Raw genomic sequence first — 238,273 nt, forward strand, 5'->3', positions numbered from 1 at the left:
AGATGCAGAATCCAACCCCTCCCCCGACGCCACTCCTTAACCCTCCAGGGACACAGGCAACCCACAGTAAGGGAGCCAGCACTCCTCTGGAACCTGAAGAGGGCTCTGAGGGCAGCCAAGGACAGAGCACAGGCCTGGAAGCAGATTTTCAGTAACCAGCTTCCCTCAGGCTGAACCTTAACTCCCTCCCCTCCCCCACACATGCACACTTTCACAGATCCAGTTTAGGAGTGTTCAAATTAGCACAACCTGCCCTGAAATACTACACAAAACACACAGTAAGCATTTTGCTTGTTTTTATGTCATCGATGGTTTCAATGGGTGACTCACCCTTCCGCTTTAGCACTCTGTGCTCATGGGGTTTACTATAAATAATGCAAGGGAGGGCACACAGGCTGAGCACCGGCTCTGCCCAGCCGGACTGCTGGGTCAGTCACTGAAGTTAGACAGAGCAACCAGGCTGAGGTGTGTTCAGAGGGGTTGCTTGTCACCGCGGCTCCAGGGCAGACAGGAAGCGAACGGCCCTCCATCCTGACCTCATAACACTGTTAGGAAAGGAAACTGAGACCCTACATAGAGTTTGTGCTGGGGACCAGCCTAGAATTCAAACATGTGCACTCCTTACTCTTCTGGAGCCATCACCAAAGGTGCAATCAGGATTCAAAACCAGGCTTCGTACCTGCCTTAGGGTATCTTAAGTTAAATCTTAGTCCACTCTTCCCAACTATGACCAAATTTGGTGATGCCTAAGTTGCAGGTGTGTGTGTGTGTGTGTGTGTGTGTGTGTGTGTGTGTGTGTGTGTGTGTGTGTGTGTGTCTGTCTGTCTGTCTGTCTGTCTGTCTGCTGTCTGTCCTGTCGGGGTGGTGGTGATTCAATGTGACTTCCCGGGAACCCAAACTGACCAGAGGCTGAACCACAAATGCAGAAACACTGTAGTAATCAGAGGGGTCTTGGCCAGGGCTCCTCCACTCCCTAAGCTGGGAGGTGAAGTCAATACTTAAAGAGGTTGAGCCTCCTCCAGATCCAGTGTTCATCACTCACAAAATTCCCAAGGGTCATCAACACACAAAGTCTAAGTTAACCCTCCCAAAGGCAAGGCAAAAAGAGTACAGTGTAGACCTCAAGTCCTATGGCTGTCGGGGGTGGTGGGGGCAGCCTTGCTGGGTTCGAGAGACTTCTAGGGTAAACATTGTCTCTTTACAATACCAGCTTTCTGCAAAGACACCTTCATTTGGTTGACTGCTTGCTTTGCTGTTGTTTTGGAGGGGTTAGTTTGTTTTAGTTTGGGGTTTTTTGGTTTTGTTTTTGGTTTGGGGGTGTTGTTTGTTTCTTATTTGGGGGGGAGGGATTTTGTTTTCGTTTTCAAGGCAAGATCTAAAGTAGCCCAAGCTAGCCTCAGACTCACGATGTAACCTGAGGTAGGGCGTGAGCTTCTTCCCTTCTTTCCTCCACCTCCCACCTTCTAGGACTTCAGCCATGCACCACTGAACTAGGGCTTCTGAGAGAGCTGAGACAATCCTCTATCCACAGAGCCCTAGCCCCAGGCCAAGTGAAGACCCTACATTCCTGCTGCTCTTCCATGATCCCCCTATGATCTAACAGGGCTGACACCATTCAGTCACAACTTCACTGCTTCCTGTCACGGCCCCTTCCTTGGGCCAAAAGATCAACGTTCAAAGCTCTATAATTCTGAGTTCCAGTTCAGCCAGCACCTTCCCCTCGATGAGCATTTGCAACATAACACGTCATCAAGGCCATAGACAAGAGAGGCTAGGCATCTTGTCCAGGTACACCGCTAGCAAGTTGTAGTGCCTGGCTTCTCGGCCCTCACACCTCACTCTGCAGACTAACTATATTCCTGTCACCAGCTCAACAGTGACTGAAAATCAATGCTTGCCACCACCTTCCAGAAAACCTCTCTTCTGGTCAGGGAACCCAGCCCCACCCTCACCCCACCCCCCACAAATGCCTGATGCCTGGCTGCCCTGTTCTATCTCTCCATCGCTTGGACTTTGTGCTTCCCAGTCAGTCTGCCCCCACAGATACCCCCTGCTCTAAATAGCCCACTCCGTGATCTGCAAACACCACAAGGATATCAAAACAAAGCTATCAGCTGGGTACCCTGCCTTCAGCAGCCAGTCCAAACTCTTTTGTTTGACATCAGGCAGCTTATTGACCAGGTGAGAGGGTCAGAAGTTTGTCCTTTGCCTGGATGCTTCCAGCAAGAACAGCATATTGGCAAGAGGTACAAGAGTTCAGGCGGACACCATTTTAATAACTTTTAAGACTGGGAAAAGGAAAAACCAGAAGAGGGAAAGATGGTCAAATACCGCCCCTCCCCACTCTGATTGAGCACGAACTTGAGTCTCTAGATGTTTCCATGAAGCAGGGGGAAAAGAGGTGAGGGCAGGAAACTGGGACATCACGAGATCAACGCAGCTACCCAAGGCAACCACAGTCTCTTCCTTCAAGTTCTTCCCCGCAACTGCACCCCATCTGACAGCCTCCACAGGTCCCTGTGCCTAACTAACGCACCACCCCTCACCTGACCCCTACGCAGTTTTATCTTCCCACACTGAGAAAGGTGGCCCTTATCAAGTCATCTGTTCCTAGTAGATTGTTCCAGGGACCACAAGGGTTATCAGTAGAGCCAGTGCAGGACGATAAACAGTCACCTCTTGTGCAAACAGCACCAAGAATGCTGGCCACCGAGCAGAAGCAGAGTCTAGGAGAACTTAAGTCGAATGTCCTTCTCCTCCATTCTAATCCTGGGGACCCAGATAACTTGGCAGAAACAGCTCAGGTAGGTCTTCTCCTTTTCTGACAGGATCTGTGCATATGTGGGTCCCCCCTCTTCAGTCAAGATTAGTGGCTTTACATGGGACACATAAGCCCTCTCCTCTGTCAGGGACTCCTGACCACTGTGACAGGCCCTGTTTGCTGAGGTAGGAAAAGTAAAAGGATTAAGGTTCTGCTGGGCATAGTGGCACACACCTTTAACCCTGGCACTCGGGAGGCAGAGGCAGGCATGAGTTTGAAGTTATCCTGGTTTACACAGTGAGTCCTAGGGCAGCCGAAAATACATGGTGAGACCCTGTCAGACATATAGACCAGGATGGGACGGGGCGGAGGGGATCTCCAAAAGGAGATGGTTGTGGGCGACCCAAAAAAATCCACTAAAAATAAAGGGGTATGAGATGATTCAGATACAAGAGTGCTTGCTATGCAACCGTGGGGATTTGAGTTCTAGCAGAAGCACCCAAGGGGGCGGGTGGTGATTGGACCCTTATAATCCCAGCACCGGGGAGGCAGAATCAGACAAACTCCTAGGGCTTGCTGGACAACCAATCTGACCACCTAATCAAGCAAGGTCCATGCCGCTGAGAGACTCTATCTCCAAAAAATGAAAGTGGAGGGTGCCTGAGGAAACCAAGGCTAACATCTGACCGGCACACATGCATGCATATATACACATATGCACACTCATATATACATGTGCACACATGTGTGTATGTGCATGCACATGCTCTCTCAAGAGCACACACAAGATGTGATCGCTAAGAAGCAATTCACATGACTAGGGTATACTCTCAGGACTTATCTGTGGGAACAGAGGCAGCCAGGATACCATCAAGGGCCTTCTCACCCCAAGTGTAAACTTAGCAAGGCAAGTGTCTGTAAGTGACAAAAGAATTTCACTCGGAAGGAAGGACAGAGCAAGCAGTCTCACCCCCAGGGCTGCAGACTGGGAGGGGGGAGCAGGAGAATGACACAGTCCAGGGCTGGCCAGAATGAAAGACAGAATGGAAGAGGCTAATTTACACAGGAAGTGAGCACTTACCAGGCCCTTCATCTCAACACACAAAACCCTCGGCCATATCTGGAAGTAATTACACCCAGTTAACATGATCTGCTTGCCACTAAAATTAACTACAAACAGAGATATTTTTCACTTTTGCAACAAGGAATGCCAAGATGTGTTCTGGTCTGCACCCCACACACACACCACCGAAATCTGGCTTGGGGGAGGTGGTATTTATCTGCAACTTGGCAAAAAGGGAGGAGGGGAAAAAAAAAAACCAAACACATTCTTATAGCTGTCAGGACACAAAGTAAAATAAGAGAATTATGAAAAAGTGAGTGGTGGCCCCAAAACTCACTGTGCTGGAAGCCCTACGGAGTCTGCAGCCATCGCAGGCCCAAGTCAGTTTTCCCCCACGGGACTTCAAGAAAAGAAGTGTTTTTAGATTCATTCAGTTTAGCTTCCCACTGCATTTTAAATACCATCTTCAGCCCTTCTGCCAAGGGGCATGGGGATGGATGTGGAGAGGCAGACTCATGAATGTTAGTGAAGCCTTGGTTTAGCAGATCGTTTTAAAGGACAGCACTGAGCACTTCCCATCCCTGATGTGGCCTGTGCCTTTCACCCGCCCTGAGCTGCGCAGGAACTACTCACGAGATGTGTGCAGATTTGCTACATAAAGGAAGAAGAAAAGTCTAAGAGGAAGTTAACAGTTTGCTTCCAGTGTGTGGGCTTATGCCTCAGCCTCAAAACGCTGGGCTTAGTGGGCTCAACTTGGCTGACCGATGTGTCACTTCTCTTTGTCCCCAACCCCACAATTTGAAAAGCACTTATTTGTATTTTTCTGGGAGCCTCTGTCAACCATGCTACAAACACAGAGACAGATCTGTAAAGTTCCCAAAGAGGTTTTCCCCCTGCGCTGACCCCTCTTTCCTAGGCCACACTCCACGGGCTCCCCTCAAGGTGCAGTATTCCTTTGTCACCAGAGGACTTTAAACCAGCAGCGACCAAGTAGAGCATCCATTGGCCAGAAGACTCACAAACATCTTTTTCTCAAAACGAAGCAGGCAGAAAGTTTCCCTTAAGAATGAGGTCAGACGCCACTGTTCTTGGCAAAAAAAAAAAAAAAAAAAAATCACATTTAGAAACATTCCCTCAGGCATGGGGGGCCATGTGACAACCAGAGAGGCCTTGCTTTTAAGGACTTAGAGCTATGAGGGGGTGGAAGAGAGAACATTTGATGTACTGAAAGAAACACACACACACACTATTCTTTAACTCTATTAATCTGACTTCATGAAGGAGACATTAAAGAGAGGTGCGTGTCCTTTCAAACCAACAATCCTGGGCCAGTGAGCACCTGCACTGGGCTATGTGTCTGTTGTTTGCTCCATGATCCCACTGACCAGATACCACCATGCCAAGAGGCACGCTCCTAATTTCCTCCTGCTGACCCAGATGCATCTGGCTGGGAACCCTGCCCTGTCCACACAGCTTCTACAAGAGCCCATCTTTGTTTCCAGACACCATGTTCTCTCCACTCACCACTCACTATGCAGCCAACCATTGTAGGAAATCTAGGGGGAAAAGGACGGAACAGGGAGAGACAGAGACAGACAGACAAAGACCCTAAAACACTCCTCTCATTGATAAAAACACTCCTCCCATCCACAGCCCACCGATATGCCATATGTCTTCTTTCCCAACTACACACAGGTGCACACACACAGAAGTGCACACTCACAGCCATGCACTCACACATGCACACAGGTGCACAAACATACACGTGCGCACACACACACAGAACATGCATGCACCCACATACAAGGGCTCACACATGCCTGGGTATGCATCCTGGGTCTTATTATTGCATAGCCCTCCAGGCTCAGAAAGAGTTAAGTTACCCTCAGTGCATAAATCAAAAGTTCAAGGCTGCACCACACCACAATGATCTCCTCTTTACATATGACGAGAACCAGAGAGAGGCTACAGTCCCAAGCATCCTGAGTGGGTCTCCCAGGCCCGCACAGGTTACACCGCCGGGGTCAGGGTGGAGGACCTTTAGCAGCAACATTCATTTCCTGAACAGGACAAGCCCTCCTGACCATAAAGCTAATAAGAACTTCCTCGCACGGCCGAGCTCCGGCTGACAGGGCGACTTGTCACCGGTCACGCAGGAGGAAAACGCTGGTTCCCATTAGAGGCTTATGATGCCAGGTGCTCCTAATAAGGCACCTCAGCGAGAAACAAGAGCCTGCTAAGTCCTGGCTCCAACTCTGGAAGTAATCAGGCCCGGGCTTCGGGGATTAAGGAGGGGCCTTCCTTGAAGAAATGGGGGAGGGGGTGGCCTCCGTAGACCCCTGGCAGCCGCTAACCTGCTGAATGACTTAAATAAATAAATTCCCAACCATCCTTCCATTTCTTTCCCAGTCACCATAAAAGACTCCCCCAAATTAACACTAGTAATGCTTCCCCTCCGTACTCTGGGCTTGATGGATTGCCCAGAGGGCCATTACGTTAGGGCCAGATCTGCTTCCCATGGTGGCAAGGAGGGTCGTGCCAACAGTCCTAATGGCACTGAGATCACAACCCTCAGCTAATCCACTTAGCCCAGAAGAGGATGACAAGGGGCTCAGTGGCTCTCCTATCAGGCTGGGGTCACAAGGGAAGTGGAAGGTACATAGGCTACTCCCGACTCCATGCCTGCTGCTACCAGTTAACTCACTCTTTGCTTCTGCATATTACCGCCCCGTCCTGTGTAAAGACCACAGTTTGATGGAGGGTGGGTCTTATTTTTAGCAGGTCCGATGGATGTGCTGCATATCTTTACCGAGACTGGGGACTCCTATGGGCTGAAAAGAACTTAAGACAGGACTAGAGTTTTTACCTCTTCACCAAAATATCGGAAACCAGGTCTTTTAGAAATCCCCCCAGCAGTGCCCTGCTGTTTCAGGAAGTCCTTCCTCTTACCTAACTTGGATGCTTCCTCTGGTAATGCTCAACTCAATCTGTGCACATTGTAGACACTCGGGCCTCAGGGTCAGAGTGGAACGTGAGTTCAGAACTGAGATTCAAACAGGATTTGGGGGAGTTTTAGCCGAAGTTTCCATGCTGACAAGAAAGGGCCAGAGCCCCTCCCCACAGCTGCAGAGTTAAGCTTCGCATAGGCAAAACCCAAGCATAGCTGTTTTCAGACTGAGCCAGCATCATAAGAACACAGGGGCTTTTAAGGGGAAACAGTAAAAGGGGGGGATTTCTGATTCTACTGGCGTGGAATTAACAATGCGGAATTTTTATTTTCGAAAATGGGTTTCTTTTCCCCTCCCTGTTCTGGTTTTTCTGTTTTTCTAGTCAGCATAAATAAAAAGCTAGAGGCCAGTCGCTCTGTCCATAAGCCGTGACTCGGGGCTTCCTGGATCTGTGTGGTCTGGCCCCCTGAACACCTGTTGACTACTGCATTTGCAGGTGACTGGCCTCTGAAGTGACCAGGAGACATGAGAAGCCGGAGCAGCTCCCTCAGCTTTAGGGAAAATGAGTCCTGGTATCCTTCCCTGCTTACCACAGACAAGTCCACTAACCTCTTGGGCTTTCCTTGGCCCTCAGGAATGTAAAACTAACAACCCCCTAACAGGCCAGCTAGGAGCTAACCAGAGCACTTAGCCCAGAAGCTGACATGTGACATTGAAAGCTGTCCCTGAACCACTATGGGAAGGATGCCTAGGGAGAGAGCTCCCAGCCCTTAGCGTTCAATGTGAGACCAGCCCATGATTGCCCGCAGTAAGGTAGTCCCTGTGCCAACTGCCCCTGCACCACAGAGCCCCACACACAGCCCTGAGCATGCAGAGTAGACACCGCCTCTGTGCTCTGCATGTAGGGCTGACAGCAGCAGCACTGCCCAGCTACGTTTAAAGAACTGGCATGAGTCACGAGGCCCTGGGTCAATGGGACAAAGTGTACCCGGACGCCAGGGTGCATCCATCGACTTCCCAGGAAAGCCAAGAGGTGCATGCAGTCAGTCACCACCCCAACACACACACTCACCACAGCAGTTTTACAATGCTGAAGGCATAGACAGGCCATACCGGAGAGCAATGTCTCTGGGAAGCAGGGGTTGAATGACATAGCACGCCGTGAACCTGTACTGCAGGCTTGTCCTTCTGCACAATAGCAATGGCTACCAAATGGCTGACACCTACGGAGCGCATGCATTGTGCGTTTCCATGCGTGGCAAATATTTACACGTCACCCCTTATAATGACCCCCTGAGTGGGTCCTGTTATTCCCATTTTACAAATGAACAGACAGGCCTGGGGAGGTTAACCACCGCAGCCCCAATCACACAGCCAGTATGTGATAAAATCAGCCTTGTGACAGAGTCAATACAAGCACATTCACTATGTGTAAGACAGGGGGTCGGAGGCAGACGCTCTACCGAAATAACGATGGCAGAGCCACGTGCTTCGCCTAAGATGCCAAACAGAACTCTTAGTTACTGTGGAACATTCGAGAACCTCTCCTCACCTCTCACCCTCATTTGGCAAGACTCTCAAATCTTATGCTTTAATTCTCAGAAGTATGTTTTAAAATCATCTCGTGCACACGCACACACACACACACACACACACACGCACGCACGCACACACACACACACACACACACACACACACACACACAGGCTCACCCGCACACACAAACACAGGCCCAGGCACGCAGCAACTAGAAATGATTTTCTTCCAAATTAGCAAGAAATCCAAAGTGGAGTCTGAGTTTAGCCATTCGGGATAATTCCGCTTTAAAGAGTCATTAGGATTTTCCTACAACGTGCAGGTCTGTGGAAGTCAAGAGTTCATTCCAGATCTCATCTAACTCAGTAACCCTGAGCAGGTTTAAAAAGTGAAAAAAAAAAAAATTACACAAGCCAACAAGCTGGGCATGGTGGTGTGCACTTTTAATCCCCTAATTTAGGAGGCAGAGGCAGGCACATCTCTGTGAGTTCAAGGCCAGCCTGGTCTACATAGTGAGTTCCAGGACAGCCAAGGTTGTATAGTGAGACTCTGTCTCAAATAAATAAATAAATAAATAAATAAATAAATAAATAAATAAATAAATAAATAAATAAATCCATCCATCCATCCATCCATCCATCCATCCATCTATCCATCCCATCCCATCCCATCCCATCCCATCCCATCCCAAAAACACAAGTCAATGCAGACAGACGGAAATCAAACTGATCCTATCTTGGCTGTCTGATCCCATAACGAGGATTCCAAAACCATGGAATAAAATACAACTAACCAACAAAGTGCTCTTAGAAAGCAAGCCCAGGATGGACAGGGGGCCACAACACAAGTAACTCAGAGCCCTGGCCTCCAAAGCAGCTGGACATACCCTGGCAAACCACCTTACTTCCTCACACAGTCTCACACCTCTCCAAAAGACCAGGAGCCCAGGAAGTTAGGAACAGAATCATTCATCACCCCCACAAAGGATGCTTCCTGGAAACGGAACTCATCTGAATAGGATTGAGGCAAATCTGTGAATGACATAGTGGCTGTAAATAGCTACTAGGCAAAGCCTGGAGACACCTGACCTTTAGAACTGACGTCAAGGAAGATGGCTGAAGCCTCCAACCCTGGCAGTTTAGGAATGGTGCTGGTACCTGAAGACTAGGTCAGATGGAGCTGAACCAGAACAGCACTGTCCATGTGCTTATAAGGACTGCCGCAGTGTGCCCAAGGCTCACGAACTAGATGGCAAGCAGGGGCCTGGCCTTCACCATTTATAGCTGTGTGACCATCAGCGAGTCACTCCCTTGCTTCAAATCTTTCCTGATCTTTAAGGTGGGGGGAGGGGGCTTGATATTGGCCCGGGAGCCCGTACCCAAACCCCCTGGGTGCTTCAGAAATCAGAACTGTGCAGATGTTAGGCTTATTGGGACCTGTGTTTACCAGCTCCAGTGGCATCTAGGGCAGCACTCTGTAATCAAACACATTAATATTTTTGCAGCAAAACATATGAATATTCAAAATAAAGCAGGATAAATATAGCCGCACATCAGCTTTTGCCACTAAATGAGTTAGCTGCAAAGTTACACAAAACCTTTTAGCTTTCAGAGCTTCTCCCACTTTGTAATCACAGAGCCGGGATTGTCAGCCCCACCCCCCTCCTTCAGAAGGGTTGGGGAGAAAGTCTGTCAATGTGCTCTGCAAAGATAGAGCATCACAGCGGATCGGGATCGCGTCGTGGGCATTATTAATGTGGCTGCTGTGGCTCTCCGCTGTTTTACCTTGTTCCAGACAGAACTTGGTGCCACCTCAGAGGTGCCTGGAAGTCAGGCATGGTAGCCCCGACTTCAGATCTCACACTTGGGATGCTGTGGCAGGACCACCAGGAGTTCAAAGGCCACTGTGGGCTAGAGTGTGAGGAGGGAGGGGTGGAGGGAGGGAGGGAGGGAGGGAGGGAGGGAGGTTTGTTCAGTCTCTAGAGCTCCTTCCTAGCACACACAAAGTCCTGGGTCTGACCCTCAGCACCACCTAAAACTGGTGCACACCTGAGACTCCCAGCATTCAGAAGATAGAAGCAGGAGGATCGTTCGCTCAGAAAAGGTCATCCTCAGATATACAGAGTTCAAAGCTAACTGGGTACCCTAGATCTTCTCTCAAAACAAATTGTTAATGGCCATACGGCTCTCTGCATAACCCCTCACTGAAAGCAGAGTGTCTGCCACGTGAGAGGACAAGCTGGGCAAATGGAGCCAACATCTCAGTTGAGATGGGTGAGAACATGGCTCGTGTGTTCTAAAGCTGGCACCAGGAAGCTTTGAGGAAGGGCTCTGCCACAGGTGGGTTTGGGGAGCCAGCCAAGACCATCCCTTGGTGCCTGAACCTCCTTTCCAGAACTAAAGAAGAGTGGCAGAGCCATCGAACTGACCTGAGGTGAGGGCTGGTCAGTATTTGATATGGCAGAGAATCCTATAGAAGACCCAGCCCTCACTCTGATTCTACAGTACCAAGGAGCCTGACTGCAATTAAAAACTGTCCTGGGAGGGGTTGGGGATTTAGCTCAGTGGTAGAGCGCTTCAAGGCCCTGGGTTTGGTCCCCAGCTCTGAAAAAAAGAAAAGGAAAAAAAAAAAACTGTCCTGGGAGTTGGGCAGACACAGCCATAAATGAGAACTGCATCTCCACAAGGGTCAACTCTGCTGCTCGTGTAATGTTACTGACAACTGTGGAAGGCTAGGAAGTGTCAGGAGTGTCTGATTCAGGTGAGCTGGATCCTAGACCACATCCAGACACCCCCCCCCCCCGCAGGCATAAAACTGCTCCAGTTTTTCAGAGGACAAAAAGACAGGAGAGTCCCACCTTCCAGAAGCCTGACAGGGCTCCTTCTCTAGACACTGTCCTTTTATTATTGTGTCTCACTGGCTAGCTTCCTCCCAAGTTCTGTCAGTTAAAGAAGTCCACCTGATTCATCCAAGTGGTGTCTCTGTCTGGTCCTTCCTTCCATCGGTCCGTCCATTCATTCATCCATCCATCCATCCATCCATCCATCCATCCATCCATCCATCCATCCATGTGTCTTCGATATCCTACCATTTGATACAAGGATCGTGACACCCAACCCCCCAAAGTTTCATTACCATTCTCTGTCCAGCCAAGAGATGCTCCCCTCGGGCCACCCCAGGTTGGGATCAAGTTATGGAGAAACCTATGGAAGTAATTCAATAACCAACAACCGCATTCCTGCCTTGCTTCTCTGTACTCTGCCCTTTCTTCTTCCCCAGGGCAAGACTAAATGCCAGACGCTTCATCTGCACCAACCCTCTAACCTGATGGCTTAAAATAAAATGAACCTTTCGGACGGTAGCCTATCATAGACCTTCCTGCTAGGATCCTGGCCAATCCCATGGCTTCCTGGCATCTGATTTTTCAATCTTGCCTTGCTGTTTGCTCTTGTGGCTGTGATGACTATTCTTCCACCGAACATTCCTCGGATTGATGATAGGTGGGAGGGGGTGATATACAGAACGGTGGGAAATGGGGAGGTGGTACATCAATTCTGGTGCCTGGAGGGAGGATGGCAAAGGCCTCCCACGAAGTACATCTATGTAGGAGTAGCCAGGGCTGCGCATGCAGAGAAATACCTTCTCCCTCTCTTCATGTCCTCAGACCTTGTAGCTTATCACAGAGGGGTCTGGCCCCCATCTAGCTGCTCAGGATGAAGGACTCACGTTCACCCTCAGTCAAAAGCACATGGTGTGGCAGCAAGAACTCCAGAATCGAGCCTCATTGTTACAAGCTTGTGAGAACAGGGAAATAGTCTACATCACCTTACACAGGCTCCCATAGATAAGAATGCTTGGAACCCCACACGAGAGCTTAGAGCCAACAGTGAGATACAAGAATAAAATGAAAGGCACAAAGGTAGTTCTTCACCTTCACGGTGACTGGATGGTGGCCACAGCCCCAGTGACTCTAGATGTCACTTCAACCCTTAAACTGAGCTTAGGAAGCTCGAAGAACAGCTACAGACGCTCACCCCTGCCCAGAGCAGCTCAGATACAGCTCAGCCAACCATCGTTTCTTTCCACTGGGACCCTCCTCATGTGAGAACCCAGAACTCTCAGGACAGTTATCTCTTTTGTGGCCCTCTTGAGGACAAAGAAAACTATGTACATAGACTCAGTGAAAATTCTTGGTTCTGTAAGGAAGGCTTGGGAGATTTAAGACCCAGAAAAAGGCCAGGCCTGTGGTACACAACTTTATCCCCAGTACTTGGGGGACAGAAATAGGTGGGTCTCTGTGCATTCAAGACTAGCCTGGTCTACACAGCCAGTTCCAGGCTAGCTAGGGCTATGTGATGAGACCTTGTCTCAAGCAGGTAGGTTAAGCTTTCTTTTAAAAAAAAAAATAGACAAAAAAAAAAAAAAAAAAAAAAAAAACCACGTTATTTGTGAGCGCATGTGTGTGCTCATGGGAGCCAGAAATCACATTAAGCGTCTTCTTCAATCGTTCTGTTTCTTTAAAAAAAAAAAAAAAATTAAGATGAGATCTCTTGTTGCTCCTAGAGCTTATGGATTTGACTCTGCTAAGTGTCCAGAATTCCAGTCTATCTCTGCCTCCCCTAAGCTATGACTGCAGCTGCATTTTGCTGAACTTGGCTTTTCTGCTGCTGTGCATGGCTTTTTACCTGTGTGCTTGGGACCCAAACTCAGGTCCTCACGCTTGCATAGCAAGCGCATGACCAACAGAGCTCGTTCGCGCTCTCTCTCTCTCTCTCTCTCTCTCTCTCTCTCTCTCTCTCTCTCTCTAGGCCCTCCCCCACACACACCCAAAAACTGACCCTAAAAAGTGACTTTCCACCATACCCCACTTTTCACAGCACGTTCACATCCGCAGAAGATGACAGACCTGTCTGGTCAAGGTTCAGAGGGGATTTCCTCTCGAAAGCGTAAGGAAAAACAAGCACCATTTCATCAGCCTATTTTCTGAGCAGATCAAGTACTAAGAAGACGACATATCCGCCGCGGTTGTTATTGTCTGTATTCTCGGGGGTGGGGGGATGGTTACTTTTTTAGCTGAGTGCCATTTTCCATGAGGTACAGCTCAGCCGATCAGGACACTTCGGAGAAAAGTTGCGGCTAGAGGTGATCATACAGATCTCCCACCCCCTCAAGTCCCCCCACCTAAATGAGCAACAGGAATGGAGGAGGGAGAGAAAGAGTGCATGCAAAAGTGGAAAATCCACCCAAGATCAGCAAATCAGCCAGCCGCAAGCTGTGCAAAAAGAGTTAGCATCCGTAACAACAGAAAACCGGATTTGTGGGCACAGTTGGTCAGACTCAGGGAAGAGGGGAGAAAATGACTGGCTTGCAGGTTACAGCAATGGGTTTGTAGTTCTTGGCAAACAGAGAAGGCAAACCCACTATTGTCTCCCTCTCTTAAGAACACCGGTCAGTGCTCCCCGACCTGCTGTACTGGAAGGATCCTCCTCTTCACTGGAGGGCTACAAGGAACCATAATGCACAAGAAGTCTTACTTTGAACCTTTCTGCCTTGACAGGACTCGGCCCCAGCATTTTTCCTGTGTATTAGTAAAAAAGGTACAATTGCAGGGAAAGCATTGGTCCTGAACCAAGTAGATCACAAGGACTCAAAAGTGGAAAGGGGGGTGTGCAAAGATGAAACCAGAAGCCAGAGGGCAGCCAAGGCTAGCCCTTGTGATAAGAGATGGGATGAGAAGAGACTTGAGTATACTGGCTGTAAGACCAAAACTCCTGCATGAGTCCTTCTTGAATTTAAGGAAAGCTTTCTCTGCCTCACAATGTGTCTGCCACATTTGAAGAGACATTTGAGACCTATAGGTACAAATAGGACTTAAACAACACCCAACCCCTGCTTCCCTGCTGTGGACATTAGCCTACCAATGCACAAAACTATGCCCAGTGGGGAAAAGAAAAGCTGGCATAGTTTGTGCAGATAACATGGCTTGATCCAGGCCAGAGGAGACTCTCTGCCTGAACTCTACTTCCTGCCCTTTTTCTCACCACTTTATTATTAAACAGTCACTCTGGGCAAAACAAAAGCGTAGACCAAACCACAGGAAAACCAGATGGAAGCCCAAAAGCAAAATGGAAAGGGGGGCCTACAGGCTGAGCCCATGTGTTCCCTGATGTTACGCATTGACGCCATTTCTTTTTGCCGTCCTCTGAAAATAACTGTGCCTTCCTATGCCTCAGTACTGCCAAGAATGGTTTGGTGTGGTTCTTTGAGGAGCACAAAGGAGTCAGGTCCCCAGATTCAGGATGAGCCTGGGCAGGGGCTTACCTGTGCTGCTCCACGGCCTCGTTGTCCGGAAGTTCGACCCCACACACACTGCACTGCTCCCCGAGAGGACGGCTCTCCGCCTTCATGCCCACGGCCAGCTCACCTAGCTTGCTGAACAGCTCCCTCTGGATGAAGCCCTGAGGCAGCAGACCCCCATAGGTGCTGAAGTCCATGGAGACTGCCAGGGCAGGTTGCACATGGAGACCAGATGTCACTGAAGACGGCATGCTCAACACGGCATCGGCCTTGTGGTTGGGCAACACTGAGTAGATGCCCAAATGCTTCTCCACTGGTGGTGCCAGGGACTCCTGTCGTCCAGGGGGTCCCTGGCCAGCTTCAACAGGGGGTGAGAGCTGCTCACCACTCTCCTCTCTCCCATAGTGCAGCTCCCTAGCACTGGTGATGACACTGCCTCTAGTGGGGGTCCCAGGCCCCTCTTTGCTCCTCTCTTCAAGCTTGTCCCCCATCCCTCCTGAGACGCTAGACTCAGCTGCCCCAGGGCTGTCCTGGCCGGGGGCTTCATCTACCTGCATCATCTCCATATGCACCTCAGCCACCCCAGGGTGCCGCCCACCACCTGCCAGTGTGGGTTCCTCAGGCCCTGCAGGTGGCTGAAGAGCTCCTTGCAGGAGTGACTGTCCTATGGTCATCAAACTGTCCACTGCTGCCTTGGTAGGACTCATGGCTGAGAGACCAAAAGAGGTGGAGACCGAGGGGCTCTGGTCTACCATGGGCCCAGGGAGGCTCTGTCCAGCCACATTGGCATAGCCGCTCTCCTCACCGGAATGCTTCGAGATGAAGATGTTCTTGAGGTATCGAGCCTTACGGTCCTCTTCTTCTTCGCCCCCACCGTCGGCCATGGTGGCTTCTGTGTCATTGTCATCAGATGCTTGGATGGTCTCCAGGATCTTCAGGCACTGCTCCTCCAGGTACTCGATCTCTAGGATCTCAGCTGCGTACAGCAGGTCATCCAGGTCCTCTGCTTTGGCTTGCAGTGTGGCTGTGTAGGCATACTCGAGGATCTGCTGGAAGGTTTTCGGCGAGAGGAAGTCCAGGGTGTAGTGCTGGCTGTTCCGGTGGAAGAGGATCTCAAACATCTTGCTGGTGCAGGCTAGCACCGTCCGGTGGGCATGGAACTCCTGACTGTCCACCATGATGACCACATCGCACAAAGTCCCGGCCAGTCGCATCTGATTGGCCTTGCACAGCAGCCCCGTGGGGTGGCTAGGGTTCTGCAGTTGGATCATACCCATCTTTGTCAGATCCATGATGCTCCCCTGGGCTCAGGCATGGGGCTCTCTTTCCTTCTCTGCTCTGCAAGGTGGGGCAGGGTGGGCTTCGGGGCCAGCAGAGGGGTCTGGAGAAGGGAAGAGAAGAACAAAAGGGGTGAGCAAGTGACAACTTCCCCAGCGTCCCTGATAATAAAAATCCAAACACTACAGTATGCCTCCACTCCAGAAAGGCTGTGGGTGGGGGTGTTAACAGAAGGGGAGCGGGCTTCCTAGAAATGTATGACCATCCTTTCCAACAGGCCCAGGCTGCTGAGAGGAAAAAGAAGGTTTACGCTTCCCCACACACTTCCTCCCCCTCCCCAGTGCTCTGAAGCAGTGCATTGGATAAAGTGCATTGAATCCTAGCCATTCTTTAAGCCTGAGAGCAGAGCCTTCCTGTGTAAGACCAGTGTCCAACATGAGGCTCACAAACTTACTTAAAATTAAGGAGTTTTCAACCCCTCCCCTTAGTCAACCTAAGCATTCAGTCTTACCGCTCACCCCCTCCCTATTGGCAAACCCTCATCCTCAATGGCTTTCTAGTTCTCGCTCACTGAGACGGCCTTAGGAGACAACCAGAGCCTGCCAGCACTGGCTGCTAAACATGATGGTTGGTCTCCTATCTGCAGGCAATGGGGTTGTCCTCTCCTAGTCATCCCAGACACATCTCCTCTCCATCATCAGTGACTTCTACAGCCTTTGTCCTTGCACTCTGGTCAGGGCTGCAAAGGATTGGCAGACCCATTTCTTAGGCTGGGACAAACACACCCCACCACACACACCCCCACCCCACCCCTACCACATCACATTCTAGCTTAAGTCATTTCTAACTACAAGTTCCTCAAAGTTGCTGTATGTGTCCAAGAGATGTGTGTGTGTGTGTGTGTGTGTGTGTGTGTGTGTGTGTTCGCTCACCCACATCTACATACAATTATACAAGATGCTACAACCCCCTCTTTTACCTCTGGCCCACAAGGCACCAATGGACAGAACGCTCTAAGAAGAGAAAGCAGAGAACATCATAGGAGGCTATGTTCCCAACAGCCTTGAGGGTTCACACCAGACTGGATGCCTCCCAGGTGTTGGCAAGCCCAGTGACAAGGAGAAAAACTGACACTGAATATGGTTCTGTAAGTGACATTGGCACCAGCATCTCTGGCGTGAGTTAAGCCCAGAAGGAAGGGAAGACAGAGCTGAGACACAAAGGCCTCTCCCAGAGTGTATTCTGGATGACTGAGAGGCTCTCGACTTTGAACAGCCATTGAGACATGGGCAGAAAGACCTAACGGGATAAGGTCTCAACCTCTGTCTGCAGCCAACATTTCACACAGCCTGGGGAGAGAGGGTGGAGAGAGCTAGGCTTCTCACGCACTCTTCATAGAGCATGCCTTCACCCTCAACGAGAGTCTTAAGGACCCTTAGACGCAAAACTCATGCAGAAAGAGTTAACAGTACTGGCTGGCCACTCTTACTGCCCACCCCAAAGTAGAAACGGAGGGCATCAACAGTGGTGAGATATTCATTCGTCAAAAGCTTCTTGAACATGGTGTGCTTTCGGGAGAGATCAGAGATTCAAGAACTAAGGGAGAGAAGCCGAAATAAAGAAGGTTCTCTGCCAAATATCTTCCTCCAAAGGAGCCTTTTGAGCCTTAAGGGAAATCAAGGTGCCCTCTCCCTAACCCGCAGCTCCGCACCCGATCCGACTGTCGCTAGGTGCAGCGGTCAGCCGACTCTGGGCAAAGCCAGCGCTAACCCGCCACAGAGCTCCAAGGATCGATGGCGCAACACACCCCTTGTTCCCAGAGACCCCCCGCCTAGACTTGCAGAGGACTTTGGCAAACTTGGAAAAGCAACTTTTCCCCGGGAGTCAGGTGCCTGGAAGAAAGGGATCGGAGCTGAAAAAAGGAGGAAAGCGAAAGAGACCCGGGAAAGGAGAATGTCCGAGCCGGCTGGACGCCGCTGCTAGGCCGGCCGGACGGCGCAACCCCCCGGGGGAGAAAAGGAAGCACAAAAAGCCCCGAGGCAAGTGGTGGGAGGCCAAGCGAGAAGAGATCTCTGGGTCCTCCACCTTCCACCCAGGATCGAGATCCCTGGGAAGCCACCAGCAGGGTCCCCGGCCTCCCGCACCAGCTGCCGGCGTGCCCGAGTCAGACACGCTGGGAGCGTGGCGGGGAGGAGGCGAGCTGGTTGCAGCGGTGCGCGTCTGTGCATTCCGGTGGGGTCCGCAGGCTGCCAGGATCGTGCGCATTTCGAGCGCGTGCGGGAGCGTGCGAGGGGCTGGGCAAGCTTGCAGCGCGCCAGGGTGGGAAAGACATTCCGAATGCATCAGGTGCAGAGCCGGGAACCCACCGTGCGCGGCCGGGAGCGCACAGCGAGCTCCGGCTCCACGGGCTGTTCCCACCGAGAGCCGAGGAGGACCCGGAGCGCCAGAGTCTCTCCGAAGCTTCCCTCTCTCCTTAAAAGGGGGCATCAAGTCCAATCAAGAAGAAGAAAAATCCCACCACGTTTTCTCTAAAGAAAACAAAACCCGAGCGGGTACCAGTCCCCTCCCACCCGCCCTCCAGGTTCACTCCTCGCTTCCTCCGGTTCCAGCTCCCCAGCCCGCCAGCGAATAAACACAAATAAATAAGACACAATCCTAGCTCACGCCAAGCGCACCGGTCCGCATACATATGAGCACCCACAGGCTCTCTGCTCCTCCGCCAGCCCTTGCCTGTACAAAGACACCCAGTCCCCGACTATACGCTCCCGCAGCCCTGGCAGACCTCCCGGCCTGCCACCTCTCACCCGGACCGGACCGTGCCCGGAGGAGGAAGGTTGGTGAGGCAGCTGCGCCCGAGCTGACAGCCTCGGCTCCGCTTTCTAGCTGACCCCCAACCGGCACGGGCGATCGCTGCAGAAGCAGCAGCAGCAACCAGAGAACCCCGCACGAGCCCAGCGGCCGAGTGGCCAAAGCTAGCGCCACCCGCCTAAACCTCTCCCGCCCCAGGGCGCCTGGCGGGAGGCGGTCGCTGGGCGGTGCGAGTCCTTCCCGGGTTCCCTACACACATACACTTACCGCTTGCAGAGCCGGGAGCTTGGGGTGGGTGTGCGTGCCTGGGGGGTTAGGGGTGTGCCTGGATCGGGGAAGGGGTGTTGCTGGGGAACTGTTGCTCCGGATCTCACGGCGGCAGCGGCGGCATCGCCCGGCAGTTCGCAGTACCCGCTCTCATCACCCTTAACTCCTCTCTGCCGCTAGGTTAGCAAATCACCACCGGCTGCGGCGCCTCCGCCGCGTCCCACGTCAACGCCGAGCCCCCTCCCCTGCGAGGCCCCGGCGCCTCTCCATCTTTAGTGCTGGCGGCCGAGCCCGGCTCCCTGCCCACAGCTGCCCCCTCCCCTCCCCCTGGCCGGCCCTGGCCCGCCCACCCCGCCCCACCCCCGCCCTGGCTGAGCCCGTGCGCGCTCCCAGCCCTGCCCTCCCTTCCCGGGCGCTCCCCTCCCTTCCCAGCGCTCGGCGCTCCGGGCTTCTCCTGACATCTAGCTGCTGCCCCGGCGCCAGCGGCTGTTGCCCGTGGCTAGGTGGAGAGGGCAAAAGGTTGCAAGGAAGAGGAGCCGCAGAGGATCTGGCAACCCCCAAGGGGTCAGAAGGATGAGAGGGAGGAACAGTTCCCACTTTAGCACCAGGTTTTTCATTTCCACTGGGCATGCGGTTTATCCCGCGTCCCCAACTCCCCCAACTCCGGTGCTCAGGAGCGCAGTTTTGTCCCGTTCTCTATTATTTGCACCAGTGTGTGGCATCTAGCCTTTCACTTTTCCTCGGGATTCGGACTGCATCCTTCCTTACCCTAGACACTAGTTTTAAATGGGTCGTTTCCCCAGTCCCAAACCAGGCCTCTCATGCCTGCCCGCGGGGATGAGCGTCTGAGTTAGCGGGATTTGGCCAGATAAATCCAGAGGGGCCAGTAGAGAACTGGTAGGAGGTGACACCTCGGTTTTGCAATCTAGATTGTCGCAAACTGAGATGTCAAGGCCCGAGTAGTAATACTTTCTCACTCCCAATCTCAGGCATCCTCCCCTTATTTTCCCCCGGCCCCAAGAACCTGGATGGAAAGTTGTGAAGATCCTGCGCCTAGCTCAGCTCAGCCTTCCGGAGCGACTGGAAGCTACGAAGAGCGCTAGGCCGCTCCAGAGTTCTTTCTTCCCTCGGCGGCTGGCCCACTTTAAAGGGCGTAGTTGAGATGCCAAACCGTAAACCAAAGAAAAATCTGTCCTTCCTCTACCTGCGGAAAGCTCCGTCTCTTCCTTTTCACATGAAACTGGGCAGGAGATTGGGGGGGGGGGAGGTACTTTTCTGAGCTCGAGCCTCCCTCAAAAGCCCCAGCGCAGTGTTTGTTGGGGGTGTGGTGGAGAGCGCCACCCAGGGGTCTCAGAAAAGTCGCCCACACAGCCCCACCCTCAAGTCATGAGGTCTTAGTTCTAGGCTTCGGTTTAGGGATGCTGTGTCCTTGGCTTACCACGGATCTCCCACAGGAGTCACAGAATCGCATCTTGATTCCCCCGGAGCTAAAGGAGGAGGAAGGTGGGCGGTGAATGGAGACAAAAACCCAGGAAGGCCAGGTGGCAAAGCTTACACATGGTCTGCACGGGGCTGCTAACGTGGTGGTCATTTATAATAACAAGGCATCCTAACAAGTGACACTCCAATTCTCAAATTACCAGCAGAACGAAGCACTGAAAAGTGAAGGAAGAAAGCTGCAATCGAGTTACCCTCTCATAGGTAACATCACATGGATGAGGCAAGTTAGGACGGAACCGCCATGTAAAGAAAGCAAGAGTGGGTGAGCATAGGGAACAGGAGGGATCCCTGTGAATGCCTCGCCGTGGGAATGGACTCTGAGCTTGTTGAGTTCCTGTCAAAGAGGGCTTACTTGCTATCTAGGGTCCACATCCACCTACCAGCCTCTCTCCAGCAGTCACTGGAGAGGCACGCGATTAACCTCTGATCCTATTCTCCCATTAATCCTCAAATCAGAGAAAGAGAATCCGTAGACACAATAGAAGCGAAAGAACAATTCCTGCCTGGCTCTGGCCTTCCCCCCAACCCCAACCATATTCACTCTATGTGAAAATCTCCCTTGCTTCATAAACTCTGCCCATTAAAAGAGCCCAGCCCTTGTTAGGAAGTGTTAAAGAGAGAGTAATGCCTAGATTTAAGAGGTGGGGAAGGTAACAGAAAGGGAGAAGGCAGGCGAGCCTGTGGGCTGGGTGCCAGCATTGGGCTCCAGAGCATTTCCACTTAGCGATGAAGGCTGGCCGCACAGCAGTTTGATAAGGTTTATTGGGCCCAGATAAAGCAGCAGCAGCCCCCATTCCCCAACCAGCACCATTTATGGCCAGAGCTGTGTCCTTGGACCCTGGAAGGCAACGAGAGTCTCCAGTTGAGAGATTTCATATGGTAAGGCCTAAAACCAAGCAGAGTGGGAAAAAAATCAAAGGAACAATCTCTCTCTCTCTCTCTCTCTCTCTCTCTCTCTCTCTCTCTCTCACGCACACACACACACTTTTTTTTCTTCAAATTTGTGGTAGGGAAATTAGAAAATGAGCTCTTGAAAGGGCAAAAGACCCCTGGATGTGGTGATGCTTTCGTTTCATCCCAGCACTATGGAGACAGAGACGGGTCAAAGTGAGTTAGAGGCCAGTCCCAGGTACTTAAGTGAGACCTTCTCTTAAAAACAACACAAAACACAGAACCTCGATTTAAGATTTTCTGACAAAATGCAAGAGGCCCCTCTGTCTTAGTCATGCTCGAAGGAGAGAGAGAGAGAGAGAGAGAGAGAGAGAGAGAGAGGAGCTAACCATAAATCCTCTCATTCCTCCATCCCCTCTTTTCCCTACATAACTCCCAGCCATGGAACCTCTCCAAGCTCAGCTAGTGGAAGAGTATAATCCAGTCTGAGAGAAACATAGAAAGGAGGAGGCGGTGGGGGTAATAATTCACTCAGAGCGTTCCCTGAGAATCTTAACACATTGCCAGTCTTGCTTTAGTTAATCCCTCTAACAACCCTGTTGGTGTTCCATGGGTAGAGAAGAAACTTAAGGCCCATACTGTCCACATCCAGTGTGATGGTTTGAATCAAACTGAACAACACAGTTCGGTTCTTCATGTCTAGATTACCCTAGACTCTACTGAAAGGAACCAAAGAAGCAACCAAGGGCTTTTAGTTTCCTTTTCTTTCTCCATGGAAGACAGGGCTATGTCTTCCAAGTGACTCTTTGGTTCTTATATAAGGCTTCCCGCACCGTGCCTCCTTCCCCGGGGAACTCAGACTATTGAAAGGGAGTTCTGAATGACGGTCAAACATCTAAGACGCTCAAGAGCTTCAGTGTTTCACCTGCATGTGAATGGAAAGTCTCAATTCTTCGGACTGAGGATACGGTTTACTACAGGGTTCCTGATTAGCAAGCATCAAGTTCTGGGTTTGATTCCTCACCACCACATACAATAAGTGTGGTGTGCAGGCCCAATTCCGCATTCCATGAGTGAAGTAACTGGAGCAACATCATGAGACAAAAGTCAAAGGGCAAAGTATTGAGGTGACCTGCATGCTCTGGTACTACAGGCTCAGGAAGGTCAATCGGATAATTCCCATCAACCTTTGCTCCATCTTGAGGCACTGAGCAGTGAAGACTGCAAACTTAGGCATCTCTTCTAGCTACCAAGGATACCCTTGCTGGCATCTCCAGGAACCACTGGGTGGCTGAGACAGGGTCTCACTGTATAACCTCCGTGGACCAATGCGCCTGGCTATAGAACAACTTTTCAAAGAGGAACAAAGGAGGGATTATTTTTTAGCTCCAGCAGCTTTGGGGTCACTGTGACCCCCCCCCAAGATCTTTGTGATTGAGGACAAGTGTTTTCTTCCCTTTCTCCACAAAGCATATTGCAAATGGCGTTGGGGCCTAATGTTGTCAACTCAAATAGCAAATCTGAGTTGTTATTAGTGCAAAGATGCCCTGAGGGGGTAGGCAGTGTGGATGAGATCTGCGAGGGATGTTATGGCAAAGTGTGTTTATAATTATAATGGGATTTAATGTACACTGGGACCAGATGATGGCAGCCATTTAAAAAAAAAGAGATGTTTAATAAGAGAGGTCCCTTAATGACAGGCAGCCGGGCTCAGGTTATTATGGGAAAGTGCAGCATTTCACTGGGTGTCACAAACTGTGTGCCAGGTTTATAGGGTTCCTAACATGGCTTTGAGGGGAGACACGGCAACTACTGCTACAAGGTGCAGTGTTTTAATGTTTAATGTCAGAGAGGGGGCTACACACACACACACACACACACACAAGCATTTTCTTCCTTACACACAAACTCACACGGGCCTCAGGCCAACGCCGGATAGCTTTGGGTGTCTCTAGAAATCTGCTTTGTGTTGAGAAAGGCAGCCTCAATTTCAAAACCAAAATTTTGTAGCTATCGAGGGGTGCATTTCCCATATAGCATGCACGGAGGGAATCAGTATGATTCCCATTATAGGTAATGAGAGTCCCACCACTCAGTCCCCAGGCACCATGCTGAAAATTAACCCCCAAGTTCTCATCGGGGAATTGGGGCCTTTAAAACAAACAAAACTCTATGTTACTTTGCTGGGAACCAGAGAAGAAGGGAAGCTTGTCATATCTTTTAGGTGTTCAACTTTCAGTAGGCAGCTTTTTATCTCTCCAGTTTACCCTTGCAGAGGTTGCTGCCAAGGCTCTTTGGCGGCTGGAGAGATGCCTTAGTGCTGAGTAGCACTGGCTGATCCTCCAGAAGACCTGGGTTTGGTTCCCAGCATTCACTTGGCAGCTTGCAACTGCCTAGAACTCCCGTTCTGGGGGATCCATTACCTTGTTCTTTGACCTCTATGAGCATCAGACATGTACACGGTGTGCAGACATACATGTAGGCAAAACATTAGCACACATAAAGTAAAAATGAATAAATCTCTCTCTCTCTTTTTTAAAGAAAGAAAACATGTTTGCTACTCCTGCAGAGACCCAGAATTTCATTCCAAACCCCCATGTTGAGCAGCTCACAACTGCCTGTAACTCTTCCTCCAGGAGCTCCGATGCCCTCTTCTTATCTCTTCAGGCACGTACACTCACATGTAACACACCTACACGCCAGCACACACACATATACACAATTCAAATTAAAGATAAATCTTTAAAAAAAATTTTTAGCAGGGCTGGGCATGGTGGCGTTTAATCCCTTTGATCCCAGCACTTAGGAAGCAGAGGCAGGTAGATCTCTGTGAATTTCAGGCCAGCCTGGTTTACAAAGCAGTTTCAGGCCAGTTAGAGTTACATAGTGAATTCTTGTCTCAAAATAAAGAAATAAAGCCAGATGTGGTGGCACATGCCTTTAATCCAAGCACTCAGGAGACAGAGAATCTGTTTGTCTGAGACCAGCACGACTTCGCCACTTCTATGCCAGCTGGGGTTGGAGGGGTGGGGGAGGGCGCAGGACAAAGCAGCTGTTTAACAGAGGGAGTGCCATAGTTAGGGACAAAACCTGAAAGAGTATAAGGAGAAGCTCACAATTCTTGAAGGTGCTACTGGGGTCGCCTTCTCTTAAACTGTATATTATTTGACATTCTTTCCGAATAATAAGGAAATGTATGAAAACCATTTTATTCTCCCCACTACTGACTGCACCCATGGTTATTATTGTCTGTTTGCAAAACAAGGTCTGGCCTCCTGAGGGTCCTTAAAGTTAGAATATGTTTAGGCACATTATAACGATGTTTTGGTGTTTCTGTAAGAGAGTGTCCGTGAGACTGTAATCGCCTGGTAATGTCGTTAGTGCTGTCTCGGTCTGTGTAAGCACACTCACACAATGACAAGTTGCCTCCCAAGGTGTTTGTAGTGGATCACTGCCATTTTCTAGCACACAGCTTCATTTTCCCCAATCCAGGGGGAGAAGGCAAATCAGGAGAACACATGGACCCTCTGCTTCCAGCCATACTTCCCGTGCTGAGTTTCTGGAGTTATTCTTCAAATGAAAATTGTCAGGGACCGAGGAGATGGCTCAGCACGCAAAGGAACTTGCTCTCAAGCCTGACGACCTGAGCCCATCTCCAGGCTCCACTTGGTAGAAGAGCCCTGACTTGTCCCCTGATGGCTACTCTCACATTGTGTTTGTGCTTCCATTCACAGTGTGTGAGCACACGCGCGCATGTGCATGCACACACGTACATTGTCATATTGTGTGTGTGTGTGTATGTGTGTGTGTGTGTGTGTGTGTGTGTGTGTGTTGCCTGATGTGTCACGCATACCTGTAACCCCAGAACTCTGGAGGCAGAGGCAGGTGATCTCTGCAAGTTCATCAGATCTCTTTACAGATGGTTGTGAGCCACCATGTGGTTGCTGGGAATTGAACTCATGACCTCTGGAAGAGCAGTAAGTGCTCTTAACCACTGAGCCATCTCTCCAGCCCCCTCTCTGCAAGTTCAAAACCAGCCTGGTCCCTACTTAGTGAAACCTTCTTTTTTTAAAAAAAAATTTTTTTCTTTTGAGATAGGGACTCACTATGCCATCTTGGCTGGCCTGGAACTTGTCTAAACCAGACTGGCCTTGCGGAGATCTGCTTATCTGTCTCCCGAGCTCCTGAGTGCCAGAATTAAAGGTGTATGCCACCATGCCTTTCCAAAAAAAAAAAAAAATTAAGGAAATTATATGTCAGGGTTTCACAAACCACAAGATAAAGTTCAGTGTCTGGTAATTTACAATTTCTTAAAATTGTAACAAAACAAATGCTACTACACTATAAATTAGAAATTAAATTTTCTATCAGTTTTCTGAGATAACGTAAAAGAATGCATAGAGCTTTTGCCTGGAGAACGTTTCACCGTACTGCCCTCTGTGTTGGGTGGAAAATGCCCCAGAGCAGAGGCTGCTATGGGCTCCAAGCCAGACTCTTGGTTCTCTGCCTCCCTTCCCAGGTCCGTTCTTTCTTTTCTCTTTTGAAAGCTATTGCTAGATCTTTAAGTAATGGTTCCCACTCCACCCTCTGTCAGAATTAATCTCTCTTCCTCCATGGGTCCCTCTGCACCGTGTGGACATTTATCATCATTCTCCCTACCATCTGCCTTGTATCTGAACTGCCTGCTGTGTGTTCTGACCAGCCCCTCCATTAGAAGCTTCCCGAAGACCAGGTCTCGTCCTGCTCCATGCAGCATTCCCTCTCCCGGCTCCAGAGTTTAGCTGGCAAGTTGGGGTATAGATCAAGTGAATTCATGAATATATGCAGAACTGGCCCATAAAAAATCTTCATGACTCGACCCCCATATCACAGATATTTTGGAAACAGAGCCATGAGGATGAGAGGAATCTGAATCCTTGGGTTCCATTCCAATCTGAGGGACTCAGTACTGTAACTATCACACCGGGTCTGAGTGAGCCCTGCATTGCAAAATGAGGAAACTGTGGGACATCGTGAAGTCCACCTCACTAAAGTCACTGGGAGGATGCTCAAAGATCTGAAAGCCAGCCAGGTATTGACTGTCTATAGCCCCTTGCTGAGATAGGAGGATGCCCGGGATGGAGATGTTTAAAAACCACCCTGGATCACTTAGCCCTCATTCCAAGGACAAAACCAGGGCTCAGTGAGGAAGCACTCACCTAGCCGGGCAAGGGTCTGAGTTTCAGTCCAGCACTGAAAGAAATGAAACACTAGATAGTGTTAGCATTGATGCCGGGCTTCTCTCTACTTACCTCTACCGAATATGCTGGCAGGAGAGTTTAAGATAAGCTGTGGAGCTGGTAAATGTTCAATCCTCCTTTCTCTCTTGTTTTTGTTTTGCTGTTGGTTGGTTGGTTGGTTGGTTGGTTGGTTGGTTGGTTGGCTCTTTTTTGTTTTGAGGGGGGCCTTGCTCTGTAGCCCTGGCTGACCTGGTACTCACTATGGAGTCAAGGTTGGCCCCTGAACTTGCAGGGATCTCCTGCTTCTGCCTGCCAAGTGCTGAGATGATTGATATATGCCCCATTGTCCAGAGTAGGTCTCATTTAAAGAATGAAGTTTTGGCTCAGACCTTACTGCTCTCCCAGAGGACTCATGTTCAATTCCCACATAGTGACTCATAACCGTCTGTAATTTCATCTGCAGCTTTTTCTGACCTTTGAGGACCCATGAACATGGTGCACATGCATGAACTTAGGTGTGCACACACATACATACATACATACATACATACATACATACATACATACACAGAGAGAGATTTAAATTAATAGTTTTTAAATGAATGAAGCAGAAGGCTGGAGATGTAGCTTAACTGGTAGTGCTTGCCGGACATGCATGAAAGAAACCCTGGGACTCATCGCCAGCACTGTACAAACAGGCTTGTCTATAGGTTCGGTATTTGGGAGGTAGAGGTAGGAGGCTCAGAAGTTGAAGGTCATCTGCAGCTCAGGGCAAGTTCTAGGCTAAGTTCCAAGTTCCTGGGCTCACATGAGATCCTGACCACCACCCAAAAGAGTGGTCTTTAATTCTTGGATTCTATTTGAGGTTACACACAGTAGACTGTGGCCCTATTCTCCCAGTCTGGTCCCCTTTATTTAGTGACACGGAAGCTGGCAAATGGAAAGCAAGGCCAGGTGGGTGGCAGGCGGTGTTAATTTTCGCCTTGTAGCATTCCGTGTTTATTAGTGTGTACAGACAGTTTGCAGCAGCCCCGGCTCCCTGAGTTAAGGAGTGGTCATGCCCAACTGGCTCTCCATGTACCGTTACTCCAAGTGATTGAGCCAATTTCTCCCTCTGCTGTGAGTTTAAGTTATAAACCTCTCAGCCAGACAGGGAGGCAGTGATGGCTGCCTGTTGTGATTGTTATTAACCTTCAGCATTACACTCACAGAACCAGGGGGTCCAGAGAGAAGCCGCTTGCTCCCATTCAAGGCCAGCCTGGACTACAAGAGATTATCTCTAGAACCAGAAGAACATGCAGAGGCTAGAGAGAGAGATGGTTTGGTGGCCCAGAGTGCATGCTGTCCTTGCAGAGGACTGAAGTTTAAGTACCAGCACCTGTGATAAGTGACTCATGGCCTCCTATAACTCTAGCTCCAAGGATTCGACCCTCTCTTCTAGACTCTGAGGGTAACTCTACACATGCGCACACACACAAAGGCACACATGATTCAAAAATAATAAAAATTAAATCTGGGGGTGGGGAAAATGTCATTAGGCTAATCTCAGTGCTTGAGTGGCAAAGGCAGGCAGGTCTCTGTGATATATATATATATATCTTAAAAAATTTTAAGGATATTTAGTGTTCTCTGTTCATATTTACAAGACCTTAAATTGGACACTATGGGAAAGCTGGAAAAGAGATCTTTGGACCCCCTCAATATTCAGAAATAATTTGTCAGCTGGAATTTCTTCTTTTTGTCATATTTTTATTAGCATAATGCTGAGCTGAGCAGCTAAATCTTGCTGGGACAATGGTCATTGTGGTTTGAGTAAGAATGGCCCCCATAGGATCAAACATTGAGTGATTAGCTACCAGGAATGGCACTATTTGAAAATATTTAGAAGGTATTAAGTGTGGCCTTGTTGAAGGAAGAGTATCACTGAGGTTGGGCTTTGAGGTTTCAAATGCCTATGTCCAGCTTAAAGTCTTTCTCTTGGCCTGTGGATCAAGATGTAGCTCAGAGCCACTACTCCAGCATCATGTGTGCCAACATGCTCCTGGCCATGACAGTACAAGATTAAACTTATGAAACTGTAAGCAAAACCCCAATTAAGTGCTTTCTTTTACAAGAGTTGTCTTGGTCATGGTGTCTCTTCATAGCAATGGGACATTGGCTAAGACAGGAGTTGATATCAGAGAACAGGGTTTTGCTGTGATAGGCCTGACTGTGGTTTTAGTTGGAAGAATATAAAAGGCTTTGAAACTTTGGATTAGAAAAGCAGGCTTTAAGCAGGGTTTAATAAGCAATTCTAGTAGGAGTGAGGAAGGTAGTAATGCTGAGAGTCATGCAAATTATAACAGCACAGATCAAGAGGTTTCAGAGGTGAAGAATATTAGGATGTGGTCTAGAAACCATTCTTGTGTTATTTTGGCTAAATAGTAATAACAGTAAATGTGGCTGTTTTGTGTTTGTCCTTAAAAAAAAAAAAACCTGCCTGAGGCTAAGTTGAAGACTTTTGGATTCATGGCGTGGGCAGAGATTTCAAGATCGCCTAGTATTAACTGTATCTTGTGATTATTAGTAACCACTCTTATGCAGATCCATATGAAAAGGAGCAAACTGGACAAAGAGAAACAAAAATGTACAATCCGAGGAGAAAAGAACACCAGCGAAGGTAATGTTGAAACTAAGTCACATGTTCAAGGAGATAAAAAGTGTGGTTTTCGTCTTTGATCCCCGTACTCAGAAGGCAGAGGCAGGCAGATCTCTGGGTTCAAGGCCAGCCTGGTCTACAGAGTGAGTTGCAGGACAGGCAAGACTACACAAACTATCTCGAAAAACAAAGACAAGCAAACAAAGGCAAAACGAAGAAGAAGAACAGAAACGAGAACAAGAAACAAAATCTGACAGTAACTGGGATAAAGGGAGTGTTGACTCTGGATAATACCCCACCAGCTAATCGTCCAACTTCTGAAAAGTAATTACTGAAAAGCTTACCCAGTAAAGGAAAGCGTCAATAACATAAGGCTGATGCAAATGTAATTCATTGAAGCCGTCAAATTCCAGCTCCATCGGATAGCAGAATTTGGCAGCTTTGGTCATGTGATTCTTTCTAGCTTTGGAGTGAAGTCAAGAAAAGGGCTTTGGAATCTCCAGGACTAAGGAAAGCTTCTGAGGGTAGGTGTGTGTCAGGGGCATCCATGCATGGAGGCCTAGAGGAGAAGCCACGTGTGAGGCTGTGAAGGTGAAGCCTAGATTGTGTTGAGGACTCCACAATGTTTGCGATGCCAGACTCATGGGATCCTTGCCAAGGAAAACCCCAGGCCAGGCTCCGCCCAAAAGAGAGAAGTGTGTTGCAGTCAACAGAGCTGGAAGGAGTGGGAGATTGGGAGAGCACTTTGGCATCTTCATCTCCGTACCTCACCCTTCTTCCCTTTCAGGATGGCAGTGTGCATTCTGTGTTATTGTGTGTTCGGAGTTTGTGAGCTGCTTTTTGATTTTACAGTTAAGAGATCGTCATGAGTCTTGGAGACTTTGAACTGCAGACTTTTAAACAGTGTTGAGACTGTGAGGACATTTGAAACTGTGCTGAATGTGTTTCTGCATTTTGCTATGCCTGTAAGTCTATGAGGCCCAGGGAAAGGAGTGTGGTAGTCTGAATAGGAATGGCCTCCACATTTGAATCCATATTTGAATGCTGTTAGTCATCAGAGAGTAGCACTATTTGAAAGGATTAGAAGAATTAAGGGGTGACCTTGTTGGAGGAAGTGTGTTACTGGGGGTGGAACTTGAGGTTTCAAAAACCCATGCCAAATCCAGTCAGCTTCTCTCTCTCTCTCTCTCTCTCTCTCTCTCTCTCTCTCTCTCTCTCTCTCTCTCTCTCCTGATCAGGATGTACTCTCAGCTACTGCTTCATGAGTGTTGCCATAGTCCTGGTCATGATAATGGACTAAGCCTCTTAATCTGTAAGGCAGCCCCCAGTTAAATGCTTTCTGTTGTGAGCATTGCCTTGGCCATGGTGTCTCTTTCTTCACAGCAATGGAACAATGACTAACAGTGACAGAAAGGGAAAAAAAACAAATAATTTTTAATTAGAGAAACATTTAAAGGTATCCAGTGTTTTCCGTTCACATTCACAAGATCTTAAGCTAGGCATTATGGGAAATCCGGAAAAGAAATTGTCTATGGACACCTTGATAGTCAGAAATAATTTATCAGCCCAAATTTCTTCTCTGTGCCATCTATTTATTAGCAGAATGCTGAGCTGAGCAGCTAAAACTTTCCAGAACAGTGGCCACTTCCTAAGTGTAGCTAGGTCACTGAAATTATATATACTTGTGACATTATGGATATTTATGACAGTCAGTTCAGGAACCTGGCATCCAGGCCTACAGGGACAGGAGAAAGTGTCACATAAGCGCCTCTCTGCCCCAGATCCATGCTTCTCCGTTCTGTCATCCGCTTACATCTTTCTCCTTCCTCCTGGTGGAGTAATCAAACTGGCCGAGATGGAGGTTCCTCCTGTGGGCAGCTTGTTTTGATTTTCTCTAGATTTCAGTCTCTGCAAAATCTGAGAAGAAAAGAGGCCACCTTCCCAACAACACATGGCCCAGTTGGGGGCGGGCAGGATGGGGGTTACTTCTTTGTTTAAAAGCTTGTTGTGCCTCAGAGACCAAGAAAGCAAAAGCCTCAATATTTCCCCCCTCAGGAAGCTTACTGTTTGATAAACAAAGAGTAGAAACAGGAAAGCAATGTGGTGGGAGGCTCAGGGGAGGGATACATTATAACCCATGCAGCCTGCCTCGGCCTTCTTCATCTGGTCTCATCTTGCTCATATAGGCCCCTGGGAGGGACTCTGCCAATGGGATCCTGTAGTTTGTGTAAAATGGCTAAGGATTCCATAGACTTAAAAATTTAGCCATGCCTGTCATTTATTTTTGTCATGACATTTATTGAATAGTGCTCACGTGGTAGTAACCACAGTTGGCATTGTATTGGGCACCGGCCTTTGTCATGAGTCACTTACCTATTCCTGCAAAGATCCCACAAGGTGGATAACTCTTGTTATTCCAATTTCACAGAGGAAGAAAGCTCAGCCAGAGAGGCAAGGCAACCTTCCCAAGGACACACAGCCAGTAGGCTGCCTGCTTCTATAGACTCAGCACCTAAGAACTGCCTTACTCTAGTTCTCTCTCTCTCTCTCTCTCTCTCTCTCTCTCTCTCTCTCTCTCTCTCTCTCTCTCTCTGTGTGTGTGTGTGTGTGTGTGTGTGTGTGTTAAGTATTACTGTGAAGAGACACCATGGCTAACTATGGCAGCTTGCACTTTCAAAGCCTCAAATCCAGGGGCTGGAGAGATGGCTCAGTGGTAAAGAGCACTGGCTGCTCTTCCAGAGGTCCTGAGTTCAATTCCCAGGAACCACATGGTGGATCACAACCATCTGTAATGGGATCCGATGCCCTCTTCTGGTGTGTCTGAAGACAGCTACAGGGAACTCATATACATAAATATATAAATAAATTTTAATAAAAATATATAATAAATAAATAAGACCTCAAAGCCAGCCCCTGGTGGCTCACCTTCTTCAACAACAAGATTACCGCTAGTCCTTCTAAAACAGTTCCACCAACTAGGGATTAAGCACTCAAATACAGGAGACTGTGGTATGTATGTCATGAATGTGATATGTACACATGTGTGGGTATGCTCACGTGTAGGTATGATCACTTGTGCATGCACACGTAGAAGCCAGAGGTCAACTCCAGGTACTCTCTTGTCTTGAGACAATCTGCCACTGAACCTGAAGCCTGTCCTTTATGAAGGCTGACTGGCCAGGAAGTCCCCAAAACCCACTTGTTTCTGTGCCCTCAGAGTTGAGGTTATAGAGGGGTGCCACCACACCTGGCTTTTCTACGAGTGCTGGAGATCTGAACTCAAGTCCTCAGCTTGCACATCAAGGGCTTTATCTCTGAGTCAGCTCCCCGGCCCCTCATTCTCCCTTTCTGAGTTATGGTGTACGGCTCTCCGCAGAGGCACTGGAGCCTCTCAGTGGAAGGAAAAGCCATGGGATGAAGATGATTTAAGACCCACTGGACTTTTCAAATCTAGTCACCAGGCCATCCTAAGCAGGTTAAGAGGCTCTCTTTCTTAGGAATCGAACACAGGGAACCTTGCCAGGTTGCCTTCAAGTGTGGGGAGTAAAAAGGCTTTTGCTAAGACCTGAATTTCTTCACCGTTTTCTATAGGTGGTGATGAAAATAGTTTCCCAGTCAACCCCACAAGGGAGCTGGAGAAGTAAAGTTGAACAGCAGCTTCGCCAGGGGCCACTTCTGGAGTGACAGATCCTGGGGCTGATGTCTGTGGTACCATTTACGATGCTACTTGGATATGGAGGGAATGAGCACAGGCTCTGTAAAGAATTGACTCCAAGCCCTGCAAACTCACCAAGGAGAGTGTGTCTGCTGCCTTTCTCTTCGGATCTCTTGGATGTCCTCTGGCTTCACAGCAGTGCTCAGTGTGATGGGTTAGTCTAGGAAGTGAGTTGGCTGAAAGGCTATTCCATTTTTCCCCTCTAATTGAAGACCCACTAGGCATTGGTGCCCTTTCATTTATACTAGGGAAAGTTACAAGGTGGAGAGTTTACTTTAAAAAATATTGACACACCCTCTTCAAAGTGCCTGACACATGTGCATGTGTGTGCACATGTGTGCATGCATGTGTGTGTGCACATGTGTGCACGTGTATTTAGAAGTCAGAGTTGCTTTCTTCAGTTGCTTCTCTGCCTCCTTTTATTTTTGAGACAGAGTCTCTCACTCATCTTGGAGCTCACCAATTCTGCTAGACAGGCTGGTCAGTAAGCTCCAGGAGTCCGCCCATGTGTCTACAAGCCATCCTCCCAGTGATGGGATTATAGGTGTTCCCTGCCTAGTCTTTCTATGTAGAGACTCAGGAATCCAAAAGCAGGCCCTCATGCCTGCTTGGCAAGTACATTACTGACCAAGCCATCTCTCCAGTCCTCCGGAAACACTTTTAAAGCAGAAAGGGACTTCAAATCTCCCCCTATTCAACCCGATCATAGAGGAAGCAGAACAGAGGGCATGCTAACGTTCCCAAGGTTACAAGGCTACTCAAAGCCAGGACAGGGGACCAGAGCCAGTCTGGGGCTACCATGAGAATGTGATAGAAGGCATTCAGTTATTCTTGGAAGTCTTCTGGGATTGCTTTTTTGGTATACAACGTGAACCTTTTGGAAGTCTTTGATCATGGCATATGGAACAATTTGATGTTCAAAGCTAGCTCTGAGGATTCCTAATTTCTTTTTTTGGTTGCTGTGATAAAATACTCTGAAGGGAGAGTTTATTATAAATATATTCCACCACAGTGGGAAAGTCTAGCAGCCTGGAGCTTGAAGCAGCTGGAGTCAGGAAGCAGAGCACGAGGATTCGTGCGCTCAGTCCCCCTTTCTCCTTTTCCTGCAGTACAGCACCCCCTGCCTAAAGCTGGTGCCGACCACCATGGGTCTTCTCACCTCAACCAGTTGACATAACTAACCACAGGCATCACCAGAGGCCCCTCTCACATGCAGCTGGCAGCGCTTATCCAGTTGACAACTGAGATATTCATCAAAAGGGTCATGAATGGGTGACCAAATGATGAGCCCTCAAGCAAGTGGAGCTGGAAGGAGCGAGGCTGGAAGTCTCCCCTGACTCATAACCCAGCCCAGATGGCCAAGGTGTTGCAGCTTTCTCAGTCTGACCAATTCCTGTTATTTGTTCTGTCTTTATATTATTTAGTGTAGGGGTGTGTGTGTGTGTGTGTGTGTGTGTGTGTGTGTGTGTGTGCACTCATGCAAACACATACCCAGGGACAGTTATTTTGACTTACTCGTTTAAAGTAGATACATTTTAATTTTTAAGTTTTTCATTCCTTCTGTGCGTGTTTGTATGTATGTATGTTTGTTTGTATGTATGTTTGTATGTATGCATGCATGTTTGCATGTATGTATGTTTGTATGTTTGTATGTATGTGTGTGTGTATGTATGTATGTATGTATGTATGTATGTATGTTTGTATGTATGTGCACAGGTGCCCAAATGGGACAGAAGAGGGCGTCAGACCCTTTGGAGCTGGAGTTACAGTGTTTGTGAGCTGCACAGCGTGGGCATTGGGACCTGAACTCTAGTCCTCCTGATAGAGCACGAAGAACTTTAGCTGCTTGACAGTCGTGATTCTGGGTAGGCATAGTTAATAAATGTGTGCCTTTAGCAGTTATTAATGGTTGCCAGTCCCATGGAAAAGCACCATGTCACACACATAAGGAATCACAGTCATCTCGAACCCTGATCTGCTGTTCCAACAGTCACATAAAGTTGGGCGGATTTTCAAACCTAAGCTTCAGTTTCCTGGGTTTCGTCATCAACTTGACAGGATTTAGAGTCACCTAGGAGACATGCCTATGGCTGTATACGTGCTTTAAAGAGGTTCTAGGGAGGTTTACCTGAGGAGGGAAGACCCAGGCTGAAGGGGGAAGAGCACTGTTCCGGGGCTGGAGGGAATGCAAAGGAGAAAGCAAGCAGAGTGGGAGCATCCATCAATCCCTGCCTCCTGACTGCAGAGGCAGAGTGACCAGCTGCCTCAGCTCCTGTCACCACAGCCTGCATCCAGCTGTCACTGCCACATTCCTGCCACATACCCCCTGACTAGGATCTCTAAAATCACAAACGAAATGGGGCTGGAGAGACAGCTCAGTATATAAGAACATTGAGTGTTCTTCCAGTGGACCCGAGTTCAAATCCCAGCACCCACATGGCAGCTCACAATTGTCTGTAGCTCCCATTCCAGGGGGTCTGACACCCTCACACAGAAAAAATCATGAGCCAACATAAATCCTTCCTCCTTTAAGTCGCTTTGTCGGGGATTTGGTCTCTCAAGAAAAAGTAAGGAATACACCTAGAGTCTTTATAACCTCCAGGAGGTGAAGGAACTTGGCTGAGATTCCACACTGGTAAAGGGTAATGCCAGAAGTAAGCCGAGGGCTGCCAGAGACCCGAATCTGGCTCCTTCCTGGACACCCCCTTGCATCTGTGCACAGGAAGGCAAGGATGATCCTCCTAGATCAAGGTCGCCGTCAGCCCACAGGTGCGCTGCACAGCCCGCCCAGCCTATTCTTCTTGAAGCTGTCGTGTAGAGCCCTCGTGAAAGGATCACTTAAAACTGCACATAGGTTTAATATTACATATGGCTCCAGTGATATATATGTTAGATTTCAGTTTTTTAAAATAATCTTCTTCCACCCCCTCACCCATTTCTAAAAATAAGATGCCAAAAATATTACCTGGGAGAGAGATGTAATGAAAAGCTAGAAAAACTATAAATTGCTGTCGTCTACTGCAAGATGCGCATGGTTCCAGTTTATGGAGACCCAGTTCTGTATGGCTCCGTCATTAGGGGAGACTGTGTTTCCGGGGACACGTGCAAACAAGCTATCCCACAGCTGGTTATACACTGATGACTTTTTCCCTCAGAAAAGACTTACTGTCCACCCTGTCCAGAAAGAGGATTTCCTCTCTTCAGCTTACCACCAAAGACAAGGGAAAGAAAATAACGATGGAGGTCTAGTGAGGTTTTGCCCCCACTCAATATCTAGAATGTTCCAGAACGTCCTCTTTTTCCCTCTCATTAGGCATAGAATGAGTATGGTGCATGAACATTAGATTTCTGTTCAGAAGATCTGATTTCAGGACTGGCTCTAACCAATGTTTCCTATGTAACCCCTGGCAAGTCACTTGATGTCCCTGAGTGTCGATCTCTTCTGGCATAAAACCAAGTGTGGTAACATATAATTCAAGCTGCTCTGGAAGTGAGAACGCAAGGTTACAAGTTCAAGGCCAGGCTCAACTAATAACACCCTGTTTCCGAAATAAAATTAAAGACAGTTGGGCCGGCAAGATGGCTCAGTGGGTAAAGGTGCTTGCTGCTGAACTTGATCCCCAAGCTCCAAAAAATGACAAGGCAGAACTTACTCCCTCAAGTTGTCCTCTGACCTCTACACTTGCACCATGGCCTGTATGTGAAAAAGACACACAAGTAAGAAGGTGATTAGATGTGTGTAAGTTCAAAAGTCTGGCTATGCGCACAGGCTCAGTGGTAGAGTGATTCGCTAGCGGTCACGAGATTCTGGGTTCATCCACAGTACCTCAAAAATAAAATAAAATAAAATAAAATAAAATAAAATAAAATAGAAAAAAATCCCAAAGATGTTATATAAAAATGTCTGACTTTTCTGGGAGTTGCTTTGCTTTGTTTGGGTTTTTGTTGTTGTTGTTGTTGTTTTTGTTTTTGTTTTTGTTTTGTTTTTTTGTCTTTTTTGAGACATGGTCCTCACACTGTAGCCCAAGCTGGCCTGGAACTTACAACACAGGCCAGGATGACCTGGAACCCTCTATGACTGTGACCCAGGCTGACCTCAAACTCACAGCACCCTTCTTGCCTCCACCTCTCAAGTGTATCTTTAATTACTTTAAACACTTTGCTTTGTTCTTTAGAAGTACCCTTCGGCCTATCCGTAAGTCACATTCTGTGTTTGAGCAAGGTATTTCCCCTCAAGTTGGGATAACACGAAATGTCTAGCTGGCATTATCCCTAATTCTGCTCTCACTATGAAAGGCTCTGATATTCTGTGAACAGTATCAGATTCGGTGAAACTAAGCCTGGGGCTTCGACTGGAGAGGTATGGTGTGGATATTTTTAAAGCAAGGACATTGTAGCATTACTTTCAGCTGTAGCACACAGTATATATAGTATATAGACCAGGTACTGGAGGGACTTTGCCCACAGGAACGTACAAACTAGAAAGAGGGGTAGGACGGGCTGAGGCAAGGGCTTCACCATGGGCAGGAAATGGCAAGATGCCTCTGCCAACGATGTTCTGTGGTTACAGGAACAAAGGAAATATCGGTGGTGACGTTATGGCCAGGTCAGAGGAAGAGGTACAAGGTGAGGGTGTGTCAGCATGCTTGTGGAAGATGTTAGCAGTGACCCACATTAGATAAAGGAGTGGGGATGAAGACTCACATGTAGCCTAGTATGCAGCCAATCCAGAAACACACCCATTCCGGCCTTACCACTCATCTGACCCCAAGCTCACACTACTTCAGATCACCAACTCCTGCCTTGGGGCCTTTGCCCTTGTTCTCCAGATGTGAAGATCCCCTACCAGCTCACAGTACTGTCTTCCATTTCCACAGCTCCATGTTCTCAAGATTTCAGTCCCAACAGTACTTCTTCAGAGAGGTACGACCCACAGCTGTCCTCCCTCACAGCTGCCTCTTGCTGCCCCTCTCCGTCGCCCACTGCCTTGCCCGTTCTCCTAGCACTTGCTCCTTCTAGAGATCATTCCCCTTGTGTTACTTGACTGTTCACTTCCTGGCTACCCTCCCTAGAACCTGCTCAGACTCCCCATCTTCTGTTTAACCTCTGCTTCTGAGAGCAGAGAGACCAGACTGCAGTTCATCTAGGGCACCCAGATGCACTTGGACAATATCAAGCACATAGCCAGCACACAATGAGCAGTTGTGCAAAAAAGGGAGGAAACGAGAGGTTTACTTCATCTGTTCTTTCCTCTCTCCTTCCAGAGGAACTTACACAAATAGGCAGCGTGTTTTTGAGAGTGTGGGATATCCAGGGCCAAAACAATTAACAGCCAGGGCAAGGAGAGGAATATGTCTTTCCGCGGGCCATTTTGCACACTGCCATTGTTTTTTATGGGTGCTGCAAAAGAAGTGCCCTCCAGCATCCTTGGGTCCCCGTTCTTGAAGGGTGTGCCAGCGCCCTTCAAGGAGAGGGGAAGCTGAGTGAACGTGTCTGGGATCTGGGCAGCTCTGTTCTCACTGCCGCCCCGTCTCAGATTCTCACTTAACGGTGTACGGGAGGAAACCCGAGGCTTCTGAAGCGATTCCACTTGACTGAGGCCCAAAGTAGAAAGCTGAGACACGGACCTGGTCCATCACAACACCAGCCAGCCTCCTTAAGGTTAACGTGTGAGAATCTAGCAAGTGAGCACAGAATTCCTGGCTCTCTGTGGCCATCCCTCCCCTTGGAGAGAATGAAACCAGACCAGCTCTTGATGGGTTTGTTGTCAGAACCAGGACCAGAACAAGGCAAGCAAAGTGGCCATGGTGCAGAATTCAGAAAGCATCTTTTTTTTTTAAAGAGCAGGTCATGAGTGGCCCAGGTTGGCTGTTAACACACTATATAGCTGAGGATAACCTTAATTTTCTTCTACTTTCAATTCCTAATTACTTATTATTATTATAGGCATGTGCCACTGAGCCCAGAATAGGTAATGCTGGAGACCGAACCCGGGGCTTTCTAAATACTCTACCCACTGGGCCACATTCCAGTCCTACCATGCTACTGACTCTGGACAGGCTGTGTCTTTTACCCGAGCCATCCTTTTTATCTAAACTTCAACTCTCTCTCCTTCAGCATCATACTCCAAGGTCATTTCACCCAGCTCACGGCCTCATCAGAAGCCCTAGTGAGCATGTGGGTGAGCGGATGGGGGAAGGAAGCTGAACCTCACACAAACTACAAGGATGCTGAGGAATTCAGAGCTCCCACAGCAGGAAGCCAGCCACCTGAATGCTGAGGAGGAAGCCGGGTATGTAGTTAGGGGAAGGAAGGAAGGAAGGAAGGAAGGAAGGAAGGAAGGAAGGAAGGAAGGAAGGACAGGTCCAGGACAGGTCCTTGTGTGTATGCCTCCATGCGTGTATCTTCAGATGCAGATAGGCATTCACATGGGCAGACACCATCAGAAGGGCCCTGTCCTCCTTAGTTCTGTAAAATTCACAAACAAATGCCATGGGATTTTACCTGACCGAGACTCTGGGAACCCACTGTATTAGTTGCTTTTCCATTACCACGATAAAATACCCTGACAACAATCAACTTGAAAAAAATAAAGGGTTTATTCTGGCTTGGGGTTCTAAAGGGACAGAGTCCACCTTGGCAGGTGAGCCATGACAGTGGACAGGGAAATCATGGTGGCAGGAACAAGAAGCTGGAGGATTGTATCTTCAACCACACACAGGAAGCAAAGAGGAGGAACAGGAAGTGCAGGAGATTCTAAGTCAGCAGTTCTCAACCTGTGGGCTCTGACCCCTTTGGGAGTCAAACAACCCTTTCATAGGGGTCACGTAGCAGATATCCCTGCACACCAGATATTTACATTGCGATTCATAACAATAGCAAAATAACAGCTATGAAGTAGCAAAAGAATAATTTTATGGTTGGGGGCACCACAACATGGGGAACTGTGCTAAAGGGTCACAGTGCCAGGAAGGTTGAGAACCACAGCTCTAAATGCTCAAAGCCCATCCCCCAGTGAGGTACTTCCCCCGACAAGGCTCCATGTCTAAACCATTCCATAACCAAGCGTTCAAATATCCAGGCCTATGGGGGACATTTCTCACTCAAGACACCATAGCTCTCTACCCTTCCTCTTCATAATTGGTCTCAAAAATGGAACAAACCTTAGACAATCTCTGGTCACCATCAGAGGCCAAAGGAGTAGTCAGGGCTAGACACCATTGTTAGACATAGGGCTACAGCCCTAACAAACCATTAACTAGGGTCTTTTAGGGCTGTTCCCCACTTTCCCTGAACATAAGGGGTGGGATAGTCTCCAGCACTGGCCTACAGTGCTGACTTTACAACCCAGCAAAGTGTGACTCAGCCTTTGAACTTGCTTGTTTATATTTTCCAGTGACAATGTAAGTCCTAGACATGGTTCATGAGATGAAACCAAGTCCTCAAGTGCTCCAGGCTTCCCGGGCTGCCTGAGGCTCAGGGCTCAGTTCTACACTTTGCATTCCAGCCAAGCCTGCAGGACAGGGTGTTGTAATGGGCTTGCAGGTGTCACACATAAGGTAGTCTTCGGGGTGGCACTCTGCCACCTTGCTTTTTGTCTAAGTTGCCAGCCGTTTGTTTTCCTTCCTGCCTTGTGTTTGACTTTTCTGCTTTCCTTCTGTGATCTTGACAGTGAAGTCAAAGTCAGGCTGACATTTTGGTCTGGTGTCCCCAGGGAGTTCCAGTCTTCGTTCCTGGGAGGAAAGTTTATGTGTGTGTTGGTTCAGGAGCAGTTTCACCAACCACTGAGTAACAGTTCTCTGACTTTTCTTTCCTTTCTCCCTCTCCCCTCTTCCCCTGCCCACTCCCTGTTCCTCCCCTCCTGTGAAGTTTCTGGCAGCCCAGGCTAGCATTGCTCTTTCTATGTGGATGACCTTAAACTTCTGGTTCTCCTGTCTCTATCTCCCCAGTACTGGGATTAGGGGCATTCTCCACCACACCTGTTTTATGCAGTGTGAGGAATCTCACCCAGGGCCTTGGCCTGTGAGGCAGATGCCTTTCGATTGGACAACTACTGGGTACACGCTCAAGAGGGCATTTGCTATAAAACAAATGTGTGTGTACACAGAATGCGAAAGACTGAAGCCTACTCACCATCGTGACTGGGAGGGCTGAGCTTCCCTGGGTGGATTAGTGCCAACAGCTGGAGGCCCAGAATCCAGGTCTAGAATCTCAGCTGTGAAGAAGCTGAAGCAGAAGGATCATGAAGTCAAGGATGGGCAGGGCAGACCCTGTCTCAGAAACAAAACAAAACACCAAAACAAACTACCAAACAACCTCACAAGACAAAAGACCACGGGCAGGGGTAGAGGCAATAGGTTGGCAGTAAAATTCTTGCCTAACATGTGGAAAACCTTAGGCTTAATTCCTAGTGTCACTTAAAAAAAAAAAAAGACCCAAGTCTCTCTTTTTAAAGCTTTATTTTATTTATGTAACTACACTGTAGCTGTCTTCAGGCACACCAGAAGAGGGCATTGAATCCCATTAAATCCCATTACAGATGGTTGTAAGCTACCATGTGGTTGATGGGAATTGAACTCAGGACCTCTGGAAGAGCAATCAGTGCTCTTAACTGCTGAGCCATCTCTCCAGCCCTTCCTAGTGCCACTTAAACACACACACACACACACACACACACACACACAGAGTCACACACACAGTCACACACACAGTCACACACACTCACACACACTCACTCACACACACACTCACACACACACATGCACACACGCCGTGCACACACGCATACACACACAGTCAAAAGATCCAAACCACAGCAGCACCTTCACTACCCATAGAACTGACCGGCGTCGCTCTCTAACTTCCCAATTTCTAAATGTTACCGATGTGTAAGCCATGCGCTTTTTTGCTGCTGTGCTATATCAACTTAATATAAACAATATCACATCTATTTCCAAAGGAGAAATTAGCCCAGGGCCACACAATTGACAAAGAAGACTAAAAGGCTTTCTCTCCTTAAGTGAATCAGGCTGGCCTTAAACTCACAGAGACCTGCCTGCCTCTGCCCCCAAGTGCTGTCCCTACCTGGAATCTAGAGCAAGTCACTTTCCTCTCAGTTAGATCCTGTTATGTGGTTGGGTTTTTTTGTTTGTTTGTTTGTCTGGTTTTTTTGGGGGGGTTGTTTTTTGTTTTTTGTTTTGCAAAGAACCAAGCAGAGAGCACCCCACTTAACTTTATAAAACAAAATAGTTGCATGAAACAGGAAATATAGGCGCTCTGTGGAGATGTTTAATGATTCTTGGAAGTGGGGTTGGGGATTTAGCTCAGTGGTAGAGTGCTTGCCTAGCAAGCACAAGGCCCTGGGTTTGGTCCTCAGCTCCGGGGGACACGACAAAATGATTCTTGGGTCACAAACCCCTTGTATTAGTTACTTGCTATAATAAAATACCATGGCCCGAAAGCAGCATGTGCAAAAGAAGGTTTGTTCTGACTTACACTTCCAGAGGAGAATCCATCATGGCGGGAGACGAGGCAGCAAGTGTGGCAGAAGTAAGAAGCTGAAAGATCACCCACATGAAAGAAGCATAGTGAGTGAGTGGACGTTGGGAGAGAGATAGGAGTCTCTCAAAGTCTTCCCCCAGGATTCTCCCCAACCCCGCACGTCCCCACCTCCCAAAAGCTCCACAACTCCCACACAGTACCACCAACAGGGGTCCAGTATGCAAATGCACACGCTGATGCGTGGACATTTATAATTTAAATTGTGACATCTAGTGCCATTTGGAATAGGACAGAAACCAAAAAGCAGGTATAAGATCTCGGGGGTGTTTCCTTAGTTTGATTTGAAGTTTCTGTTTTGAGCAATTACTATCCTTCATAGTCCAGGCTCTCCAGCTCGAGCAGACATCCTGTTTGTTCAGAAGGTCGTAGCTGGGCTTGGCAGCATACTCCTTACATCCCTTTTATCCTAGTTTTCTGAAAGCAGAAGCATGTAGATCTCTGTAAATCTGAGGCAAGTCTGGTCTATATAGCAGTCCCAGGCCAACCGGGACTGTACAGTGAAGTCCTGTGCCAAAAACGTAAGAAGCTGAAATTTGAGCCTCAAATCTGCTTTGGGAGTTCGTCAGGACCAAACAGGAAAAGTGACAGCAGGTACATACATTGCTTCATGGTTCTATTGTGGACACTGGGCAGGAAACAACATGGATTGGGAAGGTTTGGGGACAGGATATGCTCACCCTTCCAAGCTTATGAAAATATGCACATGCTCCACACATTCCACACACTCCCCTTCTTCAACAGGAGTCCTACAAAACCCAGCAGCTGGAGAGCGGTTGAAAGCATGTGCTTGTTCTTCCAGAGGACCCGGGTTCAGTTCCAAGCACCCACGTGGCAGCTTACAACTACCTATAACACCAGCTCCGGGAAATCCAATTGTCTCTTCTGACCTCTTTTAGCACTTTACACCTACAACCTCACCAACATACACACTCACACACTCACACACACTCACTCACACACACTCACACACACTCACACACTCACACACACTCACTCACACACACACTCACACACACTCACTCATATACTCACACACTCACACACACTCACACTCACTCACACACACTCACACACTCACACTCACTCACTCACACACTCACACACTCACACACACACTCACACACTCACACACACACTCACTCACACTCACTCATATACTCACACACTCACACACACACTCACACTCACTCACACACACACTCACACTCACTCACACTCACTCACACACACTCACACACTCACACTCACACACTCACACTCACACTCATACACACTCACACACACTCACACACTCATTCACATACACACTCACACACACTCACACTCACTCACACACACTCTCACACACACTCACTCACTCACTCACACACTCACACTCTCACACTCACACTCTCACACTCACACATACACACTCACACTCACACACACAGGCTCACTCATACACACTCTCACACACACTCACATACTCACACTCACACACACTCACTCACACACTCACACACTCACACTCACACACTCTCACACACTCACACACACTCACATTCTCAGACACACACACTCACACACTTTATAAGACTGCTACTGTTTTGTGATAAAAAAGAAAGGGATTCAAATTCCCCCCCCCAAACTCTTTCAGACTAAGAATGGGGACTTGGGGAGGGGGACCAAATAGGGAAAGGCCTAGAAAATTCTTCTTTGGGTTGAATTTAAATATCATGCGAGTTAGATCTGAAACAGGATTTGACAACATCAAATATTTTTGTTTGGTCGATATTTTCTGTACAGTAACCTATTCTACAATGAAGCAGCCTTGGGTTTAGGGACCCATGGGCCCCCCACACAGGAAGGCACCAGCCAGTGCATGAATATGCAATGGCCAATTAGGCCCTCCAGAAGCAATGCTGGAGAAGGGGGGCCAGGAGTGAGCAGGGGCCTTCCCAGGTCTGAATTCTGAGGTCAAACATTTCAGTTTTCCTATCCCCTCTCCCAAGCCAGCAAACAGTGTGGCCTCTTTTCTCCCTGCTCTGGGTATTCTGGTGAAGGAAGACTCTGCTCCTGGACTGCTCTCCCAGCTCACTGGAGCCTGGATTCAGTGAGATCCAAGGTGTCACCCCTCAGCCAGGGCAAAGGAACTTCCTGTGCCACTCTCCAGCAAAAACAGCAGTGAGTCAAAACAAACAGCCTTTGAAATGCAAACGCTGTCTTTTCCTATGAGTACTGGTCCTCCCTTCTGTTTACTGGGCTCGCTCTGGGTGCCTCTACACACAGACTCGCTGCCCTGGTTAACTAACCTGTGCACAGATTCCCGGAACAATCTGGTCTCAGAAACCTGGTATGGTGCAGAGAGGAGGTCAGGACCGTGAGGTTTTAATTGGGGAAGCGCTTTAAAATCTTTAAAGTGAGGGTTTTTTTTTTTCTGTAGCTCACAGGCCTTAAAATCCTGTCAGCTAGGCCACCTTCGCCCCCTTGCGGTGCCCCCAGCTCCCCTCCAGCTAAAGCAGAGCCTGACCTGCTCCTGCTGGAGGCCAGACTAAGGAACTGTGCAGTTAACTCTAGGGTAGCAAGGCCACCTGCTGCCCCTTCTGCCAAGCCCTGGCGACCTCTAGTGGCCACAAGGTAGAAGTGAACTGGACAACCAGCAGTCAAGCTGGTTCCCCTCCCTCTGTGGTTCTCAGTCTTGGTGACCACTTCAGAATTACCTGGGAGTTTTGAAAACTACCACAATCCCGACGTCTATTCAGAGTTAAGTCAAAACCTCGCATGGGTGGGTTGCAATGTCACCACCTGCATTTGGCCACGTGGCCTTGAATTAGTGTGTCCATGAGGGGAAATGTCTGACCGCCAACGTTTATGCCTTCCAGGCTGGTGTCTGCCTACTGGTGGAACAATGAGTCTGGGTACAGGCTTTACAGGGTGAAGGAGAGGAGAAACCCTGGTACAGGTGTAAGGGAGCAAAAGGCCCCAGCAATCCCTCTTCTGTCCTTAACAGTTAAGGAAGATGAAGCTGGGCCTTGGGGTTCAGAGGGGAAGGTGTAATCCTAGCACTTGAGAGGTCAAGACAGAAGGTCCTGAGGCAGAGGCTAGCATGGGTTATACATCGAGTTCAAGGTCAGCCCGAGCTATACAGTGAGATCTTGTTTCAAACTATAAAGCAAAGCAAACACTAGAAAAGACAGCTTACAGTTGGTTTCCCTTCTTACATGACTGAGACTCTTTGCTGCTGTGACCTTCTCCTCTTTCACCCTGGTCCCATCTCAAGAGGAGAAAAGTCTAGACTGGAAGAAGAGAGAGAGAGAGAGAGAGAGAGAGAGAGAGAGAGAGAGAGAGCGAGCTGGAGGGGTGGCTTGTTCAGTAAAATGCTTGCTGTGCAAGCATGAAGACCCAAGTTCAAGCCCCAGAACCCAGAACCACACAACTTAAAGATCATGGTTACACGGGTTTGTTACCATAATACAGATACAGAGGAGGGAGAACGGGGAGGATCTGTGGTCTCACTGACTAGCTAGCCTAGTTTAGTTAGTGAGTTCCAGATCAATGAGAGACTCTGCCTCAAAAACAAACATGGTGAACCTCTCCTGAAAAAGACACCTGAGTTTGATGCTGACCTCATGCTCAAGTGCACACACACACACACACACACACACGCGCGCGCGCGCGCGCGCGCACACACACATGCACAGACGTGTACTCATGCCCTGTGACGTCTTTCCCCATCAACCCTGGCAGCAGCCATAGGGACGATCTCTGGTGTGGAGCCGCAGACCCAAGGCTACATGGCACTCTGAGCTGCCTGTCAGCCGCAGCACTTCATTAGGCTCTGGATGAAATGGGTTGGAAGGGAGAAGAGCCAGCACCAGCACAATTAAATTAATTTCCAGCAGCTGCGTGGGATTAAAATCACCCTCTTCTCTCCGGTCTCCCTGTAATGTTCCTGGAAACAATCTCCTGATCCTGGCCTTCTTTTCCTCGGGGTCACAGCTTTGGGTATGCACCCCCCTGATTACTTCTCTCATTCCAAGCTGCCCTTCCTCCTGCCAGCCTGGAGGGCAATGGCCTGGTGAGACCCCACCCCCATGGCTCAGTGGCTCGGTTCTCTTCTTCCCAAGTGTCTTGTGGTGCCTGCTGGGCTAGGGTGACATTTAGGGGCAGGGACTCTCAGGATGGAGCCATCTGTCATAGGACTTCGGCACACTTAGAGGTCCTAGGAAGTGGAGCATGGGAGTCTGTCTACGCCTGTCCTTTCAGAGAACAGATGACCGTGTAGTGCACGTTACAGTGAACACATGGGCTCAGTGTTAACTAACACATCTCCTCTCTTCTCTATCAGAGAAGGGGATGTCTGCCTTATGGGCTGTTGTGAAAGCCAAGAGAGATAATGTATAGAGAGCGTGCATCTCTAATGGAGGCCGGAGGCCGGCTCATCCTAGATGGCCATTAAGGATGTTAGAGCTGGCATTTATTTACTGCATGCTTCGGCATGATGTTTTGATGTTTTATGGGCATCGTTTAGTAATCTCTGCTGAGTCATCAAGGAATGAAATGACAACAAACGCTGGTGAGTACGTGAGGACAGAGAAGCCCCAGACACCGCAGATGGGAGTGTAAACTGGGACAGCAACTATGGGAACCAGCATGGAGGTTTCCTTAAAAAAACTCGGAACGGAGCTTGTGGAGATGGCTCCGTGGAAAGAACAGTTGCTGAGTGACCACGGGGACCCAAGTTCAGATCCTCAGCACCCAAGAGAAAAATCCAGCATGATTACGCACGCCTGTAGCCCCACACTGGGTCGTTATGGCGACAGGATTGCTGGGGCTTACTGGGCGACCAGCTTTGCCGAAAAGTCTCCAGGTGAAGATCCAGGTTCAGTAAGAGACGCCACCTCAGGAGGACAAGACAGAAAGTGGTGGAAAGGAACACCTGATGTCCTCCTCTAGATTCTGCATGTGCCTGCAAAAGCAAGGGCGCACGCACCCACCCAGGTACTCACGTACCCACGCACCCGAGCACCCACTCACGTACCCACGCACGTACCCACCCACGCACGCACCAAAACCCTAAGCTGGGAAATAGTCTAGTCGGGGGGGCCTGAAGGTGCACACTTTTCGTCCTAGCACTCCGGAGTCAGGGGCAGCCAGATTGCTGTGAGTCTCAGGCCAGCCAGGACTACATACTAAGACACTGTCTCAAAAGAAAAAGAGAGGGAGCAAGGGGGAGAGGGGAGGGAGCGAGGGAATGGGGAGGGGAGGGGAGGGGACGGGAGGGGAGGGGAAAGAGCCAGCCTAGACCATCAGTGAGAGATACCTCGTGGTTAAGAACACTTTTTGCTCTTCTAGAGGACCTATATGGCTCACCCCATGGTAACTCCAGTTCCAGGGGATACGACGTCTTTCTCTGGCCTCCACAGCAATGCACACAGATGATGCGCAGACATAGAATGCAGGTAATTCATACGTATGAAGCAACTTTTTTTAAAAAAACAATTAAGGTTATTGATCAATGAAAATAAAGTAGGTAAAGCCAGGTAGGCCTATAATCCTTCTCCTTGGGAAAGACAGAAGAAACACAGTAGTCAGCTGGAATGGTGGGAGGAGAGGAGCAGGAAGGGAGGCTGACAGCTGGGAAAGAAGGAAGGGGTCCGGAGGAGCCCCTGGGCTGATGCAGGGCAGTCCATCCCCACACTTCACTCCCTGACCCATGCTCCTGGGAAGGAATATGTTAAAATTTATCTTCAATTAACTTGTATTACTTTGAAACAGGGTTTTACTATGTTATCAGGCTAGCCCGAATTCCTTCCATAGTCCAGACCAGCCTTGAACTCACTGTCCTCCTTCCTCAGCCTGCCCAGTGGCTGGTCTCTTAGGCCTCTGTGACCAGTCCCAGCTTAGGGACAGACTTTCTTTTGCCTAAACTGTCTCTTCTTTTGAAAGACCCTGGAGCAGGTAAAGAACCCGGGGTCAGCTTTGCTCCAGCTGTGCCTTTCTCAGCTTTGACGGATACCAGATTCGCTCTTGAGTTTTTTCTCCACTGCACTCTGTCTCCGCCCCGACTCTCCTGAATGGGGGTGGGGTAGGGTGGGGTGGGGTGGGGATCCAACGAGAGACTCCCTGCCACCTTTTCATAGAGGTTTAACTATGGCCGAGCCACCTCCTCTGATCAACTCCAAGGTGTCATCAGTTTGATATTTTGACGCTGGCTGCTTTGGAGCAAGTCTCCATCACTCTGCGTCACCACAGATGTGGGTGAGGTAGTGCATTCAGGGGAGCTCAGTGCAGTGTGGGAGCTCAGAGGCTACATGTCACAGGAAGGAAACAGCACAGGAATGGAATGAATGTCACCTGACACTGACTTGTTCATACAGCCCAGCATCAGGACAGACTTGGGATGGGATGGTGTGTCTGGGGAGCTGAGATTAGTCTCTCCTTCTAAATGTCCCAAAGGGACTGTGCTGGTCAGTTTTTCCCTGTAGTAACAAAAACCTGTTATGTTCAACTTGAAAAGAAGAGAGGTTTACTTGGGCTCAGTTTTACAGGTGCTGGTCCATGGCCTATTGCTTCTGAGCCTGTTATGAGAAAGCACATCATGGGGGAAGCCCACAGCAGAGGAAGTCGGCCATGACATCCCCCAAGCAAAATAGTGGATGGAGCTAGGATCTCAATGTCCCTTACAAGGACTTGCAAAGGACCCAGCTTCCTTCTGCTAGGCCCTACATCTTAAAGATGGTATCACTTTGCAATAGCATTAACAACTAGAGACCACATGGGTCTTTAATGACTTCCTAAATCTGAGTAATAACAGAGATGAAAAAGAAACTTCAGGGCTAAGAAAGAGGTGGCCCAGTAGAATTTGGTCATCACAGCTCTCCCCTGCCCAGTACTTACTTTGTGCTAACTTCTGTCCCAGGTTCCTAGAGAGTTGAATTCATTTAATCTTTGGGACTATATGGCAATGGGCGTGGTCGTCATTATCCTCACTTTATAAATGCAAGTGCCGGATTGGGGATTTAGCTCAGTGGTAGAGCGCTTGCCTAGCAAATGCAAGGCCCTGAGTCAGTCCCCAGCTCCAAAAATAAATAAATAAATAAATAAATAAATAAATAAATAAATAAATAAATGGAAGTGCCAGCCAGAGACAAGCCATTCATCTCAGTGGTTACAGCAGCACTCAGAACCAGGGACTCTCGCCATAAGCTTTAACGCTGACCATTGCAGTATGTTGCTTTCCAAAGAGTTTTCCCAGCCAAAGAGGTCATTTGAGAAAAGAGAAAGCACAATGAACTTTCTGGAATCCACATGGGAATTCTACCTAGGTAGACTTTCCACTTCGGACTATAGTTGGGCAGGGCAGGGACTGCATTAGTCCATGATGTTGTTGTGTTGTTGTTGTTGTTGTTGTTGTTGTTATTATTATTATGGCAAAATACAGGAGTAGAAGCATGAGTAGGCTGGTTGGGCAATGTTCAGTGTCAGGGCTCAGCAGCTTGGGCTGGCAGTGGGCTAATGTGATAATCCTCAACCCCTCCCCCAACTACTCACTTCCTCCCCTAACAGTGAGACCAGATGCTTAAGTGCACGAGCCTTTGGTAGACAGTTCACATTCAAACCATAGCAGGAGCAGCTCACGGGGCGGGGTGCCAGGACCTGCTTGCTGAAGAACTGGTCCTGCGTGTTCATTTACCGCAGCTCTAAGACAAATGGCTCTCACCCCCACATCTGAGGATGCTTTGCCCTCTCTGGGTGGCTTTCCTGAGAAGGTGATTTGAGATGCATCCCCCCCTCACCCTGATATGTCTTTTCCCCCTGTTCTCGAACATCTTTTCTATGAGGTCGCTCCTCCACACTGGAGGATGCCCAGCTTGGGTGGCTGGACACGCCTGCCCAAGCCAGGAAACATTGCTCACTTCCCATGTTCAACAGGAAGCAAAGGAAGGAGTAGGAGACAGAGCCCTGGAGTGAGCAGAGCACACAGCTAAGGCTAGGCAGCTGCTGAAGTTTGAATTGTTCACGTGCTTCAGAGGTCCGTGCGTTAAAGAACTGATCCCAAAATGGCGCCATGGAGGGATGGGAAAACCTTTGAGAAGTGAGACCTCATGGGGAAAAAACAGGTCATCGCTGGCATACCTTGGGGTTAGTTGTGAAGCCTGGGCCCCTGGTTCATCCTGCTCTTTGCTTATTGGCTATTTTGCTCTGACAGGTGTTCCCGCAATGTTCCACATCATCGCACCCTAAAAGCAACAGGAGTCTCCGGTGCTGTGAGCTCACCTGCCCTTTTCTCTATACGCCGATGGGTTTAGGTACTCTATGAGAGTGGTAGAAAGCTGACTGATCCAACGGCTAACTGCAACCAACCCCGGAGCAGCCATTGGCTCACCAGCGGATCACTGCACGAGCCTTGTGGTAGGTCTGCCTGCAGTTGGTCTCATACCGTGGAAGTCAGGAAGCAAGAACGGGAAAGGCTAGAAAGGAAAAACGACCCAAAAGGAGTGGGGAGGAGGATGAGTACGAACCCAGCTGATGCAGATATCGACATAACCATTATGAGGGTAAATAAAACTGCGGTTTACGCTATGCAGCGAGATGCTCTCCGAATACTTCCGTCTCAAGGAAGTTTTTATTTCACCATAGAAGAAAAATGTTTTCATATTCTCTCCCGCCGCTTAGACCCAGAACCCAGCAAGGCCCTGTGCCCCCGAGAGCCATAATATTATTTGTTAACATTTTTATGATGCCAAATGGTCTGGAGGAGAACCGGCGCCATTCTTTAGCTGGGAAACCATATGGCACGGAGAGTAATAAATAAGGTATTGTGATAGTTAATGAACCTAATTGCCAGCAAAGGCTTTAACACAGAGCCTGTGCTGCTGAGAATTTAGCACCGCATTAGGGATGCCGCCGAGCTCCCCTGACTTCTGAGGCTTAATTTAAGTTCTATATTGCAAACTCCAGAAAATAATTCCAAACCCTCCTGCTGGAAAAGCAACCTGCTGGTAGACTGTGATTATGCCGAATTACTAAAATCGCAATCAATTTTATACACACAGTTAACCCTTGCTAGGGATGCTCCTGGAGTGGTGAGGCATCAGGACCACAGCCTGTTCTATTCGTGGCTCTGGTCCAAGGAGCAGAGTCAGGAAAGGTGCGGCACGTGACTGGGGTCGGGTCGGTTTATTAAGCTAAGAAGGGAAGGAGGGGAGCGGGCGAGAGGAAATTCGAACATCATCCTAGCCTTCTGGACCTCTCTAATCCTGCGCTATGGGGAGAGGAGACAAGTAGAGCTCTTGGCAAAAGGGTCTGTGCTCTCTCACCAGTCCTAGGCAGCCAGAACCCCCCTCGCAGGGGAAGAACAGAGCCATCGCTGCTTTTATTCCATAAGTCAAGGTTATTAACTAGAGAGGATCGCGTTGTAACCTTGCTTTGTCTAAGATCTAAATGCTGCGCAGATGCCGCTGAACTTTCCAGGCATCTCCAAGGGTCCCTGGGAGAGCAGAGCTCACTGCTGCCAGAGAGGGAGGAACTGGGGCAAATGTCTTTTTCCCTGGCTCAGTTTTCCAACCCTGGATAAGTGCAAGAAGTGGTCAGCAGCAGGGAAGGGCTCCCGGGATCAGACAGAGCTGGGTGTGGCTCCGAGAGGAGAGAAAGCTTCAGGGCCGTGGCTCTCCCGAACAGTTCTGATTTCCGTGTGTCTCTCCTGTACAAGGAAGGTGTTGCGTGGTGATGCCTCAGCCTTCTGCCTTAGAGAGATTAGAAATGGTTTTCCTCCTCTTCTTCCTCTTTTTGTTCCTTCTCTCCTTGGCACCAGGGATTAAATCTAACAGCCCCGTGTTTTCGAGGCAAACACTCTATCACTGGCTATATTAAACACACACACACACACACACACACACACACACACACACACACACACACACTGTGCTCTCAGATTTTATTTTAAAACAGGGTCTGAGTTGCCCATATTGGCCTTAAACCTTTTGTGTGGTCCCTGCAGTCCCGTATTTGCAATCCTCGTGCTTTGGTCTCTCAAGAAGCCCATGTCATCAGGCCTCATTGAGAAATGACTTTTGCAGGAGGAGATCACCCTGGCTGGATATGATGTTCAATGGAAGAGCATTTACCTGACATAGGTGAGGCCGCAGGTTTCTTTTCCAGCACGGAGCAAGAGCAGCTCTCAGGGACAGAGGCCTAAGCTAAACTTCCCTGTGTGCAGAAAGGGATGGGTGGATCAAGTTGAGAGAAGGGAGAGTGCGGGTATTAGAAATAATCTTCACAGAGGTCCAGAAGATGGGGGAGAAAGCTGATCTTGGGAAGCTGGCCAAGGAAGAAGTGTTCAGAAGGGAAGGTGGTAAGGTCGTTGAAATCAGGGAGCTGGCAGAGACACAGAGAAGGCGGCTCTGGCCCAGCAAAGTGAGATGCTGCCATGTGTGGTCGCATGAATCCATCCCAAAAGCTATGCTAAAGCCTGACTCTTGCTGTAGATTAAAGCATGTTTAGCAAAATCAGTGGATAGGCAAAGAGGTCCTAGTTAGGGTCTGGAGGTCCAGCAGTAGGATTTATGGGAGAAGCCCCTCCCCATAACATTATAGCTAGGCATGGTGGCGCATGCTTTTAATCTCAGCAGTCAGGAGACAGAAGCAGGCAGATCTCTATGAGTCAAAGGCTAGCCCGATCTACATGGCAAGTTACAGGACTGCTGGGTCTACATAATATAGAGACCCGTGTCTCAAAGTCCCCCTCCAGAAATAAAAGCCTCGATGCTAAGAAATTCAGTACAGGTGCAACAGAGTGTGGGGTGCAGGGTGATCCGAGGAAGAGGTGTAGTTACTGAAGTTAGGTAGAAGTAAGAACAGGAGTGCCCAATTTTAGCAGCCATCCAGTACAGGGCATGAGAAGAGCTCTCTGCAAAAGTGGCTGAGAGAGAATGCACATGTAATCCAACATGCTGGAAGGGCACTGGAGGTGGCAGATCCTCCAGGCAGCGTGGCCCAATAGGATTGCAGAGTTCTAGCCCAATAGGATTGCAGAGTTCTGCCAGGCAGGGAGGGAAGAGACTCCTCCCGACTTCCAACGTCACTGTAGGTACCAGATCATCATCGCTGGCCTGGGCTCAGCTCAAGTCTCTGTGCTGAGCCCTTGCTGTGGACCTGAGGCAATGCTGCCAGTTGCTTTGTGTGTAAGACCTGACCCTGGAACCTAGTGCTAGAAGAAGTTTGCCGTCCACAGAAGGACAGGGGCCGAAGGAATGGGAGTCTAAGAAGTTCTTCTCAGAAACCCCTACTCAGATAACGCCAGGCTTCTCGAACGTGCTGCAAAGAGCGTGAGCCAGTATGAAGCAAAGTTGGGATATAAGAAGAAATTCTGATGATGGTTTAAGCGTGATCGTTAACGAAGAGAGATGCTTAGGAAAAGAAGAGCACACGTCAAGTATAGATGTCAGCTTTTCCAGACAGTGACACTTAAGTGTCTTAGCAAGTGCCGGCTCTGGTGGCTTCTGAAGTCTAGTGCCAAATGGTTACTAGGTGTATCAGTTACTTGTTTTTTTGTGCAATAAAATACCTTGACCAGAAGCAACTTATAGACAAAAGTGTTTGTTTTGGGCTTATGGTTCCTGAGGACATCCATAATGGTGGGAAGACACGTTCACAGGAAGCTAAACCAGGAAGCTAAGAGTTCACATCTGTAACGGGGAGCGTGACGCAGAGAACGAACTGGAAGGGGAGCAAGGCTGTGACCCCTCAAAGCCCTTCCCTGGTGGTGGACTTCCTCCAGCAATGCTCCACCCTCTCAAGGTTCTATGACCTCCTTAAACAGGGCCACCAACCAGGGACCAAGTGTTTGGATATGTGAGTCTTGGGGCAATTTCCCATTCAAACCACCTCACTAAGGAACAGCATGCCCTCACCTCTTTTGGTAAATGGGATGATAAGGCTGTTGTGAGGTGTCCTGGACAGGCTCACAATCCGATAAAGTAAAACCGTGGACCAATCTTTGTGTTCGCACTAAAGGGTTAGGGCATGCTCTTCACCATCAATAGAGCTCTCCCTTGTGAGAGAGCCTTAGGAAATTTACAACTAGGAGAGGAGAAAGGCTCTCCTTGGTCACATATACCTAGACCATGAGTGTGGTTGCTTCACTGCTATTTTTTAACATCTCTCTATAAGAGAGATACTGTCTCTACGTTGGCAATTCCCATAGCTTTTTTGTTTTGTTTTGTTTTGTTTTTGTTTTGTTGAAGCTCTTGACTGACTCTCAGTGCAATGAAGGTTTCAATCAAGCATAATAAAGAAGTTAACAAGACAGGGGCAGGGCGGGGTGGGGGGAGGAAGGGAGGCGAGAGACTTGGACTGGAAAAATGGCTTAGCAGTTGAGCATACTAGCTGCTCTTCCAAAGGACTCGGGCTCAGTCCCCAGCACCTACATGACAGCTCACAACTGTCTGCAATGCCTGTTCCAGGGGGTCCCATGTACATTAAATAAACAAACAAATGAACAGACAAGTAGATAAATAAGACTTCAGCCAGACTCTGCAATGAGAGGCCCCTTCCCTTCCCATGTTCCCTCTTCCTTCTCAGTCTTTTTATTCTGTCTCAACTGAGATTTCAAAGGTTTTTCCCACTCCAATGCCATCCCTGTGTATGGGGGAAAGAGAGGAGGAGGAGGAAGCATAAGCTTCCCACAGCCCCTCTGATCCTGTTGAATCCAGAACAGCCTTTAGAGCATGTTTTGCTAAGGAGCTCTGACTTCTCACTTGGGCCATCGACGTCACTCAAGGCAGGATGGAGCCTGGCATCTGCCTTCACTTGGCATCTGCCTCCTTCACTTCCAGGCACCTGCTTACCTAGGCATGCAGCCTGTTAGTCACTCAAGGAATGTCTACGTAGAAACTGGTGGCAGCTCGCCTGCCTATTTCTCCTTCAAGGCTGAAAGCACAAAGAGTAACTGAGACGTGTTACTGTCAGCTTTTACAGTGCCCTGTTCCAGATGTGTCTCTAGTCATTGTCCCATACCATACCAGCAGTCACCCTGGATTCCAGGAATATCACAGCATCTCAGGACAAGCTGCTCCCCCCCAGATGGAGGCAATGGTCAGGGTAGCTGGGCTGTACCTCAAAACGGGGAGCAATCATCTCCTGGGAAGCAGCTCTTGTACTCAACAGTAGTCCTTCAGATCACCTTGCAGAAACAGACGAGAGACAATAGTTGGCCACACTTGGACCAGAAGAGCTTAATTACATATGCTTCTTGTCTTCTGCCCCAATCCTTCCTCTAAACCTAAAGATCATGTCACTACCCCAAAATAAATGTGAAGGCCATGGGACCCTTTCATTTTTTTCCTGATGTACATATCGGTTAAATTTTGTTTCTTTGCTTTCTTACTTTCTTTGTCTCTGTGTGTGTGTGTGTGTGTGTGTGTGTGTGTGTGTGTGTGTGTGTGTGTGTCTGTGTGTGTGTCTGTGTCTGTGTCTGTGTGTGTGTGTGTGTGTGTGTGTGTGTGTGTATGTGTGTGTAAGCCAGAGGTCAACCTCAAGTGTCCCTCCTAAGGAGCTATCCACTCTGTTTTCTGAGATAGACCCTCTCATTAGTTTGTAGCTCATGGATTTGGGTGCCCAGCAAGCCCCAGGATTCCACTTGTTACCACTTCAACAGGACGTCTGGACAGTGAAACTGAGTGAGCTTATAAGTTCATCTATCATCATCATATCAACCACCACCACCACCACCATCATCATCATCATCATCATCATTGCCTTTAAGACAGGGTCTTACTATGGATCTTTGGCTGGCCTGGAACTCAGTATGTCTGCCAGGCTGGCCTCAGATTCAAGGAGATCCACCTGTCTCTGCTTCCCAAATGCTGGGATTAACGGAGCATGCTACCGTGCCTGGTATGTTTTCTTCATGCTTTATACATGAGGAACATGAAGGGCACAGAAGTCTTATAGTTCTCAGAAGAACAATGTCAGAATAGACTACACTCCTGACATCAAATGTGTTCTCTTTTTGGGGTACTCTGTGTTTCCTTCTCTGTCTCCACCGTCTAGGTATGTAGAAGCAATAGGAGCAAGAAAGCACGCAGGACCCAGGCCCATAAGTTGGGGTAAGGATGACAGTGGAACCCTGGGGAGGTCGTGGGAATGTGAGAATCTTCAGGATCTTGTCATCTGGCTGGAGAGAATTCCACAGAAAGGATGGAGCTGTGTAGTAAATATACAACGTAATATGAATGTAGGGGGGTGAAAATGCTAAAGGAAGACGCACGCCTCCCTGGAATCGAGTCCAGATTATAATGACGTGCAATTTGATGTGAGTTGAACATCCAGCCCTGTGCTTAAAGTCTTTGGACAAAAAAAAAATTCAAGAAGGCAGAAGAAATAGCTCCTGCTCACAAGGCAGGATCAGTCTAGCTTGAGACACCACAGGACACGAAAGGACCAGAGGACACTAGATCAGGTAGGTCATTAAGCCAGGGTATGAATGCCAGACCTGGTCCTGTGGACTCCTACTGAGGGCCTTTGGTTTCTCTAGATTGGAGACTGGATTAAATGAGATGGATACACACCGTGGCAAAGGGAGCCTTAGTGCTGATCACCAAGGCCCCGAAGTGGGGGCTGCTTTCTCAGGATCATGGTGAGAAAGCCTGACAGAAAGCCCTAGTCCATGCCACTGGGACCTGTGGCCAAGTCAGTGACCTCCAAGACCTCAGCTCTCCCCTCCACCCCGTTCTGGTGGGAGATGGAGAAAGCGCTCCCAGGCCCAGAGCTCTGTCAAACTGGGCAAGTGCTGAGACGAACAACCGTAGAGTGCGGAGTTAATACTGTATATAAATAATCTTTACAGTCACAAAAAAGAAGCTTTCTACTCAGAAGAGACCATGGGAATATTTTATAGTGGTTCAGATCAAGCAAAAAGACAGAGAATAAATAAAAAGGGAAGATAATTATTTGATGGAGTTCTCTTAGGATCCGCCACAGCAGGGGATACTTACAGAGAATACATATTACTGGAGAGATACCGCTACTCACACATCAAACCAAACTATAAATTGTCAGCAGCAAGGACGGGAGGAGAGGGGTGGGAGAGACCTGGGTGCCCACCACGCCATTAGAGCTGGGTTTCTGCCCTCCACCTTCCTCGCAGCGGCTCTGTGCGCGCCAGCCCGGGCAGAGTCCCGCAGAAGGGAGACGCCACCTAATAAATGTCTCCAGAAATTTACAATTGTACTGCTACAGTAAAAAGATGGTGCCGTTTATCTCAGCACCATCTGCACGAGCTCATTTGTTGTTCCTGAGGCAGCCTACACGCACCCAGCAAGTTTGCAAGTCTCCAACACTTGGGAGTGTTTTTTTTTTTTTCCACCACCAGGATGCTATAGGACTTGATATGTAGTTTCTCTTCTGGCTCCCTGTGGTCAAGGTAGGCGAGGCCTGCAAGTGGAGCTTCTGGTTGGCATGTGTCATGGACCACAACATTCCATCCAAATCTGGGGGTTGGGAACGGGAGCCTGGATTCCTACCTAGGCAGGTGGAAGGGCACGGGGAGAGATGGGGAAATTGCTCAGCCCGTAAAGTGCTTGCCACCAAGCATGAAGATGTGGGATTGATCTCCAGTGCCTGAGTTTTAAAGGCCAGGTTTGAAGATATCATGCGCTTGTAATCCCAGTCCTAAGGGGGTGGATGAAGACGGGGATCCCTGGGGCTTATTACTCTGCTCACAAGGTAGATGGTACCATAGGAATGAGACCTGAAGTTGTCCTCTGGCCTCTGCATGCAGAGCATGCTAACAGGCAGGTGTATCCACATATGCATGCATGCAAGTGCACGAGAGTGCACACACACACACACACGCACACACACACACGAAGGTGGGCACCATCATGGATCATCCATTCATTCTGCTTGTAAACGATAATCCTGAGCCTTAGCTAGGTGTGGGGCACTGTGGAAACGGAGCCTAACTTCCTAAGTGCTTTCTGCAGGGTCTTCTTCAAATGCTTCTCAAGGAGGCTTTCCCTGGCCCCCTTGTCTCATATCACAACAGCTGCATTTTGTACTAAGTCATCCTGCCCTGCCTGTGTCCTCTCCAGTCCTTTGCCGTTTCTTTATTGTTGTTCAGAGACTCCCACCTGTGTTTATTACCAATACCGGTACCCAGGCCTCTTTGAGGCCACAGCTTTCCCATTGCTACTGTGCTGCAAGTCCCCAGGACCACATAGCTTAGTTCCTACCCTCGGGGCATAGCCATTAGCCGATGAGTGATTCTTACAAACCTATCACCACCCCAGCACATGGGCTCCTGCCAGCTACCATACTGTGACTTAAACTACTGAGACTGGACTAGGTAGTTATCAAAATAAAACTACACAGCTTGGGAGGGTATGTAGACTTGTAGAAGTGTGCACTGAACTCATCCCTAGAACTAGGCTAACAGTGATGTGGACATGGTGCCAGTGTAACAAAGAGAGGTCATAGACCTCTAATCTCTGTCTCTTTTCCAGTTGATATGTTGGATGGTAAGAATGGCTTTGATACCATTTGAAGATTCTGTGCAGCTCTGAGGTCCCCTGAGATAGCTTAAAACCCCTTCCTTTTTTTCTTTGGAAGTCAGATGCTGACTTAAAAACCTGCACACTTCCCTCCCCTGCCTTATCTTTATATCCAGAACAAGAAGAACAACCTGTCTCAGTGAATTCCTGGTTTATTTTGGCAGTCTCTCGTAGCCCTGATTATCCCCAAACCCTCCATATAGCCAAGGATGACCTTAAACTTCTGATCCTCTGTCTCTACCTACTAAGCTGTGGAATTATAAGTATGTGTCACGAAAATGGCTTGTTCTGCTTTCACTTCTATTGCTGTGGTTAAAAGATCCTGATAAGCTACTTGAGGGAGAACGGGTTTCTTTTAGCTCACAATTCTATGTTACAGCCCCTCATTCTGGAGGCAGGAATTTGTACATTCATAGTCAAGAGCAGAGAGAAATGAACGCATGCACGCTGCTTGGCTTGTTTGTTCTCAACAAGCTTTCTTTCTCTTATACTGTTCGGAACCCCATGGCTAGGGAACGGAGTTACCCACAGTGGGTTGAGCCTTCCTACATAAATTAGCAATTAAAATAACCCCAATAGAAATGTCCCAAAGCCAGTCTGATCTAGATAACTCCTCATTAAGACTCTCCCCAGGTGATTCTAGGTTGTCAGGTTAACAGCTAAGACTAACCAACACACAGCCAAAATCACTATTCTTTGTGCTATGCACAGAAGCATCTGATAGACCTTGCTTAGGGGTCTGATTGAAGTCTTTATGCCACTGATGGAGGCATATTTGCAGTGAAGCTCGGGGTAGCTGTTCTCAGTAGGTGACTTGAAACTGTTCGTTGATGGTATTCCTGAGGGAGATGCCTAGTCGAAGCTGCAGATGGATGTAGAATGAGCTAACTGTGTCTGAACCTGAGGTGAAGAGTCCCAAAAAGAATCCAGCTGATGGTAAGGCAAGGGGGGAGGTTATGTGACCCAGGTCACGTGGGAAAGTGTACTGACTGGAGGACAGAGCTAGGGATACTTTGGAAAGTTTAGTCAACAGAACATGCTAACAAAGCAGAGGTTTGTGTGGGAGGTTGACTCAGAGGGGTGTAGACTTTTGTGAGGAGACACAAGGGGCAGAGGTAAAGAGGGGAAAGGAGCAGAAAGGAGGGGCAAGAAATGCTAAACAAATGACAAAAACAAGATATTGAGAGGAAGACGGAAGTCTTCAGTTTCTTGACCTGTTTAGAACTAATTTTAGACTTACAGGAACATTAAATAGGACAGAGAATTCCCACATACCACTCAACCGGCTTTCCCCAAGATTAACATACCACATGATCATGACCACAGAAACTGCCCCTATAGAAGGGATCCTCTTAGACCTTATCTAGAAGGTGCCCTAAACCGCTAAACTCCTAGTGTACAGACCCAAGGAAAGGACAAGACAGTGGGATTAACTTCCTGGTTTATGGCTTCCTGGTTGTATCCAGTCTAGTACTTAACCCTGTGTGTGTGTGTGTGTGTGTGTGTGTGTGTGTGTGTGTGTGTGTGTACTAGCCAATCTCAAAAGAATAAGCTATCAACCATTAGAAGGTACATTAGCTTCTCCACTCCTGAGGCCATCTGGCATGGAATGCACCCTCCCAGTGGAGGACAAGTGTGGAAATAGTGGTCCAGACAGTTTCCCACATGTCCTCTGAGACTAATTCCAAAGCCTACAAAATCACAGCATGACTGGGCAGCCTGCTTTCTTCATAACAGAGACATGTGTGAAGATCCTGTTGTGGCCTGAGTGTAAAGGTCTCCCACAGACTATATTTATTTGTTTATTTATTTAATTTAGTTTTTGAGGCAAGGTCTCACTCTGCAGCTCTCACTAGCCTGGAACTCAGAGATATGCCTGCCCTGGCCTCTTGAACGCTGGGATTAAAGTCATGGACTACAAGACTTGATTTTTCTCCCCATGTGGGTTTGAACACCTGACTCCAACTGTGGTCTATTTTCAAAGGTTGTGGGCTTTTTAGAGATAGGACTTTGATGGAGGTATTGGATGTCTGTAGAATACACCTTCATGCTATAGCCTGGCTTCCTGGCTTCTGTGTGTCTCCCTCATGTAAGCAAGAAGCCACACCAGAACCACAGTGGCCAGCTCTTCCCTCTGCCATGCCTTCCCTGGCATGATGAATTTTTTTCTCTTAAGGGAAGCCCTTCTTCCCTTAAGCTGCTCCAACACAGCTCCTTTCTGTGTTGTCCCCTTTTGAGCTGTGATGGTCACCACAGGGATTAAGAAGACTGGAGTTTATTGAAGTCTAGTCTTGACCCTTAACTGGGCGGTGCCGGAGGGAAGGGACCTGAAACCGAGATTTGAATCAGATGGCAGGGCAAAGAGGCAAAGCTATGGCAAAGTATCCCTGTCAGCAAACTGAGGCAGGCTAGCAAGATGAGTCATTGTGGAGACACAGAAAAAGGGAGAGCTTGTGGCTGACATTGATCACCATCAGAGAATCAGAAAAGCAGCACAATTCGCCACGTCTGCTGTGGAAATGGAGACAGCATTTCTGTTACCCGGAGATACTTTCAATGAAGAATATTAAAATAGCAATGATTCGTGCTTACTTCAAGCATGCCTACTCCCTTCCCAGATATTTCCTGGAAGTCTCACAGATAAGAATAAACTCGATAGTAAAATCATCTCGAGAGCTCGGGTTCTATGCCGTCGGCTGTAACCTCACCCAGTGCGCACAGGACCTCCTGTGACGTCAGCCTGGTTCTGTAGCAGCCGTTTGAATGTATCCAGGGGCCGACAGAAAAACAATGGACACTCTCCTGAGTCTCCCACACCCATGCTTGCTTTCTTCCCCTCTTTCCCTGAGTCAGGCTTTCGCTCTTACATCTGCCCCCAACCCCATGCTTTAATCCGTGTTACACTTTTCTCCCAAATAAACTGCAGCTCTATTTCATACTGATGGGTCCTGAAATCCTCTCGGTGGTGCAGCCAAGAATCCCGTCTTCACCAAGGTGGAGGTTTCTGAGAAGTCTTTGGGCTGCTACAGATGGCCATTTGGGCTGTCTCAGCCCTGCGTCCCATGGCCACTGAGGAAAGAAGCAGTGAGTGCTGATGAAGAAAAGGTCAAGACAAGTGGCCCCCGTTGGAACTCCCTGGTAATCTCAGAATAAGGTGTGTGTGTGTGTGTGTGTGTGTGTGTGTGTGTGTGTGTGTGTGTGTGTCAGGGCTGGGGTGTGGGATATGTGTATGGATAGAGAAAGGGAAGGGAGGGGGTTGGGGATTTAGCTCAGTGGTAGAGCGCTTGCCTAGCAAGCGCAAGGCGCTGGGTTCGGTCCCCAGCTCCTAAAAAAAAGAAAAGAAAGAAGAAAGAGAAAGGGAAGGGACTGGGAACGGCCATTATCCTCTAATACCAAGGAATGCCTCTCTTCAAGCCCTTCTGATGGCCCCTGGCTATTCAAAACTAGTTGGTCTTTTCTTAACCGAGTGGAGAGAGATACAAGGGGTAACAGACAAAAGAGAATGGGGGACTTCACGCCGCCTGGCTCAGGCTTGTCATGGTTTCTTATTAGGTTCAATTTCTCAGGTAATGGAGCGAATTGGACAATTTCATCTTTTTCTTTTTGTAACAAGGATAAGAAATAGCTGGGACTGACAAGTTGCCTCAGCTGGTGAAGGCTTGTGTGGCCAAGCTGACAAATTAAGTTCCATCCTGGAACGACATGGTGGAAAGAGAGAATTGACTCCTGAAAGTTGCTCTCAGGCTCTCCCCCTTCCCCTCCCCCCTCCCCCTCCCCCATCTGTCTGTCTCTCTGTCTTTCTCTCCCCCTCCCCCCTCCCCATCCCCCCTCTGTCTGTCTCTCTCTGTCTTTCTCTGTCTCCCTCTGTCTCTAACACACACACACACACACACACACACACACACACACACACACGAGACAGACAGATAAAATAAATATCTGTAAACAAACAAGAGAGGAAAACTGTCTTTGGGCTGGGCTGGGGTACAGCTCCATGTTAGAGCATCTACAAGGTCCTGGAATCAATTCCCAGCCCCAACAAAAAAACAGCATGTCGGCTTATATTGAAGTAAAAAGAACAATTTAGCTTTAGCAGCTAGCTCGGGGCCTGGCACACAGTAGGTGTTCAAAATTATGTGTTAACTGAACCAATAAGCAAATACAGGTACAGGAGAAGCTGTGCTGGCTGGGTCATACTGTGGAGAGAGCTTGGGAATTAGAGAGAACTGAGCAGAAGAATCTACACTTATTCTTTCCAGCGTGTCTTGGACGTGTTACATGACCTCACTCAGTCTCCACTTGTTTCATAAATAAAAGCAGACGTAAGGGACTGGGGATGTGGCTCAGACAGTGAGCCACAGTGCTTGCCTAGCATACCTGAGGCCCTGGGTTCAATCCCCAGTACCCTTAAACCAGGCATGGTAGTGTCTGCAAGCCATCAGTGCTTAGGCAGCAGAAGTAGGAAGATCTGAAGTTTAGGGTCGTGGTCTTTATCTATGTATCAAGTTTGAGGCCAGCCTGGATACATGAGACCTTGTCTTTGAAACAAACAACAAAAGAGAACAGCTCCCTTCTTCAGTGTTAGCCGAGAATTAAATAAACAATCAATGTTCTGAACCACCGTAGAACTCATGCCCGAATGAGGTGGTGGATGATAAACCTACCTGTTTTGTGGTTGTTTTAAACAGTCAGAAGCAGGGGCTGGAGCCACGACTCAGCAGTTAAAGTCATCTGTTGCTCTTGGGGATGGCCTGTGCTCATGATTGGCTGTAACTCCAGTCCAGTGCCCTCTTCTGGCCTCTGCAGGCATGTAGGCAAGTCATCTATACTCATCGAACAAAAACAAATGAAATCTTTTTAAAGGAAAAATGGCAGAAAATTTGGTATACATAGTGAACATTGTACACTGTACTGTACATTGCGGTTCACGGTGGACGGTAGCATGGAATCTGAGGCGTTTGGGGCAGTGTGCTTCAGAATGATGAAAGTTGATCTTCCATGGCGTGGGAGTAGATATGAGGGGCCCGGTCTGTCTGGTCCCTTAGTCTGCAAGCACAGCAAAGGCCACTAACTGGGTGAGGTGAAGAGCCAGGCACTGCCATATACCACAGTCTCCTGTTAGCAAAGCCCTGGGAAACATGTTTCCCTCTTTTCTTGAAGAAAAGAGAGTCTCTGTCCAGAGATGTGGCCAACAGTGTCAGTCTGTCTTTGACTATGCATCAGAGCCCTGTTTCTGCTCTGGAGTCAGTCAGTCTGAGGTAGAGCCTGAGAACTGGCATTCAACAAATTTGTAAGTGTGGAGGAGGATGCTTTGAGGACCACTGGCCAAGATCAGAGATGCAAGTAGAATGGGAGAATTTAAATGGACACTTCTGACCCCAAGTCTGGTCCCTCCTCACAGCTGGCTTTCTTCTGCAGAGTGCCCACATAGGATCACCGTCGATGCCCTCAAATTGGTTGACCTAGCCATAGCATAGGTGGGGCAAAGTCTCCTGTAAGCACAAACATCTGAGGTTGGAGACTTGGACCATAGGCATGGCTCACCGGCCACCATGGTTGCTGCTACTATGCCTCCTCCTTTTTGAAACAGGGTCTCCTGTACCCTAGACTGCCCTTGAATTTGAACTTGCTGTGCATCCGAGGGTGACCTAGAGTTCCTGGTTTTCCTGCCTCCATTTCCCGTGTGCTGGGAGTACAGGCATCCACTGCCATACCTAGTTTATGCAGTGCTGGAGATCAAGCCCAGGGGTTCCGTGTGTGCTAGGCAAGCATTGATTGCAGCATCTGAGCTACACCTTCATGCCTGTGGCTTTCACAGACTGCTTCACGGGGGCATTTCCAACACTGGCATTGACGGGGAGAGAAGGTGTAGCCCTCTGGAGTCAACAGTGCCCTGCTCAGCCATTGGAGGCACCCCACTGCAGGCCAGCTTTTAATTGCTACTGTATTTAGAAGTTAGCTGAGCTATTGGGGTGGCGATAAGCAGTGGGTGAGACGGAAAATGCTAGGATCGAGTTAAGAGGCTTTATATTTCTCCTTGCATTTAGCTCACCAGGGATGCTGTACAGGGCAGCCCCATGGGGTTCAGCGGGAAGTCTGTGTCAAGCCTGCACTTTGTGGGTCTGAGGTTCCCATCTCCTGGTTAGTGGGACCCACGAGGCTGGGGACCCCAGCTGCTGCCACGAGTCTCCCCTGCCATCCCACAGGCAGGGACTGACTGTGACCTTTCAAGGTCCCAAAATAGAAGCCAGAGCTAGCTTTCAGTGTCATAAAGCTCTGTGAAGCCACATGCTGTCACTGTTCTTCAGAGTCCCATATTACTAAGGCTGCCTGGATGGAGGCAGGGGGATGGCCACAGAGGCCTTACCAGACTCAAACCTTAAACAACCGTATCTTCTGAAGCTTCAGTGCCAAAATTGAAGGCAGATACAGGAGCCCTCATCTGGGCTCAGTCCAGACCCCTCTAAGGATCCAAAGTCAGCCCTACTCAGAGCAAGACAGTGGTCCGAGTAGCACTGTCCCCAACTCCAGATGGAAACGGAACACAGAGAGACTGTAGCCACTATTGCTGATGAGATCTGGATATGTCCTCAGCTCTGCTTTATAGATTGAAACTGGACCTCTTAGGGCTTGAGTCACACAGAGAGTGAGGCAGGATTTGTGTCTATGTGATCCAAGCCATGACCTCTCCTCTGTACTGCTTCCTATCCCATTCCCACCACTGCCCCAACCTGCATCTGCCAGGCCTGGCTTAGACACTGCCACACCCCTACCCTGCCAATCACATCACCATGGTCACCTGTGTTCATGTAGCAGAAAGAAAATGGTGAGAAGATGGCAGCAGGGGTGGAGGACTATTTAAAGATGGGCTGTGACCCATCTTTAATGGAGGCTGAGGTGGGAGCACTAGGAACTTAGGACCAGATGACCTAGTCCCTCAGCTTCCTACCTGGATGAATGTGAGAAAGCTACTTAACTCTGTACGGACTATTTTCTCATCTATAAAATGAAGACAAACTAACTGTGGATGGCTCATTCCTGTGATCCAGCACTTAGAAGGTTTGTGGTAGGAGACTGCGGAAAACTTGAGGTCAGCCTGGGCTATAAAGTGAGTCCCAAGCAAACAAAAATAAAACAAAGGGGTAGAGATATACAGCTTAGTCTGTACAATGCTTGCCTAGTGTACATGAAGCCCTAGGATTGGTTCCCAGAATGGCATAAACGCATCACAAATCTATAATCCCACATTTGGGAGTTGGAAGCAGGAGAATCAGAAGTTCAAGAAGAGAGAGAGAGAGAGAGAGAGAGAGAGAGAGAGAGAGAGAGAGAGAGAATATTATAACAAATGACACATTTTTTTTTGTTCTTTTTTTTTTTTTTTTTTTTTCCGGAGCTGGGGACCGAACCCAGGGCCTTGCGCTTCCTAGGCAAGCGCTCTACCACTGAGCTAAATCCCCAACCCCACATTTTTAAAGGCCAACAACAACAAAAAGTCCAGCACACAATTATTTTGTGGACCCTTGGAATTTTATTGGGTTAAAGCATCATGGAGCCTAGATGCCCTAGATGCTTCTGCTTGGACAAGCAAACACACATCCTTGCCTAGACACCAGGCCAACACATGACCTACACAGTCATGATCTTGCCAGAGGTCTCTCCCTGGGGATCATTAAATCCATGGTCATCTTGGAGCATGTTGGCCACTGTTTGCATGAAGTACATTCAGATGGAGTTTTCATCCAGCCACACACATTCCTGAACTCTGTGCGTGGGACTGGAGCAAAGGTTCATTGGCAGCAAGCTCTGATTCAAGCTATCAAGACCAGATGTGATGACCAGGCATCCCGACTGGGAAGAATGGCTGTGTAGAGTCCTGGAGGCAGGTAGCATCCAGACCAATGATACTGAGGTTCATGCACATAAGCTAAGAAGCAAGAAGAGAAGTGTGGAGAAATAGCAGGAATCCGAGGAACCATAGATGCTAAAGAGTTGAATAGGAAGTCACTGTAACTGGCCAGAATGCAGACACATTCCGAGCATGTTTCAGGAAGAATCATTCTGAAGACAAAATAAAGAAGCTTGCTATAGCAAAGCAGGAAGGTCCCTCTGGAAGCTTCTACAGCAGTCTGGGTAAGTCAGGAGTATCCAGAGAAGCAAAACCCAAAGACTAGGGGTGGGATGGATAGAAAGACCCAGAAAAATAAAGTCTTGAGATCTGCAAGCAGTGACCCGGAGACCCGGGAGATGCTATGACATAATTCTCATCTAACCCTTAAGGCCTGAGATCCAGGAACACTCTTGGTGTAGGTTCAGTCTGAAGAGATGATGTTTCTGTTTAAATCCAAATGCCAAGAAGAAAACGATGTCCTAATTCACAGCATTCAAGCTGGAGGGACTGCCTTTTGAAAGCGCAGCTCATTTCTCCCTGCTCTTGACTAGAAAGGTGATGACAAACTGCTTCAAACATCTACCATTGTGATTCCATTTTAAAATGGACTGTAACCTGGACCTGGAGCTGAAGTAAACCCCATTCTCCCCTAAGTTGCTTTCGGTCAAGGTTTTTTTTTTTTTTTAATCACAGCAACATAAATGGAGTTAGAACAGCTCCTCTTTCTGTACTAGTGTCTCCTGGCTTGCCAGGTCACAGGGACAAAGGGATGGTGGCCATAAAATATAGATCTCACTGGCACAAAGCTCCCACCTGCATATCTCATGGCCTTCTTCTCCAAGAACTCCTGGTGTCTTAGAAAGTATCCACCTACGTTGAACCATCTGAGGCAGCTCCAACCAATGTCACCCTTGCTGAAGAGACTGCCAAGCTGTGCCAGGCCTGCCTTTCCACACACTCCAATAGAGGCTTGGTCCAGATGTACAAAAGCTGTAGGCTGTTCAAGCCTGCTGATGGTTGACCACAATGCCTCTTCCCTCAGCTATGAGGATGTCTTGTAACTGCATAGGCTTGGTTCACAGGTGCAGCACTGCGATGTGTGGATGTCTTTTTCTTGGTTATCTCCTGTCCTCACAAGGACACTAGTCACATCAGTCTGAGGGTCTATCCTATTCTAATATGACATATTCATAACAAGTTGAGTTGGTTTGAATAGAAATGGCTCCCATAGACTCACGTGTTTAAATGCTTGGCCATAGGAAGTGGCACTGTTAGGAGGTGTAGTCTTTTTGGAGTGCATGTGTGGCCTTGTTGAAGGGAGTCACTGTGGAGGCAGGCTTTAAGGTCATATATGCTCAAACTACACCCAACATGATACACAGTAAATGCCTTCTGTTTGTGGATCAAGATGTAGAAGCCTCAACTCCTTCTCTAGCACCATGTCTACTTGCATACTGCCATATTCCTACCATGGCAATAATGGACTAAACCTCTGAAACTGTAAGCCAGTCCCAGCTAAATGTTTTCTTTTATAGGAGTCACCATGGGTATGATATCTCTTCATAGCAATAAAACCCTAACTAAGCCACCAATTATACCTGCAAATGCCCTTTTTCTGAGTAAGGTCATATACTGGGGTGCTGGGAATGAAGGCCTCAGCCTATTCAACCCCTAAAACCCCTTCTCTTTTTTTGCTTTTTCTCCTTTTCCTTCTCTGCCATTGTCAGTACGGGACTTACTTTTTTTGCTCCAGATCTGGCTGTCATGGTCCCTGAGTCATCTGTACTGACAGTGTCAGGTACACAAAGAGGGATCTCCTCTCCCTCCCAGGACTCCTTCACGGGCCAACATCCTCTCATTTCTCATTGACAATCAGCAAGATTTCATCATATACTGATATCTAGCCCAGTCACTGGGAAGAGAGCCTGTCCACTCATCGCCATTGGCTTAGACAAGTGGGTTTGAGTCTGAGCACTCAGATGGCTTGTTATGTCACAGGTCGTGAGCTGGGGGTGTGACTCAGTGGAAGATCCCTTGCCTAGTATGGGTAAGGCCCTGGAGCTAACCCCTAGCAACAGGAAAACAATCGACACTAACGACAACAAGAGAGTCCATACCCCTCTGATTACAGGACTCCATCTACCTCAGGTTTCCAGCTCAGCAGATCTGCACTGGAATTGAGGCTTGCGAATTCCAACTTTCTCTTAAGCTTTATCTTATTCTGATTGACTTAGAGTAGTTGTGCGTGCCCATAGGATACAGTGTGATTTCTGATGTGTGTGTGTGTGTGTGTGTGTGTGTGTGTGTGTGTGCTCTGCAGAAAGAATTAAATCAGCGTTATTGTCATAACTGTTACCTCAAACATGTATGGCTTTTGCCTGAGAACATTCCCAATCTTCTCCTGAAGCGAGTTGGGAATTCACAGTACATCCCTGCAGCCGTAAGTCACCCTACTGATGACAGAGCATCTGAATTTGCCTCTATTCAGCTGTGACTTTAAACCTGTTGTCTGACGCCTCCCCACCCTCCCTCTTCTCAGCCTCTGATAACCACTGACCTATCTTCTATTGTATCAACAGCTTCCCCTTCCACATGGAAATGAGCTTTTGCAATGCTCGTCTTTCTATTACAGGCTTGTTTGCTGCATTGTAATGGCCCCAGGTTCTGCCAGAACTTAGGGTGTTTTTTGTTGTTGTTTGTTTTATGGTGTTGTTTTTGTTGTTGTTGTTGTTGTTTTGAGACAGGGTTAAAGGCATTTCGGGCTGAATTCAAATTGACTATGTGGTCAAGGATGACTTTGAACTCCTAATCCTCTTGTCTCTAAGTACTGGAATTATAAGCATGTGCTCTCACATCTGTTTTGAGTGCTGGGAATCGAACCCAGAGCTTCAAGTATTCAAGACAAACATTCTACTATCCTTAGCTTCCGAGTGTGAATTTTTAAAATTTGTTTTATTGTTGTGTATTTGATGCATTAGGTGCACTGGTTGGGAGTGGGGTTATAAATACCACAATGTTTCTATAGAGATCAAAGGGCAACTTTCAGGAACCACCCTTGGTTCCAGGACTCAACTCGGATGGTTAAGTTTGTGGGCCTTACCCACTGAGCCACCATGCCAGCCCAGAGTTTGAGGCCTCTGACTTAGAGCATTCTCGGAGAACCAGTGGTTTAGGTCAATCGGGTTTCATTTCAAAAGATGGAGCTCAACTCTTGGGAAGTATAATACGGCTCACAGGAGGATGCCTGATCCATTCCCACCAGAAAGGACCAAGGTGAAGAAGTAGGAAGCCCTCAGCCGGTGAAGAAGAGACTCAGAATGGGCACATGTGGGCCACACAGTTAGTTGTGTCAGAGAACTGAGAGGATGTGCTAGATAATGCCATCGCTGGGATGGATAGCTGGGAAGGTTTCCCTGACCTTACTTCAAGCAGAAGACTAGTTACACAAGGTAAAAAGCTATAAGGTATGGTAGTTTATATTTTATAAATATAATCCCAGCACTTTGGGGCCAAAGCAGAAGGATTTCCATGAGTTCAAGTTAGCCTAGGCTACATAGTGAACTCCAGGTCAGTCTTGGAAACGATGTGAGACTCTCCCTTTTTTTAAAAAGCCAACAACAACTATGATGATGGTGATGATAATTGATGATGATGGTGAAGAAGAAGAAAAAGGAGGAGGAGGAGGAGGAGGAGGAGGAGGAGGAGGAGGAGGAGGAGGAGGAGGAGCAGAGAATTATTTATTCGTTTTCCTGGACTCAGATTGTGGCAGGAAAGTAGGGATTGAAGAGAGAAGTACCAAGGTTAACATCTAAAAGGAACCAGTTGACAGAGGACTGGAACCTTTCCCATCTGGGCTCGGTGCAAGCAACAGCATGTGTGAGAAAAGCCACCTCTTACAGCCATGGGAAAGGTGATCCCTATATGAATGACCTGGGAAGGTGCTATGTACATGACTAATAAGGGCCATGAAACTTGCAGCCCAGTGTGGCCTGACTTCCACTACTTTGTAGGTTCTTTTTACTTCCACCCTTCCCTGCCCCTCTTCGTCTTCCCTTCCAACCTCCTAACACTAAAGTAGGAGAGAAGGAAGGAGAGAGGGAAGACAGGGAGAAAGAAATCCCTGAATAAAGTCAGGGGTGGGAAGGGGGCAATGATATCATTAGATTTCTTCCTGCTGATTAAGGGTATTGAGTTCCTTGGGGGCAAGTCTGATCTTTGCAGTCAGGATATGTAATTATTATTTCTCCTTCTTCTTCTCCTTCTTCTTCTTCTTCTCCTTCTCCTTCTCCTTCTCCTTCTCCTTCTCCTTCTCCTTCTTCTTCTTCTTCCTCTTCCTCTTCCTCCTCCTCCTCTTCTTCCTCCTCCTCCTCTTCCTCTTCCTTCTCTTCCTCTTCCTCCACTTCCTCCCTATTTCTGTTATCTTACCAGATATCCTGGGGCAATCTTTGTCCTGTAAACTGAAGTGGATACACCTGTAAGAAGATGAATAAGAGGATGCCATTTCCAGGGACTAAGCCACTACCCAAAGACTATACATGGACTGACCCTGGGCTCCAACCTCATAGGTAGCAATGAATAGCCTAGTAAGAGCACCAGTGGAAGGGGAAGCCCTTGGTCCTGCTAAGACTGAACCCCCAGTGAATGTGATTGTTGGGGGGAGGGTGGTAATGGGGGATGATGGGGAGGGGAACACCCATATAGAAGGGAAGGGGGAGGGGCTAAAGGGATGTTGGCCCGGAAACCGGGATAGGGAATAACAGTCGAAATACTCAAGTTAATAAAGGAAAAAAAAAAAAAAAGAGGCTGCCGTGTGCTAGACATGCTAGGTCATGCTTTCCATGCCAGCAATTGGGAAGGAGAGCCAGTTGGGTCTCTGTGAGTCCCAGGCCAGCCTAGGTCACATTATACAACACAGCCCAAAAAATTAAGGCTTATATCATTGCTAAATAGTGAGATGAATTTGATTAGATAATATTGTGTTCTGACCTCATAAGCGAGCACAGCTCCCTTCTGGGTCTTTAATTATAAATGAAAAGTCATGGTTGCGGGGGGGTTGTTCATCTGCTTGAGGTCCCTACATCCATTTGCATATACATTCCTGCATGTCAGGCCCTCTGACCCCCTCTCCTCCCTACTTATTCATTATGTAGTTTACACCTCTATGAAATTATGTACAACCAAGCCTAGCTTCTGCCGCACTCTGGAATGCTTTTCCTGGCCTCCCTTTCTGCATCTGTGCTGCAAAGATAGTAATTGTACCCCTCGTGGAATAGCTGTGAGGATTAAGTAAAACCACGTGTATAAATAAAGATGTGTATTAAGATAATTGGTGTTGTGGCTACACATCCACACTCTCCCCACGCACAACATCACCACTAATTACAGATTGATTCCCAGGTGTCGGATGATTATCATTTTGAAACTGTATTTATAGGTATTGATGTCTACTCGCCTACATAAATCTATACCTAGGGATATATATCCCTTGGCTTCCAGCATTTCATACAAACATTTTGCACTCCTGTCTTCTTGGCTGTGGGTCTCTCTAGAAGCTATCTAAAGGAGCGAGATCTGATGCTTGCATGTACTCCCCTCTCCTTATGTAAATGGAATGTGCATTATCCCAGGTCTCCTGAGTTCAGATGTCAAGAGGGGATTAAACGTTCAAGCATTTTATTAGAGGTGAATGTCTAATAAAAGGCAAATGAAGACCAAGCTGTGAGCCTGCATAGCAAGACTGACCTGAGTCAGGGAAGGAGGGAAGAAAGTTTAGGAGTTGTCTCTCTGCTGCTGTGCAGTGCAATGGAGATCTGCCAAGGACACCAGAGAGTCCACTGGCAGGTGAGGGGCTGTCCCTGTGACAGTCCTCTCCTGGCCCCCACCCCAGCTTCTTCTTTAAGACATGATCTCCTGAATCCCAGTCTGGCCTTATTTGAAATCACTATGAAGAAAACTGAGTTTCTGACTCTCTGACCTCTACTTCCGGAGTGCTCAATGACAGGCATGTGCCCTCACACCCTGTTTCACACTATGCTGGGTTGGGGACACGGCCTAGACATGCACTGTACTAGCTGAGCTTCATCTCCAACCCAGGAGGGAACTTCTGTTGGCACTGTTGCCCCATTTGGTCTCTGGCCTCCATTACCCATGTGAGACGTCAGAGCCAGTCTGGTGCTTTGGCTGCAATTGGAATGGCACCTGGTTTCTCTTGGGTGTCCTATGAGGCGTCTCCTATGTTTCATGCGTGATGAAAACACAAAACTACAGATTCAATGATAGAAACTCAAATTCAGGAGACTCCACTTTTGAGGCTCCCCTCCCGCGTGGCTGTGTGTCCCTGTGCCTCTGCTCTGTGTCCTTAAGCCTGGCGTCTCACCTGGCTTGAGCTCTGTCCCTAGCCCATCATGGGGATCTCTGCCTAAGCTTAGGAATGCTGCCCTCCAACGACTTTCGGAGAAACTTTCCCTACACAGGAATGGGAGTATCTAGAACATTCTTGGCTTGACGGTTGGGAGCCAAGTCTGAGATCAGGAACGTGATAAGGGAAGGGGGAGATGTCAACCCCTTAGTCTTTCTCCCCCCGGGATACACAACTTCCTTCAAGGTCTTTTGGACCAACCCTGATTGGAGACAAATGGATCGATGGTGGCCAACCAGGACATTGGTTCTGGACAGTCACCTTATCTTTCACTGCCAAGTTCACCGAGGGAACCCACCCCAGCAGCCCCCGCCCAGTACTGTACCAATGAAAGTACTATTTATGTGAGAGCTATATCTGCAGAGGGAACAATAAACTGTAAAGGAAAGTATGAAGGTTTGCAGCGAGCGCTGTAAAGTTTTATATTCCTGAAAACTAGGGATAAAAGATATAACCATTTAAGACAAAGTGGATAAAAGGGGTTTCCACGCGACTGTAAAACACCCTTATAATAGTTAATTGCTAGTTTCTTATTACAACGGAGAGAGTCAAAATAGGTTTTAAAAACCCCACACTGCAAAGTGAAAGGAGGTAGGAAAAGAGATGGGAAGGGGTGACCTGCTAGAAAGACTGGAGTCAAGTTTTGGCTCTTCTAGAAGAGAGAACACAGTTGTTCGAAGGCGCTGGCCATGTCCAACACTACCCACGTCTGCCTTGCCTTTCAGCCTACCACCACCAGAGGAGTGGAGAAGACACCTCTCCTAGACTTTTCTAATAAAAGATATACTTTAGGGGCCAGGACTGTGGAGGCACCATGATGACCCAGTGGGTAGTGGACTTTCCTTTGACCCTGATAACCTGAGCTCAGTCTTTTGGACTCACTCGGTGGAGGAAGAACTATGGAACATGGTAGATAGATAGATAGATAGATAGATAGATAGATAGATAGATAGATAGATAGATAGATAGATAGATAGACACACAGATGAGGGAAAAGGTCAAGTGTGGTTGTATACCTTTGTGATCTTGATGTTGGGGAAACAGAGACTGGCCAAACCATAGGGCTGGCAGACCAATCAAAGGAGAGCTCCAGACCAAGGACTGATCATGTCTTAAAAACCAAGGTGAGTAACACTCACGGTAGACCATCTGGCTTTCTTCTCTGAACGATGAACACTGAAGTTCACATATAACCAGGTACACAAGAACACACACACACACAAAGAAAAAGCTACACTTCTGTGTTAGCTACTTCCCTGTTACTGAGCTAAAACACGGTGACCAAAAGCAACCTATGGAAGAAAAAGTTGGCTTGGACTTCCAGATTCAGAGGGAGAGTCCATAATGATGAGAACGGTGTGGTCACAGGTGACAAGAACGGGAAGCTGACAAACGGCATCATCAACAGCAAACATGGAGCAGAGAGAACTGGACTTGGGACCAGACTGCATCCCCACTTGCTTTAGCATAGCTGCACCTCACCATAACCTCCCTAAACAGTGCCTCCAGCTGGAAACTAAGCATCCAAGTACCCAAGTCTGTGGGGAACTCTCATTCAAGCCACCACAACTTTTGAAGGAGGAAGTTGGTTAGAGCAGAGTTCAGTAACTGTACAAGGGACCCGAGCTTTGGGACACTTAGTGACAGAGTTGGGATTCGTTTGCATAGTGCAGGATTTTCTGCCCATGCTCTATCCATTCCATGTAGTGCTACATACAACTTCACACATCACATACCTCATTAGCATATCCAGCGCCACACAGGGATGCGTTTAAGTATGATAAGGAGCCCAGGGGACATTCAGACACTATAGTGCCTGTGGTTATTGGATATATCTTTACCACTTGAGATGGGCACATGTATACACACACACACACACACACACACACACACACACACACGTGTGAAAACATAGAACTTAGTTCATCAGCTCTGTACAGCAAGGATACCTACTAAGCCATCAGATGGGTTGTTTTTCAATCTGCAGATTTTGTAAGACTTTGTGTCAGGAACTCCAAGAGAAGCGTACCTTCTGCCCTACAGTGTACAACCTGTCTGAGCCAACACAGACACTTGTAGAGCTGGAGCATTAGATGTGTGCCAGGAGGGGAGGCAGAGCCTGAGTCGAGCATACTCCACAGCAGATCTTCATGTCTGACCATTTCTGACACCCAGGACCAGAGGTCTGGTGGGAGGGAGCACCTTGTCTCTTTCTGGATACAGGGTGATTTCTGCTCCACTCCCAATCTGGGGAGCCCCAAGGACCTGTTAGAAGGCTCAAAAAAAATCCACTTTGAGGGGAGCTTACAGATTCCTTATGTACAAAGGTACTATGAATATTGTTGTAAGAATAGATTTTTTTTAAATCAGGGCCTCACTACATACCTCTGGTTGGCCTAGGACTCACTATATAGACAAACTGGCCTTAACCTGTAGGAATCTGCCTGCGTCTGCCCCCCAAGTGCTGCTGGGGTCAAAGGTATGTGCCATCATGCCCCACATAATAAGACAACAGCTTATTGGCGTTTCTCTTGTCAGTCTAGTCCTACTGAGAGCTTTTAGCCCCACGGTGAGAGTCTCTCTGCTGGCAGTGCCCTCTTACACCTATCATACCCCACCCCACCTTGGAGATCATCTCTCAGAGAAGAGAGAGATGACTGCCTGAACCTTGCCCTTCCTGGGAGTGGCAGCCCCCATGCAGCTCAATTGGACTGCTTCCTGCTCTAGCAGTCTCTCCTTCCAAGGGTCTGGGGGTCACAGGTCTGCTATGAGTCCTGCTGAGTCATTTTACCTGTGACCCTCCCCACAGGAAACCCTCCTAATTCCTCAGGCTCTGTCAAGAGGAAAGCCATGACCCTACACTGGACAAAGCAAGAGGTTCCACGCCCCCCAGCCACCAGCCTGACTTTTTTGACTGGGGGAGGAGAGACAGGTGAAAGAACCCGGAGACTGTCTTGACTCTGGCGTTGTAGTGCTGAAAGGGCTGGAGAGAGCCCCAGGCAGCAGTGCACTTCCCTTGCCCCGGTGACCCCACTTAATAGAATGCTGCACGCACAGTGATTTTTTTTTTCCAGGACAGAAAGGCCCTAGTTTTATGGTCATCGTAACAGAAAAGAGCTCCGGTAGGAACCACACTACCACTTTCTTTGTTAAGTTGAGCTACCGCCCTGTGCTAGGCAGAGTGCTTAGCTCTGCACACTTCTCCGCACTCACGATTTGGGCAGACCCAGCCCCAGGTATAGCACATTGCAGTGACGCCTGTGAGAACTGTAAGCCTGGTGGCCGGTGGGTTTGAATTTCATCACCAAGAATAAGTCTTAGGACGTCTATTCCTGATCTCTAAGGCCTGTGAGACAGGAGGACATTCCTTAGTCTCAAGATAAGCAGGTTCTAGGTGATCAGTGTGGGCAGGTGGTAGCCGCAGTGACCTGTGTTAGAGAGCACAGTGTGTGAAGTGTTTGATGTGCAAGCATAAGGATCTGAGTTCAGATCCCGACACTAAGAAAAAGCTGAGTGGGGGTTGCCTGTAATCCTAATGAGGGAGGGAGACAGAGATGGGGGTGGGGGTACCCCTGAACCCTGCCAGCCAGCAGCCTAGCCAAATCAGTGTGATCCAAGTGCAGGAAGAGGCTAAGGAAGATAGCCATTGTCAACCCTTGGCTTCTGCATACACACTTGTGCACACACACACACACACACACACACACACACACACACGGAGTGTGGACAGCGTGTTGGGCCTAGAGAGAGGCTCAGTAGTTAGAAGCACTTTCGTTTGTACCCTCAAACCTGAGCTTGGTGTCCAGCACACGGATCTGGCAGCTCTCGATGGCCTGTAACTTCACCAGGGGCATCTGACAACTCTGACCTCTTTGGGCACCTGCCCACACATGTGCCCACACACGTACACGCTCCCCTGCTGAAACATATGCCTGCCCATAATAAAAACCCGATCTCTGTGCAAAGATGAAACTCAGCAAGGGAAGAACTGAGGGAGAGGGAGTTGTGGGGAGTTGAAAAGCAGTACGGAGCTGAGCTGAGGCATTTCGAGCTTGGCTCTGAAGGTGGGAGAGAACTCCCCACTGTCAGCACAGGTGGTCCAAGTCTGGGAAAGGAGAGGAGGCAGAGCCTCTCCTAGATCTTCTAGAAAGCACTGAGCTCTGCAGCTCCATTTTGGACTTCTGTCCTCCAGGAAGTTGACAACAAACAAAAACGACCTCCCCCCCCCCAAAAAAACCCTACAGTTCTCATTCCAGGGGAAGCAGATGGCTTATTCCGAGCCAAATATGAGAGACCACGGCCAGTAATGTGGATTCCAGTTGTCCTGAATGCCATGTTGCACTGTGGAAATAGTCACAGTCGTAGAACAAATGCCAGTTAGTGCATTGACCAACTCTACTGTGGGAGTAGCAGGTAGGTGGGTTACAGTATGTAGAGGGTGGCGCTGATGCTAAGGTCCTGTTCTCCAATTGGTTCTTTTTTAAAATTTTTTAAAAAGATTAATTTATTTATTATATATGAGTACACTGTAGCTGTCTTCAGACACACCAGAAGAGGGCATCAGATCTCATTACAGATGGTTGTGAGCCACCATGTGATTGCTGGGATTTGAACTCAGGACCATCCAGAAGAGCAGTTAGTGCTCTTAACCCCTGAGCCATCTCTCCAGCCCTCCCCAACTGGTTCTTAATCAATCAATCAAGATACCAGTGACCAATGACTAAGGATGGGGCAGGACACTTAGAGTTGCTCGGGAGGACACAGAGGGATCGGGAGAAGGGGGAGGGGGAGAAGAAGGAGGCAGTAGCAGCAGGAGATAAAGCCAATCAGTTGTTTGAGTTTTCAGTTGGAGTGGCCAATGGCCACTCTATCTGACATGCATGGGGTGGTTTAGAGTGCCCAGTCATTGAGCTAACAAAGGCATTTTAAGATTAACTGGGGTGTGTGTGTGTGTGTGTGTGTGTGTGTGTGTGTGTGTGTGTGTGTGTGTGATTTTTTTTTTAATCCATGGATCCAAGGGAATCTGGGTTGGGATTAGTAACTGGAGCTTAAAGTGGGGTAGCAAAAACTACATACTGCCCAGTAAAGCGGGGAAGTCCCTGCTGTAGAGCTAAGGTTCTGTGTGATCTGAAGGGATGCTTAGCGTTGGTTAATGGAAGCTCACTCGGGGTGTGTAAAGCTAAGGTTCCCCTCCAAACCTCTTACCTGATAGTCAAAAGGATGCCATGCTAGATACAGGCATGGGTGATCAATGGCTATTAATAGGCACTAAAGATAGCCGTGGTAAATTTAGCTCCGGATCCGCAACATGGCAAATCTCCACAGCCACGGATGTTCTAATCAGTCAATTAATATTCAAACCCTCACCACAGAGCTGGCTTTTGGGGGGAACTTTGGTTCACAAGGACTAACCACAGGGCAAGTGTATTAGGCTGATGGTTTGCCAAGGTGGGGTGGGAAGAGGCGGGCAGGATTAGTGGGTGTGGCAGTAGCCACAGTGTGGACATTGTCTACGTTGTCAAGATACCTAAAGGATACCTTAAAAGCCCTCTCTTCAGGACAGCCATGCGTTCTTGTCCTTCCTGAGCCAAGCCTCTGGTAAATGAGTGTCCCCCAGGCACTTACCCTGTCTGTCCACCCACCAATCTGGTCCTAGTACTTGTACCCAGCATTCCCCTCTGGTCCTTCTTTCCCCAGGATGGCGAAGAGTGGTTCCAAGTTTGTGTAGCATGGGCTGGAGTTGGGCAGAAGAGAGAAACAAAAATCCTCTGAGGGCTTGTGCTGAGAGAGCTTTGGGCGAGAGTGTTCCATACCCACATCTTCATCACATGGGCAGAAAGAGGGAGAGCTAGAGGAGCCAACCTTGTGCATGAGAAGATGGGATGTGATTCCACCAGAGCATAGGCAGGAGCCTCAGAGCACAGGGCTCAGTGCGGGCACAGCCGTGTGTGGTAGAGCTGTGTCTGCCTCCATACCTGGAGCTCAGGAGGGCTGTTCTTTATCGCTGGCCCAGACGAAAGGGCTGTCCCTGAAGGAAGGAGGCTGCAGACACCACTGGTGAGGGATACGGATGTATTTGGGAGGCACAGCAGGGAAGGGGCAGTAAGAGGCTTTGTGCCTGACTTGCCATAAAACTTCTGGGCTTTGCTGCCACCTGGTGGACAGAATCTAGAAGTCAGGTAGTGATTGCCTTGGCCCCATCTTGCTTGAGTATTTCTTGCTGAACCTTTAGTGGGGGGAAGTTTTTCTAGCTGGGGGAAATGAGTTCCAGAGTTTCTGTAGTCCCAAGTGTCACACTCACAAAGCTCTTTCTTCTGTGGGTTTGGTGCTCATACAAAGGGACACAGGGAGGTAGGGCTTCATGGGAGAGCTGGCCAGGCTCAGAATGTGATCCTAGAAGGCTCATGGCTCTCACACTGGCAGAGCAGGAACTCAAGGCTGAAGTTTTATAGAGGAATTCTTTTAAGAAGCTGGGGGGACAGGGTGAGTGTGAGAGATAAAGGAGGGACAGAAAGGACACCGGTGTCTGGAAACAGCATGGCACAGGCAGGCTCTTTTAGCCCATGGCCTTAAGGTAAGTGACTAGGTCATTTGACTCTGCCTCCCCTTAATAGGGGTAAGCAGGACAAAGGTCCCTAGCCACCATTTACCAGGATCCATTCTGAATGGTTCCCTGAGCTGATCAAGAAGGGCCTGCATGATGCTAGATGCCTCTCTCTACTACAGCCTTGTAGATTCCCTGAATCTTCCATGGGATCTCAGAACCCCTAATACCTAAGATGTGGGAAGTGTGTGAGCCCCACTTTACAGATGAGTAGGCGGACACACAAAGAGACTCAAGATGGGGACAGATTTTACATTTGGGGTCTGACACCCCACAACAGTAAACATGTTTCAGAAGGCAGTGGGGTGTCCAAGCACAGCTCCAACAGTGAATTGAGGCAAATGGACTCACCATTGCAGGGCTGCACTATTGTTGCAGTCCTCCCTAGCAGCCCCCTCCCAAGCTACAGAGATTAGAGGTCTCCTTCTGAAAGCCTTCTAGGAAACACAAGGTTATTTGTTCTTTCCAGACCCCTGATTTAGTACCCGTTGTTTAGCATCGGCCTCGCCAGGAAGTTCTTCCTCCAGTCTAACCGCCACGCTTCCAGAGAGAAGGGGCTGGGGAGAGAAAGAGGGGTTAGAGATGCAGACACAGTCTGAGAGGGGACACTGAAGAGCCAGGCTTCTATTTTAAGATGGGGTATTCTTATTCTCTGACCATGACACTCAGGGCTAGCCATCACAAGCCCTGGTGGGAATAGCTTTAAATTATAGAGGACTACGTTAGAAAAATGAAAAGACAAAAAAGCAAAAAACAAAAAACAAAAAAAAACCCTCCAACTCCCAGCTGATACCTAGTGGTAGCACGCCGCTGCGATGGGGCACCCTCGACCCTTCAAAGGTCAGGGCACCCTATGTGGCTGGAGGAAAAGGCCAAGGAGTTGGTGTTCCGCCAAGGCAATTGTGCGGGTGGGTTGGACCGGTCTGACTTTATCCTGCCCGCCTCCAATGCAGTCATGGGAGTTGCCCCTTCTTGCCCGGCAACCCCCTCCCCCAAACATGCAGAGGGAGGCAGAGGGAGTGATTAGCATGGGGCATTGTCCCCAGATAATGGGCCCCAGCTGCCTCCCGAAAGAAGAGACAAAGCGCCTGGCGGCTCCACGCGCATTATCCCCTCGTTAAATCTCTGTTATTAGATTAGATTCAGAATGTATTGATTCAGAGGCTGGGGGAGGAGGGGGGGAGGGAGGAGAATCTGGCTGGCGAACACTGGGCTGTACTTTTCCCCCCCTCCATCAACCAGGAAACTTTTTCCTCTGAGCTAGGCTGGGGGAACTCACTGTCTCCAGCACTGGCTGCTAAACTCAGTTCCCCCGTGCCAGCTCTCCTGAAAGCTGCCAGGTGTCCACTCTAGGGCATGCCTTTGAGGCCGCTGAGCGCAGGTGGCCAACAGCGGGAGCAAAAGCAGCTTCCCTCCTGGCAACCAAGGGCAGTCTCTTAACAGCATCAGCTGCAGACTTTCGGAGCACCAAGGCTCACTGACTGCTGCGCATGCTCACTTGTCTCTGGTTTGGAGAGAATGAAGCAGGGTGGATCAGGATAGGCCGAGGAGTACTTGGGAAGTAAGATGGGTGGGGAGTATGGAGAACCACAGTCTTTCTCTTTGCGTGGGGCAGAATCAGATGCAGTGGGGCCATGTAGAGTAAAGCAGGCCCGTAGAAGCTGGAGTGCGTTACAAGGCCTCAATACCTCACAGCTAACCGGAAGCAGGGACTGGCTGGTTCTCTGCCTTCCTGCTACTGTGTCTTCTTTACCTAGAGCCTGGCGCTCTCCTCCGTGGGTCTGAATGATCAACACTCAGGAGTGTCTAACTTGTCTTATTCCTACTTTCAACTGTCCACTCCCCACATGAGGACAATACCGGTGTAGAAGCCATTATCTTCTGACCACCTTGACCCCTCAAGCCAAAGGCTTTTCGAGACCACCTAGAGACAGTGATAGGTGGGAGTAGTAAACAGATCCTTATCTAGACCAAGACTGATTAATTATTCATATGAATCACTTGCCACAATCTTCCTTCACTTAATCCTAACTAAAACTCACGTCAGTACCCCAGACATGAACTTAGGGTCACCGTACCCTTTTATCTGATTTATCCCAATATGGCTACATCAAATAACTCTCTCTGAACCATAAACATCACCGCCCTCTCACGACAGACTCTCACTGTAACTTAGGCTGACCTTCAACTAACAGTAATCCTCCTGCCTCAGCCTCACGAGTGCTGGGAGTAAAGATGTAAACGTTTCATCATTCCTGGCTTTACTTGTCTGTTTCATTGACATACTGGGGACTGGAGGCCCGGCCTCATCTGTTTGGACTGCCCCAGCCTGAGCTTTGCTTATGAAAGAGAGGGAGGAAGCAGGTGACCGGAGGTGTCCCCAGACAGAGATGCCTCTAGTCCAAGGGTAGCACTCATAAGCAGAAGTGGCCGCACTCCAGTACTGGGCCTCAGTTTCCCATCCCTGGGAAGCATGGCCCATATGCCAGATCAATGGTCCTATTGGATGTGGCCGCTGGACCAGAAGATGTTACACGCAGCAGCTCATTCCTGAGGTGGTTAATTGGCCGCCTCAATGCTGGGCTCTGTCGCCCCATTGATTTCGAATGAAGGGTGAGAAGGGGGAGATGGGGAATCAATAGTCTGATGAGTGTCTTACTAGCTTTCTGTTTGAACACTTTGTCAATAGCCACCCACTTAATGGCCAGTGGTGCATTGACTGTCCATCTTTCTATCCTTGTGACCCGGGACAGGAGACCCTTCTGATAGTGTGTGACTATGCCCAGAGGTCCTAGTAGGTGTAGCAGCTTTTGACTCTAAGACTAGGCTCTGTGGGCCTCTAGGAACTGAAGGGTCTATTCTGAACAGGGGGAGCCGTCCCTACCTCTTGCCCAATCTTGCTCAACCAAAGGCAACTCCATGTCCTGCCCTCTCTGGTTTGCCAACACACCCTGATCCCCACACGAACAAAACAAAAATACATGCGAAATTCTGAAGTCATCTCAAAAGTTCATGTATTTGGAGCAGGGGTGACCGGCCAGGAGACTTCAATTGCAGTTCATTTGAGGAGCTAAGCAGCTAGTTAGAATCTAGAAGTTCTTTCTGCATAGTGGGGATCCTGAGACAAGAGGCAACTAAGAAAAGATAAACCAGGGGAACACTTTCTTCAGCCTTACAGTCTTTCAAATTGACAAACCCAAGGCCCCAGGGTTCTGCCCTCTGCCCAGCCTCCCATATGGTTCTATGAACTGAAACTGCAAAGTTTGGGGGTGCGAGAACGTATCGTTCAGAGGGTTTGTACTGACTCATGTTGTTGGCTGCCCTGCAATAGTTTAGGAGGTCATGGAACTGTTTGCTCTCATCTGAGACAGTTTTGGTGGGTCCTGTCCCTTTACCCTGGTCGTTGCCTAGTCCCCCTCTACCATGCTTTACTTTGAGTGACAAGCAACTGAAGACAGGAAGAGGAAGAAGATAGGAGCAGGATAAATCTCCTCTATACACTCTTGAGACTAAGATGGACAATTCCTTTCCCTGGATGCCTGTTAGATAGGTGGAGTGGAGTTGGGGACCTTCCTGTCAGGTGGAGGGGAATGGAGTTGGGGACTTTCCTTAGCATGTCTTAAGGCCTGACATCTAGGACTAGTGGTCAGGATAGGTTACATGCAAAAGCATTAACCTAGCTCTGCCTTCCTCCATGTCCTGCTTATTTTGGTTAGGGGCATCATGTGCTCACCGGCTAGTAAAAGTTCTCAAAGAGATCGAGGCTTTGCAGTCTCCGTTTCTCCTAGCACAGAACAGGTGGGTGCTAGCCGTGGTGCTGAAGTGAATCTCCCTTTCAGGGAAAGCTTGCTCCCTGCTTTCCCCAGAGACCATAACTCCAGAATAGTCGGCCCACATGGATCCTTGCAGCGTCTTCCTCTCTCCTCTCATCTGACAAACACACACTCTTGACCTTCAAACTGGGATCCACCTTCTATTGTTTTGCCACGATGGCGAGCATGCCATCTTCTAGTCCCCTGGTCCAGGAAGCATCGCTCAACGGAAACTACAGGGAACCCCGTCCTCCCACCTTTCCCCAAAGCTAGCTACAAATGGTCACAGATGGAGAATAGGATATCATAGCATTTTATTATTCCCTCCCCCCGTTGGTTGATGAGGCTGAGCGCTAGGGAAGTACCCACAAGTGAGCTGAAGAAGAAGCCACTGGGGCCTGGATAAAACAGGCACAGACGTCTCAGGCACCTAGGCAAGAGAATTTGCTTTCCTCTGATCAAAAAGGAAAAAAAAAACTGTGGAAATGAGCCATCCCAAGGGCCATAATCACAGAAGTACTGGAAAAGGAACCAGGGCTTGATGTCTTAATAAGTTAGAGGAGTCTTGGTTCCTCTTGATCTAGGATATCATGCTTTAAAGTCATGATAGCGAAGTCGGGGGGTCTGACCGGGTCTTCAGTGCTAAGTTTAGGGGACAAGGGGACTGGGGTTGCTCAGATGAATTGGTGTTGGAAACAGGATGCAGGACTCACATCCCCTCCCTGCCAGGCTGTACCCACTCAGGAATAATGCCAAATGGACCAGAGCGTGACCAGGGTGATGCTGTAAGCCAGCACGGCCAGCAGGTAGATGCGAAACAGCAGCCTGTCCAGCACATATCCCACCCGCAACCAGTCCCTTGCCACCTCCCGCATCTCATCCCGCTTCTCCAGGGAGTGGCGGATGGAGGACAGCTCTTGCAAGAGGCCACGCACAGCCAGCGAGGCCTCCCTTGGTGGTGGAAGAGGGCTATCTCTGCTCCTCGAGGTCTTCTCCAAGTCCTGAGGGCTTCCGACATGGCTGCAGTGGTTTCCCATGGCTGGAAGAAGAGAGCCTGAGTATAAAAAGAGGGTGGTGGGGTGCCCTGGCGTTGTGGCGGTGCGCATTGTTTCGAAGGTTGAAAGTTGACTTTGGTGTCTACCTCAGTTGCATGCTACCTTCTTTTTTTCTCTTTCCCTCTTGAGACAGGATCCTACTATGTACTGCTGGCTGGTCTGAAACTTACTACGTAGACCAGGACGGCATCAAACTCATGGAGACATACCCGCCCATGTCTCCCAAATAAGAGGTGTGTGCCACCTGGCTCCTCTGAACCCTTCTCTGCCCACATCCCACCCTTAAACTGATGAGGGGTTTGCAAACGAAGCAACAGAGCCTGGCTAGACCTGGTAGTGCACACCTTTAATCCCATCTCTGTGAAACCCAGCCTGGTCTACATAGTGAAGGGACACAAGGTTCCGGTCTGACTGACTTCTCTGGCTGAAGCATCCTCCTGTTTCCATCCTGAACCCAGTTCCCACATCTTATCCAGTATCCCTGCTCCAGACTCTCTGTATGAACCTGTCCCTATACTCTCTCACCTGAGCAGTCATCAGTCTTGTTGGCTTGGAAGGTGGCTGGGGGCCTATGGGCCATGGGCTGCTCCCCTAGGCAGAGCAGCCAGGCTATTCTGTCTAGGACCAGGTGCCTCAGCCAGTCAGGTACAGGGCGCTGTAAATCCTGCTTATGCACCAGCTGCACAATGAAGATGGTCTCAGCGAGGCTTATCACCAGCAGAGCCATGCACACTACAAAGTAGACACCTGAGCCAGAGAAAGAGACACACTAAGTGTGGGAGGGAATAGGGCAGGTATCAGTCACAGTGAACTCTTCCCTCAGTCTATCACAGTGAACTCTTCCCTCAGTCTGTCACAGTGAACTCTTCCCTCAGTCTGTCACAGTGAACTCTTCCCTCAGACTGTCACAGTGAACTCTTCCCTCAGACTGTCACAGTGAACTCTTCCCTCAGTCTATCACAGTGAACGCTTCCCTCAGACTGTCACAGTGAACTCTTCCCTCAGTCTATCACAGTGAATTCTTCCCTCAGACTGTCACAGTGAACTCTTCCCCCAGTCTATCACAGTGAACTCTTCCCTCAGTCTATCACAGTGAACTCTTCCCCCAGACTGTCACAGTGAACTCTTCCCTCAGACTGTCACAGTGAACTCTTCCCTCAGTCTGTCACAGTGAATTCTTCCATCAGGGAGGCCTTACCAATGAGGGGAGTGCCGATGGCCGTTGCAGGCAGTGTGTCTGACACGATGATGAGAAAGACTGAGTATCCCAGAAGGAGCGTGATCTTGAAAGACACTCTCTCACCACTGTCCGGGGGCAGACAAAAGCCCACAATGTCCACAACCATGAGGAAGATACTGGGCAGCAAGAGGCTGACTGCGTAGAATAAAGGCCGCCGGCGGATGACCACCTGGGACCAGGATAGAAGCTTGGGGGATCTTAGGCAGACAGGAAACAGGAACCACCACCCCATACCCAGCTCCTTCTCTTATAGAACTTCCAGCCTGGATTGCTTGGGGAAGGACAGCGACAGACCCAGGCTTGTGGCATTTGAGGATAAACAGGGAATGCTTCAATCTAGTTCCTGTCTCCTTTGCTAAAGCTGCATGACATGTATATGGACTTGGAGTTGGCAAAGAGGCTACTGTATCCTTCCCAGTTTCCCTTGCCATGCTACCCCAATGTGGAGGTCTAAGTGTTCTTGTCCCCACCCCATCCACAGTCATGCCCACTCACGTAGAACTTCATTTCCGCATAGCTGTTACTGGTTTCTATACTGAACTCCTGAAATTTGGTGAACACCCCCAGCAGCTCCCACTCGCCCTGATTTATGAAGATGCTCTTGTCCGACCTCACTTCTTCTGGTGTTCGCCACAGGGAAATGTTGATGTCCTGGACTGAGAGAGAAGACGAAAGGCCAAACAAGCTTTGGAATCTCAATCATAGAACCTTTGAGTGTGGAAGGTAGGTGTGTAGGGTAGACAGTACCCAAGGAACCCTGTCGTCAGATCTCTAGACCGCAGACTCAGCCCTTAACTCTCAGTCCTGGTTTCCTGAGCCATACAGGGGGTGATAGAACACATTTTGTCTTCTCGCAAGCCTATAGTGAGAGCACAGTGCAAAGAACCAGAGGAAGCATCCATCAGATGCTGTCTCTCTCTGTCTCTCACTTGTTTACACATACCTTCCAAACAGCCTTCTATGTTTCTTTGTTAGAATTTTGCATCTAGAAAATGAATAGAGCACAATGATTTTTACCTCTGCCTTCATAGAACTAACTACCTGTCTTTGAATAACTAAGAAAATAAATTCTCCTATATATCTTAATCATCAATCTATCAATCTCCCTATACACCTATCCACATATCCACCTATCTACCCATCTACCCATCTACCCATCTACCATCTACTATCTATCTATCTATCTATCTATCTATCTATCTATCTATCTATCTATCTATCTGGAAACACAATAATGTCCATCGAGCCAAAAGATCTAAATATCCTGCCAGGCTTATCAGCACATGCCTATAATCTCAGTACGTGGGAGCCAGGAGGATTTCCAGGAGACCAATCTAGGAGGCCAGTCTGAACTCATATATTGAGTTCAAAGCCAAAAAGTGTTGGTGTGGCCAGTAGAGAAATAGTTCAACAGTTAAGAGCACTTGTTGCTCTTCCAGAGGATCTGGGTTTGGTTCCGCACACCTACATAGAAGCTTGCAACTATGTGTAACTCCAGTTCCAGAGGATCCGATGTCCTTTTCCGATTTCCATGGAAACCAGGAACACACAGGGTGCAGGTATATACATGCAAGCAAAACATTCATACACAAAAAGTAAACTAAATAAATTTTTTTAAGTAGAAGAAGAGCTGAGGAAACGGTTCTGTGAGTAAAGTTTCTGCTATTCAAGCATGAGACCTCAATTTGATCCCCAAAAGTCACACAAGAAATCTGGGTGTGGCGGAGCACACTTGTCCAGTTCTGGAGAGGTAAAGACAATGGAGTCCCTCGGGCTCACTGGCCAGCCAGCCTAGCCTCATCGGCAAGTACAGGGGAAAAGTGAGAAATCCTCCCTAAAAAGACAAGATGAAAAACAGCTGAGGAAGACACCCTGGGCTGATCTCTGATCCCCACATATATAAGCACCATGTACATGAACACACACACACACACACACACACACACACACACACACACACATACACACACACACACCTCAAAGAAAATAAAGGAAAAGATCTAACTGTCCATTGGTGAATAAAATACTAGGTGTCCAACGATACACCTACTTGAGTCTATTGCAGTTAAAGTTTATGAGGAAGAACTCATATACGCTAAGTTGGAAAAGGGTCAGGGACTCATTGTCAGTAAAAAAAGGTCAAGTAGCCCTATATGATAGTGTATGCAATATGTGCTCTTCATAGTAGCACATGTGTGTGCATGCACATGTATGTGGGTGGAGATGCAAAGAGAAGGGACTGGAAGACTCTATCATGTCATGTTGTATTCTTTATATATTTATATATATGTATATATATATATATATATATATATATATATATATATATCCATCCATCCTGTGGAGGCCAGAAAAAGGCATTATATTCTATGGGACTAGAGTTACAAGCAGTTGAAAGCTATCCTGTGGTGTGGTGGGAACTGGACCTGGGTCCTCTGGAAGAGCGAACTATCTTTCCGGCCCCCATAATTGAAGTTTAATGTAACGAATAGGTCAGAGAAGGAAGGACTGTCTTGCTATAGTCCAGCAGTGTGCCTGGCATGTATGCACTCAATAAAAACCCTCAGGACCGGGGTTGGGGATTTAGCTCAGTGGTAGAGCGCTTGCCTAGCAAGCGCAAGGCCCTGGGTTCGGTCCTCAGCTCTGAAAAAAAAAAAAAAACCCTCAGGACCAGACACTGTGCTGGAGAGTCTAAGAGTGAACCAGAAACCACGTTCCCATTCCTCTGAAATTATATCCATGAGAAAATTAGACACGGACTGAACAAGTATTGTCAAGAGATGAAGTCTGTAAGAAAACGCACGGTTTTTAACTGCTGCCTGGGAGACAGCTAGTTTAGGGAGCCATGGAAGGGCCTTCCAGGAGCTGATGAGCCCTGTGGCATAACCAGGTGACTGGAGTTGTTGACCAGGCTGTGGCTGGGGTGCGGCAAGCAGGAGGAGAAGTGTGTAGCCTAGGAGAGGAGACAGCCTATAATAAAAAGAACAGGCAGGACCTCGCAGCGTCCAGAGGAAGACAGCTGGGCTGGCACGCACCAGATGAAACTGCTGTGGAACACTGTGGGCAGGACCAGGTCAAGGATTTGGATTGGGTCCCAGGACTGCTGGGAAGCCATTGAGGGCTTTAAATGACATGATCAGATTTGCATTTTAATAAGAGCTCCCTGGCTGTGGGAACGTGAACCCACAGTGGGGCTGGTGCATGGGGAGGACCAGGGAAGGAAGGGAATGAGGACACCTGGGCAGAGGTAGTGGCTTGACCCAGGACTGAAGAGGAGTGGGTGGATCTGGGACACACTTCCTGTCAGGTCTTTGAGGAGCTAGGTAAGAATTGTCCCTTGCTGGGTGCCTTAGAGCCTCATTAATCCTTGAAGCAACTAAAGGAGGCAGTGAGGACAGCAATATTGAGTCCATCTGGAGGAAGAGGAAACAGAGGCTCATTGACATTAAAAAGACAAGAGGCAGATATATCTGCTCAGTGGTGGAGTATTTGCCTAGCATGTGCAAGGTCTTACTTAGGTTAGATCCCCAGAACCACAAAGGAACCAGACAAATGAAAGAAATGGATGAGGGGAGGGAGGGAGGGAAGAAATAGTGGTGACTTGGTTAAGAGAAGATGAATCCAGGCCCCCGGTCCCTAGGAGCCCCAAGCTCTGCCCCACCCACAAGCCCACATACTCACTGGTATGCAGCCAGCTGGTGAAGGTCAGAGAGCAGTTCTGCACATCGAACGGGAAGTTATAGATGTCAAGGCTACAGGCGGTCACCAGCTGTAGGGGCTTGTAGTTCTGGACTTCACCTTGATGGTGCACATACACATAAGGAATGCTTGGAGACTTCCCCACGTCCACACTGGTCAGGGAAGAGGGATCGATTTGTAGGCTGAAGAGGCAGACCCTCACCATGGATGGCTAAAGAACTCTTCAGTAGCCCGATAGGGAAAGAAATTCAGGGAGGATCTAGAGAGCAAGATAATCCAGACATTTTATCTGGCCATGGTTTTCCAATGTTATCAATCTTAGCTTTCTGACCCACCATTATTGAGGTTGTGCTCCAAACAATGAGGGATGTTTCTTTTCTTCAACTCCCTTAGCAACCTAGCTCTCAAAGGCAGAGAAGGAACCCATGGATTGTAATGCCACTGGCTGAAGGGAGCTCGCCCAGCTCTCTCCAGGCTGGCACACCAGCCTGCACTAGAGTAGAGCTGGCTCCCAGAAGAGCCAGTGGTTTGATAGGAGAGAAGAATCATATGTTCTGTTCTGACTCTGATTTTTGCTTTGCTTCCCATCTCTAGAAGCCCCCAGAATGAGAGCGATCATCTCCAGAGGGAAGAGCATAGAGTTCAAGAGGAGTAGAGGAGCCTAGGAAAATCCAACAGGAATTGTCTTTACTGAGCCTGGACTCTAAGGCATGTGGTAGACTGAGCCCAGGGCCTGGCCTTTGGCCTTTTTTTTTTTTTTTTTTTTTGGTTCTTTTTTTTTGGAGCTGGGGACCGAACCCAGGGCCTTGCGCTTCCTAGGCAAGCGCTCTACCACTGAGCAAAATCCCCAGCCCCGGCCTTTGGCCTTCTTGGGGGTAGACTGAAAGATAAGAGCAGAAAGAAATTTCTAGAATGTTTGCCACCTGTGCCATGTGGGGCATTCAAGGGTGGGTCAAAGTTGGACAGTGCAGTTAGTACTGAATGAATCCCTCTGTCACCTCCATTAGTAGTAATAGTAGTAGTAGTTGTTGTTGTTGTTGTTGTTGTTGTTGTTGTTGTTGTTGTTTGAGAAAAGGTTTCATGTAGTCCAGGCTGGTCTTGGACTTTCTATGTAGTCAAGAATGGCCTTGAACTTCTAATAATCTTGCCTCCATCTCCCAAGTGCTAAAATGATAGGTGTGTCACCACATTGGGTTTAGACATGGAAGCCAGACACTGAGCGTGCTATGCAAATACTCTACCAACTGAATCACAGCCCCAGCCTACTCTCCCTGTCCTGTCTTTCCCCCATGCATTTTCCTTGCCTTTGCACTCAGATGTCCAGTTGGTGGACCCTGGATGAACTTGCAGAATGGAGAGAAAGTCAGCTGGCTGAAGGCAATGGGAGAATGTTGGGCTGCTGAGAACAAAAGGTAATGGGACCCACTTCATACTAGAGGTGCCAACTGTGGCCTGCTAGGCACACGTGTGGCTTGGGAGGTTTGAACATGTTCCTTGGCTCCCAATCTTTTCTGTGACCAGAAGCATTGGCTGTCATCAGAGTTTTGCTCCTTTCCAAAAAAGAAAAAAAAAAAAATGTAACTGTCCCCTCTGACAAATGCAGCTGTCTCCATTAAGTTGTTAGAACTCGGTGTGACATCACTCACTGGCTTCTGTTCCTATGCTAGAGTCCCTGGGACTAAGAAGCATAAGGTTGTAGCATCCAGTTCAGAAAGAAAGGGAGAGGGTGATCAAGAACAAGAGAGAACTGCGTCAAGGAGAGCTTGAACTTGATCAAGAGAGGAAATTGTCACTGTCCCTGGCTTCCCTAACCATAGCCTCCCAGCCCGCTATGCTCTGACAAAAGGACTCACAACTCATTGATGAGGATGTCAGGGACCCAGATGCTGTCGGTGGGGATGGACAATTTGGTGACATTGTCGAAGTCCTCAGGAGTCCACTGTAGAAACTCGTCGGTCCAGAACTGTGGGAGAAGCAGAAACTGTCAAAGGCAGATGCCCCCATCGTTGGTGAGGGTCACCTGCAAATCAGACAGGTCTCTATCCCTTCTGCTCAGGCAGTAGGTGGGCATTTTCTAGGGGGAAATCTGGGTGTTGACACATGGCTCTTCCTGGTCGATAAAAGACCCCACCTCTACAACTCTCACTCATCTGTATCTATAAAACACAGACGGCTGTAGCATCTTCTAGGGAAACATGCTGCCTGCTCTTGTTTGGCTCACTGCCAATGAGACAGGGTGTGTTCTGAATTAAGGGGGTCCTTCAGTGACACAAGAATGGAGCTGTCTGATAGGGACCAGTGTTCCTATACTTTGCTCTCTGTCCCACAAGTGTATGGTGCTGACAGAACATGACCATGGTCATAGGAAGGGATTTGAGACCTGTGTATATCTGATGTGTCTATACAGCCTCTGGAGTGAGGCCTCTCCAGTCTACCTCCCTCCCCAGAGCTCAGCCAAGTCCTGAAACATACCTACAACTATCTTAACTAGACAAGTGACAAAAGGGTAGGGTCCTGGGGGTTAAGTGGATAGTTTTATTTTTTTCCTGTGTTGATTGCTCCATTTGGTTGTCATCCAACTTCATACAGAGTGAAGAACTTTCTAGAAGTTGGAGCTGTTCACGTGAACGTGAAGCCACTATAGTGTGAGTTCTCGGGCCAGGAATTGTCCTTCCTTCAGGGTTAGCCTTTGAGCACTTGTCTGAGATGCTTTAAAACATCTGAGAAACCAGGGGTGGGGGCCAGGAGGATGTCCCCACCCATCTTCCCCTGGCCCTAAGACAGGACCTTTCAGACTCCTGATCCTGTATCTGTCTTCAGTGCCTCTAGGGCTGCTCACCACCTTCCTTCACTGTGGCCATTGAGATTCCTGACTCCTTGAGAGAGAGGGGGGGTGTCCCAGGAAGTGGGGGGCTGGTCTGCTCACCTGCCGGTACCATATGTAGGTTGTCAGAACCTGGTTCTTCTCATCCTGTAAAAGTAAAAGGGGCTGGCATGTGGTTCCACACACAAACAAAAGTTGGTACTGAACATCTCATCCTACTGGAAAGGCAGGACCAGGGAAGGAGATGAACTCAAGCTGCTGGCCAGCCAGGAGATGCTGGCCTGTTAAATAGATACAGCGAGGGAGAAAGGCAATCATTTCTTTTCAACCTCCAAGGTACATAGTGAGCTAGGGTGGCACAGGCTTGTAGTCCAGTCCCAGCAGGGCTGAGTCAGACAGATTGTGTGAGCTTCGGGCCAGCCTGGGAATACGGTAAAACTGTCTCGATAAAACACAGCAAAACAAAACCCTAAAGATGTGCAAATTGTGCATATTTTCTGTTGTTATTGCTTATCAGATTCATATATATTTAATAGTATACATATAGATATCTTACCTTCTATGATTTCTATATATAATATATACATATACTTAAACATATACTTATACATATACATACATAATGCAGACATGGACTGCCATGTTACGAAATTAAGAGACTCCAAACTGTGGAATAGAAAAAGTGGTTACTCCCTTTCCTCCATCTGTTTCCAAGTCTGACCTTTCTGCAGCAGCACAGCCTCCTGCCCTTAGCTATTCTCTGCGGAGATGTTCTAAGCACCGTGATCCCCTCCTGTGTATTGGGGGGATGGGGGGATTGGCCTAGCAACCTGTAAAGTCAGGCCCTGCTTCCCCATTGTGAGGGGGAGAGCCGACAGCTTGCAGTCGCCTTCTTGTCCATCGCCATGTGGTGCTTTGCACCGTCTGCTGAGCAGTGCACCCCACCCTACTCTAGTTATTGATTAGTTAATTGATCTATTAGTTGGCACTGTATCTACTGTTGCCATTTAGTGACACCTGCCACTCAGGGACCTGTGTAAGGCACTAAGGGTCTAGAGATGATGGGGGACACAGTTCCCTTCATGTTCTACATGGATAACCATGTGCAGGAGGTGACCATATCTGGGAGGAGGTGCATGTCGGTGGCCTAGGGCTGTGGTTTGAGCAGCTGTGCATATACAACTTCAATCTGTCCCCAGCCATGGTGCCAGACCACAGGTACTAGGGTTCTTGGTACCCATCATACTGCCCAGTAGGTGATTTGGTTTTACATGGCACCTCTGGTTCCCCCAAACAGATCAAGGGCAGCTCACCACGTTGAGGATGGCATACATGATGACATCGATGGAGACCAGGGTGGGCTTCCTCCAGTCCCGCACAGGCCGCACCCCCTTCTTGTAGTTAGCCAGGAGGTGATCTGACAGCCTCAGCAGAGCAGGCTGGGTGGTGCTGTGGGCCTGGGTGGCCCTCCTCCGGCTGCCTGGAATGGAGAGCACTTTAACACAGATGCCAGAGCCCAGCTTCTCTTGTTCCGGTTTAGAATCTATTAAAGAATTTCCTCCTCTGGACAGGAGAGATGGCTCAGGGTGCAAAGGCCACGGCCTCCAAGACTCATAGCTCAAGTTCAATCTCTGGGATCCACATGGTGAAAGGAGAAAACGTCTGCAATTTGTCCTCTGACCCCCACATACACGCCAAGGCATGTGTGTGACCACAGACACACAACAACAGCAACAACAACGATAATACAAAACAAAATGTAATTTTAAAGAGAAACCCCAGCTCCAGGCCCTGGTGCTGTTGGGGGGTTTGAGTATTCCTTGGTTTTCCTGTGGGGAACTGGGGCACTAACTCAAAAAGCAGGAGTGACATGGGACAGCCCCACTCACATGGGCACCACACACACTAAAACTGAGAAGATACAGAGGTTACTGAGGCCCCTGGACAAGGATGAGATGCAGACTCGTGAAGCAGTGTGTAGTACATTAAACAAAACAAAAGTCGGTGGGTGGGGAGGGCACAGCTCAGAGGGCCAGAGCTCAGAGGGCAAGAGGGTGAGGCTGCAGGATGGACTGCTCCTTTGCAAACTGGGAGCCACTGAGGCTGGTTACTACTAAACAATACCGAGTCCTCCTATCCTGCCCTCACATGCGTCTCCAGATACTAAAGCATTCTTTTTTTTTTTTTTTTTTGGTTCTTTTTTTTTTTTTTTCGGAGCTGGGGACCGAACCCAGGGCCTTGCGTTTCCTAGGCAAGCGCTCTACCACTGAGCTAAATCCCCAACCCCACTAAAGCATTCTTGCAGGCTCTCCTCTGGTGTGTCTACCTGCCACATAAGCTTCCCTCCTGTTTGGAAGGACAGAGGGGAGCAAACAGAAATAGGAAGCGGGAGGCTATTTTTAAGTTTGTTTTATTTTGTTTTGCTTTTCCGACAGGATCGATCTCACCCAGCCTAGAACTTGTCATGTGACCAAGGCAGACCTCGGACTTCTGATCCCCCTGCCTTCACCTTCCAAATGCTGGGATTATAGACTTATTATACCTCCACTCCTGGTTTATGCAGTGCTGGGGATTGGGGCCAGGGCTTTTGTGAATGCGTGCCAGGCAGGCCTCGACCAACAGAACTGTATCCTCATCCTCCAGAGACATTTTTGAGAGTCTCCTTTGGAATAATGGAATAATATCTGCACAAGTCTTCCGCTAAGAGAGACCATTATACAGACACGAATCCCCAAGGCTCGGGAAGGTAAATAGCAGGCACTGCTAGCCAAGAACCTGAGACTCAAACCAGATTCCTCGCTACTATCGGAGAGGCTTGTCGGGGGAGTCCGATAGGCTTTGAGGGGGACTCTTGGAGGTTTGGGGAGTGTCTGGCTAATGCAGCCAGACCTCAGAACAAGATCATAACTGGGAGGACAGAGCAAGCCAGGCAAGAAAGCCCAAAGCACTTACCACATGCAACTTCCCTCTCATCCATCTACCCTGTTTCTCCCAACGACAGCTTCTGGAAAAGAGCATCCTATTCCTAGCCTTCCTATCAGTTCCTCCCCTTGGTGGCACCCTTCTCATCGTCTCCCAAGATGCTACAACCCAGCTGTGTAGAAAGGGCCTTCCTGTGGGGCTGAATGTGGTCTGCAATAGAACAAACCAGATCCTATGTGGCTGAACACCTTGTTTGCGAGGCAGTGAGGAGAAGGTTGAGTAGAATGGGTAGGAAAGTTTGACATTACTGGAGGTGAGCCTTACAGGAACCTGGGGGTGGAGAAAGCCCACAGGACCTCCGCAACAAAACCAGCAAAAGCAAGAAAAGGTTACTAAAGTGGTTCTGGTCCCCACTCTGCTACAGACAAGCTGTGTGACCCTGAATGAATTATTCTCCCTCTCTGGACTGTGGTTACAGGCAGGAAAAGTGGACTGAATGAGCTCACAGGTCCGTAGCTGCTCCCATTTGATAAGCTGAAAGGCAAGGCTAGGAGAATGGGAACCGTCTTCCAGCACACACCTAGGTATTTCTCATGGACTCTACTCCCTTCTCAGCAGCAGGCTCACCTTGGGCTCAACTTCTCAAACCACCAGCCTTCCGGTGGCTCCAGCCTCTCTTACCTTCAACCCCTTGAGACTTAAGGACTTCCCCCATCCCAGCTTGCTATTCCCCTCCCCACCAAACTCCTTACCTTCTCCCTGGGCTATCAGCACGGAAAGGAACAAGGCCAACAGCACCTGCGGGATGCAGAGCGGCATGGCAAGCTTCCCGGATGTGGGAGGGCCTCGGAGCAGCCACTCAGGATGAGTCCCCCAGACTGCCAGCCTGCACACCCGCTGCCAACCTCATGTCCCAGGCAGGCTGCTTTTCCAACTGCTGCCTGCACCTTGTGAGGCTGCAGCTTGGCACTCCCGGCCACCAGAGCTGGGGAGCCGCCAAGTTTTCTAGCAAGCGCTTTTCAGCTGGATCAGGTTTCAGGGCGGGAGGAAGGGGAGGGGAGTCGGCTGGCAGATGTCAGGAGCGGGAGTTCAGCCCACCCATCCAGAGTAGGTGGCTTGGCCGCATCTCGCCCAAGAAATGTTTTGGGGAAGGGCCTACAGGGTCTGTGAAGGAAAGATGCAGCCTGACAGCTGTGGGACTGGACACTGGGCTCTCACTGTCAGTACTTTTCTTTCACAGGTATAGTATGGGAAGGGCTGCGAGGTGGTTTAAGCAGAGACAACCAGAAGCATACTTTGGCTTCTCAAGTTGATGTAATGCCCCTGGTGAAGCAGGTGACAGAGAGGGTAGCAGGGGTCACACTAAAAGTCCGCTTCTTCAGCCTCACTCAATTAAAGTTTTTTTTTTTTGTTTCGTTTTAATTTCCTTTTGATTTGTTTTGCTTTGTCTGTTAAGCCAGGGTCCCATGCAGCTCAGGCTGTTCTTGAAACCACTAAGAAACTGAGAATGGCTTTGAACATCTGCTCCTCCTGAGATCACCTCTCAAGTACTCGAATTACTTAAGGCAGGTGCCGCCAAGAATTGGGGAAAACAAAATAACATTTTACACGTCTGTACCTGATTTTCTGAGCTTTAACAAATATCATCAAATGGGTGGCCTTTTGTGATGGCATTCTTATCATAAGTTGGGAACATGATTGAGTGGTAGAGCCCTGAGTTCAACCTCTAGCAACACAGGTAAAAAGGTGCTTTAGACCAGGTATGGTGGTGTTCACCTGTAATTCCAGGGAGAAAGACACAGGAGGATCAGAAGTTCCAGGCCACTCTGAGCTTCACATCTGGTTCCAGAGAACTATAGGCTACATGACAACTCTGTCTCAGGAAACAAGGAAACAAACAAAATATTAATTAAAGGGTCAGTAAGCAAAAGGACCAGGCAGTGTGATTGGCAACTGTAATCTCAGCACCTGGGAGGTTGCGGTGAGATAGGACAGAGGCCAGCCCAGGCTACACATAGAGTATAGAGTATGATCTTGATCCCTCTCTGTCCCCCTCCTCCTTTCTCCCCTTCCCTTTTCCCCTCTCCCTCTTCTTCTCTCTCCCCCTCCCCCTTCCCCCTCTTCCTCTCCCTTCCATTCCTCCCTCCCTCCCTGCCACACACATAGAGTTAAAAATACGAATATATGGAAGATCCAACAGTCTGAAGGCTTCCCAGGAGTTTTGCTGCACACAGGGGAACAGACAGGAGCCTAGCATGGCTGCCCTCCTACAGAGGCCCAACAAGCAGCCTAAAGAGTCAGATCCAGATACTTACACCCAACCAATGAATAGAAGCTGGTGACCCCTGTGGCTGAATTAGGGAAAAGCCGGAAGAAGCTGAGGAGAAAGAGGGCAACCCATAGGAAGACCAGCAGTGGCAACTAACCTGGATTCCTGAGATCTCTCAGACACTGAGCCACCAACCAGGCAGCATACACCGCTGATACGAGGCCCCCCAACACATGTACAGCAGAGCACTGCCTGGTCTGGCATCGGTGAGAGGAGATGGACCTAACCTCCAAGAGACTGGAGCCTCCAGGGAGTGGGGAGGTTTGGTGGGGTGGGGTGGGGGTGAGGGGGATGGAGACATCCTCTTGGAGATGGGGGTGGGGGTGGGCTGCCTGTCATGGGTGCTAATAACTGAACATGGGTCCTCTGCAAGAGCAATATAGGCTTTTAACCTCTGAGCAAGTTCTCTAACCTTGTAAAAAATATTTTGCAGGTCATGTATATTTATTTTCATACATTTTGCTAGATACAGTAAGTACGTGTAGTATTCGTTTTAGGAAATTATAAAGAATAATTACAAGCCTCCTCAGGCTCACTGTCCCAGAAGGAGTTTGTTTTTCTGTGAGTTCCTTCCATAAAGTGGAGAAAATAGGAGGTTAGAAGGATAGGTTGGTGGTTAAGGGCACTGGCTGCTCTTCCAGAGGACCCAGCACCGACACAACAGCTCACAACTGTCTGTTACTCCAATTAGAGGTGATTCGATGCCTCTTCTGACATCCCTGGGTCCCTGCATACATGAAAAGGTAAATAAATGATAAATAAAATATACTTTACGTATAATTTCATAGCTTTCTCTGTTTCTTTTAAAAATGTGTTTTTATTTTTTGTGTGTCTGTGTCTGTGTCTGTCTGTGTCTGTGTCTGTGTGGGAATATGGACCTGTGGGTACATAGAGGCCAGGGGTGTTGGACCCACGGAGCTGCAGTTACAGGGGATTGTGAACTACCCAACAGTGGATGCTGGGAACTGAACTCAGGTCCTCTGCAGGAGCGATGCATGCTCTTGTCTACTGAACCATCCTCTCAGCCCCCTTCCCCCTTTTGTAAACATTTTTTAATAATTTCTGTCTAAATTTGGCTCTCTTGAAAGAGGTGTCTCTTTCACTTTGTAAGTTAAACCGGTAAGCATCTAGCACTTGTAGGTACAGCCGGTGCCTCAAACGTTGTCTGCATAAAAGGCTCTATGAATTTCAGCTTGGAGCAGCCCTGCCCCCAACTACGGTTAAGTGGAGAGACTCTTCTGTCTCCTTTTTATTAAAGACAAGGTTCCCCTGTATCTGCAATGGTAAACTTTAACAACAAAACACTTGTGTTCTTTTTAATTCCTTTTTCAGTCCACTATATGCGTGGGATGGGTTGCAAGAGGAAACATTTTTTTTTGAATTGTAGTTTGTTTTCTTTCTTGTTATTTTATTTTTTAGACTGGGTCTCATCTTAACCCAGGCTTGCCTGGAACTCTCTTTATAGCCAAGAATGACAAACACTTAATACTTCACAGATTCTGGGGTTTACAGATGTGCACCCCTATACCCACTACACACATTGCCGAGGCTGGAACCCAGGGCTCCATGCATGGTAGGCAAACATTGTGGCAATAAAGATCTCATTCCTAGCACGAAGATAATATAGCATACTTTTTCTTTTTAACAGAAGATCTTGTGTAGCTGGGGCTGACCTTAAACTTCTGATCTGGCTGATTCCACTTTCTAAGTGCTGGGATCCCATCGCATGGCAGTAAGCCAGGGTTGGGCCTCCAGCAGGCATATGCACTTGGATCACTGCTATGGATAGTTTATCATCAAGGAGCTGACTGCTCTCCCACGGCCGCATCACCATGCTTAGATTCTCCACGCTGGGGCTCTAGTGCATATTGAAGCCACACCATTCGTTTGAATATGGAAAATCAGAAGGAAGCATCGAGAGCTACCTTGTCCCGACAGGGGACACACGACAGTGGGAGAGAAAAGGGAAAGAAGAAACTGAAGATATTAGGTGTGGGGGATGTCTATAGAAGAAGAGGAGGATTTAAAAATAAAGGGAGAAAGAAAGGAAGGGGAAAGAGACAAGGCTGGAAAACAGGACAGAGATTGAGGCAGGCAGGACAAAGAGGGAGAGAAGAGAGATGGGAGGAGGGAAGGAAGAAGAGGCATGTAAGGAAGATGGAGGCGGAGTGGGCTGCCTCTTCCTATAACCCTGCTCCAGGAAGTGGACCTTCCACACTGTATATTGGAGTACCCACCATATATAAACATCGGAACCCATTGAGAGGTAGGATGGAGACCACAGTAGTACACAGCTGTCATCCCAGCTGCCTGTGAGGCTGAAGTAAGGGGACGAAGGTTCAAGCATGGCTGGGGATACGTATTCCGTTCATAGCGAGCTTGCCTGGAGCGTTGTGCAAGAAGCACTGGATTCAGTCTCCGGCCCTTCACACAACCAAAACCTCACTGGTGCACACTTGTAATCTCAGTACCGGGAGCAGGAGCAAAGGTTCAAGACCAACCTGAGATACACATGACCCTGTCTCAAAGAAACAAACATGCAAGAAAGCAAGAAGTCTGAGATTAGCCTGGGTGACTGAGTGAGACCCTATCTCAAAATTCAAAACTATTAAAACAGCAGCAGTAACAACGGCAAAAGCCCACAGGTGTGGTAGTACACACCTGTGATCCAAGCACGAGGGAGGGGAAGGTAACAGATGCAAAGGTTCAAGACCGACCTGACCCAGCTACATGAGGCCACGTCTCAAAGAAAACCCCTCCAAAATATAAGTTAAAAGTATTTAGAGCATCCGGAAGCCTAAGATAGTGGTATAGGTCAGTGGTTCCCAATCTTCCTAATGCTATGACCCTTTAATACAGTTCCTCATGTTGTGGTGACCCCCAGCCATCAAATTATTTCCTCACTACTTCGTAGCTGTAATTTTGCTAGTGTTATAAATCATAATGTAAATATCTGGTATATAGAATATCTGATATGTGACCCCCCCCCAAGGGGATGTCGACCCACAGGTTGAGAACTGCCGCTCTGGATTCGATCTTTAACACTAAGAATAAAAGAATGCCAAGAGAAAGACTGGACACCCTGTCCCACGGGCCCTAAGCCTTCATTTCTGCGTTCAGTACTGGAATCCTTTGGGACATCCAATTGGGTTAGGAGAGAAAGCGGATACATTGTATGCAGCGTGCGCATTAGAGAATTAGTCCCTCAGATAACGGGATTAGAGGGAGCCGAGCAGGCCGTGGCCTCAGATGGAGATAGATTGCCCGGGAGCCTCACTGATAGAACAGCAATCAAGTTTCCCCCGAAGAAATGTCCTAATAATGGATTTGATGGCACAATAGACAGAGGGAACTTGGAGCCGTGGCCAGTGGCCGGGTGTAAATTGCCTCAGATGAAGCTGCGGAGTCACTTTTGCCCCTTTTAAACAAGATAAGAATTAGCGTGAGGCCCTGATGAACTCGCCTTGGCCGGTGGGGACCAGGGAACAGCAGAGGCCTGGCTAATTTGATTCCTGGGCTCTGCTTCAGACCGCCGGGCTCCTCCCAGGCAGGGGAAGCAGACACTCGGATATAGCCAGTCTACCTAATGAAAAGCTCAGAGTGCAGGACCCACAGGCATGGCTCTTTGTGTCCAATATTCCCGGCACTGGAGGAGGAGGGTCCGACTCACAGACATACGTACCCGGAGAGTGTTGTCACCCATCCGGAGATGGTGACATCTCCGGGCACAGAACTTAGGTGAGGCACCTGTTCGTGCCTTAATCCCCACAGCTGGTTTGGGATAGAGCTGAGGTCCATCAGGCTCCTGGCTCCAGGAGTTTCCACTGTAGCTGGTTTTCCGTCTTCCACAGTAAATTTTTACTGGTCTGTAAAACTTTTACCGCCAAAGATCCTGACCTTTTAAAACCTATAAACTTACAAAAACTGTGACCAGTGGCAACATCTGGTCCCACCGTGGGCCCCGCCTGCCAGGGAAAGACTAAGAGAGACATCTGTCTGGCTTGTCCTTGTGGTGCCGAACTCGATCACCTTGTGGGCAGGGCCCTCGGTCTCCTTGTCCTCCAGGCTTAGTCTTCGCTAATAATGATTCTCGCAGGACCCACTTTCGTCCCACTGAGTATCAGGCTAGGAGAACAGACAGGTGCTCCCAGCTCCATGGACCAAACATATGGAGCATAAAGGCTGAAAGATTCTAGGATTGTTAGTTCGGGTAGATATAGTTATGGAAGGATGGGGAACATCTGGCAATGTACTCGATCTCTACTCAAAGAGACAACAATGGCCGACATAGCAAAGAGAGAAAAGGAAGTATGGCCTTCTCAACAGGAAGAGATGGTTTCCTTTCCTGGTTATTTTCCCCCCTTGTTGCATAGCGTGTGACTTTCACTTTTGTGCCAACAAGGCTCTGGATCCTTGAAATGTCTGCACAAGCCCACACTGTACCTATTTTTTGTGTGTCACCTCTACACAAGCTGGAGTCAACAGAGAAGAGGGAGCCTCAGTAAGGAAATGCTTCCCTGAGATCCAGCCGTAAGGCTTTTTCTGAACTAATGAACAAGGGAGTGCCCGGCCCACGGTGGGCAGGGCCATCCCTGGGCTACTGGTTCTGGGCTCTATAGGAAAGCAGGCTGAGTAATTCATGTAAAGTAAGCCAGTCAGCAGCACCCCTCAATGGCCTGTGCATCAGTTCCTGCCTCTAGTTTTCTGCCCTGCTTGAGTTCCTGTCTTCTCTTCCTTCAGTGATCAACAGTGATGTGGAAGTGTAAGCCAAACAAACCCTTTCCCCCACAACTTATTTTTTGGTCATGGGGTTGCATTACAAGAATAGAAACCCCAACTAAGACAATACCATTTGTTGAGCATCTATGATGTGCAAGACTCTTGGTCTTGGTTACTCATTGCTTTCTATGAAGAAGATGTTAATAGTTATTCCCTAGGCACAAATGAGAATGGCAAGGCAAAGTGTCCAAAGTTAAATGGCTGGGGAGGGGAGGGTGTGGCAGAGGGTATGGGCAAACACACAAACACATGACTTTAATAGTCCAATTATAATCTAAGGATAATCTGAATGCATTTTTCTCCTGATTTATACTGCGGTGGTTTGAATATGCTTGGTCCAGGGACTGGCACTATTCAGAGGTGTAGCCTTGCTGGAGTAGGTGTGACCTTGTTGGAGGAAGTGTGCAATAAGACTTTCCTCCTAACCATATGGGAGCCAGTCTTCTCCTAGCAACCTTCAGATGAAGATGTAGAACTCTCAGCTCCTCCAGCCCCACATCTGCCTGGATGTTTCCATGTTTCTGCCTTGGTGATAATGGACTGAACCTCTGAACGTGGAAACCAATCGCAATTAAATGTTGTCCTCATAAGAGCTGACTTGGTCATGGTGTCTCTTCACAACAATACTAACCCTAACTAAGACATATACCCAGGCTGACTGGACTTTGGCCCCTATACCCTTCTCTTCCTCATCTTGGAAATGGGGGCGGGGGTCATGCCTTTATTGAGCTAGTTGAAAGACAGGGTCATTGGGTTGGCTCTAATGGACTACCAAATATATTTCTACTTGGGAAGGGGGTTAAGACAAGGTCTCACGTAGTCCAGATTGGCCTTGAACCTACTATGCATCCATACATCTGGGCATGATCTTGAACTCCTCCTGATCTTCCTGCCCTTTCTTCCCAAATGGTAGGATTACAAATGTGTCCCATCGTGCTTCCTTTTAAAGCTATATTCATTGAAGACTGGAATAAGTATATGTGATGAGAGGTGGGGGATGGGAGGGTTGTAGCTCAGTTGGTAGACTGTTCCCCTTGTATGCACAAAACCCTGGGTTCTGTTCCCAGGATCACATAAACTGGGTATGGCGTCAGCACCTGAGAGGTAGGGTAGGAGGCTCATGGCCATCCTTGGTTCTACACTGAGTTTCAAGCAAGACTGGCCTGTGTGAGACCCTGTCTCAAAACAAAACAAAACCCAACTAAACTGTAAACAAACGTACAGAACAAGGATAGAAAATAAGTGACCAGGCACAAAGCTTGGGTTTGTTTTTTCTCCCTAGCTAAAAGTGAGTTTAAAAAAAATACTCTCTGGGGCTGGGGATTTAGCTCAGTGGTAGAGCGCTTACCTAGGAAGCACAAGGCCCTGGGTTCGGTCCCCAGCTCCGAAAAAAAGAACCAAAAAAAAAAAAAAAAAAAAAACACTCTGCCATTCTGGCAAGCATGAGGCCTCGTGGGACATGTGGCCCCTGTAGCTGTGATGCTGGAGCTTAGGTCCCATATTTATGATGGCATTGGGAGTGGTGGGGTGGGACATCACTGGAAGACAGGAATGCTTGTTCTCACCTGTCGCCAGGTGCCGCCACCTTCTCTAACTCTCCCCTGGATGCCATGGCAACCTGGGGAGGTCATGATGACTTTGGAGCTGTCCCTAAGTGATGGCTGAGGTATTGGTGCTGCCATTTTTCACAGACAAAACCGAGAAGAGAGCCGGCAAGGGGTCTGTGGAGTTGTCCAGCACTCGTGTGACTCTGGGCTATTTCAGAGCCCTGAGAAGCACTGGGTAGATCTAATGAACCAGAGACTCTCGGCCCCAGGAGTTTAGACTTCAGCCATTACCTACCTTTCTGCTTGCTCCCTGTCTCTTCCTTGTATGCGCCCATGTCCTTAGACCATACTCACAGTGAGCTGAGAGGGGTGTCTCAAATCTCCAATCCCAGTACTTGGAGAGCTGAGGCAGGAGGATTGCTGTGGGTTTGGGGTCAGTCTAGGCGACTGAGCAAGTTTAAGGTCAGTTTGGGCTACAGTGTGAGATTCACACTCTCCCCATCCTATATGTGAATGTGTGGCCAACCTTCACCATCCATAGAAGAAATGGAAGAGAATTTGTCCTGCATTAGGACAGTGTGGCGGTGGCAGCAGTGGCCTGAGAGAAGCTGCAGAGAAGGGTAAGCTGTGTCCCAGATCGAGATCTTCATGGCATTAAACTTGGGGACTTTGATAAGCCTTCGCCAAGCCCCAGAGGACTTGAGGACTCACGGGCCGACACTGTCTGGCCTTCATGTCTTTCTTCCCTGCCTCAGTGAGGAAAGATGGAGGCCTCATTTCAGATTTTGCAGTTAGAGCAGTATTGACCTCGTAGGATGGATCAGAAAATGGTTTTCCTCTACTTTCTCTTTTTATTTTAAATCTAAGTTTCAAAATTAGAAGGAATATGTTTGCATTCATATTTTACTTTCATTTGCCAGTTTTTTCCCCCTCGTTCCAATTCTTGGTTCAAAGAAGAGGAAAACTCTGCCCCTCAGGTATGCCTCCTTTTTGGAAGGAAAAACTTCCATCCACTCCCCAGATTCCCTGAATTCCAGCCTTTTTGATTCATCTCATCAACTTAAAGGTAGCAGTTCTCTCCCTCGCCCCATATAGCACCACTGATGTGCTCTCTAAGGCAGAGGGTCAGTTTAATTGCATACCTACGTTAGCAAGCTCCTAGAAGGGCAGGCTTTAGCAGGCCACGAGCCCATATGGGACCCCAGAGCTCAGGCTGGGGGCAGAAGGTCACTTGGCTTAAGCTTCTCTCAAGAGAATTAATGAATCCCAGGGAGGAAGGATCCATGCAGGCTATCTTACTTGTTTGGGGGAGGGTGGGGGGTCACCATTCATCCATCTGGCGACCTTAGAACTGAACAAATATTGGTTTGCCTCAAATTATTCTCTTACTCGAATTCTAATTTCTGGAGGGCCTATCTTATCTATCTCTTTGCTTCTGGGAAAAGCAGACATTAATGTGTCATAATTAGTATTTTCTGAGGAAATTTCAAAGACAGACCTCAAAGATCCTCTTTGGGATTTTAAAACAAAGTCTCTTCCAGTCTCTAACTTTAATTGCACTTGGTACAAATTGAATCATTCCCTTTTTCCTGTAGAAATAAGTCCCCTATCCAAACCCATCTTTTGCATGGTCTCTTGGTGGAAACATAAACACCATGAATGGTCCTGGGCTACTCCAGAGAGAAGCCAGGAAGAGAGATACTGCCAACATCAATACATCACTAAGGGGCTTGCAGGGGCTTGCAATGCACTTGCCTTAACATTCTGTCTGAACTCCTGGCACTCTGGGCTAGAGATACGGTTTTCCTTTTATAGGTGAAGGACTACGGTTCCAAGAAACCGAGGAGATCACTCAAGGTGTTCGTGCGTGGCTCATAATCCTAAATCAGGGCAGGGTAACAGTCTGAAGATCTGACTCTGTCTTCTGCCTTTCCCACTGGGATAAGACAGGAAGAAGGAAAAACCACAACAGGCTGTAACAGCTGTTGCCTCTGGACGGGTGCTGTTAGAAGGTGGGGTAGAAGGAAGACTTACTCCCACTCTCTACCTTTTATGCTACTAAACCGTAAATGTATGTTAAATGTAGAAATACAGAGGCAAAAACAAAAAACAAGCAAACAGACAAAAGCTTAAACGAGGTGGTAAGCATTGGCCAGGGTAGGATCCAGCCCAGTCTTACTCCATCCCAGAAAGCCAGCGTGGCCTTGGGCAAACCAGCCAAACTGTCTAGGCCTCTGAGGCATACCTGCCATGCAATGATGTGCTAGCTGCCCCGTCTGCTAAATTTGCTTGTCTATCAAATTCAATGACAGCAACATTTTCCGCACTTATTAATCTGGTACTATAAGGTGACACAGTGTGACCGGGCTCAAATGATGTATGTCACCCCTCCATCCTCTTTCTCCACCTCACAGAAAGTATGAAAACCACAATTCATGTTAACTGGTCTCTAGAACCATTTGCTTAAGGACACTACTCCTATCTGAGAGGGCTCTGCCTCTCACTCTCGTCACCTCCAAAAAGTATTACCTCCTACAGCTATCACACTGGAGGCTAAGTTCCATCAATATCGATGTTTGAGGGGCACAGACATCCAATCTCTAGTAATACCAAAGTGTCTAACCTTGCTGTTCCCAGGTCTGAGTTGGATGTAGCCATGTTTACATTTATAGGCTGTTGTTAGGATTAAAGGATCAGATTGCTCATTGAATAAAGGTGCTTGCTCCCAAGGCTGAGGACGTAAGACCAATCCCTGGGACCCACAGGGTAGAAAAAGGGAACCAACTCCTTTCAAGCGAAGTGAAAAGAAAGAAACACTTTAGCAGAATTAAAAACAGCCAAAAAGGATTATACCAAGTGTTAGGATACAAGCAATTCCACTGGCCTGCTCTCGGGACCTAGCAGCGACTGAGGCCCTGACCTGTTGCTGCCAGCTGTGTCAGATATGTGCTGTAGCTGAAAGGACCAGCCCTGCTGTCTCTCTGTTCTCTGCACTCCCTGTCTCTGTTCTCTTCCTGTGCCCCTTCTCTCTCCCACTCTGTCCCCACTCCCCATCCTCAGGGCTCTGCTCCCCATCTGTCTGCCTGTCTACATGTCCACCTGTCTGCTTCTATCCCTTCTCCAGTTCCTTTTTGCACCATACCTGTTGCATAGCTTAATTTCTCAGGGGTACCCTTGGCTCAGCCACCAAGATACCCCTACGCCACATTATATTTCATAACACCAAGAAGCTATACAGCCTACACAGTGGCCCAAGGTGGAGTCTGGGAATAAAAATGAGAGAACGGGAAGCAAAAATTTGCTCATTGTCTTGATTGACCATGATTCTCCTCAAAGGTCACCTTCTTGGACCGTCTTACCTAGATTATGCCCCGAATCTCTCTAAATTCCTTCTGTGTGGGATACTATGTACTTTACTGTTTTCATCTTGTTTACAGTCTTTCATCTCTGGAGTGTAAGCCCTGCAAGAATGTCGGATTCTCAGAACCTAGAAGGCTTGCCACACAGAAGCTGTTCCAGCAATATCCATAGGCTTAAATTGTAAATGGGGACAGGTTCCCCCTATGGAAATATTGTAGCTCTGAAGGGAAAGTTATCCTGGCAGCTGGAAGTAAAGAAATACCACAAACTCACACCACACAACAAACTTCACACGAGAGATTTATTGGAAAAAAGAAAAAACCACAAGAGAGTGGCTGCCTCTGCCCAGAGGAGAAACAGCAGAGAACTGAGCAGGAGGCAAGCTTTCTATAGGTTTTCTTGGAGGAAGGGAGAACTTTTCAGGGTGGCCTGGAATTGGTGGGATTCTGTGGCCTGATCTTAGGGCAAGCTCAGGGATTGGTGGGATTCTGTGGCCTGATCTTAGAGCAAGCTCACGGATTGGTGAAAATCTGTGGCCTTGATCTTAGGGCAAGCTCAGGGATTGGTGAAAATCTGTGGCCTGATCTTAGGGCAAGCTCGGGGATTGGTGGGATTCTGTGGCCTGATCTTAGAGCAAGCTCGGAGATTGGTGAAAATCTGTGGCCTGATGTTGGGGCAAGCTCAGAGATTGGTGGGATTCTGTGGCCTGATCTTGGAGCAAGCTCAGGGATTGGTGGAAATCTGTGGCCTGATTTTTGTTTTTTGCTTTGTTTTGTTTTGTTTTGTTTTGTTTTGTTTTTTACTCTATAGGGCAGAGCTTGGCCACCTGCCTATTGAGAAACTGGAAATCCCTTGAGACACAGAGGGTTTAGAGTAGTCTGGGGGGCAGAACCTGGTTATTCACATGCTTTCAGAGGCTACAGAAATGAACAGCTGAATTAATGACATCAGAAAGAAAGAAAAGTAGGAGGGCCATGCAAATCTACCTGGACTCTAGGGCTCCTTCCGCCTGCCCTCTTAGGGTGGCCGGTTAGCTGAGACGGGAAGGATGCTGATAGTGAAGGAGCGTTGAAGCTGGGATTGTTGCCTGCCTCCTCTGGGCCTGAGAAGGAATTGGGAAGATACTCCTGTTGGATGGATTTTCTAGGGGAGATATAAACAAGTATCTATTTACCCCCCCCCAACAACAGACCAAACAAATTATCTCACCCAAGTTTAACTTGGTGAACCAGTGAGTTTATTGGGGTTGGTGACAGGCCCATGTGTGGCTCACAAGCAGCTACATTACCAAAAGCCTACATGGAAGACGAACCTTCCTCCCTTATCAAAAGAGAATGTTTTAATTTGAAAGAAATAGCTACACAATACTCTACCTGCCTGTCTCTCATATTCTTCCTTCTTCTTTCTCAATATTCTCTGAGTTTTGGAGAAGGTGTATAGATGTTCGATTATTTTCTCTCATTTATGACTGAGCACAGGGCCCCATGTCAGAGTAAGAGTCCTTTATATCTTAGCAGCTTGGCTGGTTGTGGGTCCACACCATAACTACTACCAGCTGGGGCAGAAAAGTTTTCCTCCAAGATAAAGATGACATCAATAACCCCTGGGAGTAAACACAAATGTTTAGAAGGCAACTGGAGAGGTACACCTTGGTTTTTTAGACAAATGTCTAGTCCAAACTCCATCCCACCTCACCATTCAAGCATTATGATGTCCCAGTAAAAGGTCTCTGAGTTTCATCTTCAAGACAGGCTGAGACCTCTCCGAACAGCTCCTTTTGTTTCTTCAGAAATCACTCTCATCTCTCTCCGTTTCCCTCTGTCTCCATCTCCCTGTTTTTGTCTCTCTGTGTGTCTCTGTCTCTGTCTTCTCCTTCTCTTCCTGACTCACTATGTGGCTGACTGGCCTAGAAGTCACTCTGCAGACTAGGCTGGCCTTGAATTCACAGGTCTATTGCCTCTTCCTGACTGCTGGAATTGAAGGCATTTGCCACTGTGCCCAGTTTCTGTGGATAGTCCTTTTAATACCCCCACCTATCCTATCCCATACTAAACACGTTTGATCTCTTTCCCCTGCCTACTTTCCCTTTTGCCCGGGCCTTGTTACTTCACAGCATAGCACAAGACTTAATTATTGTCTCCTGACACCAACGGAATGTTAGTTCCCTGAGTAGAATGATCTCTGTCTATTGATGTACCCAAACTGTTTAGAATGGAGAATAGCATACAGTAGATGATTAATTGTAGTGGGTTGGCCTGATGCTACTTGTATTTTAGTGCTAATACTGGTTCCTCAAGGCCTGGTTGCCCCAGAGACGAGAGAGTGAGTCCACACAGAGACCCAAGGGACTCTAAGTGACATTGTCCCCAAGTTCTTTCTGGTTGGTAAATAAAGATGCTGACAACTAATAGCAGGAAGAAGAGACATAGGTGGGGTTTAGGATTCCCAAGCTGGAGGTCAGAGGACCAAGGGGTAGGTTAGAAGAAGGTGAATGGGGGTGGAGCTGCCATGGGTTAGGTGAGTCATGACAATGTGGACCTGAGAGTCAGCCATTTGGAGTTAAGGGCAGCCCAGGTGAAACACAGTAAGTAATACCTTGGGGTTATTGATAGGAAAGTAGATTCTAACGGCATATAAGGTAGATAATCTGCTCAACTCTCATGCTGTTCATGGCTTATTGTAAATAATAAAAGCTATGTGTCCCTCTATCCTTATTCGGGAACTGAATGATCAAGGTGGAGTAGAAACCCCAAGTTGGAATTGAAAATTGCTACAACAATTAATAAATATCATGGGGTACAGGGTTAAAGGACCACTCGCAGGACCCTGTAGACGTTGGTGACCTGTTAGTTCATTGGTTTATTCTACCACATGTTTACTGCTTTGCAGTACTAATTACTGGGCATCGGCTCTCCTAGAGTCTCCACAAGTCCTAACTCTGGATATGAATTTGAAGAAGCCCTATTCTGGAGGCCCCAGCGAGAGTTCTAGATTATGACTGGCTCTGTGACTGGCTCTGTGACTGGCTCTGTGGCTGGCTCCTTTGTTAGCCAGTTCATCTACAGGCTCAATATGGTATCATGAGCGGTGTTTCCCAGGTCCTAATCTCTAGAACCTAAGACTGCTGCCTTTGGTGGTAAACAGGATTCATACTTGTGATTAAGTGAAGGTTTTTAAGATGAGATTTTAAACTGGATTATCAGGGTGTCCTAGTTTGAATGTAAAATACCTGCACAAGCACGTGTGTGTACACGCCAGGTGGCAGTGCTCTTTCAAGATGACCTGACAGACCTAGCTGGAGAAGTAGGATACCGGGGATGGGAGGAAGCTCCAGGCTTACAGATGAGCTCTTCTTCCTGCCCCCTCTCCTATCTGGTCCGTGAAGAGTCACAGTGTGAGATTCATAGTCTCACAGTGCTGGAAACAAGGTTTCAAGCCACTCCCACTCAGCCATCCTTCCCATCAGAATAGACTACTCATCTCAAATTGTTAGCCAAAATAAACTTCTCCTTACTTAAATTGCTTCTTGTATTTAGTTTTTTTATCCTACAAGTTAATGGATATATGTAATATATTTCAAACATTTTCACACACACACACACACACACACACACACACACACACACACACCCCATTATCCTCTCATCTCCCTAAGTGTTAAATCTCTTCTTCCCAAGGAGTCACCTTCTACTCTCCTGTCCCTTTGTTGTTTTTGTTTGGGTTTTAGTTGAGGGATTTTATTATTTTTTTAATTAGGATTGCTTGCATGAGTATGGTTTGGTGGGGGAGTATTAACAGAGCATGGCTCTCCTGGCGTTGCCACAAGACCCTAGGAGCATGCACAACTTATCAGTGGCCACACCACCAAATAAAGTGAATCCTCTGCCCCTAGTAACCATTAACTGTGATTAGCCCCTCTGTTAGAGGCTGAACCTCAGTAACCCTGCCTCCATGCCCCGATGGAATATTGGCAGGCCTCATCTTGTACAGGTCTCATGTAAGTAACTACAGCTGCTGTGGCATTCTTCCCACACTGTCTTCCTTCCAGGATGTTCCATGAACCTCAGAGGGGGTGACACAGATGTCCGGTTTACAGGTCGAATGGCTTCCTGTCGGGTATTTGATTACAGTGACAAGAAGATAGCTAATACACTGGGTCCACCTTAATGTAACCATGAATCTCTTCATAGGAAGCAGATTTGAGAAGGAAGGAGAAGATGAAAACAGAAGCTGGAGTGTGGAGCCTTGGCGAAGCAGGGAGGAGCCACGGGGGGGGGGGGCAGATGACCTCTAGAAGCTGGAAAACAGAAAGAACCTGTTCTGCCTTCTTTCCAGAAGGGATCAGTTCTGCCAACATCTTAGCTTTGAAGAATGACCCCCAGATTATAAGAGAATAAATGTGTGCTTTTTTTTTTTTTTTGGTTCTTTTTTTTTCGGAGCTGGGGACCGAACCCAGGGCCTTGCGCTTCCTAGGTAAGCGCTCTACCACTGAGCTAAATCCCCAACCCCGAACGTGTGCTATTTTTAAGCCACTAAATCTGTGGCAATTTATTGAAGTAACAACAGGAAACATTCATTCCATTCTATAGACAGCCCCACCCCATAACCACCAGCACAAATGCTGCCTCTCTCTCTCTCTCTCTCTGTGTGTGTGTGTGTGTGTGTGTGTGTGCGTGTGTTTAAATTGTGTGGCTTTTGTTGTTTGCTTTGATTTTCTGACTTGCTTTTGTTGTGATGTGAGTTTGCTTGTGTTTGTATTTATTGAGACAGGATCTCACCATGTACCCCAGACTGGCCTTAAACTGGCCATCTTTCTTCTATAGCCTCCCAAAATTTGAGACTACAGACATGTGCTTCTGTACCCAACCCACAATTCCCCACTGTTCTTCATCCTCGCCTCTTTGTTTTTTAAGAACAGAGTCTCCTGTGGCCCAAGCTGGTCTGAAACTTGCTGTGCTGGCCGAAGATGATTCCAAACCTCAAATACTCCTGCTATTACTTCCCGAATAATACACACTCAATCTGTACGGTGCTGGGGATTAAACCCAGGGCTCTGTGGCTACTAGGCATGATCTCTACCACAGCCTCAATCATCAACAGACCTTACCCCCTCAGAACTAAGGTTAGAACCTGACCATAGTACAGAGGCTCAGTGACTACTAGTCTGTTTAGCCTTCTTCCCTATCTCAAACGGATCTCAGTGCCTGCAGATAGCAGTCTCTGTACCCAACATCATGGCTGTCATCTTTATCATAATCTTAGGATAATATCTCCTCCCAGCCACATCTCCAGAATGAGAACTCTGATGGCCCTTCAATTTTGTGTTACACACACACACACACACACACACACACACACACACACACACACACATGCATACATGCATGCCCACTACTATCCAAAACAGCAAGAGACTCCAAGTCTATAAACCCACAATGGTCAGCCTTGTCTTTGCCCAGTGCCCTGGAGAAACCCAGGCTGTCAAGGAGAATTAATTCAGGGTAGCAGAAAATCCAGAGTATGAGGAGTATCCAGAAGACACTCAGGCTACAGGGTGGCCTTAGATCTAGGGTGAAGCCATCTCCTGGAGCCCTGGAAGAGATGCCCCCATAAAACCTAATGGGTATTTGAAATATTGCCTGCAGGGGAAGATGGGAAATGGGGAGAGTTTTCATTCTCTCAGGGACCAGAACGAAGAAGCAGTAACTGGGAAAATGGGCTACTTGGCATCAGGGACTCAAAGTTATGATTCTTCCTCCTGGTATTTGCCCTGGCAAGAGACAGGAGTGATGGCAGCATCGTGGCCTGGTTGACACTTGGGATTCCCAGGCCCTTCCCACTCCCAGGATGACCTTTACTGGACTGACAGTGTGTTGGACGCCAGAGGTGAGAGTGGATGGTACCTTATGTTCCCTGCAGTCTCAGACTTACCTCCACCCAACATTCTGTGGCTCCTAGCTCTGAGACGGGAGGGGTGTGGTGAACAAGAGGATCATACCAGTCAGAGGCAAGAATCATACATTGGAGGGCAGGGAGGTCCAGGGTTCTTCCCTAAGCAAGGCGGGGAATGGGCTCTGATGCAGTAAGCATTTGATGTGGTGTGTCACAGCCTTATTCCTTGGAGAAAGTGGGTGTTTGCTGTCAGGAGCAGAAGCCAGAGGAAGGGACCTGATGCACACTCGTTGGCTGTTTCCTTGGACAGCCATCTGCCCACAGCCTATAATTCAGAGGCCCAGCTGCACTTGGTGCTTGACCGATCTGATTGTGCAGAGGAGAGATTACCGAGTGCAGTTCGGTGATTGGCAGGTGCCCCGGAGCCCAGCTGCCCTGGTAGCATAGTGGACTCCAAGTGACACTGTTCTATCTCTGAATGCCTGGCTTCCAATTATTCAGGCCTCCCAGAACCCCACAGTCACCTGCAATCCTGTCGTTCCTTAGAACCCCTGCTTCCCCCAGAGTAGCGTGTGGATGAGTGTGCAAACACACCCCATAGGGATCTGCTTGAACTCAGATGGCACACCAACAGATTCCCAAGAAGTGCCAAAGCTAGTCTAGGTCTCTGTCTGTCTGTCTGTCTGTCTGTCTGTCTGTCTGTCTGTCTGTCTGTGTCTGCCTCTCTCTGTCTGTCTCTCCCCATCCCCCACCTTCACCCTGGGCTCTCAAAAACAGTCTGATGCTGAGGTGCTGAGAAAGAGTGTCAACTGTGCCGGGCACAGGCTTGACGTTCAGTAAGCCTCAGCACCTCAGCAAAGAGCTTTCTAAATTAACAGATGATACTGGACGCAAACAACGAACCCTGAGGATCCAAAATGACTTTATTAGCTTGCCTAGAGCCATGAGTGTCTGGTTGGAAATCAAAACACATATTGTGACACTAACCTCTCCCTCCAGTCACACAGAAAGCTGTACTTTATGAAATGTCACTTGAGAGATGCCTCAGTGAACTAAAAGCCTGCATGCAAGCAGGACGACCTGAGTTTGGATCACGCACAGGCACATGCGTGTGCACACGCACATACATGCACACACACTAGTGCATGCATACACCCAGATGTACATACACACATGCATGCGCGCGCACACACACACACACACACACACACACACACCTGTGTAAGAAACTGGAAGTGATAGTACACGGGCGTTCTATGTGGGAAGAAGCATGAGGATTCCTGGCACTTGCTGCTGGCCAGGAGAGCTGAAGCAACAAAATTCAGGTTCCATGAGAGATTTTACCTCCTAAAACTAGGTGAAGGGTGATAAAAAAAAATGCATAATGTTGACCTCTGACCTCTACATACAAATGTACACATGTGAACACACATACCCCCCAGAGACACATGTGCATGCATACACACAAGTGTGTACACACACAAGTGTGCACACGCATATACATACACACAGACACATGCACACACATACCACACACACACACAGAGCCACATGTGCATGCATGTACACACACACAGACACACAGACACACACACATACACACACACACACACACACGCACACACGTCAAAAGAAGTAAAGATCAAGGGTCCAAGTGCCAGAGCCAGAGCCATGGAGTATCTGAGTACAGTGGACAGTCCAAAGGTATGGATTCTGGACCCAGTGCTCAGATTTGAACCTGGTAACCTGAATCTGGAATATTTACTCCCTAGAGCTCTGTGTGTTCATGACTTGGGCCCTAGCCTTGTGCCACTGGGACTTGGTGGAATCCTGAAGAGGCAGAGGCTGCTGGAATGTCTTCAGGTTCTTCTTCCAGAGGACCGGGGTTTCATTCCCAGCACCTCCAACTGTCAGTAACCCCAGTTCCAGGGCATCTGACATCCCTGATAGCCTTTGTGGGCACCTAGATATATTTCTTTATATATCCAGGCAGCCTGAGCCGAACCAGCAGGTTTTCATCAGATGAAGTCTGACAGCTTTAAGAAGTACAGCAGTGGGGGTTGGGGATTTAGCTCAGTGGTAGAGCGCTTGCCTAGCAAGCGCAAGGCCCTGGGTTCAGTCCCCAGCTCTGAAAAAAAAGAAAAAAGAAGTACAGCAGTGAAGCTCAAATGTGATTCTGAGCCCCCAAAACCTCTTCTCGTCTATACCATCACTCTGTCAGATAGAGAGCCCCTTGAAGCCCTGTGCACTCTGAGCATCTCTCTGGGGAGCTCTGCTGGCACAGAGCCAGGTCCCTAACACACAGAGCAGATGCTACTGAGCCAAAGGGTGAGTGGGTACATGAATGAGTTTGATTTGTAGGGTACTGCTCCCCTCAAGCAACCCTTCATCTCACGCATGACTCAGTGTACAACTGTCTCCTCCGTTGAAGCCAACCATTAAGTTTTGTAGCATGCTACACTGAAGTGCCCAGAAAAGCAGAGGAAAGAGGGTTTGTACTTCTGGAACCCTCAGAGCAGGCTGAAGGCCCACCACTTTTACGTTATGTACGCTGGTGCTTTGACATCTAGGGTCCTTCTGATACTGGAGAGACTGTTCCCCCAGAGTGAGGCACTCCCTAGGCATGGTGAATGGCTAGGCTGCAAGCATTTTGTCCAAATGTGAGCCACTGAGCCAAAGCCTGCACCCTGTCTCTGCAACCTTCTTATGAGTTCCTGTGTTCCAAATGATGGGCACCTACTCTACTCGTCCCAAAGTCTAGTGTCTGACTACTAGGGATAGCCTTCTTGACATAGCCATGACTATCATTCAAAGCCCATGCTAAATCTATGTCCCCTGACTCCTCTATTTCTTCTTACAGAAATCACAGTTAAGGCTCTCGTACCTTCCCTTCGTCTTCAGCACCTTTGATGAAATTCAGCATTTTCTGGCATACACACTACCCACTCTACAATGACATAGTATGGCTCCCACTCATGAGAATGGTGCACAATAAAAGATCTTTCCTGATAGTAAGTCCTTGGTCTGCTAATCACACTGTAGTTCAGATGTTTTTCATATGCCCTGGCACTGGAGTTTTATGAGTGGTTAGCAGACCCATGTTTACTTTACATGGTTGTCCTCTGCAAGAGCTCTAAGTCTTATTAACCCTTGAACTATTTCTCTATTTATTTTTAAGTGATACTTATTATTTTTTTTGGTTCTTTTTTTCGGAGCTGGGGACCGAACCCAGGGCCTTGCGCTTCCTAGGCAAGCACTCTACCACTGAGCTAAATCCCCAACCCCGTGATACTTATTTTTAAGACTTCACCATGCAGCCCAGGTGGACCTTACAAACCTGCCTCTGCCCCCTCCTCCTGAGTGCCGGGGTTACACATGTGCATTACCATGTCCAACTTAATATGCCATATTTTAAAGCAGAGGTAAGGGGCTGGCTAAGTAGCATGGTGGCTAATGGAGCCTTTTGTGAGGTCGGACAACCTGAGTTTAATCCCTGTGAGACACACACACACACACACACACACACACACACACACACACACAAAATAAAACAAGTCTAGAGTGCAAGACGTCCCTTGTTAGTTCACAGAATCTACGTTTGCTTGGTTTGTGTATTTGTTTTGTGTTGGTTTTGATATACCATTAAGTAAAACGGCTGTTCTAGAAAGGAGACATTCTGACTCTGGCATTTGAGTCTACCTGACATACTGCTCAGCCCCTCCAGGCATGTAACCTCCCCAGACTGAAAGTTTGGTATGAACTTGTTCTTCTGCATGTGTGCGCCATGATGGGTCCACTTTAAAGGAGCCTGAAGGAATTGATCCAGACAGAGAGAACCTTGTATAGTTGGTGTGCAGCATCCAGGAAGATAGCCATGGGGAGGTTAATAGAATTAAGTGAGGAGTTTGGATGGTGTGAGGAGGACAGACCAATAGGGAGTGTAGATAAACTTCTGCTAGTGCGCCACACCAGATTCCACCTTGCCTGTCAAAAGGCTCAAAAGGTGAGGGGATGGAACTGCCGCAAGACATACCTGAGAAGAAGAGGAGGAGGAAGAGGAGAGGAGGAGGAAGAGGAGGAGGAGAGGAGGAGGAGAACAATAACAACAAGGCTTCTACTGGACCTGGAGCTGAGAAGCCAAGACTGTCCAATGAAACAGGGAAAGCAAGTGCCAGCAGCGCTTGCTTTTTCTGTCTCTCAGTCTGGAGTTCTGCAAAGCGGATGAGTGGGTAACCAGGAGGACCAAGAACAGAGTGGACCAAAGGCTGGCTGTCCGCACATAGCCTGGGTCCCACTGATACTGAAGATGGCCAGTAACCCCATTTGGCTCAGGTGGGTCCCAGGTCTTTGGAGCTGAATGCTAAGAAAGGAAAGATAAGAAACCAAGGTAAAGGTGAGAAAGTGGTTCCCTCCACCTGAGCCCATACTGGAGCCTACTGCCTACAGCCCAGCAGTGTCTTCCAGCGCCTGCAGAAAGCCGAGCTGTGATTCCCGCTTTATGGCCTCTGCCAAATGAAGCACAAATTTAACTACATCACTTCCCCAACAGGACAGGGGAGAGGATGGGGATGTCATGCTGGGCTCCTTCAGCCCCCTAATCTAATCACTGGTGTGGGTCATTTCAATTACGGACAGCAGAGAGCAGTGGGGCACGTAGCTGCTCATAAAAGCCTCCATGCTGGGGCTCAGCTAATTATGAAGTTTTCACCGTCTCTGCAGGTAAATAACTCAGAACTGAGCAGTGGCAACATCCAAGGAGCCAAAGTCAGGGAACTGAATGGGACATAGACAGGCATAAGAATAGATGCGGGTTTAGGCAAGCTGACAAGGAGAACAGAGTGGGGGGACCTGGACACATAGTGGGACTGCAAGAGATAGGATGAGGCCAGTCCTTCCCAGAGTAAACACACACAAGCCCTAGAATGTGTCCTGGGTGGCTTCCTGCCATGCAAGAACTCTGTCTTGGCTCCATACTCCTTTCATGGCTACTGTATGTTTCCTGATTCTCACCCTCTAACCCAGGCAGTGAGGCCACAGAGACTTGCTGTGGATGGAGATTTAAATGCTAAAAAGCTCAGCTTCTTTTTCTGCTCCCACCCTAGAATGGTCTGTAAAAGGCAGCCTTGGAGGCAAGGAACACCCTCTGTCACCTCAGTATTTGCCACACAAAAAGACTGGGGGTGACGCTCAGTTGGCAGGATGCTTCCCTAGAATGCACAGGCCCTCAGTTTATTCTACAAGCCATATAAAGCCAGGGATGGTGAAGCAAGCTTATAACCCCATTGTTGAGGAAGTAGAGACAGTAGGAGCAGAAAACCAAGGTCATCCTCAAATACATAGCAAGTTCGAGGTGCATGAGATCCCCATCTTTAAAAAAAAATCAAGACAACAAAACGAATAAAAAGATAGACTACCATGCTCAGGGAGGTCACAACGGCAGAGAGAGTAAGGTGAAGCAGAGGGGTCTTGGCTAGTCCAGGACCTGTGCTTTCCTTTGTATTCAACCCATTTCCCTGGAGCTGTGATTTCTTAGATAACGGGGGACAGCAGATGGCAGGAGCAGTCGCAGCTGGGAGAATCCCATTTTTGCTCTGTTCCTTGGTTTCCTTCGTCTCTGAAACAAAACTCATGAGAAGTATAAGCGTGTGGAAGAGCTGAGCTAAAACCGTTCCATATACCAGGCTGCGGGCAACCATGTTTCTTTCAGGGCAGAGCACACTTTCCCAGGAGCAGCGTAGAGCCATGGGCTTCTTAGTGCCACTGCTTTGGGCAGCAGATCTGGCCCTGAGGCTGCCAGCCGATATCAGGGCTGCAGGACTCTAGACAGAGGGACTCTACTTAGAGGTTACCTTCCACCAGGGAAGGATTGCTTCTTAGAGGATGTTAGAAAGAGCCTAGGTGATGCTAAGTGCGGTAAAAGTGAGCTAGCCAGGATGTGGAATGGAAGTCTCTCTCGGGCCCCTCCACTACAAAGGGGTCAGTTGATGGCATCAGCCCTTGAACCTTAGATCCTATTATAAGGCCCCTCACTCCTCGGGAGAAGCTGAGTCCTTACTTGAATGCAACTAGAGATGCTGGAAATCAGACCTCACACCAAAAGCTCTAGGCCGGAACCTCTCTATTGATGGCAGGCGAGTCCCCTGTTTGTATTGTCATCTGTTATTGACTTTTTGAAATGTCATTAAGTTGTTTCATTTTGCTCTCAGAAGTCTGTGACATGGAGATAGTAAATATTTATAGCATCCATTTCAAGAAAGTCAAATTGTGGTCTGAGAAATGAAGTTCAAGCTCCCCCGGGTAAACAATGATGGACCAGACCTCCTGCCTCTGACTCCTCCAGCATGCGTTTAGGAAGGAGGAAATGCCACAGCCATGCCTTTCTGAACTCCCCCTCTGATGGCAGCGGGAGGAAGTAGAGAAGGGCAGGATTAACTTAAGAAGCTAACAACACCACAGAGGCAGAGGAGGCCAGTGATTAAAAAAAAAAAAGATAGGAAGTGAAGAAGGAAACAGGTGGAGTTTGCATGGACACTTCCTGTTCACAAACTTTTTGTGTTCCCCATTTCATTAACGGCAGCAGTGGAATTTCATGGACAATTGGCGTTGAGCACTAACTGGGAGGTAATGAAAGACGGGGTGCAGGTAAAGGCTGTTGGAATTTAAATTCTTTTTCTTCAGAGTGGGGATGGGAGGGCAGATTTTTTTTTAAAGGCAATTTTAGTCCTGGAATAGGTTTCTAGAAAACAGCTTTGGACTTTCATGGCCTGAGCTCGAAGCACCAGGATGTATAATATCTCTAAGCCTCGCTGTGTCGTTCTGCCCACTGGTCTCCTGAGGACCACGGTCTGTGATGGAGAGCGATGTGGAGGCCCAGGGAACTGGATGTCTGACCTTGGGTAGATTTTGTCCCTCTGACTTGGAAACGCACATCAGACACTTGTCCGTCAAGCAGTAAGCTAGTATGAAGTGTTCTGTGGTCATCCCTGCAGAATCCCTGCGTGCAGAGCTCTAGGGATCTAGGCTAGGTGCAGGGGGGAGCAGAAAGAGCAAACAAGAAACTGGAAACCCACACACACCAAAGACTCAGACCACAGCCCTTCTCTGTTGACAGCAGGCAAGTCTCACATTTATTTTCACCATCTATTATGTACTTTTCAAGATGCCATTGAGCTTGATTTTGCCCTCATAATTCTATGATGTGGAGAGACTAAATATTAGCAGCCCTTGCTTTAAATAAGGCAAACTGAAGTCTGAGGTCTCCCAAATGAACAGTGATAGAAGCAGGCTCAGCATGGGGGGCTGGAAGCATGTGGCCTATTAGATAATTTGTCTGTCTGTCTGTCATCTGTCTGTCCCTCTTCCTCCTCATATACACACAGGGATTAAAGAGGCTACCAAGGGAAAAGGATATAAGGCAACGTGAGGTCAAAGACAGAATTGAGGAAGACAGCCATGTATTGGTGATCCTGGAGGATTTAAGCTGGTTTGAGCAGCTTACTGACATATGGACTGTTGAAGCAGACTGTACCAAATGAAGCTGGGCATGGTGGTACAATACATTCAGTCTTAGCACTTGGAAGGTAGAGGCTTTGAGTGTCAGGGGTTCAAGGTTAGCCTGGACTGTAAGAGACCTTGCTTAAACCCAAGTGTAAGCAGTGGCTGATGGTTCGGAGAGTGAAAGCTTGCTTGTTGCTACATACCCTATTCTGTTTATACATCTTTATTAGGAACATATATGTTTACTGCTTCAGTCAATAGCCAATGAGATGCTTGTCTCTGGAGTCACTGAAAAGAGACAATAGCATCCCAGAGGCGTCTTTTAAACCTACCCATCCCTCCTTCTTCAGACCCTCTCCAAACACTGTTCAGCTTTCCCTACGTGTTATGACCTCATATCAAGCGAGACCAGCAGTCTCCACTGTCACATCCTGCTCCACAGTGCCCAGAGAGAGCATAAGGTGACAGTATAGAGCCCCAGCACGGCGAGGTAGATTCGGAAGAGCAGCTGATCAAAGTGGCACAGGATGGCGAGCCACTCCACCTCCTTCTGGTAAACCTGATCCCGAGTTCGGAGAGAGTTGTTGATGGATTGGAGCTGGAACCAGAAATCCTTCAGAGTATCTGATGGGACCTGGTGCTCCTGATGAACCGGGGACTCTGTGTGATAGAGGGAAACACTCTGAATGAACCAGGAACTACTTGTTCTTATTCTTTAAGGAAAAGTCTTTGCTGGAGTTGAGGACTCTCACCATGGCTGGTTAGAGGAGGCACAGCTACGCTGAGGGAACTCCCAGGGAACGTGGCAGAGCTGGACCGTGTTGAGGGGCGTGTGGAGGCTGCATCTATCTAGATTTCTGAGTGAGGGTGATAGTTAAAGTTCTTTGTGTAAAGCAACCAGAACCCAACTATTCCTCCCCACGTGTGTATGTGTGTGTGTGTGTGTGTGTGTGTGTGTGATGTATATGTGTGTGTATGCTTATATGTCAGAATTCTACAACTTTTGAGTTCATGGCTCAGTCACTCTTGTGGAAATGACGAAAACTAGAGGTGACAGAAGACCCGATCTACAAGCTGAAATGACCTCCAGCAGGAGGTAGCCTTCAGTTCAAAGAGGAAACCTCAAACACAGACCAGGCACTTTAAAGCCAGTGTTTGCCATCATTCACTCAGTTCAGACATGGTTTGATGCTTCCCCAGTAGAAACAGGTGCTTAGTATAACAAAGCAAGCAGGATTGGTGTGGGGGGAGAGGGAGCGGTTGGGGGGGGGTTCCTCAAGGCTTCTGACGAACCTGTGTCCTCAGCACATGGAGCCCTGAGGTACAATCTAGACTCATCGGCATCAGAGTCCCCTCGAAGGCACATAAGAGGCCGTTCTTGCTCACTGTGCCGCTCCTCATAGAGGAATTTGATCAACAAGATGGATTTGGATAAACTGAGAACCAAGAGGGCCATGCAGACGGTAAAGAAGACCCCTGTGGGAGAACCAGAGCAGAGAGGAGGGGGTTAGCAGAAGTCTTCCATAGGATGAGTAGATCTTGGCCAGGAGTGGTCTAGGAGGGTGTCAGGTGACATTGGGGCTGCTTACCAATCAGAGATGTGCACCCTGCGCTTCTTGGCACCTCATCAGACATGTTGACCCTGAAGACTGTATAGCCCACCAGCACATTGGTCTTGAACACAATTCTGGCACGACAGTTGGGGGGCAAGTAGAAGCTTCCCAGGTCCACGAGCATCAGGAAGATGCTAGGAATCAAGAGGCTCACAACATAGGCCAATGGACATCTGCGAATCACTACCTGGCAGGGAACAAGGGAGCTTTTCAGTCTAAGCAGAAGACTTAACACTTGGTTGAGTCCATGGCACTTAAGTCCCACCGCTCGTGCATAATGACAAATGGCAATGTAAGTTATAGTAGGAATGTATTTGAGGTGGCCTGGTGTGCTGGTAAATGCCTGTGATCTCAGAATTTAGGGAGCTGAAGCAGGAGGATTGCTACTTGTTGGAAGCTAGCCTGGACTACACAATAAGACCCTGTCTCAAACACCACACACACACACACACACACACACACACACACACAGCTATTTTGTGGTTCAAAAAGATGGAAAGGTAAATTTTCAATCGACCTAACAATGCCGTTGTGTGTGCATGGGTACACAGATGCTGTCCATGCAGATACATGCAGAAACCAGAGAAAGATGTCAGGTGCCGTCCTTTATCATTCTGTGAGTCATTGCGTGAAACACGGCATCTCACTAAACCAGAAGCTCAGCACTTGGATGGCTAGCTTGTGAGTTCTCTGACACACCTCTGTCCCCCAGTGCTGGGGTTATAATTGGAGGTGTAGCTCAGTTGATAAAGTGCCTATCTAACATGTACAACACCCTGGGTTCTAGCCCAGTACAGCATAAACTGGAAGTGTTGGTAACACCTGTTATCCAAGCATTTGGGAGGTAGAGGCAAGAGAATCAAGGTCCCATCTCTGAGGCGATGATTCCTCTCAGGGCAGTTAATAGGGTCTCTCCTGAGGTGGACATTCAGTAAAGCCTGACAGAGCAATCCAGCATCCTCATCCCTTAGCTGTTGAATTTAGACCAGCATTCTTTTTTTTTTTTTTACAATTTATTTTTTTTTATTAACTTGAGTATTTCTTATATACATTTCGAGTGTTATTCCCTTTCCCGGTATCCGGGCAAACATCCCCCTCCCCCCTCCCCTTCCTTATGGGTGTTCCCCTCCCAACCCTCCCCCCATTGCCGCCCTCCCCCCACCAGTCTAGTTTAGACCAGCATTCTTTTTTTTTTTTTTGGTTCTTTTTTTCGGGGCTGGGGACCGAACCCAGGGCCTTGCGCTTCCTAGGTAAGCGCTCTACCACTGAGCTAAATCCCCAGCCCCTAGACCAGCATTCTTAACAGCTCTCATTTCTTGAGTTTGCCAGACAATGGGTCACTTGACTGCTTTCTATGCGTTGGCTCACATGCTGGATGCTTTCACATCGATTATATTATTTGTTTCCTTCTCATTTTCAACATGTAGGGTAGATAACACCCTCCATCTCATAGATTTTTCAAAGCACTGCACCCGTAAGTAAGTCAAGTCAGCGACTAAGCTGTGATGTAACCCTACTTCTTCTGATTCTTGGAGCTTGTCAGCTACAAATCAGCTATCAGAGGAGAGATAGAACTGCTCTGGGAGAAAAGTACAAAGAAATGGCCACAAACACAGAGGAGGTATAGAGGCTGGTGATGGGGGTGGGCACGTTGTCTGGGGTGGGGGGAGTGTCTACCACACACCTTGTTGATGAGAGCTGAGGCTCCCTTAGCCATCAAATCCAGGAACATGTCCCGGTTCAGTGGAGCTTGGCAGGCCAGAGCTGTTTGGTGGATTGTAGCCTGGCTGTTGTCTTCTGCATTAAACATAATTGGCTGCAAATATCTATACCAGTGCAGCACACATTGCTTTGCAATAATTTGGTTAAAACACATTTCTATCAAAGTGCAGTCAACAAGAACAAAACCCACAATGAACCATCATCAACCTGCATCTCTGTTGGCTCTAATGAGGTAGCTATGAGAGACGGTGGTGGGAGGGAGGAAGAGCATTGAGTGGCCAGAGGCCCAGAGGGCTTTATGTTGTGATGCAGCCTGGAAGGTTGGCGATCTGGCCTCTTTGGAGTGGGGGGATGGAGGGATCATACCTGCTCGGATGGAGGAAGAAGTGAGATCACCTTGGAAGATTTCATAGCAGAGATTGCATGAGGTGGGAGAAAAGCATATGAGCATCACCCTAAAGACAAGCACAAGGCATGTCGGTTAAGTGGGAAGGACCCAGATCTGTAATCATGTATGTATGTATGTATGTATGTATGTATGTATGTATGTATGTATGTATGTTTGTGTGTATGGGGATGGGTTTGTGTATACACATGAATGTGTGCACAGGGAGGCCAGAGAGCAAGTTCAGGTGTTATTCCCAGGGACCTCTCTGTCATTGACTTTAAACTTACGAAGTAGACCAAACTGACTAGTCAGGGAGCCCCAGGGATCTGCCTGTTCCTACCTCCCCAGTGCTGGGATTACAAGCACACCCGACCACACCAGCTTTTCATGTTCTGGAGATTGAACCCAGGAACTCTTGTTTACAAGTCAAGCAATATACCAACTGAACTATTTCCTCAGCCCCTCCCCCTTCCTTTTAAAGAAGCAGGATACTTTTGCCTTGCCAAACATCCCAGGTACAATTGAGCTGCTGTCCTTTTAAATCAAGTTCTGATGTAATTAGCACAGGTAAAGACGCTTCCCCTCCACCCAGATGCAGACAGAAAACATAAATATAGGCTAAAAACCAAAGGTGAGTGAGTGGTGTGGTTCCTCGAAGACCCTGGTTTCCAAGGACATATAGATTTATCAGGCTAAAGGTCCCCAAGTGTCTGGGATTGAGGGAGGTCTGAGAAGACTTATGAAGTGCATGGGCTTTTGAACTGTACATATACACATGGTCCTGAACTTGGAAGGATCTTTACTGGGTCTCAGTAGAAGCCAAAAGCAGAAAGAGACAAGTATCCCATTAGGTAATTAGCTCCTGCGTGGCATAAAACAAAGACATTTTCCTATTTTCATCTATCTTACAAAACTGGAAAGCTGACTACGCCTTCTAGAAGATTCTAATCTCGTGTGTCCTTAGCAAGGATGCAGCCATTCCTAAGAGAAACCAAACAGTGCCACAGTCCGGGGTTTCTTCTAGAACAAAGGACCTACCTTGCTCTTTGCTTTAGAGTCAGTGCCTCCTAAGGATTAAGCTAAAGTTCCCTGTAAGCCTGGTACAGCCTTTTAAAAAGTGCAATGAGAACAAACCGAACCTCTAACCTCATTATTGCTTCCTGGAATTTGTACTGTTACTCGGCCCTTCAGCTTTTCCCTTGTTCAGCAAACACTGAGCATGGAGAGACTGCTGACAAGCTACTGTAAATACCGGACACTTGGTGCATGTGCAGGGACAGTCCCTGCCCTTGCCTGGTCTTCTGAGTTCAGGAACCAGACTTAGTGAGTCTGTGGGCAGAAAGGAGCCTCGTTCCAGAATGAACCAAAACCAGACTCCCTCTCTCACTTGCATGAAGACACGCAAGACGTTTTCCTAAGCTTGGGTGCTATTTTAGGCAGTGCTGGAGACTGAGCCTAGGGCTTCCTGCTTGCTAGACAAATACCCTACCAACTGTACCTCCTTGGGCAGAGTTGATGTCTATGTTAGACACCAAGAGCCTGAGCCTTTCTTGTTCCTCTCTGAACCTCATATACCTGTCGTTGCCCATGTTAGCTTTAACTGACAATTTGATACAGCCTAGAGTTATCTGGGAGAAAAAAACTTGACTGAGGAACTGTCTAGATCAGATCGGTCTCTGGGCCTGTCTTTGGGAGATTGTCTTGATCATTGCTTGACGCAGAAGGGTGCTGCCCACTGTGGGTGGCACCATCCCTAGGCAGGTGGTCCCGAGCTGTATAAGAAGGCTAGCCAAGCACGAACCTAGGAATGAGCAATCTGGAGTACAGGCACTGTTCCTCTGGGGTTTCTGCTTTAGCTTCCTGCCTCGCATTCCTACCCTGACTCCCTTTGATGATAGTGTAACCTGGAAACGTGAGCCAAATAAACCCTTTCCTCCCCAAGTAGCTTTTGGTGACAGTAATTTACCCCAGCAACAGAGATCAAATTCCAACAACCATTAAGCCTGAGAAGACAGATATTCTCTGAACTACATCAGTTTCTGTTACTGATGCTACTCTTCATTCCAACAGAATGGGATGTGACATTAGCCCAAATGGGGCATCCCACTGGGGTCAGGCTTCATATGGGCCTCCTCTCATACATCACAGAAGAACCAATGACTCCTGCTTCTGCGAGGGGAATGTGTCACCTGCTCAGTATGACGCTATTTTCTGTATGCCTGCCCTACCCAGAGCTCATCATTCCTAATGGACTAAAGGAGCTGGTGCCTTTAAATTCCACAGAAAAGGAAGAAAAGGCACTTTAGTTTCAGTCCGTGTTCTCCATTAGACACCCTTCAGGTGTTAGCAATATTATGCCACAATTTCATTATCCATTAAAGCCAGGTAATAATATGTACACAAAGGTATTCGGAGCCTATTGATGTTAATGAAAGAGATCAATCTAATTCAGAATGTGTGTGTGGAGAGCTCCTTGGAGATGGAATAGGCCCCAAGGTTAGCCTCTAATGGCCTCCTTGATGGTAGACCCCACCAGTACTCAATTTTGCATGACCGTCTTTATGACATACTTGGAATTTTGACGCCCAGACTGACGCTTCATACAGAAGCCTGTTTTCCTCTCCTTCCAAGGCTTTCCTAATACCCCCAGTTCAGAAAGAATGGGAAAGTTGCTGCCATTTAAGTGAGAGTCTTGCACCCGAGTGAGGACTTTGGATGTAGACTGTGGGTTGGGCTGGATTAAGTGAGAGTTTGTGATTACTATATTCCTTGAACACTCCTAGGAGGATTCTAGAGCTTAAGATTCCTCTCCCACCTCCTACCTCCTCCCTCCTCCTTGGAAGGCCAACCTGTCATGTATGAGCCTCAACCACAATATTGATCAAGGACTTTTGAAGGATGCCAGAATGTCTTAGATCCTAAGCATTTGAAGTATTCAATGGACAGCTCATCAACATTGCCCTCATCTAGAAAAGGCATGAGGATTGTGATAGAAAGAGATGAGCAAGGTATCCCTCTCTCCCTAATCTCCTTTTCATTTCCCCATCCTTCGTGAGTTTCCTTTGCCTGGTGAGTCCCTTGCCATCCAAAATGACTTCTCTATTTTCCCCCCTACTCCTGCCCGCTCTTGCAAGGTCATACAGAAATCGAATGTTCATCCTGCTGCGTTCTGGAAACCAGCACCTCCAATATGTATTGGAAGTAATCTCCTCTCCCATGGCTGTTGGACTGGGTCCCAGGCTGTACACAAACATCCTTGCAGACAGAAGAGCTTTGTCTGGGCCCCCTGTGGAATGTAGCTGGATTCTAAAGTGGCAGCAGTGCCCTGTGATAAGCAGTATGTGTCCCAGCACTAGTGGCTACAATTGTGCTCTTTGGAGCTAACGGCATCCCAAGTATTTGATGGTAGATAAACAGTAACCTCGTGTGTGTGTGTGTGTGTGTGTGTGTGTGTGTGTGTGTGTGTGTGTGTGTGGTACATTTTGAAGAGATGGTACATTTTGTCTCTCTTGAGTGTTCCAACTGTCCCTACCTCTGCCAGGACAGTGAGTGATTGGATTAACAGGAAGATGGTCCTTTGCTGTCAGGACACCAATGAGCCCACTCTTAGCACAGAGTTGGACTCCAAATACTATAATACCAGCCAGGCGCTTTTGTATGACACCAGGATACCTCAGATGCTAAATTCAGAATGTCTTATATGGTATTAGAGAACAATGAAACCAGGCACGGAACCCATGGCAACCACAGGGGAGGGATGGAGGTTGCTAGATGGAAACCATCGAGGGTTCTGGAACATGCAAGTCTTTCTGGAGCTGCAGGATCACTTGTGAGTCTGGTTGATACGATTTGTGACTTTCCCGGGGATTCTTTGGGGAAACGGTTTCAGAGAGTCAGGTGGGAGCCAGCCTTGCCAGGTAACCCACCTTAGCCCCAGGGCAAAGGCACCTTGGAGAAAACTTCCAGGCCATAAAGTCAAATGTATGTGTTCCTTCTTCCAAGACAACACTGTGGGAACACTTTAACAGAGAAGGATGTGGTGATGAGGAGGGTAAAGGAATTGAACCATGGTTCCTTTGCGGAGGGATACCTCCCAGGAAGGAGCACCTACCTTCTCTCCTATTCCAAACAGACCCTGCTGCTCTCAAAAAGACAAGGTAATATTTAGGGGAAAGAATGACATGTAATTGGAAAGAGAGAGAGAGAACCAACACAGGGGTATGCGCGCGCGCGCGCGCACATACACACACACACACACACACACACACACACACACACACACACTCCTGCTTACCTGCCTCCTCTTTCCTTGGCCTGTCTCCGTGCAGTGCAGGTAATGATGTGTGTAGCATGCCGTGGAGTGCTTGGTAGGTGACTGGTTCCACCTTGCATGTGCCATTCCCTCACATTTCCCTTTAATGTTCTCCATTATTTGGGCTGCATTAATAATGTTTGCAGGCTGATATCTTTAAAATTAATGAGGTGTTTACTCTTTGCCAAGAAACTCATTGAAATTTAAAAAAAAAAAAAGCGTTCTTCCCCCTGCTCTCTTTTTCCTACTGAAAGCGAGTGGACGGGAACTGGGGATGTGGTCAGTGGTACAATGCTTGCCTTGCACGAGAGAGGCCCTTGTTGGAGCCCTAGGATCACAAAACAAAGGAATAAGAGTGGGCACACAATGGACACGTCATTAAATTCTGAGTCAGAAAGAACTCTGGTCCAGAATCTTGGGCTCCACAAGCACATGTTGTAATAGGCTGTCTATTCCATACAGGTGGCCACAAGGGAGGCTCAAACTCCAACACTTTAAGGCTCTGGTTTAATGAACATTTTTCTAGAAAACACATACATTTCCATCAACAACGATCACTCATGCCCTCAGTCACAGTTAATCTCACTCTGATTCTTTGCATCTATCTTTAGTTTGGTCACAGGCACCTCCTCGTTCCCCAAGGCCTGTTTCTGGGGGGAATCTATGTCACGGGCACTCCTGACCTGTTTGCAGCCTCTGTTCTCCAACTGGATTCATTCCTTGACATGAATACCACCTTCCCATCCTGTCACAAATGGCACCTTCACTCTGTGCAGCCTTATCCTAGCACTGTGAGTCTCTATGTGATATGGACTGACCTGTGATCATGACAAGGTGGTTTGCTAGGGAAGCCGGAGGAGCAGGAGCTCTGCAGGAAGAGAGGTGGGCACCACTGCCCTCCTCCCGGCCCCTCAGGACAGACATCTTTCCCTGGAACAGTTTGGCCAACAGTACTCCCAGGGATGCATCAAAGCATCATGTTAGCATGCCCACGGCATGCTCTGGTCAGCAGTTCCTCTGACCCTGAAGCCACTTGTTTGCATTATCTCTCTCTGTGTCTGTCTGTCTGTCTGTCTGTCTGTCTGTGTATCTATCTATCTCTTTTTTCTTTCTCTTATTTATCTCCTTCCCTCCCTTTCCCTTTCCCTTCCTGTCTCTTTCCCTTGTCCTTCCTTTTTTGAAATAGGATCTCATGTAGCCCAGGCTAACCTCAAAAATCAGTTCTAATCCTCTGGCCTCCACCTTCCCGGTGCTGGTATCACAGGTGTGTGTCACCATGCGTGGTTTATGAGGCCAGTAGGATCCATGTAAGCTACCAACAGAGCTACATCCCAGCCCTACTCTTTGTCTCTGATGACGATCTGCTCATCCCTTCAGAGACTCAGCTTAGTAATGTGACCATTTTGTGCATCTGCTTCTAAAATTAATTGATATTTTTCTCAATTAAAAATGGGACAGTTATGTTGGCAAGCGTTTTTGTTGTTGTCTTTGGGTTCTTTTTTTTTTTTTCCAATTCATTGTAAGGCTGATGTCGTGTAGATTGCTGTGGGCTTCGTTCTCAGTGGCAATTAAACATGATAATGTTTGCATAAGCCAAAAGGTTCAGTGGTTTCTGCTGTGAGATGGGTCAGATCTCTGGAATCTGTGCACTGTTCTCTGATTCCTCTGTAGGAGATTACAGAGGATCCTGGGCTACCAGGCTCAGGGTCTCTGCTTGCAGACACTGGTGCACAGGTGGATGGGCAGAGCCATCGCAGCACACTGTTCTCAGGGGGTAATGAGGAGCTGTAATCCAGCAGAGCCCACAGCTCAGCAGAGAAGGCCGAGGACTGCAGGGGATTGGTAACGGGTGGGAAGGAGAACCTACATTAAACCGAATCTGTGCGAAGTCACCAGCGCTGCTCTGCCGGATGTGGTAAGTGGAGGTCACAGAAAGAAGCTGCCACTCGCTGTCATTCAGAAAAGACCTTTTGTCGTTCTCAATGTCTTCTTGGTTCCTCAGGAAGCCCAGGTCTATGTCTTCCACTAAAAACCAACAGAAACAACGGACTTCCGGGGGGAGAAAGGGGACCAGCACCATCACCTTCCCAATTCCCAGTTTTAGCCCTTCTTTTTATCCTGACCCCCGCAGCCCTGGTATCACCAGTATTTGAATTAAAGAGCAGAGGTAGGAAACAAAAATATTTCTAATTTTTATTAAGCTGTGAACTTAGAGTTTGGAACCTGTTCTCCACAGTGTATGAAGCATGCCCTGTGACTTCTAGAACATTCTCAACGGTGATAGAATGCCGATATTATAATAACAAATTAACAGCACTAGTGGGTTATAACTACCCACTAGTTATAACCTTGTTTGAATTTGGAAAAACCCACTGCATCAAGAGGCTTATGGTTTTATTGTTTTTGTTCTTCCTGCCTCTACCTCCAAAGTGCTGGGATTTCAAGCGTGTGCTACCACATCCAGCTGAAGTTACTTTGTAATTTCTTTTATTTTATTTTATGGACATTGGTGATTTGCCTGCATGTGTGAAGGTGTGAAGGCGTCAGATCTCCTGGAACAGGAGTTACAGTTGTGAGCCACCACGAGGATGCTGGGAATTGACCCCCAAGTTCTCTGAAAGAACAGCCAGTACTCTTAACTGCTAAGCCATCTCTCTAGCCTCTGAGGTTTATTTTTAAATAATCAATTATGTGTATGAATGAAATAGATCTGAAGTTAATATCATTTCACCTATGTATGCCCACATAGCCTACGTGTTCCTGGTAGACCGTGGCTCTCATGGTTTATTTACCTGTATGCAGGATGCTATTGAAGGTGAGACTGCAGTTCTGGATATCAAAGGGGAAAGCGTATGTCTGCAAACTGCATGCGGAGACCACCTGGATGGGCTTGTGGTTTCTAATCGTTCCGGAAGAGTTCACGTATACATAGGGCAGGTCAGGAGACCTTTCGACATCCACACTATATGAAACACAAGAGAACCTGTTAGGAAGAAGACCTTAGTCATTTTGAACATACACAGAAGTGAGTAGGAGGTAGTGACCATGAGACCCAAAGCTATACTTAGAAAAAGAGGACAGAATGATACTTCCCATGAGATGATTGGCCCTGAAGGATGCATTCAGAAATGATGAGTCTCATCAATTAACTGCTACAGCATAGACAGGAACTCCAAGCACATAGGTAGATAGATAGATAGATAGATAGATAGATAGATAGATAGATAGATAGCAAGCACAGAAGAGGGTGTCAGATCTCCAGGAGTTAAGTTACAGGACGCTATAAGCTACTCAATATAGGTGCTGGGAAAAGCGGTACAAATTCTTAACTAAGCCATTTTTCCAGCCCCGCAATTTGTATCTTAACTGATGTCAACTCATGACCACTCCATCCTGAATATCCCTTATAGTATGATGACCCCAGTGACTGAAGAAAACAAAAGTATAACAGCAATGACTGAAAGTAAACAGCACTTGGGTCGGAGCAGGTGAATCAACCCCAAGGCCACAGAGATCTGTTCCAGCACACTTACAACTCATTAATGATGATATCAGGGGCCCAGATGGCACTGAGAGGGAGAGAGATCTCTTGAATATCATCGAACAGACTAGAGTTCCAGGACAGAAACTCATCATTCCAAACCTGTTAGGAGTCAAACGGGAACCATCAAAAACGAGGAAGCTTAAGTCCACTGACATAACTGAGTACTGACCCAATTCATCAGCCCTTAATGTGTAGGGGGAAGGAAATCCAGTCTATGACTACATCCTTGCATGGATTCTAATAAACTAGGCCTGCTGCTGAGTTAAGGGACTATTCCAAAGGCAGTACTTCCTCCTCAGAATAATGGAAGATCCCGGTCAGGAAAGCAGCATGCAGAGAGAGATGAAGCATCACTTACCTCTCGGTACCACATGCTTGTCTTTAATTTTTGATTCTGTACATCCTGCAGAGCAAAAAGAATTTCCTCATGCTTCTGACAATTTAAGAGGGAGCAAAATCAAACCCAACCAGCTAGTGCTGTTTTTAAAAACATTACCTAGCCTCCTTGATACCCAAGTAGTCTCAGTTCCTGCTTGTTGTGAACACCTGTGGCTTTGAATGTTGCTCTATTATCCATGACAACATAGCACTCTGACTGCACTTAACATTTTGAGTGATTTTCTAATCTCTTTTCCTCTCTAATTAGTTATTCTGCCATTAATCAAACCAAAAAAAAAGTACGTAGGTCTCAGCCAACATTGAGCTGAAAAGATGAGACCCAACTTCTATTTCTAATCAAGATATTATTCATAATCCTTCCATGAGAGCTATCTGTGTTGACACATGCAGCCATTTCTGCTAGGTTACTTTGTATTTAAATGCGTCTGCTTATGAAACAGACTGATGAGCTCAATATTGGTAAGGTATACCTTCAGGACAACAGATGTGAGTTCCCATGTCTGCAATAACTCAGCAATATTTTAAATTAAAAAAAATTATTTTCTGCCCCCCAAAATTATTTTCTGCATGAGACTTTTGCCTTCGTGTACCATGTTTGTGCCTGGTGCCAGTGGAAGCCAGGAAAGGTCACTGGACTCCACAAAGTTGAAATTACAGATGATGGTGAGCTACTATTTGGGGGCTGGGATGAAACCCAGATCCTCTGGAAGAATAGCCAGTGCTCTTAACCATTGAGCCACCTTTTACCTTAGCGACTCTTTGCTTAAAGAGCCCCTGCAACAGCAGTAGCAGTACCAACAATGAAAGCCCCTTTCCCCGAGTTTTCCATATCTCACCCAGTAAGAAACATTCCAAGGGGTTGGGGATTTAGCTCAGTGGTAGAGGGCTTGCCTAGCAAGCACAAGGCCCTGGGTTCGATCCCCATCTCCGAAAAAAAAAAAGAAAGAAACATTCCAAAATTAAGATGCTTTTAGGGATCAAAAGAGAAGAGTTGGGGCTGGAGAGATGGTTCAACGGTTAAGAGCACTAGCTGCTCTTCCAAAGGTCAATTCCTAGCAACCACATGGTGGCTCACGACCATCTGTAATTGGATCTGATGCCCTCTTTCTGGTGTGTCACGGACAGTGTGGTCATATACATAGGATAAATAAATCTTTTTTAAAAAGTAAAAGAAAAAGAGAAGAGTTATTTCACACATAAAGTATCTTACAAATATTAACGATAAAAATGGATCAGAAGCCTGAATGTTAGAGCTGAGACTAGAAAGCTCTCAGATCCCTGTGACTTTGAAATTGGTGGCGTTTTCTTAGATTCAAGAGCAGAAGCAACAAGTGAAAAGAGGGTGGGGGGTAACCAAAGTTAAGAAGTTTCATGTGGGACTGGAGAGATGGCTCGGCAGTTAAGTGCACTGGCAGCTCTTGCAGAGGACCTGGGTGTGGTTCCCTGACCCACATCTGGCAGCTCACAACTGCCTGCGACTACAGTTTCAAGGACTCTGATGGCTTCTTCTGGCCTACATAAACTGTTGCACATGTAAAGACATGCAAACACACACACACACACATATAAAAAATAAATGTAAATATGTTAGAGCTGGAGAGATGGCTCAACAGTTAAGAGAACTTGTTCCAGCATCCAGCACCCTCTTCTGAACTCTGAGCGAGCTGCACACATGTGGTACACACACACACACACACACACACACACACACACACACACACACACACACAAACGCCAGTACATATACTTCAAAAAAAATTAAAAATCTTTAAATTTATAAAGGTAAACAGAAGCTGGAGAGATGGCTCAGTGGTTAAGAGCACCGACTGCTCTTCCCGAGGTCCTGAGTTCAAATCCCAGCAACCACATGGTGGCTCACAACCATCTGTAATGGGATCTGATACCCTCTTCTGACGTGTATGGAGTACTCATATACATAAAATAAATGCCTTGGGCTGGAGAGATGGCTCAGTGGTTAAGAGCACTGACTGCTCTTCCAGAGGTCCTGAGTTCAAATCCCAGCAACCACATGGTGGCTCACAACCATCTGTAATGAGACCTGATGCCCTCTTCTGGTGTGTCTGAAGACAGCTACAGTGTACTTATATATAATAAATAAATAAATCTTTAAAAAAATTTTAAAAAAAAGGTAAACAGAGTTAACAAAATTTTAATTACATTATTGAAAAGAAAGAGAGAAGGCCTAAATAATAAAATTAGAAAAGAGAATAAGGCATTAGAGTATTATTATTATCAATGTTGTTGTTGTTGTGTGGTGAGTTTGCGTGCATATGCCATGGCACACATGTTAAGAGTCATTTCTTGCCTTCTGCTGTGAATTCTGGGAATGGAATAAGTGCTTTGACCAACCAAGCCATCTCCCCCTGGCCCCAAGACACTACAACACATACCAAGGAAGTATGAAGGCTCCTAAGAGGCTCTACGAACAACTGCAAAAAACCTAGGGCAAGTGGATGACTTGCTAAGCAACCAGGCAAAGTCGAAGCACGGCTCAACAAAACCTAAGCTTGTGGCTCCACTCCTGTGGTCCCATCCCTTGGGAGGCAGAGACAGGAGGACCCAGTATTCAAAGTCACCCTCGGCTATGTAAGTAGCTTAAGATCAGCCTAAAATACTGAGAGCCTGTCTTTACAAGCTCCTCTGGGAGCCGGAGAGGGAGCTCAGCAGTCAGGAGTCCTCTCACAGAAGATCTGAGTTTGCTTCCTAGGCCTCCACCTCCCTAGTGCTTGAATCAGGCGCTCACCAGCAAGGGTGAGGAAAAGAACCTAGGGCTTCATGCGCACTAAGCAAGCTTCCCCGGGCTGAGCTACCTCCCAAACCCAAAGGAAACACAATAACCTTTTTAGATTAAAGTTTCCCTCTTTTACAGTCAAGGAAGTGAGTCCTGGCTGAATACGCATCTCTAGGTACTGTGGGAAAGAAGAAAGAGGGAGAGAGACTGGGAGCCTTGTTTTCCAGGCTCAACAAAGGCTGCTTTGAACTCACTGGTTCTACAGATTTTTATGGACTTTAAATAGATACTTGAGAGAGGCAGGTTTTAAAGCGGGTATGCAAAGTGAAAAGATTGAATTCACAAATATTTCCCCAAGGAACAGCTTGTGGAAGGACCAGTGGGGACCCCCAGCCAAGATTGGCTCAGCAGGGGTTCTGGAAGGGTTTTTCCTTTTTTTCTTTTTTTTAAAAGTCTTCTACTGAGAGACCAAGATCAGGGGATGCTACTCACTTCACTTCTTTAGGAAATGTATGAGTCTAGTGATTACGGGATCCACCGACCTTATGCACCCAAGTTCGGCTAGACTTAGTTATAATCCATGAGGAACCCCTACAGGTAGATATTTTTTAAAAGTCCAAAATGCAGTTTATATTAAGGGGGAACAAACTATTAACTGTGTTTTCATGGGAATACTTTTCTTTTTTAAAAAAAATGACATTCGTGTCTGTGTGTCTGAGTGTCTGTTTGGATGCACACAGATTCCATAGTGTTAGTGTGGAGGTCAGAGGACAATCTGAGAACTGGGTTTTCTCCTTCTATGTAGGTTCTGAGGAGGGAGCTCCTTTACCTGTGGATCTCACAGGAACATTGTCTTTATTTCCACAATTGCATTATTTACCGATTTCTCTGTCACTGTCACAGGACCCTATAGACATTTCTTGTTGGTCCGATGGCTGGGAAGAGACCATCCGATGGCATGGTCTCTCTCTTTTCTGCTGTCAAGTGATCCAGATGACTCTGGCTGCCAGTCATCTTGGCACTGGCCCTCACTTCTCTCTTGCCTATTGCTTTGCTGGTTTTACACCTAGAAACGAGGTTTACACATTTTTTTTTCTGGCCCTAGAATTTTATGGGGGTAACTAGCAAGACTCATCAGTTAGACCTAAAGAACACAAAGTCAAAAAGTAGTTGGAGGCTAAAGCCAAAAAACTTTTTTCTTTCTTTTTTTTTTTTTGGTTTTTTTTTTTTTTTTTTTTTTTGTTAAAGATACAAGTTTCCCAATGCCAGCTGGTGAATGTAATTGGTTCTCTGGTGGCATTATTCACAGCTCTTCCCTCTGTGTGCCTCTCTTTTTTTCTTTAGATACCTTCCATCTTGCTTGTTAAAAGCAAAGGATATTTCCGAGAATTGGAATTCATTAGTCTTCCTAACAGAGGGAGTCTATTTAGATCTAAATTGGTGGTTAGCAAATATACAGATAATTCCCTCACATTCTTATTTATCTTTCCTAGTTCCGGAGACTATGGAAACAGATGCCTCAACGTCTGGCTGGGAGGCTCTAGTCAATGGACTGGAGTACAAAGGTATCCGGGATTCAGGATTCGGAATCGACAAAACTCAATAGAAACAAATTGAAACTCTTCACTGTTGAGTAGATTATCTCCATAATCAGATTTCCCTAAGGTACTCATAATACTCAGAAATTCGAAGACAAGACTGTAGGCTGTTCCATAAACAAAACAGGAGGCAAAACATGAGAAGGGAGGAGAAGGAGCCATGATGGGAGCCAGGCTGCGAGTTCTTCATTCAGACACAAAGTTGCCAGCAGTACAGCTGCTGGCAGAGGCATCTGACAAGTTGGCTGTTCACAGAGGGAGCATGCTGGTTTGAACAGACTCTGCGAGTGATTTTTATCAGATCCTTCAGAACTGTGTGCTGGGTGGCTGCAACTAATGTCGTCTGAACTAGCTGGAGCAAGCGCATCAACATATAATCGTGACATTTATAAAGTGTCTCTGGAGTGACCTAATCATCAACAGAGATAACCTTAGAATTAGTGTTTTCCTAATTGCTAGCTATTTTACAGTATTGATCTAGCATCTTAGAAGTAAAATATATTACAATGCATGTGGCAGGAAATAATAAAAGTAACAAAATCTTTCCATCTGAAATCTTATAACAACCCAGGCAGCCGTGGCTCATACCTTTAATCCCTGCACTTGGGAGGCAGAGGCAGCTGGATCTCTGAATTCCAGTCCAGACCAGCCTGGTCTACAGAGCAAGTTCCAGGCCAGCCTGGTCTACAGAGCAAGTTCTAGGACAGCCAAGGCTACACAGAAAAACCCTGTCTCAAAAACAAACAAACAAAAACCTTATAGCAAATTAGGGACAGTAACTTTTGGTTGCAGTTGTTTCTTGACAGGGGGTCTCACGTACCCCAGGCTGCCCTCAAACTTCCTTTGTAGCTGAGATGGCATGAGTTCTTCATCCTCTAGTTCCTACCTTTAAAGTACCGGTGTTACAAGTGTGCCTGACTACACATGGCAAAAATGGGAAATTTGCCAACTGACTATGCCCAATGAGAAACACAGATTCAGGCCAGGTTTTGGGGTATATATCTGTCATCCCAGCACTTGGGAGGTAGAGGCAAGAGTATCAGGAGTTCAAGGTCAGCCTTGGCTACACTGTGAATTTGGAAGGTAGCCTGTGCTATCAGAGACCCTTTCTCAGAACAAGTAAACAAAACAAAAACAAAAAACATGGACTTAGGTGGATTGAAACAAGAAAGACATCATTGTTACCGTGGAGAGCTGAGAGAATTTTCGTTTAGAAGCTGAGGTTTGAAAGATTATAAAGGAAATAGACTGAAAAGCAAGGCCCAGCTTCCTCAAAATACTGAAAAATACAAGACAAGGCAAGGCTGTACAAAGGATGAAAGCAGAAGTATAAGAACCTTCCCAATATCTAAAAAAAAAAGTTGCTATATCCAAGTGCGATATAGTGACACGGGCTATGATCCCAATGCTCAAAGGGGTGGTTGGTGGCCAGACAGACAAGACAGCCCAGTCAGTAGTGTTTACCTTGTTGTCATACAGTGTTTGTTAGCTTGACACAAATCGGAACATGAGAAATTGCAGCTGAGGAAATGCCTCCATCAGACTGGTCTGTGGGCATGTGTGGGGTGTGTTTTCTTAATTGAGAATTGAAGAAGGATGTGGGTGGTGCCATCCCTGAGCAGGTGGGGTCTGGGCTGTATAAGAAAGAGAACTGAGCCGGGCATGGTGGTCTTTAAGCTCAGTCCTGGGAGGCAGACCCTGGTCTACATATCGAGTTCCAGGACAGCCAGGGCTGTGTGGAGAGACACGGTCAAAAAAAGAAAGGAAAAGAGGAGAGGATGAGAGAGAGAGGGAAGAAGAAATGAAGAAAGGAATGGTAAAAGGAAGGAAAGAAAAAAGAAAAGAAAAGAAAACTGAGCAAGCCTGGGGAAGCAATCCAGTAGGCTTCAGTTCCTGCCTCCAGGTTCCTGCCTCTAGGTTCCTGCCTTGGCTTCCTTTGATGTCGGGCTATAACCTAGAAGCCAAGCAAACTCTTTCCTCCCCAAGTTGTCTTTGGTCGATATTTTATCACAACACCAAAAAGCAAACGAGGACATTTATGAACATAAAGACCAAATTTCAATCCCCAAAACCTATGTTAAAAGAAACACATGCTAGAAGCAGTGGCTCCCTCTTATAATTCGAGAGCTAAGGGGACAGAGACAGGTGGGTTCCTGGCGCTCACTGGGGAGCCAGCCTAGCCTACTTGATGAGCGAGAGACTCTGTTTTAAAAGGAAGCAAATAAAGTGGACGGCCTCTGAGGATGGTAGCTAAGGGGCCTGTGAGATGACTCACCAAATAAAGATGTGTGACAGAAACCCTGACAACCTGGGATCAATCCCTGGGACCTATGGAATAGCAGGAGAAAACTGATTCTCACTTGCATATTGTGGCTCAAATACACACACACACACACACACACACACACACACACACACACACACACACACGGGGGGGGGGTGGAGAACAAATAAAAATATAATTTTAAAACAGGAATGGCAGTGAGGTTGCCCTATGGCTTCTGCATACACCCACAGCACCCCTATACAAATTTGCATACATGAACACGTGCGACAGAAAATGTACTCTAACCATGAGATAATCTAATCTAGCAGCAAATAAGACTACTTTACAACATGGTGAGGGCAGACACATCTTCAAAAAACTAATAGTGTTTCCTTACCTATAATGCATGACTCCACTGAATGAAATGATTTTACTTCCTTTTACCAAGGCAGGAAGAGCTGGATTATAAAAGTTCAATTTGATACACTTGTTCCAAAGGAAAATATAATATAAAGACTTTATATCTTTTTTTTTAAGATTTATTTATTTTGTGTGAGAACATTGCTGCTGTCTTCAGACACACCAGAAGAGGGTATCAGATCCGATTACAGATGGTTGTGAGCCATTATGTGGTTGCTTGGATTTGAACTCAGGACCTCTGGAAGAGCAGTCTGTGCTCTTAACCACTGAGCCATCCCTCCACCCTAACCTTATATCTTTTCTATATTTATCTGCAAGTAAACCTCTGAAGGGAAGGCTGAGAAACTATTTTAATCTTATAAAATCGAAAGGAGAAGGTTAAGGAAAGAGCTAAGAGTCATCCTAAGCCCTTCCCGGGGCTTATTATCCCCTGCTCTGGGATTTTGCATGACAGCTCTTATTGTGTGCCATTTATTTGTTTGTTTGTTGAAACAGAACTTCTTTCTGTCTCTCAGGCTGACTTCACACTCACAGGGATCCTCCTGCCTCAGCCTCCCAAGTGCTGAGATTACAGGTGTATACATCGTGGCTGTCATATTAGGTATCTTCATTCAGATCATGTTTACCCCTGGACTCTGGGAAGCAGAATGGTTATCATAATCCACCAATAACTACAGGGTAAGGAATGCTGTCTCTTGTAGCCAGCTAAAGCATCGGCTGCCAGAAATTAGGTCTCCAGAATTCTAGTTCAATAACCAATTAAAAAGAGACTGTTAAAAAGAGGGACCCTAGGGGCTGGGGATTCAGTGGTAGAGCGCTTACCTAGGAAGCGCAAGGCCCTGGGTTCGGTCCCCAGCTCCGAAAAAAAAGAACCAAAAAAAAAAAAAAAAAGAGGGACCCTAAAGGAGTGATCTATTAGCAGTGTGAGTCATACTAAGTCTTTGGTGTAGGAATAGCTCCTGGCATTAAATTTAACAATACTATCTAAGAGCATAAGGCTGTTACTTTTGCTAGTTTACAGGAAAGTCAAACTGAAAAAAGTGAAATTTAAGGGCCGGAGGGATGGCTCAGTGGTTATGCCTGCTCTCCCAGGAGACCTGGATTTGATTTCTGCCACCCACATGGTAATCCCTAAGTGTCTATAACTTCAGTTCCAGGAGATCTGATGCCCTATTCTGACTTCCTCAGGTTATAAGCATGTCAGTGATGCACACACAAAGACAATCCACTCATACACATAAAATACGAATAAATGAACCAAAAAATTAAAAACAAACAAACAAACAAAAGTGAAAGTTGTTGTTAAAAGGAAGAATTTGGGGAGTATCATTGATTGAATGAGTGAATGAATCTGTGTATCTTAGACTGGTGTTAAACTTGCCATGCAGGACTAGCCCTGAACTCCTGATGTTCTTGTTTCTGTCTCCAGAATGATGGGAATACAGCATGGGCCATCATGCCCATAATCAAGCCAAGCACTCAGCAGCCTGAGACAGGAAGATGGCCACTAGTTCCAGACTAATCCGGGCTGGATAATGAACTCTATTCAGGCCTGGGCTACATAGCAAAGTGCTGGTCTCAAAAAAATTAAAAGAAAAGAAAAAAAGAGAAAAAAAGATTCTGCATATTATCACTAAGATCTAAATAGAAAAAAAGGGTCTGGGTCTGGAATATAGCGCAGGGTCCCAGCACTGCATAAAACCAGGCGTGGTGGTACATACAGGTCTGTAATCCCAGCACTTGGAATATAGAGGCAGAAGAATCATGAGTTAAGGGTCATCCTTAGCTACATGGTAAATTCGAAGCTAGCCTGAGCTACGTGAGACCCTATCACAAATAACTGAAACAAAATATTAAAAATGCTTAAAGTGTCTTATTATCTTGAATATTTATTAAAAATGTGTAAGTTACCTGAGATAGGGAAGAATATAAGGAATAGAAGAATTAAAAAAAATCATTCTAGCTGGTAAATGAACAAGATAAAGTCAATTAAAATGGGTTTTTAAACCAGTAATGAATGAAAAATCAAGAACAATGGCCTAGAATACTACTGAGGAAAGAAGGGATAGACAGTCATTCCGCACTGCAGTGGAGACTCAGGGAAGTGACGTGGAGGGGCTGTTCACCTGTGTCTGCCACAACTACTGTCTCTTTGTGGTGGACTAAATAAATGTAGGGGTGGAGAGAGAGAGAGAGAGAGAGAGAGAGAGAGAGAGAGTCCTAGTTTCATAAAAAAAAAGTGCTGGATGTGGTGATTTTTGCCTGTAATCTCCATACTTGGGAGGCTGAAGCAGGAGGATTTGCTAAGACTTCAAGCTCTGTGTGGGCTACATGCTAAGAACCTGTCACAAAGCAAAACAAAAACAAACAAACAAAATGTATCAAAGGTCAAAAGGTCATGTGTTTGTGGTTCCATGTTTATTATTTCCTTGGAGAAATACCAAGCTTGAGAGCAGGGCTGGGGACACAACTCGATGTGTTACACTTGTTACAGAAGAGTGAGGACTGTGACTTGGGGTCCTAGAACCCACATAAAGCCAGACACATTAGCAAACTCTGCAATCACGGTTTTTCTATGGCGCAGTGGAGCCGGGCAAAGGAGCATTCCCCAAAAGCCCAAGGGCCAGGCATCTGCAGAGATGAACGGAGAGAGCCTGTCTCAAACACGGAGGAAGGAAACATCTAATACCCCTGGTTGTCCTCTGACCTGTATGCATGTGCTGTGGCATGTATGTGTCTACACACACATTCACAGTTTGTGGTCAACTCAGTGGGTGACATGAGTGGGATTTACTGGGGAAAAAAGACAGGGATACCAAAAACAGCACCAGAGAGCCCTGGGCTGGTGGCACATGAGTGCAGCTTTGCTATGGTGGTGATACACAAAGAGTACCACTAAGGTTTGCATATTGATCGTCCTCCAGAGGACAGTGTGTGTGCTTGCAAGTTTTACGCCAACTTGACACAAGCTAAAGTCATCTGTGAAGAAGGGTCTTAAGTAAGAACATGCCTGCAAAGTATTGACCTGTAGGCAAATCTGTCCGGTGTTTTCTTGATTGATGATTGATGAGAGGAGGGTCCAGCCAACTGTGGGTGGAGCCACCCCTAGACAGGTGGTCTTGTGTTCTGTAAGAAAGCAGGCTGAGGGAACCATTAAGAGCAAGCCAGTGAGTAGCAATCCTTCATGGCTTCTACAGCAGCTCCTGCTCCAGGTTCCTGCCCTGCTTGAGTCCTTGCCCTGACTTCCTTCAGTGCTGAGGTGTGACCTGGAAGTTGTAGTATTTAAAAACAAATCAAAACCCCTTTCCTCTCCAAGCTGCTTTTGGTCACAGCACTGGAAACCACAACTGAGATGTGTTAGAGGATAGGTCAGCAGTTTCATGCTATCAGAAGGACATTAAACCTTTAAAAGGGAGGGCCTAGTAAGAGGTCTCTTCCTCCAGGGATATGGCATTGAAGGGAACCTGGATCCCTCCTACTCTTCCCCGTGTGAACTGAGTGGCTTTGCTCCTGCATGTGTGATCCTGTGGTATGTACTGCTGAAGGCCCCAGAGCAATGAAACCCCTCGGCCAAGGAATGGAATGTCCAAAACCACGAGCCAAAAACAAACCTTTCTCTTGATACATTTTTCTGTTTGTCTTGTTTTGTTTTCGAGACAAGGTCTCAGATGAGTCCTTCTTCCTGTCCTCCGCAAACAATCTAGAAAACCCCTTTATGAATTCACGACAATCAAAGCCGAGGTTTTCTTTGCTTGTTTGTTTTCTGGTTTTCACATTTCAGACGGTAAAATGGTGGATCTTACTGGGGAGGTGCTCACAGCTACAACCCCAGACCTGGATGTCTATTTTAATTATCGATAACAATGGAAAAGATAAGTAAATCAACTTCATCTCTGGGAATGTAGACGCTGCCTAGCCCTAGCAGTTCAACTAGTCTCAGGAATAGACTTCTGGATAAAGTATGGAGGACAGGAAGAAGTTGGCTGTGGAGATATGCAACCTGTGATCCCAGTGCCCAGAAGTCCAATGCCCATCCTTAGCCACAAAGTGAATTTAGGGCCAGCCTGGGCTACATGAGACCCATCTCGATCAATCAATTATTCGATCAGCCAATCACTCAGGACCAGAACAAGCAAGGGAGGACAGTCCTTACCACATCCAATACAGCATGGACGCAAAGGTCCAGGTAGACAGTGGTGGCCTCAGCCCAGTTGTAAACTGGTCTGACCTCCTTGTGGTACTGCTGTAGCAGCTGCCTGGTGAGGCGATGCAGAGAGGAATTCCCAGGCTGAGGTGTCGCTGTGCCTAGAATACCTAGAAAGAGAAAGCTGGTGCTGAGGTGATGAAGTTAATGAGCATCTCTAGGGAGTTGTGGGTTGTAGAATCACATGGCTGTGACGTAGTGACTCTCTGTGCAATAGTCAGCTGACGTTGGTCGGTGTAAATACACAGCCAGCCAGTGGGCTCTCCAGCAGACAATGGCCCAAGTGCCCCGTGATGGCTAATCTCTCTGTTGCTAGTTTGAAACTCAGCTGAGGAATGGCCTCCCCCAGGCTGGCTTGTGAGCACGTTTGTGGGAGATTGTCTGGACTATTAATTGATGCCACAGGGGGACAGCCCATGGTAAGCTGTATCATCTATGGGCAGACGGGCCTCTGCCATTTAAGAGGGCAACTGATCCAGAGTGTGGGAGTGAGCCAGTAAGCAGTGTTCCAGTGTTCATGCTTCAGTTCATGCTGCTAGGGTCTTAGGTTCCTGCCTTGCCCTTTCTTGATAAGAGACTATAACCTGTAAGATGAGCAAAGCTGCTTTTGGTTGGTGTTGAGAAACCAGATCTTTTGGGTTTGGGACTCCACCTTAGAGAACCTTCCTAAGGTTGAACTTGAGTTAATAAAGTAGTTTCCAGGTTACCTGGCCTGCCCCCAACAAAACCTAGGTCTAGCACCAGTTTCCTGGTTATTCCCCGAACAAATCTGCACCTCAAGGTGACAAGCCCGCCCCTAACACTTCACTTCTCAACAACCACCAATCAGGAAGAAAACACCAATTGCGTCAAAGGCCATAGTGGTCCCCCAGTTAGATGTGTTCCAGGCTAGATATCCCCTTCTTGCCTCTATAACTGCTTGCCTGAAATTGGCCTCCCATTCTCCTGCATCAGAGACGTGGTGTGGCCCAAGCTCGAGCTCCTTGGTAGTCTTTTTGGGGTTCACAAACGCTTCCTGGCGCAATAGTGTGTTTGTCATGGCAACAGGAAACTAGACTAGGACATGCCCTCAAAAGAGACTGCATCATAAAGATACATAAATTAATCTTCAGCAAGGCAGGTCTGTCCCTACAGTTCCAAGTCACAGTGGCCATTCCGAGGCAGCATTCCATCTCTGCTCTTGTAACATACTCTATTGGTTTGATGAAAAAATTCGCCTATACCCTGAGCTCAAACTTAAACCCTATGTTGGTTTGTGTGTGTGAGTGTGGGCAGGTACAGGTTTCCACCTGGAGGACACTGGGTGTCCAGACCTGTCTGTCTTTGACTTGCTCCCTCAAGATAAGATCTCTCACTGAACACGGAGCTAGACTAGCAACCAGCAAGGCCACGTGATGCTCATGCCTTTGTCCCCTACAGTCCGGGAGCTGTAGGTGCATACATAGCTATGCTCTGCTTTTTTCATGGACGGTGGGGATTAGAACTTGGGTCCTCAGACTTTCAAAACAGAGCACTCTTACCCACTGAACCATCCCCTAGGCCTGTTTTAGTTTTGTTTTTGTTTTCTTTTTCTTTTGATTTCCTGGGTGTAATGGACAATCCATTGATCCTAAAGATCTGCATGGATTTCCACATGATGGAATTAATGAGAGTTCAATTCACACTTTTTTTTTTGTTTCCATTGAAAAAAAATCTATTTTCTCACACCATCTGTCTTTGAATAAAATGTGCTTGTCAGAAAATGAGATCTTTGCTTTGGGAAAATTCTCCCCGGCTTCAGGAAACAATCATTTCCTCTGGTCCAGGGATCTTGATTTGTTAGAGGAGTCATGATTGGTGTCGAGGCAGGGGAGAGCAAGCAAGAGGAACAAGCGAAGGGGATTGGAAGTGACAGATTTGCGAGGGCTCTCTCTGAATTGCAAAAAGATTATTTTGTTCACAGGCTTCGCCTGCCAACCCTTGGGGGATTTTGAAGCTTCGATAAGTCATTGGACTGAAGCAAATTGCACACCTCCTGACATGGTGTGGGATGAAAGCTATCTGCGGTGTCCTGCGTGTGGATTGCCCTATTTTGATGAGCTCCTGACGGTCTGAGGGATCCAGTCGGAAACTGGATGAGATCGCTACTCCCTGCACAACAATCCCATTTGGAGCCATCTCTTGATGAATGCAGTCACCTGCCACCTGCCACCACAAGCAGCAATTTCTGTGATTTATCAATGTGGGGGTGGGGGTGCGGTGGGGGTGCGGTGGGGGAAGACTCGAAGCCCCACCCCCCAAAAAAAACAAAACAAAAAATCTGCTGGTGGAGCTTAGTGGCGCCTAGTGGATGCTGGAGTTGCAGTCTGAGGCTGGAGGCGGGCAGTAGATCTGCTTTCATTACTACCAGAACTGGGAACTTAATGAACGTTTTAACTCCATGACTGTTCACCCACAGAGGAGCAGCTTAGGTTGGAAGAAGCTATTCAGGCATGCAGGATGGAGGTGGACGCCTTGCACGGGACATCGTTTAGTTTTTAAGGTTTTTGTGAATTGTTATTGTCAAAACGTGTGGTGTGACTGTCTACCTGAGAACATTTCTCAACGTTGTAACTCTCCCCACCCCACCAGGGAGGGGAAGTCGGGAACATCAAAACCGGCTGATCTCCCTACAAAGTTTGCTTTGGGCGGCAGCTTTTTTTTTTTAGCCTCTCTTGGGAACTCCCAATTCAAGTCTCAGTTGCAGAAGTCCTGAAATGGGCAGGATTCAACACAGGAAATCCGAGGTGGAATTAAAGTATAATCTGAAGGGATGTAGGCGTGTTCCCTTGTAGCCTGTGCTCGCAAGGACTCCAGTCTCTGCTTTCTTACCTAGGAAATCTCCTGTGGATAGAACCAGCCTTTCTAGAATGTGTTGGAAGTGTTGGGTTAAAAAGAGAAAGTTCTGGAAGCTAGGACTAAGAACAAAAGGAAAAAATCAAAAGCAAATGGAAGCAAGCTCACATGGAGCAGGGTTCTGGCATAAGCTGAGAGGAAATAAATTGCATTTCTACTATGAATGCAAATTTGCGTGAGGAGAAAGATCAATTACAGGAGAGAGATTAAGGATTTAAGTGACCATTAATTAGCAGCAAATGATGCCCCCTTGAAAGCTAATGTGACATTCACACAAGCGCTAAATGACTCAGAGTTCGAGGCTGTTTCCACAGACACTGATGGAAGCTATCGGCGGGCTCAGGAGAGATTCCCAGTCAACCCTGCCTCCTCAGATGCGATAACCGACTTCCATTAGTCACATGGATTGTTTCTGTAGAGCGGAATGTGTTAGGGACTGAACTACACAGTATTTGGCAGCGAAGGGATCTGAAAGGACAATAGGAATACAAAGTCAGGCATGGTGGCACATGCCTAGAATCCGAGCCCTCCAGAGATTGTGGCAGGGAATCACAAATCCGAGGCTAGCCTGGGCTACATACTGAGTTATATGCCAGCCCAGACTAAACAGAGTCCCTGTCTCAAAAACAGCAAAAGCAACAACAACAACAACAAAACATTCTTCCTTTTTCACTTGTTTTTGTTTGTTTGGATTTGATTTGGTTTGGGGTATGTATGTGTCTGTCTGTCTGCTGTATGTGTGTGAGTCTCTGCTGAGTGTGTGTGTGTGTCCCTGCTGTGTGTGTGTCTGTGTATGTGCATGTCTCTGTTGTGTGTGTGTCTGTGTGTGCGTCTGTATATGTGTGTGTGAGTGTGTGTGTCTGTATATGTGTGTGTGTCTGTGTGTGTAAGTATGTATGTCTGTATATGTGTGAGTGTGTGTGCCTATGTGTGTGTCTGTGTGTGTCTGTGTGTGTAAATGTGTCTGTATATGTGTGAGTGTGTGTGTCTATGTGTGTGTCTATGTGTGTGTCTATGTGTGAGTATGTGTGTCTGTATACGTGTGTGTGTGGATATGTGTGTGTGAGTGTGTGAGTGTGTATGTGTGTATGTGACTGTGTGTGTCTGTGTGTGTGCGTTTGTGTGTGTGTAAGGATGGCATACGTACTACAGCTGTGAGGACACAGCTGCCCAGGGAAATAGCTTACAAGTGAAGAGGCTGGGGTCAAAGCACAGCTGGTCTGCATTCAGAGAACCTCCTCTTAGGCATGACACTGTGGTGACCTGGCTGTCTACAAATATTAGGAACAGCACTGAGTAGGCCATTGGAAGGAAAACCTATACGCCGTGCACGGTCCGTTACTGAGCAGAAACAGACAGTGGTCTTCCAGAGCCTGTGCTTCGGGTTGGTAATATCTTACATTTGTGTTGCACATTACACTTCCAGTAACCAGTCTTCATGAATATTAAGGGTCTGGGGATGAGGGTCACTGGGTAAAGCACCTGCCTAACATGCATGAAGGCCTGAGTTCCACCTTTACAACCACACAAACAGGGTGGGGTGGTATATACTTTAATCTAGAATTTGAGAGACGGAAACAGGGGGTTCAGATTTCAACACGCAGCAACCCAGTAAGTTCGAGGCTAGCCTAGGCTGTGCAAGGCCCTGAAAAACTGCCTGAAGAATGAATTGACTTGTGTGGGCCTTGTGGCTGGCGAGCAGTGAAGCTGGAGGTGGGCTAGCCTCATCCCTAGCATACTCTCGGCACACAGAAAAGCTCAGTTCTGACGGTTACAAGTCAACTCTAAATTACTTAGTAAAATGCCTGGTTCTTTGTCATGAATGTCCTTAGCATGACTCCTGAGGAGGTCCTGGACATTCGACTCTGTTCTTGCCCCACTGAGAACCAAAATCCAACCTCAGTACAAAACATCAGAGAGAAAAGCTGGTAAAAAGAATTTCCTGAGTGTACTTGACATCGTTTATCTATTTTATCTTAGTTTCATGTTGGTGGTTATTTTCTGCAAAGAAATCCATTTGGCATTAATGAAACTTCCTCTCTTTCACTCTTATAATTAAGACGGGCTTTTATCCTGGAAGTTAAATGTCCAGGATTTATGTGGTTATTCTTCTTCTCTGCCAAATAGGAAGGAAAAAAATCATTTCCAACATTTTCTTCCTGAGTTGGTAAATGTCTAGCTCTCTAGCTACCGAATGCCTTTATTTGTCTCCATAACTGACTCGTCCTACTTCCGGTTTTATTTTAAACTTTGAGAATTCAGACCCAAGCTCTAGGAGAACCCTCAAAAAGGTAGAGAATAAACATAAGATGAACAGAAGTACTGTGCTAGGAGTCGCTGACAAAGACAGGTTTCCTTTTCTCTTTGTACACAGTTGGGATGAAGGAAAGGACGCATTACCAGATTAAAGAATGGGTTTTAAGCTGAAGGGATTTGCGACCCCATAAGAACAACAATGCCAACCAACCAGAGCTTCCAGAGACTAAACCATTACCCAAAGACTATACATGGACTGACCCTGGGCTCCAACTGCATAGGTAGCAATGAATAGCCTTTTTGGGTCACCAGTGGAAGGGGAAGCCCTCGGTCCTGCCAAGGTTAGACCCCCAGTGTAGGGGAATGTCAGGGTGGGGAGGCAGGAAGGGGTGGGTGGGTTGGGTGGGCTGGGTGGGGGAAGGGGACAACATTTGAAATGTAAATAAAAAAATCCAATTAAAAAAGTGGGTTTTAAGACAAAGAGAATGAAACATGCCCAGGTAAGGGTAGGGACAACCCATAGATTCTTGGTTAATCCACATTTTTAAAAAATCAGTTGCATCCTAACTAAAACAGTCGAATTCAGTAGAGTCAATGCCACTGTTGATGTATCGTTCCATACATTAAAACACACATAACCGCTAAAGTAGTTTCATAGAAATCGTGTACTTAAAACTTACATGCCTTTACATCTGCCTTCAGCAGTTAACTGGCCGCTTCCGCAGTTTCTGCAAAGCTGGATTCAAACACTGTGATATCAAAATGATACACAGCTGAGACGAATCCATGGGACTCTTCTCTGCTCTGCTAAAGGTTTATAATAAAGCCAAGGTTATCTGGGATCCTAAAACACATTATCTGTGCATATCTGAAAGAGATTGCCCCGAACAACATAAACCACCTGAGTGAGCTGGATTTCTTCAGAAGAGAACATTTTCCCGTGGAAGTAATGTTTTGGAGTGAATTTTCACCTGTGTAGACGGAGGTGGGGGGGGTGAGGGGGTGGCAGGGGAGTGTCAGAGACACATCACTGGTCTCTGCAAAGCTTCATAGGGCTAGCATTTAACAGATCATGAGTCCAAAGGAACAGATCTGAGGTGTTCCCGGCACAGTGTGGGCACTACAGACAGCGCCCGGCAGAATCATTCACAGGACTTACCTACGACAGCCACCAGGAGGCAGGACCACAGAAGAATCATCGCACTTGCCTATTGTTCTGGGGCAGGTACCAGAGACGAGCGATGACTGCGGTCGGGCGGTCGGGCGAGCGAGAGCACTGCTCGACCTTGCATCTCTCAGTGCCCCTCCACCCTCGTCTCCTGTCTGCTCACTTGTGGTAACTTTGGTGCGATTTTGTAAACATCCGACTGGACAGGCACATGTGCACCGCACAGAGGTTTGGGGATTAATGCCTTCACGAAGCCCACAAGCTTCTCCATTTGGCTGTGCCCTAGGATGATGGCCAAGACTCCATCTCCCTTACAGGAGCCAGCTAAGTGAATAATGCAATTTTAGAGGGGGCCCCAAGGAGAGGAAATTCCAGGCTAATATGATTTCCTTTCCAGCCTTTACCTAAGGCAATGTTCTTGCTGGCATTCAGGACCCTAATTTCATTAATAATTGAGATCCAGATTGTTGCCTTAAATCAGACGTAGGCAGGAACATCTTCGGTCTCTGGGAACAGTCACTGGGCTCTTGAGTTACAAGCAGCTAATGGGAACCTGGTATTGTCTAATGAGCATCAACTACAAACAATACAGTGGAAAGAGTGCTTTTGTTTCTGCTAGGCCCCTTTAATTAAGGGAAGCATTGATTTTTGATATATAGGAATGCTTTTTAAATTTTCACTGCGCACAGTCCACAAAGTAACTCAGACAAGATGCTTCTAGGCTTCTGGAAGATGAGAACTATTAATGTTTAACATCCTTCGATAAAAGTTTTTTTTTAATGTCCCTTTAAAATTATTTTTATTTCTTTATTTTGTATGTGGGGGTGGACAAGTGCTTTGGGGTACATGGAGACTGTGGGTCCTGGGGACTCAAATGGGGTCCCAATCAAACCAAAGTTGGATTGTCAGGCTTAGGGGGGAAGCACCCCTTCCCCATGAGCCATCTTGTGGCTTGTGTTGCTGTTCGATGGATTGAATATGGTTACTTTTTGTGACATTACCTTCTCTTCTCTGGCTACTGAGCAGGAGTCCCTCTAGTGTCCGTGTACCTGTGCACACCAGTGTGCAGACACCGCTTCCACATACACTAAGAAATAAATAAAATAATGTCCTTGTCGGGGCCCAGTGTAGCAGCTCACAATTATAACCTCAACACTTGAGAGGAGGAGGCAGGACCAGGAGTTCAAATCCAGCCTTGACTACAGGAGAGCTTGACTTCTGGCCAGCCTGAGCTACAGGAGACCTTGTCTCAACAAAGAAGAAATGAAAAGAAGCAAGCTAATCCCCCCATTAACAAACAGAGATAGTCCCCCCCCCCCTGGAGACCGAACCCAAGGCCTTGCGCTTGCCACTGAGCTAAATCCCCAACCCCTAGAGATAGTCTTTGATGTGGTAACTGCACACTAGCTAGTCAAGGCTGCAGCTAATTGGCTGTGAAAGAGTTGTGTGGCTGGAGGTGGGAGAGGAGAGCTCTCTCCACCAGCCTTCTGATTTTGTTGGTGAGCTTGGCTCACCAAGAATCGATCTGGCCCCTTCCTGTCTGCTCCTGACAGTTCTGAGAGTCTGCTTTGGCTCATGGGGAAGAATCTGGACAAGAGGGAGTACAGCTGGGTTGGTAGCGTCTTTCTAGGGGAGGGATTGGGAAGCCTCCCCTTGTGCAGAGGTTTGAACTGAGATGGTGATCCCCATGGTCTCTTGCCACACATTCTAGTGTGTCGTGACTCTAAGGCAGACCCTTCGGGAACATTCCCTCCCTCTTTTTCTTTGCACTTTCTCATGTGCCCATCTGTTACTGCAAGGCCATTGCTAATGATGTGTAATGCAGGTCCATTATGACCTTCGTTAGCTGATTTAACAGCAGTCTGGCGCTGCTACCTGCCACAGCTCTTGGCTGCAGCCTCCGGCCAGGAGTTTGCGTGGGTACCGTGTCTTCAGGAGAGTTTTCACTGCCTCAGCTCTCTCCTTTGTCTAACTCTCCCATATTTTACTCAATGGTTTTAGATTCTCAGCTAAACCTTTCAGTCCCCCAACCCTACCCCCAGCCTCCAGACTGCTTCTTACTACATAGATCGTTCTGGCAGGCTTGGAACTCATTATGTAGACAATTTTTTTTCATTGATTTTATTTTCTGTGTACGAGTGTCTTGCCTGTATTTGTGTGTGTATGTGCGTGCACTACAGGCCTGCCTAGTGCCTAGAGGTCAGAAAGGGTGCTGCGTTCCCTGAAACAGAATGGTGATGGAACACCTTGTGGGAGTTGGGAACTGAACCTGGTTCTTTGGCAAGAGCAACAAGTGCTGTAGACCATGGAGCCAACTCTCCATGCCTCTCAAATCAGTACATTTAAGATGCAAAGTTGGAGTCAAGAGATGTGTGTGCATGTGTGTGTGTATGTGTGCTGAGGCTATAGGCCCGTACCTCAGAATCCTCAAGGAATAACACTGGGGCAAAGTAAGCCAAAACCTCAAGTAAGGCTTGAGTCTGCCATTCTCTAGCAGCAACTCAGGCCATGCCCACCACCATTAAGAGAATCGCAAGAAGAATATTCTTTCAGAAGCCCCTCTCCACAGCTCCAGAAACCCCTGTACCATGCTTCTCCATTTGTGAGCAGGACGTGGCACCTCTTAGATGGACCAATGTCTTCTGGAAGAAGCAGGGAGAGAGTGCTTATTATGCAAACATAATAAGGAAGTGTTTATTATGCAAACGGCGACTGAGTTATGTGTCCTTTAAGACTACTAAATAGTTTTTAATTACTGCTATATCAGTAAATCCCATAAATATGCAAATGCAATTAGTTCACAAAATAGGCCTTAAATATCTTTATTCCTCTCCAACAAAGTTCTTTGAAGTTAATCGCTAACTCTCTTTGTTCAGTCCCTTGGCAGTTGGGCTAAAATTGACAGGAATTTTGACAGATGTACATATACTCAAGGAGAACCAAGGTTTCTGAGCACATCTGGTCCTGCTGGAGGGAGGAGGAAAGCGGACCGAATCCGTGTCCACTGAGTCCGCCCACCCCTCAGCGCCCCTGCAGGCCCTTCCTTGTGTTGTTGCTTTTCCTTTGGCTTGGAGATAGCATCTTACCCTGTAGGCATTGACCTCACAGCCATCCTGTGGCCTGAGGATGGCCTCGAACTCCTGATCCTCTCGACTCTGTTTCCTGAATTACAGGTGTGCTCCACCATACCTGGTGCTGGTGACCAAACTCTGTTGATCTGTGAGCGTTAGGTAAGCACTCGACCAACGGAGCTACACGCCACTTCCCACCCCATAGGTCATTATCATTACTCCACGAAATAAATATCAACCTCACTACTGAGACGGCACGTCAAATCCAAGCTCACACTCTCTGTTTGGAACTTGAATTTAATAATACATATTTTCTGGTTATTAACGAGTCTGTTCGTTAGCACCGGCAGTCATGATGGTTTGTGCCTATAGTCACAGCTCTTGGCATACCAATTCAAGAAATTACAGCGGTTCAAGGCCAGACTGTGTTACAATGCCCCTAAGATATACATACCCACAGGCCAAACCAATATAGGCAACCCTTCATTGAATGTCTCTTTCCAAGTGTTCCTAGGTTGTGTTTAGTTGATAATTAAAGCTAACGTCACACCATGGAGATTGCAAAAGTGGTCTTGTTTGTCTCTGTAGTTCTAGCACAGAACTGAAGAATACTCAGTAAAAATCCAGAGGGGTTGAAGGAAGAAAAAGTGAGCAAACCAAAAGAAAGGAATTTTGGCTTATTCATGAAAGGGCATACTTAGAGGGACCCAGCTCTCTCAGAACCACACCCAAGATGCTATCTTTTTGCCACTATTTCATAAAGCACGAGGAGAAGGATGGCTGGGATTTGAGCCAGGCTGTTATTTGTTGGGCTCAGTAAGCACACAGCACTTAGGGTAATAGAGAGGCAGAGACACAGGCATAGGTGGATGCCACCTCTCTTGGGTTCCCGGAGATTGCCTGCATTCCAGGATCTTACAAATCCTTGGGAGTAAGATGAACTCTAAGACACAGAAGGAACTAGGCCAAGTGTGCTACCTCAGTCACTCATCCCGCCTACGTGGGAAGGTGAGGCAGGAGGACTGTCATGAATTTGAGTTCAGACTGGGCTATGTAGTTGAGTTCACAGCAAATCAGAGCTACACAGGAAGACTCTGCTGTAAAAGAGGATGGTATAGGGGTTGGGGGCTCAAAGATGACTTGGTCAGCCAAGTTCTTGCCAGGTGAAATGGTTTGAATAAAAATGGCTCCCTTAGGCTTGTATGTTTGAATGCTTAGTCATCAGGGAGCGGCACTGTTTGAAAAGGATTAGGAGGTGTGGCCTTGTTGGAAAAAGTAAGTCAGTGGGGGTGGCTTTGAGGTTTCAAAAGCCCATACCAGGCCCTGTCTCTCTCTGTCTCTCTCTGTCTGTCTGTCTGTCTCTCTCTGTCTCTCTGTCTCTCTGTCTCTCTCTCCATACACACACATTTTCTTTCCCTCTCCCCCTCCCTCTCTCCCCCTTCCCCTCCTTCACACACACACACACACACACACACACACACACACACACACACACACACAGGTACACATACCACACACAGAGTTCCCAGTACCTGCCTGTGCTCTGCTATATCAGCTCCAGGTAACTGCTTAGACCTCCTGAGTCCTGTACAGGCTTAGTGGCTATGCTGCTCAGACTGGAGATTGGGAGGTCCTTATAAGCACTGGGGATGCTCTCCTGACCTGTGGTTCACTATTGTGCACTGAACTTTCCACGTAGACTCATCTAAAGGTTCTGTGCAGAGATGTGGTTAATCCCAGCTGCCTGAAGGATTAGGATTTGGATTTCTGGTTATTTTCATCTCTGCCTTAGACTCCATATTGAGCAAAGCCTTTACAGAGCCTTTTGTTGTTACTGCTGTTCCTATTGGTATCTCTTACTTATTTTTAAAGATGTATTTATTTCATGTATATGAGTACACTGTAGCTGTCTTCAGACACACCAGGAGAGGGCATCAGATCCCATTACAGATGGTTGTGAGCCACCATGTGGTTGCTGGGATTTGAACTCAGGACCTCTGGAAGAGCAGTTAGTGCTCTTAACTGCTGAGCTATCCCTCCAGTTCCTTTTAAAGTAGTTTTGTTGTTGAAAGGCTAGTCTGTAACTCGTGTAGACCAAGCTAACCTTGAACTCAGAGATCTGCCTGCCTCTCTCCTGAGTGCTGAGATTAAGGTGTGTGTGTGTGTGTGTGTGTGTGTGTGTGTGTGTGTGTGTAGGCTAGAGAATGTTGTGCGTGCTATGTCATCACTCTCAGCCTTGTTCCTAACAGACAAGATCTCTCAATGAACCTGGAGCTGAGTTATTTTGGGGAGGGCAGAGGATCCCCTCCATCACATTCCTGGACCTGGGAGTGTAGGTAGATGTGGCTACACTTGACTCTCAGGAGCTGGCAGTTCAAATTCAGATCCTTGTGTTTGTGAGACATTGCCCCAGCCCTATTTTTAAGAAATTTGTTATCTGGATATATTAATCATATAAAACAGATTTTATTATGATACTTTCATATGTGTATATATTTTGATTATATCCATCCCCCAACGTTCCCCCCCTCACACTCAGGTTGGAGTTTTGTTATTGTTGTTGAGACAAGGTCTCACTTTGTGGCCCAGTCCCAGGCTGACCCGGAACCTGCCGTGAGGTTGTTCTGCTTAGTTTCATGTCAACTTGACACAGAGTCATCAGAAGCCTCATTTGAGAAATTGTCTCCATAAGACAGGGCTGTAGGCAAGCCTGCAGAGCATTTTCTTAATTACTGATCGATGGTGGTGCCGTCTCTGGGCTGGTGGTCCTGGGTTCTATAAGAGAGCAGGCTGTGCAAGCCATGAGGAGCAAGCCAGTAAGCAGCATCCCTCCCTGGCCTCTGCCTCAGCTCCTGGTTCCAGGTTCCTGCTCAGTTTGAGTTCCTGTTCTGACTTCTTTGATGATGAACTGAGATCTGGAAGAAGTGTAAAACAAATAAACCTTTCCTCCCCAGTTGCTTTTGGTTATGGTGTCTCATCACAGCAAAAAATAAGGATAAGACTGTGGTGCAGGCTGTCTTCAAACTCGTGGCTATCCCCCTGCATCAGCTGCACAGCTTCGAGGGTCACAGGCCCAAGCCATGACACTGAATTTAGAGGCTGCTTTATTTACTTCTCTATTCCTCCTCTCACTAGGTGAGAAATTGTGCAGAACATGAGAGATGGAACAAGCAGAAAGCACCGTGGACCGGGATGGAGGCTGAAAATAAGAAACTTTCCTCAGATGCCTGAGGAAAATAAAACAGCCCGAAAGATGGATGGACTCCCAGAAACGGTGGAAGTAGATAGGAGGGAGCCAGACAAGGCAGGGTAAAGTGGCCTTTGCAGCCAGACGCAGTGACATTCACCTACAATCTCAGCCTTTGGGAGACAAATGCAGGCAGATCGTTTAAAGTCTGAGACCAGTTCTATAAGGCAAGTTCAAGACCAGTCTGGGCCACACAGAGAACATAGGACAAGATCCCATCTTGGGTGGGGCAGTGGACAGGAGGCTCAGATATAGCTCAGCTGGTAGAGTGTATAGAAGCCTGTGGTCCATCCCTGACACTACAGAAATTGAGAACCATAGCACTTGCCTGTAACCGCAGCACTGGGATAGAGGTAGAAGAAGGGTTAAGAACTCAAGACCATGGACAGCTACATAGAGAGCTGGGGGCCAGTAGAGTCTATAAGAGACAGGGGTGGGGAGGGGTGGGGGGGTTGGTTTGTTTATTATTTGTTTGTTTGTTGTTGCTTGTTTTGTTTTGAGAGTGTGCCCTTTGTTCTGAGTCCAGGTAGGATGGGGACAGCACGCTGTAAGATGAGAACATGGGGTCACGAGCACATTGTAAAACCGTGGGCAGATTAATTCCGGACTCACATTAGTTGAATAGATTCACAAGTTCATGACACAGAGTGCTGACAGGACTTAAAACAGGAAACCGAAATATGGTATACGTCTGTGTAAGCGCTGAGATTATAACGCTGTCTCCCAGTGCCCTGGAGCAATTATCCTAAACGGCACAACAGCTGTATTTGCCCCGTCGTTGCCCGTGGCTGAAATTGACACTGTCATTGCTTCAGGAGGAAGGCTTGGCACTAATGATAGGGGGGCTGACTATGGCTGGAGTGTGACAGACCTCTAGTTAGGGCCCTTAAAGACTGGGGAAAAGAGTTAAAAAAATAAATAAATAAAGCTCTCAGGAAGCCAGTCTGAGGCGATGGATGTAGTTAGAGCGCCACCTTGTGGTGGCCCTTCTGCTCCCGTTAGCAAATTCTGTGCAGTGAGAAAACTGTAGCCAACCTATTCCAGATTATTTCTATCAATTTGCTTTTCTTGGCTTTTTGAGGAAAAGTCTCACTGTGCATCCCTGTGTGGCCTTGAACTTGGGGTGACTCTCCTACCCCTGCCTCCCAAGTGCAACAACACACCACTCTTTAAATAGGCTTGTTTTTGTTTAATGAAAGGAAGTCTTTTGTCACCCAAGCTGGTCTCTATAATGGAGGATGACCCTGAGCTCCACATCCTTCTATGTATACCTTCTAGGGTTGGGATTATGGAGACTCCCCATACCCAGCCTTAAACAAACTATTGAACTGACTGTGTTGGCGTATTTATTTGCTGTGTCTGTGTGCCTATGTTTGAGCGGGTGTCATGTCCGTGTTTGGAGAACAGCCTGGAGGAGTTGGTTCTCTCCCTTCACCATGTGGATCCAGGGGATCAAACCTAGGTTGTCGGGCCCCTGGGCAAGTGCCTATAGCTGATGAGGCCTCTGGCAACTCTAAACTTTATTATATGCTGTTTTCAGACTATTCGAAAGTCGTGTATTCTTCAGTTTGGGTCACTCTTACTTTGCTCTTAATTTCCCTCTTGGAGTTGCCCCACACCAACCCACCTGTCCACTCTGTCAACTTACAACTATTAACTATGTATCCACCCCACACTAACCACTTCACTCTTGCTCCTTCAAATCTCCATTCAAAGGAGACTTCCAGTTTTCTACGTGACTTTTTTTTTTTTTTCCAGCTTGGCTTGGCTGTCCTGGAACTCCTGAGTGTTGGGATTAAATGCATGAGCCACCACAGCCTAGACCTTTTTTTTTTTTTTTTTTTTTTTTTTTTTTTTTTTTTTAAGTTCATGTGTGTTGATGTCTGCACGGATATCTGTGTGAGTGTGTCAGATCTCTGGAAACTGGAGTTACAGACAGCAGTGAGCGGCCAGGTGGGTGCTGGGAATTAAAACCCAGTCCTCTAGAAAGCAGCCAGTGCTCTTAATCACTGAGCTATTTCTCCTGCCCCTCTTGCTGGGGACTGAACCCAGGGCCTTGCGGTTGCTAGGCAAGCGCTCTACCACTGAACTAAAGCCCCAACCCCTCTCCTGCCCCTCTTAAGTGACTTCTTAAGTGTAGAATTCCTGAGCTGGAGAGATGGCTGAGAGGTTAAGAGCACTGACTGTTCTTCCAGAGGTCCTGAGCTCAAATCCCAGCAACCACACGATGGCTCACAACCATCTGTAATGGGATCTGATGCCCTCTTCTGGTGTGTCTGAAGACAGCTACAGCGTACTTATATATAATAAAGTAAACCTTTTTAAAAAAAAAAAAAAGAGTAGAATTCCTGAGTAGGAGTAAATAAATGAATCCCCCCCCCCCCCGCTGAGAAGTTTTGAAACAGAGCTGATCATACAAGCCTGTAATCTCGGCATCCTGGAGGCTGACACAGAAGGATTGCCAAGAGTTTGTGGCCAACATAGGCCACATAGCAAGACTCTGTCTCAAAACAAACAATGATTTAAAACCATACTGAATTTTGTCATATGTTATAAGAAAGTCAAATTCTATAAGGTCTTAGAAGCTCCCTGCCATCAGGATCTGGCTACAGGTGATTTATTTCATGTACACAATTGTAGGCTTAGATTTTTCAAAAGCTACTTTAATAAGGGTTCTCGAACACTTCAACACTCCCCCAACCCCCTACCCCCGCCTTCTCACCCACTGTCCAAAGGTAGAGTCGAAAAGATGGCAGACAGGACAAGGGGATGTGGACCTGTTTACAAGTAGTTCTTTGGTCGAGATTCCATTCTCCATTTGTCAGGATACCAGCAGTCCAGTTCAGTAGTATCAGGATACTAACAGCTCAGTTCAAAAGTACCACCAAACACTAATCAGCAAGGACAGCAAGATCCAGCAGAAACTGCCAGGTCTCCACCAAATCAGCACAGAGCCAGCAGGAGTGACCAGGACCAACTGCAGTGCCAGGAGTTCTCTGCTGTGTCTCTCTCAAGGAAGTGAAGGACAGCAGAGGCTTGAGACCAATAAGGAGCTGCATGGCTAGCTATGCAAGTGCCCGGTCCCGACACTGGCTGTTGAGTCCTACTTATATTCTCTCTAAACATCACGAGTCCTCTCACGGGTCTTGCGTCAGCAAAACATCACGTGAGCCTATATCACATGATACAACCAGGAATTTCCGCTTCATGCAATAGAGAGCAGGAAATGAGATGAAATTTTTTCGTCCTGGGCCTACAGGGGAGTGTGACCAAGAAAGCTGCACAAGGGGGCCCGGCGTGCACACTGCCACTTACCTCACTGGTGTAAGGGATCTGCGTGGTCTAGGATTGCAGAAAGGAAGGGACTCCTAGAAGTTTCCCACGCTTCTCCTGGGCAGACAAAGCTTTATTAGTTCAGAAGAAAAGTCTGGCAAAAATCTGAGCCATAGACCTCAGCAGTAAAAGCACAGAAGCCTAGTGGAAACATAGAAACACTACCAGGGATGCAGAAAAGATCTGCAGGGACCGTGAAATATGCTCCATTGCAGGGGACAGCGTGACATAAGGGAGGTACAGTTTCTGAGTCTTCAACATATGTAGTGGAAGATGCACTTCATGATCCTCCCGTCTCTCCTCTGGAGTGTTGGGATTACTGGAACGACATCATGCCTGGTTTTTCTGATGCTGGAGGTGGAACCTGGACTTCCTGCATGCCTGGTGTCTTAGGGTTTTATTGCTGTGAAGAGACACCATGACCCCCAGCCACTCTTATAAAGGAAAACATTTAATTGGGGCTAGCTTACCGGTTCAGAGGTTCAGTTCACTGTGATCATAGAGGGAAGCATGGCAGCCTGCAGGCTGACACGGTGCTGGAGGAGCTGAGAGTTCTACATCTTGAACTGCAGGCAGCCGGGAGGAGACTGGAACTCCATACTGTTTCTGAGAACCCTAAGGACTAGCTTTTTTAGAGCTCAGTCATGCAGAAATGCAATTAGCTATTTTCAAATGAACATTACTCCTACTAGAAGGCACTCTTCTTTCCCCCGACAGCTTTGATGATTTGTCTATAAATTTTACCAGAGGCACAGGGTTCCTGACCTGACCACATCTTTCTTATTGTGGGTCACTGTTTCAGAGTTACAGTGCACTGGGACTGAGGAGGCACAGTGAGACTATAAAACAGAAGCAGACATATGCAAAGAAGATTTTCATGGACATTGAAGCAGAATCAGTCATTGAGTGGGAATTCATTCAGTCCATGTACAGGTGAGCCTGCTTCTTCGAGCTTGTTGTTTGCAGATGTGGCCACACATGACAGTCACCATGGAGTTTCAAACACATCCCATATCCCATGACTTCAGAATCAGCGGGGGTAAACCAGTGTGTGTGTGTGTGTGTGTGTGTGTGTGTGTGTGTGTGTGTGTGTGTAAGTTTGTGTTGGTATGTGTATAAGTACACAACTTCACAGGTACGTGGAACACAGAGGTCAACATCAGGTCACTCTGACTTTTTCTCTTCATATTTATTATTATTGTTGTTGTTGTTGTTGTTGTTGTTGTTGTTGTTGTTAGTCAGGGTCTTTCAATGAACCTGAGGCTCCCTGACCCGGCTCGGCTGGCTGCCAGAGAGTCTCTTGGTGATCTTTTTGCCTCAGGCTCTTAAAATTCCAAGCATGTGTCACCACGCCCAACTAGTTTCCTCCTCATTTTCCTCCTCCTCTCCTTCTCCTTTCCTTCTCTTCTTTCCCTGAGTTTCCCTGCGGCCCAGGCTGGCCTCAGGTTCCATATCTGGCAGGAGATGACCTTGAACTCTCAATCTTCCTTCTGGGTATACAGGCAGGGTACACACCCTGATTTGTATTTCACTCTTAAGGGATGCGGTTAGGAAAGCTGACATCATAGCACTCACCTGTAATATCTGTATCTGGGAAGCTGAGGCAGGGGAGTTGCTTTGAAAATGAGGTCAGCTTGGGCCACATAGCAATATCGTGTTCTAAAAATCGAAACCAAAAAGGACTTCCAGAAACCGTCAGCAGCCAGAGCTGTGTCCCTAGTTCTGGTGATCTGAATAGTGATTGCCTTGTCTTGTAGACCTGGGTATACGGACTTCCGGATCCTACACAGCTTCGAGCTGTGTCCAGCACTTCATCCCGGAGGCCAGTGTGGAAGGTGCTTGTACTATTCAGGTGTCCCCGTCTTCCATGATGCACCAAAGCTTGCTTTAGTGAGAAGAGTGTTTACCCCAAATTCTTCAGTGGGTAAAAGTCCCTGCTGAACAAGCCTGACTAGCTGAGATTTGAGTCCTGGAACCAATCCATGGTGAAAGGAGAGAATCAGCTCCGGAAAGTTGTTTTCTAACCTCCATGTATATGCCTGCACACACACACACACACACACCACAGTAATAATAATAATAATAATAATAATAGTAATAACAACAACAACAACAACAACTTGGTTTTTTAAAGACTATATACCTTGGCTAAATGGTAATACTTTTTCCAAGGTCACATCCTGTCCCGGGGTGACTTACTTCCAGTGGGTATAAAGGTCAGCCCTGTCTCCCTTCCCTTTTATGGCTAATCCAACACTTAAAATGTTCAGCCGAGGTCTACCTTGCAATTCAATGTCTCCTCCTTAGTCTTTCTTCTCTTCTTCCCCTCTTGATCCCTCAAACGCTCCTCCATAGGATTTCTTATACTCAGCTTTTTGGAGTTTACTGTGATAACTGATGCCAACAGCCATCCACAATGACAGATGCCAACATCGGGTTTTGCAGTTGGACAACCTGACATCTGGGTAGCAAGAAGACACACCATCATTGTATTACTGCCCACAAAGGAGCAGTAGAACTCTTCCAACTTGCGGGTATTGAATTAGAATAGCACACCACGGTAAAGAAATGAATGGCTGGGTAGTCCAAAGGCTTAGGTATTTCAGGTTTGCTTGGGTTGGGCATTGCTCCTCTGCTCTGCCCTTTCTGACATTTTCTTTGTACTTTAGTCTAGCTTCACACTCAGTGAGAGTCTGAGGATGACCTTGACTTTCTGATCTCCCCTCCTCCACCTCTTGAATCCTGGGATTAAAAGAGTGGTCTTTAAGACAATGAATGTACCATCTAAACTTGACTAAAGCTCTGGGAATGGATAAAGAAAAACAGAAGACAAGCAGCAATTAAAAACTATGTATAGAGCCGTGCCCGTGGTAGGTTTAAAGACATTATCTCTTGTAGTTAACGGTTGATAAGACTGAAAACCTGGACTTAACCAACAGAATAGCTGTGCTCAAAGAAGTCCATTCCCCAGCAAAACTGTTTCCGGGTCATTGTTGTGCTTGCCTTTTAAATGCCAATGTGTTAAGCTCTTCCTTTTAATTAGAATGTTTGATCCATTACTATTTAAAGTAATTATTGACATTAACAGATTTAGATCACTCGTCTTATTGCTTTCCAGATTCTTATTGTTTTTGTTTCTTCGTCCTTTTTTGCTTTTGTTTTTTAAGATAGGAGGATATCAAACTCAATACACAGGAGAGGATGACCTTGAACCTCTGATCCTCCTCCCTGAACTTCCGTGATGGACACAGCACACCATCATGCTGTTTAGGGGGTGCTGAAGGTTGAACCTAGGGCATCCTGCATACTAGGCAAACACTCTAGCCAACTGAGGGACATTGTCTCTCTGTGCTGTTAATATCATGCTATGAATCAAGCCCAGGGCCTCCTACCTGCTAGACAAAACGTCTTCTATAGACCTAAACTCCGGCCTTCTCTTTGTTTACATTTCTTTTTTTTTTAAAGATTTATTCATTTATTATATATAAGTACACTGTAGCTGTCTTCAGACACACCAGAAGAGGGAATCGGATCTCAGTACAGATGGTTGTGAGCCACCATGTGGTTGCTGGGAATTGAACCTCTGGAAGAGTAGTCGGGTCCTCTTAACCGCTGAGCCATCTCTCCAGCCCTTGTTTACATTTCTATCTTTATTACCTATTAGTTTTGTTGTTATAGGTTTTGCTTCTTTATTAAATAGTTGTTGGGATTCATTTCTCTCCCTGTCTCTCTGAAACAGGGTCTTAACTCTAGAGCCCAGGATAACCCGGTGCTTCTATGTAGCCCACACACACTGGCTTCAAACTTTCAGTAATCTTTCTGTCCCCTCCTTAGGAGTGCTAGGATTCAGGGTAATGGCACCACAGCGTGCCATTCTTCTCATAGTCTACGAGAATAGGTAGGCATGGTTTGGGGTTTTCTGTTCCTCTTATTGGGTTACATTTGTCCCTTAATTTTGTGTGTATTTTTTTTTCCTTTCAAGTACTGCTTTGTGGTTCCTAAAGTGAGAGGTCTGGATGCCTTTCTGTCAGAGCTCTGATCACTCATACTGTGGCCGTGGCCTGCTGTTTTGAGTAAAGCTACAAAGAGGGCACACGCCCTTTGCAGAACTTTAGTCTCTGTTTTGATTTCCTTTTCAAGTGTGGTTGATCTCTGAGCCTTTGTTAGGCTCCAGGCAGGCACCTTTTGGAGTAAACACCCATGCTTCAGGGGTAGGATTTGGGGAGAGGGAAGGCTGCTCCCCTGTAAAGGACTGATTATGGAGACTTCAGAATTGTTCACTGTTGTTATTTCAGATAACAGCCTCCACAGAAACAAGGAGCCAACTAAAAATAGCTGGTTCATTTGGATTTACTCTTTTTATGAGACCTAGAATAAACCTGGCACATTAAAATACTAAATACTCCACGGAGGCTTTCCTGTCTGCTTCTGGTGTGTGGCTCTGTGTGTGTGTGTGTGTGTGTGTGTGTGTGTGTGTGTGTGTGTCAGAGAATCAGAGCTATAATCTTTATTATTACTTATTTATGTAGATGTGCATGGGAGGGTATGCCACAGCACAGGGGTTGGACCGCTCCTTCCACGATGAGGGTCGTGGGAATCTAACTCATGACCTCAGGCTGGCTTCTACCTTACTGAGCCATCTCCCCCCAGACCTCTGTCATTGTTTTGAACACATTATATGAACTCAGGAACATGCTCAAATCTGAATTTGATGACTTTTTCCAATCTGAGTATGTATACTTTCCTTTGATTAAAAACTTGCTTCCACCAGGCCAGATGGCCTAGGACTGTTATCTCAGCACAGGGAGACTGGTGCAGTAGGATCTAGAGTTGAAGGCCAGTCTAGGAGACACAGTGACAGACTGTCTTAATGAAAACTCTGTTCCTAGAAGCCTTCCTTTGAGCAGTGTCACCAGTGTGTGTGTCTCTCTTGTTGCCCTTTGTTTTGTTGAGATAGGCTTTTGTTTATGTGCTCTAGGCTAGCCTTGGACTTAATACATAGTTAGTCTCAGTTTAGTCTCAAACTCACAGCAATTCTTCTGCCTCAGTCTTCCAAGTGTTAGTTAGGATTATAGGCATACACAGCCATATCTGTCCCTCCCTTCCTCCTCACTCTCTTCCCTGTGTGTGTGGGTTTGTTTTGTTTTGGTTTTTTTTTGTTTGTTTGTTTGTTTTTTTGAGACAGGGTTTCTCTGTGTAGCTCTTGCTGTCCTGGAACTTGATCTGTAGACCAGGTTAGCCTCGAATTCATAAGCGAATCAACCACCTCTGCTTCCTGAGTGCTGAGATTAAAGGGACAGGCCACTATATCTAGCCTCCCCCAGTTCTCTGCGACTATCATACATGTATATTGTGTATTTGACTAAAGTAAGAATTCCAAAGTCCAACTTAGCAAATGAATGAGTTTTACTGGAGGTACCTATAGGAGTGTAAGTGAAGGCCATTTATAGGAGCAGAAATGACTCATAGATAGCTGTTATCACCAAAACCCATCCCAGCATGAGTGACAATCCAATAAAGCTGGAAACCTGAAGCACAATGCACCACTTGCAGGCTCCGAGACAGGCTGGAGTGGGTCTCTTGCAGGCAGCTTGGCTTGTCTGAGCCTCTTTCCAGGCAGCTCCCTTTCTCTCAGCTGCCCTGTTTATGTAAGTTTCAGGAGGGTGGGACCTAGTGACTCTGGTCAGTTTCAAGGACTTCCTGAAGTCTTTGAGTTGTCTACTTCCTGAGCATAAGGTGCTACTTTCCAAAGTAGGTTGAATTTGGAATTACTGTAGGACAGTGACCCACTGAGATTCAACTGGGCTGCTTACACAAGCATGAGTGAGGGATTACTTAATGATGCATGAATAAGTTAACTGTGGCTATACCACTTAAGAAAATGGGGCTGGAGAGACGGCTCAGTGGTTAAAAGCATACACTGCTCTTGTAGAGGCCCTGAGTTTGAGTCTCAGCACCCACATAAATGGTTTACTACTACTAAATCTTAGGAATTCTAGCTTCTTGTACTGACTCCTACTGTTCTGTGATTTGACTCTCCAGTGAGTGCAGACACTGGACACACCTGCCTTTGATGGTGTAAGTCAACCTAATAATTTAATCAGTCTCTCCATAATTTTCTACTACTTTAAAAAACTTTGGGGCTGGAGAGATGGCTTAAGAGCACTCATTGCTCTTCCGGAGGTCCTGAGTTCAAATCCTAGCAACCACATGGTGGCTCACAACCATCTGTAATGGAATCTGATGCCCTCTTCTGGCATGTCTGAAGAGAGTTACAGTGTACTTATATATAATAAATAAATCTTAAAAAAAAAAAAAAAAAAAAAAAACTGGGGCTGGGGATTTAGCTCAGTGGTAGAGCGCTTACCTAGGAAGCACAAGGCCCTGGGTTCGGTCCCCAGCTCCGAAAAAAAAAAGAACCCAAAAAAAAAAAAACAAAACAAAACAAAACAAAAAAAAAAAAACAACTTTACATATAGGAGTGCTCTAAGTGCATGTACAGCTGCATACCAGAAGAGGGCATCAGATCTCATGACAGATGGTTGTGAGCTACCATGTGGTTGCTGGGAATTAAACTCAGGACCTCTGGAAGAGTAGCCAGTGCTTTTGAAGCTCTTAACCGCTGAGCCATCTCTCCGGGGCCCTCCTATTATAATTTTATCAAATCTAATGGTTCTGTCCTCAGAGAATCCTGACAAAGATGGACCTGATAAACACAGGTCCCAAATTTCAGACACCTAGGAGCCTATGGCAGAAGCGTAAAAGTTCAAAGCAGCCTGGGCAACTTAATGAGATCATCTCAAAGTAAAACATTAGATTGAACATGGCAGTAAAGACTTATCATCATACGACCAGGTGGAGGGAGAGAATCAAAAATGTAAGGCCAACCTTGGCTACACAGTTAGTCTGAAGATAGTTCAACTCTCGTGACACCCTGTCTCAAAAAATCCAAACCCAAACCACCAACAATTAAACCCTTCTTCCCAAACATTAAAAAGGGTAGGATGTGGCTTAGTGCGGGCGCTAGGCTCAACACAGTTTACACATACGTGACCTGAAAACAGGAATTTGGAACATGTGGCACCTCTGTTCAGGATTAAGACACGATGCAGAGCTCTGAGAAGGTTCTGCCTGTTCAGTTGTCTTTATCCAAACCACTCGATTCTCTCTGATTCTCTTCGCATTCCCAGAATAGGAAATGGCTAGGAGGCCTAGTGAGAAAGTCTGTCAGAAGAAGGAACCTAGTAGCCTCTCGAGGCCTATGGCGAGCTGGGTGGAGGACGGACGCAGATGTGAGGCTCAGCCAGTGCAGGATGGGCAAAAAAAGGAGTCTTGGAAACCCAGAGGCCTCGCCGCCCACTTCCAGGGCACCTAAGGCGGAAATCGAAACAGCTGGTGATGCGACGTTGACCCCTCAGTCTGTGCCCGGCTGCGGTCACGTGGGCCGGAGCACGGGAAGACGCCCCGCCTCCGGCTCACGCAAGCCAGGGGCGGGCGCGTGGGTGACGCCTCTGGCGCACGCTGCGGGCGTGAGCAGAGTGTATGGGCGGGGCCGCCCGGGCTCTCGCTGGCGTGGGCGGGGCCTTGTGTATGAGGGACTCCGGTTGTGTGGGTGGGGCATGTGGGCGGAGTCTCCGGCGCAAGCCGCAAGAGGGTTGGAGCCGGCGGGCGGGGGTGGGGCATCCAGCGAACGCCGTGGGCGGAGCCTCTGCCCCGTGCTGTAGGTGGGGAGTGTTGGGAGCGGGCTGGCGTGGGCGGGGCTTCCAGCGCGCGCCGCGGGCGGGGGCGGGACGTGTGGGCGGTGCCTCCCGGTACTCCGGGGCTTCGGGGGCGGCGGTGGTGGCGGTGGTGACCGCGGCGAAGACGACAACGAGAGTGGGGCTACACGCGGAGGCACCACGGCCATGACTGCGGAGCTGCAGCAGGACGACGCGGCGGGGGCGGCGGACGGCCATGGCTCGGTGAGCGGCGGGTGAGGGTAGCGGGGCCCGGGTTCCGGCCGAGAGGGGCGCGGCGGGCCAAGCGGGCGCGGGCGGACAAGAGGCCGGGGCCTGCGGGCTAGGGCGAGAGCAACCCCGACCGCCGGGGACTTGAGAGGCTGGGGTCGAGAGCCTGTGTAAGGTTGCCTGGTTGTATGGGCCACCTCAGGGTCCGAGCAAGACTGAGTGTGGGACCCGGTGCTAGGGACCCTAACGGGAGGGGTTGCACGTGAGATCATAGGCAGCGGGGTCACCCCGAAGTGTGCCCCGGGCCCGACCCAGCAGCTACAAACTTCCCAAAAGCAAGACTCCTGTGCCTTGATCTGACTCTCAAATCAGTTTTGTGGCAGTGGTTTCCTAGAGGCTTAAGCAGACTTAAGTTACCTCACTTAAAGCCGGCGTTTATCAACAAAGTGCAAAAAAGACCCGGAGCCCCACTCCTCCTTTTCCCGCCCCGCTTTTCGTTCAGTTCTTCCTTTTCTTTCGGAAACAAATCAGCTTCCCGAATTATCTCATTGATCACTGTAGGTTTTGAAGGAGGGGAGAGGAACAACACAATGAATAAAAGGCACGTTATAGGTTCTTAATAATATAACATTACAAGGCTCTTAGGGCTAAGATGGTGAGCCTTCAGAAACACTGATGTGGAGTAAATCAAAAGGCTCATCATGTCTCTTAAAGAAACTCGGGAGGTGGGCAATTTGAAACTGTCATCTTGTGTTACTTTGGAATGTTATAACGTAACACAACATTCTCACTCCTCAAGAACTGCACTTTTTAAATGACAAAATGGAAAACCTGTACCAAGTATTCAAATACCGAGCTTGCAAGCGAGAAAATTTATAAAATATTTAGAATACAAAAAATGAGATGCTAAGAAACTATGTCTTTTTTTTTTTTCGGAGCTGGGGACCGAACCCAGGGCCTTGCGCTTCCTAGGTAAGCGCTCTACCACTGAGCTAAATCCCCAGCCCCGAGAAACTATGTCTTTTATTATTAAATTTTAATAATTTGAGATGCTGAGGGTCAAACCTGGGGCCTATCACATGAGGACTACAAGTTTAAAACAGAGCAGGTTCTTTAAAATTCATGTAGAAAAAGATACCTCTAAGTCTTGGGCTGCAAAATGAAAGTAGGTGGATGGTTTTTCTGCGATTAGATGAGAATTGCATTGTTACTGAACAATGTCTTTTGGATATTTGGTCTGTATTTTTCTGTGTTTTCTTCCCTCTCTCCCACCTCCCCTGTGATTAAGTCTACTTGTGTTGGGGACAGTGACTTAAAAACAGGTGGTGAGATTTGGTTTTGAGACAGTCATGTTGATACTATTTTGAGGGAGAGCAAGTCATATTTAAATTTGTTCTGGGCTCGTCGTTTAGGACCACATGCCTTTCAGTCAGTGGCATTTTCATTTACCTATGTCACAGGCTGCTGAGTAGTGATCTGTAGTTCAGCACTCTCTATTTGAGGGTTTGTCTGTAAGGTGTTTGAGCATTGTGTATAAAGTCAGAGCTATTTTGGGAGGGCTTGGCACTCCCAGCCTGTGGCTAGCTGCAGTAGCCTGACTCCCGGCGACCTGCAGAGTGATGACATTTACTAGTATTCCCAGAGATTTTGCCCCAGGCTGACAGATGATAAGCTTTGAAGGCTTGATAACTGTTGCCCTTTTTGCTCAGGTCAGGATAAAATGCTTGAAGGCATGGGCTACGGTGAAGGGAAATGTAGCATAACTTTTACATTTCGTGAGAGTATTAATAACTTATTCCTCTCCATAAGCTCTATGTAGGATGGACTCTTTCTTTTGACTCCACGAGGCATTCTCCCTTCCCTTAAAAGATGTTTAATATAGTTGAGAGGAGTTATCCTCCCCCGACACTCAGGAGCTATTTAAAACTTCCCATGTTTTCCCTTCCCCAGTTGGTCATTTGTACAAAGGACAGACGAAACTATGTATAGGCCATCCACGATTTCAGTGAGTGCTCTGGAATCTGAGCCTACACTTGCTTTATCTCTGAATCCCCCAGGCTGGTGAGTTAAGGACACCTTCCTGTGTTTTAATCAGTTCTCACCTCAGGTAAAAACCTGCTGCAGAGTTTACTGTTGGGGTAGGAGAAACAGCTTGAAGTCAGTTTGCTTCCTAGGAACCTGTCGCCCTTGACACCATGGGGGAGGATTCAGGTCACACATTCCCCTCCCCCCATCTCCCACTTGGAACTCAGGCCTATGCATTCTAGGCAAGTGCTTCTTCTCTGAGTGGAAGCTCTGTTGTGCTTGCTGTCTTGGTTGATTTTTTTTTTTTTTTTTTTTTTTTTTTTTGGAGCTGAGGACTGAACCCAGGGCCTTGCGCTTATTAGGCAAGTGCTCTACCACTGAGCTAAATCCCCAACCCTTGGTTGATCTTTTTTTATTTCCCTTGATTTTGTGGAATCTTGGCTTTTTTTTTTTTTTTTTTTTTTAAGACCAAGGCTGGCTTGGAACTTGGGAAGTGGTCATCCTGCCTTAGTCTCTCAGGTGCCCTCAACTCCTGTCATGTTGTGACTTTTTGGAGTGTTAGAAGGTTGTAACCTGGCTCTGCATCTCTCCAGCTCTTTGAGCCACAGTTGTTGCCCACACAGAGAGTGCAGTCTTTTGAGCACATTCACAGATAGCCTCTTATCAGGTGGCCCTGTGCATTCTGTTTCATCAAAGTGACCTTTTTTGTGTGTTTTTGAGACAGGTTTTCTCATAACCCAGACTGACCTCCAACTTGGTAGGAGAGGGAAGCATGACCTTGACTCTTGATGCTCCCTTGTCTGCTTTCTAACTGCTGGGATTATAGGCGTGAGCCACAGTGTCTTAGAGGCAAAGAAGTTTAAAATAATGCCAACACCACAAGTAATAACTTACACACAGAGAAAGAGTGAAACACACAGACACGGTTTCCCTGTAGACCAGGCTGTCCTCCCTAGTGCTGGGATTACACACTTGTACCCTCATACCCAGGTTCCAGCCTCCTCCCAGCCCTTTGTTTACCTGTGCTCGTGTTAGGGCACAGCCTTGGTTTGTTAAATCTCACTTTCCACCTTGTTAGAGACAGTTTCTCCTGCATGTACCAGGCTCGCTGGCCCTGGCACTTCTAGGGATCTCTGCCTCCTATCCCTCTGTAGCAGGAGTGCTTGAATGACATTGCTCAACAGCTTTTATGTGGGTTCTTGGGAATCAAACTCAGGTCCTTGTGCTTGTGTAGCAAGTGCTTTTGTACTACGCCATCTCACAGGCCCCTTTAAAAAGATTGATTTGTTTACTTTATGTGTGTGCCTTCGTGTGTTTATGTGCACCGTGTGTGTGTGTGTGTGTGTGTGTGTGTGTGTGTGTGTGTGTGTGTCCTTGCGTGCCTCTGGAGAGGTCATTACATCTAGAACCTGGGTTTAGCTCTCTGACACCTGTGAGCTACTTGGTGTAGGTGCTAAGAACTGAACCCAGTTCCTCATCTGCAGGTGCTCTTAACTTCCAAGCTGCCTGTCTCTCTAGCCCTCACTTCCATTTTGTGTAGATGACAGGTTTTTTTTTATGTAGCCCAACCTGGGTGAACAAGTTGGGTGCTCGGACTCTGTAGCAGAACTCAAGATCTTCCTGCTGCTTTTTCTGAAATACTACTGTCTCAGCTCTGCCACCATGCCCCTCTCCCTTTTCTTTTTTGAGAGAGGCCAGGGGTCTCACAGTATAGACTAGGCTGGTTTCATATTCACTGAGATTCCTGTCTTCTCCCACTGAGTTTAAAAGGTGTGTGCCACCATACTAAGCCTCTTTTTTCTTTTCTTTTCTTTTCTTTTCTTTCTTTCTTTCTTTCTTTCTTTCTTTTTTTTTTTTTTTTTTTTTTTTTGCTTTTTGAGACAGGATTTCTTTGTGTAACCTTGAGTGTCTTAGAACTAGCTCTGTAGACTAGGCAACCCTCGATGAGGTGCATCTGCCTCTGTTTCCCAAGGGCTGGGACTAAAGGCGAGCCAGCACCACTGCTGCCCAGCTCTCAAGTTCTTATAGTGATGGCTTCCATTTTTAGGTCTTCCTCAGATAGGGTCTTTCTGTACAGACCAGGCCAGCCTTGAACTCGGAGCTGTTTTTCTGCCACACTCGGTTTCTTGAGTGCTGGCATTTTCTTGTGTGTCTTTATATTCCAGCAACAGGGCGTTTTCTGTCAGGGCAGCTTTACTTCAAACTGAGGCTTTTGTTTTGTTTTGTTTGAGGTATTCTCATAAAGTAGCCCTGGCTGACCTGGAACTTGCTATATAGGCCTTGAACTCACAGAGATCATCTGCTTTTTCTGCCTCCCAAGTGCTGCTTACAGGCGTGTACCACCATGCTTGACTCAGAGTGAGTATTTTTATTTTGTGTATTTGCGGTGTTGGGGTTTCCCCGGGCTTCTAGCCCTTCACCACTGAGCTCTATCCCCATTCTCATCTTTTCTCTCCCCTCCTGCCTCTGTTGTGTTTGTGGGGTTTTGTTTGTTTGTTTTGAAACAGGGTCTTAGTTACAGCTTTTGGACCTTCCTACCAGATACTAGCAGGGCAGGTGTGCCCCAGCTCGCTGAGACTTACTTGGCTTCCTTCTTCCTCCCCTTATTGTTTGGTTTGTTATTGTTGTTTTGTTTGTTTAAGAGAAGCTCTCAGATAGCTCAGGTTGGCCTTGAACCTTTCGGTTGAGGATGCTGAAGGTGACGGGGAACTGTTCTTGCCTCTACCTCCCAGGTACAGCTGTGCACCACCACACTTGGGTCCCATTCTCCTGAAGTCCTTTCTAGAACTCTTCTAGTGCTTTGAACGTTTAAGAGATGAAAGTTTTTTACATTATTTTTGTGAGAGGAGGTCAGGGAGGAACATGGGCACCCACGCGAAGTCAGACGACATCTTATAGGAGCTGGTTGGTTCTCTCCACAGTGAGTTCTGGGGATTGACCTCTGGCGCTCAGACTCTGCAGCAGGTGGTCTCAGTATTCAAAGTCTTTGCTAATTGTCAGAGCTTGCTCTTGTTCGAGAGCTATTTGGTATTTTGTCCACCTGGTTTCATTCTCATTTCCATGGAAAAAGTATACTTTTGTTTCGTCTGGCTTGTTTCGGAGCTGCTAACCTCGTCTCTCAGCAGGGAGGATTTGCACAGTGTACGGGTGTTTGTCTGTATGGAGATCCACGCTCTGTGTGTGGAATGCCCAGAGAGGAGGCTGGGGAAGGGTATGAGACCCTCAGGGATTGGACTTGGAGATTGCTTTTAGTTGCATTGTGGGTGCTCTCTGCAAGAGTAGCACGTGCCCTTAGCCACTCTGCAGACCCCCCCCCGGGGGGGGGTGTTTTTCAGTTGTGACTGCTGACACGCACAGGGTTCAGCATCTCACCTGGTACAGTTTACCTCCCAAGAGTAATATGTGGTCTGTTATGTGAACAATAATGGGTACAGGTAAAGAAACCCTCATCCAAGCGATTCCAACTCCTTTATCCCAACCCCCACAAACCTTCACTGTCTTCCCGTAAACTACCTAGAGGGGTCAGCAGCTTCTCACCAGGAATTTCACCATAAAGGAAGTTGGGTGTGTGAGCTGGCTAGTGCTGCTGCCCGGCTCCTGTAGGTTAGAACACTGGAATGGAGTGTTGATACTGTGGGGTCAAGTGTGTTTCAAAGGAAGTGGCACCTGGACCCCATCTTCGACCCACTAAATCAGAGTCTGCTGTGCTTATTTTTTAAAAAGGGGTTCATTCGGGGGCTGGACAGATGGTTCAGTGACTAAGAGCACTGGCTGCTCTTCCAGAGGACCCAGGTTCAATACTCAGCAACCACATGGGGCTCACACTGTCTAACAGTTCCAGGGGATCAGACACCTTCACACAGACGTACGTGCGGGCAAGCGGGCAAAACACCAATGTACTTAACTACAAATAAATTTTTTTAAAAGGGGTTCATTCACCCTTAGCTCAGGTTTGCCTGGAGCATATAGGTCAGGGCAGCCTTCAAACTCACAGCAGTCCTCCGGTCTCCTCCTGAATGCTGGGATTACTTCATGCAAGGCCCGGAGTCTACCTACTGAGCCACATCCTTAGCCCAAATTCTGCCTTTTGACTCCATCCCTGGGGGGCTCATTTGCACATTAACCTTTTAGAAGCTTAAGGATAGAACTCCCATTCTGCTGTGAATTGGAGCCCTTAATCCTGGGAACAACAAACCCTTCAAAACCTTGTCAACAGTGTTTTCTGACGCTCCCCACCCCCAGGTGTAGTTCACTTTGCTTCCAGATCCACTTGTTTTCTTCCTTTTCTACGGGAATAGAACCTCACAATTGTTTTGTCTTCTACCATCTTCATAACAAAACCAGCTCGGAACTAACTGGATCACCTGGCCCTCCCTCCATGGCTCTCTAGGTTTGCAAGGCTGCTCCTGTGAGCTCTTGGCTCTACCAATAGGCCCAACTCTCAAGCAATGGCATACACTTCTTACACTTTTGTTCTTTTCTAGAAAATAGGCTCAGTCTGCTCACTTCCTGTCATCATGCCTCTTCCCCTGGTCACACAGAGAAATACCGTGTCACTGTGGTGCTTGCCACATTCCTTAAGGGAAATTCTTAGTGTTTTAAACATGGTGACCATTTTGCCAGAGTGCCCTTGCTTGACACTGAAAACTCTTTTCTAAAACAGCTTTGCTTAGGTATGAGGATTGCTGTAAGTTTGGTATTGGTGACAAAGTGAGACCCTGTTTCAAAAATGAAGAGCTACCCGCCCCTCTCATGACTCTGTTTAAGAGTTGGTGGGGAAAAAAAAGCTGGGTGTTGATGGTGCGAGACTTCAATCCCAGTACACAGGAGGTGGAGGTAGCTGGAGGTCCAAGTTCAAGGCCAGCCTGGTCTACATAATGAGCTCCAGGACAGCCAGAACCACACAGTGAGAAAAAAAAGTTAATATAGATACCTTGGAACCACAACCCTGAATAGAATGAACTCAAGCTGAGGGGGATGAGGGAGGGAGGTTTCTAGATCTCTGCAGGAATGGAAGTGCTAAGTGCAATTTCTGCAAAGCTCTTGTCTTAAGGCGGCCATGTGAGGTCTGTGGTGTAGATGGTCAGTGGTTTTACCAAATCAGAATCTGCTGGTGCCTGGTGTTGAAGCTTGCTAAAAAGACTTGCACACATGCACGTGAGCTCAATTTATTACAGAGTTGGAGTGCACATGTGGTTGTGTGTATGAGTGGTGGAGTGCACATGTGCTTGTATGTATGAGTGGTGGGGTGTCAGGACAACTTGCAAGAAGTTCTGTTTCTTCTACCTATGAACTCTAAGGATTGAATTCAGGTCATCAGGCTTGGCAGCAAGCCTTTCTGGTGAACCATCTCAACAGACTGTGGGAAAAATTAAAGGTTTTTTAAATCTTCATTTAAAATTTTTTAAAAAATTATTTTATGTATATGATTGACTGTAACTATCTTCAGACACACCAGAAGAGGGCATCAGATCCCATTGCAGATGGTTGTGAGCCACCATGTGGTTGCTGAGAACTGAACTCAGGACCTGTGGAAGAGCAGTCAGTGCTCCCAACCACTGAGCCATTTCTCCAACCCTGAAGCAGATTCCATTACCTACATACTGCAGTCGACTGATACAGCCTGGCCTGAGTTCGAAGTCATCTACCTCTAATGTCAAAGCATTTCTCCCATTGTAGCATGAGCCTTCCTAAACCCAAACATCCTGATGTCCACGTGGCTGGAAAACACTTGAACTTACATTGTCATCCAACCTGTTTCATACCTCTGAAGTCAGATCTTGTAAATCTAGAACAGAGAATCGGTGGCACAACTAGGAAATGGTAATGCTGAGACTGCGGTGACCTTTTCTCCAGGGCAGCAGTGGTTTCCTACTCAGGAGCACACTTTAGTTGGACAGAGGTGATTCTTCATTGGCATCCTGTGGATGCTATGAGTCTTGTTTTCCAGGCACAAGAACTTGATGCTTGGGAAGGTTGTGATAGGTGAGATGTGAGTCCCCCTCTCCAGTCAAGCCAGTCTGCAAGCTTGCTGCTTGACTCTCAGGCACAATTTAAATTTGAGTCTGCTGGGCAGTGGTGGTGTGCACCCAACATCCAGCACTCTGGCAGAGTTCCAGCCACCCTGTGCCCCAGAGCAGGACTCTGACTTTGTGTTTTCTTTTTTTTTTTTTTTTAGATTTCCAAATGAAAATTTCATATCTGTTATGATGTCATTCCCTATTTTCCTACCCTTAATGTCTGGCAGTGGCAGCTCCTTTCTGTCTCAGTATTTATCTGCTGTAATTGTCCCATGCCTGTGGACTTGTACAGGATTTAACATTTTGTGTCTGATGGCCCTTGTTATAGTGGGTGATGGCATCTGGTATGTGGGCAGGTATTTTGTGCATGTGCACATGGAAGCCCAAGGTGGGCATGTTGAGTGTCTTTCCTTGGTCATGCTCTGCCTTTAGTTTTTCCTGTTACTGTTAGTGCATGCAGTGTGCATGTACAGTGTGTGTGTGCGCGCGCGCGTGTGTGTGCGCGCGTGCGCGCAGAGGAGGACCTGCATGCCATGTGCACCTGGGAGGCTCAGAGGACAACTTTGTGAAGTCAGAGTCTTTTGCACCCACTTTCGCATCCATCTGAGAATACTTGACTAAAGCTTCCTTCCTGTTGTCTGAGATGTCAGGGTCTGCTCCACCGCCCTGCTTCCCAACAGCATCCTGCCCCCTCCTCACCACTGGTTTGCTCAGAAGCCGTGTCACTCAGCTGTAATGTCTTTCCCTCGCCCCATTTTGAAATAGTTGTTAGCATGTGCTAAAAACCTTCCCCAAGAGCTGGAGAGATGCTTTAGTTAAGAGCATTCACTGCTCTTCCTAAGGACCTAGGTTCAATTCCCAGCACTAACAAGACAGTTTACAACTCCAGTTCCAGGGGACCTTATGCCCTTTTCTGTCCTCTGTGGGCACTGCATGCATATGGTTCACAGACATACAGGCAGTCAAAATATTTTAATCAAAATATTAAAAATTGTAACTAACCCTTTCTGAGTAGGATGGCATAGCAGATACCAGGCACTTGCTGTCCTGCCTAACAACCTGACTGAGTTTCATCCCTGGGACCCGCGGAGAGGAAGGAAAGAACCAGCTTGTACAATCTGTCCTCCTACCTGCATGCATGTGTAGCACAGCATGTACACCAACATGTAAAGACACTTCTGCACACACAGTGTCCCCCATCTGTCTGCTGCAGAGCTGCTGACCTCTCACCACATTCTGTCTGAACTCATCCTAACCTAAAAATCCCTCAGTAACCCAGTGCCAGAGCAGGACGTGCCTGACAATGACATTTTACTGTGCCTACATGTCTAAAACTGGGCATATGAACCTGATGACCCCGCTTCCTGTTATCTTTCCCACAAGGTACACTGTTGGGTGCTGTTTTTCTTAGGTTTTGTAGGCGGGTTCCACATGGCTGATGGCTTTGTGGGCTCCTTTCTCATATTTAGTTGGGTGGATACTGAAAGAAAGAAGCATTCTCTTAGGTCCTCTAAAGAAAGAAAGAAGTAATCACAGGACATTATATGTTGTGTGAGAAAAACTCCTGGTCAGTGGTTCTGGTGAGATTAACAGTGGAGCCCCTAGGGGTGGCATTGAGAAGAAGGGGCAGTTCCTTTTCCTTTGTGGTCCAGTACTTTGGGGACTTTTTTCTCCTGGGTTGCGAGGGGCAAAAGTGAGCTATTTCTATTTATTAAGTAATAAATTCTTTTTGTTTGGGACTGTGAGCTAAATTATTTTTTAAAACCCTTAATTATAAATGTTTTAAATTTTAAGGTTGGATGATACATAAGTGGTGATGTGTGTCTCAGTCTGTGTGGAGATCGGAGGACAACTTTGTGGAGCAAGCCCTTCCTTCCAGCTGTTATGTATGTTCTTGGACCAAATTCAGGTCACCAACCTTGGAAGGCAGATGCTTTCACCAGTTGACATCCTGGGCCCCCTCCCCCTCCCTCCCTCCCTCTCTTCCTCCCTTCCTTCTTTAATATGTGTGCAGTGTTCTGCCTTCACATATTCCTGCAGGCCAGAAGAGGGCACCAGATTTCATTACAGACGGTTATGAGCTACCCCGTGGTTGCTGGCAGTTGAACTCAGGACCTCTGGAAGAGCTAGTGCTTTTCACCACTGAGCCATCTCTCCAGCCCCTCCCTCCCTCCCTTTATATAAGCTAGATAATTACGTCAAGGATATATTTCATCCCATTTTGACTTTTTGTTATCCCCGTATGACCTGATTGAAATATTTATCTCTCTCCCTCCACCCTTTTTCTTTCTGTCTCCCTCCTTCCTCATTTTTTTTTCCAAGTCAGGGTCTCACTATGTTGCCCTGACTGTTCTGGAATTCATTCTGTAAACCAGGCTGTCATCAAAACTCAGAGGTTTGCTTGTCACTGCCCAGAGTTCTGGGATTAAAAGCGCCTATCACTGCTGCCCAGCTGAAATTTTCACCCGCCTGCCTGCCTGCCTGCCTGCCTGCCTGCTTGCCTGCCTGCCTGCCTGCCTGCCTGCCTGCCTGCCTGCCTGCCTGCCTGCCTGCCTGCCTGCCGTCCTGACAGTTTCTTACAGCCCAGGTTGGCTTTGACTGTAGCCAAAGCTGGTCATGTTCACCCCATTATCCCCCTTGTCCTGACGATCCCCCTTTCTCTTGGCAACTCCTACTTTGGTGTCTTCTCAGGGACCCAGTGGGTTTAATTACAGTTTCGGGGCCATGGGTGAGAGATTATTTACAGGCATAAGAACAACTTAGTAGTGGCTACACAGCTGAAGAAATGTCTTCCTCTCCCAGCAACCATTATCTGCCTATAGGTCCTCTGGGAGGTAGGCCATGAGCCCTTCCCCTTGTTCATTTTTTAAGACTAGGTCTCTCTGTATGGTTGGCCTAGAACTCATTAGGTAGCCCAGGCTGGTCTGGAACTCACTGTGTAGCTCAGGCTAGTCCCAAATCCTCAGGGATGATCTTCCTGAGAGCAAATTACTGGCTTTCTCTAACATGCCTGCCCTCCTGGCTGCACTTCTACTAGCTCTTACTTACGTTTGCACGCTGGATCTCAGTGGCCAGGGTGGGCTGGCCCAAACTAGTTAGACCTAAAAAGATTGCTAGAACAACCAACAGACAAGCTCTGTTTCCATCTGTATGCTGAACGATACCCAGTTCTGTGAGAATAGCTAGATAGCAAAGGGTTGTAAATAAAAGAAGGAGAAGAGGTAGAAGCCCAATTCACAGAGGATCTGTCCCGTCTCAGAAAAGCCAGGACTTTCCTCCCCGCCCCGTTCACATCTCATTAAATGTCCACACTCTTCTGACTACCAGCACTTAGATCCAACCTTGGTGTGCACACATCACCCACTCTTCATGTAATCCTGGTTAAGGCTGAGTTGGTTTGTTACTGGCTAGACTCCATGTTTGTTTTTTTGTTTTCAGTGTGTGCTTGTTTTTGTTAGGGTTTGGTGTTTTTTTGTTTTGTTTTTTCTCTGCTCACGCACGAGAGAGAGAGAGAGAGAGAGAGAGAGAGAGAGAGAGAATATGAATGAGAGAGAATGAGAATATGAAGTTTGGGTGGGTGGTGGGAAAGGGATGATTTGCATTTGGGAGGGCAAAGAATATGATGAAAATACATTGTATGAAAAAATTTAAGAATAAGAGATATCTGTCCTAGTGAAGTCTGGTTGGCTCTCAAGTCACTGAAGCCGAGGTGTGCAGCCAGCCTTCCTCTAGATGGGCGGGTCTGTTTCTTTCCTGCCTCTGAAAACAGTGCCTTAGTCAAGGAAATGCAAGCCTGTCAGTGCTTGCCATCATTTGACTTCATTAGCACGGAGCACAGGCTTTGTCTTGTTTGCAGTAGAGTGCACTTTTGTGGAGTGCTGTGGTTAGAGTGGGCTAATCTTAAAATCTACTTCTGTGAAGTGCCAGAGCATGAACTGGGGACACTGTGGGTGCAGGATGACTTTGGTTGGCCACTGTAAAAATAAACTTTTGTAATTCTTCCTGTTTGGCTTTTTGAGGCAGGCTTTGCTGGCCTCGCAACCTGTAAACACTCCTTCTGCCTCTGTCTCTCAAGTGCTGGGATGCCAGGTATGAGCCGTTACATCTGGCCCTGTAAAGTTAACATTTAAGGGACTAGAAACATGGCTTGGCACTTAAGAGTATTGGCTTCTCTTCCAGAGGACCCAGGTTCAATTCCCAGCACCCACATGGCAGCTCACATTGTAAGTAACTCCAGTTCCAGGGGATCCAGGCCTTTTTCTGACCTTCCCAGGCACCAGGCATAAACATGATAAACATGTAGGCAAAACACCTATACAATAAAGTAAAACACCTTAAAAATTAACACTATATAATGCTTGCCTTGGCTGGTAGAATGCCACAGTTGTTACCCTCCCTTCCCACTAATAGCTTGTTTAGAACACATTGTTCCACTGAGTAATCAGCTTCTGATAGCCTAAAGACTGGCAAATTTTTTAAAAGTTTATTATCATGCAAAGTTCCAGGTCCAAATATAGAAAAAAAATATGGGGGTTGGGAATTTAGCTCAGTGGTAGAGCGCTTGCCTAGCAAGCACAAGGCCCTGGGTTCGGTCCCCAGCTCCGAAAAAAAAAAAAAAAGAAAAAAAGAAAAAAAATATGTTTGCATTGGTTTGAATTAAGAGGGTATTTGCTTCTGTTCCTTTGTCTCCTTAGAGATGCTGGCAGTCAGCACACCCAGTCCAGCAATAACTCTGAGTTACTTCTCTGTGCTCATAGGTTTGCTCTAAGGGTTAAAAATGAGCTAAGCCAGCATCAGTTAATACTTACAGAGCTTTCAGACCAGCACAGGGCCAGAAGTAGGTGATATAGTTACAAGAAAGGCTTTTTATTGCTGGGACTCTTACTGTCCCTGCATTGAAATGACTGGTGACATTCAGAGCAGTTCCAGATGAGAATGTGGTTATTGGGGTCTGTCCCTCCTTTCCACCTTTGTCCCAGTTTGGTATTATCATCCAGCTTCTTATTTCCCGCTCTCCCACAATTTTTCAGGTATCTTGCTTTCCAAAAAATTTTGTAGGTTCCAGATTCATAGATTCACATACTTTTACATGGTGAAATCAAATGGAATCAGAATTCATCTGGAAGGAAATTAGTAGCTTACTTAAAAACAAAAAAACAAAAAAACTGCTAAGAAGTTTGCAACTCCATAGGAAGAACATATCAACCAATCAGATCCCCCCAGAGCTACTAGGGACTAAACCACCATCCAAAGAGTACACATGGAGGGACCCATGGCTCCAGCTGCACATGTAGCAGAGGGTGGCCTTGTCAGGCATCAATGGGAGGAGAAGCCCTTGGTCCTCTGAAGGCTCAGTGCCCCAGTGTAGGGGAAGGTCAGGGCAGGGAGGTGGGAGGGAGTGGGTGGGTGGGGGAGCACCCTCATAGAAGCAGGGGTTGGGGGTGGGCTAGGGGTTTCCAGAGGGGAAACTGGGAAAGGGGATAACATTTGAAATGTAAATTTAAAAAAATACCCAATTTAAAAAAAAACAAAAAACAGAAAACCAGAGGAGTGGAAGGGGTTGGCACATGAGATGACTGGGAGGTGAGTGCCATTGGTGAGCATGATGTGAGATTTCCAAATAATCAAAAAAGATATATATATATTTAAAACTGCTTCTGTTTCCTGTTTTTGCCAAAGTACAATCTCAGCCTGATAACCCCTTCCCAGCCCAACTCTGGTGGCTGAGTTTGTCAAGACCCATAATGTCCAAGACTGCTGTCTCAGCGGGAAAATTCCATTTCTAGTTTCTGACTGGAGAGTTTGTGACAAGAGAAAGGTTCTGATCCCTTTCCCAGGCCTGGGGAGGGCTGTTCAGTTGGTTATTTCTAGTTGTGGTACTTAAGTGTTGCCAGCCGGCCCTCAGCTGTTGAAGCCCGTAGGATACTGTTTCGGTTACAGCTGGCAGTAAATGAGACTCTCTCTGAGACATTACTAATTGAACTTAATGGTGAAGCCTGGAGTGTTAAGTTAGGACTAAACTGGCATAGCCTTAGCTATGCTTTAAGGTAGATTGCTGCTCACTGAAATACTTCTAGCCATCTGCTTTCGATGCTTACTAAAAGGCCAGCTGGTTGTTTCAGTGGGGCTTTGCTTGTCCAAAGGTGTTTGGATTGGCTCTTACTGCCAACCAGGGTGGTAGGGTGAGCACTTAGACCGAGAAGGGCTCTTGAGATGATCTGTAGTTAGGCCTCTCTGTGGTTCAGATAAATGGAGCATCTTAGCTTGTTCTTCCAGAACTATATGTCTTATTTGATAGTTGAGACAGTGCTAGCTTTTTTTTTTTTTTTTTTTTTTTTTTTTTGGTTCTTTTTTTCGGAGCTGGGGACCGAACCGAGGGCCTTGCGCTTCCTAGGTAAGCGCTCTACCACTGAGCTAAATCCCCAGCCCCGCTAGCTTCTTTTTAAAGTTAGTACCAGCCATTCTTAATTACATGGTTAGAAGTTTGTCAGTAAAAATGACACACACACACACACACACACACACACACAAATGACATGCACAGTAAAGCTTAAAATAGCTCATCCGCTCATCCTCACATTCATGCAGATTCCCTGGGCTCCTTATATGACCTTCTGATGCACTGTTCCAGAGAGGAAAGCCCAAGGCTCCTTAAGCATACATGCATACGTTAAAGCTGACAGATGACAAGTGTTGTGGATATTTGTAGTTTTCTGTTGAGGCATTTTGCTGCTGTGAACAGACACCATGACCAAGGCAACTCTTATAAGGACAGTGTTTTACTGGGACTGCCTGTAGGTTCAGATGTTCAGTCCATTGTCATCAAGGTAGGAGCATGGCAGCATCCAGGCAGACATGGTGCAGGAGGAGCTGGGAGTTCTACATCATCTTCTGAAGACTGCTAGCAGAGTACTGGCTTCCAGGCAGCTAGGATGAGGGTCTTATAGCCCACACCCACAGTAACACACCTACTCCAAAAGGCCACACCTTCTAATAGTGCCTGGGTGGAGCACAGACAAACCATCACACATCTATCTCTTCTAACTGCTTAAAGTATATTTGGAGACAGTGATAGACTTGGCATTTAATAGTGTGTCTGACCATCAGTAACAAGCTACATGGAGCTTGTCAGCGTTTATACAGTGAAAAGTGCAAGTTTGGGGCCTGTCTGTCCAGCAGGTACCCAGGTATGCTTTCTAACACATATCTGATTTTGTTTCTCAAAAACAGAGCTGCCAGATGCTGTTAAATCAGCTGCGAGAAATCACGGGCATCCAGGATCCTTCCTTTCTTCATGAAGCATTAAAGGTTGGTTTCCAGACCCAGCTTAGCTGGCAGGCTCTGAAGCAGTTCCCATGTTACAGGTGTGTCGGTACATGCTAATTCTATACCAGGTGAAAACATAGGGACCGAAACCCTTACGGTCAGATGGTTAGGTCTTCAACATAGAGACTTCAAGTAGATGGTGCGATGTACAGTGGGGGGAGTCCCAGCATCCGTGTGCATCGAATAGACCCCATATGGATCCTGAGTGTGACCAACAAACCAAAAATAACTCCAGAAGAAAACTTGTCTGCTCTTAACGTGTGATATTCTTAAGTGTAGTTGGTTATAATTTGAAAGGATAAATTCAGGATGTTAACCAAGGAAATAGTAGTACACCTAGCTTCAAAGTAGCCAGCAGGTATAGGCAGTATACATAAAGTGTATAGATAAAATGTGATTCTGTGACTGGGTAATGTCAGGGGCATTGTTGTGCCTTTTAGAATATTTTCCTAATAAGTACAAAACAGATGTGTCACCCTGTAAAATATGGTGGCTGCCCATGGCTTCCCTGTCCAGGCTGAATGCACTTACCACCTGTATTAGCTGCCTGTTCCCTTTAGTGACTCGCTGTGCCCTAACTCTTAGGTGAAGTTAGGCTCCTGAAATGACAGAACTGTCAGCTAGGCTGTGGTCGTGTTAACTCTTGCTGTCTGTCACCTGGCTTGATCCATCTCCAGGAGTTCCAGGCTCCCTGCCTTTTTCACTAGACTGACTGCTCCCTACCTCAGAGCTCTGGTTAGGCTTGGGCTACTTCTTGTGTCACCATGGTGGTACAAGAACAGCACCAAAACTGTTGCACTGTTAACTCTGCCATGCTTTACTTTAGAAATTTGCTGGTTTTCTCTTCCTCTTAGGCCAGTAATGGTGACATCACCCAGGCTGTCAGCCTTCTCACAGACCAAAGAGTTAAGGAGCCCAGTCACGACACAGCTGCTACAGAACCATCTGAAGTAGAAGAGAGTGCTACCAGCAAAGATCTCTTAGCAAGTGGGTCTCCTGTCCTCGTCTTCTCTGGACTAGCAGAAGACAGTGATTGATCGCTTGTTTATCACATTGACCCTTTGGTCACTGAGCCACTTCTGGGAGCCAGGCCTGGGCTCAGACTCAAATGGTTTCTTTCATTCCTTTTCTCCTTACCTCACTTTGTAGCCCAGGCTGGCTTTGAATGGTTTTTCTTCTTGACTAGTTTTTGTGTGTCTGTACTGGGTTATAAGCCAAGTGTATAAAGCTAGCCCTCCATTCATCATAGAATACTATCTCTGGTTGACCGTCCAATGCTAGGCTGTTTTACTATGTTTTTACAATGATAAAGGGAATTAGCCTACAGGTATGGAATGTATTTCTTTTCTTTTCTTTTTTTTTTTTTTTTTTTTTTTTTTTTTGGTTCTTTTTTTCGGAGCTGGGGACCGAACCCAGGGCCTTGCGCTTCCTAGGTAAGCGCTCTACCACTGAGCTAAATCCCCAGCCCCTGGAATGTATTTCTGACTTTGTGGGATATGAATGTATTTTATTTATTGTGTGCATGCGTGTATGTAGGTCAAAGGTTTGTTTCAGATGTCTCTCTATCTCACTTATTTTTAAAGTTCTGCCTATTTTTATGTATCTAAGTGTTTTCCATGTGTATATGTCAGTGCATTGGATGCTGCCTAGTGCTCCTCAGAGGCCAAAAGAGGGTGTTGGACCCCCCTGGATCTTGAGTTATGAATGGCTGTGAGCTACTATGTGGGTACTGTTAATTGCTGAGCTGTCTCTTCAGCCCCTCTACCTTATTTATTTATTTTTTCTTTTTTTCGGAGCTGGGGACTGAACCCAGGGCCTTGCGGTTGCTAGGCAAGCGTTCTACCTCTGAGCCAAATCCCCAACCCCTTATTTTTTGAGATACAGCTGCTCACTAAACCTGGGAGTCACCAGTTGGCTAAGCAGCCAGACCACCAAGTCCATGGAATCGCTCTCTTCCCCCCAGGACTGAGAATATGGGCATAGACTTAGCATGCCTGTCTTTATACGGATGCTGGAACCTGAACTCAGGTCTTTATGCTTAAGCAGCAACCATTCTGGGCACTGATCATCCCCCAGCCCTGGTAAATTGTTTTAGTCACTGAACTGTCAGGGGATACGATTGCAGTACAGCTCTATGGTTCATTTGACTTTGGGACAGTTGCAAGGTGTGTACAGAGGAACCACTGGTGAGCATTAGGGGTGTATTTGGTTGGAAATGTTTTACCTTCCTTACTTCCTGCACATTGACTAATGGAATTTCTGCTTCCTCACAGAAGTGATAGACCTTACACATGACAACAAAGATGACCTTCAGGCAGCCATTGCCTTGAGTCTCCTGGAGTCTCCTAACATTCAGACTGACAGCAGAGATCTTAATAGGTTGTTGCTTTGATTTATGACCTTTGTTCCTCCTGGTTGCTTTGCTGTATAATATTCTGGAAAAACTACTCATGGCTTTGTTCCTTTATTGCTCCATCATAGTTCCTTTAAGGAGCAATTTTAGCTTATTCAGTTCCCTTCCCCCTCTTTTTCCTTTTTCTATTTTTTGGTGGGTGGGGGGTGTCTCAGTGGCCTGGAATCTGACCCTTCTCCCTCACCCTCAGGTGTGGGCCAACACTCTGGCTCTTGGCTCGCTTTAAAAAGTAAAGGACATAGAGGATCTTAACCTGGTCTGTAGTCTTTGTGTAGAAGTCTACAAAATTTTGTTCCTGGTTACTAAGGAAAATCAACAATAAGCCTAAGTATCTGATAAATACAAGCCCTCCAGTAGGGTCTCATGGTTGAGTGTAAACCTTTAATGTGGTAGGAATGAATAGCCTGGAACCTCAGCCCATTTTTACTGTGTACTACTTACTAGTAGTAGTTTCTGATGGAGGGGCTTACATTTGTATTTAAACCTCGCTTTTCACTGATATTGTAACCGCAGAGCTATTGTGCAGACACTGGTTGTCCAGTGGATGGTTATCCTGCATTGCAATCAGCTGTTCAAAATTTCCAACACGGTCTGCATAGGAAATCGTTCTTTTAACTTGTTTTTTTCTTCTTCCTCCTCCTCCTCCTCCGTGTGATGTTGGTATGCCACAGAATACATGAAGCTAACTCTGCAGAGACTAAACGATCAAAGAGAAAACGCTGTGAAGTTTGGGGAGAAAACCACAATCCCAATAACTGGAGGAGAGTGGATGGTTGGCCAGTTGGGCTGAAAAATGTTGGCAACACATGTTGGTTCAGTGCTGTTATTCAGGTATGGTGTTTTTAAGAGACAGCTATTTTCTCCTGGATATAGTTTTATAGTTTGCTCAAATGGAACATGTGAAGTATGTTGAAATCAGTTGTGGAGAACTGGATATGTAGTCTTGTCTTTTTTTGTGGCATTGTTGTGTTTTAGTTACTTTGCTGTGTTTGGATTGAGAATTTGTGACTTCTTTTTTTTTTTTTTTTTTTCTTTTTTTCGGAGCTGGGGACCGAACCCAGGGCCTTGCGCTCGCTAAGCAAGCGCTCTACCGCTGAGCTAAATGCCCAAGCCCGAATTTGTGACTTCTAAACGGTGCAGTCCTGAAATACAAATACATTAAGTATTTGGGGTCAGCAGTTAATGCGTACCATTCAGGGTAGCCTGGAGAGAGGACTGTATAAATACTCTCCTCACTATGTAACCCAGACTGGCCTCAAATTTGTGGCCCTTTTGCCTGTACTTCCCACATGGTAGGGTTTTAGGCATGTACCACCATACTAGCTTTATGCATGAATTAGATATAAATACACATACACACATATCCATCCACTTCAAACACTGTCACTGAGCTAGTCCCAGTCCTGTGAAAACACTCTTATGGGGAGGAGGTTGTCCATACGACTCGCAGGTCTAGAGGAGTGAACAGTTGGGTCAGTGCTGTTGACACAGGAGGAATAATTTGTGCTAGAAGTTGCCAGTAAGGCTGTAGATGTGGTAAGTTCAAAATGCCTATGTTTACATCCTTGGATGCAACACTACATAGGCGTTAATTGAATGTATTTCTAGTTCAGAAAAGAGTACTTTCAGGTTCTAAGTAAAGCCAAGCAGGAGGATGGATTTCTTTAGAGAGAAGTGGCTATTAAGTATTTCCCAGAGCTGGAGAACTGGCTTGGCAGTTAGGACCAATTGTGTCTAACTTCGTGCCACTCTGAAATGCTGGGGTCTGCTGCACCTGGCTGCATTTTCACCAGTAGCTTCATCCGGGCTCTCTTCATGGTGCAAAGCCTCAGCTTTTCTCCATGACCTCTTCAGTTCTGGGACTTCTACTGCTAACATTGCTGCGTCCTCTTCAGTGGCTTCTGCTGGCCTCTCACATGCAGAGCCTCAGCTGCTGTCCCATCAATTGTCTCAGCAAAGCAAAGGCTTTACTTTAGTAGTACTGATATTTTGTTAATCACAGATGATTCTTTAGCTCCAGCTAACCAGAACCACAGAATCTTCACACAAAAAAACAGTAGAGTCTTTGTCCCTCTGAAAAGTCATGAGCTGGGCCTTCATTGTCTGCACTGCTCTCAACATTCTTCTAAGCTCCTGCGGAATAGCCCACTGAACTCTCAACACCTTTGGGCCTTTCCAGCCCAAAGTTTCAAAGTCCTTCCACAGTCCTCCCCAAAACAACATAGTCTGGTCTGCCACAGCAATTCCCCACTCCTGGTACTACTTGTCTTAGTTATGGTTTCTATTGTTAGAGCAAAGCCCATGACTAAAAAGCCAATTGGGGAGTGTCTTAGTTAGGATTTCTATTGCTGTGAAGAGACACCATGACCACAGCAACTCTCATGAAGTACAACATTTAATTGGGGCTGGCTTACAGTTCAGAGGTTTAGTCTATAATCATCATAGAGGAAAGCATGGTGGCACAAAGTTAGACGTGGTGCTGGAAATATAGTTGAGAGGTCTACATCTTGAACTGCAGGCAGCAAAGGGAGACTGCCATGCTGGGCATTATTTGCTTGAGCATATATGACCTCAGACCCTGCCTCCACAGTGACACTTCTCCAACAAGGTCACACCCACTCCAAAAAGGCAACATGATAGTACCTCTCCCTATGACCAAGCATTTAAACACAAGAGTCTTTGGGGGCCATTTCTTTTCAAACCAATACAGGAAGTTTCACTTCAACATCACTGTTCATTATTGATGTTAGTCAGGACAGGAATCTAAACAGGCCTAGATCGTGGAGGAAGGAGCTGATGCAGAGGCCATGGAATGGGACTGCTTACTGGCCTGCTCTGCATGGCTTCTCAGCCTGCTTTCTTACAGAACCCAGTCTACCAGCACAGGGATGGCACCACCCACAATGTACTGGGCCTCTCCCATTGCTCAGTAATTTAGAATATGCATTATAGCTGAATCTTAGGGAGGGAGGCATTGTCTCAATTGAAGTTCTTAGATTGCTGTGGTTTGTGTGTCAGGTTGTCATAAGACTAGCTATCACACACTTAAGGAAAAGCTTCTCAGCACCATCAGCTTCCTATGTTCTTCCCTCTCCCTGCCTGCAGGCTTGTCTGTTATCTGGTTCTGTGCATGCACCTGCTCAAACCAAAATACTTTCAGTTTACTATGTGCCTGGCTGATTAGGACCCGGGAAACAATGACTAAAACAAGCCCGTACTCTTCTGGAGTTTGGTTAACAGCATCAGGCCATGATAAATGCCACAAAGGTGTTGTGAAGAAGAGTGTACGGGCTGATTTTTGTGTCAACTTGATACAAGCTAGTGTCCTCAGAGAAGGAGCCTCCCTTGAGGAAAAGTTTCCGTGAGATCCAGCTGTAAGGTATTTTCTCAGTTAGTCAGCAGTGAGGGAGGGCCCAGCCTACTGTGCATAGTGCCGTTGCTGAGCTGGTGGCTCTGGGTTCTGTAAGAAAGTAGACTCATGAAGCCATGAGACATGTGATGGTTTGTATATGCTTGGCCCAGGGAGTGGCACCATTAGGAGGTGTGGCCTTGATGGAGTAGGTGTGTCACTGTGGGAGTGGACTTAACAACCTAGTCCTACCTGCCTGGGAGCCAGTATCCTGCTAGCAGCCTTCAGAGAAAGATGTAGAACTCCCAGCTCCTCCTGCACCATGCCTGCCTGGATGCCGCTATGCTCCTGCCTTGATGGTAATGGACTGAACCTCTGAATCTGTAAGGCAGCCCCAACGAAATGTCCTTATAAGAGTTGGCTTGGTCATGGAGTCTGTTCACAGCAGTAAAACCCTAAGACAAGGAGCAACTCAGTGAACAGCAATCCTTCATGGCCTCTGCATCAGCTCCTCCCTTTAGGTTGCTTCCCTGCTTGGGTTTCTGTGTTGTTTTGTCCTACAGTGATGTAAACGTGTAAGCTGGGTGAGCCCTTTCCTCCCCGACTTGCTTTTCAGTCATGTCACAGCGGTAGGCAACTCAGCTAGAGTGCGTTGCCTTAGGTTGTCAGGGCCGTTGCCTTAGGTTGTCAGGGCCGGCTGGGGGTGTAGAGGCTTTTAAGCAGGGGCGTGAAGTAGCTGGGATTTGGGTTAGATAGCTATGCACAGAACATTTGTGAGTAAAAAGTAAGAGCAAGACAGCTAGGAGTGGCTGGTTAAGAATGAAGAGAACTGACGCCTTACAAATGGCCCAGTGTGTTTGTGCTGCTTTCCCAACCCCTCAGTAAACACAACTTAAAATTAAAAGCACGATGAGTATAGTGGGAACAAAGCCAAGTGACTCAGATCTGTGAGCAGCACATTTGAGGCAAAGGCAAGAGGATTGCTGCAAGTCCAGCCTGGGCTTTGTGATGCATTCCATATCAGCCATGATCTGTGAGACCCTGTCATTAAAAACAGTGTAGGGAGTAGGACTGTTGGTGAGTTAGTCTGCGACTGCCGCTGTCTTAGGTGTGTGTGGAGACAGGCACACATTGGAGTCATCATTTCCTCACCTTTGCCTGTGTGGGAGATGCTGGACAGGCTTACGCTCTCTTTATGAACTGTTTATTCAGCCTCTTTCTTCCTTTTTCTTTTCTTTCCTTTTTTCTTTCTTTCAAGAGGTTGGTGAAGTGGTAGATGGATTTCAGAATAGTTGGAGGTTATAGGGAAACCAGTTGACAGGAGGATACCATATTCAAAACCTGAAAACTTACTATTGAATGTTTTAGACTTTTGAATTAGGGACGTGCATGGTGATACACACCTGCAGTTTCAGCACTCCAACTAAAGCAAGAGGACCAAGGGTCTGAAACCAGCCTGGACTACACAATGAGCCATTTAGAAATAAACCTACATGCACAGGACAGAGTACAGAGAGGGTACTCCACCACTTGGGTAAGAAGTGACCGTTACAAGCAGTTAAGTACACTTACTGTGTGCTCATGAGCACCAGAGTTTACATCCTTGTAACAGGCCAGACCTCCAACATGGCTGTACCTCTGCTTCAGCTGGGTGGACATAGGACCATGGGGCTGGCTGACTTCCAGCTGAGCTAGGTTCCAGGAGAGACCCTGACTCTGGGGAATACATGGAAAATGATGGAGGAGAACACTTTCTGGTCTCTGAGTCTGCACAGGGACACATGTGCAGGGCTGTTTGAAAGTGAATATTATAAAATCCCAGTGCACCAGTTGGGGGTGGTGCACACCTTTAGTCCCAGCACTTAGGAGACAAAAGCAGGTGTATCTGTGAGTTCAAGGCCAGCCTGGTCTACACAGAGAAGCCCTGTCTTGAAAATACCGAAAATAAATAAGTAAATAACTGAACAAGGAAACGAATAAACAAATGAGAAGATCCAGTGCTATTGAGTTCTGTCTGTCGTCACCTCCTGTTCCCACAGACCTAATCATTCATGTGTATAGCCTTAAATAGAATTATACTTTAGTGTAACCTTTGTTTTATTTATTTATTCATTTTTCATTTGAGAGTCTCCCTGTGGAGCCCAAGCTAGCCCTGAAACTCACTGTATAGTCCAGGCTAGCTTTGAACATGAGGCAGTCCTGATTTAGAGTCTTGGTGTCTATGTATGTACTATATGTGCGCATAGCATGTGTACAGGTGCAGAATGATCCAGAAAGGGGGTGTTGGGTTCTCTGTAGCTGGAGTTACAGCCAGTTGCGAGACATCTTGTGTGAGTGCCAAGAACCACTCTAGTCTTGTGCAGTATCACTTTGATGACGCATAATTCTATTACTAATATTTATGTCTATATGTATTAATCTAGTATTGTGCAGTCCTCCTTTTGGCGTTGTTTCTTTTATGACCTAAAAGAATTGGTGCTTTTATTAGTCTTTGGCCATAGTCATCTTCTTATAACTGTAGAGTTGGTAGGCTGACAGTATGGATACTTTTTTAAAAGAGAAAGATAATGATTAGAGGTAGGATTTCACGGTGTGATGCTGGGCCTGGGCCTTGCTGGATCCCAGGGCGTCCTTGAAGTCGCTTCAGCTTTCTGAGTGCTGGGATTACTCCAAGTTACCATGAATGGCTCTGAAATACTACCCCTGAAACTAAACACGCCTGTAATCATAACAGAAGTCTGAGGCAGGGTAGCCTTGGCTATATAGGGAATAGAAGGCTAGCTTAAAGTATCTAATAAGACCCTGTTAGATAATTAAAACACACACACACACACACACACACCATACCAACAGTCAGGCAAGGGTGGAGGCAGTTCTACATTTCGGCTGACTTAAGCTGATTGGTCCTAACTGAGGTAAGAGGGATGGTGGACGGGTGGTGAACAGGGGAGTTTCAGAACATTGAGATAGCATCCTTAGTAATACAACCGAAGTGTTACGGCCTTTTAGGAGACGTGTTCGGTGTCAGCTATGGCTACTTACTTCTGGGAATTGGAGCCTGAGAACCTATACTTAATTTCACCTTTGAGCAAAATGGAGACTGAATACAAAATGACCACAATTGTTTAAAAGGAGCAGGCCTCAACAGTTTTGAGAGTAGTTGAGAATAAATTTCTTTCTTTAGTCTCTCTTTCAGTTGCCTGAATTTCGAAGACTTGTTCTCAGTTACAGCCTGCCACAGAACATTCTTGAAAATTGTCGAAGTCACACTGTAAGTTGGCACTGAGACAAAGTTTCTGTGTTGCTGGACCGAGTGTGGGAACTGTGATAGTCCTTGGCTAAGTCACTCTCCTCCCCCCTTTGGATAAGAAGTAAGGGTTTACAAAGATACACAGTTAGGTAGGAATAAAATTAGGAAACAGTCCCAAGAAAGTGCAGTGAAGCACTGTGTCAACCTTAGTGCTGCACTGTTGACGACACTCAGCCTGTTCTCCAGGTGCTGTTTCTCCTCTGCTGAGGTCAAGGGATGCAGAGCAGATAGCTGAGGCAGAGCCAGGCCCTTCTGAGAGACTTGAGTGTGCTCTTTGACTGCATCCTTACATGGCACCGTGCGGCAGTGTGTCCTCTTAGGTGGGTGGGCAGCTGTAGAAACTCCAGAATATTCTGTCTTCTCAGCATGTTCCCTGACTGCTTCACACCTCCCCTCTGCTCTAGGGTTTCACCTGCTGTCCTCATCTGGTCCCTTTGTTAATCTCGCTGGTCTAGAACTTGGTAAATGTGAATCGGTGATTGTTAACTTTTTCTTTATTCATTCAAACTTTCCAAATCTTGGCTGTTTTCTCTAGGAAAAAAGAAATATCATGTTTATGCAAGAGCTTCAGTATTTATTTGCTCTGTTATTGGGATCAAATCGGAAATTTGTAGATCCTTCTGCTGCCCTGGATCTACTGAAGGGGGCCTTCCGATCCTCAGAGGAGCAACAGGTAACTTTGCTCTCATGTCTTACTTCAAAGGCCAGGTCTTGAGTTATCCCTTGCTAGTGTGCTACTGCCTTTTGAATTGTTACTGTGTGGCAAGCTCTGAAAAAGCTATGCAAGATGACTGCCTTTATCTGCCTTTATTCTGCTCTCAGAAGGTGTAGTTAGAGAGCATGTGTGTTTGTGCAGGAGTTAGAGGTACACAGGATGCTGGCACTAAAGGAGGAAGGAGTGGTGGGAGGCAGCCCGACATAACCAGGGAGAATGGCTCAATCCCAACAGGCTTTTGAGGCAGGAACAGAATTAAAAAGTAATTCAGTGAGCCATACCAAAGGGAGATTGAGAGAGTCAAGTCCTTTGTCTGATGATCCAGGTAGAAATCTTGATTTGGGTTGGATTTTGAGGGGGGTCTCAGTATTGAACCCAGGTGGTCATTGAAGTCCAGGTCCTCTACCCTCAGCCTCCTGGATCTGGTCACTCTGAGATAGAAATCCACTTTCCTTCGGCAGCTTTTCTCTTACAGTCCTGGGATCTTTCCCTTTCCCACGTGCCACTGAACGCAGAGCTGTTGCTGCTGCACCAGCCCCCTACTCCACAGTGTAAAACCCACGCTACAAAATGGCCACATAGCCAACCAGCGTTCTCAAAACAGTTTGTAAAAGTGCCTTTCTCTGTTGCTTCTCACAGTACTCTAGTGGACTCTGGTCTGTTCTTATAAAATGCCTAATTGGAGATGGTGGGTTTTGGTTTTTCTGTTTTTTTTTTTTTTTTTTTTTTTTTTTTTTTTTTTTTTTTTTTTTTTTTTTTTGGTCATACACAGATGTGGCCGGCCCCACAGAGTTCCCACTTTCTTCCTGGCCTAGCTTAGTCACATCACGCCAATGCCCTGCTGTTTGTCTCTAGTCACCTGGCTCCTTGTTCCTATGTCTTTTGCAAGTTTGCCCCCTAAAAGGGAGATTATGTCATAGGAGTAGAATATTTGTGGGCTTAAAGACAAACCTTTGTTTCCCTGAGTACAGCATTGTATCTCATCTAACTTACTGCAATTTGTGCCTCTCTTATAGCAAGATGTGAGTGAATTCACACACAAGCTCCTGGATTGGCTGGAGGATGCGTTCCAGCTAGCTGTTAATGTTAAGTGAGTGTCGAGGGTTTGCACGTCCTTGTGGCTCACAGTGGCTGCTGAGAACAGCTGGTGGGCGAAGTCACTCTTCTAAAGTAGAAAGTTGCCAGTGTTTGCCAAACTTCGTGGTGGCTACTGAGCCCTGTTTTGACTTTCCCTCTAGAGATCTAGACTGTCCTTTTAGCCTTTGTTTCTCTTTCCTGAGAGAACCTGAACTATCTACTTAGTTGTAAGATGTAATTAAAAGCGGATAAATGAATCCTAAATGTGGACATAGTGTATGGGATGGAACCATTATATTTAATGTCACTCATTTGTGACATCTGCTTGGTATTCACAGAGCATGTGGGTCAGTCACCCCAGCCATGGACACAGGGCCACAAGGGCCTGTGTCGTGTGTATGGCTGCCAAGAACCTGCTTTTCTAAGTAGTTTTAAGTCTGGAGTTGGAAAATAAAGTTACCATGAAATAGTTTTGCAACTGGGAACTTACACACTTATCTACAGTTAAGACGAGCTTTAGGAAAAGAACATTTGCATGCTACTTCTATTGTATCACTGAGAAACTCTGGGGGAGTCCATTCTTCACTACTGTGCTGTGCTCTCTCCCTTGTATATGCATATAAGCAGGCATAGCTATATACATAGCAAACATCTGTACACACGTTTGTCATCGATTTGGACCCCAAGGTCAGGGTTCACACACTGTGTCTGTCCCAGCACAGTGCCAGGCACCTTATCAGTCAGTGTCTGAGCTAAACTGTGTCTTTGCTTCCTTAGATACTAAGAAACCATGTGACAGTCTGTGGTAATGAAAACAGAGTATTTTTGTTTCTGAATGCTGCTTGGGTTTTATGAGCATGTATTTGCTTCATCTGACACAGAACTGTCTTATTTCTTTTAAAACAGCAGCAATCCCAGGACTAAATCTGAAAACCCCATGGTGCAGCTGTTCTACGGTACCTTCCTGACAGAAGGGGTCCGAGAAGGTAAGGTCTTTGTCCTGTGTGGTTGTTGTCAGCTGTGACTGATTCTCACTGAAGGGAGACAGGATAGACTTGAAAGTCCAACAAATTGAATGCTCTCTGGCTTTTCTTCATGTGACTATGGGCGCATAGTCTGAATCCTCAGTCTCTGGATCTGTACAATGGACACAGTCTTTATTCTAGAACTGTCATGTTAAATTGTGTTGATGGCAGTGATGCCACTTAATTTTCTATGTTGCTTTTCCTGATGGACCATCGAATCTCAGGTTCTATAGAATTAACCTGCCAGAAATGCTTAAACTGTTGACTAGGCACATGGCTTTTATTTTTTTAGTGGCAGGATTTTACTCTGTACAAATAGTATTGAAACCTCTGTGACTTCAGTGGCTTGTGAGCCCATGGCCAGCTCTTCCCTATATCAGCCTCACTCCCATGTGATTATAGCAATGTGCTACCACTGGACTTGTGCTTTAGAATTTCTGTATGTATTTGTATTTATTTTTGGTACTAGGACTTGAACCCAGAACTCAGGGTGTGTGTGTTTTTTTAATACTGAATTTTTTAATGTAAAAAAGACCAAGTCAGACTGTTAAAGCAAGCATGCCGTAAGAATGTGACACTATTTCCATAATCAGTGCCTGTAAAATGGCATCGGTACAAAAATCTAAGCAGAGACAGTAGATTAGTAATTAGAGCACCGTGTAATGTTGGTTTTAGGAAGAAGCGTAACAGGAAAAAGAAGGAACATATGCATAAATTCAAGCATGCAGTTCAAATTTACAAATTATAAAAGTTCGCCACTTTTTTTTTTTGGAGCTGGGGACTGAACCCAGGGCCTTGCGCTTGCTAGACAAGCGCTCTACCACTGAGCTAAATCCCCAGCCAAAAATTCGCCACTTTTATAGCTGGTTTCTTTTGAATGGCTAAATTTTAGCCTCATTTTTTCTTTTCAATTAAATGCCTGTTAACAAGCCAGTCGGACAAACTCATTTACCCACATTTACACCCTAGAATATGTAAGTGAACTGAAGACATCATTCAGATGAGTAATTCTATTCATTTTCACCATCTCTGTGATGAGTTGCAAAGGACATGCTTTTCCCTTTGCTTTTCCTAAGTCACTGCTTCCGGCTTGAATCTTCAGGAATCTGGTTCTCTTTCTTAGAATCTTTAGGGGACAGCCTGAAGAGTTCCCTGGTGCCTTTTTGCCACATGGTAGTTGGGCTCACACAGACTGGTTTCTCCAGCATACTTATTTTCAGCTTTTCTCAACGGACGTGAGGAAGGATTGGTGACAAAGATGGAGGAGCCCAGCCCCTCCCGGGGGCTTGAGAAGCCACCACGTTTCTGTGGGCTCCTCAGATATAGTTCGCTTTGGTCCGCGCCATGTTCACACAGGAAGAAACCTCTTTCACTGACTCCTCAACTGCAAATGTCTCACCTGGACTAGACCCCCAGGGTGCATTCTTAACCCCTGTACCCACGGCAGCTGTTAGATATTTAAATATTAGATTTATACAGCTCAGTACCACGTGTGGTACCCACCGTGTGTAATAGTGACCACTCCATTGCTGTGATAAAGTATCATTACTATGGAAACCTACTGGTGCAAGTGTTTTAGCTTCTGGTATAGAGGATTAGAATCCATAACGGTGGGGACAGAATGCCAGCAGGTAGCGGCATTTTGACTAAGATCACATCTTTAACTGTAAGCATGAAGCAGTCAGAGCAAACAAGAAGCAGGGCAAGGTCGTGAACTCTTAGAGTCCTCCTCCCAGAGTCGTCCTCCCAGTGACACACCGATTTTGGCTAACAAGGCTACCTCCTAGACAGGAAGTGTTCAAATATGAGACCTTGAGAGACATTTCTCATTTAAACCATAGTATCCCACTCTGTGGCCCCCATAGGCTCATAGCCACATTGTAAACTATTTAATCTAACTTCAAAAGTCTTCTGTAGTCTTTCACAGTCATCTCTTTAAATGTCCAAAGTCTCTTCTGAAACTCAAAGCAGTCTCTTCACTGTAAACCCTTACAAAATCAAAACAAATTACATATTCTAAACATATAATGGCACAGAATATATACATTCTCATGGCAAAAAGGAGGCGTGAGGGCATTGTGAGGAAATACTGGGTCACTATTAGACCAAAGTCTGAAAGGGCAAAACCCACACACATCTTGTGCTCAGTGTCTGGTGTGTTTTTGTTTGTTTGTTTGTTTGTTTGTTTGTTTTGGGTTTTTTTTTTTTTTTTTTTTTTTTTTTTTTTTTTTTTTTTTTTTTTTTTTGAGCTGGGGACCGAACCCAAGCGCTCTTCCACTGAGCTAAATCCCCAACCCGGGATGTCAGTTTTTAAAGGGCTTAATATCTCTTAAGACAACAGACATTGCCAACGTTGGCTGCCAACTTGGGATGGATCCTTGCTTTCTTGAATCACATTAGCAGAAGCTTTTACTCTTGTGGCTTTCTAGTTCTCTGTTACCAGTTGAAAACTTGCTGTGTAATCTTGCCCTAAGGAAGCCCTTCATTTGTTCTAGCATCAAGCAGCCTCTCCTTAAAGCTATGAACCTCCTAATAGTTACAGCCCTCCTTCCTGCATGTGTTTTAGCTGTAACATTAAACTTCCAGGTGCTCTTTTCTCTCCAAATTATACATTTTGTATTTTTTTTTCTGCCCTACCTTTTTTCATGGTAGACCTGTGGAAACATTAACAGTAATAACCATGGCACAAACTCAGCATGATGCAGTCTTGACATTTTCTCTGCCAAAGAAATCAGTCCTGTTTTAAATTTTGCCTCAGGCAAGTTCATAGTGCAAAGGCAGAAGGTGGCCCAGTTTCTTTGCCAGAATACCACAGCACTGGCCTCTGGTTGTTGTTAGTCTTGGCTGCCAGGCCTCCACAGTCTTCATTGCTCTCAGCAACGTGGCTACTATTAGAACCTCTAAGCTCTGCGTACAGCATTCAACACTTTAATTCAAAGTCTTCTACATTCCTCCAAAAAGTCAGCAAGATCAGGTTCTTGATCGACTCAGGCCATCCAGATCGTGGGGTAAAACACCATGACCAAAAGCAAATTATCTAGTTTAATTATGGCTACTTTTCCAGAGGGCGTGATGGTGGGAAGTCATGGCAGCACTCAGCAGGCATGGTAACAAGAGCAGGAAGCTGAGAGAGGACATGTTAAAACTGCATGTATAAAACAGAGTGTAAACTGAAAATGGGTTGAGGCTGTGAACTCCATTAAGGCCACCCCAGGTGGCGTCCTTCACTAAGACCGTACTTTGTAAGCTTGCAAACTGGGCAGGAGCTGTTCACACGTCTGAGCCTGTCAGAGACTTTCCTCGTAAATCGTCTCTCACAACTTTTCCAAAGAATGAGCATTTTTAAATGTCAAACATCTATTTAAATCCTCACTTTGTATACTTATTAGGGTTACTATTGCTGTGATAAAATACCATGACCAAAACCGAGTTGGAGAGGAAAGCATGTATTTGGCTTATACTTCTGAATCACAGTCCGTCATTGAAGAAAATCAGGGCAAGAACTAAAGCGGGGCTAGTGAATGAAAAAAGAATTAAAAAGGAAAGGACATGATTGTTCATTGCAGGGACTTCTGGGAGAGTCCAGAGTGTTTGTGACCTTGAGCCATGTAGGGAGGGGGAGGTAGTATGGAACCAGCTGTAGTAGCCTAGAGGCCCAAGAGAGAGTAGTCCGAGTAGCCCTGGTAGCCAAAAGGTTGGGTCATGCAGGAAAGGGCAGCCCAGCCCCTGGGTTGAAGAAATTCCTGTAGTGGGCAGGGCATGCCAGCAGGAGAACTTGGAGGCCCTGTCCACTTTGGTATGTGAATACACCTCTGCCATACATGCAGGTTTATCAGCTGGAGGAACTAATGGAGGCAGGCCAGGGAGGGGTGCTTCTTACTGACCTGCTCCCATGACTTGTTCAGCTGCTTATAGAACCCAGGACCACCAGCCTAAGGGTGGCACTGCCCACCATGGGCTGGGCTTTCCCCGTCAGTCACAAATTAAAAAAATTCTCTACAGCCAGATCTTATGGATGCATACTATCAATTAAGGCTACCTCCTTTCAGTTAACTCTAGCTTGTATCAAGTTGACATTAAACTAACCAGCACAGTTCCGTTTTACATTTGTGATACTGCCTCACTCCCCAACCCCTAAGAGATGGAGAAGTGATTGAGGAAGATACCCCAAGTCGACGTCCTCCACATGTGCCTGTGTGGGTTAGTAAACCCCACACACAAAGGAGCCAGGACTGACCTTGAACATTTAGCCTGAGTTTGTTTCAATCAGTATTGAAGTCCCTTCCGAGAAAGCAACCCAGGACTGCCCATACTGAGTCAGAAGTGTCCACTCGGCCTCCAAGTGTGATTTGTGTATGACTGGTCGGCAAGTCTCATTTCAGTATCTGTGGGCTTCACTTCCACCCTTTTTTTCCCCTTGAAATACTTATGGGTTGTTGGTGGTAGTTTTTTGGGTTTTGGTTTTTTGTTTTTTGTTTTTTTTTTTTTTTTTAAAGGCAGGGTCTTGCTGTGTAGTTCAGGATGGCCTTGAATTCTCAATAGTCAGCCTTCAAGGACCAGGACTGCAAGTGTTCAGCACTATGCCCATATTGAAATAACATTATTTTGAAGAATGTAGTTTATTTGTAATAACCCATCTGAAATTCACTGACGACATCCTAGCATACATACTTAGTGTTTGACACAGGCCTGTGCCACTCTTGTGCATCTTCTGTGCTCTTGTTCCGGGGAAGCCAGGGTTCTCGTGATGGGTTTGATGGGTTTGATGGGGAGACAAACCTTGGGTTTGCTCATTGCAGTATACTCATGTCCGGGTCTAAGAGATGATTAGAGGTTAACACCCATGTACTTCTCACCACTTCTCAGAGACTACTGAATTTTAAAAGGCGGTGTCTCAGTGGAGCCAGAGAAGTAGCTTTTAAATGGTGGTAGTGAAACTTAACAACCCCCTCTTGGCCTAGGAAAACCCTTTTGTAACAACGAGACCTTCGGCCAGTACCCTCTTCAGGTAAACGGTTACCACAACTTAGACGAGTGTTTGGAAGGGGCCATGGTGGAAGGTGACATTGCGCTGCTTCCTTCTGATCGCTCAGTGAAATACGGACAAGAGGTAAGGTGTCTTTTGCCAGTGACAAAGCCAGTTACATAGGACTGAATTTGAGGCAGACAGATTCACATGTTGGGTCACCTCACACTGAGCAGAACTTGAATCTGTCTCCTGTCTCTAACCAGTTGGTGTGAATCCCGAGTCTTTAAGCTCTGATGAAGTTCTTTGCTAAAGCCGAGTTATGTGTAAAGGTTTATGCTGTTTCTGACGTTCTCAGTATGATTGAGTTTCTCTCTGTTGGAGCCTACCTGTACCTGAGTAGGGAGAATGCACTGCCCCCTTAGTTTTGGAGGGTAAAAGTGATTCACTCTTACGGTATGCCACTTAGAATATCTTCCCTATTACGGTATTTACTGTTCTCACTTTGTAAAGTCTGCCTTTGCTTTTACATTGTAAAATGTAATTCCATTTATTTATGTGGGATTCTTGGGTTTTGATGGGTTGGACAGAAGTCTGAATGCAAGGGTAATTAATACCTCAACATTCCAGTTAGGCAGGGATTAGTGAGCTCCAGTGTAGCATAATTGTCCACATTACCCCATTTGGCCTACTCTCACACATTTTGGGGCAAAACTGGCTTTTGGAACTGTCTGCCTCAAGAGATAGGATAGGAGAAATTGACTGGATTTACTGAAGGACAGCTGACATGGGCCTGAGGAGGTGTCCTAGCTCTAGAAGATGCCAGAACATGGAGAGCGCCGCCTCCTTAGCTTCTCCAGGAGAAAATAGACTCCTGGCAATTCCCAGCAGGAGCTATACCAGTGTCCAGTGACGCTTTGTCCAGAGACAAGAGTTCTATAAAATAAAACCCTAGCAAGAGCCATTACATTTGTTAATTAGATTCAGACCCAGAAAAGCCAGGCAGGGTGGCTCGTGTTTGTAGTTCTGTCACGTGAGAGACTGATGAATCAGAATTGTCGACAAGTTCAAGGCCAGCGCGGTCTGTTTAGTGAGTGAGACCCTGTCTCAAGAAGCAAACAACGAGATAAAAAGATTTGGCTGTGAGAGAGTCGGTTGCACCGACTGCTTCTGCTGGTTCAGGTTTTGTCAGCTGTGCTCTGCGTGTTGAGTGGGTTCTTTCCATTTTAGGAAGCAGCTGTTCTACTCGGACACTCTTGCTGCCATTGTAGTTCACTGGCCTGCCTGTCTTTTCAGAAACTTGTCTCTTGGAAGTTAGAGATTCTTTTCCTCAGAAACATGGGAGATTATAACATCCTGAGACTATTTTAGGTTTTTATTTAAACAGGACTTAAACTGTGGCTAGCTATAAATAAACTACATAATATATTTACAGTGTTTGTCTTTTTAGATTATTACTGGATGCAGTTATCCCCTAATTAATGCTGTTAGGCTGTTTCTCATGAGATCTGAGCAACCTGAATTCTGACGACTCGTTTAGGGAATGACTTGTATTGGCGTTTGGTCAGTTCCTGTATCCTGCCTGGGGTGGTTATTTCTAAAGGTGACTATTGAATGCAATACTAGCCAGTAGGTTTGGAGTCTGAGGAACGTTTGGTCATACTCTTCAAATATAATTCTAACTATTTAAGATGAGTATATGAAATAAAATCCTGTTTAAAATTATCTTGGCTATAAATTTGATATCAAAAGAAGTTTGGTGAAAGATATTTTAAATGTGGCTGTTATTTCCTGACATTAACCCCTCCTTTCCCCATGTTTCTACCTTGGCAGCGTTGGTTTACAAAGCTGCCTCCAGTGTTGACCTTCGAACTCTCCAGATTTGAGTTTAATCAGTCTCTTGGGCAGCCTGAGAAAATTCATAATAAGCTGGAATTTCCTCAGGTTATTTATATGGATAGGTAAGTATTGGTTCAACTGACTTTGTGATGTTAAGCACAATAGTAGAAGTGACTGTGAGCTACAAAATTGTGTGTGGAGATCACCTGGACACCTGACACTGTGTAATTTTGATTCTGTGAACCTTCCAGAGTACTATGACAGAGTAGCTAGACATCTGTGCTCAGAGCATCTCATCTCCATGGACACTATAAACCAATAGAGTGAAGAATGCAAGGCAGGTGCTAGTTTATGGTGTCATGGTAAAACTGTATATACACAAACCCGTCAGAATATCAACTAAGTTTCTAATTATACTTAGGTTTCTGTTTTACATCCAAATTGGGGAACATAACTTCCTCTAACTTTGACTTTTTTTTTTTTTAAAGCCCTCATTCTCTAGCCACCACATGGAAAATTAATTTTCTGAAACCCTTTCTGAGAAGGACCCAGTTATACTTAAAGGGGGGGCAGGCAGATAAGGGGGGGAGAGAACCCTATATTATCAAGAAAGCAGATCGATCTCAGAGCTCATTCCCCATACCCCTAGAACTTTAGACGTTTTTACACTTGTTTAATTTGCTTTTATTTTGTTTAATCTGACAAGAGAATTCACACACTCTTCAGTGGCTGTAGCTTCAGAATAAATTAGGCTTTTGGCTCCTTGTATTCCCGTGGAAATTTTAGTGATTTGCCAGTTTCAACTAAAATAAGGGATTTGAATTGTGCCACACCTGTCATTCAGTCTGGGGAGAAATGCGCTTTTAGATTGTGATCTTTTTCTTCTGAGTGTGGTATCTACATTTTGTTTTTACATCTTTATTTCTCTCAGTGATGTTTTACAAGTTTTGGTATATAGCCCTTCCATCATTAGGTAAATCAACCTTTTGATAGTCTGAATTTGAAATTTTACTCTGTTCTCTTTGAGCAGATGGAAAGGAAGTTGGTTACTGGTTTGTTTGGTTTTTTTTTTTTTTTTTTTTTTTGGTTCTTTTTTCCGGAGCTGGGGACTGAACCCAGGGCCTTGCGCTTCCTAGGCAAGTGCTCTACCACTGAGCTAAATCCCCAACCCCGGTTACTGGTTTTTAAACTGGCACTGTATGTTCAGTTGGAGCAAACTCACCAACCCTGGTCTTGAGGCTGCTGTGAGCGGCAGCTGAGGAACAGCTCCGCTTCCTCTGCTGTCTCCATCCCTTTAGTTTCTCTGACTTCCCTGCTGTACTGGCTCCACAGTTAGGAAAGCCTTAGTAACAGTGGTGAGAGTGGGTATCCTTGCCTCCTTGCTGACCTGGAGGTTGGGGCTGTAGCCCTGAGTGATCCACAGCAATGCACTCGGGTGGGTTTGGCCCTCCTCTAACTTAGCCAGAAATTCAAGAACATCTCCACCTACAGAGGGAGTTGGAGACCACTCTGAGCTTTGAGATTCCTTCTCAAGCCCAGAACCACAGAAATAAAATAACATTTAGTCTTGGTTAATCAGTAACTGCCTGTGTGAGGAGGGCTACACTGAGGTTTTGTTATTGATATCTGCTGGTACAGCTTCTGTGCGTGGTTATCATTTGCTTAGGTACATGTACAAAAGCAAAGAGCTTATCCGAAGTAAGAGAGAGAGCATTCGAAAGTTGAAGGAGGAAATACAAGTTCTGCAGCAGAAATTAGAAAGGTGAGTCTCTGGGTATTTTTATGTTTTGAAGCATAAAGCAAGTTTTTTTTTTTTTTTTTTTTTTTTTTTTTTTGAGTGGGTCTTTTGTTTAGTGGTAGCATGACATTTGGTCCACAATGGTTAGCAGCCATCTTCATTTTAAACTCTGATAAAATTAAGACAATACATAAATAAATACAGCAGGGGAAGTTAGCCCACACTGACAAACACCTCAAGGACCACTGAGTTCTCGTGCACCGTTTCATTTGGAGCTCAGTCCCATGTGGAGAGAAGGGCATTACAGAACTTTCTTCTCAAGGATGCTGAACAATGGCATTGAATGGACAAAACAGTTATCAAGGGATGTAAAAGATCCGACCCCAGGGAGGACACACACAGGTACTTCAGAGGTATACTTTTGATTTAGGTAAAATTTGAGACTTAAGGAAATTATCACCTCAGGTAAATAGATAAAAGTAAGTCCAGTTTTGGGTGAAGGTTTTTTTTTTTTTTAAGTGTCCTCACTGTCCCCCTTTAGCTGCCAATCATCTCTGAGAGCTCAAGCAGAAGGTCATCTTTCCCAGGATCCAAGTCAATCTCAGCTTCTAATTTGCCCCCTGAAATTTCCCATATTAGTTTCTCAAAGTCATCTTCCACGGAGAGTGGAGGCATAAAGCAAGTTTTAAGATCAGAGATTGTGTTTAAATCAGAGCATAGCTAATAACTGGTGTATATAGAATAACCAGTACCCCCATTATAAGTGTAAAGGAGTCTTCAAGGCCAGCTACTGTGTGTGGGTGAGTGGTCCTGAGGAATTGAGGGACCCAGGTATACTGTGACTGTCTGGTAGTCTCTTCCCTGCCCTCCTACTCTCTTTTGTTTTTGAGACAGTTTTCTGTAGCCCAAACTCAAAGAGAATGACCTTGAACTTTTTTTAAAAATTTATTTTATGTATATGACAGTACTGTAGCTGTCTTCAGACACATGATGTCTGAGGGCATCAGATTCCATTACAGATGGTTGTGAGCCACTATGTGGTTGCTGGAAATTGAACTCAGGACCTCTGGAAGAGCAGTCAGTGTCTTAACCACTGAGCCATCTCTCCAGACAGACTGTAAACTTCTGATTCTCCTGGCTCCACTTCCCCAGGGGTTGGGACTGCAGTTAATGGCCTCCAAGCCTGGCTGTTTCACTTGGGGAAAATGAGCTTGTGAAGTGTTGAGATGCAGTGATGCTGCCTGAGTATAGAGCTCAAGCGCCTGGTGTGTACTGAGTTCTTCTGGTAGACTCTGTGCTTTCTTTATTTTAAAACAGAATCACCCAGATCTCCTTCGGCAAGGTTTTTGTAGTCTAGATAGATCCATTGGTTTAACATTTACAAAGGAAATTTGTATACTGTTGGTGGCTTCCTCTCTTCCTCTTCATCTACTTTTTTTTTTTTTTTAAATTTCCTGTGCATTTTTGGAAGTGTTCTTTCTGCCTGTATGTATGTGTGTCTCTGTGAGTGTCAGAGCTTCTGTAATGAGTTACAGTCAGTTGGGAAACTGCCATGTGGGTCCTGAGAATTGAACCGGGATCCTCTGCGGGTGCTCTAAACTGCTTCATCTAGTAACATTCTCTCTCCTACCTTACCAGCCCACTGCTAGGTCCTTAATTTCTCCAAGGGACACAAGTTCTACCCAGATCCAAGATTGACATTCAACATCATTTGCTGTGTATAGGTGTTGAGAGAGAGAGAGAGAGAGAGAGAGAGAGAGAGAGAGAGAGAGAGAGAGAGATTGATTTTGATTGAATGATTTGTGTTGCTGCATTTCTATGATGGTCATGTGACAACCCACAGAATCCATTTTCTCTTTCTATCTTTATGTGGATTCTGGGGATCACACTTAGGTCAGCAGGCTTAATGACAAGTGCCTGTATCTGCTGTGCCATGTCACTGGCCTAGTTATTTTTAGGGAACTTAAACCAAGAATCACTGAGACTTTGGAAGTATCTTCCTTAGTGTAATACTACTATTGCTTTGTAAAAGATTTATTTTTATTTATTTTATGTGTATGTTGCATCTATGTGTGATTATGTGCATCTGGCAGTACTGGTACCTCTGGAGGCCAGAAGAGAAGGTCTGATACCCTGGACTGAGCCTATCCACACTGCCAGGAGTAGAACTAGAGACTTCTATATGAGGAGTATGTTCTAAATACTAAGCCCCCACTCTGGCTTTAAAACCAACTGGTTTTAATTTAATTAATTTATTATTATTATTTTTTTTTTTGCTTTTTATTTACTTACTTATTTTACTTATTTTATGCGTACATGTGTGAATATGTGGAGCTTTCTAAAGTTGATTCTCCTTCAGCCCTGTGAGTCCTAGAAACCAAACTCAGAGCATCAGGCTTGGCATCAAACACCTTTTTCCATTAAGCCACACTACTGGCCAAAATTTAACTTCCTAGATAGGATTTAAAGACTAGAGAAGCTGGCCTAATTCTCATCAAAGAGCATTTACTATTTACTGCTCTTGCAAAACACCTGCCTTGTTTCCTAGCATCCATGTGACAGCTCAGAACTACCTATGGCTCCACTTTGAAAGAATCTGATGCCCTCTGACTTCTGTAGGTTCCTGCCCACACGTGATACATACACAAATATGCAGGCAGAATACTCAGACACATAAAAGTAAATGAGTGGATTTTTTTTTTACCCTATACAAACATTGTATTATGCATGTATGTGATATACTCCAGGGAAAATATCCAAGAACTTATAAACATGCTGTGAGCTACAGAACAGAGGTGGGGTAGGCAACTTTCATGATTTTTTTTTTTAAATACCACTTTATATTTAAATTTTCTTACATACATTGCTTTACTTGAAGTAGCTTTACTAAATTTACTAAATTACTAAATTTAGTAATTTACTAAATTTACTAAATTTTCTTACATACATTGCTTTACTAAAAGTAGCAGGCATCATGACCAGTAGTAATCTCAGTATTTGGTAAGCCAAGGCAAGAGAATTGAGTAATTTTTTTTTTTTTTTTCGGAGCTGGGGACCAAACCCAGGGCCTTGTGCTTGCTAGGCAAGCGCTCTACCACTGAGCTAAATCCCCAACCCTTGAGTGATTTTTAAGGTTGGTCTGGTCTACGTAGTTCAGGTCAGGATAGTTTGAGTACAACTTAAACTCTGCCTCAGAAAAACAAAAAGGTGGGGTATATTGGCATACCTATGACCTCAGGTTTTAGGAAGTAGAGAGAGACAGGAGGATGGAGAGGGCCAGGCCAACCTTGATTCTCCATGACCTTGTCTAAGAAAACAAACAAAATACTTACTGTTTCTTCTTCTCTAAGTAACTGTGTCAGATGTGGAAAGGGAGACCTCTTCTGTGCATGGTAGACAAGACAGTTTCAAAACTACCATTGCTGGTTTTGTTTTTATCCTGTGCTGAGGCTTGAACACCTTGTACATGGTAGGCAAATGCTCTAAGAGCTGGGACTCAGAAGTGATTGTTATAAATGCACACAAGTTTCTTAGAGGAGGAAAACTCCTGTGGGATTTTATGTTCAGTATTCTAAGGGCTGGAGAGATGGCTCAGTGGTTAAGAGCACTGTCTGCTCTTCCAGAGGTCCTGAGTTCAAATCCCAGCAACCACATGGTGGCTCACAACCATCTGTAATGGGATCCGGTGCCCTTGTCTGGTGTCCTGAAGACAGTGACAGTGTATCCACGTATATAAAATAAATAAATCTTTTTTTAAAAAGATATTCTGTTAAGACGGACTAAGCCTGGGAGGAGGTGGAGGCTGGCAGCCATTCCTATGCCAAGCTCTGCCCTCTGTGAAGTGTGCATTGAGGTCGATGAACTCGTAGTGAGCAGGTATGGCCACGTGCATGCCAGGATCTGAACACCTGGCTCAGGTTCTTCACCCTGGCAGGCACTTGCCAGTTCTCTGTTAGTGACCCTGAGGGACATAGGCGATGGGCAAGCCTTGGCTATGGCCACCTTTACTCTCCACCCTGCGTCACGAGTTTGATGCTGAGTTAAAGTGCCCTTCATTTTCTACTCATATTTTCATCTTCTTCTTTTGTTTGTTGGTTTGGGTTTTTTGAGAAAAGATCTCACTGTGTAAGCCTTGTTGGCTTGAACTTGCTTTGTGGACCAGGCTGGTCTTAAAGTTATAATGATCTGCCTGCCTCTGCGTCTCAGTGTTGAAATTATAGGTGTTTGCAACCATGTGCTGCTCTCTTAATTAGCCACCGTAACTATTGTCATTGTTGAGGTGGCGTCTCTATCTAGGGAGTCCTCAGACAACATGTATCTGAGATGACCCTGGCTGCCTGTCCTGCCTGAGTCTCCAGACTGAGTTTAATGTAATGTGCTAGTAGTGACAGATATTATGTGTCATTAAAATAGTTTGTTTAGAGACTGGAGATGGCTCAGGGGTGAAAAGTGTACACTGTGCTTGCAAAAGACAGAGTTCAGTTCCTGACACTCATGTCATACGGCTACAACCACCTATAATCAAGCTTCAGGGAATCCAGTGCCCACTTCTGGACTCTGAGCACCTGACATGAATGTTTGCATGTACGTGTGCAAGTAAAGGTGAACAGCTGAACAGCTGGAGAGATGGCTCAGTAGTTAGCGCTTGCAGAGGATCCAGGGTCAGTTCCTCTAGTTATTATGGATCCTATTCCTTTTTATGACCACCTAGGGCACCAGGCATGCATGTGGTGCAGATAGACTTACAGGCAAAATATGCATACGCAAGAAATAAAACCATCTTAAATAACCTTAAAAGTACTCTTATTATTTGTCACATATTTAAGAATATTACTTTACTGAAGAAATCTTGAATAATTTATGACTGGCTAGCCAATGCAATTGATCACATTCATGAATAATAGAGTATATAGGGGCTGGAGAGATGGCTCAGTGGTTAAGAGACTGCTCTCCCAGAAGTCCTGAGTTCAATTCCCAGCAACCACATGATGGCTCACAACCATCTGTAATGGGATCCGATGCCCTCTTTTTGTGTGTTCTGAAGACAGTGACAGTGTACTCATACATGAAATAAATAATTTTAAAAATAGAATAAGACCCTGTAAAAGGAAGATTGCTGATTTTCTTTGGCTCTAATGTCTAATTTCTTTTCTTTCTGGTTTTTTTTGGGGGGGGGGTGCCTTATTGTTGGTTGCTTGGTTGGTTGGTTGGGTTTTGGCTTTGGAGATAGCTTTGGCTACTCTGGATCTTGCTCTATTGACTGGGCTGGCTTTGAACTCAAAGAAATCAGAGTTCCTCTGCCTTCCAAGAGCTGGGATCAAAGGCATGGGTTATCACCACCTTGCTTTTATTAAGGCCTAATTTTTATTTCTGGATTTCTCTCACTCTTGGTTATGAGGCAGTTGGTGTAGAAAGGACAGAGAAAATGCCATGAGAACTAATGACCAGAATGTTTTTTCAGTTAGTTTAGAACATTGTCCTTTAAGAAGGAACTTAAGTTTATGAGCAGAGCCTGACTGGCATGACAGAGAGCAGTGCTGGCGTAGTCTGAAACTCTCCCACTCTCTGCGAGGTATCAGGCTGCTGGTGGGCTTCATTGTTAAAGCCTGATTTTATTTCCAACCCTGTAGATTGAGTAACCAATTAAATAGTATATGCCTTTAGGAATAATGTGGGATTCTGTTGTTATATCGAGATAGGCTATCACTAGCTTGCCCCAAACTTACTTTGTACCCCAGGCAGGTCAAACTTCCTGTGATCCTTTTACTTCAGCCTCCTGAGCTGCTAGGATTGTAGCTCGGTGTTGGCAGCTCTGCATGGTGAGTCTCTGTCAGCAGTTAGTACAGTGCACATCAGATTGGGCAGTAGTCTTCCAGTGTCTTTGCCTCTTAGGTATGTGAAGTACGGCTCCGGTCCATCTCGCTTCCCACTCCCCGACATGTTGAAATACGTTATTGAATTTGCCAGTACAAAACCTGCCTCTGAAAGCTGTCTGTCTGGAAGTGTTGAGCATATGACGTTACCACTTCCTTCTGTGCACTGCCCGATTTCTGACCTCACAGCCAAGGAAAGGTAATGCAGCAGATTCCTTAAATGGTTTGTATGGTTTTCCCGTTCTTATCTGAATCATTTCCCACCCTCCCTCTGCTGAGGACTCCCCAGATAGCTCAAAGAGGGAGCTCTGCCTTCTGGAGGGGTTTTGTCACCTCCGCTCCTGGCACAGTCCTAAGTCCTTGTAGTGCACTTGTTCCAGAGGCTTCTCACTGTCTGCTGTCTGGTTCAGACTTCAGGACTGCTTTGAAACTGCCTCGAAAGCGTTTTCTCAGAGATCAGGTGTCTTCCAGGCATCTCATCCTGTTCTTCATCTGCCACGAAGCAAGCATGGCTAGCTTAACAGCGAGGGAAAAAGCAGAGTTATACAAGGAGGAGCTGGCTAGGATTCTGAGGAGAAGTCTAGAGGAGGCCACGTGGAGGAGTCCTCTGACTCTTCCTGTTTAGCCAGCAGTCTATAGCTTGCCAGTGCCAGCAGGTTCAGCCTGGGTCATGCTCCACGATATGTGAGTCTTTGACTAATAGAATTACTAGGGCACATTTGTCCCTCACAGAGAAAAATGCTTATGTTAAAAACCTAGTAGTTGGGGTTGGGGATTTAGCTCAGTGGTAGAGCGCTTGCCTAGGAAGCGCAAGGCCCTGGGTTCGGTCCCCAGCTCCGGGGGAAAAAAAAAAACCTAGTAGTTAGATGGACTGTGGTGTATACCTTAATCTCACCAGTTGGGAGGTAGAGGCAGGCTGAATCTGAGTTGAGGCCTACAGGACGAGTTCCAGGATAGTCAGAGTTTCACAGAGAAACCTAGTCTTAAAAACAAAACAAAGTGCCCAGAGGCTAGAGAGATGGCTCCGCTATTAAGTGTCCGTGGTGCTTTTGCAGGGGACGGTAGTTCACTTCCCAGCACCACAGCAGGCAGCCTTTTTTGGTGATGTTCATACATAAATCTGCATTATTCCTCCTTTCCTCTGGCTTACCATGCCTGTCTTATGTGGTATAGGGAATCAAGCCCAACATCTTGTGCTGGCTAAGCAAGTGTTAGGCCATCTGAGCGACATATGGTTTTTCTTTTTTTTTCTTTTTTCTTTTTTTTTTTTTCTTTTTTTCGGAGCTGGGGACCGAACCCAGGGCCTTGCTCTTGCAAGGCAAGCGCTCTACCACTGAGCTAAATCCCCAACCCTGGTTTTTGTTTTTGTTTTGCTTTGCTTTTTTCCTGTTGTTTTGAGACAGCATCTTACTTCAAAGCCCTTAGAACCCTGGGTTTGAGAAGCAGTTCTCAACCTGTGGGTCACAACCCCTATTTTAGGGGGTCAAACAACTCTTTCATGGGATGACCTAAGGCCATCAGAGAACACAGATATTTACATTATGATATTTGAGTAGCAAAATTACAGTTATGAAGTAGCAACAAGAATAATTTTATGGTTGGTGATCCCTGCAGCATGAGCAACTGCGTTAAAGGTCATAGCACTAGGAAGGTTCAGAACCACTGAGTTTGAGGTTTTCCAGCTTCCACTTCATTTCTTGGGTGCCAGGGTGACAGACATGAACCACCGTGCCAGCAAAGTTCTGCTAAATGCCAAGTTAGTTCATCAGATGGGGATAGTACTAATGTCAGCTTCATAACCAGGCTGTATTAAATGAAATGATTATTCCGAAAAAGCTTGCTTTTATTATATATGTAGATTGTAGATGAAGCCTCTCTGTGTAGCTTATGTTGGCCTGACAATTTAGGTCTTTTGGCTCAGTCTCACTGTTGTTAGGGGTCATATCTTAACTGTAGCTTTTCAAAAAGCAGCTGGTTTTCTGAAGTGTATTAGTTTGGGTCAGATTGAACTTTATTTTCTTTTTTTGAGATAGGCTCTTAGCTATTACCAGGATAATCTCAAAGTTAAAACGGTCCTGTGTTAGCCTCCCAGGGGATGAGATTACGGGTTTGTGCCACCATGCCCACCCCAACTTGCATGTTGTTAGATAATACAAAATAAGTGCCATCTCTTGTCTCTCTAGTTCAAGTCCCAAAAGCTGCTCTCAGAATGCTGAGGGTTCCTTTTCCTCTCCGGAAGATGCTCTACCCAACTCTGAGGTAATGAATGGGCCATTTACTTCTCCTCACTCTTCCCTGGAAATGCCTGCACCCCCACCAGCTCCTCGGACAGTCACAGATGAGGAAATGAATTTCGTTAAGACCTGTCTTCAGAGGTGGCGGAGTGAAATTGAACAGGATATACAAGGTTGGTGCCCTGAACTTGTTGGCTACTTACTCCCTGTTTTCCCTGGCTAGTGGAAGCCAGGCACTCTGGGTATTTGTTCCCTCATTGCTGCGCAGCGCCTGGTGGCTGTGACTTCTGCGGTTACTTTGCCTTGTGGGCTTGGTCCTGTGGAATTATTCCTCCTCAGAACATCTACCAATTGTATAGTTGCAATCATGGGGCCCTTCGCTGAGATGAAGCAGTGTATGTTCCTCCTCGCCCTTCTCTCCTGCTCTTGTCCAGTGTCTTTGAGGCAGGGTCTCAGAACTGACCTGAGTTCACATGGTCCATGTACTTCCGTGCTGCTGCACATTTAAATTTGTTTAAATGTAAAGATTGTAATTGATAGTAAAAGGGTAGTAACGGTACTTGTGTCATAACTAGGCCTTGTTAGAAGAAAATTTGGTTTAATATCTCTCTTGCTAGTTTTAAACATAAGATCTCCTTTTATAGCACAGGCTAGTCTCAAACTCATGATCCTCCTGCCTCAGCTTTCCCAGTGTGGGAACAGTGCTCACAGGTTTTTTAGCATCTTTACAAAATGCTTTCTAAACACTAGCTTACCCATACTCCATTCTTGCTTGGCCTCCCTCCTGTCCTGGGCCCTTAGACAAGATAAGCTTGTGCTCTGCCAAGCTAGCTAGCTTTTCCTCCCATTGCGCTCTTTTCTTTTTTTTTTCCCCCCCCAGAGCTGAGGACTGAACCCAGGGCCTTGCACTTCCCCATTACGCTCTTGCTTCAGCTCATGGAAGGTTTTTTCCTAAATTGAGACAATTGCTTTAAGAAATTTCAGTGCAGATTTATTAGAATAGTTTTTTATGGCTTCAATGTAATTATATTGAGTTAACAGCCTTTATAACCTGAAGCACTGCTACTCCAGTACCACGTGCTGCTTTGTGCTTGCTGGGAAGTACAAGTCATTGCAGTGTGGGGACAAACAGCACTGTTGGCAGGGCCCATCACAGACACTCCAACCTAACGAGGTCTTTCTTCTTAACAGACTTAAAGAATTGTATCTCGAGCACCACCCAGGCTATTGAGCAGATGTACTGTGATCCTCTTCTTCGTCAGGTGAATTAAAGGTGAAGGGAAGTGGACTGGTGCTAATGACAGGGCAGAATACCACAAAGGCGGCATGGATTTCTCGCTAAGATAGACATAAATTCCCTTACATCCAGTTGAAGAATTCCGAGTATCTTTTTTTAATTCTGCCACGTGGTATTTTTCATCTAATAGAGATATATTTACTGTTAGGAGCTGGAGAGATGGCTCAGCAGTTAAGAGTGTATGCTGGGGGTTGGGGATTTAGCTCAGCGGTAGAGCACTTGCCTAGCAAGCGCAAGGCCCTGGGTTCAGTCCCCAGCTCCGGGGGAAAAAAAAAAGTGTATGCTGTTTTTTCAGAGGATTCAAGTTCAGTTCCCAGAAATACCTATTACTTCAGGGAGATCTGATATGTCCCACCCTCTATGGGTACCTGAGCTCTCACATACGTACCCACATGCACATGCTTATCATGCTTTTACAAAAGACAGATTTAAAACAAATGTGCTGTTAAATATTAATAAAAAGTTTTTCTCCAAGTGGTGGTATTAACAAAATCTTAATTATTCTACTTTGCCAGTAAAGAGTCAGGAGCCAGGTGCTGGGGTGAAAGTTTGCTAGCTCAGAGGGGCAGAGAAAGTACCCAATAAATAACACAGTTTTGGGGGCAGCAGTCTGATCAATATTTTGCCATTTCCAAGTGGTAATTGAAGCAGTACAGAGGGAAAACTGATTGGAGATCAGTCATCCATTTCTAAGGTCCCTCGGACCATTCCGTTTGGGGCTTTATTTCTCTAGTAACTGGAGATTCCAGAAGGAAGCCAGTCAGAACAGAAATCTTTGTGTCCACACTCATTTTTATTCAATATAACCGTGGACATGGCTGTGCAGAGGTAACTCTATGAGTGCCCATGACCCAGTCATCTCCAGAACACAGCTCTGCTCCCAGAAGGACAGTGAGCATGCTTGTGGTTGGAATAGGAACAGGTCATGTGACTCTTGACTTTCCCTCTTCTTTCTTGTGTTGATCCAAAGAGATCTGCCCCTGAGTGAAGGTGCTGAGCAGAACTTAGGGTTGAAAGAGGCTCCAGCAAGGCTTGGCTTATTTCTCATTCTAAGGGCCCTAGGATGGGACCTTGGTAGCTTCCAAGATTGTGTCTTTATTTGGTCTGTCCTGAGCTGGTAAATAAAATGATTGTGTTTGTATGGGTGTTCCCTTTTACTTGCTAGTGGGAATGTTCAGAATTGTGTGACACAGATACCATCCGATTTCCATGCCCGGTCTGAGAGCTCTCCTTTTGATTTGCAGGTGCCTTATCGCTTACATGCAGTTCTTGTTCATGAAGGACAAGCCAGTGCAGGGCACTACTGGGCGTACATCTATAACCAGCCCCGGCAGATCTGGCTCAAATACAACGACATCTCTGTCACTGAGTCTTCCTGGGAAGAACTTGAAAGAGATTCTTACGGGGGCCTGAGAAATGTCAGCGCATACTGCTTGATGTATATCAATGACAAGTTGCCCCACTGCAGTGCAGGTAAACACACTGAGTAGAGGAAAGCATTTGGGGGATCTAGTCCCTGGGAGGGGAACAGTCTCATACTTACTTTGAAGACATTTGTAAACTGCAATTTATCACTGTGTAAAATGTTCTTAAGACTAAAAGCTGTAAGAGAATGAAAGAGAAAATATCTCAAATATCAGAAAACAACCACCCTCTATGGTGTAAAGTCATAAATGCTGGCTGGGAGAGTTATAAAGGGCTGTCCTAGCCCTTGGCTGTTGGGAGTTCCTTGTTGCTGCCTAGATTTCTCATTTTTATGAAGTACATAGAGGGCTGAGATTAAGATTTGTTTGTAGAGTGCTTGCCTGGTGAGCAGGGACCCTGGTTCAATCCCCAGCACTTTGTAAAGCAGGTGTGGTTATGCATGCTTGCAGTCCTCGGGCTCAGGCACAGGCGACAGGTCAGGCACTGACTCAGAAGGAACTAGTAGACTCCGTGCTCATGATGAGGAGCTAACAGGGGTTTTGTTGCTTTGTTGCATATTCTCTTCCTGCAATGGGGTGAGTGGCTTGGTGATCAGCAGTGGCCGCTCTGCAAGCGCCATTGAGACTGGTTGCTTGAGGGCACAGCCTCAAGGGACAGGCCACGAGAACTACCTGCCCAGAGCTTGTCAAGCTGCTGCCAGCCCCGAACCACCCCTAAAAGAGTAAATCCTACAGACATCACCATCTTTCTATCTTCCCACCCCTTCCTTCCTTTTTTAAAGACAGGGTCTCACCGTGTAGCCTCTGCCTCCGAGTGCGCTCAGATCAGTGCCTTGACATTTCCTGCTCAACTGTAGTGAACTGGACGGTCATTCCTTTGGAGACAGTAGCTCATCTAGCCTTTCCTACTTTGTGGGCTCCTGATCTTCTTGCCTTACCTCTGGAGCTGTACTGAGGTTATAGCTGTGTGCCGCCATGCCCAGCTGGGACATTCTTTCCACTCTTAGATGTAGTCGTTAAATTGATAAGACTATTACTTTAAATTTTCTTTCTCCTTTTTTTTTTTTTGTTTATTTCTGTGTATATGCCTGTGTTTCTGTGTGTTTGCACATGTGCATGCAGGTGCCTACAGAGGGCAGAAGATGTAGGATGTCCCAGAGCTGGTGTTACAGGTGCTTGTGAGCCACCTTCCGTGGGTGCTGGGAATTGAACTTGTGTTCTTCCATGAGAGCAGCAAGCAGTCTGAAGCACTGAACTCTCTCCATTTTCTTCTATCACCTCTGTTGATGTTCGGGTTTTTAAAGAAACGCTGACTGCCTCTGGTGCCTGATCATGATTAAGTCATTGTCCTGTCATGTGCTCATTCAGTCAGTCAATGGATATTAATTTCTTCCTTCCTTCCTTCCTTCCTTCCTTCCTTCCTTCCTTTCTTCCTTTCTTTCTTTCTTTCTTTCTTTCTTTCTTTCTTTCTTTCTTTATTTATTTATTTATTATATAAAAGTACACTGTAGCTGTCTTCAGACACACCAGAAGAGGGCATCAGATCCCTTTACAGATGGTTGTGAGCCACCATGTGGTTGCTGGGAATTGAACTCAGGACCTCTGGAAGAGCAGTCAGGTGCTCTTAACCACTGAGCCATCTCTTCAGCCCGAATATTAATTTCTTTCTTTCTGTTTTTTTTTTTTTTTCCAGAGCTGGGGACCGAACCCAGGGCCTTGCGCTTGCTAGGCAAGCACTCTACCACTGAGCTAAATCCCCAACCCCGAATATTAATTTCTAATTGGTTATTTTTATTTTATGCTGATGAATATTTGGCTGTATATATGTGTATATGTCCAGGCGTTGTCCCGCAAACCACATGAACACCGATCTCAGTCAGACAGTGGTGGTTTATTATATGCACACCCTAAGACTTATTGATTAGGGCTGCAGCTCAGAATTCAGGGGTTGAACCATAACAACGAACATTTCTCAGGGCTGGCTCAAAGGGAAAAACCACCCAGTGGGTTCATACACAGGTGCAGGAAATGCAGGTTAGCTTTGACCCAGGATACTTTAGACATCACAGTTCATATTGACCTTTAATGTGATGGGTCCTAAGATATAGCAAACCTCCTACAGAATATAATAACAGGGTATGTGACCAGCATGACCTTGGTCTGAATCAATGACTGGCAGGCATGGAACAAATGACTACAGCTATAGGGGGCTCGGCATATGCACACATACCATGCCTGATGTGTCAGATCTCTTGGAACTGGGAGGTATGGACGGTTATGAGCTACCATGTTGGTGCTGTGAACCAGAACTGGGTGTTATGCAAGGGGAGCCGGTGCTGTTAGCTGCAGAGCTGTTTCTGTAACCCTAGTAGCTAAACACCAAGAACCTGCCTGGTGGTGTTGCCTGCCCGGGTTGCTGATGTGCTATGCTGGTTAGCCTCGGGCTGTGCGTTTCTGATTAAGTTCTGTGAGTATGCAAGTATACATGCAAGTGTGCGAGTCTGGGACAAGAGGGAAGCTGGATGTGCTGCCTGCCCTTCCTCATTGACAGTTGGGTTTACCTTTCTCCATTTTAACCTTTCCCTCAGAGGCAGCGCATGGTGAATCTGATCAGACTGCAGAAGTGGAAGCCCTGTCTGTGGAACTCAGGCAGTACATTCAGGAAGATAACTGGAGGTTTGAGCAAGAGGTGGAGGAATGGGAGGAAGAACAGTCCTGTAAGATCCCACAGATGGAGTCCTCCCCAAACTCTTCCTCACAGGATTTTTCCACATCACAAGGTATGGTCCAGTTTGTGTCCCCACACAGTGCTGGTCTGGTCAGGTTCTTGTACTCTCCAGCCAACTCCAGATACTCAGTGACATGGTGATGTCTCTCTTCACATTGGCTTTCTTTTATATTTAATTTTTTATTTTTCTTTGATGAGAGGAGAGTGTGGGAGCACATCCCATATTCATAAAACATGGTTGATACGGAGGACAACTTGTGGGAGCCAGTTCTCCCCTTCTAGCATGTGGGTCCCAGAGATCTAACCCTGGTCCTCAGGCGTAGCAGCAAGCACCTGTGCCCACGGAGCCGTCTTGCTGGCCCAGCAGCAGATTCTGTTAACAGTGGCTGCCACACAGTTTGGTAGGATCAGTGTTCCTTTAGAAGTTGCTTTTGGGTGAACAGAAATGCTATGAGAAAGGCTGTCTATGCTTTCTATAGTACTTTGCTTGTACCCTGATCATATAGGAGAAAGAATGACAGGATGGAAAAGAAGGTTAGACTTCTCCATAGGTGATTGTAATGAATTGTTGATGAAAGGAAGCATTTTTGGCATGAGAGCTTAGGAGAAATTGTGCACAGTAATTTTAACAAGCCTTCAAAGGTCCTTGATGGGGTAGATCTTCCTTTCTTTTCTTCTTTAAATGGGTTGGAGACAGGGTTTCTCTGTGTAGCTCTAGCTGTCCTGAACTAGTTCTGCAGTGCTGGCTAGCCTCGAACTCAGAGATCCGCCTACCTCTGGCTCCCAGGCTCTGTGATTACAGGCGTGTACCACCACTGCCTCACAAAAAAGTTTTCTGGTTTTTTGTTTGTTTGTTTGTTTTTAAGATTTATTTATTTTATGTATATGAGTATACTATAGCTGTGTTCAGACACACCAGAAGAGGGCATCAAATCTCAGTATGGATGGTTGTGAGCCACCATGAGGTTGCTGGGATTTGGACTCAGGACCCCAGGAAGAGCAATCAGTGCTTTTTTTTTTTTTTTGTTTTTTGTTTTTTGTTTTTTGTTTGTTTTTTTTTTTTGTTTCAAGACAGGGTCTCTTTGTGTAGACCAGGCTGACCTTGAACTCAAAAAGATCCACCTGCCACCCAAGTGCTGGGATTAAAGATTAAAGGTATGCATGTCCACTGCTTGGCAGAGTAGCTGTTTCTTGTCAAAATTTATAGGGGCATTTACGTAGGCTTTGAAGAGGTTTGCTGGAACTATATTGAAATGTGTGTCGCTCCTGCTTGCTGGTCTTAAGAGTGTTCTAACAGTATTCCTCAGATGTGACCCTTCTGTGATTGTTGTTAGAGTCTTCAGCAGCGTCCTCGCATGGCGTTCGATGTTTGTCTTCTGAACATGCTGTGATTGCAAAGGAGCAGACTGCCCAGGCCATCGCAAACACGGCTCATGCCTATGAGAAGAGCGGGGTAGAAGCAGCCTTGAGTGAGGTGAGACTGGTCGAGTGGCCCTCCTTGAGAGGGTCTGGTTTTTGACACCGGCTGCTAGCTTTCTGTCGTTTCTGTTCCGTGTCTCTGCTGAATTTAATCAGCCCTCTTTATTTCTTCCTGTTCCCCCCCCCCCCCCCCATTATTCTTACTCTATCTCTCCATTCTGCTGCCACAGCATAAGGAAGCTGAACCCGAGAAGCCCCAGGAAACAAACCTTGCAGAGCAGTCAGAACAGGCTGCAGAGGTCAAAGACACAGAGGCTGCTGCCCCACCTAACTCTGAGGTCTCTGAAGTGGAGATCCCCAGTGTGGGAAGGATTCTGGTTAGATCTGATGCAGATGGCTATGATGAGGAGGTACAGAGGCGAGTGCAGGGTAGCTGTGTGTTGTATTTCAAAAGGTGTGTGTTCTGAGCTAATGTTTTCTCACTGAGTCAAGGAATAGCCATGGAGGCCTGTCTGCTACTGACCTTAGTTGCACTTTAAGAAAGGGCCCTGGTGGGTGACCCATTCCTGCTGTGCACACTTGGCATGCGTGTGTGCATGTGTGTGTGTGTGTGTGTGTGTCTACAATAGCTTGTGTTGAACAGGGACTGCCACAAAGCTTGGGTGGCCTGGGGAGAGGATTAGCCCCATGTGGTATTATGAACAAAAGTCGTTTACAGTCAAGAGGTGTTTGCTTTTGGTGGCACTCCATTATTTTGTCTGACAAGTAGACTTTTTCCACTTGCTAGTGAATAAAATAAATGTGGATTCAAGTTGGTTTTGCTTTTAGTTCTGAGGTTGAGCAAGCAGCTGTCCTTGTGGTTCGTCTCCTCTTCAGTTGCACTGCACAGAAATAGCCTTTAATCCTGTCTCTCGGGTTTCTGCTTTTTGCTCTAGGTATATATGTTTTTTATTGAAAGTTTGCAGTTACTTAATATATACCCTCATACCTTCCTTCTGGTGGAGTGCTGACCATATGGTTGAACTTAATGTTCAGCAGTGTCCCATCGGAAATGGACACTCGGACATCTTTGTTTATCTCCTAGACTTAGACTTAATGTGCACGTAGAGGGACAGCTTGTCATAGGCATCATGACAAGAATAGCCAAGACTCTGCATGCACCTAGAATAGGGCTGTGAAACTTGGCCTGCAGCCTGTGCCAGCGAAGGGGGCTGTGCTGGGCCTCTCCTCAGCTCTGTTCACCTCACTTCATACGGTTTCCTTTTGAATCTGTCGCTCTCCTTTCTCTGTTTGTGCCCTCTGTGGTAGGTGATGCTGAGCCCTGCCATGCAAGGGGTCCTCCTGGCCATAGCTAAGGCGCGCCAGACCTTTGACCGAGACGGGTCTGAAGCAGGGCTTATTAAGGTACTCAATCCCCATAACCCAGGGATACTTCTGTAAGACAGCGGGAAACTGTTAACTAAAATTCCTTGTGCTGGGAGATTGCTCAGTCAAAAGGACACATTTTTTTAATCTCAGAATCTACATTTTAAAAAATAAAATTTTCCACAGAACTGGGAAGATGCCCCAGCATATACTGCTCTAGCAGAAAACTGTCTGGTTCCCAGTACCCAACACTGGACAGCTCACTGCTGTCACTCTCCCTATCACTCTGGTTTCAGGCCCTCTTCTGTCTTCTGTGGATACCAGACATATACCCTGCATACATATATACACGTAACATGGTACAGTACATGTCTATAATCACAGAGCCAGAGATAGGATCCCTCAGGCTTGCTGGCCAACCAATATAGCCTACTTGGTGAGTTTGAAGTCAGTGAGAGACCTTGTCCCAAAAAAGTGTGATGAGCAAGGTAGAGTGGCACATGCCTTCAGTACCAGTGTTTAGGAGACAGAGACAGGTACATTCAAGTGAGGCTCACGACGCATTTGGTCTACATAGTGAGGTACAGGCCAGCCAGGACTACACAGTGAAACCTTGTTTCAACCCCATACCCAACTCTACACCCCTCCAGCACATGCACACACACACGCACACACATGTGTATAGGATAGAATCTGAAGAACAGTAGAACAGTACTCAAGGTTGCACTCTGGTCTCCACACATGTGCACCCTAGCACAAAGATACACAGTGTCCTGTGTTGAAGTGAAACATGACTCTGTCTTTGCTGTCCAACTAATGAGCAACCCGCCCCACAGAGCTGATGGCTCATCTTTGCCTGGCAGTGGCCCAGCAGTGAGCCGTGCCCCTGTGCATTGCATCTACTCTGCAGGGGTGATGAGGTTATTACATGCTCATAGATGACACAAACTCTGAGACTTGTAACTTGGTATACTGTTTGAGCTATTTGACATTCAAGATGTTTGAATGAGATTACATTTGGGTGGATTTTTAAACAATTTAAACTAAGTACTTGTATTTTTAAGAACTTCATGAGAGGTTGGCCTGCTGACACATACCTGTAATCCTAGCATTTTGGTAAGTTTGAGGCCAACCTGGTGTACATAGTGAGATCTAAGTAGCCTGAACTACAAATTGAGACCCTGTCTCCACAAAAACAAACAACTTGATGAGGATGAAAAGTTTACTTTTTAGATATAGCATGTCTTTAGTGTCAAGATTCGAGAGAGTTATGGTATGCCAACAGTTCACAGCCCATAGTTGCTTCTGTAATTTCTGGGCAAGAATTCTTTGGCCTAGCATGAATTACTGAGAGGCCCTCTGGTGTTTCTCTGTCAGTTTCCCTCTGTGTGTGCTCAAGTCCACAATATTCCCTTTCCACCGCTCAATTCTGTGTTAACAGGCATTTCATGAAGAGTACTCCAGGCTCTATCAGCTTGCCAAAGAGACACCCACCTCTCACAGTGATCCTCGCCTTCAGCATGTTCTCGTCTACTTTTTCCAAAATGAAGCACCCAAGAGGGTAGTAGAACGAACCCTTCTGGAACAGTTTGCAGATAGAAACCTTAGCTATGATGAGAGGTGAGAATGTGCCAGCCTGTTCCTGCATGGGGTCTCACTCGGCAACTTCTTCCAATTGGGAGGTGCTGCCCTGTACCCTGCCATTGCTTTCTGAACTCTGTCCCACACAGATCTATCAGTATCATGAAGGTGGCTCAGGCCAAACTGATGGAAATTGGTCCAGAGGACATGAACATGGAAGAGTATAAGGTAAGTGTGGGGCTTTGTTTGTTTTTAATTCCTCCCAGAACCTTTCTTCTGGAGGCAAGTGATACTTAAGATAAAATGAAGTTTTATGTTGCCAGACTGACAAGTTCCCTATGTAGCTGAAAGGGGAAGGGAAAATACAAAGCTGGGTGTGGTGGGCCACACCTTTAATCCCAGCACTCAGGAGCAGAGGCAGTGTACCTGGGTTCAAGCCCAGCCTGGTCTACATAAGAAGTTGTAGGACATCCAGGGCTACAGATTAAAGGGGTCAGAAGCCTCGTTTTCGAGCTTGATCAGCCTACGCTGTGCTCCTTTCCTAAGGGCCCTTCTGCTCCTTGTCCTGGGCAATGTTTGTGTATCTATGGGCATGTAATGGCATTGTTTTCTAGTAAGCATTAAAATGTGTGGGGCTACAGATTAAATTTAAAACCAAACTCTTCCGTGTATGAAAGCACACTCCGCCAGAGTGGTGCTGTTTAGCTTGTGCGCCCTTCTTCCCCATGGCTGCCTGTGCCTGTCAGAGTCAGCAGTGCCATCTATACACATCAGAAGGGCTTTGCCGAGTTGGGTTAGGATTAGGAGAGTTTATAAACTCAAGCACTGAGTCAGAGTGAAATGATTTACTGCTCCTTAGCGGAAGGAATAGAACACAGCAGGTCAGGTCAGTGGTGCAGGCGTTACATTCTCGGCAGGGCTAGGTTCGTCGTGTGGTGAGGATGACTCTGGCCTTGTTGATGCTCCTGCATCCACCTCCCCAGTGCTGGGTTTGCAGGTGTGCACCTCCATTTGAGTCTTTCCTGTTTGTGTTTTGGCTTTTGTTTTTGTTTTATTTTTTTAACCTGAAAGTGTGATGTGTTTTTATACCTGACCACATGTTCTGAGTACATGGCTGTACTGAGTATCTAGCAACGGAAGTGAAGCAGGCGCCGGTTCACTAAGGTCAAGTCACTAATGGTGGTCCTTCCTTTCCAGAGGTGGCATGAAGACTATAGTCTGTTCCGAAAGGTGTCTGTGTACCTGCTAACGGGCCTGGAACTCTTCCAAAAAGGAAAGTATGTTGGCTGTTTTTTTTCCCACTAACATTGATAGTCAGAACACTAACACCTACCCAGGGATACTCAGACGTCAACTGCCAGGAGTCCCCTTCTTTGTCACATACACTGTGCCCACCCACGCCCATGCTTCATCTCGTTCTGCACATTACACTTCCCCCTGTCCTTCCTGTTACAGTGGGTTTGTTTATTCGTGAGGAGATGTTATGCTAGGCTCTCTTACTGACCAGAAAGTCATTCTGATTATCATAGGCTGTAGTGATTAAGCAGTCTCTTTCCTTTGTTCTAGAGATAGAGAAAACCTGAGGCCCAAAGGTGTTTCCTGAGTTTTGTTCTGTGTGCAGAACAGCTGAGCCTGGCTGTGGGTTTGGCTCTCACGTTTTCCCAGTGCATCTTATTGTAGCTGAGTAGATTCTCATTACAGAAAAGTGTGCTAAGCCCTAGGTTTTGGCAAAGAGAACTCATCTATGGATTGTCTCCCACTTTCTAAGGTACCAGGAAGCTTTGTCCTACCTGGTGTACGCGTACCAGAGCAATGCTGGCCTGCTGGTGAAGGGGCCCCGCAGGGGCGTGAAGGAGTCTGTGATTGCTTTGTACCGCAGAAAATGCCTTCTGGTCTGTACCATTTACAGAAGAACGTAATCTCTCTTCCTCCCTCCCTGCCTCTCTCGTGCTCTCTCTGGGTATCATTCTTCTCCAACCCCTGATAGGTTGAGCCAGCAGCCATACCCTTCTCGACTACCTGCGTTGAAGCTTTTAGCATATTGCCCCCACTAAGCATGAATTTGTTGAGCTCAGAGCCACCTTCTGGTCAGCTGTTTCCTTTGAGCCCACCACATACTGAGCCATATAAATATGTGGGAAGAATGGGGTGTTTCCCGGGGTTGCCTAGCAAGCAGAGGGCAGTTTTCAGGACTAGGAGTATCTTAAAAATATATTCCAGTCTTACGTTAGGTTACGAATGTAAGGGGGCTGGGGATTTAGCTCAGTGGTAGAGCGCTTACCTAGGAAGCGCAAGGCCCTGGGTTCGGTCCCCAGCTCCGAAAAAAAAAAAAGAAAAAAAAAAAGAAAAGCCCAGGTTACGAATGTAAGAATTATTCTTTCTAATCTTGTTACTTTACCTCTTTTGCATTGAACAGCCATAGGGAAAGTCTAGTATAATACTGTCAATCTGCCTAAGAGTCTATAACATGCTAGTTTTTCATGAAATTCTCAAGAGATGGCTTGCTTGCAAGATGTCTTTGTGTATTCATTACCCCAGACATCTGTGGTATTATCCTTGCAACATGGGTATTTTCTGGGGATTCTGTGGTTGCTGTGCCAGTTATAGGTGTGGTAAGGCTGTCCTATGCTGAGAAGTAGCCCCTAAAAGCTTTGCTTTTGCCTTCTAAGTCACCAGATACAGATTATCACCTTGAGTGTCCTCACACCCTCCTTCCTGCTGCTGTACTAGGGATGGTTTAACTTCCCATCACTGCCTCTAGTGTTATCAGTTATATGGGACACCTTCAGCCATTGGCGACAACTGGCCATTCTGGGAGTAACCTGGGTTTCAGTGTCTTCTATGAATGGTTCTAGTGGCCAGTGAAGATGGAGAATCATTCAGTAGGTCTTTGGGTAGAAACAGATGTCAAGTAAGACCTTGGGTGGTAACTTAGGCCACCAGAACCACAAGTTTGGGTGCTTAGAATCATCACAGAAGTTGTAATACCTAGGGCCCAGGTCACCCACCTCTAAATTATGTCAGAATATCTGTGGCAGGAGTCAGTGCTTACTTTTTTTCTAGTTAGGTGATTTTGGTGTGACTGTTGGCTTAGATTCCTACTAAGGTGATGATATTCTTTTTCTCAGTCTCTCTTTGTCTGTCTTTTATCTGTAGGAGTTGAATGCCAAGGCTGCTTCTCTTTTTGAAACAAATGACGACCATTCTGTAACAGAGGGCATTAATGTGATGAATGAGCTGATCATTCCCTGCATCCACCTGATCATTAATAATGACATTTCCAAGGACGACCTTGATGCCATCGAGGTCATGAGGAACCACTGGTGCTCTTACCTGGGGAAGGACATCGCAGGTGTGTTACTAGCACTGCTCACCTGTAGTTGTGCTTTTGTGTATCTGAAACCTCACAGCGCCTTTAGCATCACTGGTTGTTAAAGCCTCTTAGGGGATTGAAACCTCCTTACATCTTCTGTGAGGTACATGGGTCTGCTCCGTGGAAACAGCACGGGAATTCGGGCTCTGCTTCTCTCTGCCTCCTTGCCTCAGTCAGCAGCTGAAGCCACTCCAGGGTCAGCCAGCTACTCATGGGAGCTACAACAGCTTAGAACTAAACCCAGGTCACCCTACTCCCTAGCTACAGTTAGTGCTCTGCAGGAGTGTTAGTTTTTTCCATTATTTTCCCTTCTACTAAATTAAGGGCTTTTGTAGTTTATTTATGTAGAGTATGATTATCTGATGGCTCTTTAACTGAACTTTCTTGAAGTTTGAAGTTGCAGTATATAAGAATATTATTAACTAATTACTTCTGTGAATGAGTAAATGGAATATCAAGAGATCCTGAATTTTGTAGGTGCATTCAGTTTGCTTGTATGTTCTGGTAGGAATCCTTCTTGTTCATTTCCCACTCTGTAAAGAGTCTAGTGACTTGTCTTAGTATGCAGAACTGACTGATAAATCTTAGAACAAGCAATTGCTGTGTTTTCTTTCATTGTTTTTCTTTAGACCTTGTGATGCGTAGCTTTTCTTTATTCTCTTTGGACACATTAGTGTGTTTAAGCATTTGAAAGACAATAGCACCATTTGTGTGTGTGTGTGTGTGTGTGTGTGTGTGTGTGTGTGTGTGTGTGTTACAGAGCATCACATCCAATTTCTTAAGATTTAAGAGGATAGTGGTAAGAATAGCCATGGTAACAAGGCTTGGCTCCTGGCTGGCCCGAAGCTCATTGTGTAGACCAGACTGGCTGAGAATTGAAGAGATCCTTTGTACCTCTGCCTCCTGAGTGCTTGGATTAAAGGTGTACTCTGCCACACCAAGCTAGTTAAAAGCGTTGCTTGAATCACTAGTGTTGGGTGTATAGAGGATGCATGTACATCAGAGGACAGCTCTGTGCACTTAGGCCTGTTCTCCGTTTCTCCCTGGCTCTGTCTGGTGAAGTCTGGTCAGCTTGTGCAGCAGACACTTTACTCTCCCTCCGAGCCAGCTCCTTGTTCTCATCCAAGAAGCTTTATACAGCCCAGGTATACACACATACCAAAACAGATGCGCAGATTAAACCTTTATAGATTTTTTTAAAAAACAGAAATGTTCTGTTTATAAATGATGACAAATTTGCATGCTCAGGAGATGGGGTTGCTCTATCTTTTCATAAAAGGTTAAATCCTAGATGAATATTTGATACTTGAGAATTTAGACCATCTGAAAAACGGTTTTTTGGAGTTGATGGGTTTTTTTTTTTTTTTTTTTTTTTTTTTTTTTGGAGCTGGGGACCGAACCCAGGGCCTTGCATTTGCTAGGCAAGCGCTCTACCACTGAGCTAAATCCCCAACCCCTGATATTTTAATTCTATGAATGTCAATGAGGAGCCCACCATGTCATATAAATACATAGTTTTAAGTGTTAGAGGTGCACTGAGGGCCAGTTCAGAAATGATGGCAATTCTGAGCTAATCCCAGTCCAACATTCACTTAATATTAGCCTTTTCTTTTTTTAACGAAACATAAAAATCAGCAGTGCAAACAGCAGTCTTTTCTGTGGTTACGTTAATAACCTTTCTGTAAGACAGGAAAACTTGGCACTGTTTGACATGACTTTTTGTATATTGTCTGATTTGAACCAGGACTGCAATGGAGTCATGGCTATGTTTGCTTTTGAGCAGGCTCAATCCCCTTTACTGCTGTCAGGGCAACTCCCCAGCATACACAGACATGAACCTGGACTCAGTTATGCAGCCCTATGTGGGCTTCTCACCTAGAGTGGGAGGGGCAAGTCCCAAAGGCATCTTCCTTGGCTGCAGCAGGATGCGAGCTGTTGAGTTGAAAGTTGGCTACTGAAGGCTGAATAGCTATAGCCGTCTTACTTTCTGCTCAGATCTGTTGAGCTGTCTGTATGACATTTATTTTCCCTCTACAGAAAATCTGCAGCTGTGTTTAGGGGAGTTCCTACCCAGGCTTCTAGATCCTTCCGCAGAAATCATCGTCCTAAAGGAGCCTCCAACTATTCGACCGAATTCTCCCTATGATCTTTGCAGCCGGTTTGCAGCTGTCATGGAGTCCATTCAAGGAGTTTCAACAGTAACAGTGAAGTAAACTGCACATGGACGGTCAAGACTCATTTTGGTCTCCAGTCACCTGCCAGTTACACGGCAGTCTGTTGTTGCAGACTCCCCTGGAGAGAGAGATTGGGTGTCTGAGCAAGATTTAGACCCTCTGCCCTCTCTGATATGTGTTTAAGGGATTAAGGATAAAGTTGCGCATTTAGGTACAGAATCATGAGAGCTCTCTCACTGAAGAAGGCAGGAGCCCGGTGCATTAAGGTTTTGAATTATCCCAGAAGACCTGAATTGCCTTTTTAAATCTCCCATAATAATTACCCTTCGGGCGCCTGTCTCATCAGAACTGAGCCGGAGGAACAGTTTCTGGTTCTTTTGTCAAGTTCAGGTGACGTTTCTAAGTCCTTAGCTACCAGAGATTGGCAACAGGGGCCTTGCCTGGCTCTTGACAGTAACACAAAGGGTGCTGCTGAGCCTTTCCCTCCACACAAGGGTAGAGCGTAAGGCTTCGCCCACCATGAAGCCACAGGAAAGCTGCCTCCATTTTCGGTCTGTTTATATTTCAGATAAACCAGAAAACCTCACACTCAGTCTTGAGTGAAAGAGAAGCAAGCATCCTGGGCTCTCACCCCAGTGCTGGTGTAAAGCTGCACAAGGGACATTTAATAGCTAATTAAGCAACATTGTGGAGATTGTCACATGCAGGTGTCTAAGGCTACCTGGCCTGATAGAATTTTGATTCTCTCTTTCCTTTTTTTTTTTTTAGAAATAAGGGATGTGAATTTATATAGAGAGAGACCATCTATCTGTGTATATGTAGAGAAGCTGCTTTTTAAAGAACTTTTAATTGGGAATTCATGTTTTAACAAAATTTTAAGGATTAACGAGGAATCATGGGAGGGAAGAACACAACTATGCAGATTTTATAAATGTGCAATAAAAGTATTTGTTTTACCTTTGGTGTGTAGCATGGCCCGTTTTGAAATACATGTTTTCCATTTTGGAAATGAGTGGACTTCATAGCATTTATGTGATTTCAGCCTTTCTTTTAAAAGGGGCAGGGGAAAGAAAAGATGGCATTTCCCTCTGTTCCCCCGACTCTTTTTTTCAAAAGTTTGTCTTTAACTTGTGTGTGCATTTATGTGTGTGTCATGTATGAAAGCGTGTACGGAGGACAGCAAACAGCATTGGAGTCCCTAGAACTGCAGGAGCCATCGGCCACCTGCTGTGTGCTGGGAGCCAAACACCAGCTAGCATAGCAGTTCTCAACCTATGAGTTAACTCCTTTGGGTGGTCAAATGGCCCTTTCACGAGAGTCATCTAAGACCAACAGAAAAAGGATATTTACATTACAATTTATAACAGCAAAGTTACAGTTCTGCTGTATGTAGCACTTTTGTGATTGAGGTCATACAGCATGAGGAACTGTATTAAAGGCTCACAGCATTAGGGAGGGTGAGAGCCATGGGGATAGCAGCAAGTGATCCTAACCTCTCAGCCCTCTCTTGCTCTAACTGTCCATCCACCCACACACACCTTATAGCTATACCAGTTAGATCACTAGGAGGAGTGACAGGTAGTTTCTCGTTCTTGTATAGCTACCTTTCTTTCAGCCCTGTCTCTTCAGGACTTCACAGATTGAAGTTTCAGGCTGATACTTTGTTGATACTTGTTTTTGAGTGATTCATATAGCCTAGACTGGGCTGAGACTCACTGTGTGGGAGAGGCTGGCCCCTGGCTGCTGACCCTACTGTGCCTAGCTCCCAAATACTGAGATGGGTAGGCACTCATTATCTACCATGTGTCTACTGCTTTCTAACTGTACTCAAGCTGTGTCTTAGAATGTTGCTGTGTTCTTTTGGAATCTTACTGGCTTTTAACTTTATTTTATTGACACTGGGTCTTATTCTGTGGCCCAGGTTCGTAAGTTAAAAAGTATTTTCATGCCACAGCTTGCCTGTGGAGGTCAGCGGTCAGCTTGTTGGGAGTTCTCTTTCTTCCCGTTATGCAGGATTCTGGGACTGAGCTCAGGTTGTGTAATATATCTACCCACTAAACCTATGGAATGTGTTGTCTGTCTCCAGTCTTCTAGCTTCAGCTTTCTGAGCAGCCAGGATTACAGACATGCACTCAACTAGTCTTTGGTATTTTTTTTTTAAAGATTTATTTATTTTAGGTATATGAGCACACTGTCACTGTCGTCAAACACACCAGAAGGGGGCATCAGATCTCATTACAGATGGTTGTGAGCCACCACGTGGTTGCTGGGATTTGAACTCAGGACTCTGGAAGAGCAGTCAGTGCTCTTAATCACTGAGCCGTCCCTCCAGCCCCTAGTCTTTGGTATTTTTAAAGATTTGGGAACAAGAACACTGAGGTTGAAGGAATGAGAGGAGGAAGAAGCCAGTGTGAAAGGTGGAAGCGTATGAGCAGGGCATCATTTTACATCAGTATGGGCCACAGAGACAGTGAACTGGAGATGTGAACGCTCCCTTTAGAACTGCTTGCCGACAGGCATTGGTAGCATGCACCTTTAGTCCTATCATTTGGGAGGCAGGGGCAGTTTGATCCCTTGAGTTCCAGGTCAGCCAGGGCTACACAGAGAAACCCTGTCTCAGAGCAGAAACCAACCAACCAAGCAAACACACCTATTAGTTACAAGTATGAGGAGACTCACTTGGCAATCGATGCGACTCAGTGTTGGAGCATTCGCCTGGCACGCTCAGGGTCCTGTGTTCAAGGCCCAGCACTTCAAATAATTAGCAGGGGCTGGGGTGGTTGGGTAAGTTCATTTTTACCCTACACATCTCTAGAAAAGTAGAAACATTGAAGAGATGAAGCAACTAGAAAGGGCTACACGAGAGCCCCTTTCAGACCTTCAGTCTTCACTATCTTCTTGGCCTGAAGAAATGGGTGTCCTAGAAGCTGGGCCACCTGGTCCTGAGTCCACCGTGGCTCTGCAGTTGATATAAAATGCTTGCTTCATTTGCATGGGGCAAATCATGAATTCCACCCCCAGCAGCATAAATTGGTATGTCTGTTGCCTGAAATCTCAACCCTGGAGGTGGAGACAGGGCTCAGAAGTTCAAAGTCATGCTCAGCTACATAGAGAGTTCCAAAGCAGTGCTCTAGACAGGAAACAAGGAGTCTTATCTTTCCCAGTGAAATTACAAAGTTGGTTTTTTGTTTTTTTGTTTTTTTTTTTTTTTCGGGGCTGGGGACCGAACCCAGGGCCTTGCTTGCTAGACAAGTTGAGCTAAATCCCCAACCCGTTTTTTTTTTTTTAATTTGGGGGTGGGGAATAGTGTTCTATTGGGGATTGACTAGGGACTCAGCAATGCCAGGCAAGCTGTGGGGTGGGGAATAGTGTTCTATTGGGGATTGACTAGGGACTCAGCAATGTCAGGCAAGCTGTCAAGGATACATCCCTAGCCTCTAAAATGTTTTCAATTAGATCAACTTAGCAGCACGTGAGAGAAGTCCTTGTTAAGTATTTAAGCAGTTCTGTTTTCAGCTCTCACTTGGCCTTCAATGCAGGTGGATAAAGATTGTGATGTAGGAGATGAGTGCCTCAGTGAATGCTGCCCCTGCTCCTGCATGCCAGGCAGCCCCCATTACCAGCCGTGCCCTTGTATCCTTCACAGGGAGGGGTGGGGAGACAGGATATCCTAACAGTGCTCTAGTTCGCATCCATTTCTCTGTGGAGAAAGCAATAGAAAACCAATGTCACCAACACCTGTGAACACAGGATTAGGATGAGGGACTAGAGAGCCCCCAGGAGGCACAGGTGAGCCAGGTGTCCACCAAATCCCTGGTTAGGCTAAACAGTGCAAAGGAAGATTTTCCGAGTCTTCGGGTGCAGCCCGTCCAGTGAAGCAGCAGGATGAGGTTCAGAAGGGCACCCTCAATGTCAACTCTTGACTTAGCTACAAGTGTGTTGCTTCAGGTCCCCCTCGTTAGCAAAGGGAGCAGTCAGATGTGCTCTTCTGCTCTGAAAACCTTGGAGGAGCTTACATAACTGTCTCAACTGCGCAGCTATTAAGCTGCAGCCGGCTGTGTGACAGGGTCAAGCCCTCGTGAAGGAGGCACAATGCTGCTGCAGTCAGGGGCCGAGCTCTCTGCCAGGCTGATGCTTGGTGGGTGGGGTTCCTATGATGCTGAGAAGGGCAACAGCATCCTTACATGAGGGCCTTGAAGATGCTGCGAGGTCTAATTCCATCCTGCCGCCTCCGCCGCCGCCGCCTCCTCCCCCTCTCCCTTCTCCCCCCTCCTCCTCTTCCTCCTCCTCCTCTTCCTCCTCCTCCTCTTCCTCCTCCTCCTCCCCCTCTCCCTTCTCCCCCCTCCTGTCCCTCCTCCTCCTCTTCCTCCTCCTCCCCCTCTCCCTTCTCCCCCCTCCTCTTCCTCCTCCTCCCCTCATCCCCACCTCTCCACTCACCCTTACCTTTGCAACAGCTGCCAATTCTTCAAGGTGCCCAGCTGTGACTCTGAGGACTTCACTGCCTCTAATTTGAGTGGTTTTACTTTAATGTCTGTTTTTTGTCTGACTGAGGACCCTGGGTACAATGTGTCTGGTTTTTCAGTTAGTTCCCAGCACAACATGGTAAGTGCTTATAAATACTTGTTAAATGAGAGAATTAACAACTGGATGGATGAGTGCTGGTCTCACAAAGCAGGCACTCTATGGACCAGGGATCCTTGGGTATTTGAGTCTCATTTATTACTGACACTTGGCCCACCAAACGTTGAACCTGTTGAGAAAGGGGGGTAGCTGAGGAAAACAGTCATCAGAAAAAGTCTTCTGGGGTTGGGGATTTAGCTCAGTGGTAGAGCACTTGCCTAGCAAGCGCAAGGCCCTGGGTTCGGTCCCCAGCTCCGAAAAAAAAAGAATCGAGAAAAAGTCTTCTGATTGGCCAGAGAAGAACAGACTATGCTTTGGTGCACACAGAATAATCAGGATTTTATTCATCCTGATGTTTGTCTCAGTAGGTTTGTGTTTGCTCACAGATGAGCGCACATTAAAGGCTTTCCAGAGAAACCTGACTCCCAGGGCCCCAGCTTTCAGTAGGAAGGGAAAAGTTGTTGAGAAGTGTGCAGTTCCATTTCCTTAACCAGGCGTGTTCTTTCTTTTCCTTCTAAGACGAGGTCTCTGTAGCCCTGACCAGCCTTGAACTGACGACATCACGCGCCTCTCCTGGAGTGTTGGGATACAAAGTGTGCACCAGCACACCTAATTCCTTATTAAACACTTTATCTTTTATTATTGGACATTGTGGTGTTGGAGAAGTGGTGCGTACAATATGGCCACAGTGTGTGCAGAGGCCAGAGGACAGTTTTGTGGAATCAGTTCTCAATTACCGTTGTGTAGGTTCTGGGGATCAGACTCAGGTCATCAATTTGGTGGCAAGTGTCCTCAGTCACTTGTTAGCCTGGGAAAATGGCATTTTGCAAAAGGATGCTGGTTTGGGCTGCGTTGGTTATTCTGTAGTGTTGGAGATCAAATCCAAAGTCTTACTAGGTAGATCTCCAACCACTGGACCTCCCCAGGCCCAAATAATACAAATCACAATAAAAGTTCCTCTCCCCCCCCCACTCGACCCACCTCTGTGTCTGTCTCTGTGTTTGTTCCCCTTACTCCCCTCCTCTTTCTCTTTGTCAAGGTTTTATGTGGCCTGGGCTGGTCTTGAACTTCTGATCCGCTTGCCTCCACCTCCCAAGTGCTAGGATCACAAGCAAGTACCTGTTCTTACCGAATGGTGGGGATGGAACCCAGAACTTTCTACATGTTAAGCAGGCAAGCACTCTACACGCTGAAACCCTCCCCTGTAATAAAAAGTTTATAGTGTGCTTTTTTTTTTTTTTTGCATGAGGTAACAGACATTTTTGTGGAGCTGAGAATTCTTTGCACACACAAGCCCACCTTGGATGGTAATAGGCACAACTGTCCTTGAGGAACCAGCTTGTCCCAGTGTAGTCAGTTGAGTTTGCTAGTTTTAGCAGTGAAAGTACAGAGTCCCAGACAAATCAAGAAAGTTAAGGACCTTACTAGTCACAGGGACCATTCACAGCTTCATGACGCAGCAGAAATAAAGCGGTGCCCTTCTAGAACACTGGGCATCTAAAAGCAGCCAGAGACTTGTGACTCAAATCTCATACCTGAGGAGTCGATAACTAACTTTCCTTTGCCAACACATCAACATTTCTAGGTAGGCATGCAGTGCCTCTTCACACTAGATTTAAAACACCTTCATTAATAATAAAGAGATTAAGTAAATAATACTATGAGGGTTATTGTTATTGCTTTTATGATTTCAACACAGTAACCTAGGCTGGCTTTGAATTTAGGACAGTTCTCTTGCATTGCAAGTGAGAGCCACCATGATCTCCCCACCACCAAAGCTTGAGACAGCATCTCACCATGCAGGCAAGGTTGGCCTTAAATTCTCAGTTCTTTCAGCTTCCCATGTGTTGAAATTATAAGCATGAAGCATTACCTTCAGTTGAAAGCATTTCTATATAAATAAAATCTCAAATGAGATGAACTTGTTTGTAAAAAACTGCCCTGATTTTTAATTCTCAACTGAAGTTCTCAGATCACCAAGATAATCAAACCTTTGACAAATCTGATAGCAACAGAACCATAAAGGGTGAGGAAGAGAAAAGAACCTACTGACATTCCTTTATTATAGAGATTTCTAGGCAGATCCTAGCTCTAGACGACCTGGTTCACTGGTCTTGGTGTGAGGTGGAAGGAACCATCAAATTCCTCTACTGGAGTACAGGCTGGTGGGGCTGTGGCTTCAGCCGTCCAAGGAGATGATCCCTCTTCATTTTCCAGGCAAGCAGAGAAGATGAGGAGAAGTCCACCCAGAGCTAGGAAAAGCCCAGCAGCCCAGCCCAGGAACAAGGCGTCTCCAAACTCCCATCGGGGCACAATTTCAGGGATGCTGTCATCCCAGAAGTCTTGGAATGTGGCATAGGCCACCCAGGAGACTGGAAAGAGGGTGGTGGCTGAAGCTGATGCTTCCAAAGTCCCTCCCAGGAGGCACAGCCGAGTCTTGAAAATTCCTCTGGGCCTGTGAAACCGGAAGCATTCCAACCCACAGCCCGACAGCAGAAGTCCCAACAGTCCCAGCCCATGGGAAGCCACCATGAGAATTCGAGCTACCTGTAGCTCTTGGGGCAGAGACAAAAAGGACTCGAAGGATTTACATACAGTGCCAGCTTCCTCCTGATTCACACAAGCCTCCCAGAGTCCCGAGACCCAGGTTTCCATTTCATTCAGATCCAGATTGAGAGTCTTCCACTGGGGAAGAACGGTGGTGACACAGGAGCATACCCAGCCAAGGACAGAGAGGAGCAGACCTCCAAGCTGGACTCTCCCACGGAAGCTACAGGCCATGGTTGTGCCCTCTGCAGTAGAGGATAATGAACTCACGGACTGGTCAGCAGGGGTGACTTTCCGGGAAGTTAAGAGTAGATGGACGTTGCAGAGAACTCGTGTTAATTTTCAATGCCCAGCTGAGACAGGTGTTCAGAATCGGGTAGTATTTGGCCTAGGGGTGTGGCCGAGATCAGGTGTGGGGATGGATTCTGAAGGAGGGTCCCATGAAAGAGTCCAATAGCCAGAGAGTAATTTATCACTGTGCTTAATAAATACATTCATAAAGTCAAAAAAATCACTTCTCGACTCTGAGGTTACAAAATCGGTGTTCTGGAAATACACCTTGACATGATCTTTCCCAAGGACATTTCCATACTTTTAAATATATGAGGCAAGTAAACAGGCTCAGTGGGTAAAGATGCTTGCAGCCAAGTGAGACAACCTGAGTTCAAGGCCAAGGTCTCACATTTTAGAAGGAGAGAACCGATTTGTATGCGTGTGCACACATGTCTGAATAAATGTGACTGAGAATTAAAAATATGTATAGACTTGGATGGAGACTTTATCTAAAGGATGTTTATCTATTTTCTAGGTAACTATATAGGAAGATTTATTTTAAACATCCACTGAAGCTTGTTAATAATTATACATTTTGGGTAATATTAGACAGTCATTTAAAAGTGATATTGAGGGCTGGAGAGATGGCTCAGCAGTTAAGAGCACTGGCCGCTCTTCCAGAGGTCCTGGGTTCAATTCCCAGCATCCACATGGTGGCTCACAACCATCTGTAATGAGATCCAATGCCCTCTTGTGTCTGAGGACAGCTACAGTGTACTCATATACATTAGATAGATAGATAGATAGATAGATAGATAGATAGATAGATAGATAGACAGACAAACAGATAGATAAAAGCTCTCTCTTACGGTTGGAGGGTTGGCCCAGAGGTTAAGTGTACCAACTGGCTGCTCTTCCAGAGAACCAATGTTTGAGTCTCACTGAAATGGCAGTTCATACATTCAAGGAAAATACCCATACTATTGGGTTTAGGGTGGAGGCCAAGAAAACTCATTTTAGATATGAAACCTTAAAAAATGAGAGCCTCAAGGGGTTGGGGATTTAGCTCAGTGTTATAGCGCCTGCCTAGCAAGTGCAAGGTCCTGGGTTTGGTCCCCAGCTCCAGGAAAAAAAAAAAAAAAAAGACAAGAAAAAAAAAAAGAGTCTTCCCCACTCTGTGTTTTCCATGGGTCATTATTTTGAAAATAATCGCTGTGTTGTTGTGTGATCATTAATTCACATGCTGGGGTCTCCAAACCTAGCACAGAGCTTGCCGCGTAGTATTCCTCAATGAAAACACAAGGCAGGTGTTCAGAAATTTCATCTGTGGGTTATTTTTTTGTCATTGGGCATTTATTGTTAGTAACATTTAGTATTCAAGTAAGGCTGAGAGGGCTTAGTCAGAGCTGCTTTACAAGGACAGTCTGGCCACCTTAGAGCACTTGCTTTCTCAGTCCAAGGCTTATTCTCTTTCCCCACAGAACAAGAACCACCTGCCCTTTCCTCTATTGGGATAAGCTGAATTGTTTTACAGACACGATGTTGCAATGGACCTAGAGAGTCAGGATCTAATTAAGATCCAGTTTCACAGGACACCTTTTTTTCTTTTTTTCGGAGCTGGGGCCCGAATCCAGGGCCTTGCACTTGCTAGGCAAGTGCTCTACCATTGAGCTAAATCCCCAACCCCACAGGACACCTTTTAAAGAATGAAGATGCTTTAATCAAAGAGGTACATGTTTATTGCAGAACAACAGAAAGCAGAGAAAAGGACATGAAGAAGCAGCCTAAGCCATTAAAGTCCACCCAGAGACACCACCATCACCATACACACACACACACACACACTACACACCACACACACAGACACACACACTACATACCACACAAACACACACACAGACACACACACCACACACATACATACACACACACTACACACCACACAAACACACACACAGACACACACACACTACACACCACACACACACACACACACACACACACACACACACACACTTCAGTCTTTGAGACAAGGTCTTTGTAGGCCTGCAGGCTTGGAACTCACTAGTAGGCCAGGCTTACTTCAGACTCATACTCACCTACCTTTGCCTCCTCAGTGCTGAATGCTTGGATTAAAGGCGTGTGCAACCACGAACGGCCTGTACCTCTATTTTATTTTTTTAGAAATAAGAATCATACTATACAGTGTGCCTATCTCCTAGTATGCAGTACCTATCAATAATGAAACGATTTTATTATTTTTAGTATTTCTTTTATGTTTATGTGTCTTGGTGTATATATGTGTACTATATATGTACAGGAACTCGCAGAGGTCAAAAGAAGACATTGGATTCCCTAGATTGAATTACAGGTGTTTGGGAGCTGTTTCATGTAGGACCGGAACCTGGGTCCTCCACAAGGACCCAGGAACTCCTTAACTCCTAAGCCATCTCTCAGTTAAAGAATGTTCAAGGTCACAAAAGGTCAAGCTCTCAGTGCAAGAATTTTCCTTTCAATCATCAATATACTAGGACAAAGGGTAAATTAGCAAGGGAAAGGATGACATTTGTATAAACTTCAACTTGTTTGTTGGTCTTATTGCTTGCTCCTAGAAGGTAACATGAGACAGATAACACCTGTTCTAAATCCCTGCTGATTTAATCACCTGTATCGGCACCCCATCTGTTATTTTTAAACTTTATGATATTGCTGTGCTAATGGCATTCATTCCATTTGGCTTTTGTAAACCGCTTGCTTGTTCTGCCAGCCAAGTAACAAAAACGTGTATAAAGAGGACAAGATGCTCTTACAGCACACACCCTCTCCCACAAAGAGTGTCGCCTTGGTAATAACGCTTTCTGGAATCAGCTGTCTTCCGGTCAAATCCCTGTATGCAGGAGGCTGAGGCTCCTAGGAGGACAGCTATGAATTTGATGCCTTCCTGGGCTATAGAGACCATGTCTCAAAACAAAGCAAAAAGAAATCGCTGAAAACTTTAAAAACTAAACAACAATAAAAAGCTTTTGGTGAAATTTATTTGTAATCTCTGATAGGAAGTGCTAAGAATCTTGTTTTAGGGGCTCTCTATATAGAAGGCTCTGTGGTTAGAAGCACTGGTTGCCCTTACTCAGGACCTGGATTCAATTCCCAGCATCCACATGGTGGCTCACACCATCTGTAAGTTCAGCTTCAGGGAATCCGTTACCTTCTTCTGACTTCCATGGACACAGCCAAAACATTCATACCTATCTTAGAAAGAAGGTTTTACAAAAAGGATGTCTTTAACACACAGAACCGTTACACCAAGTATGAATTTGTACCATATCCATGCATCAACATACTTATACTAAGGCATATTAACAAACAATATAAAAAAGGTGCAATTGTGGGGATCCTTTCACTTATGAGATGATGTCATTCTCGCACAATTCCAGAGCGCAAAATTCGCAGATTCAACTGCTGCGCCCAATGAATATCTAACAAAAAAGATAGCGATGACTCTATCGAGCTAGATAATCTCACAGGAAAACGTTACTCAGTATAGGGAGGGTCATAAAGGATTACTAC

General features: G+C 46.7%; 5 protein-coding genes, 1 long non-coding RNA gene and 1 pseudogene across 26 annotated transcripts in view; 2 read left to right on the top strand and 5 right to left on the bottom strand.

The window, feature by feature from the left end:
* The window catches only part of Zbtb16 (zinc finger and BTB domain containing 16), a 187,622-nt gene extending 168,593 nt beyond the window's left edge, over positions 1 to 19,029 (bottom strand). The window contains exons 1-2 of one of the 3 annotated variants that reach the window (XM_017595705.3): positions 18,688 to 18,934; positions 14,630 to 15,986 (exon numbers count right to left, since the gene is read on the bottom strand). In XM_017595705.3, coding sequence (XP_017451194.1) covers positions 14,630 to 15,897 — 1,268 coding nt within the window. In that variant the 5' untranslated portion in view covers positions 15,898 to 15,986; positions 18,688 to 18,934. 3 annotated transcript variants of the gene reach the window in all.
* Positions 19,030 to 47,036: 28,007 nt separating this feature from the next.
* LOC134480046 (uncharacterized) lies at positions 47,037 to 52,303 on the top strand. The gene is made up of 3 exons (XR_010054160.1): positions 47,037 to 47,462; positions 47,817 to 47,923; positions 50,674 to 52,303. It is a non-coding gene; the product is annotated as an uncharacterized LOC134480046 (long non-coding RNA).
* A 31,732-nt stretch (positions 52,304 to 84,035) lies between these two features.
* On the bottom strand, positions 84,036 to 96,482 carry Htr3a (5-hydroxytryptamine receptor 3A). Of its 7 annotated transcripts, none has more exons than XM_017595928.3 (9): positions 96,231 to 96,482; positions 93,873 to 94,036; positions 92,659 to 92,703; positions 91,586 to 91,695; positions 89,715 to 89,884; positions 86,529 to 86,689; positions 85,992 to 86,202; positions 85,319 to 85,540; positions 84,036 to 84,792 (listed from the first exon to the last, which is right to left on the bottom strand). In XM_017595928.3, exons 1-9 carry the CDS (start codon positions 96,295 to 96,297, stop codon positions 84,479 to 84,481), a joined length of 1,464 nt encoding a protein of 487 aa, XP_017451417.1. In that variant the 5' UTR covers positions 96,298 to 96,482; the 3' UTR covers positions 84,036 to 84,478. The 7 variants fall into 7 exon arrangements, with proteins under 7 accessions (XP_017451417.1, XP_006243083.1, XP_063122271.1 ...); XM_006243021.5 differs by having other exon boundaries at positions 93,870 to 94,036; positions 96,231 to 96,479; XM_063266201.1 differs by having other exon boundaries at positions 84,036 to 84,777; positions 96,231 to 96,477.
* Positions 96,483 to 121,306: 24,824 nt separating this feature from the next.
* On the bottom strand, positions 121,307 to 150,461 carry Htr3b (5-hydroxytryptamine receptor 3B). Its single transcript, NM_022189.1, is given in 9 exon segments — positions 121,307 to 121,542; positions 122,176 to 122,358; positions 122,472 to 122,682; positions 130,785 to 130,942; positions 131,710 to 131,879; positions 132,451 to 132,560; positions 132,820 to 132,864; positions 144,050 to 144,210; positions 150,390 to 150,461. Coding segments are annotated over 9 exon segments (1,314 nt in total). The 5' UTR covers positions 150,430 to 150,461.
* Positions 150,462 to 167,779: 17,318 nt separating this feature from the next.
* Positions 167,780 to 228,233, top strand: Usp28 (ubiquitin specific peptidase 28). 13 transcript variants are annotated; one of them, XM_006243006.5, is made up of 26 exons: positions 167,811 to 168,010; positions 183,271 to 183,348; positions 184,221 to 184,353; positions 185,640 to 185,745; positions 186,451 to 186,610; positions 192,313 to 192,399; positions 192,974 to 193,111; positions 194,170 to 194,243; positions 195,137 to 195,216; positions 200,217 to 200,365; positions 202,055 to 202,182; positions 203,727 to 203,822; positions 209,691 to 209,870; positions 211,855 to 212,078; positions 213,097 to 213,167; positions 214,447 to 214,675; positions 217,215 to 217,406; positions 218,689 to 218,828; positions 219,004 to 219,183; positions 220,082 to 220,177; positions 221,580 to 221,758; positions 221,869 to 221,947; positions 222,917 to 222,996; positions 223,488 to 223,611; positions 224,876 to 225,071; positions 227,130 to 228,222. In XM_006243006.5, the coding sequence occupies exons 1-26, from the start codon at positions 167,954 to 167,956 to the stop codon at positions 227,303 to 227,305; spliced, it is 3,432 nt and encodes a 1,143-aa protein (XP_006243068.1). In that variant the 5' UTR covers positions 167,811 to 167,953; the 3' UTR covers positions 227,306 to 228,222. The 13 variants fall into 13 exon arrangements, with proteins under 13 accessions (XP_006243073.1, XP_006243068.1, XP_006243069.1 ...); XM_006243007.5 differs by having other exon boundaries at positions 195,140 to 195,216; XM_006243008.5 differs by lacking the exon at positions 219,004 to 219,183.
* Positions 196,266 to 196,601, bottom strand: Pclaf-ps4 (PCNA clamp associated factor, pseudogene 4; annotated as a pseudogene).
* A 5,699-nt stretch (positions 228,234 to 233,932) lies between the features above and the next one.
* On the bottom strand, positions 233,933 to 234,667 carry Cldn25 (claudin 25). Its single transcript, NM_001398571.1, has one exon. The coding sequence runs from the start codon at positions 234,665 to 234,667 to the stop codon at positions 233,978 to 233,980; it is 690 nt and encodes a 229-aa protein (NP_001385500.1). The 3' UTR covers positions 233,933 to 233,977.
* Positions 234,668 to 238,273: the final 3,606 nt, after the last annotated feature.

The sequence above is a fragment of the Rattus norvegicus genome, chromosome 8 (assembly GCF_036323735.1).
Source record: "Rattus norvegicus strain BN/NHsdMcwi chromosome 8, GRCr8, whole genome shotgun sequence".
Lineage (NCBI taxonomy): Eukaryota > Metazoa > Chordata > Mammalia > Rodentia > Muridae > Rattus > Rattus norvegicus.

What these genes read in the sequence shown, in the direction of transcription:
- Htr3a (XM_006243021.5), bottom strand. Translation starts at nt 96,297, where the DNA reads ATGCCGCTCTGCATCCCGCAGGTGCTGTTGGCCTTGTTCCTTTCCGTG. An exon ending in GCTGATAGCCCAGGGAGAAG is followed by an intron (nt 94,037 to 96,230) that starts GTAAGGAGTTTG and finishes TCTCCATTCCAG; the next exon opens with GCAGCCGGAGGAGGGCCACC. An exon ending in CACCAGCTGGCTGCATACCA is followed by an intron (nt 86,690 to 89,714) that starts GTGAGTATGTGG and finishes CTTCTCTCTCAG; the next exon opens with TCCAGGACATCAACATTTCC.
- Usp28 (XM_006243006.5), top strand. Translation starts at nt 167,954, where the DNA reads ATGACTGCGGAGCTGCAGCAGGACGACGCGGCGGGGGCGGCGGACGGC. An exon ending in GGTTCAGTGCTGTTATTCAG is followed by an intron (nt 186,611 to 192,312) that starts GTATGGTGTTTT and finishes TTCTTTCTTTAG; the next exon opens with TCTCTCTTTCAGTTGCCTGA. An exon ending in ACCGCAGAAAATGCCTTCTG is followed by an intron (nt 223,612 to 224,875) that starts GTCTGTACCATT and finishes TTTTATCTGTAG; the next exon opens with GAGTTGAATGCCAAGGCTGC.
- Cldn25 (NM_001398571.1), bottom strand. Translation starts at nt 234,667, where the DNA reads ATGGCCTGTAGCTTCCGTGGGAGAGTCCAGCTTGGAGGTCTGCTCCTC.